Consider the following 288,358-nt stretch of genomic DNA (forward strand, 5'->3'; position numbering starts at 1 on the left):
TGTAGGCACTGGTTTTACCGGTTCATATTCCTTGTGGCTCCACAGAGGAGGGGACCAGTAGCACAGGCTCTCCGGGCAGCTCTGCAAACACCTATTTAAAAGCAGTCCCTGCCCTGGGGAGCTCACAGCCCAAAGCCGGGGCAGAGATGCTACGGGCCACGAGCCCGGTGCGGGCTGTGACTCCATGTCCTGTGGCAGCATTTTACATCTGCTGGTTTGCGGTGCCCCGAGGTGCGTGTGTAGCCAGCCCGGGCGAGGAGCAGCAGAGCTGCACGAGGCGGCAGGGGCTTTGCCCCAGCCACACACATGGCGAGCAGCAGAGACGGAGCCAGCCCCGGCCCTTGCCAGCATGTGCCACTGTTCTTACCAAAACGTGCTTTTAAGTAGACGTGATTTTTTACTTCTTTTGTTTTCCTAGGTGCTGTTAAGGAGCGGGATGAGCCCTCCTGTGCTGCTGCATAAACCAGCATCTGTACCTCAGTTTTCCCCGCTGGGGACTCACAGCATTCATACTACAAATATTTTGAGAGGCTAATACCACGTTCAGTCAGGCTCACTGCTGTTACTGAAGTTCCTAATTTAAATCGCTGGCTGTTTGCTAGCAAAAACATTTCCTTTCCTCTCCCTCATTCCTTTGGTATTGATCAGCCTGTTCTGTTCTGGCTTCTCACAGGGAGGTTTCCTCCCGGGATGTCTGCAGCCCTGGTTGGCAGAGGCTGGAAGCACACAGCTCTCACGGAGGCCCCTCCTGGGGACTCTCAAAACCATGCCAGCAGCGTATGTGACATGGCACACGAGATCTGTGAGGTGCTGTACAGGGACAGAGGGCCCAACAGGTTGCCGGTTAGCAAAAGGGAGATGCTCTGGGTTTGTGCAGGAGCAAGTCCATTAGGTGTATGATTACAGCTGTGCAAGAAATAAGGTAGCTGTCGGCAGTAAGAAGGAGAGGGACACCGATGTAGCTGCTGCCCTACATCTGAGAAGAATCATCCTATCTGCAGCTTGACACAGCTCATGCCGCATGCACACAGTTCAGATCATTTTCTCTTTCTTCTGTGTTTCTTGTAATGCCAAAGGCAGCCGTGCGTGTCGAGCTCTCACTTTTAAAAGCAGATCTTCACTACATATTTTGATCACGTCTGAGTAGCAGCCAAAAAAAAAAAAAAAGCCCAACGGATGTTGATGGGATAAAGGGACTTACTTCCCAGACAGGAGAGCAGTCAGTCAGTGCACCAAGATCCCTGTCAATCATAAGTCACAACCGCGCAGGTCCCTTACCCCTGTGCTCAGGGACGGCAGAGCTGAGCAGGTTCCCTGCTGAGGCCTCGGTGTCTTGCAGGTATTTGCATTTACCATCACTGCCTCTTTTTTCTCACCACGGCTTCATAAAAAAAGGTAAAATGAAATCCCATGCAGAGCAGCTCAGTCACTCTGCCCCTGCTTGCACTTTCCTTTCTGAAGAGCTCCTGGAGGCTCACTTCAGAGGTGGTGAGCTCCTGCTTGCTCTGGTGGAGGATGAAAGCACATGGTGCCTCTCTGCTTTAACCCTTTAAAGGGTGACATTTGCAGTGCTTGCTCTCATTTTGAAGCTTGCTTTCTTCCGATTGTCATGACTGTTTACATCCAGGGTTGGTGAGTTATGCCCTGAACTCTGGATTTCCACACGCCAGCGGCAGACCGATGATTTAGGTGGGACCTTGCCCTGCATGCTTCACAGATCTCACACATTTTGTCTTTGACTTCCTCCTGTGGTTTGCTGAAGTAGGTCCCCGACAGCTAACGGGGTAGGGCTTGGGGTGCCAGGCGCTAGAGTGCTGCAGGGACAGGGACACCTCCTGCTCTGACCGCGGGCTCTCACCTCAGGAGCACTTGTGCCCGATGGCCGGCCCCAGACAGGGACTGAGCTGCCACCAGGAGCAAACAGCAACTGCTTTGTAGTGTTGCAGCACTGCTCTTTGGGCTAAATGGTGATGAAACATGATAAAAAAGTCTTCCTTATCATTAGAATAATAGAATCATAGAATGGTTTGGGTTGGAAGGGACCTTAAGGATCACCTTGTTCCAACCCCCCTGCCATGGGCAGGGACAACTCCCACTAGACCAGGCAGCTCAAAGCCTCATCCAACTTGGCCTTGAACACCTCCAGGGATAGAGGCACACTTGCCTTTTAGTTCACCCTTAAGAGCCCCATTTGCGATGGGGCCCAGCAGTGCTGCATCCTTCTTCACCTCTGCCCTGGGCCAGGGTGATCTCCAGCCTGGGGCAAAAGCTCCCTGGCAGACATGTGGGAAGGGACACTGAGGGACAGGACCGCTTGTGCTGTGCCAGCACCCTGTGCCACAACAGCATCTTCACTGACATGGCATTCACCTGCGCACCCCAGCTTGGGCGGGACGCTGCTCCCAAATGATTTCTTTTCTATCCTCAGAGACAGGACTCAGATGCTGTGGAGACTGGAGATGAAGATGATATTGCATGTGCCGTTAAGCAAAAATAAGGCTACACGGAACTGTCTTTATCCTGTGCTTACAGGGAATATGGAATTTCTACTGACGGCATTCAGTGGCCCAGCTGTAAACTCAGTGAAGAGGAACGGCTGCAGAGATAACATTTTTCTTAAGGTGATGTTGAGAAGCCATGTGCAGTGGTGTTTCATGACGAACATGCTTACAATGCAAGGGACTTGCCTCCAGGAAGAGGGCACGCCGAGCTGTGGTTGCTTTATTGCTGAATGAAAGCATCTGCGTGGGAAATACCTAACACTCCCTGGGTCATGTGCGTTGGCTTCACGCCTTGGGTTGAATCAGTCTCCAGGCACGGTCCAAGTCATGGGCAAAATGTCTGGCAGAAGGACACTGGTTGGTGTCAGGATCAGCATCAGTTCACCTGGCAGAAGCTGTATGCTTGCCACGCATTGATTTGCAGGCCCAAAACTTTCAGCACAAGAGTGCCCTCAGGATCATTTTTGGAAACATCACCTCCCATGAGCTGAGTTTTCTTCTCCGTCTATTTAAAGCAGCCAAAGATGGAGTCAATGGGTAGAGGGAAGAGGATGTACGCGTGCGGAGGGCGGTGGATGCTGTGACGGTGAAGAGGCAGCCAAGCAGACCTGATGGAAGGCTGCTAGCTGTAAGGCTAACTGAAGGCTTGCCCCTGTGCAAGCCCGAGGAGTTTAATAGCTATTATATAGATGGCAGTTGGATGCAAATTTGGGGGTTGGCTTTTCAGAGGCGACATGGTAAGCCCCAGGTCGGAGGTATGCCCAGCTCACATGACTCAGGAGAAGAACAGGGGAGGAAATTCTGTTATGTTGCAACTGCAAAAGCTTAGGAGAAAAAAAATTTCAGGTGAGTGAGAAAACAAACACATGAAGTTTCCAATGAGTAAGAAAAAGTGAAATAAATTCTTGTTTTCTGAGTCTACAGAAGTAATCTGTTTCAGTTGGGAAGTTCTGAGATGCTTGTAATCATGTGATTTTTTTAAACAATACAGTGTTTCTAACTGAAACAAAGCAGAGCAAAACATTTCCTTTGCAAAATGGAAAAAATTGGCTGTTTTGAATTATTCCACTTGTTCTTAAATTTGAAGCAGAAAATTTGGAGATATTGGCACTCATTGGCTCATGCTTTCTGCACACACAAGCCTTTGTGAGAAATCTCTGTGGTTCTACTTGTGGCATGGAGCTGCTGTGTGCCCTACTGAGATGCTCTTCTCTAATTTTGTGCTGTGCACGGATGCACTTCTCATCTTCTGCCCCTCAGCACAGCTGTTTTTGGGAAGAGGCTTCCCAGAGCACCATGCCTAGGGAGGCTTGGCCTTGACACCGTGTACCTGGAACTGCTCATGGAAGGAAGCCAACTGCCGAGCAACCTACGTGGTTTCCCTTTCATGCTCTGCCCGGACTTCTCTCAAAAAAGGAAATAAAGAGTTATCAGTTCCTTACTCCACAAGTCCCTCAGATAAAGGAGTGGCTCGCAGACGGAAGCGGGTGATCGGAGCACCTTGGGAATCAGCTGTGGGAAGAAGGGAAACTGGCTTTGCGTGCCATCTCCCGGAAGGTGAAGGCAGAAGGCAATCCTGGCCAAAAGTCCCAGCCTTTCCTGGACCTGCTCACCTCCCTTCCCCTGGGACAGAGCCAGAGGGGAGGATGCCATGGGGAAAGCTTAAGCATTTCTGTGTGAAAAGTGCTACTGCTGGGCTGCGAAGGGGATGAGACGACCTCAACAGTGGACCTGGTGAACCTGCTGGACCCGTGTTTGCTGACGGTGCTGTCTCACCTAGCTTTAGCACCCTCGTGGCACCACTGCCATTTTCCCCTCGGCCTTCTTGCCATTTCACAGTTGTTGAACATGCCCTCATGCTGTTTGATTGCTGTTTGCCACAGTGGGGTAGTCCAGCAGCTCGGCACCACGCGTTCCAGCCTCCTGCTGCTGGGATCAGGGCTGCACGGGTGGGAGCACGGAGAGGTCTGGAGCAGATGGACAGACCGACGATGTTGGTTGTTTTACTACAGCTCGGGAAATTTCATAGGCTGTTCGAGAGGAAGGGGAGGTCAAGTGTGCTTGGGGGTGAGTGGGTGGTGTGAATCCCCCTCCTCAGGAGGGTTTTCCCCAAGCCACGCTCGGCAAACCCTGGGGTCAGGAGCCTCCATGCAACTTGGGGGAGGGCAGGTTTGTTTGTTTGCTGGGGCGAAACGTCTCAGAGAAGCTGCTGCCACAAGTCAGATCTCAGTTTTTGGATGAAATCCAGAAACATCAGCCTTGACGCACGCTGGAATGGAAACCCATCCGCTTAGAAAAAAACTGAAAGAAGAGGGTGGTTTTGTTCTGCGTGCTGCACAGGCCGGGCGGCCATCCTCGACGACTCTCCGTCCCTCTCAGCTCAGCGTGGCACGCCGAGCTCAGACGTGCTGCGTCCTTTTCCCACGCAGAGAGGAAAGGCACCATGTGGGTCCTCCCACGCGGCATGAGCGAACGCCACGGGATGGCCTTGGGCACACATCAGTGCTCCTCACACCCACCAGGGCTCCTCGGGGCGGGGGGGGGGTGTAAATCTGCATCTCCCTCGACCCCCCGGGGTGATCCCCACTGCAAACAAGGAGCGCTGCCGAAGCGGAGCAGCAGCCCTCGCACAGATCTTCTGCAGGGCCTTGGGAAACTCCCTCCTCCAAGCTACTGAAATCCAGGGGTAATAATTAACCGAGCTAAGTGTTGCGCTGTAATTGCGGCCCCGTGCCCTTCACTGGGTGCATGTGTGTTAAAAAATATTTGTGTTTTTAAGGCTCTTTCTTGCAGCACTTTGCACACCTTTGCTCATATTTTGCTTTCAGCTGGAGGGGTGTGAGGGATCCTACACTTCCCTTGTAGGATGTGCAGGAAAATGAATCCGAATGCACTGAAACTGAGAATGAGAAAAGGATTTAAATGACAGGGGTGGAGGCGTGTTCCTCCGGAGCAGGGAAGCCCCTGGGGCTGGCGGTGGGCAGGCAAGAGGCCGCACTCCAGCTGCTGGAGAGGCAATGGAGCCCGGTGCTGCCGCTTGTGGCTCCTGTAAAGGGGTAAAACTGCAGAAAGGAGTGAGCGGGGAAAACCCCACCTCTCTTCTGGCAGGGACTGGAAAGTCTTGTTTGGAAAATTGGACAAGGAGACGTTCCTGGGAAAATCTGAGTGCTGGAGCACGGGGAGGGAGGGAGGGCAGTCAAACCTCCAGGGTGTTGGGGGATTTTCTGTTTCAACCCCTCTGGACTTCTTACATTGCGGCATGATAAATGTGTCGGTGTTTAAAGGCAGCCTTTTGGCCCTCATGTTAATGCTTCAGAGCGCTGTCTGAAGGGACGGGGAGGCGAGAGCTGCCAGAGCTGTGACAGGCGCTTGCTGGAGACAAGCTGTGCAGTGGCCGTCCTAGTGGTGCGTGCCGTCTCAGCTGACGGGAGGGGACAGGACTTCCCAGCTCCCTCGCCCCACAGGATCCCGGCAGGGGACAGGACTTCCCAGCTCCCTCACCCCACGGGATCCCGGCAGGGCACAGGACTTCCCAGCTCCCTCGCCCCACAGGATCCCACGCCAGTGCTGGGAGCAGAGCAACACTGGAAAAGCCCTTCCTCCACCCCCCTGAAGTGAGGGCAGGCTTTCGCCCAGGGAGAGGGTCCTCCCTACCATCCCTGCACTCCCTTGTGCAGTTCTTTCTTCTAGGAACAACCAGATGCTTAATTATTTCCACAGCTCAGCTTCTGCAGAAGAATGATCTGTGCTGGAACCCTGCCTGGCCCTCAGTCCACCATCATTGAAGAATTTCTATTAAAATAAGTCACAAATGATACTTTTCCTCCTCCTCGGAGATCACTGTGTCTTTCCTCAGGTTTGATTGATGGTTCCACCTTTTCCTCTCCTCACTCAACCGTTTTGCTCATCCAAATCTGAATTAAAGCTGTGGGGCAAAGCCAGTAGCAGTAGGGCTGCCACTTCGGGGCATAGATTAAGGGTCCTGGTGGCCTCACTGCCTTGTGGTGCATTGAGTCCTGCTGGGACAGGCAGGTTGATGTGTCCACCAGCTGGGTGTGGGGTGCATGGTTGGTAAACACTGTCCATTGGCTCCGTAGTTATAGTGTGTAAAACGCCAAGTAGTCAACAGGGACCCCCTTCCTAATGTCAAAGGGCTGAAGGAGGAGGGGGAGGAGAGCAAGAGTTAAGGCCCCCAGGTTAGGACTGTGGCCCCTCGTGGTGTCCAAGTCCACCGGCAGGCAGCTCCTGGAGCTGCCCATCCCACCTCCTGCCACTGAGGGGGCTGAGACACCCACACCTCTGTGTCAAACAGCCGGCACAGCCCAGACTGGGCGAGAGGAGCACGCTGCACCATACAAGAGCAGCAGAGCGAGCAGACCTGGGGAGGGCTTTGTCTCCGGACTGCAAAGGTCAGGCTGGCGCTGGAGTCAGTGGGAGATACGCAGCCTCTCTGCACGCATCCTGAGGTGCAAAGCTGCCTTTTGCCCTTGCTTTTACACTTTCCAAAGCTGCAGTGGATGCAGGAGAAGGATTCACAATTTACTGTGGGGCAACCAGGGCTTGGGGTCTGCTCTCCACCATTACCGTCCCATTGCATTTTGTCTGTCACCCCCATAAGGTTCTTGAGAAGTCCAGGGCCAATGCTGAGTGAGGTGAAAGGCAGGAGGGCAGGGACTGAAGGTCTCTAGGTTGTGTTCGGGCAAGGGAGGCGTGCAGGGAGCTGGAGTGCGAGGAGGAAGAGGAGGGTGTGGGAGGAAACGGGGAGGTCAGCTCTTTGTGCGCAATATAAGGAAGTATGGGAATATCCCTGCAGGATTATCAAAGAGATTTACAAGAATGGGGAGCGCGGAAAGGCTGGAAACAAAAATGCAGCCTCATGCTGTGCAATGTCATAAGGTGCGAGTGAGTTCATGGTGAGCTGGCATTGCAGGAGAAGAGGGAAGGGGACCTGCTGAAAGGTGGTCACCGTGGAAGGGACAAAAGAGCAGGCAGGGGTGGATATGGGTGCGAGGACAGCAATAGCAGAGGATGGGCATGGCAGGAGCTGGGGAAAGGAATGAGGCTAATGGAGAGAGGGTCAGAGTCAGGAAACTGGAACTTCACAGGACCTTGATCTGCAGCAGTAGGGCTACTCTTGAAGCTTGCTGAGCCACCTAGGGAAGGTGGCGAAGGTGCTGGGGGAGAATTTTGAACCCTGAGCCGGCACAGAGAAGCGTAGTCAGGAGCTGAGGCGAGGAGGAGGACGAGCAGGAGCAAGCTGGCATGCTCTGCTAATAGCAGCCGGGGCAGCTGAATAAGGAAAAAGTGACGCTGGCAGAATAAACGCGTGAGGAGCTCTTGCTCCGAGTCTTACAAATGGGACTGTGCAACACATCTGCCAGAGTGCCAAGAAGGTAGCATGAAGGCAGCTTATCACCAAAACCACTCTCAGAAGATCTTTCTAAAGGCATAAGTGTGGAAAATCCAGAGACAGGGTGGACGTGCAGCAGTTAAGGGCACATTTTGGAAACTGGAGGGGTGCAGGGGGTGACCTACAGCAGACAATCTTGTTATATCATCAAGCGAGCGGGCAAAGATCTGCACTGAATAGCCCCACATTCATGCATTAGCAATGCATGAATACACAACATGCCCCGACCTATTTTGCTAACAAACACAGATTCTCACATTAATCTCTGTCCTACTTGCTTTTCCTGCGGTTCCTCCACGTACGATACTTGGTTACTTTTGCATGACCGGGGGAGGCAAACAGTAGCGTAACCAGCATGCGGTACCTGGGCAATGATTTGTTTAGCTGCAAAACTTCCTTGTACATTAAAGCATTTGCTTAATTTATTAAGTCATTATAGAATTCTTGCAAGATTATAGCAGCAGCTTCCTAAGATACTGTTTGTCTAAATGTTGCAATGGGCGGGAGAGAATGTCCCGCTGCCTCCGAAACTACTCAGCCGACCTGGTACTACTGATAACTGCACTTTCCTTCCTCCCTCTGGCCTTCGAATAAAAAGTATTTGCATTCAGATGGTATCTATTTAAATATTTGCATACCAGGTCCAGCCGTGTACCCGAGCAGTTCCAGAACACTGATATCTATAGCTGGTGAATGCCTCTGCAGGGCCTTGACAGCATTTCCAGCTCCTGTTTTGAATGGCGGGGGGGGGAATGAAATGTAGCTAATGAGAGGAACGTTGGCTTTTCTATTTCTAACCGTGACAGCATCGTGTTTAGTCAAGAAAGGCTGAAAGTCACCTGGGGTTCTTTACTGGTGAAAAACCTGTAGCAGCAGGTGGATGAGCCCCCCGGTCCCCATCCCCAGCTCAGATTCAGCAGTCGTTTGGGGTGCAGGGTGAGGCCCGGAGAAGAAGGGTTTGGCAGATTCTCACCCAGCTCCACGCCTGGAAAACTTTGCAGGTCTGCCATGCTGGCATGGCCCTGTCTGACAGAAGGAAGTTTCAGCGCGTACACCTGGGCTGTGCTCATGCGATGAGAGTGGAAAGGAAATAAAAATGACTCAGGATGACAATTTTATATAATCCTTTCCACAGTGGCCTTTGGCTCCCATGCAAATGAGGAAGCACCCAGGCAGCCGTGCTGCTCTTCCTCATACCAGAGAGCCCTCCTTAGAGCAGGTGGTATGTCAGGAACCCCTGGGGAAGAGCAGGGCAGAAAATGGGAATGGGTGTCCCTGTGCAACCTGGAGCCATGGCCTTCTCCGGCGGCCCGAGCCGGGCTGGGTGCCAGCAGCACAGAAGTCGCCTGGCCAACGCTCTTGGCAGAGCTCGGTCCTGCGTCAGCAGCTCTGGTGCACCCCGTCCCCGTCCAGGGGGTTACGGCACAGAAGGAACGGGGCACGGTCACCCCTCACACAACCCATCCTTTGCGTGGTCACACAACGGGCTAAAATCCGGGGCTAAAATTAGTCCTGCGCTGCGAGACGCTGCCAACAGAAAATCCGGAGCGGGCGAGGATTTGAGCAAAGTGATTCCATCTGCCCGAACGCCGGAGAGAAGCACGCAGGAATAACTGGAGCGGGTTAAAACCACATCCTCCACCGCTGTGAAGGGAACAAGGAGAGCTGTGGCTCCCGCAGCGGGGAAGGCGGGGGGAGGCCCCACGCCTGTATTTCAGGGGTGGAAGGCAGCAGCACGTGTTCCCGGGCGTGCGCTCCCGCTTCCCGCGGAAATCCCCTTTGGAAAATCCAAAGGTGTCCGAGTTCAAACCGGAGCCGGAGCCGGGTGATACATGAGAGGGTGAGCGGGTGCGGGGCTGAGCGGCAAAACTCCAGCCTCCCCCGGCAAGTCCTGGCAAGAGCTGCCGAGTATCGGAGCTGGAAAAAAAAGGTGCCACGAGGGCGGGTGGGTGGGTGCTGCCACTGACGGCCTCAAAACCCCCTTCTCTAGTGCCGTGCTTGGGTGATGGAGGGGGAATCCCAGCCCCCCGACCCGCCAGCCACAACGGGCGCAGGAAACGACACCTACGTCTGCTTCCAAAATTAGCTGCAGCAGAAGGGCTGGGAGCTGCGAGCTGCTCCGATGTCTTACCACTGCTGAGGGGAACCACCAAAACCCCCTGAGCCCGTGACCCCATCGACCTACTAGGTGTTAAATGTTTCTTAAAAAGCAAACCAGGTGGATTCCCATGTCTCTCGGGACAATAAGGTGGGCCATGAACCACTTCACAGACCAGGTAGGGTAATCTGACTTTTTTTAATAAATACATATCTCACATGTACCAAAATAATTATAAACAAAAAATGTACAGTATTTACACAATATACAATTGCTAAAACGTGTAGCAATTATGACACACATGGTGTGAAACACACAGTTTCCAATGCCCACAGTTAACATTATTGCTACTTTCTCCTAACAGCCAGGAGGTGACCGGTCCCTTGGTTTGACGACTCCGCCGGAGACGCCCCATCGAGAGCAGCTGAGGTCGGTCAGTAAGGCCAGGGAGCGCCCAATGCAAATTCACACACAGCCTCCGAGACGATGGGGTCTTGGTAAGAGCCTGCCTTGCCACGAGAGGACACGCGCTCCTCCTGGGACTTAACGCCACGAGATAGCTCTCTGTAACTAGCAGGCTGGATACGTAGCCTGCTACCTTCGTAGGGTTGAGAAGATGGGCTACGTGGCTCTTTATCGGGTGGTGTGAATAATCACAGATCTCTATTGATGTTACACATCCCACTCCTGTACTTAAACACCTGGAACCATCCTGTTACAATTACATGCTCCTTGCTGGGCAGTGTAGTATTTCCCTCCTGGTTTTTCCCTCCGCATTGCGACTTTCTTTTTAATGAAGGAAGTCAGTCCTTTTTCTGTACATATATACACAGTCACTTCTTTTCACAGAAAGCTCTGCTTTAAAATGACAGCTGTCGTCCTCCAATAAGGCAGTCATCATATATAAGCTGGAAGAAAAAAACAAAAGGCTGTTAATGCAAAACTCTTACTGGGATTATTGTATCCACTCTGGGATAACTGCCAAATTCTGCATGCCCCGACTTCGGCAGCGTATAAAATTTCTACACTGAAATGGTTACGTTTGCCATTTCGCAGCACTGAGCATGTTACAAAAACAAATGCTGGGGAGGAGAAAACCACCCATTAACTTGAATTTTATCTCACGAGGTTCTGTAGGTGTCAGCAACAGAACTCGCGTTGCGTGAAGTTAACCTCCGCTCCCTTGTGCAATTTTTTTACATTTTATTCTTAAATGTAATCTATTTATATGCTTGCCCCAACTGCCATCTTGCTGATGGCTGGCAGCGTAACCTCGCTTTATGGGTTATTTATACCCATCTGTTATATAGGTAAGAGGCCACTGGAGCATGGCATCAGAGCGGTGCCAACCGAAAAAAACTACAAAGGGCAGGATTTTCCCTTTCTCTTGAAAAGGTGCAAATAGCTACTTACTTCATCCTCTGTGAATTCAGGCTCCGATTCGCTGCTCTCCTCGTCCTCACTTTCTGGCAACATCTGCAGGTCGGCTGTGGTCAGCTGCTTCAGCTGGTCCTGTATGCTGGAGTTGTCTCTTCCCCACGTGAGCTGGTAGGGGGAGTAGCCCTGGTAGGTCACTTTGTTCACGTCCGCCCCGTGTTTCACCAGAAGCGACACCAGGTCTGAATTCTGCAGGTCGACAGCCAAATGTAGTGCCGTTCTGCCATTGCACGGCTCCTGCGTGAAAATAAGACAAGGTTTGGCATGTTAGGAGAGCCAGAGACAGTGCCAGACCTGTTGATTCTTATGGCTACGCAGCCCTGCTCCGTTAAATTCACGGTATAGATTACATACCTGAGCATTTACGTCTGCTCCCAAGGACAGCAAGTACTCGACAATAGCCAGGTATCCTTGAATAGATGCCAAATGGAGACACGTATGTCCTGCAAAACACAAATGAAGGGAAAATCTGAGTAAGTCTAACCTACTATTCAGTTAAAGTCAAGATGACAGGACAGTCTGCAATTTATCCACGGCAAAAGGGTGTTTTCCAAAAAAGCTTTCCAGTAAGTATGAATAACAGGGTTGGATTTTGGAAAGACTTATTAGAGGCTTTATTCTGTTTGACTGCAACTTATTTTAACCCAAAAAAAAAAGGAGCACTGCAAAAGTGCACTAAAAATGCAAAATTCAAAGCCATGAGAGCCAGTCATCAACAGTAAGGAGTCCTACAAGACAGTGACACTTTAAAGAAGTCGGACACTGCTGTGTGCTTTGGACTCCTCAGCTCTCAAAGGGGCATAACGATCCTTCTCCACCTATCCAGAGATCTTTGAGCAATACGGGACAACAGCTCTACCCTTGGTACAGCACACCGACACGGATGTACAGCAGCGTGTCCGTACCATTGTAGTTGGTGGCCTGCAGGACAGCGAGGAGGTGGTGCGGCTGGCAGTGCTGCGTGAGGACGCTGACGCTCCTGAGGGAGCCCTGCTGGCAGGCAATGTGCAGGGGGGTGTTCCCTCGGAAGTCCCTGATTTCCAGGTCACATCCGGCCTTCAGAAGATGCTCGGCAATTTCAGGCTGATCAGTGATCACTGCCAGGTGAAGAGGAGTCTGCGGGCAGAAAAGAAAAGGCAAACCTGTGAGTTACAAACTTGGCAGCAATGTCTGGACAAACAGACCCCCTGACCGCTTGGTGATTTGTGCCCCCCAGTTAAAAACACCCCCCAGAAACTCAGTTCTTTACGCTTCCCGACATATTGCATTGTTGCCCTTTAGTCTGGAAGTGATGCACTCAGGGCTCTCCGGATACTGAACAGACAATCCATATGAAGGGTATCATTAGCATCCCAATAAAGAGGGATGCAACCCATTGCATCATATTTGAAAAATGCGGGCGTTAAATGGCACTCTCAGAGGAGAGGAAGCGTTGTACTAACGCTGGGGACTTCCCTGAATGTAGGCTTTGATTTACTATCCACCAATTAAAAGAAAATTTTAAAAGGACTTTTGGGGAGGGAATTTCCCAGAGGGCTTTTGTGGGGGTGGGGGGGTACAATCCGGATTTGGGTCTGTGGAGGTGAAAGTACCTGGCTGAGGTTGTTCTGGAAGTTCAGGAAAGCACGGTCCCCGGCCGTCTGCCGGATCACCTCCAGGCTCAGAGCTTTTTCCTCGTGAATAATCGCCAAGTGGAGAAAACTGCAGGGGAAAAAATAAAATGAAAATTAATTAAACGACCCACGCTAAAAGCCCCCTAAACGCCACGTTAAACACCCCCAGACCCCCGGGGGGGTCCGAGGGCAGGGTGATGGGCGGGTGTCGCAAGCCGGGGCTTTCGGCGTCCGGGGCTTTCCGCCGCCGCGGAGCCGCCCGGCCCTGGCGCCCCTCCAGGGACTTTCCGCCCTCCCCGCCCCGCCGCGGCCCAGCCCGGCGCCTCCCCGCCGGCAGCACATCCTGTCCCCGTCCTCACCCTGCCGCGTCCCCCCCGACCCGCGTCCCTATCCCAGTTCCCCCCCCTCCACCTCGATCCCCCCCCCCCGACTTACGTGTCTCCGTCCTCCGTCAGCTGCTGCGCCCAGGCGGGCGGTTCGCGGGGCTGCAGGCGTATGTCCTCCAGCTCCTTCACCAGCTGCCGGTACTCCTCTTCCTTCATGGAGTCCAAGCCGCTGTCGTGGCGGTCGTCGAGCGGGAACCCGCCCTGACGCTCTTTCTTCGCTTGCTCGTAGCCCTCCATCACCGGCGGCTCGACGGGGCGGCGGGCGCTGATCATGGCGGCGGGGCTCCGGCTTGGCGGCGAGTGAGCGGCGGCGGCGGCGGCGCTGGGCATATACACCCCGGCGAGGGGGATTTCTGCGGGGGAGGAGCCGCCGAGGACGGGAATTTCCAGCCACTCAAAGCCCGACCGACGGGTCTGGTCCTGCTCGGCGCCGCGGGCGATGGCAGGGAGGGCGGATCGCAGCGGGCCGGCCCCTTCCCTCCCCTCCGCCGCCCCGGGAGGGGAGGGAAGAGGTCGGCCCGGGAGGGGACTTGGCGTTTTTCCACGTCGAGGGGGAAGTACTCGCCTCCCCGGCGTCCCCGTCGGTACTTCCCTGCAGCGCCCCGGGCTGCTGCCCCTTGCCGGCTTTCCCGGGGGGCTTTCCCTGCCTTGTCCGGTCATGGGGCTCCCGGTGCCCCCTCCCCGGCAGGGCAGCGGGTGTGCGCACCGCTGCGGGGGTCCTTGCACACTGCAGGGTCCCCTTGCACACCACGGGGCTCTTTGCACCAGGGTCCCCTTGCACGCTGCAGGGGTCCTGGCGCGTTGGGGACCACCTGCACTGCTGGCCTTGATTGCACCCCACATCCCCTCCTGACTTTCCTGCCAGCTTGCTGTTCCGTACGAGGAGCTGTGGGATGTCTCAGGCCAGAAGGCCAGTCTGTAAGCATACAAAGTGGTGGTCATCACACTCGGAGGAGCCCCACCACCCATGAGGTGCAGCGTATCACCACAGCTCTCCTCCATCGCCCTCATCTGCAGCAGATCCCTGACCCTGTGAGGATCATTTCGAGGGCTGGTGAGAGGGACTCCCTTTTGGAGTCGTTAACCAGCGCTCGTTTGATAGCAGGGACAGAATTTGTAGCTAGTCCAGGGTACGAGGTCATGCTGAAAGTTCAGGGAACCAAACACCACCCGAGCGATGCTGAGGCTGCATCAGCATGCTGCATGTCTTCCCTGCTATTGCTTTGGCGGGAATTGCTATTATTTTGGCGGGGAAAATGGCTTTTTGGAGAGATTCAGGTTAGTATTGCACATGACTGGTGTTATGGTGTCACGACGCCTGCAGGTGTGCAGGTGCTGCCTCGGCGTTCAGAGGATTTCCCTTCTCTGCTGTGCATAAGTTTTCACTCTGTTTTCAGTGCAGTGGGACCAGGAATGAACAGGAGAATTCTACGCCACTCCTGTACACACAATTTCTGTTCCAGGACTAAACAGGCCTCTTTCAGAAAGTACATACAGGTAACAAACGTTTTTAAAGAAGAAATGACATTTTCTGCCTCTATTCTTACTTCCTCTGGCCATTCCTAATGATTCTTCTCTGCTCCTCTTTACTGCTGTCGTGGCATCCATGGGTAGTGACAACTGGATAAATGCAGGCTCCCACATGGATAAAAGGCATCGTCTGCTGACAGCACTGAATTTTTCCCTGGTGAATTTTTGCTTCTACTTCTCAGATGTGGGGGATTCCCATGAAGAATTTTTCTTCTCTTGCAACTATTGCCGGCCTCGCTGAGTAACAGTGTCTGCGCTTTTTTCCTTTTGTCATTTTCCCATTGGATGGCATCCCTTTGAACAAGAAAAATCCAAAGATGAAAGGGGGAGCCAGAGGAGAGGGCGAACGCCTGACTTTCCGTGAGCAGATGTTCCTGATTTTCAGCCCAGCTGGCCCATTCCTGGGCTTTTTTTCGTTATTCATCACTTGGCCTGGGACAACCCGCTGGTGCTTTTGGGCAGGTTTAGAAAAAAGCCATACAACTCTTTTCTTTTATAGGTTAAGGGTTATGAAAGTGTTGCGAGCTTCTTGAAACAGTTTCCCCTTTTTAATGTAAATCGCCAGGGGAAATTTAATTAACAAATGAATCTCCTCCTACCCGCTTCCCTGCAAAAAAGGGAGGCTGGGAGTTAGAAAGCAAGCTCCTGCTCTGACTGGCAGGGGAATCAAGCCCGGCCACGGCTGCCTCGGGTTGGGGTTTTGCTAGAACCACGCAGAAATTAAACTTTAAAACTCCCCGTCCCCACTGCGATGTCTGGAAACCAGATTCAGCAAAGTGAGTTCTTTGCCTCCTTCTATAAGCGACCTCCAGCTGCTCTCGCAGGCAAACGCGGGGCTATTTTTAGCAAGCATTTGCCAGCAGAAACCTCTTTTCGGAGGCATGCGAGGTGCTTTTATTTTGTGTGCTGCGTTTTAACCCGGCAGTACTGCAGCCAGTTAGTTGTAGGTGGCGGAAAGGAGATGGAAAATATTTTCTGGATGGAAAGTGGCGCCGAGGCCAACCCCAGCCCACTTCCTGCCCCAGGGAGATGCTGCCGCTCCGCAGCCCGGCCCGGGGTGTCGGCGGGCGGGGGGTGGCCCAGACATGGACCAGCACCCCTGGGTATTAGGCAGCCAAAAAGCACGGATAGAGAAGGGATTCTGCCCTAAACCCTGATGTACATGTGAAGTAGCAGGGGCGGGATGCAGTAAAGATGCAGGGGCAAGCGCAACCCTCGTTAAAATTAAAACAAATAAAGCTGCTGTCTTCTCTGTAACCCCTCACAGCTCATCGTACAATGTTTGCCTAGAGGGACGGCATATGGAAGATAGTATAAAGCAAAGGTTTTGAAGCAGGAGTGAAGGTCATTGGTGCTGCTTTTGTGCTACTGAGGTACTTTTTGTGCTACTGTCTTTGGCTTTTTGGTTTTTTTTTTTGAAAGTTAACACATTTTAGCAGTTCTTCTATACAATTTTCTACACGGTCCACAAGAGAAAAAAAAGTAGAAAGAAACAAACTCAGCTTTTGGATATGAGGTTTTTGGATATAGGGTGGAGCCTGTCACACCTCTGATTTCCTAGGTGGCCTCTCACCCAGGTGTTGCAGCTCTGGGAGGCTCAGACGTGACCCCCAGGGACGGAGAGCGGGGACAGGGGTTAGCCCTGCTGAAACAGGAGCAAAGCTTTATGAACGCTGCAGTCATTTGCGCCAAACTAAACCCTCTTTGTCCTCTTGTGCCTTCTGGTTTAATACCTCTGCTGTGTCTGTATTAATTTCACAGGAGCATGTTTTTTTGCTCATCGGCTTGAGAGGAGATTAAGGTTCTCTGCAGTTTGGCATTTGGGACTATGTTAGTAGCCTCCGTTGCCTGGTCCAGCGGGCACTGCAGGACCAAGGGACTGCCGAAAAGTCACTATAACAATGTAAAAGGCCACAAGAGGTGGTTTTGCACCTGATACCTAAGGGCTAGATTTTGCAAAAGCCTCCTCCGCTCTGGGTGCCCTGAGCACTCAGTCGGCGGGGCAGCGGGGCTGCGGGGACGAGATGTTTGTTTTTATTCTACCTTGCAGAAAGCAGCTGGCAGGGCGCGGAGAAGCAGCCTTGCGTGCCTGAATGCTGCAAAGGGGCAGTAGGGTTTTAATCAGTTTTTAAAGTACATGAAAGATTCTCGTGCTGCTTCCTCCAGCAAACACATTAAACTGTAATTTCCTGATTGCCACACTAATCATGAGAACCGTCTAGTGCTGTCGCTGTGGTGCTGTTGATTTACCAGAGTTGGTCCCTCAACTTCATCCTTTTGTGATTGCTGCTGGAGATACCTATTAACCGTTTCCTCCCATTTAATTTCCAGGGCTATGCACGGCTTGCAGTAAACGTACCGGGAAAGGTGGTTCACAACATCCAGCAGGATCTTGGCCCAGGCAGTTGAAACCAAAAGCAAAGCAAAGCAAATTGGTGCAGTAAAGCTGCTGTCTACATGTGTACGCACACGTGCAGACACTCCTTTGGAATAGGACTCCGGTTTATTGCTCCAAAAGTCTACGGACATTGAAAGTGCGATGGAAGCCAGGGAACACTTAACATTATCATTCTGATAACATTTTGCAATTAAAATCCACACATCTCAGGCTCCCACTTACAGCTGCTATAGAGATAAGAACCAGGCAGCTCCAAACAATTAGTCCAGTGGTAAACAAGGAAAACATATTTCCCTCCTGCTTTATAATAATAATATGACTATAATTTGAAAGCTTTAAAAAAAATGGCCAAATGAGAAGAAGGAAAGTTAAGCAAAGTCCATTTTTGTCAGCTGGGATGAGGGCTGATGGTGGTGATACACGTGCCACGTGGCCTGAATCCCTACCTCCTCAGACTTTTTCATCGGAGGCTATTATGGGACAGCCAGATGCTCCAAAAAGCAGTATGGTGGATGCAGTAGGAAGCATTTCTCCGCCTTATTTGAGCTGATACAATATCCAAGCAAACAGTGCGGGGAATAATTTTTGGCACATAAAGCCAAAGTCCAAATTAAGGCGTTTAAAATCCTACCCATGTCCCACAGATATAGAAATGGAGTTAACTAGGGTGTCCCGGCCGGAGTCTAATGGTCCCAGACTTCTGGCTGGCTACACTAGTCTCTGCTTTTATTTTTAGACTGCAGCTTATTTTTGGCATCTCTTAAAGTGATGTATTGCGTCCCTGGAAAGATCTGCATTTCTCTGTGTGAACTGTGGGCTGTTTATATATCAATTCATTGCATTTCTGGGGATCCTTAGGGATGAGATATACCGTATCCATTTAAACTGCTTTTATTGTTATGCCTTAAGGGTAAATACAGGGCAAGTCATTTGAAAGTGCCTACCACTTGGAAGACAAGTTTTCCCTGGTGTTATTCCCATTTCTCAGGTGGAAGTTTTGTTAAAGCGCGTTGCTTGCGAAGCTCGAAGCTGATGCTCGCTGCCTGATGCAGCAGAGCTTGCTGCCACATGTGTTTCATTTAGGAAAGAAGAGACTCGGGCTGGGGGAAGAGAAGAGCAGCAGAGCCAGGCTTCTTGAGCTTGCTGGACAACTTTCCCTTCAGCAATACGAGTAACGTTGCTCCCCACCGGTCCAGGCCCCTCTGTGGTTGCAGACAGAGTGGAAGCACCTGACAGGGAAAATATGAACCGGGAGCGCGCTAATGATTAAAAAGGGACTTTCCCCCTGCAAGCAACTGTGACATTTGGTAATGTTACCGTCTCTAGTTCTTCCCAGCAAGGAGGAGCCTTGCAAATGTGGAGAGAGCGGCATGGTGGGACCGTGCAGAAAACCGACCCGGTGAGAATTCGGGAGGGAGAGCTCTGCCTGGCAGAGGCCGAGCGTGGGCAGCCAGCGGGGCCGTGCCGAGGAGGGAGCTGCTTTCCTTTCTGTTCGCATTATGCATCCAGAAGCTCGAAGCTGGATCTGGACACAAATTTCCCAGTGGTACTGGGTGATATTTTGAGCAAACCAAAGACCTGAACTGAGTTAACGCTGGGTTGTCCGAGCGGGAGGCTGCGCAGGGGCAGTGAGAGCACACCGTTTGCTCTGAGCCTCCTCGCGCTCCTGTGCAACCCTTCTCCCTACAGCTGGTGGGTGCAAGTCATCGTGGACAGACACAAAAAGCCAGTACGCTGCTTCTCTGTGAGCAGTGGGAGCTCGCCGCAGCAGACAGACACACGGCGAGCCTTAATTAGAAGCTGAACTGCGTGGGGGCCCAGGGATTTCCCTGGGGACGGATGTGGCAAACGCAGGGGCTAATGCAGCGAGTGCTGTAGCTGTGTGTCTGAGCTAGCAGGGGAGCTGCCAGGGGAGGAAGCAGGAAATACTAGACAATACCAAGAGCATAACCCTGAGAGAAAAAAAAAAAAAGAAGAAAAAAAGCCAACGGAAGATGAACTTCTGGCTGGATGCTTCCTGAAAAAGCCCTGGGACTGCCAGGCGAGGGTCTGTCTGGAGGTCGGTTCCTCCTGTGCGCACCCTCTTTGGAGGAGGGCAGGCTCTCTGCTCCCTGCTCCTTCTCCCGGTCAAAGTCCTTTGGAGCCCCAAAGCCCAGCAGACCACACGGCTCTGGGAGGGGTAACCCCGATCGATCACCAACAAATTGCCTGTGGCTGACGATGGGTGTCAGCAGCAGCTGCTGCCGAGAAGGTGCTAAGGGGGGGCTCAGCTTTAAGTGCAGAACACTCCAGGGCTCTGCTCCCCAAGTTCCTAAGGCTTTAACCTCATTGTTTTCTGGAGTGGTTGAGGGCTGTGCTCGGAGCTGGAGCGTTGGCTGTGCCAGCAGGGAGCGCACGCAGCATTGCCAAGGACTGGATGTGCTTTTGGTGCCATGTCCTGGTCCAGCCCATCCATCCTCTACCCATACCGATGGCTGTTGACGAGAGCGGGGCTGCAGTGCCTGGGGTAGTGCAGTTGTTCTTTGGAGGAGAGCAAGCTGGGAGGAGAGCTCCAAGGGACAGCAAAGATTTAGGCTGCATTGACAGGACTGCTAGGTGAGCTCTGGTTTACAGGCTGAGAGAGGCTAAATGCAGGCTCAGGGGGGTTAAATGCAGATTCTTCCAAACTCCAAACACCCCGTGCTCTGCATGCTCCGGGTATTCCTGCACTGCCAGGATGCAGGCTCTCCAGACCGGGTTATAATAGAATCCTCATTTCCTCCCAGAGCTCTTGCTCTCTCATATTCCTGTTTATTTTTGTGCAGCCAACTGCTTACTCCGAGCACGACTGCTCCTGGGGCAGGTGATGGCTGGCAGCCAGTTTGGGGCCACCACCACTTACGGGCGCCAGGGGACAAGCAGTGCCGCCCTGTGGGGCTGCTTCACCTCTGCCGCCCGGGTTGGAGGGTCACTGATCCTGCCGGTCCTGTGGTACCTGAGCTGCACGTAGTAAAGGGGAACTGGAAGCAACAGCACGTCTTTCAGAGGATGCCGGGGCTGGTGATTCATTGCTGGAGCCGTGTTGGGGAGGAAGGGGGAGCAGATGGAGACGGACGCAGATCTTCCAGCCTGGGGAAGGTTTAAATTTATCACTCTCCAAGACTGTATCCATTCCTGGGATGATTTCCCATTTAGTGTATGCCTTTTAGGGCTCTGATTTCTTCAGATTTCGTGGGTGTTGTTTACTAACTCATGGCTGTGGTGTTTCCCAGACAGAAATACCTCTCCGGGATAAGCTCCTGCCTTTCTTGGACAGGCGGTTTGTGCACAGGCAGTAAATTCAGCTCTTTTGCGAACTCTCTGTCCTGTGCGTGAGCTGTGGTGACGTCTGTGGGCCTGCACACGGCATAGCCCCAAGGGCACACGGTGCCGGCCTTCCTTCGTTGTCCGGGAACACTGGACAAATGGGGAAAATGTAATCCTTGAGTTCTTCCCAGACCAGATTTCTGAGCAAGGAAAAATATAACTTGCTTGGGAAAACCCTGACCTCTGGCAACGCAGACTTAGGGCCATGGGTTTGGTTCTATGCTTGAGATAGGAAGATTCATGGAGGCTCTGAAACACGTTTGTGGGAAAGCCAACGAGGGAAGTGAGATGGGAGGGGGTGATTTTGCACAGAGCAATGCAGAGAAGCCATATCAGTCCCACTTTGAAACAAGTGTTTCACAGTCATACTACTTAATTCTTCTCCTGCCTGCATCCACAGACATGAGCCCTTTTCTTGGCTGCATCCCCTGCTTCCCAAAGCCCAGCATCCCACCGTGGCCATCACAGCTGCCTCCTGTATCCTCACCAGCTGGCACTTCTTTGCCCCTGTAGACCTGGGAGGCAGAAGACATGGTAGTCAAAGTATCTTCATCTCCCAGGAGCCTACAGGAACCCGACCCTTTGCAGGAGTCAGCTGGCTGTACCATTACCTTGCCTCTCACCCTCTACGTATATAAAGCAACACCCTGTCCCTCATGTTATATTCGTATTTTCCCTTTTAAGGAGAGTCCTCGCTCACCCACCTCTCTGCTGTTCCTGTCGTGGCGGTGTCCGTCTGTCCCACTGGCACGTTTGTGCTCTGAGCTCTGCCTGGGACAGGCTCCTGGCGCTGCTCGGCAAAGCCGTGCGCCTGTGCAGTCCCACAGTTCTGTAAGACATCTGGGATGTGTGCAGGCAACAAACAGCAAAAGGGCGTCTGTGGATTGTGGGCATGAGATGCCCTCTCCCACCCTTCCTAGTGAGCAGCGTCAGGTCCCTGTCACCTCAAGGTCCCCCAGGCTGCGTGACCATGGAGAAGGCTGAGCCCTCCCGTGTGGGGCTGAGCAACAGCTCCCCGCTGTCTGGGCTGGGGTTGCAGCCCCCCCTGCTCCCCTTTGGGTTGGGAACTGTCTGACGGTCTCCGTGACTCCTTCCATATGTTTGGCTCAGCTGATCTCGAATGACAACATATAGCAGAATTAAAACCAAGCCAGATCACCCAATTTCAGGCACAGCATGATGGTGAGACCTAGTCCCACTCCTGTATCCCTTGGTACCTTCCCTCAGCTGCCTCATCTAGAGGTCTCTGATGAACATTGCTTTGATGCTACTGATGCTGGGGAGCACGACGGTGGTCCTGGGAGACCTCGTACCTGGAGGAAGCTGCTGATGACAAGGAAGCAGGCATGAGTACACTCTTGCTGCTGGAGCAGCAATCTGCTCATTTGGGCTTTTCCAGGCAGCTCCAGGTGGGAAAACTTTTAACATGAGCTCTGAGCTCTCTACGTTGGCATGGTGCTGTGCAGGCAGAATCTTACCTGTGTCCCTCTCAATGTGGTGAGGGACACCTGTGGGGAGATGCCCAGAGGCCCTCTCCGGAGGGCAGCATTAGGGGGGGCTTTGCTCATGGGGGTGAGGGTGGGGTGTGCTTTAGAGGGTGGAGGAGAAAATATCTCAGCTTATGCGGGCTGTTGTGCTGCTGCCCTCACAGGTGGCACCCACTCAAGCGGAGTTTGGAAAAACCCCACTTCAGCTTAGTTTAGCTCAGGTTTTTTTAACCCTGTTGGGGTGAGCTGCTGTGAGAAATCGTCCCACATATGATCAAGCTTGCATTGGCGGAGGCAGGAATAGTTCCCAAATGGTTCCTTGCCTAAGGACCGTCTAGAGGGACCCGAATGTGCTGTCTTACGGGAAGGATGAAGCCTCTGGGAGGTGGTCTGGGCAGATACAAGCCTGTCCTCGGGAGCCCAGCTGCACACTAGTTTCAGCTGCATCATCAAAGTGAGTCATTCAATAAAAACAATTAGCTGAAGAAATATCACTAGACAGCAATAATTACCCAAACGTCCTACCATTGACCATTTAGATGACTAAATCCACACAATCAATTGTGTTAGTGAATGCTAATTCTAATCTAATAACCTTCTGATTTATTTGATTATATATAAAGAAATCACCTGCAGTGTTGTGACAGGATGGGGTTGCGGAGTAGCTGGGTGCTTGGGCACCTGCCTGCCCTGTGGCCTCTGTGCACGGGTTGTCCCCGGGTTGCCAACAGCACAGGCAGTGTCCACCCGTCAGGCTGGGGAGCAGAAGAGTGGTGAGATGATGCCTATGGGCCCTTCTACTGGGCAGGCGGCAACTTTCATGGGCTTCAGAGGGACTTGTGCCCACACAGAAATGTAGTATGGCCTCTTGGGAGAGGCTACATTCTCCTTTCTGCCTCCTTGCCTGAAGGGTCTCATGGGGGGTTGAATCTCCTAAACTGGACAACTGGGCAAAATCACACAAACACCAGAAATCCACATCATCTGCCTGAGAATAAAAGGGTATGGAGGGAACCCATGCTTAAAAATGACGATTACAGTTTCAGCCAACAACAAATCACACTCTGTAACTCATGTTGGAAATGGACCCTCTGGTGCAGGCTTTTACTCTCTCCTCGTGTCCTCATCACTGTGGTACCTAGGCTCTGGAGGCACACATGTCTTCTCTGAAGGGCTTCATGATCTGGATGGACTGTGATGCGTGGTCCATTTTATAATGTATGGATGTTGTTTTGTTGTGTCCGGACATTGGCATCATGCTTGCCACTGCAGTACCTGGATATCTAGAAATGGTGGACGTTATAGATGCAGTGGGGTTCGGCTTGGTGCTGGAATTGCCCTCACTCGTCCCACAAAGGTGCAGTGAGCTCCTCCATCTATCCACAGACCTGCTCTTCTTAGCTAATATCTGTGGGTGCTTGGTAGAGATGAATTCAGGAAATCCTGTTTTTATCAGTATTTCAATAAAGGAAACAGCAAAGGTACCAAGGAGGCAGCCTGCCCTGAAAACTGATGTCTGCCATGGTACTTTCACAGCTCTGTACAAATCGTTATGTGTAGCTCTCCTCGTGCTCTGCAGGAAGGAGCGAGCGCATCTGGCGTAGGGGCTGGTGACGCACTTTCGTAACACGGGGTGCCAGGGATGGCGAAAACCCGGCGCCTCTGCCGTAAGCGGCTGTCAGGCTGCGCTCATGCCACTTACGCCGATGCCCCATCCGTTGAACCACGTTGTTCCCCTGGGGTGAAAAACAGCAGAGGCATCAACAATATTTCTCCCGCTGCCCGCTCTCTGTTCTCGCTATGACGTTGCAGGGTTTTCTAAATGGGGCTAATACGCAGTGAATCACCCCGGCGTGCCGCAGCTGGACCGGCTCGGTCCCGCTTGCACTCGGCATCCGCAGCAGGAGCTGCCCCAGGGAGCTGGGAACGTTTGCCATCAGCTGAGGGAGCTGGCCGTGCTGTTGGTAGCACATGGGGGCAGCAGGAGCAGCCTTGTCCCACGAGGACAGGGCTTCTCTGCCTGTCTGCTAGTATTAACATTCATTTGCTCTCTGAGGCAGGCTGGGTTTATTTGTTATTTTTTTTAGGTCATTCTGTGTAACATAATCATATTGGAGTGGAATTCTTCTGCCTAATCAAATGAAACTTCATGCAGTTAGTTTGTCGTTAGCATTTACTAACGAATGTGATTGTGAGGATTTAGTTTCTCACATGGTTAATAGGATGGCATTTAGATAATTACAGCTGTCTAGCGTCTTTCCACTGCTAATTGCTTTTACTGCCTGGTTCATTTCCAGACCAGCAAGTGAAACTCTGGCACACAGTTGTGCAGGCAAACTGCAGTTGCGGGTTGCTGTATCCCTGATACGATGCTTTGTGGGTGTGAAGCCAGTTCCCAGCTCCAACCTAAGTTTCAGATGAACTCCAGAAAATCACAGCCTTGCTGTGACCCAGCTTTCCCACTTGGCTATGCCATGCCAAGTCACGTAGTCCAGCACTCTCGCTCTGACACTGGTCAACTGACGACACCTAAGGAAGAAAAAACATGTAATGGTCCTGCTCCTGGACTGCGCATCCAGCTTTCAGAGCTTTAGGAGCTTCCCATGCACCTGTGTTTAGCAGCTACTTGTGGACTCAGCTGCAGTGAATTTATCTAATCCCTTGGTGGGCGTCTCCACATCTTTGATCTCCACAATATCCTGTGACGATGACATTTAATTATACATGCGCTGGAAAGAAAACTTCACCAAAACTTCCTGCTGTTTGTTTTAAAACTACTAGGTGGTATTTTAATTGACCAAAGGGAATACTTCTGTTAAGTGAAACAGGGAATGAGGTTTGTTCTTCACCTTTCTAGGCCACCTGTGATGTGACTGAGCTGTCACCACCCTCTGCTGTCTCCTTTCCAAGCTTCAGCCAGTCCTGCTTCTAATCTGGTTAGGTTTTTTTCTCATATGGGAGCCTTTCCATACCTGGTCACTGTTTACAGAACCTATTTTTTTCTGGCTATCTCTATGATACAGGGTGCAAACCGTATTTAAGAAGCATTTATAGGAAGGCAAAATGATGTTTTCGGCTTTTTTTCTCTATATATTCCTATTAATTCTGATAATTCTTTCTGCTGTTTTGCCCACCATGGAGCCCTGATCTCAGGCTCTGAGATTCGTTTCCTAGTAAAAACAGTTCATTTGAAGCCTGTGACATTTATAAATAGATTTTTTTCCCCTGAGGCGCTGTGTAGTGCATTTGTTGAAGTGGAATTTAATGTAAAACTTGACTTCTTATTGCTCTGCTACATCACATTACGAAATATTTCTGCACTTCTTTTCAGCTGTAGTTTAATATTTTCTAAATAATTCTGCATCAGCTGCAGCCTTTGCTACTTTGCTCTTCGCTCCCTTTACCAGGTCATTTATGGATATGGTAAAAAACTGGGCATTATTTTCTTTAAAGACAAAATCTGAGGGAGGAAACGTCTATTATACAAGCCAAGTGTAGTATGTTACAATGATGATGATAATTCTCATAAACTTTTGCGTCATTGTCCTGTCCTTTGATAGCTATCTTGTTGGTAACAAACAATTCAGTAGCTGTTTGGAATAGTACTGTCTTTTTAGGAGCTAAATGGGTCAAGGGTTTCCCGCCAGCAGGGGAGATTCCTGTACTGCTAAGATGAAGAGGACCAGGAGGAAGCTGTTTCTGGCTAACAATTAAATTTAAATTAAGAACTGTGCCCAGTAGTCTGAGAGAGAGGAGCACCCGTGTACCCTCAGAAGCTTTAGCATCCCTCCTGGCAGTTGCTCCTCGGTAGTATTAGGACTTTATTTCATTTTAATTTTAATTTTAATTTTAATTTTAATTTTAATTTTAATTTTAATTTTAATTAAAAAGACGTCTTCTTTCTTCTTCTTCTTCTTCTTCTTATTATTATTATCATCATCGTCATTATTACTACTACTACTACTACATTTCATCATTATTTCCCCCTCGTCCTTTCCCCTTTGCTCCTATGGCAAGGTCGGTGCGGTCCCTCCCCTCCGTCCCTCTCCCACCGCAGTGCCGGTGCGGGAGGATGAGGAAGGGGACGGGGAAGGGGAAGGGACAGGGACAGGAAGGCTGCTCCGAGTCCCGCCACCGGCGGTGTTCCCGCGGCTGTCGGCCGTCCCCTCCCGGCGCCCCCGGGCCGCTGCCGAGGGTGGTGCTGTGTTTCCCTCTAGTGGTGCCTGAGCCCTGCAGGAAAACGAAGCGTCCCCACCAAGGGGACACATTCCCGCTGCTTTGCGGGAACGTATGGCTGGGTTTCCGAGCTCGCAAAACTCCTCTTTCCTTCGGTTGACCGATCCACGGAGATGGCAGCATGTCTCCGGGCCATAGCAAAAACGTAGCCATGTTGCCTTCATGAGGGTCCCAAGGTTTGCCTTTATGAAGTACAACTACCTGTAAGGAGGTTGTAGCGAGGTGGGGGTCAGTCTCTTCTCCCAAGTAACAAGCGACAGGGCAAGAGGGAACAGCCTCAAGCTGTGCCAGGGGAGGTTTAGACCGGATATTTGGAAAAAATTTTACAGTGAAAAGGTTATTAAGCATTGGAAGAGGCTGCCCAGGGAAGTGGTTGAGGCACCATCCCTGGAGGTATTTAAAAGACGGGTAGACGTAGTGCTTAGAGATATGGTTTAGTGACAGTTTTTGTCAAAAGTTATGTTGATGGTTGGACTAGATGATCTGAAAGGTCCCTTCCAACCTTGGCAATTCTATGATTCTATTATTCTATACACTTTGCTCTCCTTGTGCACCTGAAGTCATTATTTGTTGTTGCGTTCTGGTTCGATAACAGCACTGTTTGGTGCAGCCCAAGTCCACCAGCATCTGGCCCAGCATTCGTGGCACAGCTGAAAAGCCTGTTTCCAGGAATCCGCATTTGGATGAGTTGGGATGCTGAAGCATCATGGTTGTTCCCGGTCGCCTGTTACATCTCTGGGGAAGTCCACGTCAGGCTATGTGACTCTCGCTGATTTGCTGTTATCTAATACTACAAGCAACAGGCAGAAACTGAGGAGCTTTGGTAAAAATAAGCATACTTTAAATCTCCAGGGAACAAAGCATTAAACATAGTGGAACTGAGGTAAAATACGTTGTACGGACAAGAAACTCTGCACAAATAACAACCAAAGGTGTTCTCTAGCCACTCCATAAACCTTCCAGTGAGCTCCTGCTCCACAGCTAGTTGCAGGGCCTTCAAGCCTTCTAGAGATGCTTAAAGCAATTTTCACACCCTTTAAAAAAATATCCTACATCTCAAGGCAGTTGGAAGTGGACAGCTAAATCCTCTACCTCCTCTTAGATCTGATGTAAATGCCGTCAACGAGTGTATTGCAGAGATCCTTAATGGCTCGGTGCAGGACGGAGCATGATGGCTTGAGCCCAAAGGCGGGGGAGCCCCGCCTGCAGGGTGTCCTGCCCAAGGATGGGGAGCCAGATGTCCCACCTTCCTGAGCAATTTGGAGTCACTCTGGGCACGCATCATCACATGCCTGCTCCTCACGGCCTATTGACAGTGAATGCTAGAAGGCCTGATGCAAGTGTTTGTAACCTGGCCTGTGCACCATTAACCAAGTCAAAGACTTGGGAGGAGCAAGGTGCAGGACCTGCCGGCCCCAGCCTCTAGCTCTGCTTGCACCAAATCGTTGCCTCGTGCCATTGTGTTGCTGTGTTTCAGAGTAAACCTCTCTCCCCTTGCTCAGTGTCTTCTGACACAAGCAAGACTGTGGGCAGGGCAGAGGTTGAGGGAATTCCATCTGTTGCTGATCCACATTTGACCATCTTGGGACCCTCCTGCTGGCAATGTCACGTAGATTCTCCAGGACTGCCCTTGTCCTCGCTTCCTCTGTGTACTTTCCTGCTAACCTGCCATCTCCCTCTCTTGCGGTCCCTTCAGCAGCACTGAACAGACGCCGTTGATGGCCTGCACTCTTCTCGTCGGTGTCTTGGTGCAGCTCCAGCTCCCCAACCCACAAGCTGCTGACTTGCAGATCCTCTTTTTGATTTTTGTAAGTATGTGCCATCATGAAAATGGCGTTTTGCAAAAATTGTCAAAAGCTCTCCCTGGCAAAGCTCCCTAAGCATAGAGCATCCTTCTTCATATCTGGTTTTCCTCTTCCCCTTGAGAAAGACCTCAGACTTGGGGATGGTATGTGGCATACGTCATCGATTTGGGCAGATGAATATGTGAAAAGATTACGTGGGTCTCCTGATGAGAAAAGGAAACATTGTTTTGTTCCTCGACATCTGGTAGGGGAAGTAGGTGGTTTTTCTGATTATTGCTCTTAAAATTAAAAAGCTATTATGGGTACTTTAAAATGTTATTAGTGTGTTGAAGTAGTAATGTTAATAGTTAAAATAAATAATAATGGTTAATTCGTGTTCATTAATGTTATATCTTTTAAATATTATTGTTATTATATTAAGTCTTGTAGGAACAGCTTTAAATGTTCTTAATTAGCTTTTACTTAGGCAAAGCACCAGCACTGGGACGGGCAGAGCAATGACTGGCGGACGTGCAGCCAGCTCTCAGAGGGATGCAATCACGGGACTCGGGCACAACTTCGTTTCAAAGCTGTGACGATGACAACTGCCTCTCAGCGTCTCTCTGACCTCAGCCTGAGGTCTATGAATGCCACAACTCCATGTGGCAAAGGACTTGAGCTGCTGAGATGCTGATGCTTTAGCGTCCATACAGACCCAAGGTCCTCCGGGATCCTCAACCCCTTACCCTGCAGAGCCCTGCTGGAGTGGGGTTGGTACATGGGGGGCAGCTGGGGCTTTCTATGGAAACAGCCTCTGCTCTCTTTTTTCACCAGGTCAGTGGATAAGACACTGGTGACCTGGGCTGCATCCCTTCCTCCCGCTGTGTCTTGGGAGCGCCCAGGCCACTGGGTCTCCCATGCCTCATGTTTGGCACAGTGCTGCTTCGTGTAGACTCTTCAAAATTTCTTCTGTTGCGGAAAAAAGGAGCAGCTGGGAAAAACATGTACGCAGAAGAGGTGGTGTGAGTCCCTGCTCGTGGCTAGCCAGTGGCTATTTCATGGGAAAGGCAAGATCTTGCTGGAGCATAGCCCAAAGCCCTGGACACCCCTCTCCCCAGGTGAGCACTCCCTTTCCTCCACTGTTTGACAATCTCCTGAGGATGCTGAATGTTTACAAGAGGTCAAAAGTGAATGGATGGAAAAGTCAATCTATTAAATCTGTTAAACACAAAGACACTGCTCAGGAATTGCCTGAGCTGAAGACTGCTGGCTGTTAAGAGGATATTCAGAGGAAATATCACTTTATGCTCTCCTGTTCCTATATTTTTCCCCAAGCACCCGCTTTTGGCCACTGTAGGAGTCAAAATGCTAGGCTAGACAGGCTTTCAGCAAGCAAACAGAATATTTTTATAAAAATATATTTATAAAATATAAAATAAAATTAGAAAATATGAAGTAAATGCAAAACAAAATGATAAATGATAAAATATAAAATATATTTATACTTATAAAGCTACACGGGTGTTTGTAGCTACCTTCTTGGTAGCGTGTTGCAAAATCCCAAGATTTTTGTGAATGAGTCTTTGGCAGTGACTCTAGTTGTATCGGGAAGCAAAAACTAACCAGATAACAAAGTAATGAAAATGAGACTAACGGAGTTAAGGCTTCAAAGTTAAGGACTTAGAGGGAAGAAAATGTCAAAAGAAGGGGGCTTGTAATTTTAGGATTGTAACTTGTTGAAAATTCCCAATTGGATGCCCTCTTGCGTGTACTAGGAATTAGACTTTCTTTACACAGTGATACTCTGTTTTCAACAAAGGGTCCCTCCCTTGTTCTGATGACAGAGAGGAGGGTGCCTGGAGTCGAATGTGGAGCACAGGGTGGAGGAGAGGGTAGCCTGCAGAGTCCTACCTCCTCCTCCTCCCTGCAGGAGCTCATGGGCAGGGAGGGGAGCTGCTGGTGACCACCGAGGATGGCTGCCAAGTGCCAGAAGACCCTGTCCCTGAGAGCATGCCGGTGCGATGCTGGATATCTCGAGTGAAGCCGTATTTTTCAACAGAAGACATAGACAGCTCCCGTTTCTGGGTGCTAACTGAGGGCACCTGGTGCTTAGTTGTAGAAATGTTTGTCCCCACCACACCTCAGGTCAGCTAAAGATGTGTGTGGCTGTCAGCTCCACTGACGATCTAGCAAAATTTCTACTTCAGGGCCCGATTCTAAATAGTTTTTTCACAGGGAACAGGATCAACTCCCAGTACATGGGAGTGCATTCTTGAAGGATGTATCTTTGTTTATAGCAGTGTCCATGCAGTCATTTACAGTTAGGTGCTTTAATACATAACATGAGCAAGTGTTTTAATGGCAACAGTACTGATAGAATGTTATCTAAAGCTTTACGTGTAAGCACATGTAAAGGGCATTTTTGCAAAATTGGATGTTTTGATATAATCATTCTTCCGTTGTGATCAGATATATGCATACAGGTATCTTGTCATGTTGACAGCATGATAAATCTGAGCAGAGAGCAACTGCTCCAAAGACGGTGTGTCCTCTGACAGATGAGCACTATTTGAGGTGTCTAATGCTGCAAAGTTAAGCAGTGATGGGTAGCCCCTCTGCCCAGCACCTCCCCAGCCTGCCGGGCAGATGTCCTGGCAGCCTTTGGCACCTGGAAGTGGACTCTGCTCCCTTAACGCCCAGATTTTCATGAGCCAACAAAGGTTCTTTGGTCCTGTCATCTCTCATACTATTTTCAGTTCCTTGTTTGAGTCTGGTAACACGTCCACTTACCTTGATAGCTGCCTTCCTGCCTCAAATGTAACGTTTTGTTGTTATCTTTCAGGGTCACATTTCTCAGCCTTCCCCATCTCCCTCTCTTCTGCCTGGGGAGTCCTGCCTCAGTGGGTGGCACTGCTGGTCTTTGGGGTGACATTGGAGTTGAGGGGTGGGTTACAAATGAGAAATGTCACTCGTGCCTGTACAGGCTTCTTGGTCTGCAGTAAAACTAAGGGGAGTTTCCTTTGGGACACCCATGATGTGGAACAAAACATGGAGATTAAAGGTGGGTTCGTCATGCCTAGACTGAGTTGTCTGTGGTTCCAACTGGGCTGCAGATAGACTAAAAAGGCGGTCCAGAAGGTCTGGTTTAGGCTGTGGTGAGTTGCCCTGCAAGATGTCCGCCCGCCTCTCCACTGAGCGTGGAAGGCGTTTAACCAACTGATTTAGATTACACACCTATTTTTTAAGTGGCTAACATTTAGTGACACGAGGAGGAACATCTTGACCTTATGTTCCCAGAATTGGTTATTATCACATGAAAGGTGCTTTTTTATTAAAAAAAAAACCCAAACAACAAAACCCTAACCGTTTTCATAATCTGTTACAGGACGACCGAGCTAAGAAAAAGATCAAAGGAAAATAATGTATTTTTCTAATATGTTGCCGTAGTTGTCCCTTGCCAGAAAAAAGAAACAGTCACCATGAAAAAACACACCTGCAACTTGACCTGAAAATTGCCTCCCAACAGTTAATGAAGATACCGCTTCCCTCTGTGCTGAGGTTAAAATGTAATTAAGGTTATGTTGCTTTGGAAAAGTTCATTGATGATGTGGTGGGTAGAGGGAGGCAAGGCTGCGGAGATGAAACGTGCTGGAAATTAGCATGAGGTGTTAGGCACTCGCAGCAATCTTTTGCGTGTCCTGGCAGTTTGTCATGAGAGCGTCTACCAAAGGAGGTGATGCTTTGACTGTGATACACAGTGTGAAAACAGGCGATAAACAGGAAGGCTGGTGCAATGGGGAATTTTCTAGAGTACTGGGTCTAAACCCAATGTAAGCAGATTATTAGGAAGGGGTGAAGTATGTGTAAATAACTATTGGCATCGTTTGTCTATCTGCATGAGAAAACTTCCCCTAGGAGTGAAAAGAGAAATTTCTGAAATAAAAACTTATAAAAGATTATCTGCTCAGATTTTGTTCCTTCCCAACACGTCTGGAGGTTACAGCGGACACTGCACCAGAGAGAGTGAAGTTTTTTACCCTTCATTTTTATTGTCCGTTTTTATAATTAAAATAACTGGAAACTGTCATTTAGCAGCAATTTTAAAATAACAAGAACAAAACTTGCACAAAGTCCCCAAACAAAACAAAAAACCCTATAGGTGTTGACACATCCTATCATCAGGTTTAAAAGGTAAGTACAAGAAAAACGATTGTTATCAGGTGTGAATTAACATATAGTGAGTTTGCTCGCAACTGAAGAAGGTGACAGATATAACACATGCATTAATAAAACTCCAAATGAAAGGTATGGCCATCATTAGGGATGGTACTTGGAGAAATGCTATTGATTCCAGAAATTGAATTTAATTTGATGGCTTTTACTGTAATTAACGCAATGGTTTGTACCAGCATAGATCTCTTAACGTTATTATCTAAGGTGACAAATTATGAAATTAAATGTTCATTTAAGATGTAATTCAAATTTTATAAAGGTTTTCTTGAGTCAATGGGTCTCAGTTAATTTCCTTAATTCCCTGGGTTTTTTTTATCCTGCCAGTTTTCTGCCAATGAAAGTACTCCTGATTTACATCAATGCTGCAATGAAGGCAACATATACAAAGGAAACGTTCACGGGTTCTGATGAGTTCTTGACAACCCCTATTGCGTATACTTTGCAAGCTTGAAAGGTATTTTCTTTGTAGCGTTAGATTTTAATGGTACTGAGCGTAACGTGCACATATAATAACAATAATTCACTTTCCTTGTGTTTGCCCATTTACCTTGTCATGTATCTGTTAGAGGCAGGGTCTGGTTCTCTTCTCTTTTACACCTGTTTTACCCGAGGGCTGTTTATTTTGATGGAGTTACTCCTGATTTAGACCTGTGTGTATGAATCTGTTATCTGAGAGAGGTAAATTAATGCTTTTAATCAAGCCCACTCTTCTGCCTACCCATCAACATCAAAGCCGAGACATGCTATTAGTTATTGAGAAAGGAAGCACAGTGTGAGTAAGCAGCCCTCAGCTATCTCTGCCTCCCCATTACCAGAATTTTAGCACTATTACCTCAAAACCGTGAATACTTTTATCCTCACAGTCACTTGGAAAGGCTATATATCCTGATTTTACAGACCAAAGCCACGGAAGGATGCAGAATTTAGGCAGAAATTAGGTGCCTCTGAATCCAAATCTAATCCTCAAGACCACTTTGCGCAGCTGCTACCCAAAGTCTCCCTACTTTGAAGGTGCCTCTGTTGTGGACATTAAAGTCCCACACAGCTGAAGATTTCTTTCTGGCCAAACCTTGAAGGACCTCGGTCTTGTCAGGACATAGCAGCTGCCTGTCTAAGCTTTCCCCTATCAGAGCCTGTGGCCTCAGCAGGACTCTCCCCACCGGAGGGTGAATCTGCCACCACATACTTGGAGTACACTGAAATCCTCAAGCCAGATTTCACATTTAACTCCAGTGGAATCACTTTCCTTTTTTTTTTTTTTTCCTTTCCTTTTCCCAGATACAAAGAGCTCTGGCAGCCTTATCACTGGTCTTCTATCTGGTAGTTGAATGAACAGATCAGTCATGCAGGATGTAGGTGAGATCGCAGCAGGCTCTCCGTTTGGGAGGATTCAGATCTGTCTGTGCATGCTTCCAGTACTGCCCAAGCTAATGGCTAAAAAGTGGGATTTCCCAGTTTGCTGAGATCCACTAATCTCATTGAGGCCTGGTGAAGAAGCGCTGCACCATCTCTGTCTCTGCGTGCCCATGCCATCATCTCAGATGGAACCAGGCCATTGTGCCAAACTTTTTTCCTCAGAGGTGAGTAAGAAATACGGGATTTTGTGCTATATTCCTTGTGGTCTGGGAAAAATATTCCCGTAGACAGCCCTGGTATAAGGTACTGTATAGAACAACTGTTGTATGAAGAAGTATGAGCCATTCTTGGAGCAGGAACTGGAACAGATGTCTAGATTTTCCTCTGGTCATCTTAGCCACCAAGCAACAAAGTTGATGTCCCTCTTCCCCCCTTCTCCATGAGTATTTAAAAAATTCAAGAACAGTGACCTAATTTCTATAGAAAGAGTGGCGACAGCCCCAATACAGTTAACTCTGTCACCAGATGTTGAGGGAAACTCTTAGAAAGGGGAAGGGTGGACTCTCCTTGGACAGATGAAAGCACTGACTCTGATTTCCTACGTCTTCAGTGAATGTGCTGAACTGTTGCATGAGGGTGTAAAACATGGCATAATACATTACAGAAACACATAATCCCTTCTTCGGTTTTCCAAACATATAGAATGGTTTAGTTTGGAAGGGACTTTAAAGATCATCCAGTTCCAACCCCCTCTATCATGGGCAGGTACACTTTCCACTAGACCAGGTTGCTCAAAGCCCCATCCAGCCTGGTCTTCACACACGGAATCACAGAATCACAAAATGGTTCGCGTTGGAAGGGACCTTAAAGATCACCTTGTTCCAACCCCCCCTGCCATGGGCAGGGACACCTCCCACTAGACCAGGCTGCTCAAAGCCTCATCCAGCCTGGCCTTGAACGCTTCCAGGGATGGGGCATTTACAACTTCCCTGGGCAACCTGTTCCACTGCCTCACCACCCTCACAGTAAAGAATTTCTTCCTGATATCCAATCTAAATCTACCCTCTTCTAGTTCGAAGACATTACCCCTCGTCCTATTACTACATGCCCTTGTAAGAAGTCCCTCTCCAGCGTTCTTGCAGGCCCCCTTCAGATACTGGAAGGCCTCTATGATGTCTCCCTGGAGCCTTCTCTTCCACAGGCTGAACAACCCCAACTCTCTCAGCCTGTCTTCATAGGAGAGGTGCTCCAGCCCTCTGATCATCTTCATAGCTACCGTGCCTACCTTAAGAAGAAGGTGCAGGTCTCTGAATCCTGAGTGAGAGGAGGCACCAAGGTGCAATGCTGAGCCGGAGGTCCCACGTCCTCAAGAAAGTTGGAAATTGAGAGTTAGCGGCCTTACCATTGCCCGTTGCCTGCCTTCCCGTGTTCCCCTGCTGCTCTCTGTGATGGCAGCTGTGAGCCTGGCCGCCAAGCGTCCCGGCCTCCCCAGGAGATGCTGGGCGCCGGGGCGAGGGCTGTGCTCCCTGCCAGGGGAACGGGGCACCCGCGGGCGAGGGGACGTGGGCGCGGCCAGTGGGCGCGGCCAGTGGGCGTGGCGGCAGCCCGGGCCGCGCCCGGCGGAGCTGTCCCCGCCCCGCGGTGCTGAAACTCCGCGGTGGCATCTGATCGCGGCCCGGCCCCTGCCCTCGTCACTGCCGCTCCCCAGCGGAGAGCAGTAAGTACTCGGGAGGTGGAGAGCAAGGGCCGATTAATTTATATTTTTTTTTTAAATACAGGGTCCCACGTGTAGGCTGCAGTCCCTCTTTATTTGCCGGCTGTAATTTGTAATTGCTTTGCTATTTATCCACAGAGCATCTTCCTCCATATTGAGGGTAACGGCATGAGGAGGCCTCGTGAAGAATACTAATTACTTAAACCCAGAACTTTAAATTTCAGGTCTTAAAGGCAAACGGAGGAATTAATTAAAAAAGGAGATTCGAGCCAGGGTAGGTGGTTAAATGCACTGAGACAATATACATGCTAGGCTGCTGCCCTGAACAATATTCCTTGCCAATGGCAACGGCAGAAAAGAAAACGGGGGAATAAGTTGATAAGCAGTTCAGCCGTAGAATAATTTTAAGGAGGCAGTTAGAAAAGTGCAAGCTTATCAAAATAAACATCATACTCCAAAACTGTTGTAATGTCAATTGATGAAAAATTAATAATAGTTATTCCCATAAAAAAAACCAATTCTTTAAGCTTAAAACCAAAAGGTTTTACTTCTGCACATGTAATTTGTCAGAGGAGAGAAGTAATGAGTAAAATTAAAAATAATAAAGATAATAACAAGTTAATATTAAAGCCTTTAAATACATCTTCGTTAATCTCATAATGACTAACATAAACATTCAGAAAGTAGTTAAGAGAGATTTTTTTAAAAACAAAGGGCTAAGAAATACAATCCTACTGTACCTCAGTAATTGTTAAAGGAAGGACCCATTATCTTAATTATGTTTCTGGAGCAAACGTTATTTCAATGTGATAAAAGATGACATGACACTAAAGGTAAAGCTACAGCAGATGTTACATGAGTAACAAGCCAATATGCCTACATTCTGGTAATTTCTCCCCCCCTAGACATGTTCTCATTAATCTGTGATTAATAGGATTTGAGTATAGTAAATGATGTTGATCTATTGTCTGTCTTTGTCCCACACCATAGAGAGAGCAATTTGTCAGCTCAGCTTTTGTGTGACTATTTAATAGCAAAGAGGGGGAGAGAAAAGACGCTAATCTTCTAATTGGCATCCATAGAGAAAGGTCTAAGAACACTGCCTGCCTCAGAATAGCTTGTGTGCAATTCCTATGGCTGCGAGGCTGGGGCAGACGGACAGTTGTACAGCCCCAGGTGCCCATGGAAAAGGAACTGTATGTATCTGTCACACAATCACCCGCCATCCAAAGGGAGACCGGAGAGCAAGGCATGCCGCAGAACAAGGTGCAATTGCTAACTCTTACAAGTCTGTTATGTTTCAGCCTGTTACATGTCAAGGGAGTACTTCTTGACTGGTGTGACTTTTATAAAGACAGAAAGCTTCTTCCTTCCCAGAGCAGAAAGAAGAACGAGGCCGGGGAAGAAAGGGGGACAGTGGTGGGGACCAGAACAGTCCTCTCACTGGGAAAATCAGAATCAATGGAGGGAACATGAAGTGCCCGAACGCATTTCCAGAGATGTCAGGTGAACAATGGCTTCGTGCTAAGATGGTGCCACTTATAATTTAACAGTCTTCCTTAGGTGCTAAGGTTACCTAATAAAATGATTGTGTCTTCCGTAGGACAAAATACAAATAATTTCACAATTAAGTCACTAGTCCCAATTCAGCAAAGCATGCGAGCTGCTGCTTAAAACTAGGCATGAGGACAAGTGCTTTGCCTTTCCCCCATCCCTGGGTGTCTATTGTGGTGTCCTCCAAAAGGTCAGAATCAAGATTTCTTTTTTGGGTGCAGATGAGGAACGGACCACTCTGGTACACCTACATCTCAGCAAAATGCAGGTTTGTTTCATGTGATGATTTCTTGAGTGGGGAACATGGCTGAAGAGTTCTTCATTCAGTTTAACCGCCTGAGCCATTCTGACAATAAAACTATTAAAGTCAATGCAGTAACTTCATAAAAGTATTATTTTTTTGAGGGCCTATGCGAGTTTTTTACTGTTCCAATTTAGGGCACATTTCTCTAAGTAGTTTTATCAATCCAACAGGTGGAACCAGTAAATTGCATCAAAGAAGGGTGGGACTATCTTAAACCAGCTTTGTCACTTGGAAATTGTGCTGTGGACCTGACCATGTTGTTTCTACCTATGTAAGTCTTCAGTGGAAAATCTTTACTGCCTCTGGTTTAATGCATGTGAGCAGGATTTAACGGAAACTGATGAAGGATAAAGACTGGATAGAGAGATGTTTCCCTGCTGCTTGGTGATGTTACTTGTGGGAACGCTTATCACCAAGCACAGAGCGTAGCCCTTTTTCTGCCTTTGGGGGTGAGCATTGGCATTTGTCCCCATTTCAGGCGTGGTGGAGAGAATGCATCCAAACTATCCCCATGGAAACACCCAGAACTTTCCCAGTGGAAGGAGCTCCCTAAGTAGAGTTGCTGAAGCTGTCCTGGATCTATTAATTCCACACTGGGAAGTGCAGTGAAAAAAAAACCCTGCCTGAGCTGGGGCTACACGAATGAGCTGTACTAGTACATCCATGTTGGCATGTCTCTGTGCTCTAGCTTGTACGTCTTTCAGAGAGAGGAAAATGTCCATCTTGCTTCTGAACATGAGCTTGTGCAGTACAATGCCAGGCTGTCACGCAATGTAGATTTGTGGGCTGAAGTTTGGGGCTCTTTTGCCTTGTTTGCCTGGTCTGATGAACTCTAACGGGACACTTGCTCTTCTGGACTGCTTGTGATCAAGCAAGGGAGGATTTCATCATCCAAAACTGGAAGGTCTTGGAGCATGCCCAGGACCAGGGTACAGCAGCCTTGGAAAATTGCAGGGTATCTTGGACTATCTCCTCAATTCCCTTTGTAGGGGAGAGAGGGGTCCTGCAGCCTGGATGGACTGTACTTAACCAGCCTTTTTACAGAGAAGTTTTCATGGATTTCCCTGCAGTGGTCACTGGCAGAAGAAGGGCAGAACATACACCCCTTAACTCCTGCCTTCTGCCATCATTTCAAGGTTTTTTTGGTGTCGGGGCGTAGTGCCACAGAGACTTCCAAGACTGCACACACCTGTCTGCATGCAGGCATTGTGTGAGGGCAGGGGAACCACAGGTAGCCAAAACACTAACCAATGGCCGTACATTCCTTTTTAAAGGTTAGTCTGCTTTATCCTGTCCAAGATACAGTGAAAAATGTTCCAGCTCACAGGGAGTTTCAGTCTAAATGCATACACTTAGGGTAAGTGCAAATCTTACATAGTACTTTTGCACAAATGCACATTGTGGCCAGGTTCAAATACCAGAAGTTCTAGTTCTTTCTAAACTATGAGGTTAGGTTTTATTTTTAAAACGCTCAGAGCTGTGAGAATGGGAAGGTTTGTTAATCCTGTAAGCAAGTAAGTAAGCAAAATGCCCCCGAATGCAGAGCAGGAGGTGCTGGGAGGCTGCGGGTGGCTGTCTGTGATCTGGACTTCATCTGACAAAGTCCTCTGCATCAGGACGTGAATTTATTGCATCTGTCCATCAACACAGCTCATTACATGGAACTTGAACTTAAGCTGTCACATATTTTCCGATAGATTAATCTCTATCTAGCATGTGAAGTTGTTGCGAGCGCTATTTGTTATGTGATATTTCATGCTCTCAGCCTGTTCAAAAAGCTGCTGAGTTAAGGAAGATCAAAATGCAGAGTGACATTTCTCTCTAAAAAGCCATTATTACAGAAAGACTCTGGGACTGTTGAAATGTGAGAATACAGTGATAGTAGCGAGTGCTATAAAACTGTTATTTTAAAACACGACCCGCTTTCTGCTTGCCCCTTAATATCCCTGTGCTTCGAGAGGGAAGGAGGCTGTGTTTGAAGCAGTTATCTCCTAGGCAGGCAATAGCATCTGGTGATATTAAAATGTCATCAGATGAAAATATATGCAACAGCGTCAACCTCATTTGAATATGAAATGCAAAGACAATCCAAGGCAGACAACTGCTTGTTTAGAGTGATATCTGAATCCAAAGGCTGGATCATCAATAATAGATTAAGGTTTTTTTGCTTGTTGTAAATTAGAGGTTGGATGGGTATTGTCGTTTTGGTTTTTAATTATTTATTGCAGTAGCAAGGCTGGCTGTTATAAAACACCAGGCAGAGTAAAAATGTAAAATACGAAGTGGGAAGAATTAATTTTAAAACCTGACACTAGAATAAAGCTTCAAAACCCGGTATCAGCTACACTGAAAATTAGATAGTAGCATTCTGGTAGTTCTGTCAAAGTCAAATACAGAAGCAATTGCTAAGTGTTGATAGGCAGTGGACAGAAGGTGTAATCCACTGGGAAGGTTTTGATCCAAAATGAAACAGTTTTCTACCCCTGCTAGTCAGGCAGAAATCTAATTACTCTCTTTTGATCTCTATGGAGAGGTAAACCAAAGAGTTATAGGTTATGGACAGTTTTATTGATTTTTATCTCAGAAATCAACAAGTGCAGGCTTTACACTTTACACATACTTGCTTAGCTGGTGTTAGGATCAAATATTTCAAACTGGCTTTCCCTGCTACCAAGTCAATAAGCATTTTAGTTGTTTTGTTTGAGTTGTACTGTTGATGTTAATATTACAGAACTTTTTTGCACTCAGAAGCTTTGGCGGAAAAGTCAACAAGGTTTATATCTGGACGTTTTGAAGCAAAAGTCTAAACAGTTGTTTTTCCATCCACTTGTTTTTCTCTTGCAAGACTGCATTGATATATTATGGCTATTATTGGACAAGCATATGTATTTTCAGCTCTGCGTGTGAGAAAAGCATCTTCATTGTAAAGGCTGCAGAACCAGAGTCAGATGAGGACAGGTCTGCCAGTTTTTAGGGTTTAGCGTCCTTTCCATTGACAAGGTAGAGAAGGATAACTGCGATGCAGCTGGTAGCAACACCTAAAAACATTTCTGGAGTGCTCCCAAGACATTTCTAAGGTAGTCCTGAGGCGCAAGGGAGGAGAAAGCTTTCTGTTCCTAGAGTTTGCAGTGCACCTTTGAGACGAACCAGCCGCAAATTTAATTTCTTGTATTTTAGCATTGAAACATACTTTGGTCCTTTGTCCTGGTTCTGCGGGTGCAGACATTTCTGTGAATACCCACTCTCATCAACTGCAGCTTACAGAAATATTTAATCTTAAAAAAAAAACCAAAACAACTCTTCTTCTCCAAGCTACTTACCATAAATCCTATGTTATTTTGTAGGATGAGTTCCGACATGGGCTGAAATTATCAATGGAGAGGGAAGTCCTTGTTTTTCATGCAGACCCTCTATAGGCATTTTTGACTAAGTATTTGACCATTTTAATACATGGGAAAGATTTCACTGCTAGTCTTAGCTAAAATCTTGGAACACAATGATGTCCCCAATTCAGCAAAAGGAGTTGTGCTGTCAAGCTAAAAGATGTCAAGATTTCATGCCAGAGGCATAATTATTTGGGGTCTATTGCTGTTAATTGCACATTTTCATGCAATCTAATCGGTCTTCAGAATGTGCGTAAAGTCAGGGTCTGCTTGTTCACACACACAAAAAAAAGCCAGTCATTCGTATTTAACTCCGCTGCCAGCGCCACAGGCACAGGCACGGGGGCTGCGATGAGCGTAGCTTCAAGATTATTTTGATAGCTTCTCTTCTTCGTGTCCTGGGAGATAAGGCCGTTTCTCCCACAGCTGCATTTTTCCTGAATGACTGACAACCCCTTTAGAGGAGATCAACCCCTTTTTGTGCCCTTTCACTCACTCGGAGGTTATCAGCTAAAACTGCACTCAGCATTCAATCACATCTTTCCCCTGTGGCCGTAACTCCTGTTAACACAATTAACCTTCTGATGGGAACATAAAATGAATCTAGGGAGGGAAAAAGAGCAGAAATACATTCCCATGTTAAGGATTAAATGGCCATAGTGCTTATAGTGGTGTTTTTTCACCTCTTTGTCTTCCACAACATTGTCCATAAGGGGCTATTAGCAGGAAGTCACCTGTCACAAAATTCTTCCTAGCAATCCCAGCAGCTCTTATTTTATCAGCAATTTTTGGACTTTAAGGTTGATGGAAAATATTATGGGACATAAAACTGGACATAAAACCCAAATTTAAATTTGTATTTGTTTGTGTTTTTGTTTGCTGCCCTCCCCCCCCCCCCAAAAAAAAAAACAAACTAAAGATACAGGTTGGTAGACAACATTTCCCGTTTTGGGGAGGGGGAGAGGAATGATGAAGACAAATAACATCTGTCTTCTTTTGGGTTTCTTTTTCTATGATGGTATTTTGAAAAAATAAATGGATCCATTGCGTATTCATCTTTGTTTTCATTTACTGGCTGTGTTTCTGTCCTGAGCTCTGTATATCTCTGTATGTGTCCCCTGGCTGTGCCCTAGCACGTGTCTACTCTAAGCGTGTTTTAGCCACAGCATTTTTGAGAGGTCTGAGTACACCCTGGACCTTCCTGAAGCTGAGACACAAATATTCATTCAATTCTCCCCTTTTTACCTCTCTCTCTGCTCCATGGGTGGCTCGTTGTCCTGACGAGCCAGCGGGGCTGGGGTGGTGGCCAGCAATGCCCCCTCGGCACCGTGCACAGGCTGCAGCCCATGACCCCCAGGCTGCTGGGCAGGTCTGGTGCTTAATGAACCTCTGGTCTGGCCCTGGCTCTCACTCTGATTATCTTGAGCAAGCTAATGCTCTGCCCCATTTTCTTCTACAAAAATATCCACGGAAGATTGTCCCTCAACATTAAGAACACCAAAGCCCTTGAGCGAAGAACTAGACGTGTATTTGAGCTGCTGAGGTAAAGCACTTGGAGGACACTTTGCTGGTTGAACTGGTTTTGTGCAATGCCTCTGGTGACAGATTTAGGGACCTCTGATGATTGTAGCATCAGGTATTGAGCATGCAAATGCCGAATTTGTATTTTCAGCATCCTTCACGGAAGTAGAGCTAATTGCTTAAACAGTAACTGAAGCAGGCAGAGAAAGAGAACAAGCCACGTTTTAATTTCTGTAATTCTTATAGGTTTTTGTACACCGTGATGTAAGGAATAGGATCATAATGTGCATTGTAGAAAGAAATGGTAAAGGCAAAATGATTATATTTTTAGGACAGACTTTAGTATAATGTCCAGTCTGATTTGTATGTTGTTACAGTTCCAAGTTTCTTCCTCACTTTGTTGTTACAGCCCTATTCTCCCAAGTGGGGGGCTAGGGGATGATCTGCGTGTGTGTGTGTGTGTGTGTGTGTGTGTGCGTGCATGTACTTTCCAGTGTTGCTGCTGTAGCTTTGGAAATGTCTTGAAAGGTTAAAACTTCTCTTGCAAACCCTGCAGCCAATAATGCTGGAATGTGTCCCTGGCAAAATAAAAGAAGGCCTTTGCAGCTAGAGACAAGTGCCGTGTGCTGCTGAAGAAGAGCCAAGGGAACTCTGCGAGTCTGCCAGTTTGCAGGTGGAGCAGCTACCTGGGCATAGAAGAGAAGAATGAGGAAACACGGTTGATGGGAAAAGGAAGATGCAGCGATATCAACTGACAACGAAAGGTTGGGCTGATTTTCGTCTTAGTTTTTTTTTTCTCTATACATATCTTTTATCTCTTCTCTTTTCAGTTCAGATGTGTTAGTTGTTCGCCTGTCTTTGTCCTGAGAATTGATTGTTGCATCCATGGGAGATTGCTGGCACGAAGAAAACACTTACAGTAATTAAAGTGAGGAAAGCTGATGTCAGGCTTGCTTCTCCCTTTCAAAGGAACTAAGATCTTCACCAGAAAACAGTTTAGTTTCAAATCAAACTTCATTCCACTGGATGCAGTGTCCATACTGGCACAATTAAAATCTGGCTTATTGTAGTGCTGTAGCAATGGAGCACGACCATGGAGCTCTGCGGTGGAGATCACACTTAAGGTAAGGGTACAACAGAAGAATTGTACATAAAAAGGCCAATAAAGGACGAGGCAAGTTTAAATAGGATTGTGTCCCTGGCTCACACTGGTATCCCTTGGCTCACTTTTCACAAGAGACACCAGTTAGCCATTGCCCTTCGTCAGGCGACTGCCTCCAACTCAAGAATCCTCTTACACGTTCCCGCTGCGGTCTCCTTAGAGGAGACAAAATCCGCGTGCGTTTGGTGGGGTCACGGGGAGGTGGCCACGAGGAGATGTGGTGTGCGCCGGGGCAGCGGTTGCACCCGGGACACGGGGTGCAGGGGCGCTTTCTGCCCAGCTGAGCTGGCCATGACAATCACAACCTGCCGTGCCGGTGGGCTGAGGGCAACGTCGGTAACTCGGGTTTTCCCACTGGGCAGAGAGACATGGACATAAACAGAATGGCTGTAAAAATGTGAATTCAGGACATACTAAGCAGCTCTGATCCTCCTGAAAGACATGTGTGCGCTGGGGTGTTATGCAAATCCTGAAAGGATGCAGCTCCCAGCTCATCCCGTTGTTGAAAGGGATTAAGCCTCTGCGAGCGCTGGGCGCTCGGGGATTATGGCTCAGCATCCAGAGGGGGATGCACCCGGGGTGACTTATGGTATTTAAGGGCTTTTATGCCTTCACTCAAAACCTACAGCTGTTAGGATTTCTTCTACTTGGTTTCTAGAGGGGGCAGACTCTTAGTTTTGCCAAGTCCTGTTGACATGCAGAATATCATGGACTCTCTTCCTTTTCCTGGATCCATACAGAGATGTGCTACTGTGAAAAAAAAACAGTATTTGAGAGACGGCACCGTGCCTTTTCAGCTAAACCAAGTCACCTTTACACAGAGCAGCTACCACGTATGTTCTCCTTCACTGCCCGAGACCCACAGCCGTACCAGGTGTATCAGTCACCAGTCTTCTCCCAGAAGAGCCTTGCTATATTTTACAGTCCACGGCACCTCGGATTACTTCTTCATGTAAAAGTTCAGTGTTGTGGTCCAGCCCCTGGGAATCGCAGCGTCTGAACCGGCTCTGCAGCACCGGGGTGATGTGGTTATTAATCCTTCTGATAGGGCTGGAGCAGTCACTGTCTGGTGGAAGGGCTTGCGTGTTACTACACAATACATCAAACCTCCGGTGCGGCGGCTTCTTCTGAAGAGCAGATAAATTTTCCGCTGCCCTGTGTGCCTCTGCGCGGGGCTCTGCCGTCCCACGTGCCGGGGATCTGTGTAACCAGCAGCAGGGGTCGCAACCAAGAGAGGGGAAGCTTAGGTTTGATTATTCTGAAAAACGTGACCTGCTTAAGACGCCACTTAACGCAACCGTGGGTCTTTTGTAAAGGAGTCTTGTACAATTATTGGAGAAAAGTAAAAGGGGCTTAACTGGGAAATCAACTGAAAAAAAATCTGTAATATAAATTATTCACTCTTCCTCAGCTTTTTCTGGTGGAGGTGGTAGGGCAATCTCCTGCACCAGCAACAGTGGGAAAGCCATACCTTCACCCTGTCATTTTATTTTTTTTTTTTTCCCTTGAGATATACTCTTTCTGTTACAATTCCAGAGAATAAGTAAGGCTGTATGGGTCTCGGCTGCCCACTGCTGTTTTACACTCTGCAATATCTAGTTTTGCTTATCTGGAGCTGAAGCGCAGACAACAAAAAAGAAAACACGGGAAGATGCTGACGGAGTTGGGTCCGCTGTCTCAAAACACCTGCTATTCTCCATTTTTCGGGGCTCATGCTTCCTACCCCTTTCATTCCAGTAGGCACCTCCTGATGAAACGGAAGTAAAATCCATTGGTCTGCATTTCAGAAAGTAGTTTTTAAACTTCCAAACACAGTAGACATTTTCACCTGTGTTATTCACTAGGCGCAAAAACTGGATGTGGAACAATATCAGAGGAAAACTGGCGGTGTGTGCCTGGAGGTCTCTTTGAAAAAAGGGAGCCATTCACAACTGTATTTCACCCTCAGTCCTAAATAACTGATTTATGTTCCAGGTGAATTTCTACAGCAATTTACAGTTCTTCTCCTTTTTCAATTATCCATTTTTCCCCTATTGAGATCTTATTCATTTTCATTTACTTCTGCAAAATCTTTTTTCCCACTCACAGTACCATTATGCCTTCCCCGACTATTTCTTTGAAATTAAGTGCTTGGTTCTTTATCTTTTCATCATTAATTACCAATGTCTTTTTGACCTCTGCTTTGTAAGCTACCGTGCCATATTTCTATTTCCTATCTTTTAGACTCGGTTTAGATATATTTTTTTTTTCTTTAACAACTTGCTCTGAATAGCTTTGTTCTTGTTTTTCAGCCAGTTCCCAGAATGGCCACACAGCCGAACCTTTGCCCTCCTCTCTTGTTTTTCATCTTGTCTCTGTTATAGCAATGGCCTAGTTAAAAATGTATTTTACAGCTCCCTGAGGCCAAGCTGCTCTCCGTTTTTATAATTATGCCGATTATAACCTATATAGGTATCTCGACAACCTTTTGCTATGACTGCGGGCCAGTTTGCACCTCTCTTTTGAGGGCCGGAGGTAATTGGGTGCGAAGAGAAGTGGGTGCCACTGTAGGACTTGGGGTTTGGTTTAGGAGACGGGAATAACATGAGCAGAAGCCGCTCCATGAATGTTGGATTAGCGAAATGTTAGTTTAAAGGGCTGAGGATTTTTTCCTGTGGAAAAATTGTGACCTTTCAGTGAGATGGGGGACACTTCGGAAGTTCAGGAAGATTCAAACCTGTCCTTAGGCACCCAAATTATTTCTTCGGCTGGTTCCACATATATCATTTCACCATGCCTTACAGTGGCATCTTCATTTGCTTCTTTCTTCATAATCATTCCCAAAGTTTTTGATTTTGTAATTGAAAAAATCCAAGTAGTTCATAAATTATTTTCCTGTCTTTGCCAAACCTCCCATTAGCGTCAGTGGAGTCTCATTTAGCGAGCGAGGTTAGGCGCTGCCGTCGCCTCTAAGTATTCCTTTCTTGGGGAGCGATGGCTAGGAAGGAAGGCCTGCTGGTTTTTTCAAAACTGAGAGCGGCTGGGCCTTCTCGCTGAAATATATTTTATAGAAGTGTAAAGGGAGGCATGATAAATGCAGGCATTTGCTGTCATTTTGTTCTTTTAAATAAATAACTGAGCATAATGAGTCTCAGCCACAGAATGAACATAATGAACCTCCAAAAAAGATGTTGTCTGAGAGCAATATTTACCACTGAGGAAGGGATTGTTACAGAAACAAAAATTGTTTAGACGTTAGTGGGTGAGATAAGAATCTATTAAAGGAATTAAAAGCGAAGATGATTCATCACACATTTCTGCTTATTTGTAAGAGACACATGAAAGGCAGGGATTTCAAAACATTTGTATTAGAAAAACATCAATAACAAAGCCCCCTGATTTAATTTTTCAGTCTCTCGGGCTTCAAAAGAAGATGCGACTTGTCCACATTTGCCTTGAAAAACACACAGCACTGGAAACTGGCAAAGGCTGGGTTTGCTTTGCTGCATTTCAGGAGACCCGCGCAATGGGTTAGCGTAAAGATCCAGTATGACGGGGGCCATACTTCGATGAGGTTACGCGGGTACCGAAGCAAGGTCTCGCAGCACAACTGTGGTGGAAAATTTGTCTTAAAGTGTTTTTCATAGCGGAATACAGACAATATCGATAATACAATGTAAGATAATACAATTAGATAATATAATAATGCAGGATTTTTATGGGCACGTTTGCTATAGGGGGGTAATAGAGAACACAGCAACAAAAGCAAGAAATAGAGAAAGAAATGAAACCAAAAGAGAACGTGTAAATAAACAAGCAAGCAGTTAGCCAGCGTTCTGACTCTGTTGGAAGAAAACGGGAGTTACGGTTTAGCAAACCCCAATTCCTTTTGTTGTACAGCCCGGGTTTTGCCACACAATACTGTTTTAGATGTCTCCTGTAAGTCGAGCATCTATTAAACAGCTTTTGAAAATGAGCTGGCTTGTACCAGCTCCTGCTAATTTGGACGGGGAGTGGGGGGGGGGTCAGTGAAACCCCGACGGGGTGGAAAGCGGCAATAATTTCCCCCGCGTGGGAGCGGTACATCGAGGACCAAACACACATTTAAGGCTGAGCAGCAGCCAGGGAAAGGCCGAGCCGGGGAGGAGAGGGAAGAGCTGGATTTGGCTGTTCCCGGGGGAGCTGGAGCCGCCTGCCCGAGCATGGCCGGGAAGAGCTGGAACCGCTGCGTCTCCGCTCCCTTCCTCAGCCTCTGACTCAGCACAGCCCAGCGCCACAGACGTGGTGTCAGGTAGAGCCCACCAGCTCCGCGGATCTGAGGAGACGAGCAGCAGACGTTGAGGAAAACGGAGCTGTGCTGAGCCCGAGGCTGCAGGGTCAGCACCAGACCCCTGCCAGGCTTCTCCGGGCCGCCCCATGGGCTCGTTCCCCAAGGATAAGGAGGGTATTGGCAGGGGGCAGAGGGGACGAAAGGGGTAAGGAGGCCCTGAGGTCTCACTTGGCCCTTCGAAAGGAGCTCTCGGACCTAGGAAGGTCAGTGGAAAGTTAAGGGAGCTACATCTGCGTGTGGAGGCGGTCCTCCCCGTCCCCCAAAACACCACCATCCCCTGCATGGGCTGGGTACGGCAGGCACCAAAATCCAAACTGGCTTCTGGCCTTTGCTTTTTAGGGAGAAGTGATTCCTTTCTGAGTGCGACTTTATTTAAAAAAAAAAAAAAAAAAAAAAAAAAGAAAGAAAATCCCCATTTTGAGAATTAAGATAAACTTGCTTATTTTAATGACTTTTTTTTCTCTTTACCCCATATCATTGAGAAACACCAAACTGCATTTGTGCTCCCACTTAAAGGTGTGAGGAGCCTTGTAAACCTAAACCGGGCACAGCACATTTCAACCCGAGAGCTGACCCTTTTGCACATTCATGACTGTCTGAGGGAAAATGCCTCTATGCTAAGAAATACTTCTAGCCTCAAGAAACACTCCTAGCATAGAAATGCTAGGAGTTTGCTTGTTTGCTACAATGCCCAGTGCTTATTTTAAGTCCTAACTAACTCTGCTATTCTTTATTGCTATTTTCATCTCTGATACGGTTCTGCTTGTGTGTCTCCCAACTGAACATACTGTGCTTCTGTTTAACTGTCTATTTATAGTCATAAGAGAAATAAACATATAAAATAAATGCATCTTGATGCATAGCTGTGCAGGAGTACAGATGTTTTATTAATGAAAATGAATCCAGCTTTTTGTAAGTCATGGCAGCAATATAACATATCATTGTTTGCTCCTCTGCTAGACGGTCCCTGCTGTTTTTACATACAAATTCCTGTAATACTTAATGGACATCTGGAAGAATTCAGCCAATTAATCGAATTCACGCAGGAGCTAGGCTAATGGCTGTCTGAAAGGCAGATTACATTAAATCAAACTTGCAATATGAATGAAAGTACTTAATCATACATGCAACATTCATTAGACGCGGCACAGCAAGTGTTTTGATTACTTTAATGAAAGATCAGGTAAAGTGCATCAACTGAACAGATTGAAGAGACAGCATGCTTACAAATGTTTGATTATGTTGACTATCAACAGAAACAGTGCCAGTAATTTATAGCAAAACATATTTGGAGGAGGAGGAGGAGGATGGAGCCGGTGAACTTGGGAGGGGAAGTGAAATTTGGGCCTTTCCTCTGAGCACTTTAATTAATAGTGAAGATAACAAGACGTTAATCAAATGTCACGAAAGAAGCAAACCAGATGTATTTGAAGAATCCTGTACAGCAACTGCTAGGGATCACTTATGTTTGCAGTACTCGGAGCCCGATGCTGGCTGTGAGTCCCCTGTGTTTTGTCTGACTTCGGAGTAAACAGCGCTAATTCCTATCCAGAAAAAATATTTTCAAGAACAACGAAGTTCACGCGTGATTTTTTTGGTCTGCAAAAGGTAATGATTTTGGCTTGGTGCTGCTCTCACCCCTGGGCTCTGCTGGAGACACCCTCCAGCCACCCCTGCCCTGGCCCTCTGTGGCCAGCGGCGGCTCCTGGGGAGGAGAGCACAGCTGAAGAGGAGCTTTGGCTGTGAACCATCCTGAGGCATTGCCACATTTTCCCTTTTCCGACCTCGCCGGTGAGCAGAGCGTTTTGTCGTTGCCCCCTGGGGTTGTCCATGGGTGTTGACCCACCACAGAGGGGCAGAGCCTCCAGCCTGATGTGCCTAGGAGAGCCAGCGCTGCAGCCTGGCCCCCCCGAAGCGTTGTGCATGACGGGCCTTTGCCAGGTCTCACTTTGGAGGTGAGCAGGGTGACCGACCTCAGCAGCTGGAGACACGCTTTCTAAAAAGAGCAGCAGGTGTCTGGCTCAGCACTGCCTTTCCTTTGCCCTTCTTCTTCATATTCCCCGCACGGAGATGAAGCGCCATCTCCTTCTGGGAGCCGTCGCCCTCCTTGCTGCTTTATTCCTTGTAATGCAGTTTTCCTGCTTTTTTCTTTAGGGTGCTGCTCTGCCCAGCTTTCTGTGTTGGTTTGCTCCCCTCCTCCCATTCCCTGCCACTGTTTTTCCTTCTCACCACCTCCCGTGCTCCATCTGCCCCTTTGCAACTGGTGCTGGTGACAATGGCTGCTACACTGACACCTGCTTTGCAGCGGCCAGGATGTACCTGCACCTTGTTCCTCTGTTCCTGCTATTCTTTTGCATAGGTGAGCAAAGCTGCAATAACATCCTCCCAGCAGCAGCTACCTGCAGCGACAGGGAACCGGGAATTTGGTGGGACCTGAAGAAAATGAAGGGAGAAGTAGACTGGGTACCATGGAGTGGGGACGTGAGAAAGGTCTTGGGCAACAGCCCTGGGGAATTGCTTGTTGCCCCTCTGAGTCAGAGGAATTTCATGGAGGAAGCTGTCCTTGGCACAGGGGGTGTGAAAAATTCTTGGGGGAGGAAAAGAAGAAGAAGGTACTTATTTTCCTGAGGTCTTAGCTCCCTGCGCCGAGTCCCACAGGATCAGATGTGCTCCAGCGCCAGCACGACAGCAGGATGAAGTGTGGCCATAACAGAGTATTTGTGGCTGTGATTCACCTGGTCCTGCTCTCTGCTCTCCAAAAGCCTCCTGGATGGAGTCCTGCCTGGACTTTGCTTCCCAGCCCAGGACGCAGCATAGGCACGGCTCAGGAGCTTCCTTTCTCCCATCCTCCTGCTCTCTCGTCTTCCTGTCTCTTGGGTTGTTGCTCTCTCCGCATGCAGAACTGCCCCCCTATCTGCATGTCCATCTGCGCGCAGCGCAGCTGGGGCTCGGCCTTGCTGAAAGCCACTGTTGCTATTCATATAATTAATAACCATGACCTTTCTGTACAAGGAGTATCTTTTTCAGTGAATTACAACATATAATGATGTTTGTAGGAAACAGACTGCTGAGTATCTCATGCCGAAGGAAGCCAAAGCTTCCTATTTATGACATGGTGAGATCAATAAATAACTCCATTACAGGCAAATTTGTCATGGCAAATGGCTTCAGCCTGTGGGGTACGAGCTGAAATCCAGCTGAAATCTGTAATGAAATAACAAAAGTCATAACGGTGCCATCGAGGCTCTCGGGTGACTTGTACCAGTTTGGGAATGCTGGGCTGCTCCCTGGAGAGGACCTGGTGTCCTCACGACGGGCTAACGCGGATGGAGGTGGGGAAGAGCCAATGTGTGGGAGCGCTGATTTGTCCCTCACACTGCCGAGGTTCCTCCCCAGTCTGCTCCCTTACGGAGCAGGGACGGGAGCTGCGGCGTCACTGTCCTCCCAACATCAGCTTAGTGATGGCAGCGTGGCAACACTGACAGCATCACTTCATTTACAGAAAAGAGGAAGGCTGAATGTTTTCATAGTGTCTTAAAATCCCTTCAAATCCCTCCAGCCCGAGTACCTTCACGATGTTTCCTACCTTCTCTTATGGAAAGCTTCTTGTTAATATTTGAGCAATGAAGAAAACACAGCAGCTGTTAGCATGGTTTTCCCCTCGAGGCAGATGGTCCTCAGGTAAAACAAAACACAATTAAGATACTAGCAAGGTCAGTTATATTAGACAATCCATATCCTCATAATGCAGATATTTCCTTCAATGTCTGTCACCAGCGTCAAATCCCCAACTGCAGCAAGATAATTGGCAGCCTCCTTCTAGGGGGAAGATGAAATGGCTTGTGCTGCCACCAAAACCAGCCTGGATTTTGTTTGTGTAAGTGACGGAGCCTGGGGGTGGTATCGCTCATCTAGCTATATTGCTGGGGAGTCATGTATCAAGGACAGGCTTCTGAGGCGGCTTCTGTCTCCCTCCTATTTACTGCTCCTTTAATTACAAACCAGATGTTGGGGGAAGATTTAAAAGTCAACTTTATTTGAAATTCTGAAATATAAAAAACTCGACCACAACAATTTTTTTTGTGGTGGGGAGGGGAAACATGAAGGAGAGAAATGCTCTTTAATCCTTTGCTTATAGTTCTTTTCTATTTTATTTTTAACTCTTATTTTTTAAAGTTGTGGTTATTTTTTCTTTTATTAAGTGGCCAAAGGCATTTCTCTTTTTCTTTCTGCCCCCTCAGCCCCCAGAAGAGTTTTTAGGCTTTTCTCTGAGAACCAGACCTCACCCAAGACCTTCTCCCTCCCAGCCGGGATTGCTGTCATACATTCCTCTTGCTGTTTATGCCCCAAGATGTTCAGAAACAAAAAATGCAGCTGCCTGCTTGCTTAACGACGTTTTATTCGGGGACCATGTCACACCTTCTCTCCAGCATCCACACGGGATCCCAGGTGTCAGGCAAGGAGCCAGCGCTGGCCTCCAGGCTCTGCTGGAGATACGGCTGGGGCTGGGAGCAATGGGATTCCTACCTCGCAGACGGAAATCGGAGTCCCTGGCTGGCACGGGGACGCTGGGATGGAGGAGGACCTGGGTCAGGAGCTGCTGGTGCCGCACTCTGGAGCCTCCCAGGCAATCGGAAGGAACATCCCCCAGAAGGCACCAGGAGGTCTACGCTCCAACAAAGGAAAGTATCTACAGGAACCTGAAGCCTGTCCTCACTTTGGAAGGTCCTCAAGAGGTAGATCCAGCCACAGAATCATAGAATCATAGAATGGTTCGGGTTGGAAGGGACCTTAAAGATAATCTAGTTCCAACCCCCCTGCCATGGGCAGGGACACCTCCCACTAGACCAGGCTGCTCAAAGCCCCATCCAACCTGGTCTTGATGGGTCTTGACTGAGTCATCATTGAGTCTAATTGCTGAATCGTGGTAAGGCTTGAACAGGTCTCCCAGGCTTATTTTAGCAGCAGAGTTACGGAAAAGGGTAAAGTTCCCTTCCCAGGAAACGGGAAGTTTCTGCCAAAAGGGAGGCAGAGCAGTGCCATACTGCTCCCATTTCCATTCCCTAACATACCAGAAAAGAGGGAATGGTCTGAGGACATAAGAGGAGGAACTGTGTCCTCTTGTTGTCACCCCTACCTGTTCCCCAGGAGTGTCTGTGTCCTTTCTGCTCACCAGCTACTGCATTTTTCCACTAGAAGTTTGGTTTCCTATTTACCATGGGATTAACCCTTTGGTTAATCTAAGGATGACTCTCATACATAAGCAGACAATATGTTTGATCAAGTCTAACCTGATTTCATCAGACTGCAGGAACGCAGCATATGGTCAGGAGCAATGACATTGTTCAGTTCCTTGCTCAGGAAAGGCTCGACCCTGAATAAAGTTTCCGTGTTGTATGACGTTCAGGTGGGTTAAGTGCTGCACTCTCAGGTATGTGATGGGACTAATGGAATGTAATAAGTGAGAGGAAAAAAAATAATCCAGAAAATTTCCACAGGATTTCAGGCATGTGAGTGTGTTTGCATAAAATACATCCTTATACATAATCTGTGCATCCTTACATGTGATCTGAATTTTCTAATTATAAATTTTTTGGAAGGAGTAAAAGCTGCAGGCCAGAAGACAAACCCATGTGGCAGCTTGGAAAGCTCAGAAGGTGCGAGAGGCAGGTGTAACGCCAGTCACCGGGGTTCAACTCACTTGTGACTGTGGGGAGGGAAGGGAAATCATCTGTAATGACCCTGCAAGTGGGAGCCAGGGCACTGGGAGCCAGCACTGGGGCAGGGGCAGCCTGGAGAAAACAGTATAGTTACTGAGGCAAACGAAGCACAAGGTGGCTGCAAGAATTTCAATCCCAAGATAATTTTGCCAGTCTTTGTGTCAAAGATCCGCGGGCGCTGGCACGTGCTGCCCCAAGACCAATGATGGGACAATGGGTTCTGTGGTTTGGGGTCCCAGAACTGATAATAAACTGGAGGCAGAGGGAGAAGGCAACAAGAAGGCTGCGCTGTGAGCACGCTGTGGAGCGTGGTGGGGACACAAACGACCACCGAATCCCAGGGAAGAGCTGAGAAGTGCAGCAGAAGGAGCAGCGGGTGGGGAGGGGGAGCAGTGATTCTGCCTCTGCGACTTCGGGAGGGGAGACTCTAAGCTACCTCCCCGCAGTCCCTCTCACCGCTGGGCCATCCCAGACCCAGGACACTGGGGGCCTGAGGAAACTCCCTGATGCAACTACAGCCTACAGCTTTAACCAGAAAAATGTTTGGAGTCCCAGTAAATGCACTCAGTGCGCCTGCTTTCCAACTGGCACTTCACCTCCCGCTGCTCCCACCTAGGAAAAGGCATCATTGGGTTCCTTGCCCCTTAGGACAGAAGCTGAGCTGGACATTCCTACCACAGACTGCTTCTGTGACATAAGCGAATGAAACATTAATGGGAACATTGCTTACAAGGGGAAACTCAAGTAACTATTTACGTATCGCTTGGAGGAACAGTATAGAAGAGAGGATCTGTAACCAGAGATCCAGTTATTCAGTAAGAAATGTAGTTGGGAGGACCCAGTTACAAAGGCCAACCCAAATATTAGGCAAAAATCACGCAGGCAGTCAGTGGAGTGACCTGACTGCGCTGCAGCGTGGCTCATCGGTCCCAATTACAGCGGTTTGTACTAACAAAGGGTGATCTCTAGCCTGCAGAGTCCGTAATCTAATCCAAAATTCAGTGCGACCATGAAAATGGAGGAAAACGGGAGAGTAATGTAAAACACGATTAAGACTTTGCGAAGCAAATATAATCAGAGCACTTACACAGACAAGTGGCTGCGCGTTTGGAGCAGGTGGGGACAAGTTCTGTTGGTGCACGATGGCTTCCAGTCTCTCTTGCCACTTCTGGAAAGCCCCTCGATCTAGAGGTGCGGGTTCTCCCTTTCTCCCGGTACTCTCTAATTTCTCCTGCTTGGAGATGCTGCCAACACGGTGAGTCCGACCGCACCACCGTGTGCAAGGGATGCCTGTCCCTGGGCCAGGGATGGAGCGAGGCTTTAGCGCGTTCATCTTCAATGGCACGCCATCTTGTGTATACTGCGAGCAAGTGGGTCTCCGGGTGGGATCGGACCGTCCTGACTTCAAAACCGGGCTCGGATCAATGAGTGAGCAATTTAGGAGATGCTGGTAAACGCGCGGTGGGGACGGAGGGGCTGCTGGCAACCCCCTGCAAGCGCAGCCCCCTGCCCACCGAAACAGCAGCATTTCTAGAAAGGCGATGCCCGGTTCAGCAAACACAACCAGGGCCCCGCTTCGGGGACGCACAAGCTGCCACTCGGCGCAGGGCATCCACAAACGGGCCGGGAACTGCAGCTGGGGAGGATGGAGGGGGGCAGGATTTGGCTCCTTCGCAGTTTGTCGCACCACGACTCAGTCTCGCCTCCCCCGGGCTCACCCACGGGTGAAGCGGCCGGGGGACCGCAGTCACAGCCGTGACACCCATCCGAGACCGCGCATTCTGAGCGGCAGCGGCAATCCTGCTCTTGCCTTGGGACCGCACTTTAACACAAGCTCTTTCTGGCTGCTTATGGGAAAACTCTCCGGCTGCGGCGGTGCTGGAGGGCGGCGCAGGCTCCCAGCAATCGCTGCCTTCAGAGGAAAGAAGAGCGGCCCGGCCCGGCCCGGCGCGGGGGCGGATGGAGGCTCCCGGCACAAACACCCCCCAGCAGCAGCATCTCCTGCCGGGACCCTGCCCGGCGCCTCGGCCAAGCCCCGGCGCTGGGGAATCTCCCTCCCCACCGACCCACGCTCCCGCTTCCCGTCCCGCAGGGCGCCGCTCCCCCCGGCTGCGCTCCCGGGGACCCCCCGCCCGTCCCCGCATCCTCAGCGCGCCCGCCCCTGCAGCCGGGGAGCCCCGGCCCGGCCCGGCCCGGCCGCCACCGCCTCCCGCCGCCGCCGCCAGCGCCGGCCCCAACTCCTCATTGGCCGCCGCCGCCGCCGGGGGGAGGATGACGCCCGGGCGAGAGCGGGCGGCGGGGGTATAAAGGCCGGCGGGGCCGGTGTCGCCGCGCTCCCGCCGCCCCGCCCCGCCATGCCGCGCGGCTTCCTCGTCAAGCGCAGCCGGCGCCCCGGCGGCTCCTACCGGGCGCGCCCGCGGGAGCGGGACGCGGACCGGGACCCGCCGCCCGCCCCGCCGCCGCCGCCCCCGCCGCCCGCCGCCGGGGGCAGCCCCGCCGCCAGGCAGGGGGCGGAGGAGGAGGAGGAGGGCGAGGAGGAGGAGGGCGCCGCCGCCGCCTGCCCCGCGACGTGGCCCCCCGGCGGCGGCTGCGGCGGCCCCGGGCTCGCCCCGCCGGAGGGGCCGGCCGCCTGGGGGGCGGCGGGGCCCTGCAGCGCGGCGGGGCCGCGGGCGGCTCTTTTCGAGCGGTGCCTCAGCTCCCCCGCCTCCGCCGAGTCCTTCCCCCTGGCCGCCTCCTTCCCGCCCGCCGAGAAGCTGCTGCTGCAGCCCCGCACGCCGCTGCCCGCCCCGCCGCCACCGGTGCCCGCGCTGAAGCGGCCGTCGCGGGCCAAGGCGCCGGCCAAGAAGGCCAAGGCGACGCGGAAGCTGAGCTTCGCCGACGAGGTGACCACCTCGCCCGTGCTGGGGCTGCGCATCAAGGAGGAGGGGCCCGAGGGCCGGCCGGGGCCGGGGCCGCCGGCGGGGCGCACGCCGCTGGGCGAGTTCATCTGCCAGCTGTGCAAGGAGCAGTACGCGGACCCGCTGGCGCTGGCCCAGCACCGCTGCTCCCGCATCGTGCGCGTCGAGTACCGCTGCCCCGAGTGCCACAAGATCTTCAGCTGCCCCGCCAACCTGGCCTCCCACCGCCGCTGGCACAAGCCGCGGCCCGGCCCCAGCGCCGACGGCTCCGCCGCCGCCGCCCCGCCGGGCAAGGAGAACAGCCCCGAGCGGCGGCCCCGCGGCCCCGCCGCGCCGCCGCCGCCCCGTCAGCACCGCGGCGGCGCGGACAGCGCCGGCGGCGCCCCGGCCCCCCCCGGCCCCGGCCCCGCTGCCGGCCCCGCTGCCGCCGCCGGCCCCGGCGGGGAGGCGTTCGCCTGCCCCTGCTGCCAGAAGCGGTTCCGGCGGCAGGCCTACCTCCGCAAGCACCTGGGCACGCACGGGGCGGCGCGGCCCGCCGCCTACGGCCCGCCGGAGCGCGGGCAGCTCGCCTTCGCCTGCCACCTCTGCGGCGCCCGCTTCCCCTCGGCGGACATCAGGGACAAGCACCGGCTGTGGCACGCCGTGCGGGAGGAGCTGCTGCTGCCGCCGCCGCCGCCGCCGCCCGCCGGGCCCCCCGAGGGCGGCGCGGCGGGCGGCGAGCGGCAGGGCTTCCCCTGCAAGCACTGTCCCGCCACCTTCTTCAGCGCGCCCGGGCTGGCGCGACACGCCAGCAAGTGCCACCCGCCGGAGGGCAGGCAGGTCCTGCTGCTCCAGGTGCCCGTCCGGCCCGGCTGCTAGGCCCGCGGCACCCCACGATGGGATTGCTCCGGGAGCCCGGGCCAGCCGAGCCAGTCCTGTCCACGCTGTAATTCCTATGGAAAGTCGCGGTACTCACGGCTACGAAGGCGGAGGAGCCGCCCGCGGATTCCCCCCCCGCCTCTCCGGCCGGTGGGCAGCGAAACTGCTCTCCCGTACCCGCACGGCAGAAGGTTTAGCCGACGGGGCGGTACCGCCGCCTCCGCTGCTCCGGCCGGCGGCGTCGGTGCCGAGCCCCGCCGGGGAGGGAGGGAGCGGGGGAGGCACAGCGCGGCCCCTCGGCTGCCCGCCGGGGCGGCCGGAGGAGGGCTGGCGGGGGGCGCGGAACGGCCCCGTGGGGTGGGTACGGCCCTGGGCTGACGGGAGCAGGCGGGGAGCCGGGCCCTGCCAGCATCTGCCGGGATGCGGACAACGCCGGGGAGGCGGGCGTCGGGCCGCTGAGGGTACATCTTCCGTAGCCGCTCTCGGTCCCGGGGCAGAAGTACAGCTGTACATACGATATTTAAAGAGAGGAATTATTTTTCGTGAGAAAAGGAGCCTTGATCTAGTGACCTTGTTTTAATAGCCTTAGCCCCCGAGCTTCAACACTTAATTTATTGTGAGGTGTTTTGTTTGCTGTACTCTGTACTAAGATAGTCGAGAAGGTAAATGTTCATATTGAGTCAATGTCAAAGTCATATAATAGCTAGCAAAACGTATGGAAAATTAATCGTGCTGTCTGCTTAATTAAGATAACGAGGTGTTGGTCTTCGATAGCTAAGTACGCATCTCCCGCTTACTCGGTGTTTCTGTACTCTAGCGACCGTGTAGTAGGCAAAATGCACATCTCCGGCAGCTGCCCGGTCCAAACCCTGCGCTCTTCGTGGTTTGTTAGTGTGGCAGGACAACAGCAAGAAGCGCAGTTGGGCCTCTCTGGGCCACACAGCGTGTGGCCCTGCCAGCCCCGGTGCCGTGGGCAGGCAGAGGGTCCCTGTCCGGCCTCCGGCCCTTCTACCCCGTGAGCCGCGCTGTTGACATGAGCTCCTCCGAGTCTTGTGAGCAGTTGAAATTAGAACACGGAAGTCTTTCGGTATGTTGCTGAAGCGCAGATGACAGGCTACCTTCCTTCTCCCTAACCAGACCTACCTTAGGAAAGCAACCCACGGTGTGTATTCCCTGGCTTTTAATGGTGGTCTGGCCAAATGCTTTGAAATACTGTCGCATTTACCAGCTACTGACATTTCAGCCGGGATTTTTATTTATTTATTTATTTATTTATTTATTTCATTTTTTCCATGCACGAGTGCTCATTTCTAAATGTGATAGCAGATGAGGCCAAAAATAAGGAAAAGTTCAATAAAGGATTTAAAAACAAAGCTCACACCTTCCTCGAATTCAGCAGGGCAAAGTGGGTCAGCTGGTGATTGCTGAAGAACCGAACTGATTCCAGCCACAGTCTTTGTTCTAAGATTCTCTCTGAAATGAGCATGCAAAATACTTCAATCTTTTGATTAGCATCCTCTAAAGCAATTATTTCTGTAGTTTTATATTTTGTTAAAAGCAACAAAAGATTCACATGTATTATGCCCAAAGGCTGAATGCAAGCGCTAAGTGCTTTATTTTAAATGTGCTTCACGGACTTTCTCGTTTTAGTTCCAGGACCCGGGCTAATGAATTAATACAATATAACCTAAAGCAGCCAACATTTGCTGTCTGAGAAAGGAGGCTAAACTCGCAGCTTGCTCTTCTCATATGCCAGAAATAAAGCATGTAATTTTAAGTTGTGCATTTTTCCATCATTTGTTGGTAACTGACACTTCAATAAAAATGCCAGTTTATGCCATTAAATGAATTCTCTCCTGGAGAAGGTCGCTATGCTTTTTTAAATCATCGCTCTCCCTTCTCCACTTGTACAGTCAAAGATGGAGGGCTCCGGACCACAGAAACCTGATGATTATTAACTGCTCCTACAATTAGCACTCAAACAAGCAGCCCGCAGGAGGGAACGTCCCGTTCTTTGCGTTACCTGCAGAGCTACGCGTATTGTATTTATTAAATTTGGGGGAAATCTCTCAGTATGGCATTCTTGCAATGGGCTGGGAAAGAGCTCCTGAGAACTCATGTGTACTTGTTAATACAAATGGAAAACTAAGCTGTGTATCGCACTTCACTGCTCCATGCGTAATATGCTGTTCTTCCATAAATTGGCATTAAGAATCTAATCACTGAGGTGAATGACTAATATACAAAAGGTGGTAAGAATAATTTTATTGTATTATTAAATAGGATGTCTTCTCTTCAGCCATTACAAATTTGTAGATACTACATGAACGACAATACATAATTTATCTTTTTATTGTTGCCCATATGATATATTTACACATGCAGTTAGTACCGATGCCATGCTACATTTTGTTAACAGCATTTTGTTGTTTGCCAGACTCAAAATGTGAGCATTTCATCTTCTGTAGGAAAATATCTCTGGGTGGGTGGAACGCGTGTACTAATCTGCAGAAGGTTGGAATCGTCAGCGTTTCAGGCCGGGCTCCTCGAGCATGTTCCCTTTTCTTCCCTAGTACACATCATCAGAGCAATGAATTTCTATCAGGAAAGTGCTTTTTTTTTGTGTGGGTTTTTTTTTTTTTTAAATGTAAGAAACAAGAATATACATTTAGACCCAACAGCCCCGTGATAAAGGCTAAAACCCATGAAACTCGATGGCATTTACCATTGATACCACTTGGAAAAGAAAACATTATAAAAATATTTGGAAGCCAAGCATAAGTAGAATTTCAGCAGTGTTTGTTTGTTGTTGGTTTTTTTTTCCTGGCATCACTTGCACAGTTATGAAACGATATGTTGCTTTGTGAAGGAAGAGCTGGTGCTACGAGCAAGTTACTTCGTTTGGACTCTCTAATGCTTGAAAGGCCGTTGAACTATTTTATTCTTAACATAAATAATCTGTACACGTCCTGTGCATTAACATTGTGACATCGGACAAAGACTTTACAAATGCAACTTCAATTTAAAATTGTACATTCATTTTCAAGTTGTACATATTTCTTTCTTTGTTACAGAGAAAATTGCAATGGGGCAAAATAAATATAGTGTAACCAAACCGCAGTCTCCAATTCCGTATGACTCAAGATCAACCAGAGTTAAAAAATGACTACTGTTAAGATGTTGTAATCATCCAGGAAGGTAAAAGATGCAGAGGACAAACTGCACTGAAAAAAAAAAAAGAAAAAAGAAAAAAAAAAGGCAGCCCAGAGTTTGATAAAAAAACCAAAATCTAAAATATTAAAGTAAAATTCCAGTGTCACTGTTTAAAATAAACATACAGAACAGGGGTAGGCAGGGAAGGGGCACACACACATTAGAGACATTATCCTTTAATGGGAAGCGGTGAGTGGCTGCGGGAAGGGTGGCCGATCGCCGTTCACCAGAAAGCTGCGGGCGTCGCGCCACTTAGGACTTGTTGGCCGAGCCAGAGGAGCGGCGCAGCTTCATGGACATGCGGCTCTTGCTAGTCCGAGGAGACATTGGAGAGGCTAAGTCTGTTCCATCCACCTGTGCTGTTGCTGCTGCTGGAGTTTCTCCCGGCTGAGTCTCTGGGCAGAAGCCTGCAGAGGACAGCAAGAACCAGACGGGTCAGTGCCAGCCTCCCGCGATCGCAGCGAGGGAATCTATTGACAAGGGGCAGAGAGGAATTTCAGTGCTGCTCTCACTCCCACAGCATCTCCTAGCCCTTTACCAGCTGTGGGTGACGGTACTGCACGTGGAGCTAGCAGCTGCCACAAACCCACCTCTAGAGAAAAGATGATGCCAGAAACCACTGAGCTATGGGACTGCAGAACCCCCTTGGCCCTCGGCAACTGAGGCAGCACTGAAGTGGGCGACCTTCTCCCGCTAACCGGGAGAACAAGCAGCTCCACTTCCCTCACGGGGATGGGGAGTCGTTATTCAAACCACAACCCAGAAGAAACCGGTCTTTAATGAGAACATGAAGGTTAACAGCTCGTTGCGCATGAAGGGAGCTCTAGGAATGCAGCTGAAGAGGTGGAGTGAATCGGGGGCCAACAGGGAGAGTAAAAACATCTTCTCCCATCCCAACTTTAGTCGGTGCTTCAAAAGGCAAATTCCTACAGGGCCCGCAAGGCAGAAGCTTGAACAGATCATACTAACTGGATGCACCATACGTTAACGTTTCTTTGTAAAAGGAACAAGATGAATTTGAGATAGCGGTATGTAGTTCATTAGCCCAGTGCCCAGAGCGATGCCTCAGTGGGCCCCGAGTCCTCACCGCGAGAGGACAAGGCTCTCCCCTTACTAAGGGCCCGTCTCCAAATCTTCTTCCACAGAGATACAAAAGGAAAAGGAGAAAATATGAGATCAAAATTACGTTCTCCTTCCCATGTTACGGAAAATTAACACTATGAACTCCCAGCCACAGAACTAAACTGCATTTTAATTAGCCGTTTACAGAGCCTGACAGCCCGATTGAACTCAATTACCTCTGTCGCCACTGATCGCTTCTGACCCGTAGAAATTACGGACAGAAGCTTAGTCCTGCAGAAGCCAATGGGGAAACCCCTGCTGACTCCAGTAAGCCAGAATATCACTTGCTATTTCTTCCACATCATGCTATTACTGGCAATTCTTTAAGATAACGATGCAATAATCAGAACTGAAGATCTCTCTCCCTCAGTATACATTTTATATATAAGGGGTGCAAAGAACATTCCAAACTGATCATGATTTTGTTTTTTTTTTTTTTTTAAAGACTCCTCTAAAATAAAATGAGGTCATCAGGTAAGAACTCTACAAGTACATTTAAAACATATTGTCATAAACCTCAGCGATTTAGCGACCTGGCCGTCCTCCTCGCCTGGTCCATCACCTGCCTGCTCCAGAGAGACGGCACGGTGCTTTCTATCTTTTCCAAACTGACACGACCCATCAAAGTGACAGGGAGGAGAAAGGGCTGTTATTTGTTCCCCAGCTGGTGACAGTAATTCTGTTCATGAACCAGGTACTTCATTGCCAAACAATCTGGGAAAGCATGATAATGCCCGACTGACTGTGCCTTACAGAAAAAGGCAGGCAGGGAAACATGCACTCTCATTTTCTGAAATTCTATCTTGTTCTAATTTTACAAGGAATTAAAGCATTTCAAATGGTGGAAGTTAGAGAACAGAAAATAACCGTTGTTGTTTTGCACAGCATACCATTCACAGCTAGCGTGAAAGACCTTCCGTTTCAAGCCTTTGCCCTTTACCTTGATGTGGCCAATGCTTTCTAGTGGAGGTTTTGGAAGGAGAAGAAATATCACAGCATTTCTTTCTTTGTTGAGAATGAAGAAGTGATGAGGAAGGAGGAGTGGAAAGAAGTGAGGAAGGGGAGGGGGGAGGGAGGGGAAGAAAAGATAAAAGATAACAGGTGTGAGACATGAGACACGAACCGCAGAGATTGAAGGGTATTAACAGATGAGCACAGAAAACGGAATTTCGAATTTCATTATGCAATTGCTGCTCATGCTACAGGTTAAAGAGAGTGATGAGTTAGTTATGTGCAATGAAGCAACAGCTCTGAAATCCGGCGTCATACTTACCAACTAAGCATTACAAGAAAAAAAAAAGGAAGAGAGAGAGAAAGAAAAGAATTCTATAACATTATAGAGATCCAGCAACCTTATTCACAGCAACTGAGATACATCCTAAACATTGTCTGAAACGCTCGTTTAGAGTCTGTGAAAACAGTTCAATAGTCACACACATACACACAATCGAGAGGGAAAAACAAATGGCAACTTGATATATGGCTTCTGCTCCCCAGTTGTCTCACAGTATTAAGTATGCTAAAATTATAGCCAGTCGCAACATGAGACTCCTGAAATCACGTAAAGAAGAAAAAAAAAATGGAGTATTTAAGCTAGTCAGTCTGCATCGAAGTGTCAAACTCTAGTGTGAAATTTCGTCACAGGTTGGATAAAGAAAACATTCAAACACCCCGTTATTTCAATTAAGGTATTATTCTAGTCCTATCTTAAAATTTTGTCTCCAATTCCTGCAGACAAAAGCACAGATTCACGTGCAGTTCCTCCCCCCGCCCCCGGCTTTTTTTTTTTTTTTTTTTTTAGGAAACTGACTTACTGACTTAGAGCTATTGAAGAACAGAAGTCATGTAAAGTGATATTCACATCTGAACATATCACACCAGAAAAGTGAAGAATAATGGCACTTAAAATATATTTTAAAGTCTGACAGCAATCAACCGGCTGATTAGTAACTCAAATTCTTTGGATTTTAGATAAGGCTATATATCAATATATACATACATACGCACATACACACATGTGGATATTAAATGTGGTATATAGAAATTTTGCAGGTTTCGTTTCCCCTCCACAGTTTTAAAATCCTCAGTGTAAAATGTTATTATCTTTATCTCTCTACGCAATGAAATATTTAGTCATCCAAAATCTAAAAATAGGGTTAAATAAGAAGGTTTTATTAACAATTGACCTACAACCAGAAAGTTCCATAAAATCAATAAAACAGATGTGTTAGGGTTTTTAAGAGGTTGAAAAATGTCAGGAAGTGATCCATATTTTTCATCTCTTAGGCTTGACAAATGACAAATATCATAGCCTGATGAGCTATGATATTTTGGGGCCATAATGTAAAGCCGTTTCAATCGCTTCTGAACAAGGGGGTGGATCAACAAAGTTGAAATGCGACATTTTCACACTCCATTTGAAAATTTTATGATCTTCTGACAATAGTATGTTGGTTAGTCGACTCAGAAATTAACTATTTAGATGCAAAGAGGAATCCCAACTGCACACAGGCGGAGGTAGAAGTGAGGTGAGGTGGAGGGACCGTAACGCAGGCGCTGGCATGACTCATCTCGCTCGTCAGTTCTGACTTTCAAAGAGGTGAAAAATTCACCGAGCAGAAGCCTGACAGGGTGCTGACGTTTCAGACAGGGTGCCGCATGGTAAGACTACTCTCAGTATGTCTACCTTTATCACACCTTGCTGCCTGGATCAACGTTCTCCTGAGTGCCACCTCTGAGAAGGACCACAGAGGAAAATATCATTTGTGCACGTTGGTAAATTTTGACGGTCTTTTAAGGTACTTCACCTTCCCCGCCTGACCTCCAGGGAAGAGGGCAATCATTTTTGTACAGCTTGTGCCCTTTGCAACTCTTACAAATTCCATCCAAACCCAGCCAAGTTGTCCGTCATGCTCAGCAGAGCTTTGCTAGAGTCAAGGAATTAAGTCTCTTGCTAATTTTGGGAAATGAGGAAACGAAGTGAGAAGCGGATGCAGAGGGAAAGACTGCAAAAGCAGCTGCAAAGCAAGAGGAGAAGGTGAGGAAGAGACAGTGAGTGGCCTAAAGACCAATGAGACTGGAACTGGGTAGGGGAGAAAGAACCAAGAGACAGCCATGAGAAACAACACAGTTTATGTCAAAAGAGCAGCAGAGCCCACGTCCTGTGAAGAATGCTCTTCAGAACCTGGCTGGAAACGTATTGTTCCTCTCTGTCAACTAGTATCTGTGAAACCCACCGGCAAAATTCCCAGTCTTTCCACTAGTGGAGATTGAGACAAAGGCAGTTTTACCATTACTACCAATTATTGCCCTATCTCGGTCTGCAGGAGCTGGTGGTGCATCTAGAGGTTACAGTTTTGCTTATGAATCACGTGGCTGTCAATCGCTATTACAGAATCTTCCTCTTTTGCCCTATGCCTCAAAACAAAAATGGAAGGAATTACACAAGGAAAATGTTGTCACAAGAAAATAAAGTTGTGACGTCAAACATTCAAAAACTAGGCAATGTCAGGATTAAAATTTAATTTTGTCCCCTTGTGTGTACGCACAGGATGCTTTTTAATTGGACAATCATACTCTATTTCTGTCAGTGGGCCAATTTCATTTAATGTAGAAAATTGACCTGTTTGGGTCTCTAGCTGTCCACACAATTTACTGCCTCAAAGAGCTGAGGATCCCCAGCCTACCATCACCCAAGGGGTTAATTTGAGAACAAAAGTTTCAGCTTCAGTTGTTCCAATATGAAATTTTTGGAAAATTTCAGTTAAGTTTGGAGGTTTTGCTCTGATTTGGAGTGGAAAAAAAAAATAAATTCCTAAGTTTGGAGTGGAGTAGGCATAATGCGAAATTCTTGCGAGCCCTGCCGGACATACGGCCCTCGTTTCTGTATTTCAACCTCGCTTCCAATCACAAACTTGAACCACCATCATCAAGAAACTCTTCTACAGTGAGAAAAGCTCCATCGTTCTCCTGTGTGAAGGGGTAATACAGGGTCAAAAAAGATTCTCAGTTCGAAGTTACACGGCAAACAAGCAGCAGAAGAGATTAAGTTGCAGGCTGCTGAATTGGAGTTTCTCTTCTGCAAGGCTGGAGTATCGTTACCTCTACGTTCCCTGCTTCCCTGCCTGTCAGCTGGCATCCCCACTTCCTTTAGGAGCGAGGCAGCAGAATTATTCCGAACACAGGCTTGAAAATAGAAGGAATGATTGCTGGGATCAAAAAGCCTGATGATGCTTTTATTATAAGGAAAATACTACGACTACTGTAGAGAGGCCTCATCTTTATCAGGTTTACTATACCGAGGTACTATTTTTAGTAGGAAGAAAAAAAGAAGATGGAGAGAAACCAAACCCAAGACATCAGTACAATTTAAAGCTCAGAATCTTAGCATCATGGGGTCAATAAGCCCTTCAATATCATTGAGCTTAGCATTGACAGTTCCCTCAACCTGTTCTGGTGTCACAGAAATCTGGTTTACTCAATAGCTATATAGCAGGTGTCACTCTATTGAACAGAGTCGGCACAAAGCAAAAAATACAGAGGGAACTGAATTATATTCTGTGATTAAGCGCAGGTAAATCTCTTTTTTTTTTTTTAAAAGTACACATCCACTACACTAAATCAGGTTCTTAAACATGGGAACGTGAACTTGCCAGATATTTTGACAGGGCAAACTGAGTACCTAGATAAAACAGCAGCAGCCACAATCACACCACTCTAAGGAAGGAAACGGCTTTTGCTGAGGGCTGAGCCTTTGGTAAAATATGCCAATCTGAGGAAAGAGTGTTTGTTACCCAATGGCATCTTCTCTATTTGCTCTGATTAGCATAGCTCAAACAAAAAAAATGGCACGCTGAAACCAGCCAGCAGGATCTCAACAACAAAATTACACCACTTGGTGATGGGCTGTAGTAGCTCCACAGTTGCTATGTATCTTCCTTAGAACAAGAGACTGTATATAATATTTTATAAAAATTAAACATATTCAGCAATCGTAATCTTGGAGATCACAATCCAATTAAAGAATGAAGTCTATAATGTCTGACATGTGGAAAACTTCTAGTCTCTTCTGGTCAGTTATTTTTTGTTAAAAAGAACAGACATAAATGAAATATTTTGTATTTTAAAAGAAGAATTGTGATGTATTTTTAGAAGCTGGTCAGAAATTTTCAGATGACATGGAAACGTCTGGCAGGGAGCCTGCATGGTTTTGTCCTTGGGGGGTGATGAATGCGTGTGGATTCCCAGGCAGGACTCCAGTGCCACTCCGGTGTGCGATCCTGGCACAATTCAGAGCTCCTCACCTGTTTTTCAAAAAATATGCCTGTTGTAGGGACCCTGGAATCATAGGGGTATGTATTTTTTTTAATAGTCCATCGGGTGGCATCTTTCCTGGGATCATGGCCCATCGAAGCTCTGTTGCCACCTCGCTAACAGGTCTGCCTTTACTACGACCATAAACCAGAAGTTTCCAGGCTAACCCCAAGCCCTGGGGTAACTTTTTGGCAGATGAGTGCAGTGTTAATTTATACCTGCCTCAGGCTTTAGAATTTGTGCGCTCCAGAGTCAGCTTGGAGGCAGACGGTGTAGTGCTACCCCAGACACTCAGTCCTGCTGCCGAGTGTCAGAGCCCCTGGAGCCCCGGACGGAAGAGGGGTCAGCCCCCAGGCTGCAAGCAGGGCTGCCAGAGCATCCCCGGCGTCCCTGGGCTGAAATGAAAGCTGAGAGTCAGGCAGGTCTGGGGACAGGGTCGTTTGACTCTGCCGCTGGGTCACACTGTGCTGCATGTCCATCCTAGGAAGCCCCTGGCTGCTCCTGACGCTGATGTGTCGGTCAGTCGCAGTGCACAGCACGGGGTCCAGAAGAATGTGTCCCTCAGGACAGGACATCACGTTTGGTGGTACGCAAACACACATGGAGATGTGAAATACATCGCAAGCTCATATTAATGAGATCCCTGCAAAAAATTATTACACTTGATAGAAAGGTAAAGTCGAAAATCAAGTTTCTAAAAATTGTAATCTTTTTCCAGGTCATATTAGAGAACACGAAGTACGACTAGGACAATTTTTAAAGGAATACAGGAATTGCCACTGCAGAGCAGTGTCCTCCAACGCACCAAACTAGTATAGAAAAAGCAGCTTTGCTTCACCGCGAAAGAATGAACTAGACGAAGAGGGCAGGATGATTTAGCCTGGAATGAGATTTCCGAAAGTGAATAGGCAGAACTGATACACGTGCACTAGAACATGGAATATATACGTGTCGTATAAGTGTCTGGTGTTGAATACTTGCTGAGCGCATTAGGTAGGAAATGTGGCCAGAACTGGTACCCCTGGTTATTGCTTTTAATGTTTCTAGTTACGGATTTTCCCTATTCAAACGTTTTCATACATTAAATTCTGTTACTATTTTTTTTATACTGATTCAATGAATTTTAAATTACTTACTTTTAATTTAGTTTCCTTTTGGTCTTGACTATTTGCACTGGCGTAACTATACCACTTATTATACTTTGAAACTGCATCTCATTTCTACTCATGGTTTACACTTTCAAGTGAAGGAGTCTCAATGTTTTAACATCTCTAAGTCATTCTTTCCGTAGTCCTATCACAACTCTTCTATAATTTCAGAATTTATTTCCGCATACTTTTGCAATTGAGAAACAATTTTTGAGATAACCACTTGCCAAATGAATTTGCTCTTCCAAAATTCATTTTATTTAGATTTTCCACAGAAGCATTTTGATTTATTTGTCATTAAATAAAGGTTTCCGAACAAGGAATTTCAAGTGTTACACATTCTTCTTCTCCTTCTCTCCTATGTTATCACTGCAGAATGTCTTACAACATCAATGAAAGACAGTACAGGGTACAAAACACACCACTGCCATCCAGTACTACTTGTTCATGCTGAGAAACAAAGGTCAACACAATAAAGTGTTACTCATTCAACAACTGTCTCTACCATTAGTTACCTTAATCCCAGAACCAGTGTTAGTGCTTCATGCAGACCTGAGGTTAGTAAAAGACTAAAACTTTAAGAAGATGTAGTGGTCATTTCTCAATCAGTGTGAAATTCTTTTTAGTGTGAACAAGGGCAACAGGGAAAGTTTGCATACAATTTGGTTACAAGCTTAGTGCTCTAGTAAAAGTAAGAGGAACAAAGGGGTTTTTTGGACACTTTGTCTTACCTTCAGATAAACAGAACTGATATTTAATGATCTAAAAAGAGGGGAAATAAAATAATGAAATAATCATAAGGAGTTCAAGAAATTTCAGAACAGGAAGGCCTTGAGTTACTTATTTTCTTTTACCGATTTTCTCATTAGTAACTGAAAATGCAGTATCCTCTTATAAAACAGGTATTTTACTGGAAAACAAAAGTGACCTTAAAACCAGCTTTGCAGCTAATAACCTGGAAACAAAATTGATGACTGCAAGGCTCTCAGATTTGCAATTTAAAACTTTATGTTCTAAAAATGTAGCAAGCCTTGAAACTTTCTTATAGGGAAGGTGTACTTAGATTAAAGAACGGATCTACCTGAACCAGCCTGGAGGAAGGAGAACCAACGCTTCCACAGAGACTTTATACAGGGGAACACGGTAAAATTTACTGTAAAAATGCAGCGTCTGGTTGCTATATTAAAGCAGCTAGCCAAATCTTAACGCCAGGCACTGGCTCACGATGCCGGGCAACAGAATAAAGATTTAAAAGCAACTTTGCCTAGGTTCTCAAATACGTACATACAGTCTTTCAGAGTAATGGTACTTCTTAACGATGTGCCAAGGTCTGAACTTTTAGTCTTTATAAGTAAGGATACTGCATTTCAAATAAAATTGTACAAAAACAGTTCCTTTCCTGTAATTCTTACCTGTCTCTGAGGGCAAATGGTGGTAAGGTGCTGGACAGAAAACCTGAGCAGCAAAATCCTCGAAAGTTGTAGGCTCTAGATGATGTTGAACAATTGTTTGCAGGTATCGTGCTCTCTCTTCGTAACTGGTTTAGCCAAGAGTTAAGGAGCAATTTATATCATGTACTAGAGCTGCTAAATATCAGTGTAGTAATTAAAAAATATTGGTTTTGTTAAATACATATCACGTATTTCAGTGATTGTACAGACTTATTTTTAATTCTTTACATAACTATGATATCATCTGATGCACTGAAGTAACATTAACTGTAAGATAAACACGATTAATGTAAACTTTATGGTTCAACTATCTTTTTTTCACGTGTGATGCAAAACTTTGTGAATTTTTTTTTTTTTCAAACACCAGCAACTTAAATACTCTCCTTTAAGTAACTGATTTGGTTGTACTCTGGTCACAAATAAATATAAAAATGTTACCATTTTTGAGAGGTATAGCATGAAAAATAATGTTAGCATTAACAAACTAAGGGATTTTGCACTCTTCCATAACAAGCTGCTTCCATAATCCCTACATACACACAATCGCAGTTAAGATAAATACATAGCGAAATTTGAGTATTGGAAAAAACATCTCGTCAATTACGCCGTTAAAACAAGCAAGAATATTTGCAAAGAATCCGCAGGACCCTTAAATACTGGCTAACAGGGTGTCGGCAGGGCACTGACAGCAAAATACTGTACTTCTTCCTTTTCCCTGTGTTCTCCCTCTCTGATATTATTGACAAGAGCCCGGTATCTTGAAGTGTTGTTGCTTTTGAAGAACCCTCTCCAGGCTCCTTGTTCCAGCAGGCCTGATTGTGCTGTTAGCACAGAGAGAGCGAGAAAAAGAGAGAGTATTTCTGCTGTTCATGAAAGCAACTATGGAAATGGCTGTCAAAATGTAGAGCAGCAGGCAGCAACATACAATTATCAAGAAAAACTACCATGCTGACTTCATGCCGCATAGTTCCTGAACTGAGAAATCGGTTAACCTTTTCTCTCACAACTTCCAAACTCCTCCAGCTGCACTCAATACGTTGAATGAGGGGAGACCTTCTCCAGTTATCTTATAGAACCAGAGAGTGATCAGAAATTTTTCCTGGCATTTACACTTCTGCACACTTTTTTTTCCGTATTTTATTTGCAGATAGGGAGATAATTTTCTTCTTACATAGTTCTGTTTTCTTTTCCTAAAAAAAAAAACCCAAATAAGTCAGGATGCTGTGGAGGAATGTACTCAGGAACAGTTTCTTGAAGGTTCTCGGTTCTGATTTCAAGTCTGCTGCTCTTTTCGGGGAGGGCAGGGGCAGTGAGGAAATCACCTTTCTGACTTAATTTCACCATCTGTGAAAGGGGGATAATGCTATTCTTGCACACATTTTTAGCAATCTAAACATAAAAACTGCATTACAAGTGATAAGCATTTTTAATAACTTGTGCTAGCATAATAAATAAATAACAATGCTACTTTCAGTTATGACAAGCAATAAAATTCTCAGCCCCAAATTACAGCTGGAAACAACACCCTTCATCTTAGCTTTTAAAACTATACTTCAACAATTACAGAGCTTTTCCTATGAAACCTTTTTGCAGTTGCTTTCTGTACAATATTTACAGTAGATTTTGCATTATATCTAAATATGAAAAAAACATATAGTGATTATATTATCTGAAAACAACTTCTAGTGAATAAACTGATCTTCATTGTACTTCCTTAGACCACAACTTAGCTAGACAGCGAAACCGGGAAACAATTTTCCCTCCAAAATCCATGTTCCAAATTCTCAGCAGAACTCTCCAGACGGAAAAGCTATAATAGAAGCACAGGGACAAGAGAAAATATAAAAATCTCCCATTGTAATGGTTCTTAGGTTGGGGGATAAACACAGTATTGAGCCTTAACAGAGGAGAGTAATATAGCACAGTTTTTAAGAGGCTATGTATAAGTGGTAGAGGATGAAACTGATGGTTGAAGTCTAAATAATACTACATATCTCACAACTTGTTGAAAAGCACTTTTTTCATTGGGGGAGATTCACAGCTGCTGAATTTTCTGCAGTTAATAGAGTCCTTTGATTCACAGCAGTGCCCCTTGCACAAAAAATACTGGCCTTTGTGTATTACCAGAAACTAATTTTCTATTTGGCTGAAAAGGGAAAAATGGGGTTATTGCTTCTCCCTCCTACAGAGCTTTTCATTATGCCTGATGCACTCAACTTCTAAGCTCTTCTGAGAAAAAAAAATAACTGAAGAGGCAAGAGGTAGAAAAATGAGCTTGTTAGCACATTAGAAGTGAAGTATCTTGGTGGGCCCTAGAAATTCCCAGTGGTGTGTTAACTTATCACTCTATGCATGCTGGCACTGATAGTCTCCCAATTGATCACTCTCTTTTCGCACCAAAGGTGCTGCCAGGAAGCAAAGGCTGAAGGCCCACAGGAGAACAGGCTGCTATCAAAACAAGCTGTTTTTAAAAGTCTGCTTGAATGGGTAAAATGTTTCATGAAAAAGTAGGGTGGAGACACCTACCTGCTTTTAAAATGCTCTACTTTCAGAGGTCTCTAAATGAAACCTTTTAGTTTATCCTATTATATCCAAAGCTTATACAAGAATAAGACTAAAATGAAGGAAAGTTACTGTTTTGAACGTGACAAGGACATTCCCATTCTCCAATCTAGGTTCCTATCTCCTAACCAAATAAAGAAGTCTCGACACAGATGCTGACTGAGGAAGATAATGATGTTTTCATTACACAGCGGAGAGGACGTGCTTGTATCAGTTCTAGAAGTCTAATTCAAATGCACGCTTAGTACACCCAGAGAAAAATAATTCAGCTAGCCAGGTTGCCATTCGTCCTAACAATCCAAAAAACCATCTGCAGCTTGTTAAAAACAGAACCCCGCTTAAAAACAAAACAAAAATCTGATGCAAACACCAAGTCCAAAGCTTGGTGTATTCTGCACTAAGAAATGACACGCTCTCCTCAGAACCCCTCTTCTGTATTAGAGACTGAGCAGCTGAGCTTCTAATACTTTTATCTTCTATTCACCTATACTTCGAGAACATTCTAGTATTTTAAAACTCTGTATTTGTATGCTTTTGTGGCTGAGATAATCTAGTTCTATGCTGTGCTTGAATGAAACTATCTGCAAGTGACCATAAACCCACGGTAGTTAATTTCTACATTACTTCTAATAGGCTAGACATTTATTTCTTTAAAACACTGCTCTCTAGGGAAGAGTTATTAGCACCTACAAATTGAGTGGCACATACAAACTCAATGGCTAGTAATAATAGGGCAATGCAAGCTGTATTCTTACTGTGAGTGGATGTTGCCACTGGCATCAGCAATTAAGATGGAATGGGAAGGATGCACAGATAAACCAATGGAGAAAGACTCTGGCACAGAGAGTGACTAAACACTTAAACAACAGTGTTGTGAGCTTTCTGCTTCTGAAGAAGGTGCTAACTGGAACAAAAGAGAACAGATAAAAAGGTAACATACACATTAATTATACAGGCAGTCACCCAAATCTGTCAGCTAAAAACTTGAAGATATGTAATTCGCAAAAAGCATAATGAAAAACCTAATAACTTAATTATACTTTTTCAGAAGATATTTTTTCTGAAAAATACAATAAATACAAGAAAAAAAATCAAGTATTGTACCTTTACAGGTCACTCAGGTTGCAGTCATTGCAGCTAAAATTTCATTTGCATTACAATCCATTTTACTTATTCTCTTAATCTGCAATTATTCCTATTAATACTGAAAACATGCAATTTTTTTAGACCTCTTGATTTGCACTTGGGAACAAGCACTGAAATCCTGGCTGTCAGATCACCTACTTACGATTGATCTGTCTGAAAAACCACATCCCATGTCTTCACCTAACAGCTCTCCGTCACTGTTGACGGGATCACTTTCTTTTCTAACTCAAGCTCTGCTTAGGTTCCTATGGCCAAATACATCTACATCTTGCAGATGCTTTTTACATGATCTAACCTAAAACTTTTTTTAGCCATCTACACAAATAAATCATCCAGGCTCTTACTTCACACCTCAGTTACTGCCCTATCTTTTTCTCTGACCTCAGCAAATGAATTTTATTCCTCCTTATATCTACTCCAAGCATTGCAGAGCCCGCTTTCTGAACGTACTGGTAGGATGGGGCATTCTCTTCAGATACCACCATCAGTCTGCCGCTCCCTAGCACACAGGCAGGCTACTTTTTTTAACTTCATAGTCCATACCTATTTCATCAATTTTATCAAAACTACTCTCACCTCCAGTCAGTTCACACAGGCAGCCACACTCACGTTGACATTTTCAGACAGGTACTTTTGTACTTTCTTCCACATGGCTTCTTACGCCTAGCATCGGGTCTCCGTAAGGGTCCACAAAACAATTCCCCCTCAAACTCTCCCACACTTTGTTACAGTGCTTATCTAAAAAGAAACAAAGAAAATACCTTGGAAGATTTAAGTCCATTGCTGTGTAGGTCACACAACTATTCATACCATCTACTATTGTTATCTGCCTTCATTCATTGTCTTCAGTTTTATACTTGGCTTTTTTACTTCTGGGGGACAAACAACATCTGCCTTGTGCTGTACTCCACCTCAGGATAATGAGACTGGGGTCTATGGTAAAGATATGTGTGTGCCACAATAATACAAGCAAAACAGCTTTCCTCCTTGCATCTTCATCCACCATCATAATCTTTTTCCTTTATATCCAAAACAATTCCCTCATATTGCCTTTTTTTTTTTATCCGTGGCTTTGTCATCATTCAATTTGGTGAGGAAATCTCTTTGCTACGTTTCCCCACATCTCCAGTTGTTTAGTCTTTGTTTTTCCTTTCCTGTAATTTTAACCATGCAATCTCCACAAAATCCCATACTACCCACTGCTCAGCCTCTTCTACTGTCTCCATCTTTCAAGTCCTTCTGTTGAATTCACCTCCTCATAGTCATTCCCACAGATTTATTGCGTCATTCCAACTAAACTTTTTCTTTCCATTCTTCTTATTCCCACCTCTCTCAGACTTTAGAACAAAGTCTGCCTGTAGGTTTTAGAACTGAATAAAATGCATTACAACAAATCTACCTAGCATTTTGCAGTAAAAGAAGAGTGGATGTACCATTACTAAGTTACAATCATCCAGAGAATACCAATCCTAAAATGCCATTAACCTGAGGCTGAAAAAAATGAAGAAAGAGCAGTTTCAACATGGTGTAAAATTTCCAAGCCTTTAATTAAGAGTATGACACTTCACAATTCTGTGATCTAAGCATCTAAGTGCTAGACTCACAAAAGGGCTGGAGAAGAAATCCTAGTGCCTGCTCCAAAGACCATTTGATAACAACCGCTTCCTGAGCAGGGAGAGGAATCTGGAGTCTCCTCTCCCAGGAAAGTACCGTAACCATTAGGCTATACAGACGAGCATGTACTGTGATTCAGAGGAGATCATATTTTATGAAACGAAGAGCAATTTCAGCAGTGAACGGAGTGTGCCTGATTACAAAATGTCCTCAGTCTCAATGGTTCGAACAGTTCTGTAAGAGGCAGGAGATGTGGCCTCAAAATTGGAAACCGCTCTCTCATTTCCTGGCTGATTGATATAACTAGGGAGTTACCTCCTGTTGTGTTTGTGTGGGCTCTAATCCAGCGAGCGTTCCTTCAAAACTCTTAGCATTGCTGCCCTACGGGTCAGATGAGCAAAGAAATACCTACCCACTCAATGGACAGAGAGAGGCATGAACTGGGCGTTTGGCTGTTCAGGATACAGAGAGGACTCGGGCAGCTCCGGTGCATGCTAAAGTGGGCAGATCTCCAGGGAAGGGCGCAGCGAAAGCTTTAGATACCTGTGAACTTCAGAGGCATCCAAGACCAAGCATTTGCTGTGGGGAGATTCTCGCCACCTGTGTTTTAGGCTCAGGCACGTGTAAGGCTAGTCGGGAGAAACGTGGGTCAGACTGACAGAGTAGTTACATGCCTCACTGCTCTCGAGACTTTTGGAAAAATATACAGAAAACTTTTTATCACGACAGATTTTCCCAGCAGCTTCTGGAGTGAAGGATTATGTTGGGGAACCTACTCAATGGCACAACGTTAAAAAAAGGGCTGAAGAAACGCACAGTTCATTAATACACTAAAACAGTGATGGAAATATTTGTAATGTCCTCTTTAAATAACCACTATCTCATTCATTCAACAAAAGTTAAAAGGAATGCATTTGTAAAGTCACCAATGGCAGAAACCCCGTACTTTTCCAAAAGTCAAAAGAAAGTACTTTTAATTTCAGAAACCACAATAAAATGTTATGCCTCAACTTCCATTTTAGTAGATAACTTCAAGATGATTTTAAATGCAGCAAGGTCACCGCAGTTCAGGAAATACCCTAGAACTATGAAGTTGCAAGTTGTAAGTTCAACAATGCTGCAGGCATTTCTACATCCCTACTGATGGGCTGGTCAAGTCCAGGGACTGATAACACAATGTGTTTGGTTTTTTTCTTTTTAAGAAAATAAAAAAAGAAAGGTTTTGTGAAAGGGAATAAAGATGTGGGCTCTTCACTCAATTTTTTTTCATTACTGTGTCCCCCATGTCAGAAAAACTGAACAAAAATGTAAATGAGAAACTTCCATGAATGTTTTGTTCATAAATCTTCCCTCCTGTTGCTTATGTGTGCATCTGTATCTATATCTGTGCACCACTGTGTAGTATATCGCAATATAACTATATATTGGAATATGTGACCACAATACTGACAGAATCCAGTACCTGAGATTCTTTGATTCTGGTGCTAGAAAAAAAGGAGTTTTTGACGATCACCTAGAAATACCTCTTAGAAAAAAGCCAAAGACTGCATTTCTAAATAGCAAGATGGACTTTTTCAGGTTAAATTACAAACTGCTGTCAGAAATACATATACAGCTGCATCTCTAGCAGTTCTGACTGTTAGCAAAATCATCTAAGAAGTCAATATATATTGATATGATTGTGGAGAGTACGACTTTGTCAGCTAGGCATTTGGAAAATAATTTAGACAAGCAGAAACCAAAGCACTGCTCCATCCTTAACTGGAAAATGAAAATCCTCCACCCAGAGATACTCACTTGTAGGATCAATGGACATCTACAAGAGGTTTTCTAACTGCACGTATACACTATTTATACAAAAAGAGATTAACAATATTTTAAGAAAAGCTACATAAGCTGACACCCTCCTGTTTTCTACATTTGCCCCCTCAGAAAATTTAGAAGCACACCTTTTCTAGAAAAAACCCAGATCTGTGGCATTGTCAACATACAAAAATGCTCCCAGAATATTAAAGGCCAAAGGAAACAAAGAAACAGTGAGGCACAGTGAACGGCATATGCTGGTAGGAGATTTTAAGTTTCTTGCTCCTTGGCCTGAAAAGGTGTGCAAACCCCACAGAATTAATTGCTACAGTTTGAGGTACTTAAAATGATGAAGCCATCGGTTTTATTTGGCACATCTTTCCCAGCAAATTACAATTCCTGACGTCAAAATGTGAAAGGAGGACTGCCTCCAGCAAAAAGATAAGAAGTACAGGTTAGGACGAAGGCTATACAGAAGCTGAAAGGAAGAGTTAGCCATAGCAGAATTGGGGTTCTAAAGGCAGACAGGACAAAACCCACAGATCACAGAAATGGAAGTTTTTTTTCTGGGAAATCTCACTCTGAAAGAAGAGATTGTGCAGTGGTTGTCAAACCAGCTGAACTCATACTGAGTTGCAGCAATTTGTACTCTTTGTTGGCTCTTAGAATTAAGGATGTAAGTTGGGCTGCTATTGATCCAGTGTTGGAAGCCCTGCAACTAGCTGCGTTTTGTATGTAGGTGGGTGATAAGTATCAACTGGCCACACTGAGAGGAATAGTTAAAGTTCTCTCCTATTCTGAAAAGTGACTCTGTAGAAGTGGCATCATGGTGTTCCCTATTTATTGCATTTCAGCAATTTCCACATCTAGTTTGCACAGTATACAAATAAAAAGATATTTTTTTTTCCAGCTGCAACTTCTGTTTACTCAAGTCAACTTGAAATCTCAAAGTTAGCCTGGGTTCTTTTCAGTTTCTTAAATACTGCCAATATTGAAAACGGCATATAAATCACAGAATTGTATCATAGAATTGTCAGGGTTGGAAGGGACCTTAAAGATCGTCTAGTTCCAACCCCCCTGCCGTGGGCAGGGATATATTTTGCTCCATGCATCTGTTTACACAACTATGCTCTAAATGAAAGCAGCTTCTGCATATGCAATTGGAACTTAGCCACAACACTGATGATTCATAAAGCAGAATTCAATTCATGCCCATCATGTCTGATGCAAGTTATTTAGGTGAAAGGGAAGAAAAAAAATTACTATGCTTGACACTATTAAACAGGCAAAAGGAAGATTTTATAGTCTTTAAGGTGATTTTTTTCTCTACTGAAACCATATGCTCAATACTAGTGACAGCACTTTTGCAATAAAATGTAAGAATATATTTTCTTACTCATAAAAATGGAACATAAAACTCAGAGAAATCAAAGTTGTATTTTAAAAGTAAACTTCTAGAAACATTCTAGAACTGCAGAATGGACTCAGTGTTAATGATCCAAAAATCACTAATTTTAAGAAGTAATGTATATATGACAATCTACGAATTAATGTGGATCTCTCATTTAAAAAAAGAAAATAAATATGAAAAACAAGTAGCAGATTAAGACTGTAGGATTTAAGCAAACATCAAATATAATATCTAACACCTTTAATAAAAACCTTTTTCAACACAAGTTGTAACTGCAAAAGGGTTTTCTGAGGCCATTTCTGAGGTATATTTCTTCATGAAGAAAATAAGGGAATATATAATAGATAAATCCATACAAATTAATCTCATCACTCCAGATCTTGCAATTTGTTTCCAATGTATATAGTTGCATCATTCTTTAAATAAAGACAATGAAAATTAATTTTCATTTTTTACCCTACTAAAAAGTTCCACAAGTCTGTGATAAATTAAAAGTTATTGGGCAAATTATAACAACACATACTTTTGCGATTTAGAGGCTTTTATCTTTAAGGGTACTAATCTTACAGCTAAAGGAGATTACTTCCAGTATATCTATCCTATGGTTAAATGGTTAAAAGTCCTGCAAGGTAAGCATAGGTTAGATAAAGTTGCAGCCACTGAGTGCTTCCAACTCAATGCTATTACTTTCTGTCTAGTTTACTAACACATTATGTATTGAAAGGCCTTGACTTTATATGAATTTATATATAAAAAAAAAAAAATCTTGATTTTTGCAAGTGTGAGCACTTTCAAAATTGCTAAATTACTGCAAGAAATTGTAATTGATGCTTACATTTTCATTGGAACACCCAATACATTTAACATTCTGCAACACCATCCTTCTAGGAAAATCCTTGATATATTGTTTATTTTTGTGTTGTTCCACCAGATCTTACAGCTAACCAAATTCTTCAGTGGTTTATAACATCATCTAGGAAGAAAAAGCTGTGATTCATCAGTGCAGACAAAGCTGGGCTTTAATCCATTCCTATAACCATATTGCCAAGTCTATATTGTTTACATTGCGTCTCAATTAAGAGACAGGCAGGACACCTGGTACTTCTTTATCTAAGTCCCACGGGCTGCCAGATGACTCAAAATCCATAACAGGTGCTAAGGCAGTGTGAGTGTAGCACCATTAACACAAGCTGGAATTGGATAAAATTTGGACTGTGCTTAACCACTTAAAACACTCAATTATGAAATGAAAAATGTAACCACTCTGCACCAAGCTCCTTTACAAAAGGCCCTTATCGAGATACACAGAACTAGGGCGCAAGTGTAATGGACTTAACATAAATTTTCAATTTTAGTATAAACATTCTCCAGAATTAAATGATAAAAACCCCACCTGTATCAAAAAGTTATCTTCTTAAGATAACCATATAAAAATATTATGAGACTGTACTTACTGAATTGAATGAATTCTAATTCTAATCACCTGCTTAGACTGCAAAAAGGACAAAACTGATGCTCAGACTTCTAGCAATTTCAAAGTTAAGGGGAAAAAAATCTGAATTAACAATACTTACTGAATTTTTCAACTCTGTAGAACCCTGAAGTTATTTATTTTAAGGACTCGAGGAAATGAAAACATCTTACGGAAGGATTTGAAAACCAATGAGGTTTAAGTGAAAAACTATAGGATAAAAGATATTCCTTTGCAGTGAAAAATCCCAGTGTAGATCTCTCTTCAGCACTTTTTCCGCTAAGGTGACTGAACTAAGTATTAAGCTTAGACACTGACAGAACACACCTCATGAGAGAAAAAACGAGTATCAGAAATTTTACAGTGGACAATTACTTAAGAACTATCTGTATCTAAACATGCAGTAATCAAATTAAGTTTCTATTTAATATTGTAATTATCAAGAACACAATATAGTGATTTTATTACCAGAGTAAGCAGTAACAAAGTACAGTAAACTGTCATTTAAGACAGTGTCATAGTATCTACGATAAGCAGCATATTGGCTTAAACTAATGCACTATATGCCTCTAGGGAATGACAGGCTCAGAGACTGGATTTTAACATCAGAATCTATCCATTAATCTTGACTTAAATATAATCTACTCTGCAGTAAGAGGAAGAATGGGCATTCAATGAATTATCTGTTTGAAATATAGCAGAAGCATATTAACACAAACATATAGTAGAAAGTCTCAGCTTCAGTACCATTTATTGTGTATTGTTGGTTTTACAAACCCTGAACTGCATTTTAGCATGAAATTAGAAAGATAGTACGATCAAATGGCTAGCAGTATCGGAGGGACGAATACCTCAACACTGTAACAGATTACTCATTAAATTTACTGGCTGTGTGGTTAGAAGACTAATGACAGTATTTACAAATACCCCACTTGCCCATGTTTTAGTAACAGGCTATGGAGGTGAAAACAAACAGTGAAAGAAACATTGCTGAAGCCCTTACGCAGGCAGAATTCCTACTCCAACTTCCAGGGAGGACCAGTCTTACTAATGTACCCAGGATGAGAATCGATGAACCTAGAAGGTATGTCGTGCTAATTGTTTTGAAGCCCATTAGGGCTGCCACTGCTCCAGGCCCTCTTTGGAGGGATGCTCCTGCCGGCAGACAGAGCGGCTCGCAGGCAGCCGGGGGAGGCAGAGGGCCAGCGGGCCACGGGACTGAAGTTTATTAAGGATGTGGCACCAAATGTGCCAAGGAGAGACGTTAAGGGGCTGCGGTCCTCGCTTCATCCCACAGATCATGTGGAACAGTACAGGCCAGGGGGAACTGCAGCCCCACGTACCCACTCCTGATTTTGGGAGAGGGGTTTGTCCCCACTCTGACACGCAGCATTGCATCAGTTTTAACTCAGGTAATTAAGGGTGATGAGCGTAAAAATACAGAAGCAAAACTGGCTCTTCGTTCTCTGGTATTAGCATGAATGCTTGAGCCCACGGTTTTCATACATTCAAATATTTTAATTTCTACCTTAAATACTTTCTCTGCATATATAGACAGATTTACTGATGAGAGAAACAGTAAAGAAAATGCCTTTCATGAAGACACCACTACAAACTGTAAAATTATACAAATAAAACTTATATTAATATTAAATATTGTCCAGTGAAAAGACTGCACGTACAGATACGTATTAATTTGCAATTCCACACTACATAGTAAAAAAGAAAATGCCTCTCATGAGAAATTTTGCCACTAATTCCATTCTGTACTTCAATAAACTTTACAACTACCTTTCTTTTTCCCTTTTATAGTCAAAGAGAATGTTTTCTCTTTACCCTGGCTTGCCACAGTACCAGTACGAGATAATCTACTTATAAGTCTCTTCGGAGGGCAGTAAAGTCGATTTTAAAAACAATTTTTAAAACTCAAAGACAGGCTTCTTCTATTTAAATGAAGAAAACAAATATTAATTTTCGGTCACTTCTCTCTTTCTTTATTTTGAAGGGCAATTAGTAAAGCAGCCCCTTCGCCCTCCTCCCTAGTGCTGTCAAGCTGTTGAGAGCAGTTTGCGGCACTACAATGGTACTATTGTGAACGCAGCCTGGGCTTCCTTCCCACAGAGAGTTAAATGGGCAGTTCCTGCTGCCCATGATTGGTGTCCAGCGAAACAATACTTAAGAGCCAGGTTTTATCAGTTCCACGCCAAAGAAGTGAAGCCAGGGAACCCAAGCCTTCATATCATGCTGAACCATATGCCAACCCTGCTGGCCCCAAAGGTTTATCACTAAGAATCAGGATCCATCATGTCCCCTGTGAAATTTCACTTCACATACCTTCTGTGAAATGCATGGCTTTGCTGAAAACTGACCTTTTTCCACAATTGGCATGAACAGATGGATGGTAACTATGGTTTGGCAAGCAGAAATTAAAAGATTTTCTAATAGCCCGCATTCTTCTATGTTTGGGAGGAGAAGCATTCAGAAGGAGATAGATATATTTGTGACCCACAGATCTATTCAGGTGCAGTTAATCAGCAATTAAACTATTTTCTCAATGTCTAGAAAGTATACTGAGATTAATTTGATTGGCCAGGCTATGATTAGGACTCATGTCCTTCGCACTACCATATGGTAATTCCAATTAGTGTAATACTAACTTTTAATCCTTGCTTTATGTCAGTTTATTCTGTCTTTCTATTAAGTATGTGGCACATACAAAATAAACTATATACATACACTTTTTTTGTTATAATTTTGACCTACTTAATTAGCGAACATTGTTACATGAAGTATATTCCATCTCCAGCTAGATATTTCTATACACCAACAAGTATTATATAAAAGCCCTTTTTTCAGTAACTGAAATACAGACCTGTAGGAGAACAAAGACAACCAATGTGCTAGTTTCTATTAATCTCCTCTTTTTTTTTTTTTGGTACCTATCATCTTCTAATCCCCCTGTTGGCACTGGAAAACATGCCCCAACTGTCTTGATTACCAGATGTAGAACGACGCAGAAACAGTTTGCCAGTATCTTATTCAACTCACCCGAAAGCATCATTCTACTTCGAAGACATTACTGTTTGTCAGTTTTGCTTGTTACAAATTATCTCCCACATTTCCCACCAATTTAAATATCAGAATCAACCATACACAATATTATATACTTATTCTTTATATAGACACAGCTTTTGGTGTTTTAACATACAAATCTTTCAAGTTGTTTGCAAGTCACTTATCTGTTATCAGGGTTGAATTTATGACTAGAAAAGGATTAAATCAATAAACAATGCTGTCTTTTACAACATAAAAAATAGGTCTTAAATAGTTTAAAAACATTTCCTTCTTTAAATCTTAGAAACATCAGGAAAAATTGTTTAACCTTCCCTGCTTTTATTCACAGACTTCTGAGAGCTATCAAAGAAATCTGTATGAATTTTAACACCTTAAGGGGGCAAGAGTCTTAACATTTTAATAAAGGGCTTTTGTTATCCAAAATGTTTAATTAATTAATAAGGCTAAGTAGGTATTAACAAAAAACCTGTCACTTTGTGTTACACACAAAGCAATCAACTCTGCATAAGATTGAACTAGTTCATCTTTTTCATTCCAGTTTAAGGACTCCCAGCCTTCTCCCTGCAAATTTTTGTTTAAGAGGGATCTATATGCATTTAAAACACATTTTGTATCGAAACAGTGATTGCTCTACTAACTTCCAGCTTACAACATACAAAAATTTCCTACCTTAAAAAGATGCAGTGACAAAGAAGAACTTCCCTCCCGCAAGCGATCTGTACTGACAAATCCAAATTCAGAAGTTCTAGGAGGCTGATAAAGCCACTGCTTTTCAGGGTAGCCCACTGACATCCCTTTATTCTAAAACTGAATGCCGCTGGCACAAGCCTACCCATATTTTATACAGAAATCAGCAGAACCAATACTCCCCCCTCAGATGGGTAAACTAAGTTTATGAAAGAATGCAGAAGTAAAAGAACTTACAATATATTTTTCTTAACAGTACAAGAAGATTTGAGTCTCCCCCATAACTGTCTACAACATCAACAGAGCACTCAGCCCTTTATAAGTGCAATTATTAGTAGAAAATTGTATTACTAGAGTCAATCAATTTTGTCTCATGCGGTATTTTGCTTTTTACCACTTTCAAGAGACTCATGCATTTCATTATGGTAGAGTAACTAATAAATAAAGCTGTACTACTAATTAAAAAAAACAAGTTACAGATACCATGTCATGACAACGTGATAACATTATTAACCTTAAACTCATGTGCTTCCACTATACCTCTTGAACAGGTGCTCCCAGCGTCCTAGCTGCTATCTGCAGACAGCCCCTAAGAAGAGGCAGAGACAGAAGAGCTACCTGGGGTGGAGAAGGCAGGCTCTGTGGGATTAGAAGCAGGGCAATTACTGAAGAAAATGTGTTTACCTGAACATGTACAAATCCAGAACTGCTGCTAAGAAAGGGATGTATGCGTGTTTTGCAAAAAACCTCACAGGCTATGTACATGAACATATACTACGTTACAATATAGCTTTCAAGCCTCACACTTCAATTTATTCCTCGTATTAAAAATGCATGAAAACCAATTGAAATGATGTGTATGAAAATGCAGTAAAGCCAGCAGCTTGGTACACACATCTGCAAGTATTTCTCCAGCAGTTATTTGAAGTGTCTATATGACAAACACTAAGGCAAGAGTTTAAAAACCAATCACAAATGTTGGTTCAATCAGTTGTCTCTAGTGGCTAAAATCAAAGGCATTTAAAGTGATGCTTTGGAATTATTCATTGCAAAACAATCCTATTCTTTCAACAGGTAACTAATAAATGATGGCTGAGAACAGGCTTGCACTACCCCTGAGGTCCAATTGTTACCCAGAACACTGCCTACTTTTGCTCCCTGGTGTTGCATTTTAACTCTAATTGCATGATCAAGCCAATAAATTGGACTCAGGGGACAAAAAAACACTACAAAAGTACCTACTCTGACAAAACCAGAGGTTGCAAGAAAATGCACTTCAAACAGAAGTGAGGCAAGACGAGACAAGCGGAGGAGAGGTATCAAGGCTTGAAAGACAGTCATTAATACTGACAGATTACTGTAATTCTGGCTGTCAAGGTGATCGATTTGAGCAGCATATGCCAATCAATACTCTCCTCATTTACTGAGCAGCATTAGATATATAGTTGGGTAAGACGTCCCTAAGACAGGATTTCAAGCCATACTTAACGAACATAAATAGCACAATTTATGCTTTGGAATCTTAGCTGTTTTTTCATTTGGTTTTTTTTTAATTGGGCAAACTTCAGTGTGATGTTATCCACACAAAAGTTACTTTAGATTATGCTATTACACCACATTGCCATTATCCATACAATTACTTTATGTGAGATATTTCAAACTGTACTAATTTTCTGTATAACAGAACACTAATCTTGAATTATGAACATTCTTAAATGCAGCAGTTAAATATTAAGTATTGTACATTTTGCTTTTTTTGCATTAGCGGTTTGCCATTCTGAATACTTTAGCCATCCATGGTTTATAAGAAACCGAATCTTCCTGGTATTTCCTCTGGAATTTTCCTTACAGTAGTCTCATATTGTTCAAATATACTTGTGACATCAAAGGAAAACACATTAATTGGATGTATTAGTCCAGGGGAAAGATCTATAAAGATAATAAAAATAACTACTACTGTCATTGCACACCTACAAGTAAACACACGCATGACTCTATATAGAGATATAAAACCTTCCTCTTATATTTAGGTGTTCTTGTAATGCACAGAGAAACTGTTACGTAGGATTCCTGGAAACTGAAATACCTGAAGAGTCCCTTAAAACAATCAGTCCCTTAAAACAATAAATGCCTTGGAAATCTTCAGTTTTTCATATTTTACCATTGTACGCAGGCATTTAATTAATCACATTTTGAATTATTAAAAGATCAAGTGAGTTGTCAGCAGAACTAGGATTTGGGAGAACAGCAAAACTGAGCAAGTCAAAGTACAGCAAAGACTGAACACCATATTCTCTACCTTGTGATTCTTGCTTGAACTTGGAAAACAATTTCCGTTGCTAAACAGTAAAATAGATTTTAGAAATAACTCTATTTTCTTCTGGAAAAAAAACAGCGGGGGTCATATGATGAACTCATCCATGGCTCTTACTTGAACTCCTATCAGATAAGTCTACGATGGTATGATTCAGGGATGGGATAAATATTCACTGAAATCCTGAAATTTTCAATTATTTGCTGTGAAGTATATGGAGTAGTATCTAAAAATTGTATCACGCATTATTTTTAATGTTTGTTTCTTCTCACCTGTGACGACAGAAAAATCAGTAAAAGGTACGTTAAAACCTTATTAAATGTCCTGCATCAAAATTGCACTGCAAGAAATATAGCAAAGTTTGCTGAGAATCTTGGCATATGTCAGTTCAAAGAAATTCTAAACCAGAACATATTAGAAGAGTAATTATAATGGCATGCATTATTCCTCTCACTATACCAAAATTAACTTAGTGGCACTGTGAAAAATGAACTCATGATACATATTTAAGGACAGAGCGCACCCCTTATGCCTTTTCCATTTGATACAGAGTCATTGATGCAGTATTGCTGTATTCATTTTTTTTGTCTTGCAGATGCTCATGCATCTATAAGATAGAAAACTTAGAGGAAGGAAAAGTGGCATTGCCAAAAATCAGCGCTTTCCAGCTTTTAACTTCTAAATTTCTGTATTAGTGAGAAATCTCCAAAATCTTTACAAATTCCAGTTTGAGAATGTAAACCAAACAAATATTCTTAATTAATTGAGACAAATGTGGCTAGAGAATTTGAAGAACACTCTTTGCTCACTGTATGTCCTTAACAACAAAGACTTTCTTTTTAAAGATAAGCTTTCCAATGTCTGCAGCTCTATCTTGAGGCAGGTGATGGTCAAGCCGGCACAACAAACAGTGACACTACCGGTTCCAATAAAACCCTTTCTTGGGGCAGCTGAGTATCACATCAAGCAAGAAACCTTCTTCTGAGCTGCGAGGTTTTTAGTACAGAGGAAATTTCTAACAAACCACTCAAACACATTATTTTATTCATAAAGAAGTTACTGTCTTGTCAGATACCATATGGGGTTAATATCTTCCGTTTCTCTGGAACACAACTGTCTAAAAAGGTTAGCTACAATACATCAAGTACCAACTGTTTAGAAATACAATGTCAAAAAAGATAGGGGGATATAAATTTTCCAGTTTTGATAAAAAAAGATTAATTTACCAAATCATTTAGTTGATTTATTCTAAAATATTTTGTAGATGGAATAATTCACAGAATTATATTTTTGCTATTTAAGCTAATCTCTTTCATACATAAAAAAAAAAGAAATGTAATGGGCTGAAGGATTGCTGTCATTAGGTGACAATTTTATAGATTACAATAAAAAGGTGAAAATTATGCTATGATCATTACATATATAGAAAACTTATATTGCAGGTGTTCTAGAGTTTCTACAAATTTCAGATTTAAAAGACGCTAAATATGATTTCTTGCTGTGTGTCTAGCTATATATTAGGTAGCATCCTTTTGGAGGGGAATACCACATAAGAGAGAAAGCATTACAGTGTCTATTTGTGATATTTGCACTAACTGCACTGCACGGTAAGTGCAGATAGTTCAGAATAATTGTTAACATTCCAAAATTTGTGTACAACGTGCAAAAAGTAACACAAGTTGTTTCACATTTGGAATTCCACTCCCACAAGGTTTCCAGTTGTTTTGTTGTATGATGTAAATAATTTTAACAAGTTGGATCCCTGGGGGTGCTTACTATGCTCAGTAAAGAACATTATCTTGGTGTAGCTCTTGGCAACTGGCTGACATCTGTTGCTTATTCAGGAAGATCAAGTAAAATTTTATATGAAGCCACTCTTCCTATTGTTCAAAATATTTAGTATTGACCCATTTCCTACACATGGTAGATTCTGAATTCAGAACGTGACAAAGTGCTTGCCATGAGTAAAACTAGTCCTTATCAGGAATTTCAATGCAATTTAGTAAATAAAGAGTATTTAACAATCCCCTAAATACTGGCCGCCTTATTCTACATCACAGTGAAAGTGATTGTTCTCAACATTCAGTCCCGTTATTACACCTGCAGTTAATGAGTCTTAGAAGTTTGCCAAGCCTACGTGCAGTTGGAGCATATTCAGGAGATAAGCATGTACTTCTGACAACGACAAAAGCCATGAGAAGAAGAACCACATTAGCTATGAGACAGAGAAGGGGGCACTGCTGCTTCATCAGCAAGACAATACAAGTATCACCTGCTACTGTGTGCATGTTTGCCGCCTGTTGGTGAGGGGGTACTGCTACAAGAAAGCCAGGCCACCAAAAGATAGCGAGGGACTGCAAAATCCTCGAACCAAAGCAAAATCCACAAATCAATGCAGAAACTCCCCCCAAAATGGCAATATTCTCTTCAAGCAGCTGCAGCAACAAAAATGTCAAGCATCAAGTTAAAGGAGGATACATGCCTGACTGATGTTCGATGATGAATTCAGTAAATTTTTAATCTTAAAATACTACTACAGTACAGAAACATATCATTACAGAATTCTGTGAAAAGAATAAAAACACAGAGCAGATGAAACCTTTAAAAATCATTAAAAAAAAATCAAATCTTCAAAATGTTTTGCTATCTGAGTTTGCTATCAGAAGTATCAAAACAACACCAGAAAGAGAAAAGTGACTGACAGAATCGGTCAGTCTCAGAAAGCTACATCAGACCGTACAATACATGCTTAAAGTCAGGGCACACTATAAAAGGGAGATGAGCAGAATTTCCTGTATCCACGCAACCATTATTATACTATTCACACATACTGCCCATTGCCACATCGTGATTAACAGACTAGTGCGATAAGGAAAAAGTTGCAATCAGGTTACATGAAGAGGACTGAATATCCCTGCTGATTACAAATGACAGCCGATTTTTTCAGTCAGGTCTGCACTTAGAAAATGCGCTAACTCGGAAAACGGATAAGCCTTTCCTTGGAAATAGGAGGGCCAAACTCAGCGCCACTTTCTTCACATCCCATACGCGAGCAAATCAACAGAGTTCTACTTTAAGAGTTTACCATGATCCATCCTCACCACAAACATCTGCAATGTGACATTGGAAATATTTTTCTAATATAGATAAGCACAGACGTGCATATCATCATCAGCTCCACCAATTATTACACAGTACGGTGAAATGAACCACACACCTGCAGGCACAGAGACATGCGTATCCTAATGCTGGCTTTGAAATTAAGCGAGCTAATACTAAAGCGTAGGGCTTGAAACGTGTTCTCTTTGGCAGAAGTCTCAAGCATTGTTCCCTCAAGATCCACATTAAACTGAATTTCTACTAACCATCATCAAAGTTCCTAATAAGCTAACACTGCTCCAGTCTATTAGATACTCGTAAGTAAACAAAAATTAATTTTGAGCAGATCACTTCAGAATTCCCTTTCACCGACATTGTTATGGTCCTTGGCATGTGGGAAGCCTTGAATATCAGCTTCACTTTTCCAGTTGGGGGTCTCCTTTTGGTGTACCTTCTGAAAAATAGCTTTTCTGTACCTTTTTCCCCTCCCTCTTCGAACATACTGTTTTCACCACGCTAAGCCCCCTTTTTCTTTGCTCCAGCAACTCTCCAACACAAGGAACGACCACCTTGGTCAATGAGTCCTGTCTCCACATGAGACATTAAGTCTGGTGGTGTCTCCAGAAAAGCTACTTACCCAGACCATAAAATTCTCCTGTCCCCACACCCTTCAGTCCACAACAAACTTAAAAGCCAGGAATGAACTGCTACAGCCATAGCTAAAATATGCCAGAGGAAAAAAATGGGAGACAGTAAAGACAACCCTTGATGTCTTCAATACCCCACTATTGCAGGAACGTAATTAAATTCAATTTTCAAATATTCCTAGTTAACACACCATGTCCATGTTACAAGAAACATCCACCAGCCTTTGCCATTCTTGTATGAGGGAAATTCCTTCTTGACCTCAAATCTGGTCATGGGTTGAGAACCAAGAGCACGACCATGACATTTTTAATTAAGAGTCTTTTAAGCCACTGAGAGCTAGGCCAAACTTTGAAGTTTAACATTTTTTTTGCTGTTCTCCACTCACACAAGTGACTCCACCATAGCCTAATTCAAGCCATGGAAGTTTGTAGAGTTTTTTCTAATTTCAAGGCAAGCAAACAGCATTTAAAGAACTGCCCACATGTCCATTTTAATTTTTAAAGTATTATACAAAGCACTGAGTATAAAATACTTCAAGCCAGGTGGAAAAAGAATTCCATCAACTACTTAACAAAGCTGCCCTTTAACATCAGTGTCCAATCAACAGGTGCTTCATAAGCTTAGCAAGTGATGATACGAAACCCACCAACCAATACTACCTAATATTAAATATATGTAACGCTTTCTGGTTATCGTGCTCACCGTATTAGGAGACAAATATCAACATTTTAATTGAGGCCACATTATATCATAAATGACACGCAGTGCTTTCATGCCTATAAAAAGTACAATCTGAAGAACCGATTTAAAAATGAATGTGCAATATGCGGCTCTTTGGAATTGGCCAATTCCTAGAAATTGAGCTGGCGAGCTACGTCCAAGGAATTTATTACAACTTCCATATTCTGAAAAGAAGTTTAAACATACAAGTTTGTGGGGTTTTTTGGTACTGAAAGTTTGTTATTTCAAAGTAAATTGTTTTACAATTGCTCATCACTATACATCAATATAATGCTATAAGCCATCACTTTTCATGGTATAATGATGATAATACATTTTAAATTCTTTGATTAAGCCACTTGAGTAATGACAAAAAGATCGGACCTTTCCAAACATAAAAATACAATGAATCAACACCTGTCATCTACAGAAATGGCACAAACGTCATTTAATGTGATCACATCAAAGACCATCCATCATTCATCTGTAAATCCACTTCATCATATCTAATCCAAAACTCTGAATATTAACAGTCAGCCTTAGAAAAACCAGAGTACTTTAGCAACAATCTATCACATGACAGATATAAGTATCTACAGCTTGGGTGGAAATTAAGCACAGAATTTCTTTTGGATCAAAATTTAAGATTACCATTCAATTTATGAAATTAAAAAATAGTATGTTCCTGTTGATTTAACTAACAGGTACATAACAAAACTCAGTCTTCAGAAAGGGAGAGCTGTAAGTGGCTGACTTACCTTATGTTTTTTACTTTTTCGTTGGTAAATCTACTCCTCCAAGAGCAGCCCTTTCAAAAATCTGCAATTTCAGTTCCAACAAGAAAAAAATGAGATAACCTTTTCTGACATCTTTACAAAAATCACTAACATCATTTTGACAACTTTGTATTCTGAGCTGAGTAATAAAATGCGTATGACAAAAATGTAACAAATTTCTCATCTTGAAGGAAAACAGTATTCATATCCTTCTTGGAACTAGAAAACAAAACTAAGTTACATTAATACTGGATAAATACTAAATATCTTTAAGGAAAGAAGGATTATTAACACCACGACATTGTTATTTTAGCAAGTCTACTCACAAAATGGTCATAATTTTGTTTAACAAGTAGCGATAAATATATGTTACAAAATATTAGAAGCAGACGTTTTTTCAGCACTGAATCAATTCTTCACTTAATTAAAAAAAGCTGGTCTTTGTCCGAACTGTCTTCTATAGGTTTAAGTTTCTTAAAGGCGTTATCACCATAAAAAAGTGAAAATATTTTCCCTATGTTATTCTGACAAAGATATAAGATGACAGAAAACATGAGGATCACATCTGTAGAAATGCAAGGGAATGTATATGCCTTGGAAACCATTTGAGTGAAAGGATACAAGTTTTGGTATAATGGGATTAATGATTTCAACGCACGGCTTGCATTTATAGCTGTTGCACGAACCATAATAGGAAGAATTTTTCCATTCACAATAGCACCATCAAAGAGTGGACCAAAAAATGGAACCTGAATAAAAAATTAAGAAATTCAACATAAAGCAAGATCTTAGCTATAACAATTAGCAATCAACATTAACAATAGAGCACTCAAATATATCATTTTTTTCCTCCTCAACACTACATAATCAGACCAGTCATTGTGCTCCATGACAGACCTTTTCTCTTGTGGAAATATACAGCCATGTAACTGCTTGATATCCTTGGTAACAGATAACGCACCATTTGAAGAAAATTAAGCAACCATTTGAATACTGTGTCTCATCAAAGCTTAATTCCAACATTTGCTGCCAAAATCCTAGGGACAGTCATGCATGTGATGTTTACGAGGTTGAAAGGCTAGATGACAATACTGTAGGTGGTACTAAGCAAAAGGAATAATTACTCAAATTTTAAAATAATATTTATCATAGCTTTAGATATTACATGTCCATAAGGACCAACTCAATGTGCAACTGTCATGTAATTACTGGTGGACAGACCCTCACCTGACATTTTCTTTTCTTCTTCCTTTCTGTGGTATCTGTACAAATAGATTGTAAGCCCTCTACGGGAGAAATCTGTGGTGAAAGGTCGGCCTCTTTGGACCCTAAGTGCAAAGCCTTATTTATGACAGCCGTAGAAAACCTTGATGTTTAGTACAGGTAGCACCCAAAAGGTTTACAAAACAGATGGATCTTACGTTTTGGCATTACGTTTTTCTCTAATCAATCATCATTTTGCAATTAAAAAAAAAAAGAAATTAACTCTATTAAGTATCTTAATTTCCTGTATGTGTGAATAAAGTTCTGAAGCTGATAACATAAAGCATGTGAAGAAGAGCAAAGTTTGTGTATCAGGTCAGCAAAGGGAGCAGCGGAGTGCAGACTAAATATTCTTCCAGCTAAAATGAAACCAATGCTGCAAAAGAAATTTACATCCCTGTATTATTTTTGCCATCAGTCATTTAATGCAGTTTTGAGAATACTGAAATCTGATGGAAGGCACTTCTTTTCACACATAAAGGACCTCTTGTTGGAGTAACAAAAATCCCTGCTCTCAGCAGTTTTCTTTTTCCTTCTTAACCTGCGCACCACCAATAATGCAACTCTTTGTACTCAAAGTACAAAGTTAGAGAAAGAATGTATTTATTAATTAAAAACATAAGTTACCCAGAAATAAAAAGACTGGGTATCATTTCATGCTGATCATCAGATAGAGGTATTCGCCATATAGAGGGAATCCTATTTCTGTCATACGTCATTTATTAATATTAGTGCTTCTAGAAAGAATTTTAATAAAGCATAGAAATTCATGGCAATTGACATCACACACAGAAATCATGCAGTACAAACACTCATGACGACTTCTATTCAGTCAGTGTTCACTACCCTAAACCACTGTTTTAAGAACAGGGCCAGCACAGACATTTGAGGCATTAGAATGAGTGTGTGTTCACATGCCTAAGAGTTGAACAGTCTTGCTTTGCTGAATTAATCTCCAAATTCTTGTGGGGAGTCAAGGAGGAAGTGCATACTAGCTTTGAGAAGAAGAAAGGGGAATATGACATGGATGGAGAAAGCTGGAGCATATTATTCAACTCCCACAGTCACGTATCAAATTTGATAAAGAAGTTTGCCAAGTTTATCTTAATATTTAAATGATTACGCAGAATATTCTAGCTTTGTTTCCAGTTTATGATGTTAGCAGGTATGCTTGACAGGATCAGGCCTTTGCAATTTCAAGTTACTGATTTTACTATGCATTGTATTCACTGAGTTCTTCCTCTTCCTCCTACCACCACTGCAAACCTCAATGTTTAAGACACATCACCTTGGATCAGTCTATTGGATCTGTTCGATCAATCTGTTACACCAAAACCTCAGATTCAAAACACAACTCAGTTCATATCAAACACACGAAAGAAACACAAAAGAAAAAAAAAACCCTTACCTCAGGCTTTTTCATGATCTGGATACTGAACATATGGTTTTTCATGGGATAGATAACTATAAGAACATCACCAAATTCTGTTGGAATTATTCCTCTTCTATAATCTCGGGTATGCTCTGACCAGACAATGTGTACTTCATCATTTCCTAAATGTCTTAGCTGGAAAAGCAGGGATAAAACCCCATCAGTTTAAATATATTCTGCAACCATACAGCTATACTAAGTGCTCATATTTCAAAAGAACAAACCCACTAAAAAGAAATAATAATAAAAAAGAATAAAATAACCAAATTACACTATAGTTCTCTTACAATTTCAATGACACTATTGGTTCCTGCTATACATTTTTACACATTGGTGCCAATGTCTATTTAAATTAACAGATATGTCAGTATTTATTTTCTACGGAAAGCTAAAATTTTGTTTATATTATCTCAAGAATGCAGAGTGACTCAATCTGATTTATTAAAATGCTTTCAAGATTGCCATCATTGACAGGCAGTGAATTGCTAAATTCTATAAGAATTCTTAAAGGACGTGAACGAACATCCGTTTAAAAGCTACATATCTGAGCAATCTTTATCCTCATAATTCTAGCCAAATTCCATACTGGCTATTGCAAACAAAAAGTTTTAAAAGAAGAACTGCTACCGCATTTTCCACAGCCCCTAGATTAACTAAACTAAATGCTCATTTCCCGTGAAACCTGTATACCTTTGTAAAAGTAACTCACCCTGCCCTCCAAAAAACCCCAAATGGCTTTTGATTTGGCTCAGAATGGCCAAATGGGTTCCTCAAAATCCATGCTGTACTCTCAGTTGTAATCATATCTTGAACACTTCGGAATTATCTGCACTGAAGCTCCAAAATGCTCCTTCTGCTAAACATTACCATCTGATAATCAAATGCTAACATCACGGAGAGACGCTTTACATACACTGATCAAATACATTCAGATTATTAAGCATGAGCTTCTTTCCAGTAAGGGCTATTTCTGAAAATTCAAGCTGGAATCTCATTTTTTCCTCCTTGTGCATCAGCAATTACAGCTGACAACTGTCTTCACCCGCAGTTGTCAGTTTGTTTGCACAGATTTAGGCAGGCAGAATTTGTCAAACAACTGCCTTGATGTTATTCAAAGGACAGCACTGTGAACTGCTGTTGATAGGTAACATGCAGATACTAATCTGAGCACTTACAAGAAGTTATTGTATATAAAAAGGCAACAATTTTCTGTATTCATTTTCAGAACATAACTGCACTTTAAATAAAAGCAAAACATATACACAGTCAGAGAAATTTCATTGCAAGTATTCACTTGTTTATATTACAAAACCTCCTGGAATGCTACCTTCGTCTTATCTGAAAGCTTATACCGGTTGTCAGCAGCAGACTTTAAAAAAAAAAGAAAAAAAAAAAAAGGATAAAGGAAAAAAAGCAACCACCTCTGCTCTTCTCTCCTGGCTTTAAATTGTATCAGACTGAAAAACAGGGTTGTATTTCTACAAGAAAAGGATTTTCTTCCGTGTTGGACTGGGCAAAGGACAGATGGCATCAATACCCTACATCTTGCCTGATGCTCACCAAGTCATTTGTTTTGCCTGGACCGGATCATAGACACATCTAATCTCCAAGGACTGCAGTTTCTTTGAAGTGAGCCGCTCATCCCTCTTTTGTAGATGGCTGAATTATTTTGAACAACACTTAGTTAGGGATGCTCTTGTGCCAACAGCAAACCCAGCCCAACAAAAGAATTGGTTACAACAACATTCACCATGCTGAGTTTTATTTGACTAGATAAGAACAAAACCAGGCAGTAACCTGAATGACTGATGTGCAACACGCAAACACCAGCTGCAAGAACCTTGGATGACACTTGGCAGTGACAAAAATGTCACAAAAGAACTGTGGAATTGTTCTGAAGGCCTGAATCTCTCCTACCTTCCTAGGTGAAGTGACAGTCAAACTATGTGTTGAAATACGGCAACGGAAGGGCTTGAGGGACTGATGGGCCTGCGCTTAGAAGCAAGTGAAAGGCTCAGGAGGGATGAGGCTGCCTAACCAAGGAGAAAGCAAGAGGCAAATCAGTTTAGATATGAAATTTTGTGGAACATGAAAAAATTACATGATCCCAGATTGAGGGGTGGCCATCTGGTGCACCGACTGAACTGAACTCACTGAACTGACTGCCAAAAAGAAGAACTAGGACCAATACGCCCATCACTGCGCTGCACCATTCCTCATTCAGCAATAGTGAACTACTTTCTACGAGAATTAGCCCTCCTTTACTTACTATCTTTGGCCTCAAAGACAACAATCTCGTACACTGTTAGAAACAAGGGACGGTGACAGTGTACATGTCAAATAAAAGGCTTTAAAATCCAAAACAAAGAAAGTACAGCTTCGTGAGGGCATCACTGCCTCTGAATTTCATTTATCAAAGGTTGCCCCTGTGTACCTGTTACACAGGTTCTAGCACTTCTGTGAAAGCTACTCAGAGAGAGCATCGCTAGTGATGCATACTTTCACATCAGACTGACATAGACTTCGGTGTGATAAAAGTATATCGTGTGGTTATTTCAGAAGGAGGACTACTGACAAACGACACGTATTTTTGGACGCCAAGCATACTGAAGCTATTAGTGACTTTTCTCTCCACTTTCTAAGTTTGCTTTGTACCCGCACAGAGGTGTGAGGATACATTTCAGGCTAAAAGCACTAATTTTTTCAGAGGAAAAGCAAAATGAATCAGAATATTCCAATGAGTTCCAAGTCCTGTCAGGTGTGTTTCACCTCATTATTACTACCAAGAATGATTTAACAAAGATCCAGTTTGAGTAAAGTGTAGAATGGCACCTCTGACATATAATGGATTGAGAGTCAAAATCAGATGGTGCAAGTAGGTGAATGATGGTATAAACCATGAATGATGGTTTATAACAAGATGTAAAATACTCAAGATCAAAACTACGGCCAATGTCTTGTTTCCATTATAGGAGGTAGAAGACTGACAAAAATAATATACAAGTCATCAAGATTGAGTGTTGCTGATTTCATCTTTATGTTTGGAGAAGAATTAAATTCTAGATAAGTTATTCTGTTCCTTTTTCAAGAGTAGATCAGAAGAAGCTCCGACACTAACCTAGTGCTTCCTATTGCTTCTTTCAGATCTCCTCTGAAAGAAGGAGATCCTTGGTCAGCAAGCAAAGGTTATGAGAACGTTTGAATGGTGGTAATTTGACTCATCAATAACACTTGATTCCTGGAAGAGATCCAATATCCGAAATTGTCTTGAAAAGCTTTCCAAGGTCTGCTAGGTTTTGCATAAACTTTTTAGGAAGAAGAATTTCATTTTTTCTTCTTCATTTTTCAGTTCCCTATTAAAGGGCCTTGAAACTGAGCAGTGGTCCACAACAAAGCTCTCCTGCAAGCACAGCAAATGTTTGGAGAATCCATCATTCACTGTTATTGTTACACCACAGGAGAGTCAGCGCCTGCCCTCTTTCAACTTTAATCTGGATTCTTTATGACTTTGTATTGAATTGGAAGCATCCCAGAATTCAGCATCCTGGAACACAAGTGGTACAAAGATACTGAGCTACAACCACCTCTGCTCACTGAAACCTAAAGAACGGGCATCAACATGTGTTCCCAAGAAGAAGATGTGGTCCCAATGTTACCTAACAGAATCAGGTTGGTGTACACAGAATGTACAGGTACCAAGACTGAAATCTGTGTTAATGGTTAGTCAAAACTCAGAACCAGTTGTGTAAGTCAACTACATCTTCACACTCATTTCCTGACCTTGTCTTCCTAAATTTACAACTTTTTATGTGCATAAATCACAGTAAGCAAAACGAAGTGCAAATCCTTATTAGAGACGTAAGGCACAGCAATAATATAAGTAATAAAAATCTCTAAAATAATATTATACTTCAAGTAACTGTTAATACACTATAGCTGAAACACCTGTAACTATGGCTTACACACCAATATTCTAAAATGCTAAATACTGCATAAAGGCAGATCAAACTGCTCTAGAGTATTTATTATTTGAGCAAAAGGTGTTAAAGATTAGAAATATGTCTTTTATAGCAGCATTCTTCAAGAATGAAGGACAGAGACAGGAAGGTTTAGCAATAAAAACAACAGTTTAGGATACAGTGGATAAATTTTAACTGTGTGTATGGAAAAGCTATGTTGTAAGAAATGTTACGTGGAAAAAACAACAGAGTCTTAAGCACAGACCGAATGTAAGGATCCAGAAAGTGGACCAAATTAAAGATGATTTCAGGCTACGGGCACAAGTGACAGGCACAATGGCCATGTTATCCGTGGTGATCCAGAAAGGTGGCAATGAGAAAGAGATTAAGAGCTCTGTTTTAGCCATTTTGAACCTGAGCTGTCGGGAAGACAGCCCTGAGGAGATGTCAGAGACAAACAGATTTTTTTAGGCTTGCTTTGAAACTCTACTCCATTAAAACAAATATATAAAAATGACCTACTGCTAGGTTACCTGAAATTTCAAATTTAACTCAAAATACTTTAAAATATTCTTACTCTATAGCCATCATCATGTGTCAGCTCTCCTAATACATTTATGTTAACTGAATACAAAAGAAACGTGAAATAAATATAACCAGGAGGGATGATCAAATCTAATTTTGATACATTAGTGTCATATGCTGTACATGTTACAATAGCAGCCAGACTTAATACTAAGCTGCAGGCTATACTGAAATTTCCAAATGGCAGATTGTTCTAAGTGATACCAAGTATAATTGAAGTAATAAACGATAGTAAAAGCAAAGCACACTGTCAGGAAGAATTTAAGTATTTACTTTTTAAAATTAAATGAGTTAGGTTTGGAAAGGCAAGACAAGTGAAATAATGCAGGGCTCAATTTACAGAAAATTCCTTTTATTTATCTGTTGCATTAACCCTTGAACTCTTGCCAAAATTACTGTAATTTCTAATACCCACTTACCTAAAGGAGGGAGAAAAAAAGGCTATTATGTTTTCTTATGATACAACAGCTAGCCTCAACTTTTTTCTTCTTCAAAAAGGAAAATGTTTATTATAAAAAGAACAGAAGGAGCAGAAACATCTGAAACAACGGCTTACTGCATTACTTTTGCCCATTAAATGTGAGCAGCATTGCTGTCTACAGTGTATGTACCCTCTAGCTGAATTTTTCCCAAAACTTTGTTCCAACAACTATGCTGTGTTTGGTCGTGGTTTTTTTAAGCAACGTGTGTACTTAATTGTAACTCCCCCCCAAAATTCTATTAATAATTTACATCTATAAACCTTCAAGTTCCCAATACGTGCTAATACCACAATAAAAAAAAAACCAAACTAGCTATAAATCTTTAATGTGGTCAGGACGATGTCACACATATCCTAGAATATGTAATACACCCAAAGCCCACGGTGAATTAGTATCCCAATCATTAATAACATTACTACTTTTTATTTACATATCTAGTGTATAATATTCTCCCCTACTATGCCTTCACTCCTTTATCAGGCTAAGGAAGGAGGAGCTAGTCAGATGATAAGCTGTAGAGACACATATGCGAGCTTTCTCACTCTGTGGACTGAGAGTCTTCAGTTTCATTTAGTCATGATATTTTCTTTGCATATTTGTTCTTGTACAGGTACTGTAAATACTTTTTATTCAAACCTTTAATTCTAAGAAAAACAAAATGGACTGTATTATCAGCGTTAAATCTTTAATTTACTATTTGCAAATTAAATACCTATTTTATATGTGCATTTCAATGTTAAGTTCCTTTACACATTCAGAGGATTTCCATCTGTTCTCCCTAAATTCATGTCTTTTTTTGCTCTTTTTCATGTCTTCAGAAACAAATGCTTCAGAGGTATCTAAGTCACTTAAAAGTTTTATTTACTACTCTGTAACACTGATGGAAAGTAAGTTTAAAATTGGCTTAGCCTCTGAAACAGCAGAATCTTGATTTTGCAATGGTTGGACTGGCAGGAAGAAGTTTTGTTTTAATTTAATTTAATTTCCATTTATAAGATGAACCTATCATGCACCTCTAGGCACATTTACAATATAAAAAACAGCAGCAGTTCTAAGCCAACTACTGCAAGTTTGCTTGTTTTTCTCCCACTGAATGAAATAGACAAAGAAAGCACATGAAAGACCTGTACAGAAGCTCAAAACTCAAGTTTCTCTGGAGGTCATGAACAGTACACGCACTCATAGCAATGGCAATTGTTAGCACACACACAGCTTTCAAATGATTTTGAGGTTCCCCTATAATGTGTGTGAGCAGGACAGCATCTCATAAAACGCGTTCCTTCTGCTGATGTGTTCAGTCTAAGCAGCACAAGGAGTTGCAGAACTAGGAAAAGAATTCAGCCTGTTTTCCTACTCATGTCTCCTGATACCACTTGCTCATTTCTCCCAAGATGTAAACTTCAGTTGATGCTTTTCTCAAGTTTGGGACGACTTTCGTAGCATCTCTCTCTGCTGCTGGTTCCTTGATATCTAATGCTTCTTTCCATGCAGTCTTTACCTGCTGAGTAGGAGCACTAAGAGTCTCTCATGCTATCTCCTTTACTTAGCCTACCTTCATGAAACATACATGAAATTAACACCTTTGAAACATATCTCTAATAAATTTGATTGAAATGGGCCAAAAGTTGTTAGGGAAGGGAGAAGAGACATAAAGGCAGACTCACAAGCCTCCATTCATCAGAAAACTGGGCTTAAAAAGAAGAACAAAAACCACACACCAAGGAAGAACAGGAAAGAAAGCCACAGAGAAATAAAGCAGCTTGAATAAACAGCCTGTCAGTAGCTGAGCTGCAAATACAATACCAATCTTTTGATACACTCTACATATCCATACAGACCTCGAATATTCCAAACTACTAAAGAGTGAAATTTTGGGTAAAGGAGGAAAGAAATAGGCCTGGGGCAAGCTGGAGTTTTTAAAAAGTCCAGCTGACACTATTTTCACAAGCTAAAATCACAGGAGGATTGGACCAGCACTGAGCCTTGCCTGGCAGGAACAGCTATATGTAGTTTCAGGGTGCTCCTGAATCCTGTTCTGCTGAAGTCCACAGCATTTGCAAATCATTATTAATTAATTTTCACTGTGACCTATCTTCCCCCTTGTCAACACTTTTTAATGCTCTAACTCAGATTTTAAAGAAACACTGTAAGGATAATTACAAGCTGTGTTTTAGAAAACTAAGTTTCTGTTTAAAAAATACAGAAACCGGTCAACTTAGGAAAAAAATATACACACACTGTTCTATACTAGAACAATAGCAACAATCTTATTTTAAAATTAGTTATTTTGGCTATTAAACAACTTTTATAAATCATTTAACAACCTAAGTATTACCCTGTCTCTACTTCAGGAAATAAAGAACAGAAAGGACCCAGCACCATAGGCATACAAGAAATGTTTTTTTTTTAATTTAAAAACAAAAACCACCAAAGAAACCAACCTAAGATGTGACGGTGAGAAGTTAGAGCTCATAGTCAGTCTATAATAATAACAATAACATTTTTTTCTTCAAGTTGAACACAAAGAACAAAAAAGTCATTAATAATTGAAGCTTGCCAGAGGCATGGCTATTTCTCTCTTTACTAACTGTCTACTGTCTAATTTAATTACAAGTATTAAACTCCATGCTGAGGTCAACCAGCTTCAGTTCCTCCAATATTACACTTCAACCAGTGCTCATTAATGTGTCTGCTGAATGGATTAGCACATCTGAAGATGTATGTACGCAGGACAGGGGACAGTCTAATGATAGCCAATTGTTCATTCATAATAGGACACATGTTTGAGACTGTAACTTATTATCACTAACGTGAAATTTATTAAATTCTAAAGAAAAAAATACCAATACAGAAAAATATTTTTTTCTTAATGTGGCTATAAGAGATCATATCACTGTTGAGCATTTCTGCCTTCTCCAAGACAAAACACCTCATATACAATAAACATTGTTGAATTCTTAATATTTTTAACTTTTTTTGGGAAGGGACAATTATGTTAAGAGACAGCACATGACTCTTCAGCGAATAAAAACTCATCCTAGTAAGTACTCACCACATATTTATTAATAATGTCATTTTTTGACATTTTTTAATTGTCATTTAAAGTCTCAAAGTATTAAAACATCATTCAGATGTAATGCTTTTTCTACACAAAACATTACCTCCCTTCATTTTTCACCACTATACAGGTGATCTTGCCAACATTTGCAATGATGGCAAAAATCACCACTATGGCAAAATTAGAAATTGGTAGAGAATAATTTATATGGCTTAACGTATCTCAGTAAAATACCAACTATTAGCAGGTAAAGGTATTATGATATTTTTTTTTTGTTAGAAAAAGTTACCTGGTTTTCTTTTACTCTAATTTCTCTGGATTTATTACCGAAAGAAAATCTGTTATTCAGAAACACCTACCTTTTTTGTTAAAGAGTCATCTGAATCAGAAGGCATTCTTGTTGACACATGGAACATTACTTCTACTGTCGAGGTAGCAAAATACGGAGTGGTCAAACCAGTACTTTTGTTTTTTTGCAGTCCTCCCATAAAGCCACAATGGTTTGTGAGATTTACCTACAAGTAAAGCCCAGGAAGCATTAGGAGGAAAAAAAAAATTATCAGGTGATAAATACATTTTTTACATAGAATTTTTAAAAAATGTACTTTTGACTGAATTTTTAAAAGTGAAGGCTCTTCTCACAGCAGTACAGTTATACTTATCTAAAAGAGCTCAGATTTGCTGCCTAGACTGACAATAAGCAACTGCAGAGCAGTGGCACTCTGTACTCCAAGGTCACCACCAGGAAGACGAGGTCAGAGAAAGGGAGAGGTTGTGCAAATGAAAATTTAGTGCACTACTCCCTGATCAGTTGACTGGAGTAATTTCCTTGTGCTTTTTGAATTTTTTAAAATGCTGTGATCATCAGCCCTGACCTGAGCTCTGAAGAAACCCTGCATGGTAGCAAGACAGTTTTGTCTTGTTACCTTCCATATCTTTTCCTGATAAATTTTCATTCTGTGAATATGAAAAAAAAAAAATCACAGGAGACTAACTGATAATTCATAAATAAGTTTGTAAGTCTTAGTTCTACGGGAAATAGTTTGACACTGAAATAAATAAGGATGCTTAATGTGCTATTTCACTTTTTCAGCAGTACCTAAATAAAACTATATCTCAGGTGGGATATATTTGCTTTTATGTTAATAAAGGATCCAGAATTTAATGTTAAGAAGTTAAAATATTAGATGTCTCATCATGGAATATTAATGCAAATTAGCAATTCTTTAACCTAGCTAATAAAGGCTAAGAGAATTAACCCACTAAAGAAGGATATCTGAAGACACTAATGTGGTTTGGTTTGTTTTTTTTTTTCTCATGAAGAATCAGGAACATGGGAAATAAACATGCAGCCAGTCAGGAGCAGGAGTGATTCCTGTACTTCTGTGCAACAGTGCCAAGCTGAACTTCACAACGGAAGTTAATCCTGTGCAGCAGAAAGAAAGGATGCAAAAGAGGAAATCCTCATAACAGTATCTAACTAGTGACTAAAGAGTTGCAGGTCCATGTAGATGACAGGGTACATCACAGTATTTCTGACTGCTCAAAGAGACATGGAGTGGAGTGTGTCAACGGCTACATGCCTGCAGGGGAAGGTGGGAAGAAGGGAGGAAGAAAGAAGCTCACGTTCCTATTTTTTGGATTCCCAAATTTGAGCAAATCTCAAATTTCAATAGATTTAGCACTTTATAGGCCTACAGGCAAATCAAGATGCCTCCTAATCAGTCCATGAAAGCTGAGTACAGGACTGCACACTAAAGAATCATCTCTGACTGCGCAAACTTTCTTAAATTGAAAGAGCTTAAAATTAAATAGCTGGTATTGATAATGAAATTAAAACTAGAATTATTCTCTAAATCCTACTTGCAAAACAGTGTATTTCAGTACTTGTAAGTAATGCTAAAGAGACAAAGACTTAGAACATCTAAAGGGATCTGTAATTTTCTCTGTAAACAAACTTAGGATAAAAAAAAGTTTTAATAAATACCTCCCAGCCAAGACCGGCTACAAAATCCTCATAGGCTTGACTTCCTCCAGTATTAGTAAGAATGGAGTGTTTATCTTCCTGTCCCTCAGCAACATAAAACACTGCGATCTTGTGTGTCTCTCGGCTGTAAAACAGAGGGTGGTCACTGCATTGAAGTGCCTTTACTAATACAAAACCAAAATGTGCGAACAGTACACACAGAGCATGGTTTTTAAAACATCGAAAAAAGACAGTCGAAGTAATGTACAACTATATGGCTTCTTTTTGAAGACCTTCTATATTTCCACATTCCCATTCTCTCTTTTCTAGTCTGGTCTTCTGCAGAGCCTAAAGTTTTGCTGTATATGAACATCATTTACCGCTTTCATCACTTCTAAGATGTAGGATGGTGCTGTCAGTACCAATTGCTAATGGAATTAGCTGGGCTTCTGAAATGAGCAAAACTTGTAACACAGGCATTATCGACACTGCACAGTCCATTAACAACAGTGCCTTGTGAATGCTGTGGCAAGTACATTTTATACAGATGAATGATGAATCTTTAAGTACTATAGCAACACCTTCTGCTCATAGCTTGCTGTGAGACACTGGAGCAACTGAAGGAGGTTTCTCACACTCCTAAAACCTCCACTGGATTTTATTTCAACTTCTACAAAAACAATTCAAAGTTTTTAATTCTGTGCTACAGCTCCAACTACAATCCCATGTCTTCAAATACTAACAGCGTTGGAAAACAGCTAAACCATTAGCCGAAGCTTAAAATGTGGAGACTTTGATATATCAAAGTTTTAAAACTATTCCATGTTATGAATACAAATGTTCATAATTTTAAGTTATTTTGAAGGTTGTTCTATCTCATGATATTCTACTTGGAGAGTTTCACTCTACAAATAACAGCAATGTAACTTCAATATAACACCAATAACTACAATACGGTGCAAAGTACATGAATGATTTACAAAACTTTAAAAAATTAGTTCAACACTCACATCTACACAATTGGTGCCATTAAAGTACAAGCAAACTTAAAACAAATAAGCAGGCGGACATTAAAAGAATTTACCATTGTCTTGAGTCCAAGTTTCTGAGTTCTCGAAGTAATTTCTCATTTTTCTTCAGGAGATGAAAGCTCCTTCTAAACAGAGAAATTTGTAACTCTTATCACCTGTTCACTGATGGACACAGAACAGTACAAGAATGGTGCAAGAACATTTCCAGGTCCGTTCAAGAACAGTTAACAAATGCTTTTGCCTTTTCAATAGTCCTTTCTTATATAAAACATTAAGATATCTTTAAAAAATATACCAGCAATTTTTTTTACTCCAGGAAATCTATATCTGTTATAGCCCTGAGTACAACCTTTATTTCTTTCCACTTTCTTTCTGTCAAACTATTAGATCCAACTGCGATCAATCTCTTCTCTACAGAAGAACAGACAGAACTCCCTTTAACGCATATATAAGCTGCGCACTTTACTAGGCCATAATATATATGCTTAGTGACAAAAGACACTCCCATAATCTACTGTCCTAGGGAGTTAGTGCATTCAACACGGAGCTTGTGCTATTCTGAATTGCGGAAGGGAGCAGAACACAGCTCACTAGTCAACCACCCAGCTGTAACAATTTAAAGAAAAAGCAAAACAATATGTTAGAGCAAGAAAGGCACTTTTCATTTCTTTTAAACTGCGCTTAAGATGTTTCCCACAAAACACAGTGGAATGAGTTTAAGAGCAGTACTGTTCAAAACCAGACTGCCTTGAGGAATTAAAGACCTAAATAAGAAGGGTTATAACACCAAAATTTTGTCCAATTCCAGTAACACATATTATTTTTGTTTTACAGAATATCCATTTCCCTTCACAGTAAGAAAATATTTCAATGCCTCTAATACGGAATTTGACAGCTATGGCAAAAGCAGATTTCAGAAGGACCCTTAAATGTTAGGATGTTAATAGTTGTACATACCCACATGTATATGCAGACATACACCTAACTACATCTCCACAAAAATAATAATGTCAACACAGACATTACTTTGGTAACTGAATCTGGTTTGTTTCCTGTTATTCTAAACAATACCCAAACAATACCCAAACATTGCCAATGCTGAAATAAATAGTAGGGAACACATCTTTCTCATTAGCTAACACAGATGCAATGCTTTGAGGCTGCATGCAAGCATGCTCTTCGCAGGCAAAGCAGCCAGGACAGTGTCCAGCAACACAATAGCTGAGAATACAACACTTGCGGAGTCTCACTCCGGCACAGAAAGGTAATGATTTTTGCAGGAACATCCACAGGAAGCAAAGAAAGCAAAAAAAATAAAGATGCCTTCTTTACCCATGGTAGTACCCCGTAGTACAGTTGTTGAAAGGCTTATTAGAAAAGATATCACTCCTTCAATTCGCCTTCCAACACTGTTCTAAGGAAAAAATATAAATAGCAATAAAGGCAACCGGTTCCTCCTTTCTGTCTCTCTAAATGACAAGTTGAAACGCAAAAGAAAACTGCCATTTTCCCCTTAGTTGCACATCCCCTCTCCTCTTTTGTTGGCTGGCCTGGAGTATTTTTGGCTTAACCCACTCTATGATCAACTATTATTACATGGTAAGAATAGCACAATTCCTTAAAAGAAAGTTCATAAATTGTGAGTCTTTTCTTTTTACCTTTTATCCCAAGAATTCATTCCCAATATACTGAGAAGTAATCTGCAGTAGTAAAATGCTGACTGGGGCTTTTGTGAGGTTGGCTCATCCTGCTCCATAGCCCTCATATTTAAATCACTGAAATGCTTTTCAACAAACTCCTTCTCTTCTGTGTGCTGTTTCAGAATTGCATTGATGACATCGTTCTCCTGCTTCTCTGAGATGCAGACTGGTTGAGGAGCAGGAATGTTGAGTGAGACACCAGTTCTCTGTAAGCATTCAGGGCTTGTAACACCTAAATACTGCAGGAGCTCATCAAGGGCATCTTCTTCATCCCTAATGGTATCCCATGTTGGCACAGTGTCTCTAAATTTCCTTTTTACTTGGAGTGTAATTCCATCCCTTGCAGATACATCCTCCACGTGCTCAAAGGATGAAAAAGCATCTTCTGGTTTATCTTGCTGAGATAATGAAAGTGCAAAAGAAGTCTGTTGTGAAGATCCACACAAAGATGATGGGCCATACAAAATGGCCGAATCCCACGAGTATTTGCCAGACAGATCACGCACTATAATTCTAACATTTGAATTAGCAGACGCAAGTCCAGCAGACAGTCCTCCCCCAGGCATGTCGTCTTCTGCTTGGATTTGTATGCAAGACACCAGGGAAGTATTGTTTAACACAAAGAACTGAAGGTTTGGGTTCTCAAAAAGTTCAGGAGAAAGTTCAGGGCTTTCGCTGTATGGATTGTCATTGTTTTCACACACTTGACTGGTTAGCATAGCAGGACCTCCGCTCATAGGATAGTGGCCTAAGTGGTTGACTAGATGTGTTATCACAGTACGAGCAGCAACAGAAATTAATCCTTGCTGCATGTGAGTTTTCACTGCAAGAGAAAGAATACAAGTTTTAATAGAAGAGTTCAGAAAACAACAGATTTATGTATTTTTTTTGGTCTCCTCTTCTTCCTGAGTTTTAAATAGAGGATGAGCACTGCAAGGTTAGGATACAGCCAATCCAGTAATGGAAAATACGTATTTTGATGAATACTGGTCTCACATATAAATAGCATGAAAAATCATAAGATAGTTAAAGAAACATCTTCATTACTTTACAGTCTACTATACCTCCTTTACCATAGCTTTGTAATCAGCACGGTTCTTCTAAAATACACAATTTCTTAATCTAGTGAAAATAAATCTTAAATTGCTGATGAAGTAGAGATCATAATTGTCTTGTAAGAAGTTCATTTTCCAACTGCAGTGGATTTTTATATTTATACACATCATTACATTCTGAAAAACAAAGGAACATAGATGCACAAAACCTCTAATCCATCTTAATTTCCCCAGGGAGCATATAGCTGTAGAATAATACTGGGTGATTTTAAAGTACCAAATCAAAGACTGGGCTACCTACACAGAACACAATCTAACAGCAGCAAAATTTTCAAAAAGCAAGTCTCATGCCCCAACTGCATTTTAAGAAGTTTCAGGCTGGAAAAACTTGGAGGGAGAAAGAGAAGTTAATTGCGTCTATTGTATGTGAAATCCATCTTGTGAGATGCACTGGGATTTCAATGCCAGAGGTTTTGCCACCTCCTTCTTTGTCGCATACCTTCCACTTGCATGCAGTGTTATCTAAATTGACAAAAGGAATTCTTTAATGTTTATACCACACCCTGCTTTGTTGTTATTGTATTCTTCTATCAAATCCACTCTACGTTACCCATGAAGTACAGAGCTGGTCAAAGCGACTCTGTGAGGCAGACAACCCTTAACTGCTCAGAGTACCCACTGAAGAACCCACACATAAAAGCGTTACACTGGAGAAGATCGCAGGTAGAAGAGAAAACAGGATCAATATGGTAAAGCACAGATTTCTCTTTCTTCTCTCTTCTCTCACAGAAAGCAAGCCTCTTTCTTTCAACGGGACCTGGATGCCCCGAATTTGGGATTTACACAGGGAAGATAAAACAAGACTGTATTCCCCAGGATTACATCATATATTTTAAACTATAGTAAACGCTGAAATCTGCTGCAAACACTTCCCACCTTCTTTCTCACCAAAAATCGATCAAACTAGAATGTTCTGAACCATGTTATTTTTTCATTCAGTATTTACTGAGAAAATGTAACCTTTTGGATGTGTAAGTATGGTATAATGAACTCATCTCCCTTTATATTGTGTATTTATACACAATAAAAAGTAAGGTTTAACAAATAGATTTCTTTTTGCAGTTTAAGGCATCTTAATTGGTTTAACTGGAAAAATAAAGGCGAATTTATAATGCATACTGACTGTCATGACAAATCTTTTCGTTTCTGAAACACTGGATGCATTCTCCATCTGCATAAGTAAACAATTAATATTTATTTGCCTCTTTTTTTCCCCACAAGGTTTGGGTAAAGCATGTAAAAGATGTCTGGGATTCTGGCTCTTCTCTGCCTTTAGGGAGCACTAGATCTGAACTGCAAAAAGGGAAACATTTCATCCTGTTAATAGGTGGCAAAATCAACTTAATTTTTACACTATTCCAAAACTCAGATATTTTGATAAATTAAGGCCTTGAAAAGTAATATGAACAAATCAGATATTTTTTTTTTATTATCTCTAACATTCTTGAGGTTTAAAAATTTACAAACAAAAACATTCAGTGAAGCTGAATTAAATGTCCAGATATTGATAGCATACAAGGAAATTAAGTTATAGTGCCATCTGCTGAAATATAAGAAGGAACTGTAAGCAAGTTTATACAAGACAAAGAGAAAATAAGTTGGATGCTTGAAGAATAATTTATCGGTGCAGTACTAACCAGCACGTGGACAATGCAGAGCCTTTTGTCAGGACATTTATGTCAAGTGTTTAGCACTCGGTACTGCACAGATAAGTACGGTAATGCTCTTTTCAGGTTCCTACGAGCAAAGACACGTGAGCTTCCCAGCTACCTGAAGTCTCACACTGCGCAGGTTAAATGCCTTCAGTTAAGTTCTGCTGAAAAGCCTGAAGAAATGAGGGGAACCTGTTAGCATGTAAGTTATTACTACTACTGCTTTGGGGCAAACCCTAAAGATGCCAGACCTGACCATGGTTGTACTGTGCCTGTGCACATGAATTTTCTCCCTTAGGAGCCTAAGGAAAATATGGAAGATAAAGGTGATACAATGATACAAAGAGCAGGACACAGAGTTTAAATCTGGAAGGTCCATTCCCAGTCCCTTCTACAGCCTTTCTCTGAAAATTTTACTCTTGAATTAAGACAAAAAAATGAAAGAATTGGGGTATAAATTTGTCATCGCCTCTTTTATAAAATGACAGCAGTACTTCTCATTGAGTCTTCTCTCAGAACACTGAATTGTTGATCTTAAAATGACTTAAATCAGAAGTATTAAGAGAAGCATACTGAAAAGTAAACTGTAAGATGTAACTTGTTAGGTTAAAATAAAATAAAGCAGTCTCAAAACAGTTTTGCCACCCAGCAAATCAGATTTTGGTAATGGTTTCCCTTAGCAAAAAAAAAAAAAAAAACCAACACACCAACCCAACCAAGCCAAACCCGGTAATGCTTTTTGAAAATATGAGAATTTTAAATTAAACCCACAACTTAAAGGATACATATTAGTAATTTGTTCCTAGAAGCACATCTCCCCAATCAGGCACAACTGGACATTCAATATATTAGAATTCTTAAAATGAGTATCTAAACCACGCTCTTTGTTTCTGGAGGGCAGATGAAAACATGCAATAATGCAAGCCATCACAGCTTTACCATAAATTCTACAAACTAGTCATACCATTACACGTTAAAGCAGTCTAGCTGCCTGCTTTGCCGACCTGTCTTCCTGAGTGAACACATCTCTGCTCTCTCTACAATAGTACAGTCTTTTGCTTGGACATTGTAATTTGTATGTGTACACGATCACTCGGTAATTTGCTAGAAGCATGTTATATTGGCTGTTTTTCTCAGTCTCTGAAATTACCTCTTCTGTGGAAAGGCTGAAGGTCCATCACCACTATTTTGTATCAGTGATATGAATGGAGAATTCCTGAATTTCCTTAAGGTGTGTTGTTAACTCTAATTGAACTTTGGCTGAGCAGCTTTAAACAACTACAGTTACGTAGTAGAAGGAAAAAGTAATGACTGAGGGTGGAATTTAACTCTCCTCACCCTTTTAGCTATCTAAAGAATGATGCACCTGTATGGACTAATTCATCTCAGTTAGAAGCCCAAATTGGAGAAACGGGATGAATCACTCTTTGGAAACTCTTCTCCTTCTCCATTATGTTTAAAGGAAGCCTAAGAGAGTCCGGTTTAGCTTAGCTGTATTTTACATAGCTTAAGGAAGTCTCACCCCTTTCTAATTATAAGCTTCAGGCATAGAAGATGACGTTTTAGAGAACCCATCGCTACAATATCCCTCACAAAACACAAACTGTGCTAATTTGGATGCACCATGTTTTTTTAAAAGTGCACTTTTTGTCTCCTTTCAGTAAAAAGGCAAACAGCAAATATATTAGGAAAAATTGATCTATGCAAAAGAGTTTAAAATATGTTTGGAGAAATAATGACAAATGGGGAAAACTCCATGAAATCAGTAAATGATGGACCACTGTATCTATGCAATGCAACTACTACCTTCCAATCACAACTATCTCCAACAGATCTGAGATCTATGAAGAACAGGTTGCAAAATGGTTTTGCCTGTAATTGCAAAAAAATTCCCATAAAATATTATTTCCTTATGGCTAGACTCTGTTCAATAGTCTGATTTTGCTATTAACATTAAAAGTTCATAGAGTCATAGAACAGTTTGGGTTGGTAGGGACCCTTTAAAAGTCATCTAGTCCAACTCCCCGGCAATAAGCAGGGACAGATATGTAGCACTTTTTGTTTAATGCTACCTATTTTCACATAACCAATTTTCCCTGTCAATACAAGGGTCATAAAAACACAATGTTACTTTTTCCTAAATGTTTGCATCATTTAATATAAACAACGGAAAAGCTTTTAAGGAGAGGTTCCATTTTAATTCTCCCTCATAAATATTCATGGTCCTGTAATGACAGGTGAAAGATCAGAAGCAGGTAAGCAGATCACGGCACAATGCAGTCCAAGTTAGCTTTTGCACATCTAAACCGTACAGTGAATGGCTATAGTGCTGTACTATCCTACGAACGCATACCTCTGTCAGCATGACATTAGATCCAGGCTAGTTAGGTGTGGTTAATTAGCACAGGCAGCACCTATATGCCTGTAGTGTAGCTAGAGGAAGCTGTTGTCAATACTAGCTAGCGGATCAGTTTATCAACCTTCATGTAGACAAGCCCTATGCTTCCTTAGATATATGAAAGTACCACAGACTTGCTGTCTGCAACTTCTGACAATGCAAGAAAAGCTTCCTACTGGCGTCCTTATTGTCAGCTACTAAAAGCTCATTCTGGTTTAAATGTAACACTTTGATACACTTAACGCTTAATTTAAAAATTATTCTTTGTGTATCTTATACTGTAATCTACCACTTTACCTGAAACCTACAGAAAGATGGACAAAGACAATTTCACAGATAATCCCAGGTATAACAGATTCCTTGTGAGAGACAGCACTTGGAAAGTTACTAAAACGGAGAGGGGAACAGTCATCTTCTCTCCCCCCATTGCCTGTTTCCAGAGTATTTACCAAATCTTTGCCCTGATGTTTATTGCAGGGCTTGCTCCAACCTCTCAATAGGTCCTGTCCATAAAACTTGTGATGGATCTGACCTTGAACAATGGTAGGCATACAAGGGTATGTCAATCACATCTCTCGAACTGATGAAAAGCACCCTGTCTTAAAAATTCTGTCATTTCAGTACTTTTAACTTTGCTTGTGACCTAAGGAAAGAGTCTAGCAATCCCCACCCCGTCTTTGTAGAACTTCCTTGATTTCCGTACAACTGCCGTCCTGACCATTTCCATTCCTTCAAAAAAGGTATCATGATAGCACTTTTACTCAACTACAAAAAGAGGCTGACGCACTGGTGTACTGCTCTGCTGCTAGCTTGCACTAATTGACCCCCTGTCTTGGTTGAGTCCCAGACTGGTTGTTATCCACTAACTTTACTCCTCTCACTCCCCCAATGATGCCAGGGAGAACAGATGCTGTGCGATCAGTTAGGCACTGCCAATTTTATTCTCTGCCTGGCAATGCAGACTAGAAGTGCCAAGGTTGCAAGACCAGGGTTGCATTATAATGCTGTAGTTTGCCAATTAAATTTCACGATCTGACTTACAATTCCAGAGCCCCGAAACTTTAAAAAACATATGGGCCTTCCTTAATTTAGCTGGAGACATAAAAGGAACATCTGAAATTACTTTTATTTAGAAATTTAACAAGAAATCATAAAAGAACAGATTACATACAGAAATGCAAAATGAAGATATCAATGCTAAGGCTTTGTGCAACTACATTCATTTAAAGAGAAATCTATTCAGGGTTGTCTTTTCAGATTGTCAGATTAAACAAGCCACACAGCATTTGCTGCTAACCCATAATTACAGATTATTACCGAATACAAAAGATGCCAGGCATAAAAAGCTACTACAATTCACTACACTGTAATAGAACATGCAGTGGAAGTTAATTTTGGCAAATGCTTTAAATATTAGCTTTACATAATATGTATAGGTGAGACTGTAATTAGGACAGAATGAATCCTTCGAAGCCTCTTTCATTCTGACCCAGCAGATGATTACTTTTTACTAATAAGACCACAGCCATTTGACAAAAAGCCAACTATAGTACCTTGCTTCATTCTTCAGTAAATTTAATAATTACAGCTCCTCCTGCCAATAGTTCTCAAATCAGACTTGTTCAATCCAATACTGAGCTTATTAGGGGACAGCTCTATGTTTAGAATTCTTTGGCCAAAAAAGTACTTGAGGATGATGAAGCATGCCTTAGACAAGGGCACAATGATTAGCCATTTTCTCTACATAAAAAACAGCACGTAGTCACTACAGACCACAAAATCACCTGCTGTTAGCACACAGCTGCTACAAAGAGCTTCTGCATTTATCTGATTCTTAATACCTTTAAGGAAGCCTAAATGGAACAACTTAATATGGAGGGAGAATAGCACTACATAGAGTTTCTGGTATCAGTATTAATCTCATCTTTTTCAATTTTCTTCCCAATGTAGCCATTTGATATTTACTAGATACACTGCATAATATACACTACTCCTCTGTAGCTCAGTTTCTTGATTCTTCGTTTTTATTTTTGATTCCTGAAGAAAATGCTAATTCCCAGTTTCTTAAGGTTCTAAGCAGATGAGAGAAAATTTCTGTCTTTTTAGATAACTCTGCGGTTTTAAACAGCGTAAACAGATCAATGACAAATTATGATAGGCTGAAAAAATGCACACCAAGCTTTCAATATTGCACACTCAGATAGGAAAAAAATCATATATATTCTTAGAAAAAGAAGCAAAATTAAGAAAAAAATAAATTAATTTACTAAAAGTAAAATGAAAAGCAACATTTATCCATGTTGCAGTACTTAACACTTTTTGCTGATACACAGAGCACAGGAGATTCCATATCAAATCGATCTTCATGTTGTTCAGAAGATACTTATTTCAGTTAATCGAACAGTAATTGCTCAAAATTATGTTAGCTCATTCCGTACTAATGGTTCTTACCCAGTGTCTAGGTATAATTTAAAACTTATGCTTTAGACAAACACTTCAATACTGGAAACGAAGATAAAATCTTTTTGAAAGAAAACGTATTTAGGCAATTTGACAGACCTTCAGTGACTGGCTGAAGTTTAGAGGACCGCTCCGAGTCTGGAGAATGCAGTGGTTCTGGTTCCTTCAAGCTTTCTAAATGCATAAAAGGATCGTAATCCACACATGCCAAATCAGAAAGGCTTAGAGGAAAATATTTAGGGTTGCTAAAACACTGAGACCCATAGACACATCCGTGCAGAACCTAGAACAAAACCAGAATTTCATGATATTAATTACTGAAATTCTACTTGATAGTTTTATAAGAAATGAAGTTTATTTTTATTTCAATTTTTAATTGATTTGTTAGAATCAGGTAAGCAGGACAAAATGTTGGAAAATTTTAGATGCTTAATGGTTACAGAAATAAACCCTGGTCTGCCGAGAAAATTGTTAAAACAGTGTCTACACTGAAGTGGAATTTAACAATAAAGAAACAAGAAACAAAACTTACAACAAATCGCTAATCTACCTTTATTTTTAGATCTCCTATCTTCTTTAATTACATATGCTAGGTCTAAGCTGCTGGAGGTTTTAATCCCCTTCCCTTGCAAGAAAAAAAAATACCTGTCTTTGTTCCGTATCCCTACAGACGGCAATTATAACTTAGTGCTTTTTAACTTTGCTTATTGCTAAATAAAATTGCTTGGTATAAAAAAAGCTACTTCCTCATCTGTCTTAAATGTATAGCTGGTCTTTTACAACACAAGTGTCTGCTAGCGGTATGACATACGAGAAGTAACTTGGTTAAGCAGCACAAAATATAACACAAAATTAACAATTCCAGATATACCAATGGTCAAGCAGTTAAAGTAAAAACATACAAGAACTAAGACAGCACTCCACATTTCAGCAGTAGAACGGAGGTCAGCTTACAGAAAAGTTCTGTCTTCACGTCCATGCAAACTGACACTACCTCCATACACAGAAACTCACATTTAGCGAGTAAAGAAACATGTACCTTATATATACAATTAAGAACAGATCTTTCAGTCTTATCATTTTCTGCTCCTGTAGTGTGAAGAGGCTGCAGCAAGGTCTTTAATGGCAAGGCCATTATCCAATCCAATAAGCACAGAAGTAAAGAAACCACCAACTGGAAGAAACACTTTCAATTACAAATCAATTAAACCAGCACCCGCTACTTCACATTTATCACTGTATTTTACTTCTCTGTTTTACTTTCTTTTCTCAATTCAGTAGAGTCAACCTTCTGCAGTAACGGCAGGTCACACTTGTTTAAAAGCCACTGTATCTTCAAATCCTACTGCATCAGTAAAAAATTTGGCTACTGAGATATTTATCAAAGACCATCCACACAAGAGTTTCTCATCATGGTAAGTCTGTGAGCAGATACTCTGCTTAAGAGGATACACATAATTTTTCAAAATTCATTCGTAGGGTGCTGTTTTTAAAATGACAGATTACACAGGTACAAATTAAGGCTGATGCACATTCTGCCCATAAACCTCACTGTAAAGTGAATCAAGGATTACACAAAACTGAACTGCTTCAGCTGCATTTAGTGCTTTATAAATAACACAGAATTTCCTTCACAAAATGTCAATAATGCCACACAGCATCAGGTACCAGCTGAACGAAATCCAACTGCTTTCTGTATTGCAGGCTACTCAATCAGCAAAAGAACCAACTCCCTCTAGGGGATGTTTTTAAAGACTGTAGAACAGAATTAGATTAAGACACATACACACCGAACTATTAATAACTTACTGGCTTCAAATAATTATTTTTAATTTTTAAAACTTATCTGTGGAAGAGGACACAATTCAGATAAATAGCTGCAAGATTCTCTAAAATATTTTCCAAGTTAAATAAAAGTCTTTCAAAGAAAATCCACTTAACTAATTTCCTAATAAATGACATATAAACATCATACTCATTTCACATAACACATTACAAGTTTGTCTCTCAGAGGCACCATATAACAAACCTAATGATGAAGGGCTCTGAGTATTTTTATATTAAACCAGTTTTTAAGAAACCCATTAGGACTGAGTTTGTCAGACCAGGTAAGCCAATTTCCTGTATGATATTTGATGTACAATAATCAGCATTAGTTCATGGGGAAACTTTTTCAGTTATGGGAAGCGTCCTCAAGTGGAAAGGTGGCTGGCTTGGCGTACCACTGTAGTCTACAACAGCCCCTGACTTCTCACAAGCAGAGAGGAGAGGCGAAACGGAGCTCTGGAGGCCAAAACGAGCAGGAGCTGAATGCCACCTCCTGTGGGAACGGGTGGCCCGGAACGACAGAGCTGCCAGCGACAAACCGCACTGAAGTGCTTGAGTTTAAATGACCACTGTGTCCCACAGTTCAAGAGCAAAGCCAAATAATTTAGAAGAGATATAATTTTCAGGAGGCACAAAGTACTACTGTGAGCATTAGTTGAAGGTAGAGCCTGTCTTAGCTGAGGGACTGAGGCCCACTGGAAATACAAAAAGAGAGCGATTGTTTTGAGGGATGACAAAATCAAATTCATCTGAAGATTACAGGCTATCTTGCTGAAGAATGCACTTACAATAGAAAGTCCAAAAAATCATGACCTTATAAATATTTTGAAAGGTATTTTCTACAAATTGAGAATATATTTTCACTGTGAGACAAGTTTGAAAAGTCTACATTACTTTCTTTGCTTGTAAGTTCACCAAGGATAAGGAAAAAGACAACTTTCTAATAACTGAAAACAATCAATCTCAATTAATATTTTCCTACAAAAACTTCAGAAGTTCACTTGCATAAGAAATATTGCTGGAATTCTGAGAAGACTACATGGTATTATACTTAAAGAGCTGAATCCCTACTTTAAGGCATGGCTTAAATGTTTCAACAACGCTATGTCACACACCTTTGCAATTAATTTGACACATTAAAAAAGAAATGAGAAGTATTTACCCTCTTGTCCTGTTCATAAGAGGAAGCTTCTGTACTGGGTAGCAGATGGGTAATAGTTGCTATCAAAATCTGAGGAAAATATAGTATAGTTTCTTTAAAAATAAAATTTAAATAGTTAAGTTTAAAATAAATTTTTAAGCAAGTATTGCGCAATACTAGATTCATGGTTAAATTCTATTAAAGTTGAGACAAATTACAGTATTCTTTGCCACTCTCTGTTTAAAAAAAAACAAAAAACTTTTAATTGAATTTTGCAGGAGACATTGAAAGAATACGTTCCGCTTGACTGACATAGGTGCGTTAGGGACAATGAAATTACACAGCCACTCCAACTATGCAGGCAGGAAGAGAATTTGATTCAACAGACTTGTAGGGTGCAGAAAGGAACCCGATGTGGGTTTGTGTATGGTGCTACTTGAGCTCTGTTATTTCTTACAACTGCTAGAATTTGTGAACACCCTGCCTCTACTTAATCAACAATATGACTGCCGAGGAGCAGAGAAATGCCTGTCACAGCTCTTAAGAAGCTTCCACACAATTCTCTTCCCGGTTACCTGGGAGACCTCTCTCTTTTCTCTGTGGTTCAGAGTCACAGAGCCCATAGTCTACTTCCTTGTCATTCAATAAGTGTACTCAAAATAATTATTTTTGCTTTATACTGAAATACATTAATGCAAAGTCTTTTGCATACAGATTTACAAAATACAGTTGCAGATCCGTATTTAAGTAACCACTTTCTCACTAAATTTAAATAAACGTATTTGAAAATATTTAATATTTAAAAAAATCTGGACTTTACTGGCAACATTCTCATGTAAATAGTGACATAGTTGTATCTGAGAAAAAATAAGCATGATATAGCCATTTTACATGTTAATACTGGAGTCAGCAAGTAAATGTGATGTGAACCCCTACTGTTAATGTTCAAGTAAGATTATGCTTATACTAATTCAACATTCTGTGAAACATACTTGTCAATATTCTGGTATTTTAAATTTCAGGGAAATACATTTTACTGTTGCATTTAAAAGAATTAAAAATTTTAATTTTTTTAAAATTACTTACTTGAATAATTCTTAAAGGTGAATCGGCTTGATACACTTGAAGTCTATGTACATAATGTATCAGCATGTTCAGCATACTGCAGGCAACTTGGGCTACTGTTTTATTTGGAAACTAGAAAAGAGAAGAGAGCACAGTAACGATGACTACATGATTTCACATAAGAGTACATTAGGTGGTAAGGTGGTCAGGAATTTCAGTGACGGTTTTATACACGTAGTTCCTCATGTAACTAAATTTTACAAAAGGAATTATTTCATAGTCATAACCAAATGTTAGCAACTAACATCAAAGGTTTGTGACAGACAATCAGGGAGCTGCATGCAATGATGGAAAGGGGAAAAGAGTCTCCTAACTAACTTCAGACTGGTTAGTACAGTACCAGAAAGCCAGGAAGAACAAATTTATTTCTTGTTACCTTAATGATTATTGTTAACGCATCACTACAAGAAACCAAGGATCCGATTCTGAAATCGGAGTTGTTTGTTGAGATCCAAGGCAGGTGAACAGCAGCATACCCAAAATGCAAGACATAGTGAGAGTAATGGTTCTGTTTTTTAGTGACTGCTGTGTACAGCACTTGTCTGAATGGAAATGAATGCACCTCGGGTTCTGTGCTTAATTCCTCTTTTCTCTGTTATCTTTTAAAGGCAGGAGAATGTTGCTGCACTGGAGCCTGCCCTCAACAGTTACCAAAATGCTTAAGTTACTGCCGTTGGTCAAGGCAAAAGTGAATGCATTTGTACAATATGTCCCCAGCCTTGGGAGAGGATGCACACGCTGCCCTGCACTCCAAAGGGGGAAAACAAAGAAAAGAAGAGACAGGGATGTTTCCCTAAATTGTGAATGCACAGGATGTGTAATTGAGGCTTCTTCCTTCACTGCGCTTGCCTTAAAACACTAAGCTGGGCACCAAACAACAAGCACAAAGTAAATCTCACAACTGAATTTTATTCACCTAGGACATGAAAATTCTACAAATCTGAGCAAAATGGTTATTAGCGCAGAACTACAGACTTCAGAAGACAGCACAAACTGCACAGAAGAAAAAATTACATGCACCAGCCCCAAGGGAAGGATTTCAGATACACTTATTCAAGCGAATACTCTATCGTTACCAAACCCAAATATTCCAAACTATATAATGATGAACCTCAAATCACTCAGAAAACAATTAGGCAATTCACGCTTCAATTATGAAAATCTCCAATGAAGATGAGTCACATCAGAATTCCTGCATTATTAAAACAAAAAAGTAGTTTACATGTTTTAATCCCACTTTACTTATCAGTGAAGCTGTCACAGGTGTGTGCTGCAAGGTGGCTAAGTGTCTACCTCTGAGCTCAGAAAAGGACAATTATGTTGCAAAATACTCAGATTTTATTTCTTGGCTTATTAGACTCTTTTCTTTATCAGTCCAGTTCTATTAACCTTTCAGGGAAGGGTATATCTCACAAGCCCTTAAAAAAACCCCAACAACCAACAACAAACCATGTAAGAAAGCTGAAACTCCCAGGCAATGAAGTGTGAGCAGAAAATTAAAGACTTCAGAATAAAATTTTTGAATGGCAAAAATGGAAAGGTGGAAAACATACTGGAAGAAAACTCTGTCCTGAGCCAGCTTCTTATCAAAGCCGAGGTATCATTTTTTACATTTACGGTCTTGAAAAGGTACAGGCACAGGCAGAAGTATGGAGTACAAAGCTTTAATTAACTTTTTTTTTTTTACTTGTGGTATCGATGTAAGCATAAAGAAAGACTATGAATAGCTCTTGTAAGTCTTCTGTCAGAGATGGAAACCAGAGTACACAGAATAGTTAATTCTTGTTCTGACTTTCCCTGCTTCTTAGTTTTGCGTTATTGTCGCCTTTTAACTAAAACATGGCAGACATCTTACACCTGCAAGTATTCCCAGAGGTTATGACAAGAACATCATTGTTTTTTATCCCTCATGAGACAGCCTCTCTCCATGCTGTGAGAGCACACTGTAAGAGCACAGTAAGCAGGGCACAGGTTCTAATGTTCAAGCTCAAGTGACAACCAAAAAAAATTAAATAAAACTGAAAGCATCACAATTTGATTACAGAACTTGAGATCAAATCCAGATTGCTGGAAACATCCTTACAAGCTTGCAGGAAAACCCCAAAGTCACTGGAGAGGACAAAAGTGGTTGACAAACCAGAGTAGCTTAATAAGGAGTATCCAGATCACTGAATTTGAGAAAAAATCACCTGAGAGAAAGGTGTGGAGACTTTTCAGAGTCTTTGAATAATCAGCCATTGACTACATAAAAACAGAGAGCATTTTCTTCTTTTTATTTTTTAATTTTTTTATAAAAAGAGGATCATCAGGGTCTAAAATGAAGATAAGTGAATGATTTCTAGTGCTGGCTTATGCAAATTAGTTAACCTCTTTCTGTTTCCTGGTTGAAGAGAATTTTTAAATTTTTGTTTTTAATTTAAGAAAGGGAACAAAAGTCAACATTAACATAAATTCCACAGAAAGGCCGAAGGGTGTAAAGTAACGAATATGAATAAAATCCAAATCTTGTGCATTCACATTTTCTTATTCATGGGAAGAGCACCAGGTAGGAAGTTTTGATCAAGAATACGGGATTGGCCCAAACAGATCAAACACTTCATCTGCTTCAGAAATCTATCCCAGCATGGCCAATGTATCACATTTCAAAAGAATGCACAGACACTTTAGAAGAGACACTTATAGAGCTGTGCGCCCTGGAAGGGCATTTTCCTGAACTCAAGCAGCAACACTGAGTTTACGCTGGATAGCAAAACAATTCACCCCTTTCAAGTCCACTGCTTTGTTCTGACTTCTTTTCCAATAGCCTTTGGATGTGGCACGGAGGCAGCTGTGCAATGCTACAAACATTTCACCCGCCATTCTCTATCTCTGAAAAATGCTGTATGTTATAAAGCGTAAGAATTCACTACTTTGGTATTTTATATTTAATAGTGTAACCGGGGACGTAGTTTTTTAAAAGTTACTTGATGAAAAAAAAAAAAACAAAAAAACTTTCAACGAACTGGCACTCTGCGTGGTACCTAACTGTCAGGGTTTTTCCTCGGAAGAACAGTCTTACCATACTTTTCATCTTCGCATGGGTCCACTGCTTTCTGGATGTTACATAGGTAGTTTAACCTTGTCCATACTTGAAAATAACCTATGGTTAGGAGTCATTCAACTAAGCCTGCACAAGACAATTCCGTGATGTGTCTGCAGCATTTCTGAGAGAAGCATAATATAATCATGAGATGCAGAGGTCTGGATGGCTGGTTAGGAACCTCTGGGCTCAGACTTCGGCAGAAGTTAACACAGATACAGCAGCGTCGACACACTGCTGGGAGACGTGCTGGCTGTATTCCGAGTGAGCTGCTGGACTGCGGTTCTGAATACGGTTCTGTATTTCAGAAATAGCCATATAATTGTTGCTAACATTTCTATTCAACGTTACTCGGGCAATTGTACTTATCAGTAAGTTGGACTAGGACTATAGCTCCCTATCCATTCATTTCTCATGAAAATAAGAAAATAATCCATTCCGCGAGTTCAAATCTCTGACTGCTTGGAAGCCAGGAGATTGCTTAGGTAACAAATTAGAGCTAATTTGTTTCTCGCATGATCTATTTAGGAACTTTTAATTCCATGATTAAACTCTATTGTGAATGCATACCACTGCTCAGAACAGGAGAAAATCCAACATGCTCTGGATGCTTTTGCCAACACAAAGCAAAGCAGGGAGAAATACAAAGATCTTCGCCTTCTCATTCAGGGAGTAATTTATGTGTAATATAAATGAGATACAAATAACTGGTTTAATAAATACGTCAAAGAAAAATAAGAGAAATCACAGTGAATGTCAGGATTAAAAATAGTTCAAACTTTGATAAATTGCAGAAGATAAAACCAGCATCATTTGCCTAATACCAAACTCGCACAGGAACTTGATAAAGTGCACTAGTTAAGGGATATTAAAAAGCAAGGGGAAAACCCTGGAAGAGAGTATTAGCAAAGCTGCAAAGGATGAATGTGATTTTGCAAAACAGGAAATTGCAATTTAGAGTCTAATACTAAAAGCCCTGCAGCTACCCATTTTAGACGTAGTCTCAAATCCTGCTTCACAGGATGTGAACAGCTGATTTGCTAAGATACTTTTCAGATTCCCATTGCTGAAAAGAATAGCCCCCAACATCTGACCCAAGCCACGTATAACAGGGGTACGCCCCAATTTTTATCAATGTGTATATACAGAAAGACTAGAATATTCAGAGTTTTGATGTAAAGAAAAAGCATGTAGGAAGGTTCTGTAAATAAATTGGGAAATATTTAAAAAGTTGAAGATATTGTTCACAAATATACAATTTTTCAAAATGTCAGACAATAAAATGTTTTTAATAGTATTCTAATTATTCCATAAAATATGAACAAATATAAAAAAGATTTACAAAGGGTAGGAAAACAAAAACACCCATCAAGGAAAAAAAAAAAGCCAAAAAAGTGCAGCTTTTTTAACAGAGATGATGAAAGAAATATACTGTTGATGTACTACCACCAATACAAAAATCTCATGACCAGAACTGAAATCCAGTGAGACTAGTTTCAGAGAAGTGACAACTGTCAAAAGGAAAGGCAGACAAATGTCAGAAAATCTCTTCTAGTCAGAAGCACTTTATAGGCGCTGCACCACAATGAACTAGCTGTTTCTGAGCAAGCTGCATTTCCAGGTGAGAATCCCTAGCATACCAGCTATGTTTGACAGATACAATCAAAACAGATCAACGATAGCCATAAAAACAGGTGCTCTTTACTTTTCACCAAAATTAGAGTTCTCATTATTCCCTTTCAATGGGTAGTTTATTCACATAAACTTTGATGACAACTCTTGACCCGTCTTTGGATTCAGTTATTGTTCTAACAGGTACCGGCCTGAATGACATGTCCTGGAATGAGCATAGAAAAGCACTTTGCCACAGGAAATCAAACATCCTCCAGTGCTTCCATGAATTGCAGCATAAGTTCTCTATACCCCTCTTTAAACATCTGAGAAGCGACACCACATAATGCATGGCTCTTAAGGTAGTGAGGATACAGGGATAATCGGATTTGGTTGGTGGGGGTAAGAAGAGGGCAAGTGAGCAAGAAGCACGAGAAGCTTTAAGAAACTTCTGATTGGCCTGTGCATTTGTCACCTTCCTGCTTTCTTCCCTCTCCCCCTCTTACACTGGATGCTCTGCTCAGTCTGGCAGCCAAAGAGTACAAGGCAGCAACTTGGCTTGGGACACATTTTTGCATGTGATGGCAGATGGCTCACAAAACCGGGATCCCTTCCAGTTTCCTCTCTACCCTGGCCTTTCCCTTTTGCAATGTGTCAGAAGAATGTACCATGGATGCTTTATGAGCACTATTAATCAGAGTTGGGGAACCTCGGATGCCAATTAGTGGGGAAAGTGACTTCCCTCAGCACCCATGGCTAGCCTAGACAGGAGACACAAGTGCTGGAGAAGGAAAGACGCCGACACGTCTGTACTCCAGAGTCTTTGTATGGATCCCTACTAGGTGTACACAGCAAGGTTTTGGTAATGGAGAGGCTACGGGGGGGTCTCTGTGAGAAGAGGCTAGGGGCTGCCCCATGCCAGACACAGCAGGTTCCAGCCAGCTCTGCAACAGACCCACCAAAGGACGCAGCTGAGCCCATCCACCAAGTGTGCAACGCCTTTGTGAAAACATATTTAAGGAAGGGCAAGCACACCACACAGGTAGAGCAGAGAACAAAACAAAACAAAAAAAAGAACAAGAAACAGCAGGCAAACATGAAGGTCAGAGAAGGAAGTGGGAGAGGAGGTGCTCCAGGTGCTGAGGCATAGGTGCCCTGCAGCCTATGGAAAAGGCCATACCAGAGGAGATATCCACAGTGCAGCCGTGGAGTACCCCACACTGCAGTACTGGATATTTCCTGGGGGAACTGCAGTCCACAGACAGCTCACATTGGAACAGAGAGGAAGGAGCAGAAGAGAGGAACCATTATGGACTGACTGTAAATACCCATTCCCCATCCCCTCTGCACTACTTGGGAGTGGGCAGGAGGAGGCAGAGGAGTTGGGAACAAAGGATTGAAATTTGAGCCTGGGAAAGCGGGAGGGCGGGGAAAGGTGGCGTTTTAAATTTTGTCTTTGTTTCTCACTGACCAAATGATTTTAACTGGCAATAAATTAAATTAATTTCCCCAAGTCAAATCTGTTTTGCCCATGATGGCAGCTGGTAAGCAATCTCCCCTGTCTTCGTCTTGACCCACAAGATTTTTCATCCTGTTTTCTCCCCCTGTCCTGTTGTGAAGGGGGAGCGAGTGAGCGGCTGGGTAGGATTTTGTCCCTTACCCAAGGTCAATCCACACAGGCTCCTAAATCTACTTACAAACAGATACAGAAAACCTTGTTGGAAGCATGGGTCCAGGATGTGGGAAGGGGTATAGCTGAGCAAAGTCAGACAAAGCCAGCAGTGGTTTTGCTGAAACCTGAACTGCACGGATTATTCATGAAAGCTGGGATGATGGATAAACTGCTATGCTCCGAAGGGTGGAGGTTAGAGTAAAGTGGCTAATGATATATATTAAGATAGCAATCCACTATCTTATTTCCCAGCACACCACTTCCTCCAAATTTAAATAAGGGTAAAGATCTCTTTTTGACAGAGTTCAGAGATTCATGAGTTAAACTGAATTCAGTCTTTTGTAAGGATTGAAAATGAAACTGTGAGGTAAGGATGCTAAAATGTGATCATGACTTTGAAAACACGAAGTATCTTTACATGTAAAGGCAATATATGTTGTAAAAGTGTTAGTTTCTCACCTTTAGGGAAACACAAATCACATTCAATGCTTCCTTGATCTGAGGATGATGTGATTCATGAACCAGCTCCTCACAGATCCAGATACCAAGACTGCAAAGAGCAACACATCTGCAAAACAATGTTGGAGAGCAAGTTGTTGAGAATGTGCTACAAGAACGTGCAATTTTTATGATTCATGATATGTCTTGCTAAAATCTAATAAATGTTTTTAATATTTCGAGAAGAACTACACAAAACCCTCTATAATGCTGTAACTTATTTAAAAATGAGAAAAAAATCCCAAAGACCCTGGTGAATGCACAAAAAGGACAGAGGAAACACCCTTCTGAGAAACTGAAAAATCCAAAAGACATCAACACCACCTGCAGTTTTATATGCTTTCTGGATTAAAAACACTACCCGAAATCAATGTATGAGAATTTAATACATAATTTCTTAAGACAAAGTAAAAATTGTGGTGGGAGGTTCCTCCTCCCCAACAGGAGAGCTTGCTCATATTTGTTTAGAGCTTCTGGGACACAGAGACAAGAGAGGGGAATGTTATTCATTCATTCATAGATATTTACATTTTTTTAGATTGACAATAAACAAAGATGAACAGAAGAGAGGTAAATGGAAGCAAGAGACAGTACACATATTGTGATTAAACACTTCGACTTTTGTTGTTGTTTCTTAATCCAAAATCAGGAAATGGAAAAGAAGTGTAAAAGGTAAAGAGTATTTAGATAGATGTGTTCAAATCAACAGAGATGGATGAAATTTGTTCAGAAACGTTAAGGAGCTAGCTTAAGTAATCTCTGAATCATTAGCAATTATCTTCAAGAACACAGGCTGGAAATATTTTGGAAACAACTTCAGAATTCGAAATCCTCTGGATAAAACTGGAGAGCAGTCCAAAAATCAACAAGATGAAAATTGGTCACGGGAACTACAAACTACATCTGGGAAGGAAAATCATATGCTGGAATAGAAACAGAAACAGAAGTGGCTATGAAGCCTGTGCTGTAGAAAAAGGATTTTTAAGGCTACGCAGAATCATGAAACTGCTAACAGGTAGCAAAAATACAGCTTGGAATTAATTCTACATGATGGAGTAAATAAGATGTCAAACCACCCTGTTTAGTACACTGTCACTGAAATCTCTATTGCAAGATTGCCTCCATTACATTTTGATTAACACAATTTAAGAATAAAGACAAGCTTGAGGGAGTCTAAGGAAAAAGTAACAAAAATAATAAACTTTGGGGAATATTACATATGGAGGAAAAGTTGAAGAGTCCAAATCACAATTAAGGAAGGAAATTATAAGAAATCTTCTGATGTGCAGTTAAGTCACTAAAGAGTTTAATTTCCAGTACAAAAGATTTCTTCTATATACTGGCCATTAAAACAACCTGACTGTAAAAATTAGATAAATATTGTAACAGTCTAAGATTTTCGTAACTGTCTTTGAGAAAATTTTCAGAACCAATTAGGCAAGCTATTGCCAGGAACGTTTTAAACACACTCCAGCCTCGGCAGAGGGAGAGCTTACAGAAGCACTCTTGGTTCCTTCCTGATCTACACTTCTGCTGTTTCCACAGTTTATATTTCAATCCTTTTTGAACAAAAGAAAACAAGAACATAGAATAGATTTAACAATAAGTGTAGACAGTTTGTGTAAGCCAACTCAGAAAATAAACCTTTAGTAGATAGAATGGAATACAGCTCTAAGTCCGCTTTACTATTTAAGGTTTCCTTCACACTACTGAGGCCCATTCCACATCTGATGACATACTGATGTGCAAAATATCCAGGAGTCTGTCAGGTTTCTACCGAGAGCACCACTTTCGCTGTCACTACTCAGAGTGGTCTCTGAAAAACTGTGTAGTTATGTGGCTACAACGTTGTTATTAAAGAATCACAGCCTTAACAGCACAAGGAGGAGAAGAGATGAACACCGTGTTCATCAACCTATCACTTCTTTTTTGGACCATCAGTAGCAGAAGAGGAATTTGATTAATACAGTTATTAATCTTTACAGATGGAGATCTGAGAGTAGAACATATTTCAGATAACTGACTTCCCTGAAGCTCTGTTGGGTCAAGCTTGTAATGAAACGCAAAACATCGACCCTCTGTGGAAGAGATAAGGAACAGAGATTTATAGCCTGGGTAACAATAACAGCACTCAGACTTGCTGGAGATATACAATGCTATGTACCTACGTTCCAAGAAATTTAAGTTCTTTCCTAGGAAACTGCAAAGACAATTAAGCCTCTACCAGTGGCCAAGCTGACATGGCAAAATCATAATGCAGATTTGCAAATATGACCTCTGATAGTAACCCAGGTGAATTCTTTACTGCTGTGAAGCAGATGGCATCAGAGAGGTTATTCCCAAAAGAGACACTGGATAAACTGCCACTGAGGAATGTGGCAATCAAGCTTCAGGAGCTGCGGGAACATCATTATCCCCACAATGAAGACAGACCCACCGCTGTCCCAGGAGGAGGAGAGGGGCACAGGCAATCCAATTTATTCCTTTTTAATCTTCATTTAATGTTATTTCACACAGTGGTCCAACTTTGCATTTTGGGGATAGCATAACTCAACTCTGAAAGGCTGGGCATGCACACGTGCCTCTGCTCCTACACACACCCTCGCAGCCAGACGGGATATGGGGACATGCAGGATGTTCCCTTCCTCTTCCCAGCCACGCTGCCAGAACTGAAGACATTAATGCTGTGTGCTTCAGTGCCACAGGATCAGTAATAATGGTCTGAACCAAATGGATTTAAATCACTTTTTTCAAAAGCAAAGTGGAGACTGTTATGCTTTTTAGAACTCAGTTTTGCAAAAGAACATGAAAATTGAAATGAAAATTATCTCAGGACATTCCTTCCTTCCCCTGTACTGAGAGAGATGGCCAGCTTAAGAGAAGAGCAGGTAAGCGGGCTGATGAAAACCGCTCTTTGTTTTCCAGCAAAACATTTTAAGGTTCAATGAACTGACATTTTTCAGGCATTTCGTTCTAGTATCTTGCATTTGTTAAAGTAACAATTTATTAGTTGAGCATATATAGACACTCCACCCAAAGAGACAGGGCACACAAGCATGCTCTTCCTTGGTAGGCGTTACAAGGAACCCTTTCCAATCCCATACACAGGACTCTATAACTGAAAGCTCACGTGGATGGGTAAGGAGCAACAAAATCCTAAGCAAATTAAGAAACAGAAAAGAAAACTGGTAACTATCTTCTTTGAAGATCTCTGTTTGATGAAGATGCTTAGGTTTAAGCAGCAGAGCAGTCATTCCCAGTTAAATGTTTAGCTCAATATCTTCTGCTTCTTTTGCATACCATAAAGGAAGGCTCATGTACCTTGAATTATTTCTATTTTTCAAATTAAATCATATAGTCTAATAAAAAATAACCATACGTCCCTCATAAGTTACCTTGTCCTTAATCAACCTCAAAAATGCCTCTCTAGTACAGAAAATCCCCGAGTTGAACACCAGGTTAGGCTGGGAGACCATAGAGCTTATTTTTACCCATATTAACACACATTTCTATCAGCCACTATCAGAGAAAGGATACTGGGCTAGACCGGCATTTGGTCCAATAAGAACGTCTGTTCTGTTATTACCTCTGTTTATAATCAATTTCACATTCACATGGTACACCACAGTTCTAATAGTGGTAAAGAAAACCATGAACAAAATACATACAAACATTTACTTTAAGCTCTTCAATATATCCAACTAAAAACAGTATAATAAAGAAAAGAATCTGTTCATTCCGAAGCTCTTTTTGTTTGACCTACCGTGCAGGTCCAGATGGCTCCTCTCTTGCTGAACTTAACACAGTTTTAATTATGAGTTCCTAAAACAAAGAGGAAAATATTCACTGATTTAACAATAACTCCATGATACGAAGCGTCAGAAAATTAGAAATTTACTATAGCACACAGAGGCACGTTGCTTAGCTGAGTCTCTAGGTTTGTAGTCAGATTGTTTCCTTACCACTACTCCAAGCTTCTAGTCTGCCCCAGATGCTCATTATTGTGCTACCCCAAGAATATCCCACAGGTTACTGTCCTCATTTCTGCCGATTAACTGCTTATCCAATTCTTGACAATACATTTCCATAAAATATCAGAGGTTAAAAAAAGCCTCCCTAAAGCTAGCTTCTGTGAATAGCCCTGAAGGGTATTATAGAAAATAACTATTACTTTGAGGTTTAGACAAAATTATATTAATTTTAAAAGTGTTTGGAGGTAGTTGCAGAACAAGTGACTACAGTGCCTTAAAAATGATGTCAAGAATTTTGACTCAACTGCAGTGAAATGTCTGTAAAGCTGTAAGTTGCTCTAAACAAAGCTCAAGTAAATAACCATTACGCAAGAAAAATGAGAAAGATGGAATTGAAAATCAGTCCCCCAAAGGGAGCAAGGTATAAAGCAGCTTCCAAAACATCATCTCGCTCTAAACTGAAAGAGTTTGGAAACTTATTGGGAGCCTTTTTTAGACATAGTAATCATACCTGACACACATACAAGAACCAAAACACATGAACTGAGCTCTGCCTGGTTTCAGTATAATGGCACGCTACCCAACTCCGTGTTATGATAGAGAGGGTAAGGTCTCCATTAATCTTTGCTTTTTGTCTAAAAGAACACACTGATGTACAGAGGTTTTCTAAAGCTCCCAGGAACATGGGTAGATCTCACCAGTTGTGAATTCTAAATAAATTACATAATGTACCTTGAACCTCTCTACCTTCTCCTTCTCAGCTGATTAAGTCTGTGAGACTGCAAGTAGCCATAATGAGAGTAGGCTTAAAAAGGTGAGATAACACATCATTTTCTTTTATAAACATACAAAACCACTTTATTATTAAGTTAACAGCAATTATAAAGTATGCTTAGCATTATAAAGTTTGACAAGATTTTATGGGATCTTGAGCCTTATAATCTATTTGAAATGAATTCTGAAAAATTTTAGACTCTTAAAATTTTAGTTAGTATTTCCTGGAACAATATCATATTAAACGTATAGTTGGTAGCTGAATACCATCCAAATATTCTTAAAATTCCCACCTTAACATCCGTAAACTGAGACACAGCAATGTCAGGAATGTTTGGGTGAAGAGCTGGTAGTTCATGATACAAATTGGGAAAACAGACTAGTGATCCTAAAAGAACTTGTGCTTCAACTCTTGGCGCCTAAAAGGAAAAAAAAAAAAAAAAAAGAAAAAAAAAGGTGGGGAGAAATATATACTCTCACTGCAATCAGGAGGCTGACATTTCTAGTGGCCTTAAAAGAGAACAATGGCTGAAAATCTACACAGCTATTTCCTTTCTCCTTCTGCAAACTCTGCACAGACCTGAGCAAACCAAGACCGCAGCCCCATGGATGGCTATTCATGCACACCCCATGTTCCCATTTTCCAAGATGGTCAAAAGGAAGCAGAGGAATTGTTAGGACTACAGACAAATGACTTTGCTGCTAATTAGGCTCGGGTCTCAGGTTCACCTAATTGAACAGGATGTGGAAAACTACTGGACATGATGTGAGGCATCGCTGGACATGACAGGTAAGAGCGTTAGGAGCTGACAGAAGTTTCAGATTTCACAGTTGGTTAAAGGGGGAATGATGTGAGAAACAGTCAAAACTCACAGACAATTGGAGGGGAGTAGTGAGGAGCTTTGAGAAAGTACAGCAATGCAAGGCCAACAGCACATAGGTATTGTGTCAGTATTACTATATAAGGCTGAAGTTGCCTGGATAACAACGCCAGGAATACATCCGAATAGAGCAAACACTAACAGATTTGAATTCTCAAACCTGACCAGAGTCATGGCACAGCAGAGATAGGGAGGAATAAATATACTTTTAACATGAAGGTACAGTCAGAATGGACATTTATTTTAAAACATTTTAAAGCGCAGATAAATGGCAGTTATAATTCCAAGAACTCCAAAGTAAAAGAAAACGCTGCTTCAACAGTAATTTTTTCATTCTTCACACAAGGCCAGGCTTGATGAGGCTCTAAGCAACCTGATCTAACTGAAGATGTCCCTGCTCATTGCAGGGGGGTTTGGACTAGATGACCTTTAAAGGTCCCTTCCAACCCAACAGATTCTATGATGTCTTTTGGAGAGGACTTGCATGTGTGGTGTTCTAGAATAAACCACTGACATTATCTGTATTTGCTAACCATTACATTGACTTCTGGGGACAAGTTAACACCCTAGTCAAGGAAAAACACTGCTCAGTTTTCTCTCAAACCCTTTCCACTCACACATGAATGAGAACGAACTGATGAATACTTACATTGAGGAATGAAGAAGCGGCCACCCTTCCTGCTGCTACAATGAAATCCATAATAAGCATGGTGGCACCAGGCAAACCAAGCGAAAAGAACTGAGGAGAGCAGTGCTTGATGATTGTATTGACAATATCCTTGCAGGAGGAAAAGGGAGAAAGGGAAAAGAGTAGCAACACAATGAACAATGAATGAAAAAAAAAAGGCAGGTATTTACCAAAGGTAGACAGTAAAAGAGTGAGAAAGTAAATTAATTGTGGCAATTAAGACACTCATTACTGAGCGAAGAGTAGCATAAAAAGATAAATTCCTTAAGTATACCCATATTAATATAAGTAAACTGTGGCATACTTTATAGATCAATCTAACCTTGGACACTGTTGTATGAGGTTGGTAGCAGGTCACATCTTGTAGTCATTTACATTTAGCTTTTAAGAGTTCTATAAATGATTATCCATTCATTTAAATATGTACAGAAGAGATATAGTGAGATAATCAGCTATTATACCTTCTTAACAACATGCTTAAATCGTCTCCAACAAGTATCACCTGACTACAGCTTTAAAAAAGGTATTAGCCTCTTACATATATCCATATGGAACCAAAAGATAAACAAAGAACTAAAAGAAAATGTTTTATAACATTTCTGGTACACAGTTATTCAACACAGCATATGAAGTTCTTGTAGACTTAGTGAGACAGTTCTTAAAATAAATGTACATGATGCAATTTCTTCAAAAGTATTGGAAAAAGTATAAAATATTTTAATTATTGAAAAACATCCCAAGTTCACAGAAAGGCAAAGAAATAACACTTCTCCTCCTTTGAATAATTCTCCAATAGTAGTGATATCCAACTAAATGTTATAGGAGGATTTGAAATCCAGCAAGAAAAGCAGTGTAAACTGGTTGTTAGAGGACAGAAACTGGAGATCTGTCCTATCCGTAGCCAACTGTGGAATAATTTTGGACTAGTTCTATTTTGCCCAGTTAGCAAAAACAGGGTTGTTTGAACTTTTGATCTCCTTATGCCTCTAATTGCTCCTTTAAAAAAGTTCACAAAACCAACTTTTTCACACTTCTGATGCAAGCTTTTTAAAAGCCATAGTATCTTTTCATTCTTCAGATAACCTCAACAGGTTATCTGTTAAAATACCAAGATTTCAGTCTGAAAATATTCTATGAAAAAGATCTACTCCCACTGATTACATATACACAGTATGTCTCTGTTTGCCGATTCCTGTACTTGCTGTAGAAAAGAACTACTCCGATGTAGTGAGCACAATTTACTTTCCCACTAGCTAAACTGTTGCACCAGGGAGCGAGTAAGAACAGCAGACCTTAGAGAGATCTGCTTCCTTCTGTTTCTTGCATGCTTCAATCTGTAACATACAATCAGTAAAAAAATACCTTTTCTGCCCTCGTATTTGCTTGAAATGGACTACAAAAAAAAAAAAGCATTTTTGATTACAAACAAGAGCACAAGGGCCATTTATGAAATTTTAGAAAAAGTATCAGTCACGTAACCATATTCAAAGACAAAGTTAAATTACTCGGCTGAAAATCCATTCAGTATTTTTTATAAAACAATTTTTATTTTTAGTTATTAACCTGAATTTCATAATTAAACTTACTTGATCAACATGAAGAAGTCCACAGTGCATTATGTTGTAGAAATGTGTTAAAAAATCCCTGTTTGGAGAAACATCTTGTCTTCGCTTCATTGTCTTACAAATGAGTTTATAAGCATGTAGCTTTCCTTGTTTGTATTTATCAGTCAACATTGTTGCCTACAGTTTTAGAACAACACTTATTATTAACAAATCAAAAAATTACATTAAAGACTCTTCTACAACTAGATAAACTTTTATTTCTGTTTCACTGCTTTACCTTGAACAGCCATGGTGTTAAAATTCTCAGTGGTGGAATTAAAACTGGTGGAGATGGTGAAGTTAGGTTATCTGTTGAAATACCAAGATTGTCTCTTATCTGCAATTATTAAAAACAAAACAAAAGGACAAACATTTAAGGGAAATATATAAAGTGGCTGGGTTTTTTCTTCTGAAAATCCTGCCTTACCAGGTCAGGCTGGAGAAAAGGTTCAGTTCTTTTACCTTGGCCAGATTCTGCCACAATTCACAGAGGTAATCAAAAACCTGGGCGTGAATCTCTGGATCCATGATGCTGTTAACATCTCCCAAAATTCCGAGCATTCGCCTCCACATCACAGTAGCAACATCTGCATGCCATCCTGTAAGCGTTCCCCCAGCCATCACGCTGCAACATTCTGAGGGGAATTCACTGGTTTCTGTAATGGAAGAAAGAAGTACAGTGAGACCTACCTCTCCAGAAAAAGAAAAGTTCTGGTATAACTATTATATACATAGTTTTCTTAAAACCAAAAGGAAAGGAAAAAGAAAAAAGAAAAAAAAAAACAAAAACATTAGGCTTTCAGAGTAAGATATTTCTTACCCATTCAGCCATCTCAACACTGGAAATATTTAACCACGTCTACTTTCAAACGTGATAGAGGAAGAATTTCCTGTTTCTTATATTCTTTCCATAAGTAACATTTAAGGTCACTTCTGGAGCCTTAACACTGGTCTGACGGACCTAGTCAGGCCACTCCTTTTGTAAGTGCTGTCTTACATTCTTTGGAGTCAACAAATCTCCAGAACTCCACTTGTCTACTTCCAAGTAAAATTACATTTCAACTTTACATTTTTCCTAATAAAACAGAAAGCCGATTCTCCTTAGAATCTACTAAGAATGTATTTTATTGCAAATTGAAGAGGAAGGTGAGACTAAACTTGTCGCTGGCTACCATTCTTTAAGCTGTAAATTTGTATGAGTGGAGAAGCAGCATTCAGTAACCTAGCACTACAGTCGAACTCGCACCTAGCTCTCTCTGCATATTAGCTTAATACAAATGAATGTTCTTTTTTAGGTGGAAGATGTTTGATCTAGTTTGTCCGTACAGAGAAAACTTCAATAGATTACAATGGCTTAAGTCTACTCAGATCACGGTCAACTAGCTAAACAGCCACATTAAACTAGCTAACAAGCCACAGTTTTAAAGCAGCAGGCATCCAGAATCTCCTTTCCGCCCCCTCAGACAGATTTTCAAAACACCTTAACACCAGAATTTGCTGAGATCTTCTGAAAAATCTCACAGCTCCTACAGGCATACAATATCAAAATGAAATCTGAATTCAGCCTAATTACATAGCCTCTTCTTTTGAAAAATCTGGACCACTGTGATAGAGACACTAATGGTTTCTAGCCTGTAGATTTCGAAGTAAAGCAAAATGATGTTACTTCTGTCCATCAGTGGGCTACTTAAAGGAAAAGGGTCCAAAATACACAACAGACACCCTTCTGTTTCCATGAGACCAAATATGGGAGAAATGGGAACTCTGTATTTATAAAGTGAATGTATCCTAGAATTCAATAGCTAAGATAGTGGAGGTAATTATAAATTTGTTCAAATATGAAAGGGAAAACATGCAATATTGCAAGAAGAAATTATAACATTACTTTAGAATCACATCTTATATCTTGTACATCAACGATAGAACAGTCTGTGGCAGGACCACATACCAGATTAAGCTGCCATGAATCTAAGCATCAAAAAGAACGATTATAAATGGGTGGACTATTAACCTGCTGCTAACCGTTCCAATGAAATGAGAGATAAAATGCAAAAGGTTTTTGGTTGCTTGTAAATCACCATAATTAAATATTTTCAAAAGTACAGACCAAATAGCCTTGTACAGGATTGTCTACAACTAATGTGATACTAGTTACTTCACTATATGGCATTGGAAAGAAAGAAAGAACAGCTTTATATTTTCTATTCCAGATATTGCCTAGGTCATCTGGCGTCTGTAAAACAGAGTGGTGGAGCTTCTCATCCAGCTGCAGATCCTTCTGCTCAATATGATCTGCATGAAGAGTGGCAGGAGAGGGTGTCTGTGATCGGGATCCAAGAGCAGATTGGATTGGAGAAGCACTTTCAGAGCCTGCAAATGCAATTTTTAACAGTTACCTTAAAAGCCTTTTCTATTTTCTTGAGCTACTGAAATGTTGTCTAAACATAGCATTAAAAGAAATCTCAACTCCCTTTATATAACAAATCTGGGCAAGAAAAGATATAAAACTGTAAGCAGATCTCCCTGTGAATGGTGCTCTGAAAGAAAATGAATTACATGCAGGAAAGCTGAGAGATGAACATCAAAGTCAGATAGGTAAATGGATTAACAGAGCTCTATATTAGGCCCAAATAATTTTAAATGTGGTTTGTTTTTTTTTCTGCAGCGCGTTCAGTGTTCTGAACCAGTCAAATTTCTCTCCATATTCACTCACATAAATTTCTCTCCAGCAAAGATTTAAGCAGAAGTTTTCCTGGAACAACTGCTTTTCCAGGTTTATGGATGCATGCAAGTTAACTTATAAATAAAAGCTCAAACCAGTAACTGACAATTTTTTATGTTTATCTGCCAATTGGACTGAGAAAATCCTTATGGAGGGACAGTTCTGTAAAGTTAGAGGAATGTTATTTCCTCTAAGACAGGAAAATACAAGTTTTTGAATGGCAGTGCTGCAAAGGCATTCTTCCATGACCACCACTGAGCAGCATCCACTCCAGGAAAATATTTGGTCTCCTCCACTGAGAGATCCATACAGAGGGAGCAGGAACTTGCACTTCTCTTCTGCACTACCTTAGTTTCATTTCCTGAATTTGCCAAAAGATTATTATAAAAAGCTGAGTTTTTTCAGAACAGCCAGACGGCAGAAAAAAAGAGAACAGATATTCACCACGTACTTCCCTACACATCAGCACATGTTATAATGGAAGAATTCAAACCTATTAATTTTATCTTTTAGATAAAAGTAACCTGGACCCAAAAATATTATAATGATATGTGAAGTTCGGTATTAGAGAAAAACTGAACTTTAGGGACAGCAATGAAAAAGTGAGTCTTTTAACACAGTAATTTGCCCAAATTATTGGCTGTGAAGTGTTCTTTCTTCTAAAGAGAACAAATTGTTTACAGAAGTTGAGAGAAAATGTCAGTGTTATCAGAACAGAAATTGCGGTAAACAAACTTAATTACATTGTTAAACTGCAAAGGTCTCTATCTGATTTAAATGGCAAAGGCAATGAAGCTTTTACCATCACTTTAAATCAACACCTCTATGCAGGACAGATGGACATTAGTGCTTCACACGCAGACTACACTTAAACGATGCTCAGAGAAATATTTTCCTACGTCTCTTCCATTCTGCTCACTAAGTGGGGATGGATCAAGAGCAAGAGCAAGAAAGAGTGATGGGGAAGAGAGAAAATGAGGGAGACTGGGATACAGAGGAAAAAAGAAGGAATGAGATGGAGAGAAAAAGCAGGCAGAGGAGGGAGGGAGGGAGGGAGGGAAAGAGACCTTCATATGATGGAAGAGAATGGACAAAAATTATTATTGAAAATTTGCTGGACTAGTAAACACCAATCAATAGTAAACTCAATCATTTGCTAAGAATATGAAATAATGCCTATACATCAAGAAGTTTTCCTTCCAAAAACCTTCAAAGCAGAACTACTTAGAAACAAGTTGTTTTCTGAGCAGCAAAACCACTGAAAACTCATTTTTATGACTGTGTTTTGAGGATGAGAATCATAGAATCATAGGGTTGGAAGGGACCTCTGGAGATCATCCAGTCCAACCCCCCTGCCACAGCAGGGTCACCTACAGCAGGTTGCACAGGAACGCATCCAGGCGGGTTTTGAATGTCTCCAGAGACGGAGACTCCACCACCTCTCTGGGCAGCCTGTGCCAGTGCTCTGCCACCCTCAAAGGAAAGAAGTTCCTCCTCATGTTTAGGTGGAACTTCCTATGCTCAAGTCTGTGCCCGTTACCTCTTGTCCTGTCACTGGGCACCACTGAAAAGAGCCTGGCCCCATCCTCCTGACACCCACCCTTTAAGTATTTATAAGTGTTGATAAGGTCCCCCCTCAGTCGTCTTTTTTCCAGACTGAAGAGACCCAAATCCCTCAGTCTGTCTTCATAAGAGAGGTGTTCCAGTCCCCTCATCATCTTGGTAGCTCTCTGCTGCACCCTCTCCAGCAGTTCCCTGTCCTCCTTGAACCGGGGAGCCCAGAACTGGACACAGCACTCCAGGTGCGGCCTCACCAAGGCAGAGTAGAGGGGGAGGATGACCTCCCTCGACCTGCTGGCCACACTCTTCTTGATGCAGCCCAGGATGCCATTGGCCTTTTTGGCTACAAGGGCACATTGCTGGCTCATGGTCATCCTGTTGTCCACTAGGACTCCCAGGTCTCTTTCAGCTGAGCTGCTCTCCAGCAGGTCAGCCCCCAGCCTGTAGTAGTGCATGGGGTTATTCCTCCCCAGGTGCAGCACCCTACACTTGCCCTTATTGAATGAGTATGGATTTGCTGGTATCCAATATAGTGAATTCACACTGCAGCCTCCCTGTCATGGCACTCTGCATACACGCAATTTTCACTAGATAGCTGCCTAGCTTTCATAAAATTTCGAAGAAAAGAATGTCTGTTTTCTCCTTATATGTCAATTTAACAGAAATTAGACAATGGGCTCCAACATTGCTGGGTGCGTGGAACAGTCGGACAGAGACAGACAGTTTAATTACACAAGTCTTGCTTCCTCGGGAAACCCAGCTAAAGTTAAACGGATGTGACACAGAAAAGCTGCCTCTCTAAAACAGTGGTCCAAACAACAAGAAGAGACAGCCACAGAACCTCTCAATGGACAACTCAGTCATTAATTGCCATCTTATCAATTCAATTACAGTGCAAACTTGGACAAAAATACTGAACAGTAACGAAATTATTAACATATAAAAACAAACAGACAGAAAAAGAACATATTTTCTGCTAGGACTTTCAGCAGGCAAAGAGAAAAACGAAGAGAACAAAAGTCAAGCTGAACATTGTTGAACAAGCCGAACAACAATGTCCAAGAAAGCTCATGCCATGCTTCTTTAACCAGAAAGGCAATTTTAGAAAGTGAAAATTGTGGCAGGGGAAGTAAAGATGTCTTTCAGTATCTCTGAAAATGCAGAATTTGATATCTCACAGAGAACAAGACACTGTATGTAGTCTATGTATTGCATAGATAAATAGGTACTTGTTCCCAGGGTTGTAACCGGAATGGTGGTGCGTAACAGCTATGGAACAAGGAGTATGAAAACGACTATGGACATCTTTACTTCTCATTTACAAAATCTGGCAAGAGAACATTCCTCCAAATACTCCTCAGAGAGGAAGATTCTCTCTTTCAGAAAGGAGACCATTCAGTTCGGGTTAACTGCATCACTCGGTGGTTGCTAACCTAACTGTTATTCTCTCCCTCTTTCTCAAGAAACAGCTGCAAAATAAACTGGTGGAGCCTCAAAGCTCATCAGCTGAGGCTGTGAAACGCTGCTTCCTAGCAGGCTTATTTTTTCATTAAAAAAACAGGGAGAAGTACTAAAAGAACAAGAATTCTTAAGTTACACAAATGGAAACTGATCTTACACGGCACAATAACTAACATTTTGCATATTAACAGCTCCCAGTTACACAACAGACAATACATAGAGAGGGTAAGATGGAGGTATATAAAAGAATCCCATGATCCTTCAGTGTGATACATGGGTTTGAAAGAACACTGTCAAAGCCTTCCAAGGAAAAAACTCTTCCTGAAAATTTTGACTACCAGTAATAGAAGGACACTTGTAAAAGATCTAGCATACATTATGTGCTAAGAGTTTTCTCCCTGGTAATTGTATAGATTTTCTCATGAAGGGTTTAAAATGCATTGAGCATCAAGCCAAGGATCTTATGGGTAACTAAGTCAGAAAGGTTTTCCACTTAAGTTATTTCACACATTACTTTTCAATAGCAATCAAAAAATAATTGAAATCCAAGAATCATCTAATATAGAATATAGATTCATTACAGAAACTGGAACTTGCATTCTTCAGGACGGGTGGAAAATTTCTGAAATAAGTGTGCTTTTTTTAGTTTTTTTTTCTTTTAACTACTTTACCAGTAATAGTTGCAGCTTCAGCAGACAATGGTTGCTGATTGAGACTACTTGTTTCCGAATCTATGTGGAGTGTAGTTAGACTGGCCACTTCTTGCTCCTCGGCACTCTGTTGCTGTCCTGAAATTGCATCAACGTCAGTGGAAGCTGGTGTCCCTGCCTCAGTGCCGAAGCTGAAATCTGTATGAGGAAAGCACTGTATTAACTTACAACCTAAAAATACCACTAATATTAAAAAAAAAAAAAAAAAAAAAAAAAGCCCAGGCCCTCCAAAATCCTCCATGGAAAACTTGTATGTACATCTCCTATGCTACCAACACACTGTTACACAATTTACATAAAATGTAACAGCACAAAGTAATTGATATTATGAACATTCTCATTTCTGTCACAAAACTGTGACTGTACTTCTGGAGAAGACATTCCTGTTGCATGTCCTGTTTTCTGCTTAGTTGCTGTAAGTGCACCTACATGAAAATAAAGTAAAAATAATGGAAACATACGTTAAGGAATTTATTTGCAAAATTTACAAGCTGGAAGAAATATCCAAGTTGGTCGTTAAAGCACTAACTTCAAACTAAAAATGTTACGGCAAATGATATTCTAACAAATGGCTTTTTCAACACTACAGACAAAATGTCATGCTGAAAATTAGGTTTAAATACCATCACTTAGTTGCTTAACATCTACGTATCTAAAAATTGTCATTTCTTCAATAAATTCCACCACATAAACATTATTTCTCTCTTACATAATACATGAAATCATAATTCCTAGCAACCATAACGACCCCTTCTGTTGAGCAAGAGTGGGAATGGATAAATTAAATGAATGAAAAGCATTATGTTATTACACAAAGCACACTAATTTTAACAAAGCATACTAATTTTACCATGATATTACACTTAGTATCTTGATGAATCGATAGCTACATGAAAACTGCTGTAAAAATATCAGAAGCCCTTTTTTAAGTTCTACCTAAATGTTTTCAAAAGAATTCAAATAACTTCCAAATTAGGCAACATTTCATTTTTATATTTTGTGCAAAAAAGACGGATATGCTCCTGGGAGAAGACGGTATTGCTTTCTAACTTCAGTTCACTGTTGTTCTGCTTTTTGCACAGTAGTATTCCAGTCCTGTTTTGTTTAGGATACTATAAACACAACAGCCTCTCTCAAAAACTCTGCTTGCTCCATTAACTTGCTAATGATTTCAATGGGAAATCAAAATAAGCTCTCTCTATAGAAAACTGCTGGCATACAACCTTACCAAAAAAAAACCAAAAAAGAAAAAAATGAGAAGGGAAATTTGCGAGCAATCAATCAAAAATGTCATTACTTTTGGAAAAAAATACTTGCTTTCAAATTTGCGGCCATCATACTGGAAGGCGCTGAAAGAGTCAGAGTGGCTATCTGAACTGATGAGGTCACTGCTGCCCGCGCTGGCAGGTGATGTCCATTCGGAAGGTACGCCCGGGTCGTCTATAGGACGCATTTGGTTCTGTTTGTTCAATATATCAGGAAGGTCTTTAGGAACTTCCAGGCTGCCGGGACTGCTTCCTCTTCTTGTCACATTCTAAACATTGAAGAGACAGAAATTATCTTACAATATCAGATGGCTTATTTACATAAAATGGAAAAAGTAATCCCACATTGCAAAGGTCAGAACATAACAAATAGTTCATAAGTACCTAAACCAGAAATTGTCGTCATACTACATATATAGCCAAGGCTTTCCAAAACCCCAGACAGGCAGGAGTAAGTGAAGAACCCATGTGGTCACAGAATTTCATAAATACAAATTTTATTGGCACAGTGAATTTTTGGGCACATATCTTAAAAGGCTAGGATTCAGACTAGCATGTGCCACACATGTATTAGGTAAGGCTTGAGAGAGGAAAAAACAGTAAAATAAGTATTTTAACTCCCGATTATGTCTCAATTACTTAAGAAAACTTGTTAACCTTGGTTCCAGACACGAGCAGAAAACAATGTCAAGGAATTTTGTGTTTTCTGGCCCATAGGCTGCCATGCTATAAGCAAAAATATAACGTACACCACAAGCAAATGAATTTACTAATTCATGCATTCATTTCCTTATGATTAAGCCAAAACCTTGGTATTGACCTGGACGCCAAAGACAGCACATAGTAGCAATAAGGCATATAGATTTGTTCATGTGAAAATAAGGTGGTGTTCTACTTGGAGTCTTGTTTAAGTCACTTTTTTCACAGATAGGACTGTTTACTTGAGAGGGAAGAGAGATAAAAGTAGAAGAGCCATTTTAGGAAACAGCTTGAAATCTTTATGCACTAAGAGACTGAAGGCGACTTCCTTTTACTAGGCCCAGTCACTTCTCTATTCTTTTACTACCTTAGTACTAATTAGAAATTTACTCAGATTGACAAGTTTTTCATGATACAAGGTTTTAGCATTCAAAAGGTGGAGCAACCTAAAACTAATCTTAATAAATTGGTACTCTGTTTCAAGACGACATATCTGGGTTTGTGTGCTAAATTACAAAATCAGTGGCAGATCCAAAATATTTTTTCAACCTTATCTTGGCTGGTTTTTTGCAACCTAAGAAAAGTAACAGTTCTTTTGTCTGAACTATTAATAATCAATCTTCTCACCCATCTATGTGAAAGCAAACAGCGTTCCCTCTCTTTCTCTCTTCCTTTGTGGCCAGCTGTGATTTCTGTTTTATGAATTTGCAGACAAAGTTAACATTTTTTCGTATAGAGTTCAACTTTGCATTTTTGTCTTGTAACTCAAGACTTACTAAAAAGAACACTTTGCCCCACGAATCAAGTTTCAAAAACATGATTTCAATACAAAAGAGAAAAAAGCGTACAATTGGACAAACTCTATAGGTTCTCTCTTGCCATTTATAAAAGATGAGGATAAATAAGCGAATTTTTCCAATAACTCCAAAGAATCTTCTTCTGCCCCTTATTAACGACAACCAAACTACTTGCTGACAACTTTCTACAGGAGCAAGTCTTAAAATGACCTTCTTGAAAAAAAAAAAAAATCTTAAAAAATTCTAAACAGAAAAAAAGAATGGAACAACTTTGAAATGCTACATTTCATTTGTTACCCATTCTGTCCTTCATTTGCAACTTTTTTAATATTTCCCCTTTCATAATAAAACACTTATCTCTTCAAATTAGTTGTCTTGTTCTGTAAGCATTCAACAGTAACCAGAAATTCTTGCTTAAAATTGATTGAAATTTCTCTTTATGAATGACATTCCAAAAACATGACACTTCAGGAAAAGTGCAGGAAGAAAGCATATGAAAAGTTGTTTCAAGTAGCAGAGAACTATTTACAAGAAATTATTCAACACTTGTAAGTGAAATTAAAAAATGAAGGAAAAACATATACTAGTGTAGTTTTGTTGTCTGTTGTACTGACTATACCTGTAGAGAATAGTACCATACTACAGTATGGTACCCAACTACATACCAAACTAAGGACCGCAAATTTACATATAAACTATTATTCTGAAAGTGTCTGTGTACAAAGATCTTTACAGGTGAAATTAAGGCTGTTTAATTTAATGAGACTGTTCATCTGACAGTAACTCCTGCATTGCTTCCACAATGAGGATTCAATAGCTATGAAAACACAAATGGCATAAAATGGCATGAATCTATGTCGAAGGCAAGGAATAATTAATTGATATTCTTAATTCTTTGTGATTCATAATATCCAGAGAAATATGTTTTAGTGAACTGATTTATAACATCATCTGTGAGTTCACGCATATATGCAAACTTACATATTGAAATGTAAGAAGTTTAAAGGCTTACCAGTGCACTACCACTGCGGAGCCTCTCAGCTATAAATTCATCCATGAGGTCAGGAACGTTTGTACTGCTACTGCCAATATCACTATCAATAGGGTGCAGCTTTTGACTCATGTCCTCTCTATTAGCTAAAAGCAAATGAACAATTGTATATAGTAAAGAACACGTCATAACATTTTCAAAACAAAAGATAAAAAAAAAATGAGAAAAACCCTGCTAATTAACAGAAATTTAAAAAAAAATAAAAATCAAAATTGCCAAACATGCATTTGAAGAATTCCCCTCTTTTAAAGCAGATTCTACTTTAAGAATTAGTATGGCTTCTTCTTCCCACTAAGCAGGGGTTAGTTGATTTCCAGTACCACCTTTAAGAGCAAGAAGCTTATAGGTAAGCACTACTCAAAGTTGTTAATGCTTGCTTTAAGGATACAGCGTATATTCTTCCTCCATATCACAAAAAATAAGTAATAAATCCTAAAAATTTTATATGATTCATACAGGCTCCTTTTTCATTGCAATCCTGATGAAGAGCAATGTAGTGGAAAAGGTAAGCTAGGTTTTAACATGTACTAATGACAAATGTCAACGTGGCACTGTATACAGTTAGTATAAATAGTGCAAAGAAATTCTTAGGTAATGAAATTACATGCTAGTACATGGAATGAAAATTCAAACTCTGGATGGTCAATGGTTATGAACAATTAATTAAGTCCACTCATTTATCAGGGTTATATTTTTGATATAACTATACTGCTCATATTTAACTGTGGCTGTTACACCTGACTTCATGATCTTCGTCTTTAAAGTCTTCCAGTTATTCCAGTTCATGTTTTCTCTATAAGAATTTTTCCCTCGATGTCATCTCTCATGAGACCACAGCGTAGTTTATTCTACTATTGAGGCTCTGTTAAATGTTACAGATTTCAAATAAAATTTACTTCTAAAATTAATGCTTCCTAGATCTCTCTTTTTCATAAGTCTAGATTCTGCAGAGAAGCAAATCGCTTTTTTGAGACCCACGACAGTCACGTTCTTGTGGTGCTATGCTTACAAAGGCTGCCCTCAGGTGGCATTAACATCTCGATGCAGGATGCATTACGGAATCCTCTGTTAATCATGCCAGCATGACAACGGAAAAAAGAAAACCTACATTACTGCTGAAAGTTAATTTATTGTTCATTTAAGATTATTTAAGATGGGAACTAAGAGAACGGATATTAGAGCGACAGCCTTCTTTTTCGATCAGTCCACAGAGGTCTCATAGTTAGCAGGAGAAGGACTATCATGAGACCTTCATGAACATCCACGATTCCAAGAAAAAAGAAAGCAACCAAAGATGTTGCCAAGATGTAACTGCATCCATTTTGATGAATGAACACAGGAAGGCCTACAGCATGTTTTGGTAAAGATTCAAACAAAACCTTATGATTAGACGCACAGAGAGCTGGCGTAATGAAATCATCTCAGTAACAGATGTCTGTTTAAGACTATTTTTTTTCAAAGTTATCTAAACTAACCTCCAAATGTAAATTTGAGGGGCATTTTTGTTTTGGAGGAGGAAAAGGAGGAAGAGGAGGAGGAGGAAGAAGAAAACACACTAAATGAGCCAGAAATACAATTAGTTCAACCCAGCTAGTCAAGAGCCAGGTCCTTCTGACAAACAAGCTACACTCAGAGTGGAATAGCACATTCTGATAAAATAGGCATATGCCAATCATTCAGTAGGCTGAATTTTAAGGCTCTGCATGGTAGATGAAAATTGAAAACTCTCAATCCTTTAGTAGGTCATTTACTGTCTCTTCCTCTTCCCTAACCTGATGGTCTTCAGCAGCAAAGAGGTTCAACCAAATATCTTGAAAAGGGAAATTAGTAATTTAAAGTATGTAAAAGTAACTTATGCTGGGAGAAAAATCAGCTGGCTGTAGGCGCATGCATAACCAAACAGGGAAAGCAGTGATCATCCCAAAGCCTTTTGATTGCTTATCAGAGCTTGCTTCAGTTGCATTAAGCCAAACTGGTGCTGCCTTTCTCCTTTTGCGCTCTGCACACTGTTAGTGCTCACCTGCAGCTTTCCTTCCAAAATAGCCCATTACATGACTGTACAGATCCCTCAGTGGAGCCTCTGCTGGCATTCTGTTCTGCCTCTGTGGGGAAACATTTGCCTTCGGCTTCGAAAGAGCATGTACAACAGTTTTATAAACACCACCCAGGGAGCCCTGCTGTTGCGCTGACTCCTGACCTGATGCCCTAAAGGCACTACGATTATGGAACTGATTAACCGCAATACCTTCTTTTTGCACCATGGCTGCTTGAGTTTCTGTAGGTTCCTTAATTTGCTTGCTTCCAACTGAAGCAGCACTGATTGCATCTAGAGGTCTATATATTCCAGGTCTAACCAGCTCTGTGACAGCTGATGAGCTGGTGCTTGCACTGGTACTGCTGCTACCACTACCGCTACTACTGAAGCCACTGAGTTTACGAAGTCTTGCTTTCCAAGCGGCCTCTTTGCTCTCAAGAGGATTGTAAAATTGAACAGATTCTGTAGATGGCCTAAAAGTAACATGAACGCTATTTCTTTTTTTTGTCGTTATTTTCATGATTTTGGCCCTATGAGTTACAGTTTCAGATATACTCCTTTTAGTTGGTGACAGTTTGCTTGTGCCTGTGATGTGAGGCATTTGAGGGTTAACTTGTGCTTTAGGAAGAATTTTCTTTGCATGCATAACACGTGAGTTGGTTACTTTTTCATTAAACTGGGCACTTTTATGCTTTTCAGCTACTGCTGCTTCCACAGCTAAATCTACATCAGCTTCAGTGGCAGCTTGCCTGTACAGGTATCTCTTCCCTTCTTTGCTGCTAGGACTACTTGACCCATGATCGAACATGCTTTCATGTTGTTTATTAATATTTAACTGTCTGGCTTTATCAAGCGCTTGATTTCTTGTAAAAAGGTCTACTTGAGTAGGTGCAATATTACTTATAAAGCCACTTTGGTTTTGTTCTGGGTGCAGCTCTGTGTTATCAGCTCTTTCGGTAACAGTGATGCTATTCGTGCATTGACCGGTCTGATCTCTATTTTCTAATCCATCCAGTGGTAATCTATCATTCCTATTTACTGATGTATCAACTTCGTGAGCAGAAGCCTCACATTTATCTATCTCAAAGTTACCGCAAAGTTCTTCTTTTTCTTTAAGATATTCTCTCAGAGAGGAAAGGAGATCATCTTCACCTTCAAGGTCAACATATTGGCTTTGTTCAAAGGCTGCGTTTGCAAATTCTACCGGCCCTATTAAATGACAAAGATGGTCATAAATACTATCCCCAACTTCCAAGGAGGACTCTCTGCTATTTGTATCAGTGATATGGCTTTCAGTGGATCTATGCATTGAAGAGGTCTCAGTGGAACTCTGTAAGCTTGGAGCATGATGGGATGAACTGTCAATGACAGGAACTGCACCTTTGGCTCGTTCAACTGCAAATGGTTCCAGGATGTCAGAGGTGCTGCTGCTTCGTGGCAGTGGCTGTTCCTCATTTAATGCACCAAAAACTTCACTTGGAGCATCCTCACTCTGTGAAAAATGTCTGACTCGAGGTGGGCGTGGAAGAATTTGAGCATCGTCAATGTCTGTAGGGAAAAAGTATATGTAACATGCACTAAAATTTACATACAGAGACAATATTTATTTACCACTACATCCTAATTACGTGACTTTAAAAGCTAGGAAAGTCCAGAGCCTTGTTTTCTTAAGTACAACAAAAATATTTTTCCAGTACTAGAGTGTTAAAAACACACGCACATAATATCCAGTACAGAATGTAATATAAATGAGTTAGACCATCAGAACACAGTTTTAAATGTTAACATGCATGAGAACAAACAGTGAGACCATGGAACGTTTGGAAATACAGTTAAAGCTAGGGCTGTGCCAATAAGTTCAATAATTCAACCAGTATTATTCCAGCTAACTTGTTCAGGAAATGGTTACCTGGAATGCAAATTAGCTTAACCGTAGTACCCTTCGTGAAATTTACATCTTCAGAAAAATGCACAACTCCAAACAGAACAATTAAGTTTTCTGGAAGGTTAGAACTGCCTATTGAAGTGGCAAACTATTACTTTTTTCATAACTTGCGTGAATATATATGTAAATTACTGAAACATCAGAAAGAATACTATCATATGACTCTATACAATTATTAATATTATGGTATATGTAATAGAGTGTATACCTGAAGACTAAAGCTTTAGATGACAGGGAAAATCTAGCCCTATACAGAAAAGATGGCTATACAAAACAGATAATTCAAAGATGTACCCCTTTTCCCTAGAAGGATGTTTTGTCTCTCATCTTCAAAATGCAAAACTAAATACTAAATGGAGGCTTACCTCCCCCTCCTTCTTCCAGTTTTACTCAAGCAAATATGACATTTATGAGAATTACCAAATTAAGGACTGCTACTGAAAAACACCCTGCAGCCTCACAACAGTTAACCACAGTTAACAGTTAACCAACAGTTAACCGTTAACGAGTAAAACCACTTTTGCTTATGTAAAGACCAGAGTATTTGTTATCATCATTTAAATTAGTGATTCCTTGTCTCCCTTGAGACTGATAATATGTTAGCATCACTACAAATCATAGTTAACTGTAATGAAAGCTGCAGTTCCACCATGGATCACCTAGGAATTGTACAGAAATATCTTCAACCCACCTCCCATCATCCACCAAAACCAAGAACCTTCACACTCCTCTTCAGATTTCCTCATATGTTATAGGAACACTACATGCTATCAAATTACCAGCGAAGGCAAGACTAAGTATCTCTTACAGACAATTCAACTATTTGCAAGAATTTGAGCTACCCCTTGCGTCTTTCTACAGGACAGGCACTTGAACAGTAAGGTAAAAACAGCTTTCTCAGTTTTCTGTTGTTTTCTTTTTGAAAGACTCCCTTATTCGCCAGATTTATTTTTTACTACCTATCACTTAAAAAGTTGTGGATATGCTTTTAAAGTCAGGAATAACAATAGAGCTTAAATGAACACTGACAGGAGTTCCTTGCCACAATAAACAGACTTACCTTGTTATTACATCTAGAGGGTTTATCTTCAGGACTGCAATAGTGGATTTACTTAAAATCAGCACAAAATTTAAGCCCCTTTCCCTCCCCTAAGCCTGATGTGTTACTGCCAAAATAAATATTTCCAATTATTACTTCATGGATCTCTATACCTATTTCGGTAATATTTAAATAACGATGATCTGAAGTCACCTTAAAAACCTGTTTTAAAGTGCTCACACTTCTCTGAGAATGTTAGAGCTGGAGCTGAATTTACTCATATTTTCCTTCTAAGCAAAGCGTATAAGCTGGAGGAATGAGATACTTCTGTACTTAACTAAAGGTATGTGTTGGAAGAAGATGAAAAATGGTATCTCCATGCTCAATTTTTCAGAGAAGTTAAAATTCAAAAATTAAATTTTGGCCTGATACAAAGTTTACTCAACCGTGAAGAAGCTATCAGACAGGAAATAGAGAGGTCTATATTGGAAAAAGAAAGCAGACATCCAAGCCAATTCAGAAAATAAACATGAACTGAAAATCCTTGTATATAGCACAATTTATTATCCCTTTCCTCTCTCTTCAGCTTTGATAAGCAACAAATTTCTCATCATTGTTCTTGTTCAACTTATTACTAACTATAGAAATTAACACCCTCTGAAATGAATGGCGTCTCTCTCTAGTTGGAACTTGTTATTTCAAACTCTCTATTGACTTGGGCAGAGATTAACACGGGTTATGCTTATATAGTCTCAAAGCCATTTTTTACAAAGAAAGGACCACAGGATTCAGTCAAAAATATGCAGGATAATGTTATATATGACATTAATATACGTAACTATGATACACTGATCTCATCTTGAGCCCTCAATATGCATCTTTGATACCTTTTATAAACTCAAGCTCATCTAAAGCAGCAGCCTGAGGATTGCACATTGTGCACGCATGCAGTGATTACAGTTTGCTAGGGTGTTAAAAATTACTGGATGGAGAACTCCAAATGCACGCCAAGCAGCTCCACACATTGAAATAAATTCAGCTCAATTTATTTCAATGTTGATCCAGTATTAATTTAAGGTGCTTACGTAGGCATGACTAGCACATACAAGTACATAAACATTTTTCAAACAAACACGTAGTGCTCGTGCCAATAGAGATTTCTTTTTTGTAGAACAGAGGAAGAAATTAAGGAAATGAAAAATATAGTGTTATTGCAGTATCAGCCCTGAAAAAAAACAGACAATGTTTAGAAACTCAAACGAACAGCTCCTTCAGAACCAGGGCTCACTCTTGCACACAGGTACACAGTCAAATTGGGACACCATCAATTCCTAAGGAGTTTTCACTAACTACGTTGCAATTGTGCATCAGAAGGCCATGCATCTGACACACTGCACGTACTCAGGAGAAATGCTGCCCTGTTCCTAACATGTTACAGTGAGGAAGAGATTGAAACTGGTAGTCCTAGCCAATCTCACACAATCACAACTTTCCTTAAATCAACCTTACCTCCCCTTTTTCTGCTAGAAAGCAGAAATAAAAGGTAGTTTTTCAGCAGCAAGTGCAAGATAGATATGCTAAAATACAAATTCATGGAGACACACATTCTGGCAAGACAGCATGAGTGCAAGTAGAATATTCCCATAAAATGTTGGGACAGGGTTATATTTCATCATGGAAAGCTAGTTCAGAAAGTGGAGAAAAAATACCATGTTTTGCTTCTTAGCATTCATTTTGATTCTTTTATAGGAACACACTCATTCTCTGAGCTTCTGGGATTAAAAAATAATTACAGCCATACTGACATTGCAATTATGATTTTTTTATATTTCATCTTAATGATTACTTACTGATTAGGGAGCAAAGTTGTAAAAGCACAAGGTACATCTCTCTTTCATGCTAATACTGCCTTTGATTCTTTTAGTCCCAGTGGATAAGAGAAAAATCTTCCACCTGCAATTTATTAGTCTGCCATTGTGGCCCATTGCTCCTAGGAATCTTGCCTACATCTCACCGACACTTTTTTTCACAAGCAGTCTTGTACCTGAAAGTCCTCAATAACAGCAGGAATGAATCATTATTTTGCTAGTTATCCTGTAAACGCATAAGACTGGATTTCCTATGATTCTAAACAGGTTAAAAGAAAAGTTCTTTTGAGAAATACTGCAGATTTGCAACAAGTGCACTACACCAAATCACTTTACTAACTAAACACCTTAAAGTGTAAATCTCCACTTCCACTTTCTGGATCCTATTTGAAAAGTTGCAAATATTCTGCACATGGAAATACAGCATAACTTAGAAACTACATGAAGGAATTACAATCTTCAGGAAAAGCATCCTCTGTGATGCTAGCTGACTGGATGTCAATACTGAGCTTTTGCAATAAATTTTGTTAGCCTACTGACTAATCTTCAAGAGAAACATTGTATCTCAATAAATAACAAATTACAGTTGGGTATTCTGCCTTCCTCTTGAAAATTAATATATTGTACTGCACATAAAGTAAAGGTTTTGGCCTAAATGCTTTCTTTTGGACTACCTGTCAAGATTCACCAGTGTTCAGTGAGTCAATCTTTCAATGAGGAGTTTCACAGCTAACAAGAAGCTGAATACTACTTCAGAAAACTAAAGATTAGGGCATCCTATTCTTTTGGAATAACTTGAAATATCCTCTCCTTTGAGTTGTGTTGGATCTAAAAGTCAAATTGGATACCATATTCATACACTCGTGAAATAAAAAGGGCTGTCACAGCTAGCTAAACATCATTCATTACCTAAAATGCACTTATGATAGAAAAAATTTGATTACTTCCCAAAACATATGCTGTACCCTCTGGACACAGGCGGCTTTCAGAAAAGAATATATTTACTGTAAGAAGAAAAGGCAAGGAAAAATTATAAAGGTCCATTTAAAAAAAAAAAAAAAAGAGGAAAGAGCAAGCGCGCACAATTAAAAATGCAGAAAATTAAAAGAGCAAAGTGCACTCTGATCCAGTGGGGATACTTTTTCCTTTACTCTGCTACTTCCCCCATCAACACACTAATAGCTTACTTTTCTTCACTAGAGCTTTTAAGTTTTCTGGCAATGTTAAAGATTCTTGGGCACATCATGAAGCCGTTTCAACAATCATCTGTCGTAAACACCAAAACCAGGAAGCGCCCCGGGCTTTTTCTATGTTAGAAGTACAAAGGTCTGCAAAATTATTTTACTTTTAAGAACTGCATTGGTCATGCAGTTTTCGTATCGGATGAGTATCAACAGAAGGATAATAGCAAGAGAGCCATCAGGTTTGGGACACATTAGAAGAAAGATGCAAGCTATGGATGATAAAATTGACTGCAAAAGCACTTTTGCCTTCTTTAAGACAGGATAATTAAGTACCAGTGATTATCTGACAGAGTTCACTGTGAAAGCTCATTCTCTTCTTCAGGTGCTCTTAAAATCTTCATTAAGAATTGACTATTTTCAACAAAGTTATGGCCAGGTAAGATCTATTTCGTAATAGGTTGTTCATGTATCATTCCTATAAAATCCCTATCTGCTAAGTTCTAATAATTTATATCTCAGAAAATATACCCATTGCATTCATATGTTTATTAATTTATTACATATAATTTGTATTTTACTATTCTTTGTTTTTGGTGTCAAGATTTGCATTCAAACGTTTTATAATTTTTCATTGTGAAAGTCTGGTATCTCTAGAGTGGGTTCCTTATACTTTCCTGATTCTCCATTTATGTTTTTGGATTGAATACTAAGGCACCAAGTTTCTGTTTCACAAGACGACCACCTAATTTTGGACACACATCAAAATACATTTATGAAAATACAGTTCTTGACACTTCTTGGGTAACAAAGGCAGGCAGGAGAGAGAGAAAAGAAAAAAAAAAGAACATATCTTCCATAAAATATTACTGCCGTTAAGTCCTTATATTTGTACACAGTTTTGACTATATATATATATATAGTCCTCCCGCTGTGCTTTAATTTTTTTTTTTCACTCATTGAGACAAAGGCATAATATGATTGTCAGCTTTCCATGCTACTAATTTACATCTATGTAATAGCTGGAGCACAGGAGAAAAAAAATATATATTATCTGTAAACTTTCATGCATGAATTTTTAAAATCTATAATTCTAATTGGTGAACCTACTTATTAAAAGCAAATTATCCAAAGAAAGCTACTGTCAAACTTCTAGCCAACCACCCTGCTGGACCAAACATAATATGGAGGAAAACTACAACTCTCTAAAAACATGGATCATTTGAAAAACAACAACAAAACACAGCACTTCAGAATTCCAAACTATAGATTTTTTTATGTTTTTATATATTAATGAAACCCAGGCATACTGTAAAGCATAGTATATGACACCATATACTTCAGACATTCTTTTTTCATGGGAGCTAAGTTATATCATTACCATGGTTGCCCACAACATCTATGATACTGAATTCAAAAATTTACTTAGAAAGATGTAAATGGCAAGTCAAAGTAAATGTCATTCTTCCTTTCCCTCCCTCACTGATCACAAATAAAACTTTAGGTGAGTTGTACTCTCTGGTAGACAGATGCTGTACTACTGCTTACCAATAAATTGAAAAAGCAAGAGATTTCTCTAATTTTCACTTTTAGGACAGTAAACATTGGCACAGCACTAACTTCCAACAGTTCCAGAATGAATTGCAAAATAGCATGGTATTTTACGTAACTCAAAATATTCATTCTCAATCTCTTCCCCTCTCCCCCCATCCCCCAAGTATTTTTACTTTGAAAAATTTAATGATTTAGCAGAATTTGAAAGCAAAAGGTTTAAAAAAGTGATAAAGGGGGTGCAGAAATTAGCAGAGGTGGCACTACCTGAAAGCTCATCAGAAAGGGGAGTGAGAACAATATCAGGCAAGAAGGGTTTGGAAGTATGGATCAGAACAGGAGCACTTTTAGCACTGCGTATATAGGCCGATGGCAGAGCACATTCACCAATGGATCGGCTTCTCATGGCTTTAAAAAGGAAAAGAAAGAAGTGGGGAAGGAAAAAAGAAGAGTGACTATAATGAAAGGCTTGTGTCACAGAAAAAGCAGCAACAGAGAAAACAAAGATAAAAAGGAAGAAAATTCAAAAATTAAAACATTTCAGCACGGCAGATATTGGCAGAGCTGTAAGAAAGAAAAAAAAAATCAGTGGACAGATAAGACATTTTGAGTTTTTAACTTTTATGTAAAGCAGCAACAATGCCTTTATTATGACGATTACAGAGATTTTGCATTCAAAATCAAGAAACTAATTAACACTTTTTATTCCCATTGCATCAGGGGTTGAAAAATCAAAAGTTAAAGTCACTCCAGAAGCACTCAGAACTTGAAATTTTTTATCAGAAAAAGCAACTTACACTACATTTGCATTTTTCTAGTTTCCTTTGGTTTACTCCTGAAAAAAGTATCTCTGAATTTTACACATACCCACACGCTTGAATTCAAGATTCTCTAAAAGAGATTCAAAAGCATAAGGAGAAAATGACCAATTCTGTGTGGAGAAATTTGCAATACAACTTGTTATAGTTCCACAGTAAACAAGAAGTGACTGAAGTGAAATGGTTTGACAACAAAAAGCATTAAATTATTTCTTATCCATGGGGTCTGGCTTTTAACTGATACTGGATAAATCTTGCTAAACTGATCCTAATTCACCTTCTCCTATTCTCATCTCCTGCCAACAGTCCTACAGAATGGAAAACTTACATTAAGAATTGTGGCATCAGGATCACGGTTATACCCGCAGCTTTTCCACTAGATTTAAAATAAATCTTTATGACATTTGTTTTCCTTTGTCAGAGTAAGGCATAGCAAGAACCGATACTGCATTCAATCTCAAAGTACACTTGAAGTTATTCAAAAAGCAATATTCATTGTTTCAAGCAGCTTCCTTTTCAAACTGTTGCAAATTTGATAACTTGTTTTAAAATAGTTGCTGATAAACTTATTTTAAGGAAACTTCAATGCATCTTACATAAATATTGTCAGTACAATATTTAATCTGTCTTTGTACTTTTCTATATATACTTTAGAAACAACATGGAATATAGACTTAGAATCTTAGTGCTCCTGATCTGTACGGGAATCAGAAGTACATCACTGGAGTGCAGCGAAAGTTGAGCACATCACACTTCTAAATCAGGTTAAAGAATTCTCCCTAACAGCAGCATGCAGATAGCTTGGGTAGGTCAATGTACATAGAGCAGAAAACACATTTGACAAACGCAGCACAACTTAAGTGGAGCCTTAACATCAGTTTGAAAAAACAATTCAGAAAGACAGACATTTTAAGACTGAAGCCATTCTCTATTAAATTTAGTTTATAAGATGGAAACCAATTTAAAAAAAAAAAAAAGGCAAGTATGTGTAAGGCTTTAACATCTCTGTTTGAGAGATACAATAATAAAATTCAGGATACAGTGATAGTTAGATGCATTACATTCATCATTGTGCATCTTAAAATCAATGTAGGCAAGAGAAAAAATAACAAGCTACATAGTAAATCTCAAGGGTCTTTTCCAACCTAAATGATTCTACAAATCTAAACAAATCAAGCTTTTGAGATTGGATACTGTGTTGATTACAAATTTTAACAGGAAGTGTCCCTGTAATTTGGTTGGATCTTTTCCACCGTATTACACTGATAGAAGCAAGTGGGGGGGCAGAACAACCCATTTACTATTTGGAAGGTGGAAATTTTACAGAAACTTTTCAAGGAAAAATTACAGTGTATTATTATTGAAAGCAAAATTAACTTTGAGATGCTGTAAGAGGAAAATATGATCTCAGTGAATTGTTATTTTAAAAAGATGTGTCACATTCAATTGAGCAGTTAAGTAGAGGCAGACTTCATACCAGAATGTGGACTAGATATTTGACAGTTTATAACCTTCCACTGTTGTCTATAGACAAAAGCAGAACAACAGATTTGTAAATTCTTTCTGATCTGTTATTTTTATAGGACTAGAATCTGATGCCTAAACCACAAATTTGGTATCTAGCCCTATAGACGATTTTTCAACCCATATGCATATCATGTTTAAAGGCCCTTTTCCAAAAATGACTTTACATAAGTTCAGGCTAAAAATGTACACACTGCGTATCAGAAAAGCTGTGATCTTTATTTGAGTAACACACACACATACACACAAATTTGGTGTGGCAATAAATGTGTGCTGGCATGAGGATGGCTCAAAAAATAGAGGTGCACAGACGTACACAAAATGTGTACAACACAAAGCAGATGAAAAAGAAACCCCAGCTTTTTCTTACCATAAAATATTCAACATGCACATCCTCCCTACTCAGATATAAAGAGTATATTACTCACAATCAAAGGCAATATACTACGTATCAGATATCATGCAACATATCTGAGGTCTGACTCAGTTCCAGACTTAGCTTATGGAGCTTACGTTAAACTGAAGGAAAAGATCTGACCAGCGAAATGTTCTATAGAAAATTTTACTTATTTTGACTATAAACCACTTTTTTTTATTATGTGACCCTGTGTTAATTGGCACAGATTAAGAAGCATCCGGTCAGCTCTCTTAGCAGACGTGAGAGATAATAACAAGCAACTGTTTGCAGACAGTTAATACATGCTTTTGTAACATATTCTTCATTAACATTGTAAAAAACTGAAGAGTTTGGGATTCTGCATCTGGCAACTCTCTTTGGGCTTTTCATCTTTTAAAATCATCCTACTAATGCAAGCATCACGCTTGTCCACGGATGGTATTCTATAATATGAAATTTTAGCTGGTTACAGTAATAGAAACTTGGCTTATTAATATCAAACATGTAAGATAATTGGAGGAAAGGAACAAAACCATGGAAGCTAAAGTACACTGAAACTAAAATCAGATTAGTTTGCTGCTAACCAGGTCAATATATAGCTTGATTAGGACAAATTTCAGTCATTTTAGGACTAACATCATATAAATAGCCATCTTTCAAATAGCAGCAAAACAAAACCATTAATAAATTGACCAAACAACATAACCTTCTGACAGAATATCTGAAATATTAACAATTTGGGAAGGAGAAATTTTAACATGAGCTTTACCTTGTTAAGACAATTAAGATTTAAAACAAAAACACCACAACAGTTAATCACAGACTATCTACAGAGAAGCAGAAATTACATTTAAAGTATCTGCGATCCATAAGGAAAACTTTAGTCAAACTAGGTACTGTCAGCGTGAGATACAGAAAAAGCTCTGTAGCACTTAAATGCATGAAAAAGACAGGATATTTTGCAGTAGTGACTTCAATTTCTCACGTGTCTATACTGCTTATAAACAATTAACTCTCCCACACCAATAAAAGCCTTACAAGAAAACAATGTTTTTAAATGGAGAATTTTGAAGAATATTCAAATAAAAACTTTGGCTAAATAACCTCTGAGACTTAAAAAAATAAATATTTGCAAATATTTTTAGAAAGAAAATGTAAATTTCTGAAAAGCTAACACAATTAATATTTTCAACTACCAATATGCATCCCCAGTTTCTAAAACTGTGTCAGAATGTATCTGCTTCCAAGAAGTATCAATGAAGCAACAACAAACAATGACTGCAGCCACTGCTACTACAGAGAGTAAAAAAGCAAGAGATACTCCTTAAAAAGTGGTTCTTTCAAATAAAAAAGTAAAATCAGCTTAATTTTCCTTCACATAGGAGATAGCACTGAGATCATCAAGATGAGACAACAGAGTAAAGAAATCTGTAGTCCAGTTCATGTCAAGATATTCTAAGCAAATCATATGAACATAAATGAATCTTCTTTTGAGCAATCCACCTAAAGCCCTGTTTAGCACCACTCATTTCTTACACAGGAAAGACTATCTGCAAGTAGTGAAGTTGAGAAATAGATGACTTCAGCAATGGAGAACTGCACACATATGTGCCAATCTTTCACTAATGCAAGATTCAGGGTACAGTAAAAGACACCACATTTTATAAACTATGCAGATATATACATATTTCTCACATTTTTCTTTGCACAGTTGGAAAATACTCAACCTATTTTGTGCACAGTTTATGAAAACACACACTTCAAAAGCCTTATATTACCCACCTATGCATGCCATTACTCAAACCACTCCAGATTTTTTCTTTTTCCTATACATAAAACAGTATTATTTTTCCAACCCTGCTTAAGCACGTGATCAAACTCATTAAGAATTAATACATCAACTGCATTACTTTTATTTGCAGTAACTGTAACTCTAGTAACCACAAGCTATTCAGCTACCCAAAAGCACATAAGGCTGCATAATTTACACATTTAACTAATTATTAAAGATAGTACACTTTTGTGGAAAGAAGTTATCCACGTCGCTACTGAAGTCAACTGTTAATTTCTTACCCTTTCTCAAATGTCACTTACATCAGCTTTTACAGATACATACCAACTGTTTTCTGCCGTACTATGCTTCTTGCCTTTTCTGTCCCTGGAGAGCCAGTGGTTGTAGCACTGCGTTGTCTCATTGGTGCTTGTCCAGGCTGATCACGGCTCCAGCCTCTAGAAAAGGACTTATCAACGGAAGATTTTGGGAATTCATGTCCAACTCCTGCAAAATAGAATTACAAATCTATTCGCTTCTATTCTGGTATCACCAGATAGAAACCCTCTCAGCCACCATTAACACTGAGGGATACTCAAACCTTTTCAGAAGTGTTGGTGCTATTAAACTATTGAGATTTTCTTTTCGGACCAATGAGTGCAAACCCACAAGAAAGCTGGGTTTACAAAGGTCGTAGCCTGATAAAAATGTGTAACTAGAGAAACTTCTCCTTTGCTGTTCCTATTAGACAAGACACACAAAATCGTACATTAAAAAACACTAATATTGTGGGGTTTTTTTTCCAAAAAATTTCATTACATTTGAGGAATATGAAATAAAGATGATAAAAACTTTAACACCAAATGCAAAAGTGAAAAAATGGGATGATGGGCTCAGAGAAGATGACTCTGGAAATTCGCAAAAAATACTATACTAAGATTAAGAAGAGGTGGAACCCAATTCAGATTTGACATTTATAATGAAGTAAATAAAGTTCATGAGGACCTATCAAAACAAGCGTACGTTAAAAAAAAAGATCTAAAGAATATTTGCAATGTATTTCCTTATCCACATTGAACTCATATAATCCAAAGTTACACTTGATAAATAATTACAATCCTAAAAGGGCATCTTCTTCGGAAGTGAGCCGTGGTATAACATGTTCATTATTATAATCTCTTTAAGAGAGGGAAATGATCATCCACATAGATTACGTCTTACTGACAAACCCTAGGATATTGTAGAAAGTACCTTTCCTCAGCTTTGACTGGAGAACCATATCAATCAGAAAACAGAGAGATTAAAAAGTAGACTAAAAATTACACTTTTTTCCCCATCTTTATTACATAATTAAATATAATCCTGTCTCTCACTATCAGATCTCAAAGCGCTTTTTAAAGGAGAATGGTTATCGTTGCCCACGTTTTGCAGAAGTGGAAACAAAGGCAGAAGTGATTGCTCATGGTCACACGCAAAGTCACTGATGTGGGAAAAGAATCCAGGTTTTGCAACTCTCAGTCCAGCACTCCATGCAGGAGAACAGACTTCCTGTCTCCCTTACCAATTCCAGAAGTGAACCTTTATAAGGAAGTGGCCACCTCCTTTCCCCATATTATGCCCTACAGAGTATTTCCTGCATTGTTTAGGAACCAGTTTTTAAATTGGTACCATTCATATCGATTATTAAAAATATCCTTTCTCTTAAATAGTCCAACAAGGTCTCTTCAACAAAACCTGTCTTCATCATGGCTTAGTGAGGAATTGGAACCCAAACAAAGCTATGTTCATCTTACATTTCATCTTTAAACAGCAGTCATTGGATTTCAGGGTCACTATTCCAATTGTGCTTCCAATAGCCACTTTGCTAACTAGCTGATTTTTACCAGATGTGTAATCTTTGTTATTTTCAAGAAGTTATGATTGGGACTCAGCTATTCAATTACTTTGATATAAGCAGAAAGGCATAACCTACTACAGTATAACATTTTAGGTTAAATTCAACACACTTAAGAACTACATTCCATAAGTGTGTCTTTGCAGGACTGAATCTTTATGGGGAGATTTTGTGGTGGCTCTAAAAAGCTGCCTCATCATAAAGAAAATGAGTTATTTCAGGTGATAGAGATGCTTAATTAAGTGTACTAAAAAGGCTAGACCAAAATTCTGCTGTGCCAAACATCTCATTACCCCAGCTCAAATTCAAATGATGTGGATACAGTGTTGTCTTACCTTTGCCTTTGTGTTTTTTCTGCTTCTGCTCACTTAATTTATCCAACGGCAGGTCACTGAGGTCCAGGCTATACAAGTTTCTAGCTAATACTTTAGTTAGTGTCTCCATTGTCAGTGACCACTCAGTGGCCAGCTCTTCCCAGTATGTCAGAGATGACATCACAGACAGCAGGTCATCCCAAAGTTCTCGAGAGATGTACACGTTTAGATTCGCTTTGATCCAAGCTACTATAAGAGTCTAAAAGAATAAAGTGAGAGAAGTTGGGTTCCGAACATAAGATGACAACATTCAAATGTTACCGCTTAAAAATAAGTTTCTAATTGCCACAGAAATTTCTGCGTAGTCTGGACATTCTTTTCCTCACCAGTACACACAGACTTTTCACCAATTATCAAGTGTTATGTTACCATGGGCTTCTGACATAGATACAGAAGCAACTGGTTTGACTCATGAAAGAGCTTTCGGTATCTTACAAGTTTTGCCAAAGCTTTTTGTAATACTGTTCTCAATGAATTCTCATCACATTAATATTTTGTGTATCGGGTTTTTTTTTTCCTACTCCAGAATCTATAGACTTTACAGATCCTCTTCACAGAGAGGCCACCACAACAGCTCTCTGCAACTATAAACCAAAACCCACTGTCACTGTGTCATTAAATACAAGACAGAAAAGTAAGAAATGCAGACAGTTCTTTAACCCACACCATTTACATTATACGGGCAACATAATCAATGATTTAAGATGACAAACCAGCCAACAGCAGTTGCTGCATCTAATCTCTTGGTCAAAATTAAGATGAATTAATTAAAGTGAATTTATGTTTAATTGCCTGGAAAAGAGGTCCTGCAAGTCTTCCGGCTAAAGTGGAGTTTTTTCTTCCTTGATACTGCAAGAAAGTTTGGGGTGGTATTTTCAGCACGGATTCAGTAACCCTGAGCAGCACGAGTAGCATCTGTTCCCTGCAAAACAATATTAAACTTGGAGTTACTGTTTTGTTATACTTCTGTATATACCAGGATACTTTTAAAGATAATAACTGAGCTTGACTTGCTCAAACACATTCCAAACAGGACGTAGTGATTACAAACAGCCTAACTTGGTTCTTGCATAAGAAATTAATCTAATCTTCTTTTCACACTTAAGAGTGAGGAACCCCTGTTGCCCTCCAACATCTTCTGCCAGGTTATGCAAGTACTATGACTTCCAATGGCCTGAAATCACAGGCAAAGTTTTAATCATTTATTTCCAAACTGAGCTTTTACTTTTTTTTTTGTTTTTGGTATCAATGACAGGTTTTGGCAATATTACATTATCATTAACGTATTCATCAATTATTTTGTGTGGCACAATCTTTGCCATCACTGTCTACAGTCACTAGTGAAACTGGGGAAGAAAATACTAATCTAGTGGAATCTGTTTTCAACTATTACTCTCAAATTTCCCAGTGGCTAGCCTGGAACTGACTTCTCATTTCCCCACAAGAGGAGACAAGCTTCACATGACATGTAATGCCAGCTCTACTTATGCAGAGTTCAGGAAATACTAGTGACAGATTGAATGCAAGTTAAAATGGAGTAAATCAGCCATTTGAAATCCCCTTGCTACTGCTTTCTTGCAATGGAGAACAGTGGCAAAATACTATTTCATTAGAGACAGGAAATAATAGAAAGTTAATTTGAAAGTGGGTCCCTTGTACCTGCTAGGCACCTTAAGCACTAGAAAGGAACAAACAGTTAAAACAGTACACGGACTCCTGTACAAAATTACAGATCAAAAGCAACCCACATCTGATTATAATAGTTATCCATGCTTATCCGAGGATTTTTTGGTTTTTTTTTTAAACAAGGCTGTGAAGCTTCATATATGTTTCCATATTTAGGACTTTGACACATGAGCAAAACACCCTTGATAAGTCAACAGTAGCTCATTAATAGTAGTCTGTGTACCCTAGCTTACGTCTTTTTTTCACTGAGGGCTAAGCTGCCCTATCTAGGTGCCTACTACTGGATTTAACAGAGCAGATAACTTACCACAGGGGAACACGTTGTCTGTGACATTGAAGTCCCTGTATTTACTGATTTAGAGAAACCGGTTCACATAGGCAATACCACTCTACTGTGTTTACTACCAAGTAAATTTTCACGTTTATCTTGTGAATAATCTAAGATAAAAGCATTAGCATTTTACCATGTCTTCTTGTCCATAGTCACTTGGACTACCATGTGACGGTAGATATTAAGAATGCGTTTACACATATCAGTGTGTTCGTCCAGCAAAGCTTTAATTTCATTTGCAGGCTCAAGAAAGAATATATTTGAAGAATTTATTATAAAAACCTGCAAGTAGAGAAGAGTGGATGTTATGAGCTTGAAGTACTTCGATGTTTTCAGCAATTCAGTTGGTAGCAACCAGGAAGAGAAAAACCTAAGATTAACAGAAGAGGCTGCATATGCACTCAGAAGTCTACATTTAAATACAAGTTAGCTTGATGTGATGATAAAGCAACAATAAGACTGATTTTCCCCCCATTTTTTTCTACAAAACGTATTTGTATATTTTTGCTCTCATAGACAGGTGGTACAACAAACTACTCAATACAATTATTTTAATACGACAGACAAAAATGTCTCAGTAAAGAATTCCACTGCACAGAAGTTCCACCTGTAAGCCCGCAGCTGACAAGTATAATATACGCTAAACTACTTGAAATAGGCCTCGTACACAGTGTGTGCTACAGCATGCCAAGGCCTGTATCATGTTCTGGAAGGAAACTAAAGCATGTAATCAGTAAATCTTACCAAAACTAGGAAACGGGATACCTTCTCCAAAGTGTCTGACTTTGGTGGACCGTGAATTAGGGTTTTCAGAAGGAAAATGATGAAAACAAAGTAGGCAAGGACACTGTAGGAGTTACAGGAGCTACTACTGAATTGTTGTTATATTTCTTTGGAAGTTTAGGAAGTATCTGAATCACAGTGAGCCCTAGATTTCCAATTCGTTTTTATTTGTCTTTCTTAATCCACATGTACAGGAAATCATTGGTTCTACAGTTGTGATTTCCCTCTACTGAGAGCTTTGGATTTTAATAATTAAAAACTATTAATATGCAGCTTTACATCCACTAGCCTCAACTAATGAACGTACCTTACTCTAAGTGCCTATAAATAAGTCTATAGAAGAATTAACTGGGAAGAAAACTCAAGACAGAAGTCTTGGGTTCTTGATTCACAGATAAAGTCAAATGCGGTTCCAGGTCAGGAAACCTCTCAAATTCAGACATGGTACTGGTTTAGAATGATGTCTTAACTCTGTTTTGGGCTAAAAAAACAATGTATTTGCTAGTCAAAGGAATCTTTGTCTAAAAAATTTCCACATGAAGAATCTCCTAAGCATTCTCAGATGCGTAAACCTTACTAACAGATTGCAAATAGATAAAGATACTTCACTGTTTCTTTTCTCAGAAACACTTCATAATTTAAATAGTCATTGTATGCAAAGATTACAAAGCTAAAATTATTGTAGCATACTTGAATTTGAAAGCAATTTCAGTTATTAAGTTTATTTCTATATATAACAGTGTACAGCACAACAGGAAACCATATTCAGGAAATCATTCATTCAAGCTACTGTAAAAATAATGAGTTCTAATTAGCATTGTCACCCATGGTAAAAGCGCACACAGTGGAGTGGCAAATGCACATGTCTGTTTACTTTGTTTAGAATCAATTCTCTTCTGAATAAAATAATATTACAAAGGCTACAGTCATACACACACCTATATGTATGCATGTGCATGCACATATCATACATAAAATGCACACATTTTACATGACTCTCAAATTATACACGCTTCATGTTCTATATCCTCAACTTCAGTAAAGCATTTTGCTGAACATTTGAAATTAAGACAACTTCTACCCTGCCGAATTTCCTGTAAGAAGTTAGAAAATTTCTGGTAGGGAACTTCTGCAACTCTCCCATTCCTTAACGATATCACTGAAGTAGAGAGTTGGGGTGTCTGATCGAATTTTTCAAACACTTATGTACTCATCCAATCTGTAATTCAGATAAAGATGAGAAAATATCACTGTACAATTTATTATTCAGATTAGGAAAACTGCAGGTTCACATGTTTTGTGTGTGGTGACTCATAACTTAAAAGAAAAAAGCTTCTAAGCATTCTTATTAAACACTTAATTAGAATAATTTGATGATGTGGCACTCAAATGAGAAATTTTTCAGTGATACAATGCAGAGCAGAATGCATGTCCTGATGCAAAATTAAAAGATTTTTTTTACTCTGTTATCCAACTCTTGTGTATTCATTTTCCTAGTAAAGGTCAATAAAGACATAGTGAACCACTGCCATTATTTTAACACCATTTATCATCACACTTTTTAAATCTAAAAAAAAATTTTGCAATACTTGCAGGAGTATTGCATCATATTCCGCTCTCTATGTACTGATAACATGAGCTTTATTATTAGGATGGAAATCAGATGTCAAGTCCATTTCATACCTGCAATACTGACTGCACTCCAGCTCGCACATTTTGCTCTTCAGTATCAATTTCAGACACTTTATGCAAAGTGTCTTCGTAACAGCCATTTCTTGCCCAGTTTGAATTTCGAACATGACTGGAGTTCATCCCTTTTTCCTGAAAAATATTTTTTTCTTAAAATTCTATAGATTTGCAGACAGGTATTTTGGTTTTATATTAAAGGAAAAAGGATACAATAGATATTAAATAATAAACGATAGTAAACAGATGCTTAAGATGCATCTTAAAGACACAAATATATTTTAAGAAGTAACAATTATTTTAAAGTATCTGGACGAAATAACTACTATTTTCCTCATCCTTTTATTTGTAAAAAGTTTTTACACAGCTGAAGATTGGCATACTCTATAATCCACATCTTGAGAACGGTTCATAAAACTACAAGAAATTTTACATTGAACTAACTACATTAAAAATCTACACATAATGGATCAAATTGTTAGCCCATTCATGCACTGTTTAATTACCCTTGATTCTCCCCAACAGATGCTCTGACATAAAATTAAACCACATGTAATCTGTCAAGGAGGCCACTTCTCTGCCTTCTAGCGTATCCAAACGATGCACAAATATTAAGCAACAATATCTTACCTCTTCTCTTTCTTTTGCTTTCTCTGATGAATTGTGGTCAACAACACTTTCATCACAATCTGCAGCTGTACACTGCATTACTTCTTCAGGTTCTTTCATAAATAAAGGCTTGTCTTCTTGCTGAATCCATTCTTGATACACTTTTACCACTTTTCTCATGGCAGCTGCTTCACATATTGGCAAGAGAAATGCCTGTGAGCAGAAAAAGAAACAAAAAAACAGTTACAATACTTGAAATCATGTTGGGCTCTCTAATGTACAGGTTCTAAGGGATAAGAGGGGAAAAAAAACCCCACACAGCCACACAGGATCTTAAATAAATTACTCCTGAATCTAAATGTTTGTTCACTTCTCTATCTGTAAACTAAAAACATGAAAAAAATGTTTTAACAAGGGAACTTGTCAAGAAAGCACTTAAAAAACTTCACTGACAAAGGGAGAGATATAAGAATCCACACAGACTTACCTACTCAACACCTAGCCTGCTGAAATTAAGACCCAAACACTCATCAAAAGTATGCAAAACGAATGAGCAGGAGTTTCTATTACAACATTTTCCATTCAGAGGACTTGGAAGAGCGGGGTTAAATCAGTTCTAAATGACGTAACAAAAACTGAAGTGACATACGTCACTGGCGGACATGCATCTTATTTTTAGCCAAATGAGATTTTACAAGAGAGTATCCTTAAAACAAATGGCTCCCTGAAAAGACTTCAGAATCATTGCTTTAAAAATTCATGCATTTGAGTCAGTGTAACGGCTTGTCACTGCCCTCTTCAGGAGGTTTTCTGTATCTGCTGTACTGGCAACAACTAGTCACAGTTCAGAAACTTTTAACGTTAGTCAGGTTTTAACTAACTATAAATACATTTACCACAGACCATGATGCCCTAATTGTATTTTAAAAAGAACAGATAAACTACACTAACACATAATTTTATGGAGTCCATGGTGCGAATGTTGAAAACTCATTGCCCATGACTTTAAGGAGCGCCTACTTGACAGAAGCGGTATGCTGTCTCTCTGTAAACGGACACACAGTTTTTGTACCCTGGAGTCTAAAATGCATACATTTTTTTTCTACAGACAATTTTCCCACCATTCAGTACAACCGAAACCTCCTCCTGACTGGAATAACTTAACCCTAATGTTTTAGAAAAATTACAAATATCTGGCATGTTAGAGATGAACTTACACTGAAAACTTCTGGCTAAACAATGACTTAAAGGAGATCTCATAACCAAACATGAAATCCAAATAACCTACATAACTCATGGACTACCTTGCAAAAAGAACAAGTAAAACTGCCTTTGCTGTCCCTTTCACTGGAGAGGGCAGTTTCTAAATAGACCATCAATAATTTAGACTCTGTGTTCAGTCTTTCAGACTCCATAAACCCTTGTGCAGCAGCTGAATTTGGGTAACTTATCTCCTTCAGTAATGCGTCCAAGCTCTTCAACACACTGGTTGTGGATAAGCTTCTGACATTTATTTGCCTCATTCGAAAATATCCTTTCGTCCAGATTGTAATGGAGTTTTTAAATGGTTTTCTGATGGTTAAAGCAATTAGTGTCATGCATTTCAATTGAAACAGTGTATTTTTCTTTATTATTATCCAGAACAATCTCTTTGTCTTTTAGATCTATAGCATGGGGCAAATCAGCATCTTGTTCCATTCTCTCACACTGAACTCAAAGTTAGGTATTTTCACATTATAAATAGAGACTTCATATTCTGGCATATGTTCTCAGTTTAAATTTGTTCTATAATAGTTTCCAGTTGAGAAACACTATTTTGAGTATGCTCAGCTAACATTTCTGGTTGCAGAAGCTGTTACCTTCTATGGCCATCTGTCCCACTCTTCTGATGAACACTATCAAGGTAAGGACATTCGATTGCTCCTAAAACAGCTTTTTAAAGGCTGCAGGCTCCCAAAGCAGGCTTATTTTACTATGCTTGGTTGTGAGCTCTAATAGCTACGGGGCTGATGTACAAAAAGATCAAACATTCCTCTCTATGGGGAACCGTAAAGTCCAAGTTAAATGTTGTCAAACTGGTTATTAAAGAAATAAAACTAGAAAAATCAGGAACCAGGGATATTCTGCACATAAAATATTACAGAGTTTTTAACTTTTTAATTCTTAAACCTTAAAGGAAAGATGACAGAAAAACCTGTACATTTATATAATGTTCTGCTTAGCAAATGCTCTTGAAATAAAGCCGTGATGTGGTGATCTTTTATAGTATAATAATCAAGATTCTTGCACTCTAAAGAGGGTTGTTTACCTGCCGAAAAATCTCAGTTAGAAAATTAACATTGCTTCTTTTAGAAGAAAAGACTTTCCGGACAATTTCAATATCAGTTAAATGCTCTTCATCAATACTGCAGAGACTGGAAGAACTCGGTTCTCTCTCTGTTAGAGTACTTGTATTGGAATGAGATTGTTCTGGCTCTGCATTTCTATCCTGCTTATCAGTGCTGTCATTTTTGCTGTCCTCCCTTGAAGCCATGCTAGCAGCTGCTCTCTGAAACAAAAATTAAAGAATACTTCACAGCTCATTTTTAATACAACAATTGAACAGTACAGTTTAAGTTATACAACAGTATAATTTCAAACAGTACAAATAATTCAGAAAAAAACCCAAAGATAGGATTCACTGCATTTCCAGGCTTCTTATGTCTACTCGATTAAAAACAAAATAGCAGAATTTGAAAAAAAAAAAAAGACAAAAAAAAACAGCATAGCAAGTCCTTCTAAAGCAAATTCATAAGCAGAAAATTTAGAAACTCCTTTTTTTAATTGTTCATTAGTTCTAATGTTTTAATTAGTTTCAATTCTTCATTAGTTGTAATTATTGGAGGAGGGCATGCTGCTGATGTAACAATTAAGACAAAAAAAATTAAAACAAACATTTTTTATATATTTGGTTTTACCTGAATATTCTTTGGCACATTTTCACCTTCCATCCCAGGAATATGAGGTCCTGTATGAGGTTTTGGCTCAAGCCAGAAAGACACCAACCATCGAATGACAATAACACGAGCCTTAATAAAAGGTTCCTTTGTGCAATATATTGCCTCATTGGTTTCAGCATCTTTCTTAACCATTACGTAGTGTGGCTTTGGTCTCATTTGCGGTATATCTGTAAGGAAACACACCATCTTAAAAACACATGCAGAGAGAAAGCTCTATATAAAGAACGAAATCCTAAAACCATAACCAATACATGTGAACTTTCAGAGGTGCTGTTCTTTCATATTCTCTGTTGCACAGCTCATCCCAAGATGTGCCAAAATGGACACAACACAGAAAATTTCAGGACTAGAGTACAAGATATCACAAGGCTGTCATTTTCTCCTAGAGGGAGACGATACCGTTGGTCCAACGGACAGCAACTTGTTTCTGCTATGCAAAACCTTTAATTTCTTACCTGAAACTGATTTTTAGAGCCTTACATCCTTGCTTGCATTTTTTTTTCTAAACGAGTAAACATGTTTATTTTCATTATTTTCAGCTTCTTTTTAAGCTACATACTATACTCAATATTTAAACTTTAGCAAACTCACTACTTCCCACTTCCATTGAAAACTACAAGGGGAGTTCCACGTACCAAAATAACTGTTAACTAGTCTAGAATATGGCCAATACAAGAAAACTGTCATAGAGAATTAAGATATTGTCAAATTTCTTAATTTTTAACAAGTGTTTATAGTTGTTTAAGTTACTAAGTAACAACTTATATATATCTCATACCATTTTAGAGCCTTTTAAAAGTCCTATATGCTATTTATCCCCTACTACCAAGCCTATTAGGAAAAGCAGATGCAGTTCAGATGCAAGGGATCGCCACATTTCCAAATGCATCCCTAGAAAGATCTCTATGCTGGCCTGCAGCAACCCACAATGAAGCAACATAATTAGCGATAAGGGTCATAGTTCTTTACCAATACAGATCCCAACATCTAATCACGGCTACAACAGCAGAGCTTTAGTTCCCAACTGTATTCCAACAGCAGCTGCAATAAACCTCTACTGGCCCTGCAACAGGTGAAAGATGAATAGAACAGAGAGAAACCCTGCTCCAAAGCCGCGCGAGTTTTGTGGCTACATCTAATGCCACATCTGCACTAGCTAATTTTGCTGGACTTTGCTGCCAGAGCAAAGGCACATGGATCTTCCTAGGACTGAGCTGAAAGATAAGCCTGTGGCAACAGCTTCTGTACTAGCTTGCAGGGGATGTAATGAATGATGCCCAGCAGCGTGCCAACTAGCAGGAACTGCGGTTAGTTGGGGTCTAAAACCTACAGTTCCATTCTCCAGCCCATGTTCTACATTATGGTTCAGAACTGTTTAGCTCTTCTGGTTCTCTACTGTGCTAGCGACAAAGATGCTGACAGTGTCATCAGTATTCCCAAACCTGCTTCAGAAAAATTGAGTCTTTAATAACTCGATCTGGATGGAATTGACATGTGTGGTGTAAACATAACAAAGACTGCAGGGTGGGGACACGCAGACAGTTTTTAAATTGTGCATAACGCACATTTCTGCAGGGACAGATATCAACAGCCCAGTTCAACTCCAGACAGGTATCAGCCAACTCAACACTGCAAATCTAATTTCTGGGTTTCACAACTCAAGACAGGGTGTAGAACAGTTCTGCAATACAAATCATCAACCTAAAGCAGATACAAAACTTGCAGGTGCAAATGACATTTCCCTGGGAGTGGTGTCAACTCTATTCCTACTTCTGGAAGGGCAAGTATGAGATCTGCTCTGATACAAAAAGCAGATGAAAATTTGTCTGAGGACTGATTATGACATGTGCTGTCAGAACATACCCTGCTGCTGGTGTTTCAGTATCACAATTTTCATCTGGTGACCGCACATGAAAACAAAACAACCAAAACCACCCAAAAATAAAATCAACAAAAAAGCCCAAACCAAACCAACCAAACAAAAAAAAAAAAAACAACACACCAAACAAAAAGGAGGCGTGGAAAATGATGGTCCTACCCACATATGGAGAGGGACAGATTGGAAAGACATGGTACTTCAGCATTTCCTCAACTCTTCTATAGCTTATGGTACATGAGTAAGAGATATGTTCCATGGTTTTACAAGCCAGAATGAAGTTCAAAGATACTAATGGTCGGAGTCAAAGAAGATGCAAAGTCATCATGCTGAAGAATATAAAGTTGTTCCCTGACTGTTTCTTCCCAATGGAAGGTCAAGAGTTATTTTAAGGGATCCAGCCTAACTTCTGCCAGGTTATAGTATCATAATCCAGCCAGAACAAAACTGGATAGCAGCAAAGAAATAATCAGCTACGATCTAGGCAATTAACATCTGACAGCCATATATACTTTTAGGCATTTGAAGTGAATACAGCCTACCCGTCAGACTGCTGTAAACGTTTCCTTGTTAATATTACAAATACACAACACAACACTCAGCATCAGCATTGAGGATATCCAAGCTGGTGTATCTCAGCGTCATTTCAACAGCCACGTACAAAAATAGTCATAAACTCATCATGATACTGCTAAACTCAGGAATGTTTCCAGAACAGATTTTAAAGTAACATCCACTATTTTTAATGGAAGCATTATTTTTAGAGGAATAAACAACATGACTCTTGCATATCATCCACCTATATATGTAACAAATGCACAGAATACTTTTTAAAAAGCTTACAAAGAGTTTATTTACTACAAATATAAAACAGTACATTGTTTTCATTCTATGCAAAGCAGCTGATTAGTAAGAAAATTAAAACTTAATACACCTTAAACAGAAGCATGTATAACAGCACAATCACTGAAAAAAAGAAAGCAAATGCCTGTTAGCGCAGTATTTAAAGATGCAAAAATCAGTTCTCTCTGGTATCTATTAGTATTCAGCAGGGTGTGAAGGCTGCAATACTGGCCATGCAGTAACAGCACTCGGACAGTATTTTCAAAGGGACAAGACATCCAGTAGACATGCAGTAAACATGTCTTTGCAGCACACTGCCTCCTTCTGTCGTTTCATGATATCCTCTCAGAACATCCTCTCTCTATATTCTCTCTCAATCATATTATGTGCTGCAGCTGCTTCTCAAATGTATCCTCCTTCAGTCATTCCTTGAATTTTCACATTTCTGTCCATCTTGGAAGTAGGTGTCAAGGCTCCAGATGAGGACACTGATGTAAAACCAAAGCAAAACAGAAGCTTATTAGAGTGACTCAAACAGTGCAGAAGGAAATATTCCCTTGCCCCAACTTTCCATTTTCCTTTGTTTTGTTTGGGCTTTCCCCACCCCCCACCCTTCCCTCTCTAGGAACTTGGTGTGAGCTGGTGCCAAAAAGGGCAGGAAAATAACTGTAGATGATAGAAGACGTACACTGGGTAGAAAATGAAAAGGCTAGCAGAAACACAGTGATAATGGTGGACGCTTGCAGTTTTGACCACGTTTACTTTTTACAGCAATAAAGGCTTCAGAAGGAATGAAGAGCTGCAGAGAGCTGTAGGACAGCCCACTTTATGGTTTCCCTGTAAATGAAGGGGCCAAATCTAAATGGTTTGGAAATTGCACAGAAAGGCAAGTTACTATGATGGAAGAAACAATACCCCTGCAATCTTACTGCCATATCTGTAGTTCTTACTAAAGAGTTTCCAAAGACTGTATTACAGAATCTAACCAGATATTAAAAGACATTCAAAACAAAACAAACAATCTCATGGGCTCTTCTAAGCCTGTAATACTCAAGCCAGAATTAGGAGGAGGCACAACTCTTGTAACTGGAATGCTCATTGCTCTTTACTGTAACCGATATATGACAATCTGCCTTAACAGAAAGAAAAAGAAAATAAATCTCAATCCAATATACTATCTCCAGTAAAGCCCTATATGAATGCTTGCTTACCAAAACTACTGTTTTGACCTGTACCTCATAACTTCTCCTAAATTAAAAATTATACCAGCAGCATAAGAACTTCTGTTTTTAGTGGCAGGCTCAGTGTCCAAGTTTGCCCTGTTTTCTGCCTAAACAACGTCAATTTTGTTCAGAACAGGCACACGACTGTCTTGAAATAGGATGGGGAGAGGCATGCCAGAGAAGAACTTCTTAGAGGAGAAAAGACTATTTTACTCACCAGTGCTGCTGTTGTTTTCATTACTATATTCTTCCCCAAATCCTTGTCATTGCTGCTGTCTTTGCACAGTTTAAGGCACTGACAGTAGTTTTGTGCCCATTTCTTCCTTTTCTTCCTCATTGTCCTCTTCTTTACTAATGCCTTGGAAGTTTCTCATTTATGGTTCACAGAAAGAGAGAGGACTACTGTAACACTTCTGTTTAAGACTCAGTCGAGATCTTCCTTGAACAAGAAATATGGAACCGATATTTTCTTGTTCTATGATGTCAAGCAGCAGTAGGTTTAGCTTTCTCAGCATTTCTTACCATGCCTCTTGTAGCTGTTTTATCACTGAACCTCTTCAGTATCTTCACACAACTCTCGTTCTACTGTTGCTTATGGCTCAATTTAGACTGTTTCTTCTCCCCTGGACGAGAAGTTCCAATGTTTGCCTTTCCCAGGAGAACACGGTTTTGAAACAACCATCTCTGAAGGAAGCCACAATCCAAATACATATACATGGACGGGCAGAAGCAGAAAGTAAGACCTTTTCAAGAGACTTCCCAACAGCTTGATTTTAGAATATGAAATTGTGGCTGAAGATCACAACTAATCCTTGGGAGATGTTGCATCAACAGGTAAGAGGAGCACTGAGATGTCCATATTATTCCAGTAACGAAATGGCAGCTTAAAGCCTATGTACGTGGTATTGCTTTGCAAACAAGTCTTGAACTCTGTTGGCTTACAACCAATACGTGCATGGGTGCATGCAAACCTGAGCTAGCAAAGTCAAGACATGCAAACAACGTTCTAGTTTATAATAGGCTAACAGCCTCTGAACAAAACTCTAGTTAGATTTGCTTAGCAAACACCTAAAATTGCACTCTCTCTATGGAAAGATATGTTCTAGCACCATCAGCTTTAAAGATTGTGTTAAACTAACTTCCTCTTCCTACTGCAAGCTGTTGAGAAAATACAGTTGACGCAAAAACATAACTAACTTTGCTCTGACTGAACCATGAGAGCAAGCACTGTATGATGCAAACACTATGATTCTGTACCAGATAAAGCGAACATCCCCCAAAGAACAGCACACTAACACCTTTTATACCAGCAACAGTAATTTCTCTTCAGAGCACTATTAAAATAATCAACAGACGTCACATTGAAGAACTGTTTTACGTGAACATTTAATTTACCTGAATGAAGTTAATAAAGCAAGATTGACTCTAATGAAGGGGTCAGGTGCCTCCATGAACAGAGAATTGAAAACCACGAACAGACACCATAACATGTCCAAATATTTTTTGAGACTGTTCTTTCTGGGAAAGATGACAAGCAAAAAACTGCTTTGCTATGCTCTCTATTAGAGAAAATTTAATGATGTCATCAGGTGAATTAACACTTACCAAGTATAGGGTTATACAAGCTGGTCTCCTTACAGATGTTTGGGAAAATAGAAGGTAAGTAGTATTTCTTAAAATTTGAGAATAAAAATGAAAATCCCTTTTCCTGGTTTTCCTTGTTCTTCCATTCTAAACTCTTAACCTTAAAAAAAGAAGTTGGATAAAGTAAACATCTAGAAGAGAAAGATGACTGATGAAACGGCTTCTTTTTAAGTTATTTATTGGGAACATAATCATATGCATTTTAATAAACTTTTAGAAGGATGGAACAGAAACTAACTAGGAAATGTGAATGAGTCAAAGATTGTTCTCTTCCAAAATGTTGCTTCAAAATTAACTTTAACACATCACATACTGAGACAAATCAAAATACATCTGCTTTTATGGTCATCTTGCCAAGTCAGGGAGTAAACCCAAATTGACTGTTTTTAATAAAACTGGGTTTTTATTTCAAAATATTTTATAAGAAAAGGACAATTATCCATGCTACTCTGAACATTTGTTTGACCATTTCTTTTGACACATTCTGACTCGCAAGTGTCCATATATTCATTATAATAAGTACTTAGATGCATTTATGTGGTTGGTAATATGAAACAAACAAATCTGTCAACAAGCAGCAGCAGAATATACAACTTTAAAGCTGAGTTACACAAGTCTACCCTCATGGATCATGAGTGCTGAGCCTCCCCCATTATAAAATGTTTTCCTACTGAAAAGCATGAAAGTTCTCCTTGATAATAAAACCAACACACAGTTTCGATCTTTGTCCTGAAGAATCCATCTGCCTGTAGAGTTGAGTAATCTGTCAAGTCTACCATAAATAACACAAAGGAAGTTTTCTGAAAAGTGCCTTTTTTTTTCCCCTCCCTCTTTTCCCCCTCCTCTATTCCTTATTGCAAGTCCACAGTTCTATTATGATCTATTTTCAGGGCAACAGGCCTTTAGAATGGAATATATACACATAAATATACTCCCCCCAATATAATTCAATGGAATGTGTGACTGATATGTAAAAGGACGCAAAGTCCTTTACCAGAGCTTAATATCAAAAAGTAACTATTCAGCTTGAAATTATCAGTGCCCCTAAAGAGACTTCAGCAAAAGACTTTAGTATTCACATAGCAAACAAGTTCTATGACACCTGCCTCAATGACTGATCTAAATTTAAATATAGTATTACCCATCTATTACAGAGAGAGCAGTTGTCTTCAAGAGTGAAAGGGATATTTTTATTCAAACTGAACAGTCATCATTAAGCTTAGCCTACAGATCTCAAGTATGACGACTTCTATTCAAACTGGGAGATGTTGGAAGCAACAAAATGAGGTTGCAAATTATTCCAGCGCTGCAGGTTCACAGAGTAAGACAGAAGCCATAAACTGTTTCAGTTGAACGTTGGCCATATTTGTGCCACTATCCATTGCCTCTAGCTCAGCCTGCAAAAGCATGAAGAAAAACTTATGTATCAAAACCCAACTGGGTTCTGCTGGACAAGTCTGACCCAGAAGGCAGTACCCTGGTACACTGACAGCACGTCATGCAGCCAAGCAGTTTGCTGGGAATACGACAGCAGAGCAGGCTTGGACGCAGCATGTGCCAACTGGCCAGCACATCGATTACATAAAATACAATAGCTAAGCCACAGCTTTTGACAGGAGCTCTTGCCATGCCCTGTCCTAGGCATCTGAAGTAGTGGCTGAGATCATGGAAGTGTCAGGGTACTAAGGGAAGGACATAGTGTGCACTACAGTTGCACACCATGTGCTAAATACTCATTCAAGTCTTCATTTTCCCTGCACAGTTTAGCTCCATCATCTGCCTTTTAGGTAGCGTGGGATATGCAAAATCTTACTACCCGGTGTTCACATAGCAATGCCACTAAGAGAGTGTAATCACAGCAGTGCAGCTATTTTCAAGCAGAACCTAAGTCATAAGCTTTGCCAGATCTGAAATATTACAAATACGTACTATTTCCCATTGCTTCTCTTTTGAAGAGGTTCCCATGCTCAGCTGTAGCTGTAATCACAAATTTTTCTCTGTGCAGTGTACTGTATTAGGCTTGAGCTTACAAGTGTCCTAAAACTAAAGTGCCGTAAAGTACAGTTGAGATACCAACAGGACTCATGGCACCATCCCTGCAAGATCTGGATAGAAATTATCCTGTTGATCAGAAAAAAAAAAAAGAGAAAAAATCCAAACAAACAAGAAAAAAAACCCAAACAAGAATACCCCATAAACTCTGGCTAGAAAGCCATAATCTCTGTAACGTACTCTAAACACAACCTGGAGCATTTCTATTAACCAGAGCTTTCCAGTAGCTCAGAGTGTTTCCCTTGAAGAACAGAGAGGCTGTACAGTGACGCTACAGCAACAGCAGAAATTCCAGAAAGACAGCTGGAGGAAAAAACGTGGCCCTAAGCCCAGACACTGGCAGTCAGACCATTGAGTCTGACTTCCTACTTCTATTTCGTTTTGCCAGCTAGCCTGAGCATAAACCTAAGAAAAATGCCAGCAAAAGTTTGCTCAGACTTGTTACAAGCCCATATCACAAAAAATTCAATGCTTTCAGTTAGAAGTTCCCCCTTAGTCTGAAAAGCAAAGTCCCTGACCACGAAGAAACACACATTGTAAGAAAGACCAGTTGATCCTTCCACTGGTTGAAGGCAACAGGATGGGGAGGGGGGAAGAGGAAATGGGAAGGGAGCTGGAATCAGCATTTCTGGAAGTTATTTTTTCTCCATGTTGCAAGCTGATGTGAGACCCTGTGCTAACAGACCTATGAATCTTTAAAAAGACAAGTGAAGATTTTCTAGGAGAATTTGCTTTTTGCAAAGGACACTGAGGGGGGGGCGGGGGGCCAAGGAGAAGGGATGATTAAAACATTTTCATATACATTTACAGTGCTACTAGTAAGTGTTGTCTTGTAATGGACAAACAGGTGTTAGGTGTTTCGTATTTCTTTGCTTGAAAACTATAGAACATACCTGAATTACTATGTATTTCAAAAGTGCTTCTAAGAAATAGCTTGTTAGATCTTCCTGTCCTTTATCTCCTGATTGTGGAGGAACAAGTGGAGTGATTTCCTCTATAGTCACTTGAGCTATTAAAAAGAAACACAAATAAAGAAGTACATTTAACATTAAGACCATTTCTTCACATGCATAAACATCAACCAAGTTATGAAAACAGAAAAAGCAGAAATGTACCAGGGTAAACAAAGACAGTTACAGGCAAAATAATCCACCCATAGATTAATGAAAATTAGGAAATTTTAGCTAATAAACCACCATAGAACTGATTTCTGACATGTGTAAAAACACAGCAGATAACTCATTACTCCCTACACACCGTGGGAATCTACCTGCCAACACACAATTTTTCCAAAAGGCATAGTTAATTACTTTTGGAATTTAGGCAAACAGTAGCGTAACATTTGTGTTTCACAAATGCCAAATCATTATTTGCATCTCTCACCATTTTCTTCATTTAGCACTTGATCAGTTAGATTTCTGTGAAGTTTTACTAACTCTATACTTCCTTTACCTCTACAGTGAAGCTAGTTCAGAGTTTATTTTTCTCTTGTTCCTGTAGTTAGATGTTCACATTTTACTTTCTGCACTCTACATTTCTATGCTGCCTACATCCCCTGAAACCTGTTGTTCCTTTCCTGCTGTAGAGATACAACACATAACTCCAGAACAAGGCAAACTTTTATCTGCAGAGCTGTCCTGCCACAAAATCCGCCTGCTAAATCAGCTTTGTTTCAGTAAATTTAATTACCAGCCAAGGAGACACTGCTTGCTTCTACAAGCAAAGCTTGTGTCAGCTTTAAAACACTGGGTGGAGGTAGAAAAGAAGAAAAAGGCAACAGTACTTCATGTTCAGAGGAAAAAAGCGGTCACCTTCTCATTCACATTTATGTGAATACACAGTTTGCGCTTATGACCCCATCAAATTGCAATTCATTAATAAATAAGCTTAAAACCCTACTAACAGGAATAAATTGAGGTAGCAGGCAAGATGCTTCCCAAAGCTACCAGTATCTGATATTTATTGACACAGTGAACAGTCAAAGGAAAATCTGTCATAAGAATTATCTTAAGAGAAAAGTCACTCTCGCTCTATTGATTGGAGTCAAGACAATGATCTTCACATTTAAAAACAAAACAAAAACCTAACAACCTAGAAAGTATAACAAGTTTATCTTGGAATACTTAAGCCTTGCCACTGATACAGAACTTTCTGACCTCAGATTTCGCAATTTACAAGCTCCGATTCTTTTGGAAGATTCCAAGCCACAAGAATACCACAGCTTTAATTACCTGGTCATCCACAGACACAGCAGGAAGATCAACCATTTGGCTTTATGCATTGCCCTAACAACCACTCATCCTCTTGAAGCCCATGCCAGAAACTGCTTTGCGTAGCTTGCTCCCTAGGGTATGGACAAAGCCAGTGCCAGTGTTCAACACAAGCAGAATCTACCTGTGCAAGTTTGCAGTAGATGCAGCATCTGCTTGTAATTCTTAAGAAGAATTACATGAAATTGGTCACTTTATTTTCACATGCTATGTGTTAAGCTACTATAGCCACACTTTTTGAAAATCAACAAACAAAAAACAACCCACCCCTGAAAAACAACAACAACAAAAAGACAAGTTACTATTGGAACAACACCTGATAAACTGCCAAAAAACTCCTTAACAGCTCCATAATCTCCCTAGATACATATGTATGCTAGTTCTTCGTTACCTCAACTTGCCTCCTCTGTGCTCAGAATTGAATTATGTAGATAATTGAGTAATATTACCAAATTACTTACTTTCTTGAACATTAAGTGGAGGGTTAATGAGATTATCTAGTGTTCGGGGGCCATATTCAGACTGTGGTGACGAAAATCCAGGAATCAAGCAAGAAAACATCCATAGCTGTTCTTTACTGCAGTTATTTTGAAGTGCTTGCAGCCACAAAAGAAAGAGACGCACGCCCTCTCGCCGTATCTTAAAGAAGAAAAAAAAACAGAACAAGTTAACTTGTCACAGAACACAAAAAGCATTTCTGTTTGTCCTGGATGGAGAGGGAGAACAGGAGTGGTAGAAAAGATGACAATATACAGACAGTCTGACCACCAGCAGTCAGCAGAGCTAAGCTAGCACATCTGCTGCTCCTGCTGAAATGCAAGGACAACCCTGGCACCTTCACTGCTGTTTGCCTCACAGAGTCTCTTTCAAAGGGCTTTCTCTGAAAGAAGAGGAAGAAAACTAACACGATTCTAGTCGCTTAACAACAGCAGTGCAAGACAACATATGAATTTTTCAGAAAATACAAAGATCATCATAAAACTTCTAAATATGTTCGTGAATTATGACACCAGAGTGAGCTCTCTGCAGCAGAAGGGCCCGTTCTACCCTCTTCCATTCATTCTTCAAGGAAGGTGATGGGAGTCCTAGAGCAGTCCCCTCCTGGCTCTCACACTGGAGAATTTCAGCAGCAGCCAAGCCTGCAGGTGGTTTACAGAGTGGCATGGCTGGTTGCTGCAGTACCAAAACTACATGTTCCACCTGGGTGGCTTTTGGCCCAGGGTCAACTGTTACCACGCTACCCACCAATAGGTCTCTTTGGCCTAGATAATCTTCCACTTCCAAGACAGCCTGAGCCCCAAAACCAGTTTCCTTGCTCCTAACGATGAATGGTTAAGGCTTACTTCTGCGTTAATGCAAATCCTTCAACTATTTGCACACATTTTTAACTTGCCTACTCTACATAAGCACATTACTACTGCGATTAGTTCTACTGAGGTAAAGCAGATGATGTGAAGTCATTTTTTCATGACACACAAGTAACGATCTGGTTCTCATTCCTGTGGTTTTACTGTAAAAATTCACCCTTATATTCTCATTTGTATCTTTAAGTTTTTTAGACAAAAGGAGTATGCAACTTTTTCTAATACCTTTAATGAGTTTCCAGTGTGAAGAAGCTTCTTTAAAATCAACCCTAAAAAGAAGGAAAAAAAAAAAAAAAAAAAGATCTTGTTTGTTTGTTTGTTCTTTCTTTATTAAGTAAGATGTCAGAGTTCTCGGTCAGACTTGATAGTAACTTTTAAACAAGTCCTTGGCAATCTCCAATTTAATCTTGGTGAACTTGATATCCTCAGGCAACTTTCTCAATGCCAGAAGGAAAAAAAAGATCACCTTTCATAGCTTCCTCATAACCCATAAAGTCTTTCCCCAAAGGCTTTCTGGAATGTCTACATTAAAAGTAAGTGATTTTCACGTCATTAATGTGCATAATACCAGCACTACCCATTTACAAATACAGACCTCACCCGAACTTTTAAATTTATTACTAAGAGAAAAAAAAAATAGGAAAAAATAATTACAAAGCAACTTTTCACCTTCCTTTGTTCTTTCTCAGCCACTGTTCTATTTCCAGATTCACGGATTTAATTCTGTCTAGAACAGCCTCTCATTACATTGGTGGGTTTTTTTGTTTGTTTTCTTTTTTTTCTTCCTCTAGCTTGGTTTCAAGACCATAATCCCTGTTATGCCACTTAAAGGTTAAGGAAATGAGTAGCACAAGCTACTAATAAAAATAAGATTTAAAAAAAAAAAAAAAAGAGAAAGAAAGAAAATCAGCTTACCAATACTATGAAATTGCCACCTCTGATGAATCCTTTCTGGGAGGAGCTGCAAAATTTTCTACAAAAAAACAGAACCCAAGGATCTGTGTTGCAGATATCGCACTCAGAAGACCAAAGTGCACTTGCACAAAGGCCACAGATCAGAAGGTGAAGGGTTAACTTAGGAAATTTCAACGGGTTGCATTAGTTGTGCCTATGGTGGAGCTGTAATTCCACCTTTATAGTGGCTTAAGCTAGGACGGTCAGCTGTGAACTTGCTTCTGTGGCACAGGCAAACATTTGCTTCAGCCTTCTCAATAGAGGGGTAATGAGCTACAGCAAAACAATGAAGAAGAGGGCCAGGGCAATAATGGTCTAACACCTCTCCAGCTAGATTAGAGGAAGATGATCTTCAGATGGTAAAAAACAGAGCACAGCCCAGAGTGGTGGTAGACACCCCATCCCTGGAAACATTCAAGGCTACGTTGGACAGGGCTCTGAGCAACCTGATCTAGTTGAAGATGTCCCTGCTCATTGCAGGGGGGGGTTAGACTAGAATGAAGTCCCTTCCAACCCAAACTATTCTATGATAACATCCAATCAAAAGGCCAAGAAGATCACAACTAATCAGAGATCGCATTATAAGAATCTCAAAGTGTACAATACATGGGGGGGTGGGAGGGGAGAGAGACCGCCACCTTAAAGAAATGAACTATCTGCAAACACAGAAAACATCTCTTTCCAGTTAAGACATCTTCCTGCAAAACTGCAAGTGAAATTTTTCCTCACACAAAGCACATATATACAACTCTAAGCAAAAGAAAAGGAATGCGGTTAAGCATAAAGTGTATTTCCAGGCAACTGCAGGATAGCTGTACTGTAATTATTCAACAGGACTTAATTCAAAGTAAAAAAAAACTCATAGAGGAATACTGAAGTTATCTTACCTCAAAAATAAAAAGAATAGAATCTAATTCTTCTCTCTGAGACTTGTGACCTAGATGCAATTAAAAATAAAATAGAAGATACACTTTCATTATCAAAAAAAAATTTAAAGAACACTAACAAAGATCCTTAGATGTGTAAAACAAAACCATGCATTTCTACAACCACAAGAATTATTTTGCATTCCTTCTGCAAATAAAAAAAAAGCACATTTTCTAGTTACGGTTTAGAATAGTTACTTTCCATTATTGCATCAACAGCTGGTAGAGATTAAGCTACACAATATCTTGTTAAACAAAACTTAGAATAATTCTGCAGAACACAAAAGTACAACAACCTAGGAATTGTTATTTTGCAAAAGGGCAAAAACAGCTATCAGAGAATAAACTCCTTGCTCACCTCCGTGGCATAAACATGGCATACATTGCTCTGCCTTTATTTGTAATGATAGTGCTTACATATATTTCTACGTAACTAATGTTGTCATTTGTGACCAAAGACACCATGCTTTATTTATAACACCCTGCTTTATTTTATAACAAGCACAGAGACAAAAACACTCTTCTACTTGAAACACTTACCTTTTTGTTTAAGACCTACTTCAATAGTCACAAAGTTTTCAAAGAACACATAATATATATGTGAGAAATGTAGGTCAAAAAACTGTTTGAGATCAATTGATTCTGCATTCTCTGAAAAAAAGAACAGAACATTGTTTTTATTTCTTTCAAATATTCAGAGTCAACCACCGCATACCATTATCCAACAGTAAGAACTGAAGATATTTAAAAGAAAAATTATTGTTGGTAAAGAAGTTCTTGAAGTTTTGATTCTTTCAAACTAAAGCTGAAGAAATTCAATATGGCACACCATAAGCACCTTGTGCTTTAAAATAGGAAGCAGCATCTTCTTGCATGACAGATATGCCTGCAAACCCCAGTGATGAACCAGAATTCCACGAGGACCAGCACTGTACAAATGAATGCTGTTTTAATTGTTACTATAATAGAAATAAAGCTAACAACCTGCCCAAACTCCACAACAGAAAGGCCATCACTGTCCCCAACTGTCTTAAGCTTAGTTGTTTCTAGTAGTTAAAGTGGGAGAAGGATGATAAGTGGGACCGCCTCTGCTCTGTAGAGAAACAGGTTGGGAGGAAGCAAACAGCAGTGCTGGATTCCCACTGCTGCCTCCTTGCTTCCTCCAAGCCCCAACATGCACTTTCCTTTCCGGTCTGGTCCAGTCTCCCATACTCCTTTGATTTCGTGGTCTCAGGAGACCAGAAACAGGTGGAAACATCATTGGGAGTGTAGACAGGATATGCTTTCTTGTGCATTCCACTAAGGTTTCCAGACTCTCTTCCCACAGCCCCCCTAGATGGTTTTGTGCAAATTCCCAGTTAAAGAAATACATGATGATTTATCTAGATTAGTGTGAAACTGACTGTTTAAAACAGTCAATTCTTTCAAGCCTTAGTACATACCAAACCAAAAGACGCTCCCTGTCCTGTTATTTAATTACATTGGACTAGAGAAACTAGGTGGACAGAACAATACTATGGAAGCACAGAAGAACAGGGAGACAGTATTTTATGGGGCAAAACTCTCCCCTTTCACAATACTGACATCAAACAAACAAACAAAAAAAACCAACCCCAAAACCATGAAGAGAGGCGAGGCAAACAAAGCCTTTATATTCTTCACCAGCTCTATACACTGAGGCATCATCTTTCACTGCAGATATAGCTTTAAGTCCCCTTCTAATTCTTTATTGGATCATAGTTTTAGAATGATGTCAATCTTTATCATCTCACATGACCGGATAAACAACTGGTAGAATATAACACACAGAAACAATCAGTTGAAAGGCTGATCAAAAGCATATTTTCAATTCTGTTTTATTATGTAGTTCTACAGGTCTGCCAATTCAATTTTATCACAAGTCTTGCTATAAAAGTTTCAAACACATGTTCAGTTTTTGCAGTATCACAGTATGCTGCCAAGATCTTGCATAATCAGTGCGGTGGAGCCAGAGTGCTCTTGGAGAAGCCAGTGCTATATTGACACCTACGATCAACTCTTAAAGCAAGGCAGCTTAGCGAGCAATAAACATAGTGGTGCGGAGTGGCAAACAGGTGCCTGACCATCTACAGGATTACCTAAGCTCCAGTTTTGCACAAACTGCTACACCACGTACAGATCAGCAGCTCAAGCTTGGAGTCTGAAATATTAAAGTAAGGACAAGAAAAAAAAAACAAAAACAATTCCACTTTAAACAAACTAGACTATGATTTTCAGGTGGTCAGAGCAAGTACACAGGAAACAGAGCTATGACTAGAGCATAGGCACCACCATTGTATCCGCTCCCACTCATGGGGCAGAACCCTAAAGCAAGTTCTAGACTATGGACAAGAAAATACAGCAAGAGGCAAATCGAAAGGCTTTAAGACAGGATTGAAGGGAAAAAGAAAGCAATGATTGAGACTTTCAGGAGAAAGGAGGGTGGCAGAAGATAATCTTTAAGCCTGTACATTTAACTGCTGTGCAGGAGCTACAGATAAAAAGCAGTGGAACGGTTCACTTGATGCAAAGGAACGGAAAACACTAGTTCCAATTACTAAAGAGATCGGAAGCAGTTAAACAGGGTCTCTGCCAGTCAACACACAGGAATGCTGCATTTTTGCAGGCACATTTAATGTTTCGTTTCCTGAAATAGGCCCTCATTCTTTCCCCAGACACGGGTCAACTCCGAAACAGACAAAAAAAAACAAGCCAAACTTATTCTTTAAAGAAGACTCACTCTTAACACAACAGTTCATAATTTTTCGACACACTATTCCTAGATTCTTCAGGAGCCAAGCTAAAGGCTTGCCCACATAACCAGGGGAATGGTGATTCTCATTTTACCACAGAATTACTGTGTGACACTTGCATACATACAACTGGCGCTGTGGTAAGGCATTCTGCCTTTCCAGAGTTCTGTTTGGGGGACAATTTCAGAGGATGATCTTTGTTTATTTATTTTGCATTCATTTATTTAAGAACAATGTGGTGCCAATCACCTCAGAAAAGACTCAGAGGAGCATTGGTAGACCTGTGTTATTATCATTAATGCCCAATTAACACTAAAAGCATACCTTCAGAATATAGCTATAGCTTGGAAGAGTAGGATGAAAGTACAAAATTCTTTGGGTTTGCAACTTTTCTAGCAAATCCATTTCACCCCAATTTCTTCCTAAGAACTTGGTAGTGTAAATAAACGCAAGTTTTTGGAATTCAAACGAACAGTTAACAAGTGAATTCTTGCTTTAAGTTCTATTGCTTCAGACAGAAGGAAAAAAAATGGGACATTTTATTTAAGAGGAAATAATATTTTAAAAATTGACTAACCAAAAGAAAACAAAACTCCCACCCCAAACTATTTCTGTTAATGTTGAAAACCAGCTTTCCTTCTAAGGGAGGGAAAACATACTTGTGCATCTGAAATGTTTGCCACCTAGAGTAAAAGACACCTTCTCCTCACATCAAGGATGCTTTTAGTGATTCAGTAAGCTGCTGGTCCAGACATTTGAAACCTCACATCGATCAAGGAACTCTGGAACTCATTATGCATACCCGGACCAAGAATCATGTCAAGAGAGTGGAGGGGGGGGAAAAAGCAGATCCAGTATGGAGTAACGTAGACCTTAGAAGAGTTTGATTTGGAAATCAGCTAGTCTGGCCGCCTGTGTACATCATTCCATTCCACAGCTACCTCTAAATTGAACACAGTCCATATGACTAATACATGGATGGAGAGACTATTGCTCTCCTTGATTACTTTACTATTAAAACGTATCACTTACCTATCAATTGATTCATCTTACTAACTTCCAGCTATATGCTTCTGTTAATGCCTTTTTCATTAATCACGAATCTGATTATTTTTTCCCCCTAACAAGAGTGTTTCTAAAACATTTAGTTCACCTTTATCCTTGTGATCAACTAAAGATACAGTTCTTAAATTCTCTCATCTTAAATCACTTTCTTCAACACTAGGTCATTGTCTCTTCTCTGTGCTCTCCCGAAGTATCACAAATGCTGCATAGAGAGGTAAAAATAATTTCCTCTACAAGGAGCATATGTGTGTCCTTTTCACACAACCTTGAACTGGGAATTTGCAGGAAGTTGCTTGTCTGCTTTGGCCACTTAATCTCCTCTACCTTTTTAGGAGGAGACACATAGCCTTGTTTTTACGTGAAGTGGGATTAGGCATAAACAGGCTTTCCTCCCTAATTTACAGTTCATTTATTTATTTATTTTTAAACAAAAGAACTTTGTATTCTCCTACCACAGATCCATGTAACTTATGCAAACTAATGTATTCCTTGGGTTCTTGGTACTTACGCCCAGATTGGGGGGTGAGGGGAAGGACTCAAAAATAGTTCTGGCACCATATAAAATAGTTAGAAAAGTTTCTCAGAACGGGAGAGGGGAAAATGGGACAATACATATAGATTACTGAATTCCAACAATGTAAAAACTAAAGCTTCTACTGTACAAAGCACAGTTCCAGTACACTAAAATCCAGACTTCCAGCATCATTTATGGAAGCTGTTTGTCAAGAAAATGCAGTTCTCTTCATGCTTCACAAGAGCAAGAAACACAGATTTTTGATTGCTGAGTTTTCCTTAATAATTTTCTGTAACTTAAAAACTGCTGCAAATCTGATCTCTGCATTAACTCTGTGTGTTCAGTGGTGCTTTTTATTTTTTGTGGTTTTTAAGAAGAAAGTTACATTTAAGCACAAAGAGATACCATACAGGGCACTTTGTCCTTTTCTTCCTCCCATAAAACTTTTCTAAAACTAGCTTTAGTTTTTTCCTAGGTTCAGCATTAAGAAGGTAAGCTACTTTTTTTGGTTTAAATTTTTGAAGTTGCACCCAGCTTACAGATTTCTGTTCTATTTTGATGCATGAAACAGAGAACCAAACTAAAAATGGAAGACTAGTTATCTAAGCGATTTGTATGACACTCATTACAAGAGCATTCAAGTACCCCGTTAACTGGAATTCATATTTCCATTAAACCCACTGAAACTTGGAAGTTCTAGTATTACCCCACCTTATAGACTGGAGCTGTAGCACCAAGAGTTAAAGGGAAAAAGAAAGTGGGAAAAAAAAAAAAAAAGAAAAACAGAAAAAAACCCCCCACAAAAACCCAAACACAACAAACAAAAAATCCCTCTACCTCTCCTACCAACTTCTATGCTTATGCGTGACTGTACTCTTAGGAACCTACTTTCATGTATTTTCAGAAGGCCAGCTCTTTTGAAGGTTAATCGTTCAAAACTTTCTGAAAGGTTATGCTCTTTTCAAGTATCTGAGTAGATATTCACAGTGACCTTTTTAGGCAGAGAGGATTCTAGGCCGAAGTCTTGTAAAAAATTTGTTCTGCCACTGAACTCCGCCTAAGACTAAACCCATTTACTGCATGCCTTTTATTATGGTTCAATTATCAGCACATCACTTTTTAACCAGGAATAATTTGAATCCACAAAAGTATTTCACTATTTTAATAAAAACACAACCCTTCAATAGTACACATTAGAAGAAGGGCACTATTTGAACAGCATATCATACTTAGAATTACAATGCAAAAGTACCACCTCAGTGAGCCTAAAAAAAATGACTTTGTCATATGTAAAACATGAACCAAAAGAAACAATACAGATTTTTACTGTGTATTTAAACTTGTAAGAGATCACCTGAGCAAGATTCTGCAAAGCTTACAAGTTTACACATACAACACCCCAGTCCTCTGTAGGAAGAGGATCTCAGTGGGCTTTAACTTATATTTCATACAATTCGCTTTCTCTGTTTATTTCGTTTTCTATATATTACCCTATAAATTATTATTATAAACTAATCTGTAAATCTGTGATGCCTGTTACATATTTATAAATTAGTTGAGATAGCAAATGAAATGCATCTATACTATTTAGATTATTGCCTACTGTATGAAATTAAAATATTATAAAGCAGGTAAACTGGTACTTTCTACACAGGACAGAACTTTACAAGGTGAACAATCAAAACACTGAGCTTAAAACTAAAACAACAACACCCCACCCCAGATCTTAGATATCTATTAACTTTTCTGATGAGTACATTAACATTCACCAGTTCACACACAGCATTGCAGTAATTTACCATAGCATTTAACAGAACAGTCTACACCATTACAGACCAAGTTGTGGTTAATTTTACCTTCGATTTTAAGTGTTTCAGGATTTAATAGTATGTTTATACATAAAGTTGTTACAGCACATAGCATAACGAAAACATTATCCTGTCTCATTCTGAGACTTACTGGCTTTTAAGTCACTTTCCCTCATCCTTACCCAAAAATAAAATACAAGTGACAACTGCGGCAAACAATGACCTGGAAGCCAGCCAGACTTCTAGTTCTATTTCTGTAAAGCGGAGGCCTGCTATAGACTGAAGTGTTCGGCATCAGTTCTCATAACAAACTGGTGCCATTAGAAAGCAAGAGGTTTCTAAGCACTCTCAATTTCAGTTAACGTACAAGCAAAATGGCCAACAGAACTTACTCGTTCTTAATACTCCAAGCTGGAAAATTTAACGGCTACTTTATAGCAAAACAGTACAGAGGTTCAGTTACATACGGACAGTCTCTTGAATAGAAAAGCATGTCATTTAGAAAGGTTAAGTGGAAAACCTCCGGAACTAACTGGTGGTTCTGGCATAGTTAACAGACTGTCAAAGCAAAAGAGACCTGATAACAAACCACAGCGTTTCAAATAGTGAGGTACAAATGCAAATCTATTAAACAAGGGCTTCACATTAGCCATTACTGTTTCAGATCACTAACAGCTATTTAACAAAAACAATTAAATTTTTTTTAAAAGATGATTTTGTCAAAGAAAATATTATTGAGGTTTTTGCTACTGAAAAAGGCACACACTTCAAGAAATCTTCTAATGGACTTCTGTTTAGCATCAGACAAGTCTGAACTTGCCTGATCACCACCATCTTTTAGATGCAAACATACAACAAAAAAAAAATCAGGAATGAATAAGCATGTTAACGAACATCATCGACATACAAACTGTTACAAATTTCAACACCAGCGCTCTACAGGAATGAGCAGAAGCAGCTGACAGCTCTCCAGACTCATTCTTTCAGGTTACTTGCAGACTCCAGAAGAGTTACACTTGTAAACTTTTAAAACAATGCTTCCATAACAACTCGTGCATGTTCCAGAACTTAAGCTTTTCCTTAAGCAACTTCAAACACTTCTGTAGTAATGTACTTGTTTTCATTTTGAACTGCCACAAGCTAAACCCACACAGACCTTTCCTTTGCATCCAAGCGGTCAGAGCTGGCCCTTTGTCCACCCTGTGGCTTTGATCTGACTCCAGCCCTCACCCTTGCGAGCCCGCAGCGCTGGCCACTGCCACTCTCTGCAAGCCCGGTGTAACATTAGCCAAAATCCTAAAGCAAAGCAGTTCTTCCCGCTTTTCCCCTGGCCAAAACAGAGCAGAATGGGTTCAGGGTTAAGTCAAGACTGACAGAACATCAAGTCTAATTTCTTAAACTGCGCTCAACCCACAGCCAAACCCATGAATTACAGCGGTGACATGTCCTCTGCAGTTAGAATTACCAGGAAAGAAAAAAAAATAATCTACAACTCTTGCCAAAAATAATACAGCTTTGCACATCCACAGAAACTTCTGGAACAGTAATCTCCAAAGAAAATTCCAGGCAGCTAGTTTTGCTGTAGCTTCTCACTCGCCTCTCACTTTAACAACCATAAAAAATTTTTCATTTATTATTGTATATAAGTAATATTATAATGAGTGATGTTGATGATGTGCAACACCAATGAATGGCATCCAGCTGAAGCATTAGGGCTGACTGCCAGTGAAACAGATTTCTTAAATTAAAATCCCTTTAGGCAAATGGAATCTCTCTTTAAGTATATTGTTTAATATTAAACAATATATCAGAACGGATGTCCAATGCAGCCTGTTCCATTCTGCCCAGTATCACTTGACTTTTCCCTTTCAGAGATTGCTTACATGATATGTCAAGCACTAACCAACTAACTAACCAACAATAACAAAACAAAATAATAAAAAATACACTCCGTGCTGCAAATACTCTGGTCTCTTAGCATTGCATTTTACAAGCCTTGTCTCCATGGTTCCAGAGATACAAGCAGTGGTTTTTTAAGATAGCAGATGCAAATAAAATAATTTATGAGAAACAATATATTCCTTTTTCCTTTACTCTGGAGTAACAAATTACAGGCCTGTAACTCCTACTCTACAAAATCTGAAGAAGGAAAGAAAAAAAAAAAGAAAAAAATTATCGTAAGAGTTCAGCCCTAAAAGTAAAACTTAAACCAAGTACATTCATTTGACTTGTTTGCACACAGTAAAATTATACAGAAATCATTAAATATTTAGAGGTTTTATTTTAAAAAAAAAAAAACAACACAAAAACATATTAACATATTTACAAATTCTGACTGAAACTACATATTCAACAGGTAGCAGCAACATATTTGCTATCAAAACTAGAATAAAACAAGAAGTCAATATTGTTAACGTACGACATTCTGAAAGGGTCATGTATCTAGCTGCCTTAATTATTTACAGAGTTCTCAAAGCATGGTTTTAACAAAAGGATAAATCAAGCACGATTTGATGCTTGAAGAATTATTAGAACAAACTTTTATGAACTACCATTTTAAAACCACAGAATTTTAGTTTGATGATGAAGTGTTATTAAACAGTGTAACACTGATTATAAGAACAATGCAATATTATTTCCATGTTATTTTCTCTTAATGATCCTAAAAACTGCAATTAGCTGCTAACTCACTGGGGACTGCTAAATTTTTATTTTTTTTTTTCTGGAAAAAATCACAGGCTTTGTTCTGCAGGCAATACCTAACTCCGCAAGGTACACTACGTGCCTCCATTTCCATCTGATCACACTTGCACTACCTGGGGCTGGCAGCCTTCCTTACAGCAGGGCCTGGCTGAGCCACTGACGTACGGACTGCACGGGAATCCCATTAGACATTCCTGCTCATGGTTGATATGCCTAAACCACCGCAGTAGCTCAGAGTAAACAAAACTGTTACAGCCTTTCCAGCATATAGAAACAAGACCCAAGAATAGTTTGATAAAAAGATCACACACTGATCAAGATGGCATTTGGGAACTGTGTCAGACTTAAAGGTACTTCCCAGAACTAAGGAGGAGAGGGAAAGAAAAAAGGGTGTGTGCGGAATGAACACTTCCCTACAGGAAGAAATTAATACACCTCAAAAGAATCAAATCTCCTAAAGCAGATAGTTCCAGCTGTTTCAAGAAAAATACCCCAGCAGGAAAACAGTGGAAAGCAGATTACCTCCACTCACGGACTGGTATGTCCCATGATATGAGACTTCAATCTCTTTCCAATTTTTCTTAGCATTTCTTAGCTATAAAAATATTTATTACTACTTGGAAGTCTCCTAAAGGCTTTAACCTCTATTAAAAAAAACTTATGCCTGTGACATGCATAAATTGGTCACGTATTATATTTACTTTAACAAATAATTTAATCAATTCTGAATTAGCCACCTGAATTTCACTGAATTTTCCTTGGTTCCTCAATTACAAAAAAGGCTGAATAGAGCCATACTGAAGCAGAGCAGAGGACCAACCAGAGACAGGACACTGGAGTGAAGTGGCAAAGAGCAGTCATCTACAAAAGTTTCAGAAAAACAAACAAACATACAAATGCATCTTCCCCAGTATGCCTAAAATTGATAGTTAGTCTAGCACTCAGGAGCTTCCCAAGCCAGAAATCTTTTACTGTAACTTCAAATTTGGTAGGCCTTAACAGACTTCCTGTAAACATATATGAAAAAGACTAGAAAATATTTTTCAGTATCTGCCCCTACAGAAATGGATTCCAAAGCCTTCAATGTCTTGTCACATTAAAGTTTTACTTTCATCCGAATCATTCCCATCTCTAAATCTTCTATACACTGACTATAGCAATAAGAGTACTAAAGCTGCAATGATAGTTGATGTAATGGTACACAGCTGTTTTACAAAAACACAAAATTTTCTATATTCTTTATGCAGTCAGAATGATTTGCATTTTTCACTAAATTTAAACTGAGCTGTCACCAATGACAAGATACTTTTTCCTGAAACGATACAACTATGTTATCTTGTAAAAGGCACTTAAATAATTCCATCTAATGTACACTACTTTTAATTTGTTACAAATAAATGTCACTTGCCTTTGTGCTATCCATTCCCTCAGGTTCATATTAGGTTCTCTGAAACTGTCCGGTCTCTGCTGGTCTTTACTAACAACCACATTATACTATCTTAAATATTTTTTTATGATGCCCAACTTGCACCATTGCCTTGCAGGATCCAACTGTCAATGTTTCACCAAACAAAATTTTTTAGATTTCTCCTCTTTGGCTAATAGACAACCAGCAGTGTGTAATTCACAAGCACTCCGCCTCTTTCCATGACTATTTCATTAATTTAGCTTACTGAAGAACTGCTGTTTTGGATGCCTTGATAAAATAGAGGGAAATCAAACTGGTACTCCCTTTCCTCCCCTCAAGGCTTAACCGTGAATCCAAGGCCACACTTCAGTGTACCACTGCTGAACTAAAGACTAAAAAGTACAGCAAAATGAAATTAACACTGGTCCAATACACGTTGCAGGCCTACTGAAAGGATTTTAAGTTTAAAAACAAGAGAAAATTCTCTCCTTCTCCTGGATGCCGAACAGCAGAGAATTCTCTTCTGGATAGTCTTTTAGTCTCCAATATGCAGGGGCTAAGAGCAATAAACAAGACAAATAATTTTTCATTCATAAAGATGCTGAACAGAGCTGAACTGAGATTTCCTCCCTTTTCCCCTTGGATAGTGCGTTGGCAATAGCTAGCTTGGATCCCCTGAGCACATGGACACGTGCCAATTGTTATGCTGGGGGAGTTGTCACTGAAGCAAAAAGATAAACAGGAAAATGCAGCACTACGCTGCTCCAGCTGCAGGATGGTGCTCCATGCAAAGCCACCTCAGGTAGCAGTCTATCTTATGTGGTTACATTTTTTTTTTTTCACCTGGTCCTGCAGACAAGTCAAAGCAGCAATTGGAGAAGAAAGGGCATACAGCTTATGCTTTGAAAGGCAGTTTAGGGAGCAGAGAAATTTAAGGAATAAGGCAAGGAGGTGATCACAGCAAAAGACAGACTTCAAATAGTCTGCTATATACTTCTCTTGCACTACAGCAGGAACACGCAGAGAAACATCCTACTTCCCCTGCCCCCAAAAAAGACCTTATTTTGTACCTCGTGCATCTAAGAGTATCTGCATAATGACAATATCTTCTAGATGCATCCAAGACAGACAAGTTGAAGAGTACTGTTACACCTTTCCCAACTTACAGAGTCAAACACTGTACTCTCCCAAACTTAGAGAAAGGATTTGTGAGCTGTGCTTCAGTGGCTGAGACATACACATGTGCTGGGGGAAGAAGGGGAATGGCCACCACATGAAAACATGCCTCAGCAGATTTAGTCTGTCCCACAGCCAGTAAGCAGAAACCTTAGATTAGATAAGAACGTCTGCTTGACACAGAGCTCATGCCTTGCATCTTACAGAATGCACCCAAGTATTAACAAAGCTGAAGGAAAATCTTATAAATAAAAGACAAGCAACAGAAATACCAAATCTAGAGCAGATCTCGTGAAAATCACGCAGATTGTTTTGCAGACTAAAGCAAAACTAGAAATAACCAACATACTTTAGCCAGGAAACCTAAATTCAGAGAGGTACTTGGTTTCTTTACAATGCTCTTTCCTCTTAAGTTTCAACTGATGAAGTAGCTAAAAATAAATACAAAACATAAAGCAAGCCACAACTGGCTCAGTACAGCTAGTTAAGAAGAGCGGTAACATTCTGAGTGACGCAAGAGGATAAATCTGACTACTGAAGTGTTTTGAACAGCTAGCTACCCAACTATTCTCCATTTCAAAAGTCTAAATAATTATTACGTTGCAGAAAATAAGTCATGCAGCAGCAGATGCCGCCATACGGGAACACCTGTTCCTTCAACGACCAATACAAAAGAAAATGGGAGCATTAACCGTTTTCCCTTGAAAGGGAAGAATCCAGCTTTGGATGCCAAGGATAGGTACTTAAATACCCCCAAACTGTGGGCAGAACCCAAAATAATCCATTCAGTACTCTGTGCTAAATACAGAATGCAGTTGTCCTTGACCCAGCGCTGTTCACATGTCGATAAACTGTCAGAAGTAACACATGCATTTACTGAACTGAGGGGCCCAAAAGACACTCTGGAGCAAAATTCTTTTTTCAAGGACAGCTTGACGACAATGACTTAGATTTTTACAAACATGCAACTAACAGATATTTTGGAATGGTTAACTCTGGGTGTCTTTTTTCCCCCACTGTTTTTTCATTAGAAATTGTGATTATGTGCAATAATTGCCTAATTCACTGGTCAGGTTAAACAGCTGCTCACATGGAGCTGCGGCAGTACTTAAGTGCTTATTTTCCCTCCTTGACCAACCGGCAAACCAAAAGTGCTTTCAGACGAGCTGTATGAATGCTCATCTACATCTACTCCAGTGCGTACTTACTGTTGTAGCTCTTACCTTGAGCACATACACGAACATAAGTTGTTACTGTGAGCATTTAGGGGAAACAGATTAGAGCCACAGGCACCATTAGGACTCACCAGCCCCTTCTATTCAAGCCTACCGAGTTAGCAGCATCGATGCAGCTCTAGAGAATAATCCACGGGCGAAGCACACCAGCTTTTCGCCTCCACCCGCGGTTGCCAAATGAAAGCCACCTTCTTTCAAAGGCGGTGGAAACGGACGTGCCTCAGTACAACAGCGGGGAGCGAAGCCGCCCCCGCCGGGACCAGCGGCCCCCGGCACGCAGCCGGAGCCCCGCCAAGCGGGGGCCCTCCCTCCGGCCGCGCTGCCCTGCCGTGCCGTGCCATGCAGGGGGGAGGCTGGGCTGACTGGGGTCTCTCGCCGGAGCAGAGCCCCGAGCCCGCCTCCCGCTGGTCCCTCGAATCTCCCGGTCCTTCCTACTCCGGGACTCGGGGCCAGCAGCCAGACGGACTCCCGAGCCGTGGCCCCTCGCTCCCTCCCTCCCTCCCTGCCGGCCGCCTCACCGATGAGGACGCGCAGGTGCTTGAGGCGGGTGAGCGGGTCCTTGCGGGTGTCCAGCACCTTCTGCGTGGATTTCCGCACGTCCCCGTGCGGCTTCTTGGAGAACATCCCGCCGGGCCCGGCCCGGTCCGGCCCGGTCCCGGCGCCGCGCTCCAGAGGCGGAGAGCGGCCTCCGGATCCGCCCGCACCGGGGCCCCTACATAGCCAGCGGCGGCAGCGCCGCCTCCTCCTGGCTCCGGCTCCGATGCGGCGAGGGTGGAGGGGCGCGGCGCGGAGCCAACTCCCCGCGGGCCCGGAGGGGGGCCGGGCCGGGCCGGGCCTAGACTCCCCCTTCCTCCTTCTCCTCCCGCTGCTTCACGACAGCCGTCAGGTGCGACCCCAGGCGTCCCTATGGCAACCGCGCCGTGACGTCACGGCCGGCGCTCCCCAGCGCACCTCCGAGGCGCGGCGGCGGGCGGACGGACGGGGCTCCTCCCTTCCTCCAGCACGGGAGGGGCAGCTGCCTCTGCCCGGGGCTGTCACGGGCCTCCCGGCCAGAGGATGGAGAGCCGGCACCGGAGCAGCAGAGCCGCGTGCTCGCTTCGGGAGCGGGCAGCAGCGAGTGGTGCGGGAAGCTGTACTTCAGCTATTTGTACGTAAAATACAAAGTTATCCCATTGCAGCGCTACTTCTGGCTATACAGAAGCGTAGTGAGGTATAGGGGGGAATCCCGTGGGGAATAAGGAGATAAAATCCAGGCGGTGACTCCAAGCCTTTACTCACGACGCCTCGGTTGGGCAGCCGCAGCGCTGTGCCTCGCCATTCCTCATCCCACACCGCTCCTCCAAGTGCGGCAGCTCCTCACCCCTGGCTCCTGCCCATAGTCCCTTCCCGCTTTCCCTGCCTGCGGCATGGAGACCTGACCATCACGGATGGCTGGGTCCAGCCCCACGCTCTGGGGCAGCCTCGTTTCGTCTGCGTAGGACGGCCATGGCCACGCTGCTCCTACAGCAAAGCCAGAAGCAGGCTCAAGGGACAGCATCTGTCCCCGTCCCGTGCATCACCTCGCCAGCCAGGCCTGCCACAACCGACGGGATATGTACGAGATGCCACATAAACTCTACCACTGAGGGCTCAGTTCGTAATATTGAAAAAGCCCAACGTTTCTCCAAAAAGCCTGACTTTAGTTTACAACCGTGAAATTTATGAAATAGAGAATTCTTGGACTTTCCAATAGACATGTGCTGTTGTGTCATTTAAGATTCATGATTTCCAGCATCACTTTGCTTGGACGTTTTTAAGTAGTCCCTAGTGCTCACTTTTGCATTGAGGATATCCAGTTCCCCCAGCTAAACGCCTGATTACAACAGCTGGAGTTTTTAATATTGGCAATATTTAACTATTTGAGACTTGTTATAAATTGTAAGAGTTGTCAACATTTACGTACCTCTTAGATAAATAACACAACCCGAGTATTTAAATGCATGACCAGTAACAGCTAATATTACAAGCATAAGGGCAGCGGGATTTAGTCAGCAGGGCATCAGTGATGGAGTCAGTGTCATCTCCCACCAATGTGGTCTGCCCCAAAGCATCTCAGATTCTACCATCTCTGTAAATGAGATCTGAAGATTAGCAATGTTAGGTAATAGCTAGTATTACAATAATTTATTTTACCATAAGGCAGTACATTTTAGCTTTCTAAGATCTGATAACAATACATTGATTTATGTGCTTTGCTTCCTAAATTTCGTGAATTATAAGGACATTTTTGTATTTTGTCAATCTTTAAAAGATATCTTTTCTTTGGAGAATTTGCTTGCTTTTCTGATAATTTTTTGGTCTTTAACTCAAGACAGAGCTTAAAAGTAATAGATAAAGACCTCACCAAAATATTAAATAAGAGGAGGGAGTGGTGTTAACTGAGATAATAATGGCTTCTCCAGAGAACCTCCTTGTGCAGGGCACACCAGACAGGAAGGGCATGTTCTATGCACAGCGAAAGCCGTGATTTTGCAAAGGCTTGACTTTCAAGCATGTGACTTCAACGCTTTGATTATGCATGGAGGACAAGGTTAGAAAATAGCAGGATTAGTTAGGGAGGGGTTAGGTTCTGCTGCATTCCAGGCGGCTATTACTGTACCCAATTCTTTGCTTTTGCACCTTGAAAAAAGAACTTTTCAAACATTTTTGTTCAGCTGTAAGGACACCCCCCATAAGTAAGTTTAACTAAACTTTTAAAGGAGTAGGGTAGACAACTAAGTGCTGCAGAACTTTTTTCTCCTTCTTTTAACCCTCTCTACAGGGCCCCATAGGGCACTCATAGTGGGGGCAACTGGGTCACACTCGTACCATCAATTAACTTCTCACAATTCATCTAGGATTTATGATTTCCAAAGAATTCAGCTGTTGCCAAGTACTACAACTATGGGGGTTGTCTTGGTTTTGAGAAAGGTGCCTCTCTAAATTGCACCCTGGGCATTAGGATGGTGTGTTGCAATCCTCTGGGTATGTGGCTTTGCCTGTGCTACAGTATTCCTGTTTGGGAACCATCCTGAGTAACACATTTTTAGTTAACTTAACTGGCAACTATTTACTTTGAGAAAAAGACCACCAAACCTAGATATTTAAGGTTTGAATAGTCAAAAACAGGGTTCTGTACTGTTTGGTACTCTAGTGTAACATATTGATACTGGAGATGTTGGACACTTTGACCAAAGCAGTCAAATATCAGGATCCTGTAAGATGTTTCTAATATTAGAAGAATGGAACAGCTAGCTGTTCCTTCAACAAAACCCTGTTCCTCTGCAAAAAAGCACAAATTCCCATTTCATTTACACAACCCCATAGCTCACAGATGAAATGTGTAATCTATATGCTTCTGTAATTAAGGGAAAGAGCTCTTCATGAGCTAATACTCGCCTGTGCAACCAATTCTTGCTTTATTGCTTTTTTTTGTTAAGCAGTGCATCAGCATTAATACCTTTGTGTGAGCATCTGGTACAAAGTCAGAACACTGCAGTCTTTCCAACCACCAAAGATCCCAAGCTTGAATAAATTTTTCCATGAGCTACAGAATTAATGAAGCCAGATGAGTCATGAGTCACCTCCTTTCACAACCAGAAACCTTCCTCTGCTTAGTCCTCCCCTACTTATTTGAGATGGGCAAGAGGCCTGACTGCCATTAAGTCCTGACTACGTGTATACAGGTTGGTGAGCTGACTGCTGTCTCTTGGATGGGTAAAAACTAAGTTATGTGTTTCCCTCTGTGGGCCATTAATAGGGGTTCTTTGTTCCAGATACTGTTTCACAAAACACACAGAAACTTGGTATCTTTAACACTTGTGCTCTTATGTAAAATTAGATCTCAATTAGGCAATGGCTTCAAAAGTAGCAGGGAGAGCGCAAGTGAAGAGAAACCCAAACCAAAACCCAACGCAACAATCATTACCTAAGCTTTATTTTCTTAACTAGGACGGTGTCAGCCATGCTTAAAGCACAGAAGGTAGATATGGCCTATTGTGATGAGAAACTTTTGTACCTGTGAAAGTTATTTTCAACTGGTGTAACGATTACTAATTCCTGGCCAGCGGTGTCAGAGAATTTAGACTTTTGCTGTGCAAAGTCACCTCCAACTCACCATGTTTGTGTTCTAATGTAAGCACTAGCACCCTTATCTGATATGAAAGAGGTTTTGAAATGTGAATACACTAACACAGTGGCAGTTACAGCAACTTCTTTTTTTAACTGAAAGTGCTCAAACACTCTCTCTCAACCACGGAGATGTTTTCTTTTTCTTCCCCAACTTATGAAATAATTTTGCAATATTGACAAACCCACAAAAGAACTTCCAGAAGAGAAAAGCCCTGCAGAAACTCTGCACGTCTGCCAGCTTCTAGGGGAGAGCCAGTTTTGCAGAGATTATTTCTGTTTTATCAAAGGAAATATATTGCCCCCAATCTCTCCCCTTATCTCACCTGCAGGAGTAAGCACGGTCTTTTAGAAATAAGTCATATCATTTTGAGTTTATTTAGATTAGTAGTTTTGAGCTTACTTTACACCATTTGCAGCATATGCCAGAATATCTTGCGTAGATAATATATGAGCTGAGGGAGGAACATGATCCAATAGCCTTCAAACATAGATAGCAGCTTGCACACCGTGACCACTCCTTTAACTTGGTGCTGACCTTGTCCTGCAGGAAAAATAGTCTTTTCAGTGTTCTTGTGACCCAACTCCTAAGTATTGCACTTTGAAATTGGGAGTGAAGAATGAGATTTAATTTTATAGATCATCCAGTGTATCATTTCTTTGTGATACCAGAAAAAAACTATTTCAAGTGACATAATTTGGTTTGCCAGAGTTCACAAACACCCCAGTGCTACCACTTCTTTCTTAACCCATACTACAGGTGAGGCCCAAGAACTGCCTGAAACCTCACACGTATCTTCCAGATAAATTTATCTCATGATTCTTCTTTCATCGTTAATAACACATACTGATAGACCTGGCGAATATGTTGATGTCCTGTCCCCTTTGGAGGACCTCACCCCCCACAATCAAACTTGTGATGACCAGTCCAAGGCAAACTGCATCTTTGATCTGGGAGAAACTCCTAGTGAGAAGATAGTTCAAACTCATTAAGATGTAGTGCACTATATTGGATCAAACACAGTAAATGCTCTTTTGTCCTTGCTTCTCCTTGAAGGTTTCATCTTACGAAGGTTTTCATCACACCTGTGTCATACTGACTCACATTATGTATCTTTGGCTTCTCTCTTTACAACCCTCCCCTTGTTAGAAATACTCAGTTACTACGCAGTTACTCACTACAACAAAAGCTGCCAATCAGGTTGATAATCAGAAAGCTAGTAACTGCTTTTCAGATTCTAGAGTGATACATGTTTCTACACACTGTCTCCATTCAACAAATTAGTTGTAAAATTACAGCTCTGCTTCCTAGCTTTTTCTGAAGATGTCTGGTCTAATAGCCACCATGCTTGTGCCAGGTTCCACTTTTCTCTGTGTTTCACAGCTGTAATTCAATAGCCAGATTCAGATTATTGGTTTATGTGCCCAGATTAAGTCCTAGGAAGCTGATGCCTGCATTTCCAAGCTTTTCCTCTTCATATGTGTGAGTTCCCATCTTCAATCATCTCTCTCTCTCCCAAACTGGGAAAGGGGATTTCACCATCTGTCAAGGTCTGTGCTGGCCAGCATTTTATTTATGATTGTTATCATGTCCAAATTTTTCTCAATACCAGCTTTCAACAGAATTGCTAGTTTTGAATTTTACATTGTTGCCAACTGTCCCTGTTAATGGACTGTGTCTCTTTCTAATTGTTCAAAAATAGCACATACCAGCTGTTAATCCCCACTTCCCCATTAAATGCAGAGCCAGGCTGATGAGGATGATCACAATCACCTCCTTCTTAATGACTCTTTCACTCTGATGAAGGGTATAAGTCATGATCCAGAAAAAAACATAGCTTTGTGGGCATCTCATGCTTCTTTTCACGTACCTTGATAAAATGGTCAATCCGGTCCTCTGGTAGCTGACTGGATTCCTAGCTGGTATGTATACACAGTAAGACACAAATCTTTGCAAGTCCTCTAGCAAGCCAGACAGAATTTTTTCTTTCCCCCCTCCTTCTAGCACGCATCTGGCCCTAGACAGCCAATTAAGATAGGTGTTCCCACTTTATATGTTAAGGGTTTATAGATTATCTGATTAACCATATTTCTGGGAACAAATTATAAAACGTCGCTAGCACTGTGCCACCATATGTAGCTCCGGGCAATACCCTTTTCTCTTAGCTTTTCTAACACTCCATTTGGACAGTCAGATTAACTTCAACCAGTAACTATTTTTTTCTCCTCAAGACACTAGATGTTTGTATTGCTTTAGGTGGGTATTTCCCCCCTCTCCTGGCTACAAACAGAATAGAAGCAGCATGTAAAATCATGTATTTCTAAAAAAAAAATAATTCTGGCTCAATTCCCCATCCTGGTTGCTGATTTCCATCGTGGCATGGGAACTTTGATTTCCTTCTGGGGCTTATTTTTAGCTCCTTTAGACCTCGTTCCAACTGTTTGGAAAGGAAATTACAATCAGTCCAAAGGTTTCCTGATTTCCTGACATTCCTTTCCCTGCAACTGTTTCCAGTATTTTTTTCTAGCCCAGAGCATTTGATTTCTAGTCTTTTTATCTTGCTAGTCCAAAGGGCAACACTTGAATTTGGGATTATTAGACATTTTTTACTTATGGTTCCTTTTTGTCAAATCCCCATGGATTCTCTGAAGAGAAATTTCAGATCCAGTTTGTGAAATTCACTGTTTTCCTTTGGGGACGTCTCCAGCTCCTGTTTCAGGCCTCCTCCTAACTCCTTTCGGCCATCTGAATATCAGGCACCCCTACTAACACTTTTTCCACGTTAGCTGGAAGGAATACCTGCTTACAACACAATTTCTTGGTGACGGTCTCTGGAAATTTTCCAAAAACTCTAAGAACCGGTGCTCAGCCACATGTTGGGGTCCCGCAAAGCGGTTCCTAGAGAGGGAAAACCCGAGGGCGAGGTCAGTCGCTGTTGCTCTATTCAATAACCAGAGCCATTATAATCACCCCAGCCCCTGTTCCCTCCGTTCTCCCACCTTCCCCGGGGCTGGGGGCAACCCGGGAACCCCCCCCGGCCCGCCGGCGCAGAGCATGCGCCGGGCGCGGAGCATGCGTGGCCGCCCCCTTCCCCCGGCAGCGCCGTGCCTTTCGGCAGGCTGCAGTCCTCTCAGAAATCGTAGGGGGTGTTTCCTGCCCTGTGCTTAAAATGATAAAAATTGCCATGGGTGCGGGGGAGGCAGTGCCAGGTTCGGCTGGGTCCCCAGGCAGCCACAAAGCCAGAGACAGCAGAACCAGAAGAGATGGAGCTTGCACAGTGAGGGGCGGGGAGGTGGTTAATTTTGTCTAATATTTCTCTCTCTGTGAAGAGGTGGCACACCTACACGCGCTCCTCTTGGTGGAGATACAGGGAAATGAGTTGCTTTGGGTATTACAGAGATGTGGGAGAAAAGAAGTGACTAACGTACAGTGCTGGTTGTTGTGGGCGAGGTGGGCAGCTATTGCCATGGAGGTAGAAGTCCATGGGGAAGCTCAGAATCTATGAGCTGCCTTACAACATAACAGGCACAACATCCTTCTGGACTGTGGGGGGTGACTAAGCCTGGATCTCTCAACATGAAGAAGTGCCACTGCTGGGTAAATACAACCTTAACGTCACTACAGCAGCGCATCATGTCACTGGGACATGCTCTAGGGGACCTTCACCTGGCCCAGATGTCAGAAGCAAGCCCGTGCTGCACAAGCAAGCTTGCCTTTGCCCCAAAGATACTGCCCGTGCTTACCTGCAGGCCAGAGGTGACTGTGTTTCATGGCTTTTGGGGATCCCTGCCAGACTTTCCTCTGCATGCATACGTCCTGAGGTGAAGCTAACCTCATGGCAAGGGGACAGCTGAGACAGCTTGCCCCAGTAAGCACCATTCACCTTCGGTACATCTTACACAGCACAATTAATGGCAGTAGGTGAATGAACGGTAAAGTACTGCCACTCAAAGTCAGAAAACCTACCCCAACCCCACACAAATTACAGCGTATCCGCTTAGTCCCTTCTCAGGCCTGCTCTCACAGGTTGCTGTCATCTTTAGGGGACCGACTTAAGCCTGATTTAATTTAAAGCGTATTACAGAATGTGAAACTGGGGTAGATGCAGGTTCTGGTGGGGAGGTCGCTGTTGACAGGGACCTCTGTCCCCTGGAGCCCAAGGGGGAGGCGAGGGGCAGGCAGCGGGGCCGCAGGGGATGCCTTGCCAGGACGCCAAGCTGCCGGGCAGCAGCCGGGGTGGGGGGGTTGCCAGGCGGGCGGCGCGGCCAGAGGTGAGGTCCCCGCGTCCTCCCTCCGCTGCTCCGGCAGGGAACGGCAACGGTCGAACCCCCGGCCCCGCAGGCCCAGCTCCCCCGCCCAGGCAACCTGCGGGGAGACGCGGGCAGGTGCGACGCGCCCCTAACTCTGCCTGACCGCGACAGAGCACCTCAAGTGACGAGCGGTCCCGTGAATGCCCGCGGACGGGGGCGCGGGAAGCTCTCGCTCCCCGCCGGCCCCTCACGGTCCCCCCGCAGAGCGGCACCGCCCTCTTCTCCCGCCCCGCCCCTCCCCTCTCGTCTCCGCTCCCGGCGGACGACAATTCCCAGAATGCCCCGCGCGAGGGAGCCACGCAAGCGTGCTGGCGGGGCTCGGCCAATGGGAGGGCGCGGTGGGCGCCGGGCGGGGTAGGTTGCGCAGGCGGGGAGGGGCGGGGCGGGGCTGAGGGGCCGGTGGCGGCAGCGGCAGCGGCAGCGGCAGCGGCGGGAAGGGCTGTCCCGGGGCTTGGCGGTGGGGTGGACGATGCCGGTCCATTCTCGGGAGAAGAAGGAGAACAACCACGATGAGATGGAGGTGGACTACGGGGAGAACGAGGGCAGCAGCTCGGAGGAAGAGGAGACCGAGAGCTCGTCCGTGTCCGAGGAGGGGGACAGCTCAGGTACCGGCGGCCGCCCGTGGGGCAGCGTCCCTGAGGGGGGACCGCGGCCGTTCCCTCAGCGCCCAGCGCGCTGCCCCGGGGGAGAGACCGGTCCCGCCCGGGGACCGGTGCCCACCCCCACCGTGACCCCGCCCCCCCGGCCCGGCCCGGCCCTTGGCTCGGCCCCGCGGCTGCCCTTCAGGCCGCCGGCCGGGGGGGAGGAAGGCGGTGGGCCGCATGGGGATTGCAGCGCCGACTTACCCTGAGCCGCCGGCTCCGGAGCCGCCTGGCACCCGGGCTTGGCGGACCGGGCCGCTCCGCTCCGTGTAGGTGCTGTGGGTTGTGCCCTGCTGGGCTTGAGTGCATGGCCCGCAGCGGGGTGCTCGCTAGGGTCTGCACTTAAAGACTGGCATACATACATACATACGTGTGCATGCATGCACATGTGTGTGCTCACATATACATATGTATTTCCTTGTATGCAAAATCGCGAATTTCAGGTAGATGTTTTGAGGCCTGCCTTTGAGGGGGCATTGGCAGCCCTGTTGGTGCCATTGGCTTTTTTGCAAGGCATTTCAACCTCTACTCTGCTCTACTCCTTTTTTCATAGCTTCCTCTGGACTGCAGGTTTTGAATGATATTAGTAGGTGAAAACAAACTTTAAAAGGATTACTTTTTCTGTGCTCAGTTTCCACTGTGTTAAAGAAGGTTATTATCTGTTCAAACTGCCCTTGTAACTACAACGGGTAAGTTACAAAATGGTCACTTACTGGGAAGCGTACTGGTCATCAGATGCATAACACTGCTGCTTTGAAATCACCGGGGCTCCATAAGTAAGCAAGCTCCATAAGCAGGATCTGTGTTACTAGAAGGGCTAGCTGAAAAACAGTATCTGTGTTCAGTGCTAGCTATGGTCCTAACTTGTGTTTCTGTCAGTTTAAGTGATTTAGAGTGGTCTGCTGGGATCTTGTCCCATGGCTGTACTAGCACATTGACTTATGGCACAAGTGCCGGGCTTGGCACAGTGGAAGGAGTGGGCTGCCATGAGCTAGACAAATTACGCAGCTGTGAAACTATATTTTACATATGTTGGCTTGTGATTGATTTATCCGTGTGCGTTAATGTCCTTAATGTACAATTGATTCTTCATTTTTGTTTTTAAAAGATCTGGGAGATCTTGAATGTTAAGTCCTGTGGCTTTTATATTTGCACTGACTGATGGAGTTCAGGGAAAGCCCTGCTATGGTGGTTCCATATGGACTTGTGGAGCTTGCCCTTGTCTGGGCTAGCAAGGTACTGGAGCCCCACAGGTATGGCACAGAGACAGCCAAGCTGGCTCTGCAGAAGTAGAGTGAAGAGTTTACTAGTGCTCGGAAAGTGTGGCTGCCACACTGGGAGAGAGTATATCGCTCTCTTAGACCTTGATCTGAGTTAATACTCACTCTGTACCAGAGCTGATCCCCCAGTAGAGGCCTTGATTAATCCACAAATCCAGGTAATCTGACCATGGTTTATACAGACCTTCCTGTGTTTTGGTTGGGTTTTTTCCCCCCCCCTTTTTCCCCTTCTTCTCTCCCATCCCCCCATGCCTTTGAACTGGCAAGTATTGCTGATTGAACCCCTTTTTAAAAGTTAGGCTGCTGGTCCATGGCTGTCCACCTGGATTGAATTGCTGGCTGCCACTGTTCTGCCTCTCGTCCTTACCCACCCTTCCTGGTATGCTGTGTCTTCCTGTCCCCTTTCTTGCACTGTCTTCAATGCTTGTTGGGCCTTTGTATGCTAAGGTGTCAGAAAAATAACCCATTAAAAAGGTAGCTAGTGAAAATGTCTCAGTGAAGAGTCTGATATGTAAATGGAAGGTGCTGAGGACTATGTACAGCAGTGGTTAGATAGACCGCAGCTCAATAGTAGCAGAAGTCATAAATTGCAATTTTGTGAGAATATGTAAACACCTCCAACTTAAATCAGTTAACTGGGCACCTACACGTTTTTGTGTATTTGGGACTAATGATTTGCACAAGAGGTCTCCTGGCGCAGGGAGTTCTTTAGTTCTGGGCTGTTCTGTCATCTTGCCTAATGCAATACTATACAGGAGATCTCTTCAATCAGTGAGCTATGGACCACATCCAGGGGCTTGAAAAAGTCATCAAAGTTATTATAAACATAGTGATTTTATTTGTGTCTGGATTAGCAACTGATTTGGCAAAATAAGAATAGCGAAGAAATAGTTCTGAGTAGATAGTGCTGAGGCCCCTGCACCTCCAAAGTAGTTAGGATTTATTTCCAATTATGTAGCCTTTGTTTGGAAGCTGCCTGGAGGACGAGTCATTGTTTCAAATCTTTGTGTTCTCCGTAGGTGTTGGAACGCATTTGATGAGTACCTGGAATGAAGCTTTGGGTTTACCTTGGTAGGAAAAGAACTCGGTTTGTGTTCACCAAAACTGCTGCAAACTGACCCAGTGCCTGATAAGCTGGACCAGTCATGGGACTGGCTTCAAAGCTGTACTGTACTGAAACTTGAATGTGTGCACAGCTTTTATAAACAGTTGGTCTGTTGTTGGTGGAGGGTTTATGGATACAATTACAGATCTGCTACCGAGGAAGGCTGATCAGTCCTTCCTTACGCCTGTTCTCTCATAGTGATTCTGTTGGAAAACAAGGCCAGAAAAACGTGCTTAAACTGCCTGGTTGTTCTGATGAAACCTAAACTAGGCAGCATCTCTGTCTGCTGGTGGTTATGCTGGAAAAAAGGTGAACTTGAGCGAGGGTACCAGGGCAAGCAGCTGGAGGTAATCATATTTTTAAGTTGGAAAAGCATATCTGATTACGTCCTTGTTTGCACAGCAACCTTCTCTGTTCCTTTCAGATGTGACTATTGAAAGCATGCTTCAGTTCTTTTATTATCAGAATTGTACATGGACGAAAAAGGGAACACTGTATTTTGGATGATAAATTAACGGAGATGGCTTTTGAAGAAGTTCTGATATATGAAGTTTGTTACATCTTTGAGGGGAAAACAGAGAGAGTGTAAAGGAGGAATATACAGGCTCGTTGGGCAGTAGGTGGGTGAGACACAGGGCCGTGAAGGACTCCTTGATGAGGTCCAAGAGCAGCACTGCAACTATAGCCGGTACTTATTTAGTCCATCTTAGCCTACCAGTTTGTCTTGTAGATAGATGCTGTCTGAGAATGCCCTTTCTTCATCTCTTACTCTAGCTAATCTGTATGTCTAAAAAAGTGACACTTTCTGTGTGAGAAAGGGAGGTTGGTATAACAGGTGTAGATTTAACTCTTTCTCTCCTCCAGCTCACTGGCTGTGGTGTAGTGAGAATTGTCTCTGTTAGTTCCAGCTTTGAAGTTTGCTCTCTTTCAAAGCTTGCCTTTGCTCCGGTTTGTAGTTGTGCTAATTGGTATTTTTAAAGAAAACTTTGAAGTTTACATGTCCTCAGAGACACTTTGGTTGATCTTTATTCAAGGCAGATAATTCCATGGTTTCACCCTTGTCTTGGTTTCTTCTGAGATTAGGGAGGAGGAAAGAGGAATTGTGTTTTAAGTGAACGTAGTCTGTGAGTGTTTCTTTAAAACAATACAAGAAGCTCTCCAGATAATTTCTGTTGCATTCCACAGAGAAATGCTTTTAAGGGAGCACTTAAAAAGTGATGATTAAAGGAAATTATATGCTTGTCTCAGTGTCTTGACAAATATGAATGTACTCCATGGAGGCGTATTGTTCCTACAGACATAAGATGATTAGCACCTCAAGAAATAAGTCTTAATTAAAATTAGTAATAATAAGAAAAAAGATTTTGAGGGAAAGGTGGTTTTTTGGTTAAATTTGTCATTTGCTTTACTCGCATTCAGCCTTCTTTTTTTTTTTTTTCCCCCAGTAAATGCTTGAGAATACAGAAAGTGCAGTTAGAAGAAGCATAACTTGCCCTTGAGAGCTATCATTGTTTCTGTCCTGTTCCTTTTGATGCTAGTGTTTAGTGGAGAGTTTTTTTATTGACCAGGATATAGAATAGCGTATTAGGGATGAATAAAAAAGCCACAAGTTATGCTTACTATCCCAGATGAAAATTTGGCCATTTTTAGAGCCCTTAATATAGGCCACAGCTTATTAAAAAAAGCTATTTTAGGTGCTGTTATTTTTAAGTACTATGGGGGTTTTTGTCTTTCAACCAGGCTGCCCTAGTTACTGATTTGAACTGCTTGAATAAAGTAGGAAAAGAATGACTATGATTTTGGAAGTGTTTAAAAGCACCCTAAATACTTTGTGCAGTATGAAACTTCACAGGAAATCTGAAGTATTGAGAAAGGATAGGCCTATTAGCAAGCGTTTTAATATGAAATGAGGAATCTTTTGTCTCCAGTGATGTAAATTTTCAACTGGAAAGCCATGAGATTTGATCTTAAAACCTCTTACTCTTTCAGTACTGCATATTCCCCAATCTGTATGTTGTTTAAGGTCATGGGGAAGTATTTCCATAACTGCGGAACTGAAGGTATTTCAGGACTCTGGAAAACTTCATAATTTTATGAATCTTACTGGAGGTAAGAGTGAAGGTGAAACAACTGAAGAGCGACTTAGCATGTGAATTGCCATTCAGTATGAATGATAGGTAAATTGTAGACTTCTAGCCAGAAAGTCAAAGACTTGAGCATATATGTAGCTGAGGGGAGACTGGAGAGAGCTATGTGGTATTTCAGTATCTGCAAGATAGTGCCCTCAGATACCAATGCATTATATTTTCTTTGCAACGCAAGTTTAAAATGTAAGATGCAGTCACTTTCCCCTCCAAGAGTGGGTCTTGCGCTGATCCTCAGCCAGGGTTACAGTTCTAATCTGTTTTCTTTGATATGTAGTCCCTAAACATAAACAATAAAATCCATGTTAATTTAAGGAAAGACTTCCAAGTGATTTCCATACTAAAACAGAACCAAAAGCATAGCTGAACACATCTGAAACACATATTTGAGTTTGAGAATAAAGTGGGAGAACTATCTGTATCCCAGTGCGTGTCCCTAGCTGGCTTCATGGGGAAATGCTTTCAAATTTTAAAGAAGCTTTACTTTTATAGCACATAAATGCTTTAGACAACTCTTTGAGTAATATGACTGCCACATTCCTTAAATTTGGCCAAGTTGAAAGTTGCCTAATCAATTTTGGCTTGAGTATTGCATTGGACAGCCAAGTAAAACTGTGCTCTTTAACCTGATTTTCAGCCTTATTCTGGGATTCAGGATCTGCCTTACTTTCGAGAACAATATTTTAAAATAAAATAGTATGTCTTAACAGCCTGATACTTTCTTCCCTCACCCTCCCCAGCATGCTAAGCATTCAGTGTATTTTTTTTTGAAGTTTTGTTTTTAAATTTTCTTGCTCTGTTTTCAAATACTTCAGGTTATGTCATGTTTCAAAACTTGGTGCGTGCTGTCTTTTTTGCTTGTACTAACTGTAATGTGACAAACTGTAGTAGGTCTTTAGTTTGGACTCGTGGGTACCATTGTAAATACAGATTAGTAACTGCTCCACTGCCTGCTAATTTTCATGTCCAGGCAGAGAGGGCTAGTGTAGTTTTTAGTCTTAAAAGCTTGTGACGATTTCAGGAAAAAGCTATGTGCAGAAAACTTCATACGCTGAGAGGTCAGAGCAGAAGATCTGAGTTACTCAGATCCTCCGAAGTAGCTATGCTGGCCCTGAAGCTACTCCGTTTACCTCGTCACCTTTGCAAATTGCCGTACTCTTTTGCAAAACAATAAGGATGAAGACTTGCATGCTGCTTTCTGTAGTTCGTGTAGGAGACAGCATAGAGCACTTAAATGTGTCTGTTGGAAAATGTGAGTGAGGAAGAAGCAAAAGGCTCAAGAGTTGTTTGTGGTCTAGAAGAGCGAGTCCAGGCTGTCTCTGCTTGGTTCAGGATCCTATTTTGCCTTTCTGCCAGGAGATGGGATTTTTCTTGACAGAGTAACTGCTGAGATGGATATGGCCTCCTTAGGACAGCCCCTTCTCACCAACGCCTGGCCTCTTTGCACCAGTTCAGCCTCAGTTCCTGACTGCTTGGCCATCCTTTCTTCTGCATGTCTTCTCCTACTGCTTGATAATTGGTCTGTTGTACCACAACTGTAGAGAGCTAATTACTGGAGATACTGCTGCTATAAAGCACTTTCAGGACATCTCTAACTTCTGAATACGGCCTAACAAAGCCTTTTTTTTTTTTTTTTTTCTTCGGGGAAGGATGAGAAAGGGTCAAGAAGTTTGTAGCTTAGCTTTTCTGTTTTCTAGTCTAAGGAAAGGCAGTGGAGGTAACAACTGATTTTTAGTAACATCAAGTGGCAAAATTTTTGGCCAAAAAGTGAGTATTTATTATACTTCACAGTTATGTTCACTAGGTAAATTAAGAAAAAAATCGTGAATATAAATGAAAACAAAAACTCTGCAGAGTTTCATGTTAATTACTCTTGCTGCATAGAAGTGTACAAAAACAAGTTACTGCAAAATTCTAGACTTTGCCGATTAAGAAGTGTTTCATTAGAAATCCAGTCATTTAAAATGGTCATTAAACTACAGATATTTCCACATTAATATTTCAGCTTCAAAGAACTCTCCCAGTTGAACAGGATGAAACCTGTTCTCAAAACCAAGTGTTACTTTTTTAAATTAATAGTTATTAATAAAACAAGACCTTGAATTTTATATGACAAATGTAACATTGAACTGTGCTTTCTTTCCAGGGATTTCTTTTGCTCATAGTAACTCAAGATACACTTGAATTTTCAATGGTGGCTAATAAGTCTTCATGTTTAATGGTGCCTTTCATCTGGTGTGGTATACAATGTTTAGTTTTTCTGTTTCATGTGTTCTTAGATAAACTTTGTATTATCAGTCATGAAATGTAACCTCTTGAAGTCTTACAGAGATGTTTCCTGTTTTGAGGAAGAGAAATTGCTGTTAATGGGATTTCTTGTAGAAGTAGATCGAAGTTTCTTACTTTGTAGTTTATATGTCAAGTGATTCCTTATATTCTGCTGTAAAATGGTAATAATATAATGGATAATCTATTCATGCCTAAAATTCAGGCTTGCTTCAGATTGACTGGAAACAAAATATCCAGTTTATTTTGTTATACATTACACTGTTCAAAATAAATTACCTTTTTTTTTTTTATTCATAGAAATGGATGATGAGGACTGTGAAAGAAGAAGAATGGAGTGTTTAGATGAAATGTCCAATCTTGAAAAGCAATTTACAGACCTTAAAGATCAGTAAGTATTTTAATGTTTTAAGTGCCTCATTTGAGGATCCATTCCATGAGAATATTGTGTGCAGTTGGTGTTTTTTCTCTTTCATATGTATGGATGCTACTTTTGGAGAAGAATAAGGATAGGGAGTTCTGAAATTATTTGCAGGCAGTTGCTTCAGAATACTTTTTATGTATTTATTTATTTTCTGATTTGCTGTAAGAATGACTTTGAAGTGTAGTTGCTGTGAAGGGCTGGTGTGGGTCTATTGCATCAAAATCCTTAGCAGAACCAAGGAATTGCAATTTTAGGGAAATTTGTGATTCTGTTTATTTATTCACTCAAGGTCTTTCTCATCTGTTTATATATATGGGACAGAACCAAGCACTGTCTTTGCTAAGTAAGATATTAGGGTTTTTTTTGCAGGGTATCACAGCAGTTTTTAGAGTTGGTACCAATTAAAGTTTCTTGTCATTACTGCAAACCAGATACCAATACTAAAAAAAAAATGAAAATGCTCTTAGGTCTGTCTATAGTTTGCCATAATAGCTACATCAGTAGTAAAGACCTAATAAGTAGAAGAGACCAAATTAATAGCCACAGTTACTCAAAAGTGAATTTCATTTGTATTAGAGCCAGGCTTTTGTAGGTATTTTAAGCTGGCTTTTTTTCACACGTGTCCAGACAAGGTAGATGCATCTGTTCCAATTTAAATTGGTGGTAATTTGGCAACTAACTTAATTAGGTACCTATTAAATGAAGCTTTGAGGAGACCTTGTCTATTCTTAGGTGTATATTTTCATATACTGCAGAACTGAGACATAGAACTTGCTTTGCCTAACAGGACACTGTGAGGCCTGTCTAATAGGGTCTGTAAAGAATTGCTCAACAAGCAATTTCTTGCTGCAGTGTCTAGAGAAGACTGTTTGTCCTGCTGCTCTTCTTTGGGCTGAGCATGGAGTGACCTGGGAAGTGGATCCAACTGATGAGTATTGGAGCCAGTTGGTACTGACTGGTTTGGCATTTAGAAAACTGCCAGCTTTTGAGTTCAGTCCTACTCTTTCATCTGTTGGACAGCTTGGATGACTGAAAACAGTTTGTGGAAACAAACCTTTAAGGAGTGAATATGGAGAGTGGTCTTGGGAGGAACGAAACAAGGTATTTAGGGATTGTGAATGGTGTTTGGGAGGTGGTAGGGCTGTGATATATGAGGAGGAAGGCATTGTGTAGACACTGGTTAGTTGAGAGATTGGGGTGTTCGTAGGGACTGGAAGAACTGTGATGGTGGGAATACTGGGAAATAAGCATTAGAATGACGGAAGAAGGATTGCAGGGAAGAGCAGCCATGAGTAGGGAGGTGATAAAGCTAGGAAAGAAGAAAAAGATGCATAAACAATAGGATGTTTAGTCACAACCAATAGCAGAGATGAAGAAGTGTTTTCTGCCTCCTCTTTCTTTTCAGGGAAACTGAATTTGGATGCTGTAAGTAGGATTTACAACGGTTGATAGCAGTTATCCATTTGAGGCAAAACACTGTTTGAAAATACTGGATAAACAGTTTTAGTCCATCAACTGCTGCATGGTACCAGATGCTTGCAGCACCCAGTCCATAACTGTTTGCTCTGATGTAGCTGGAACTTGGTGCTGTGTAACCAAATGTTAGTGAGCCACCCAACCATGTGTGCTGTGCACCCGTGCTATATTCTAGTGAAATAATTCTGCTGGAGGTCCATGTTAACCATTGTGTGCATAGCATGCTTATCAAGGATTGATCCCAGCAGATTGAGCTTTGATCAGCTGCAGGCTATGTCAGTTGACTGCAGGACAGATTGCGGGTATCATACTCCTAACAGTTTGCAGGTAAGAAGGAGGGGAGTGATCACTGACCATTGCTAGGTTAGGTACACATGTTTGAACTATGGACTTGTCATCAAAGTAAAATGATGAGCAGGCGGGTGGCAGATGAACAGGAAGTATTTCTTAAGAAGATTTTGATGTATCAGCGTACATGAACTTTCTCCTGTCTAATTCATTATTTAACCTACGCATTTCAAACAAATAAAAAAGTAGTGTCCCTCTCCCAAAGACATCGGTTACATCTGTGTAAACAGATATAACAAAGATATGTTTATCTGTGTAAACAGATAACATCTGATGTGTTCTTAACACGTAAAACAGAGTTTGTATGTTTGCTTTAATTCTATAGCTTTTGATTGTGAGGTGCAAGGTAAAAAATGAGAACAGGAAACACTGGTTATATTGATGATTCATAAAGTTAGAAGGGACCTTAAAGATTAGAAGGTTAGAGTTGTGAGGGACCTTAAAGATCATCTAGTTCCAACCTCCCTGCCATAGGCACCTAGACCAGGCTGCTCAAAGCCCCATCCAACCTGGCCTTGAATGCTTCCAGGGATGGGGCATCCCTAACTTCTCTGGGCAGCCCCTTCCAGTGCATCACCACCCTCACAGTAAAAAATTTCTTCCTAATACCTAATCTAAATCTACCCTCTTCCAGTTTAAAACCATTACCCCTCGTCCTATCGCTACACTCCCTCATAAAGAGTCCCTCTCTGCCTTTCCTGTAGGCCCCTTTTAGGTACTGGAAGGCTGCTGTAAGGTCTCTCCGAAGCCTTCTCTTCTCCAGGCTGAACAGCACCAACTCTCTCAGCCTGTCCTCATAGGAGAGGTGCTCCAGCCCTCTGATCATCTTCATGGCCCTCCTCTGGACCCGTTCCAACAGGTCCATGTCCTTCTTATGTTGGGAGCAATGGTTCTACCATTGAACACTATATTTAAGGTATCAGTCACAGAGAGTAGAGCATTACTGTGGTTGAAATACTTGTAATTGATATTACATTAAATCCTTCAAAATGCAAGCAGATCTCTTCGTTGTCTGCCAGTAAATGTCAGCCTTTATAGAAGGAATGAATTTTAGATAAAATAAAAATATTTTAAATACTTTTTTTGCAGAAATGGAGGATGTCAGTTACAAATTATCCTGTGATATTTGTGATAGTATGCAATATGTAGATTTTCACAGGAGATGAAATGAGGGTTGCTTAATAAGAGCCTGCCTCTCTTTCTCCTTGGTTGATGGTGGGGTGGGAGCAAATATGTGAACATGAAAGCGAATAGGTGTTTCTATCCACAAAATGTCTATCTTTCTCTTCCATGATGTAAGCCATATTATTCTTATGTATATGCATCCTTTCCTGCCCTCTTCCATGTTGATTCACCTCCTACTCCATCTTAATCCTATTAACAGCCATGTGATTTTTTTTTTTTCTTCTTCCTTAGAGATGGAGATACATTTAATTTAATCTTTACTTTCTACATTTGTTATTGTCTGCATGTGTTTTCCAAACCAGGTTTAATAGACATGATGAATACTGTTCAAAAAGAAAATATGTATTGGAAAATTCAAATGGTAACAAATCTTAACTTTGCTTCAGTGGGTGTTCCATACATTAACAAAGAGATGCAGAATAGTTCTTTTAAAAGTATTTCTTCTAACTTGTGTTTGATTTTAAATAAAATGCCTATTTTTTTTATTTCTATTATTTTAAGACTTTACAAAGAAAGATTAAGCCAAGTGGATGCAAAACTACAAGAGGTCATAGCTGGAAAAGCACCTGAATATTTAGAACCATTGGCAGCTTTACAAGAAAATATGCAAATCCGAACCAAGGTGGCAGGTAGGCATGTAAAACGGGTATTGCTGTTTCAACAGTATAAAATTGTCATACATTTTAAGGTCAATCTTCTTTTTTCTTTAGAATTGTTAAAGAAGTGTGTTTTAAAGTTGGAAATACTGTGGCATAGTTTTAAATGTAAAATATTTTTTCAAGTCGAAATGCATAGGTTACTTACCTCTTTGCGCAAGTTGCCTGATAGCATCATACTAAAAACATGGCTTTTTTTAATGTTTCATTCAATGTCTGTCTGTGTGCAGTAAGCACAAAACTACTGAATTAAAAACAGTAATAATTTTTATTAGTCAGAAAATTTGGGATCAAGCCTGCGCACTGGTCACTGTTGAAATGAGGAGATATGTAGGTGCTATCTCATGATGAACTGCTTCCCAGATCATCCTAGATTATCATGTTTTTCCTGCTTTTCAAGTCTGCATCTCTTCTACTCCTCTGCTCCCATCCTCCTGTTCCATCTGGGGAAGGAGGAAAACTCTTGTCCTTAGCAGCTTTTATCTATGCTGCATTTTAATTATTAAAACTAATGTTTAAATAGGCTTTTATACTCATAGAAGAAGCAGGCAAGAACTTTTATCTTCTTCTGGGATACAACCATATAGTCATATGGAATTGTGGTATTATAGGAGGACAAAGTTCTGTACTTCCCTATTGTGAATTATAAATTCTTTTCATGTTACAGCTCGACTCCTTTAGGGAGTAATTGAGCTGTCTAAGGGTTACCTAACACAGGCTGTCAGAGAGCCAAAAGGCAGATAGTCGTGATCTCTCTAGCCAGAGATGCTATGCATGTCTTTTCTAAGAAATTCAGCAGAAGCACGGTGCAGGCAAACTGGAAAATGGAAAGCCTGCTTACACTTTCATAATACTAGTGCTACTTCAGTTCTACTCAGTATGTCTTCATTGGTACTTTTGTCGTCAGGCTATGAGGAGAATTTGAAATCTTTTGGTCTATTGCATTTCGTTCCCTTCTGGTCCATAATGCTTTTTATCAGCTGGTGATCCAGAATTTGTGTGTTCTAATATCGTAACCCAAATTTACTTGTCTAGTCCTTAGTAGCCCACTTGGGCTTTGCAGAAGGCTCATAAGTGAACTTGCAGAAGGCTTGATGTAAAAGCAACCTTAACCCAGACTTTTGATTTTCATTTTTAAATGTGGCTGTCTGTCGGTGCTCTCACATAGGTGCGTATGGATAGGCAGAATATTAGAGATTCTCCTGATTTGTCTTCAGCAGCATTGAAAAGCCATGTTCCAATGTAAAAAGAGCCTGGGGTAAAAACTACAAAGTTTCCTTGAAGCTGAGACTAGAAATCAGGATTGGTTTTGTTTTTCCTTTTGTCCTCAACTGAATGAAATAAGTAAAATTATTTTAGAGAAAGTAAGAAACTGCGGAACAAGCTTATTTTCTCTTACTGTTTGAGAGCCCTGACAGAAGTGGGTAGTAGCAGGACTTGAGCCCCAGCAGGTAACCGCTGAGACATACCTCTATGTGAGAGAGGACAGGAAGGGGTAAATAAAACCAAACTAAACTATGTTTAGCTAAACAGTAGTAGAAAAGAAGTAGTAGAGCAGTAGTAGAAAAGTAGTAGAAAAGTAATCGCTGTTCCTCTGCTCTCTAAGGCACTGACCACTATTCACACGAAATGTGGATCAGCAAGTCGGGAATAAAACTGTTTCTTTTAGAAGTATTCATATCTACACTGCTCGATTTCAGGCAAGTGAGCAGTGATTGTAAATTGGTAGACCTAGATATACCAGTCAGCCATAAATATTTAAAAAAAAAAAAAAAAAGCCAACATGACATACTGATGTAAGAAAAGAACATTTTGAATTCTAGTTCAAAAGTGACTTCGCATCAGAAAGATGATTGACATAATACTTGCAGTTTGTTTTTCAGAGGAATTGCCGGTAATGGTATTGTTCCTCTTGCGCTGTGTTCGTTTATTTATAGTCTACTGCATTCTAAGGAAAGTTGTTTTGGGTATTTCTTCAGTTGCTAGACAGCACCGGCGTGTGTGCAATCTTAACTCCTCAAGGTGGTAATCTGGAACAATTTAAATATTTTGCGTTGAATGCATTGAATATATTAAATCCAGTTCTATCTATACCTGCCAGATATTACATTTCAGATACTTTTCAGATTTTTTCAGCTGTCTGTTTAGTAGACATGTTTTCAGAAATGTATAAGAAATGCTTCTAATACTCCGAAGCAATATCCTTTGTATCACGAGGTGGCTATTTCTAAGAATGGAGCAGAGTCTTGCTAATTGGTGTGATTTATTGAGGTCATGCATTATAAAGTAAGCCTTATTCTAAATATTGATTTGTAAAAGCTTGCTCATTCATTCAGTTTTCTAGCCGTCTAAAAACCCCAAAACATTATTTAAAACTCTAATTAGAAAATAAAAGAGGCCATTTAGTACTTCATGGACTTGAAAACTGAGGATAGGCAGGATAATTTGATCAGAAATATGAAATAGACCTATCTTGTAAAGTTAGCATGACCACTGGTGTAATTTGTTGACAGATAGGGAAAAAAGTTATTAAAATAGCATTTATTTTTCCTCTGATCTTCAGAATTAGGGATTACTTGTTCTTATTTTTACTCTGTAAAGCAACCAGCCACTGTAAGTGCCTAATATAATACATCTGTATCTTCCACTATGTACGTGTATTGGGACTTGTGGACAGTCTTAAAAGAGAATTCTGAAGTCAGGTATTAGCTAAAGAAAGTAATATTGCTGTAATTTGTCTGATTACAGGTATCTATAGAGAGCTTTGTCTGGAATCTGTGAAGAACAAGTACGAATGTGAAATTCAAGCCTCTCGACAGCATTGTGAGGTTGTGCCTGCTATTTTCATCAATAGCTAACCTAGTCTAACTTTACTGTGTGTCATGCTTTCCAAGTTCAGTGCACGTTTTTATTGTTGTTGTTATTTGCTATTTGAATGTAGTTGCCTTGTGATATTTAAGCCCACTTAAGAGGTTATTCAAAGCATATAAAACAATTTAGCTGTTTTTTGTTTGGCTTTCCATATAAGTATAGCTAAAGTTTCTTATTTTTCATTAACACGTTCTTACTAATAGGTTCGCACATGATTTTTTTTAACCTTTATTACAAAAAGATTACCAAGAACAATACAAATACTCCAGTACATGTATGTCCAATGCTGTAACATAACTGCTTAGATCCTGAGGTTTGCATCATAGTACTCCTCAACCATCCATTACTTAAAGATGTTTTCTTCCGAGTGGTTCACCATATTCCTGAAGTCTGTGGCTCCTACTATACCAATAAAGCAAGAATGTGCATGCGTACTTTTAAAAAAAAATTCCATTTTCTTGATACCTTGGGAAAGAGCAAGGTATAATGAAGGGACTACTCATTACTGACTGTCGTCTTTCCTGTGAATACTCCTGAGCCTGGACAGAATCCTGTAAGATTTGCAGGGTTTCTCATCCATGATTGAATGATTTGCTTTGGCTATATATCATTCCTCTTTACAGTGGTCCTTGTCCCTTCTTTAGCTATTGTGTTTCTACTGTGAAACCTTCAAAATTCAAATAGTCACCATCCCATAAGGCTCTCTTGGGGGAAAAGCTCTTTAAAGTCAGCAGTGCTGCTTGTAGAGTCACTATTTCACTGGAAAATAACCATTCAGCAAGAATGCTTCTGATGCCTTTAACAGCTTTTCACACCTTATTTGTCACCAAGTGCTTGAAGCAAAACAGATGTCTAAACACCAACACTATTTAATTTTAAAATGGAATTTTAAAATGGTCTCAGAACAGACAACAGTCATTTAGCATTTCAGATACATGTAGGAGGCTTCCACCTTTTCAGTCCCACTGGGAATTTTTTTTTATAATGAGGGATTGAAAAGCTATATGAAAGGAGGTCTTTGGAATTTAAATACGTTGTAACTTGAAGGGAATGGTAAACATGACAGTCATTTAAGTAAATCAGGGTTCTTTGTTTTCATATATTCCTGAACTGTTTTGCTTCCCCCCAGCATAGGAGGGAACACTGGTAAAGGTGAGTTTCTGTTAATATGCTGTGCTATGGGCAGGAGCAGTTGAGGGACAGACATCTGCTGACTTGGCTCTTGGGACTGCAGCTTCTGGCAGAGACATGGTAGCAAATAGTTAGACACAGTGACTTATGGCTGCTTAAGCTGTCTTTTCAGTAAGTCCAAGCTGTCTGATTTCCAGAGTTGTTAAAGATGTTGCTCAGTGAAAAAGAATTTTAAAATGTAACAGTCAGCCCTACTCCATGTTTTAGGAAATGTGCAAGCTTATGAAAGAACAGTAAATTTATTTCCTTGAGGCTTGGAACTCAGCTTAATTCCAAGTTACTGGTTTAGAGAGTTTAGTGTTTTTCAATGCTGCCTTTAAAAGGGTAACTGATCTATATAGATACTGTGTAATTTCAGTATCAGTCCTATGTGGTGGACTATAATTGAGAGCAGCTTACTACAAAGTTGATGTTCTGAAACGCTGAGAGATGGAAGAGAGTGCAGACTGCACAAAACGCTGCAGAAAGTTCACGTCACAGTGGTTTTGTTTGCCTTTGTATATAAAAAGTGCTAATGATATACCTAACATTGAAGTCATTAAGTAAATCTATTTGAATCAGAAATTGCCTTTTAAAAGGACAAGCTAACTAACTTTTCTAAAGTAGTGCTTTTAAAGTGTTTCTCACAGCTTTAAGGTAGACAATTATGCTTTCACAACTATCTAGATCATTTTACGTGCTCAATAAATTCTTACTTTTGTGGGAAGGCTTTTTTTCAGATCTATGAAAACAGACAATTATAAATATTGTGGTAATAGATAATAATTCTCTATAAATGACTGCAGGTTTATTAATATTGGAAGCAGCTTAATAAAAAGCTTTCCATGAAAACATTATATTTTCTGATCTGTTATTCATTGTGAATAAATCTTTGCTATCCAAAAGGAAAATACTGTATTTGTGTAAAAATACAAATAGTTATTAGGGAGATCTAGCTGCATGATTTTGTATACTTAGTTATTCTTGGTACTGATATTTGATAACTTTATTTACACTTATGCCAAGTGAGTGTGCTGTCTTTAAGGAGCTAGGATATTGTGCTAAAAAAGTGGATAGAGGTCATATGCTTTATGGCTTTTGAAGAATTTTCACCTAAAGCTACTCTTACCTTCCTTCTGCTGAGGCTTTAAATTGTTATCGCATATATTTAGAGGATAGAACTTAGAAATCACACATTTTTACATTACTTGCTTTTTTAGAGTGAAAAGCTTCTGTTGTATGATACTGTACAAAGTGAACTAGAAGAGAAGATTAGAAGACTTGAAGAGGACAGGCATAGCATTGACATTACCTCAGGTGGATGGAAATTCAAAGCTGTTTTTTTTTTTTTTGTTGGGGTTTTTTTGGTGTTTTTGGGGGGGGGTTTATGTTTGTGGTTGTTTTTGTTTTTCCTTTCATGTTCTGGTAGCTACTGATTAGTTGACTGTACACATAGTATGTCTGGTGAGTTTCAGGTTATCCAGTAGAATGCTATTCAGCTGTAGACTTTGGGGAGGGGGTTGAATTTTAGCTTAAACCAAACTTTGTTCTTGTAATTGTCAGCATCCTTTATATGTTTTGAGGGTATTAATCTGTGACTATATTATCATGTAAAGCCTTCTTTCTGTTCAGAAACAGCATCTCACCAAAAAATGTGGGTTTTTGTCCAAGAATGGAAATGGTTTCTGCTGTAAAAAGAGATAGGCATGTAAAGGTTTCTAATTCATAGCATGTTCTTACTATGTCTTTTCAGAATTATGGAATGATGAGTTACAGTCCAGGAAGAAAAGGAAGGATCCGTTTAGTCCAGATAAGAAGAAACCTGTTGTTGTATCAGATATCCTTTTACTGAAATCACTGTACTTTCTAGTCGTGTTCACTGGTTTATAGCTAGTCTTATTACATATGTCATTACTAACAAATTGGATGCATTCTCAAAATTGATTTTTGCATGGCAGATGTTATTCTAATTCAGATTAGAGAAACCATGTTGACACATCCCACTATGAAAATTGAAATTAAGATTCTTTTAGCTAACTACTAGTTTCGTATAGAGAATATTTCTAAAAACTGATTTTTCTAACTCTTCAAAAAACCAGAGCCACGGGCAAAAGCAGAAAAAAAGTTAGGCGTTATGTTTGCAAAGTATAACTTGACTTGTGTAACTTCTCCTGTATAACTTTGCTTCTCAGACTGGGACATCTTTACCTCACTTTATTGCTTTTTAACAATTCCATAGACTTTAGAACCCTCTTTGATTAAAAGTTTATAATTCCAAGAATTGAGATGGTTTGGGATGCGTTTGTGGGTTTGGGGTTCCTGTAGAGTGAGTCTAGTATTTAAGAATTTTTCACTGATGACTTCTTCCTAGCTGTTGATAAGCGTGTAGTGCAGTTGAAACTTCTTAAGGTACAACACCTAAGAAGCAGTATCATCTTTCTCCAGAGAAGGGAGATGCCTTTGCAAACTGAGTGTTCTCTCTACCCCTACCCCCAGCCTAACATTTTTATAGGATAGACATGTGATGGCTTAGAAGTTGCCAGAATCATGGAGACTACCTAAAAGAGACCGCTTTCTAAGTATTGACATTATATGGTATAAAGGCCATTTTTTATTGCTAAGCTGCTGCAAAAAAAACATTGCTATCTTCGCAAGGTTTTGTAATGTGAAGAGAAGGTGGGAAGGAAGAAGTTATTGAAAAAACTGTCATCATTGGGACACCCTCCTTCAGGGTGGTTGATTTATTGGAACACATCACAGATGCATGATTTGTCCTAATAATGACTGTTCTTTCATTAGGATGTGTCATAAATTCAGTTTAGTAGAGATGGTTTTTAACTATTGCTTAAAAGCCAAGTGGTATTAATCAATGCAGGTACAAGTGGCTTCATTAGTTTCTTAACTCGTTTTAGAAATTTCAGTGCCAGGTTGTGTGAAAGTGTATTTTCTTTAGCTATTAGTTGTCCGTGTCTTCAGGATGTCCATATAAATAGCATCAGATTCTGTGAATTATAAGCTACCTTGCCATTTTAGAATGTGTTCCAAATGGAAGATATTAACATAGTATTAGGTCTAAAACCCCAGCAATTTCAGGAAATTCATAAGGCTGAAAATCCTTTCAGTTCTGAAGTAAATTAATTTGCTCTTTTTGCTTATGATTTTATAATACTTGTGAACTTGTCAGTTTGTACAGATCTGTGTAAAGCGAATACGTAGAAATTTTACATGGCTTTTGATTTGTAATTGTTTGCTATTTAGAGGAAAACAAATTTGAAAATGGCTAATGATTCTTAAAATTTCAAATGGAATGCAAGTTAAAGCTCTCAATGCCATTTTAGGAGATTGTGGTTTTAAACATTCATAGCACCTTTTTCTAAACTTGTTTCTCCCCATTTCATCTATGAAAAACAAAGTAAAAACTGAAGGCTGCTATAATGGAATGGCTATGCTATATGGAGTTTTGTTTTGAATTTCACGTATTGTTCTAATACACAATTTTTACTTTACATTTGATAGTTCAAGGAATGGTCTTTGCCCTTCTGCCTCCTGTTTTGGGATATTTGATATTCAGAGATGTGGTGCTGTTTCCATTTTTCTGTCAAAGACGTATGATGCAGAATACTGAAAAAAATAATGATTTTATTAAAGCTGATAGTAGTATAGATGCTGATTTGCAGCGTTATATTGAAATTACAGTGAATTTTAATTGAATTTTAATTTAATTTAATTAATTTGTAAACTTAATTGTAGTATTGCAAATAGAATGATTTTTGGAACTGTTAGGGATAGAATGGTTGTATCACAATTGTTTATCTTATTGTCATGTTGAACTCCAGTAGCCTGAATATCTACATGCTATTACTTATCTCTTTTATAATTTTTAAAATGTACTTCTAGGTTGCATAATTCAAAGATGCATTTATTTTTGCTGAGCTTTCACTTTGTGTAGGTATTCTTTGTGTGAAAGATTGGCAGAACAGAGCTATTTATGTCTTTCTACAAACAGTAGAGTATTTTTATTATTGCTGTTTAAGAGTTTTCCCTAACTTTTCCACGCCCCTATATAGTTTATATGTTACAAGACCTTGATATACTTGAAGACTGGACAACAATAAGGAAGGTAAGATGAAAGGATGGATGTCAGTGGCTGTGGGTTTTGTTTGGGTTCTTGTCTAGTCCTTTTCCCTCTTAAAAATATTTAAATGTATTTCTTATGTGATCAAAACTCTAAATAGATTTTTATTTCTTCAGTAGTCAGCTAATCATTCCAGTTCAAGCAATGTTATTGCTGCTTTTTCTGACTTTACCGGAATTATGCAAGGGAATCCAATAAAGTGGCAGAAGAGGTTATCTCTAAAATGGGTAGTCCGTAACTTTCCATGATAAAGGGAGCCTAAAGCCTGCGTCAAGAGGATCTGCTTTCTTTTAGTCTAGCATAATTGGGTAGAAACTATGCTAGGATAGTTTGATAGGATTTTGTTTTAAATTAAGTTTTTTTTTTAAAAAAATATATATATCATATGGTATGTTTTCACATAGTAAATAGTTTATTTTATGAAGATGTCTATGCTTCTACCTTTTCTTTTTTTTTGGTGTAAAGTGAAACGCTGTGTTTTTCCCAGATTATGTGAGAATCGGGGTTTGCAGGAAGAGAAATTTGTTTGACCAATTGCTGTATTTGAAAAAATAAATCCAGCTTTTAAGTGCAGAATGCCTTTTTCAGATCTTTGTCATATTGTTAAAGCAACTTGCTGGAATGAATCTCTATCCTTGCCTTGTAGCTGCAGTCAGAAAATTTCTCCTAGTACTTCCCAGTTTATGGAATAGCAAATTACTTATGCGAATTCAAAAACTTGGCGGGAAATGGCTTTGAGTCAGTTTCTATCCTGCTTTATACTTGCACGTATTTCCTAAACAAGGAGTAAAATGTGATGCCTGTGTGAAAACTTGTCTGACTTTTCCTAACACATCAGAGGAACAGCACAAATTAATTTTCCCTCAGTTTCTTTCCTGTAGTGTAACATGATTTTAAATAATAGCAACAAACCCAGAATCTACTGTGTATTTTGTCTTTTCTGGAAATAATTTTAAAAACCCAAAAGCAAACAAACAACCCCCAAAAATACTTAAGAGGTTTTTTTTTTAAACCTACTTAATACGACACGTTCACACGAGAGAAAATTTGTATGCTTATGAGTGTAATGTATAAATCAAAAGAGTTAGGTTGTTCATATAGCATTTTGTTTTTCAGAATGAGTTGATGTCATTTTGTATTTTCTCGACAGAATTACAAAACAGCAATTTTAATTAGAAAACCTCCCGAGTTATTTGAAATCAAAACTTTCTAAAGAAGGTGATTTTTTTCACCCTCAAAATGCTGTTTTATGTAGTTACCGAGTTACTGTTGAACACATTTTTATTTTAGGCTTGTTCTGATTGTGGTTTTTGCATGTAAAAGCAAGTATCCTGAGCTACGCTGCACAATTACAGCTGGCAGTTTAGAAAAAAAGACTACGCTTGCTGACTAACTTCATTTTCTTTTGTGTTTCAAGGCAATGGCTACGCTGGGGCCACACAGAGTAAAGCCAGAACGTAAGTAAACATTGTCTGGTTTCACAAGACAGAACTTGCTGTGTGCAGCGATGCAAACTCCATCTAGGCAGATCGTATTTATTTTAGCCCTGGTACGCTGATGGAGGATGGGGTGAGGTAGCTGGAAGATGTGGCTTTTGTCTTTCCCCTCTCTCAAGTGCTGATACTCGTAGCTCGATTGCTGATGATTGTGTTGAGACCTGAATTCTAGAAAATTATCAAAAATAACGTAGGCTTCTAAAAGCGGGTTACACCAATTAGTATGAGCAAGCTATGCCAGTGTTTACACAAGACGAGGCAGGAAACTAAGAGCGTCCGGACCTTAAGGGTGCATTCTAAAGGATCCTCACGTTCACTGCAAGCTACAGCCCTGAAAAAGTAGAGCTATGGGAAAGGAGTGTTAACTGATATTTGGCACTGAGGTGAGAAGCACATTAATGCTAGGCAAAATCAAATACTTGGAGATAGCGAGTAAGGAGGAAAAGGGAGAGGAGGCAAGCAGGTAGTGTATTTCTTTAGTGATGTATTACTACTTGCATGTTGTGATAATGTGCTGATGAAGAGGTTTCAGGTTCTGCCATTTGAAGTCTTCTCTATATTGCATTGCTCCATTTGTGAAAAATTCATATCGCAGATACGAAGGTTGTGGGGAAGAGAACTTCTATCTAAAAATTGAAATATAACTTTTAATTTATCTGACTGGAAATAAGACGGTATCTTGCCTTCAGTTTTCTCGGGTTCCTGCAATTATTAAGACAGAGACTACTTCTGATAATGGAAAAAATGTGTTTTCTATGTAAATAACATCTAACTGACTTCTGCCGAGTCAATATTAAGTGACTTTTATTGATCATTTTAGCACCTGTCAAATTAGAAAAGCATCTACATAGCGCTAGATCTGAAGAAGGAAGACTCTATTATGATGGAGAGTGGTATGGACGTGGTCAGACGATATGCATTGATAAGAAAGATGAATGTCCTACAAGGTAAAGATTACTCAGTTTATGCAGCTATGTACATTCATGTTAAGCAATAGATAGGATGATGGCATTGAAGAATAGGCTTGTTTGGAAATACTGCCACCTCGGTATCATACATCAATTCACCTTGGAAGACAGGCATTATCAAAGAAGGTTGAGCGCTGGACTTCTGAGAGAGGCTGGTAAAGGTTGGACTTCACCAAAGGTAATGACATGTTTGTCAAGCTAGGATCTGACTAACAATTTAAGCTCTTACTATTTTCTGAATAGCCTTTGAGTAAGTTTTGTTTAGTATCTTGGGAGTTCGTTGCTTTGAGAATTTGGTCTGTTGGCCCACCCAAAAAAAATTACGAAAAACCACTTTATACTATTAAAGATAAGCTTTGTTTTCAGTTCAGTAATACTCTGAAAGAAGAGAGTTGGAACTTTTTTTTATGGCTTTTCCTTCTCTTAACAAAGTTTCTACCTGGAAACGGTCTAAATATTACAGTGCAAATTTGGTTGAATATTTAAGATATATAAATTTATTTTCTATGGCTAATTATGGATAATAATTGTCAATTTTAAAAGATGAGTATATTTAAAACAACAGTTAAAATTAAATGTATATCATACCTTTTACTGAATGGGGCAAATCAATATAAGAGCAGTGTTTATTAAATATGCACAGCTACCCATGAAAATTAACTTTAACTCCATATAGCAGTAGTTTACTGTAAAACTGGCTGTTTCTTTCCTTCCCTGTGTATGAAGGGGAACAGATTTTAGTGATTTTGATGTTTGTTCAGGGCTGAAACAGGAAGGTATTTTAGTAAACTATATATTCTTTCTGAAATGTAAAAAATTCTGAATTAGTTTTGCAGAACGGAGCAGTTGTACTGGGCCAAAAAAAGATCTTACTGTCCAGTGTCTGACGACAGCCAAAAGCTGATGTTTAACAGGGCGAGCATACAGTGGAACTTTCCCAGCCTTTCAAGATTTCAGCAACTTGCAAGGCTGAAGAGTTTCCTGGAGGGAGTTTTGTCACACTCAGTATGTGATAGATCTTTCTTCCATTAACTGTTTTAATCTCTGGTTTTGAGCCTTTTTCTGTCATCAGTTCTACTTGATTTTTTTATTTTTTTTTTTTTTTTTTTCCCTAGGGGCATGAGGGGGGAGTTGTGCTCAGTGTTTGTATTGAGGTTTACCACAGGGAGCATAAAAACATCATTCATATAAGAATGGTTCAGTAAATCAGGCTTTGACTTTATTTCTTATGGTCTTGGTATGGTGACTAGCAGTTGAATACTTCTTTTGCTGTAAATTTTGGGCTTCAATCTGAATACAAAATATTTGGAAAAAAGTTAAACAAAGTAATTTCTGGGTATGTTTTCCAACAGATCTTTTTTTTTTTTCCATAGGTAGTCTATTGTGTTTTCTGTGGGTGACTTTTCTATGGTGTTCTTCTAAACAATTAAAGTATTTGTACATGTTGAGGGTTTTCTCATAGGAGAAGAAAATAGATAGATGGCTGAAAAAATAAATACCTTCACTACAGACACATGCAGTTACCAAAGAATTCTGTTAAAACCATCCTTACAACGGAGCCAGTATCTTTTGGGCCTAGCACTTACAACTAATGCATATTTTCATTTACTGTATGGAAATACTGCTGCAGTTTTGAGGTTATTTATTAGCTTATAAGGTTTCTAAATTCTTCTTGTTTTTCTTCCCCTGACCCTTCTTCCCTCATTTTCTGTAGTGCCATAATTACAACAATTAACCACGATGAAGTTTGGTTTAAAAGACCGGATGGAAGCAAGTCCAAGCTGTATATTTCTCAGCTACAGAAAGGAAAATATTCAATAAAGCATAATCACAACTGACCGTTGCTAACGAGATATGAAACAAGTGGTATTGCCATGCTTGATGTGCCATGGGGTGAAAGATGTATTTAATAGTGTTTTGTATTCCTTATAAATTTACAGCAGTATCTGATGTGTATTTGTAGTGCTATATGTGAACTTCATATGGATGGCCTTCAGAAATCTGAGGATGTTAAATCCTGTTGACAGACATTTTACCTCCAAATTGGGTCCAGTGCCTAAGATAGGAAGTACGCTCATCAAGTATAATGGCTCAGAACTTCTCATATTCGTAAAATGAAAAAGAAAAAAAAAAGTTGTTGGTTTTTTTTTTTTCCCATTGGTGACCAGTTGGTGTGATAAAAATGATAACCATAATTACCAGCAATTCACTTCATTTTCGGTGAACATGTCATGCTTCTCTTGTGGATGTAAATTTAGCCTGTTCAGCTGTTGCTTTTGAATAGATTGTAACATGCATAAGCATTCTTTTAAATGAAGTGGACTGATTTATTAAAATTATTGCCCTCAAAAGCTCTGCTAGTACTGACTGTGTTATATTTTGTAAGGTTTACTATATTGCTTGTAATGAGACAAAGCTACGTTTTTTGAGGAGCACTTTTCAAGTTTAGGACCCTATTCTATAGCAAACAAAATTATTGGTGATTTTTTTTTTCTTCTTCCCCAGATTGCCAGCAAAATTTATGCATAAAGTAGACAGTGTCGCTCCAACCTGTGTTCTATGTAGTCCACAAAGAAAAACTGCGGGGGTGGTTATGTAAATACTGTTGCATGCTCTGCTTGTTTGGTCCACAGTTGTATGAAATACTACGAATCTTTTTTTCAAAAGGAAAGTATTTCCCCAGAAATCACGTGTCTGGGAAAATTTACACTGACTTTTTCACCAAACACTATTTTCCAAATTTTTGTACCCTACTTCATCTTACTGTACACCAGAATTATTTCCTGCAGCTTAGAAAGCTGAATTTCTCTTAACCCTTACTGTTTAAGCCACGGAGAAAAGTCCTAAATCGTTGATGTTACTGTGATGTGCTTGGAACATCTAGAATGATAGATGGGATTGCTGAAGAATTATTAACGCGTTGGTTATGTGCACTTTAATCTCCATTTATGATGGTTCTTCTTGGAGAAAGAAAGCATCCATTTGCTTTAAATAATCACAGCAAATAAGTATTTTTATTGTAACATATAAATGTTTTATTCCTATATTGATTGTCTCTTCTAGTGCAGGGTGGTAGTTACTTTCCAAATGCCAAATCAGTTTCTGCCGAGTGTTGCTTTTCTACAATTGTATGACATTATTAAGCAAATGTACATAAAGTAACAATTGACATGTTGGCTTTTAACAATATGAACTGTATGTATACAGTTGTTTGATAAACATTTTGTAATAAAATATTCGTATTTTTTAACTTAGTATATAAATAAATGATCTGTGGTAGTGGACATCTATGTTGTTTTGCTCTTTGGTTTTCTAGTCTTGTTGGAATTGATGATGTACCAAATGCTAAAGGGAAATCTATTTCAGTTTTCAGAAGGCCTAAATCTTTTTAAAGACCTTTGACTTGCACTTTTTTGTTTTGAGAGTTTATATATATATAGATTTTGTTTCTTTGTTTTTACTATTTTTTTTCTTTAATATTTTGTGGAAGTACTATTCCGCGCTGTTTATAAATCAAATGTGAACACTGTTAAGAACCTCTTAGCTATTGATGTGCTTGAAATCATTTGTATTTAGGGCCTTCTGGGCACCCGAAACAGTTTCTGTGGTACACCCCTTTTCTCCTTCCTCTCCTATATTCTGCACCTTTGTAGCTGCAATTATTTCTAAAGCTGTTTCTAATGCTATCTCCTTGGTTGCAGAGCTTTGCTTTGGACAGCTCTGCAATTTGGACTGACACTTGGTGAGTGTGGCTTCTTTACTCAGAACAAACATCATTCATGTCAACATGACAGGTGCTAAGCATAGCAGTATAGGTTAGTGATCAACCATCTAGGATCTACCTGTTCCATTACTAGAATTCCAAGAAACTGAGCTATGGCTTTCCTTTTTACATGTAATCACTTCGGTGTATGCAATCGGAAAGGTATGAGGTTGGTTTCTTTTTATAATTGGTTAATTGTTTCATGCCTAGACAAATCATATTTGGTACATGCTATATATCTTTTTAATATTTGAACAGTTAATGGTTTGCTCGCTCCATCATAGAATGTAAGAGGTCAGATTTTAGTCCTTTGAAGTACAGAGGGTTTTAGCCTGTTGTCCACGTGTTTTAGCTTTTACACTGCCACAGTAAAGCTTTTCAAGCCTTGGTAGCATTATTTTAACCTAAATATAGGATTAAGATCTGTAAAGTGATGAAAGGAAAAAGAAGTTGGGCATAGCATTTATTCCATGAGATACAATATGCGAAGAGGGAAGTAAATGAAGAGTAAGAGGCGTTGAGTGACAAATTGCTTTCTGTACATGTATAGAAAAGGCTTCTATATCAATAGTTATGTTTCAGAGGAGATACAATTTGTTTTTTGCCAATCACACAGAGCAAGCTGATCTGTTCATTATTCCCATAATAAAGTAAATGGTATATTTAGTTGAAATGCAATTGATTTAACTTGACAACACTTAATGCATAAGTATCACGTGGAATTTAGCTTAGGTATCTTGTAACAAGCAGCTCTTAAAATTTCCAAATGCAGTTGGATTTTGGTACTTCGTTGCACTGTTTGTTTTAAAACTATAAAAACTGGCTATTTATAATCCATGGAACATGTTGTTTTGTATTTGTAAGCCAAGGCCTGCGTAACTAGCTCACCACCCCCATCAAGTGGCAAAAGATGATTAAGTACTAAAATTTTCACTCGTTTTGAAAACCTATGCTGTCTTCCACCATCGGGTTCAGTTTGTTTGGGGTGAGGTTTCTTATTTGTTTTTGGGGTTTTTTTTGATTTTTGTTTTTTGTTTTTTTTTTCCTTTGGAGTGGAAAGAAAAAAATAAGTTTTGGCTTTTACTAAAAGGGAGAAGTACTAATACTGCTCACGGTCTCCTGGAGAAATTCTTCAATTAGTACTGTGGGAAGAGCTGCTTCTTTTGCCTTTTTTTGAGGACAAGGGGAAGAGGTAGGGAGAAATGCAGTAAATGCTGCAGTAAATCAGCAAGGGATTTGCAGTCTCCGATTTAATCAAAAGCACAGCATGTATTCAGTAAGCCTGATATTTCCTGGAAATGCCAGCCTGACTGTACTTGCATGGCATTGTGTACGCTTTTATTTCTCTGTGTGGAAAACCTGGTCTTGATGGAAGAGAGAAGACTTCCGACATTTAAGACTCATTTCTGTTTTTTCTGGAACTGCCAGTCTGGAAAGCTGAAAAGTGATGTGCTGAGCTGACTCCTGTTTCCGCATGCTGGCTCCTGTAGATCTCGTTTCTAGAAATCTAACTTTCCCAGATGTTGTATAAAGAGTTTGGATGCTGAAGTGGAGCTGAGAGATCAGCTAGCGGGCAGAGGACGCAAAGTTAGGTGTGATGCTGAATGCAATGTTGAAGAAATTCCAGCTCCAGAATAAAGATTGGAGAGGTGAATGGAATAAATGAGCTGATGACGTATATGTCAAATGCCAGCATTTAAAAAAAAATGGCAAGATGAGTAACAGCGCTAGTTACCCTGGGCATCGACAGAGGCAACTTCTGATAGGGAAAAATACTGTATGATTTTGTAAGTAAGGATTGTTTCACGTGGCAAGGGGTTAAAAAAAAAGGCTTTGTAGGCAAACTTTTGCCATTTCCAAGCTTTAAGAGTGTCAATATTACTCTTACAGTATGGTTTGTGTGCATGAAAGAGTATAAATGTATAGGACTTGGGTCATTTAGTAAGGCAGTAATCTCCAAATTCTCCTAAACCAATGTTTTCAGATGTTTTAACTACAGACACAACTTATTGTAAGACCTGACTTGCTAGATCTTTTTAAAGATCTGTGTTATGTTTTTGAAGATAGTAATTTCTTTGAACAATAGGAAAGTACAGAAAGCTCCCATTGTTTAAGAGGTGGTTAGCAGCAGTGGAACATGTATTTTTTATTTTTTATTTTTATTTTGTTTTTTTAGCATATCGGTTCGGTAGGAAAATCTTCCGACCTCACCACTGTCTCTGTGAACAAGCTGGAATAGGGCAACGCAAATTAAAATAAGCTGCGTTATTTCTTTGAACAGGGCAACATTAGCGGATCCTCCTTTTCCTATAAGCAAAATAAATCTGAATCAGTTGGCACAAGTAGGAATATTACAATCTGCTTTTCCTCCCTGCGCATGGGGGGTGTGGTGGGGGTACCCTTGCTCCTGTGCTCTGGAGACCCGTGTTGCTGAAAGCCTGCAGGTGGCAGTAAATTTATGCTGAAGTTACTTAACAGTAGTTAGAGAATTTTCCATTTAGATCCTGTTAGGTGGTTTGTTTTTTGGTTTTTTTTGTTTGGTGTTTTTTTTTTTTTTTTACACTGTTTCTTTTAGTTGTGGCAGTACTACAACTGGCTTTAATCCTAATGCATACTAATTAAGGGATATTTGGAAAGAACAGATAGTACCCAGAGGTCTAAAGAAGGATTATCTTTTGCTACTGTATCGTGAAAGAAAATTGCTATGTAAAGGCTTAGGGAGGAACAGAAATGGATTAGATGCTTTCTAGTTGCTATAGAAACAAAATATGTAATTAAACAAAATGAAATGTATTACAACTCTTGCACTGATGAAAGTACTTAGGAAAGGTTGGACAATGGATGAGTGTTTTATATTGCAACACCAAACCGAGAAATAAACGGAGGGTTTGGGTTTATTTTTGTAATGTAATTTTCACCTACTGCACTTTTTGTGCTCGGTTAACTGAAACCAAAAATGTTTTGTTTCCTAAGGTGAATCTATAAAAAGGGATGTCAATAATAAACAATAAGTAATGCAGGGGGGATCTGCATCAATACTATCACAAATTAATAATATTATTATTAATGTGATACTAATGATACTAGGAAATGAATGCAAGTCTTAAGCACGTGCTTTTTCGGGGAAAAAACCCAAACATTCTTTTATGAGTATTAACTGTTTAATTACACTTGGTTTAAAATAACTTTTACCATGTCACTTCAATGTTTCTTGTTCTATAAAAGTATATTAACAGTTTCATACCCTTGCTCTATAGCTAATGAAGACAATTTCATAACAAAAACATGCGTGTCCAAAGAACTTTAATTGGAGGGTAAGTGCTGCGGGTTTAGGTTGCGTTTCAAATGAGGTAGCAGCGAGTGCCAGCTGCCAGAAGAGGGCACTTTGAGGTTTATCATCAAATGCTATTTACTCTTAAAGTTTCACTCGAGTTCTCAGAATTCTCCTTTTGTTTCTTGTATCATAAAATTTCACTATTTCAAGTTCAGAAATGGAGCAGTGGTTGTTACTTTGTTAGCTTAACTCTGACGGTGATCGTGTCTGCTGTTTGTGAATTGAGGAGGCACGTTTCCATGGAAGAATCTCTTACTTAGCACGTGTCTCAACATGTGGCCAGGGGAAGCGGATGGAAATTGGTTGGCTTTGTATTTTACACCACCACCACTCCAGGCCAAAAAAAAGAGTATACGTATAGCAAGAATGATGGTATATGATCCTTGTCTTTATTGGTCAGAGTAAAGGAAAGGAAGGAAGGTGAAAAGAAATCCCACATCCACTTCAATGTGTGATTTCAAGTTCAGGTCATTATTATAAAACATGTCTAAAATATAAGAATCTACCCTATGCAGACACTGTTTACCTTGGAAGTACTTTACGTGGTACGCCTGCACCTGCTTGCCAGGCTTCTATGTGGAATGGATCTGGTTTATCCCTTCTTCAATCCTGAAGAGCTCATTATCTGCCTTGATTTAGCACGCCTGTTCCCAGGGCTCTGCAGCTCCGGGTGGAAACAAACAGTAGGGAACGTGGAAAGCGGACGCAAAGAGCCAGATCTGTTGCAGAGGCAACGTGTGTCCGGTCCCTACCTGCTCACTCAAGACCAAAAGGGACACAGAGAGGGGGGAAAAAAGGAGGGAGAAAAATCTGGGTTAGGAATTCATTTTGGATCTGCCTGTCTTGTATTCCTCCAGCAACCAGTTGCTTCACCCTCAGGTGTGTGCGTCCTGTTGTGCTTGACTATAGTGATTTCTGAAGCAGCTTAAGCATTAGTCCAGGCAACCAATGCTATCAAAGTGTCTTTGAACAAACAAACAAATGTATTGATTTTTCCCTTTGCTTTGCTTTTTTGGGACAGGAGGTGGGGGTGTTCAAACCCATTTAAGTCCTCAGTATTTCAGGATACCTGCCACTACTAAGATTTCTGAAGGCAAATTTTTCCTTTTTTTCACCAGGCAAAGTTGCTCGGAGTTTTTGATAGCTACAGACTAAGCCTGCTGTAACTGCTAAACTGATTTTTGTTTGGTTTTGTTTGTTTGGCTTTTTTTAAAATGTTTTCAGAATTTTTTAGACAATAATGAATACATTAAATAAATATCCATTTTACAGTCAAGACCCCAAATTTCACTTAGCTGGGAAAATCAATAATATAACTGTAACCTAAAATGTAACAAAACCCATGAATTTTGCAAATATTTTTAAAAGTGGGGGGATACACCCCCAAAAATGGGGTGGACATGACTCATAAAATCACTTGGACAGGTAAACTTTACATGTAGTTTTAGTAAAAACTTTGATTAATTACTAAGAAAAAAGTTTCCGTTTTGCAATGTTATGGAAGCTTCTTTATAGGCCTTTGAAGACTCTGAAGTGAAAACGTACGTTTCACTAATATTGTCTATAAAATTTACCTCCATGTCTAATAAAATGTTTTGAACGTTTTTTGTTTGGTTTTTTGTTTGGTTTTTTTTTTTTCTGAACCTAAATGGGATTTTCCACTCCCCTCTCTTTTTGTGCTCTCTTGTATGGAAGATGGTGACATTTTGACGTTTTCCCGAGAAACGACACCTGCCAAACAAACAAACAAAAAAACCCTAAAATGAGGCCGTCACTAAGGTGCCATGAAATCCTTGCATAGATTATGGACCTGAGAGGGTTGTGTCCTCAATGATGCAGGAGACCCCTGTCATCCGCCAAGAGAGCTGACTGGGAATACACTCCAGCTAAAGATGTAGGTCCAGTGAGAACAGAGAAGCAAGACAACCGGAGTTATAAAACTCACTAAAACACCCAGGAAGAAGAAAAATCTGAATCCTCTGGTCTGCTGTGGACTCTCCAGTAACAGGTTGCTCGTCCTGCCCCCCAGCTTGGCTGCTTTGGCATACTTGCCTTAACGCTTCGTAAGACATTCCTGCAAATCTTTTGCTTCTTGCTCTCAGAATCCCACCTCCTCCATCTGAGTTACTTCAAATGCCTACAATGAATCATCTGGTGGCCACTGCTTTCTCTCTTGCTGTAAGGCCGCAGCACCCTGGATTAATGCAACACCCTGCTCACAGGTAAGGAGAAATACCTCACCACAAGCAATGTATTTAAGTGTTATCACTTGTTATTTTTTATTGTCTCACAATAATGCAAAATCGTCACAATTTACCTCTCCTCTGAAATTATTAAAAACATGCTTCTGTGCTATGCTCCAACGGTGTGTGTTCACAATCTGTAAAATACGAAATTCTTAAATTTCTATGGCTAGCACTACGCTGTTGTTCTCATACTTACTAACATTATTACAAATTACTTGACCCTTAAACCATCTGCAACTTCCTAAAGGCTGCGACAATTCATGTTCTCTTGATCCCTGACTTCCTTTTAACCAACCAAACCATTTCCAACCGTTCTTATCTTGGTAAAATGCTTGTAAATATCATTCTCCTTTAGTTTGCAACTCAGCTCTTGATTGTTCTGGTACGAGGTCACAGCTAAAGTATTGCAGTCAGGGTATTTATTTGTTGGCCAATGCGTCACTCCAGAGCAGCTGGGGTAGCTCCTATGACAGGCACAGAACTGTGTGATGACCAGTAGAGCTGTGCCATGGTGGCTGAGAGGGGATAAAACTTCAGAAAGGCAGTGAGGTGTAGCTCTGTTGGTTGAGGAGCCAGCTATGTTCTCCGCTTCGTCTGTCCTGAGCAACAGTACTGCTGGGCAGCTGCTGTGGAAGGTCTTCTCCACCGTCTGGTCTCGGTTGTGTGCGTCTTGGAGATGAGGGTGATATGCCAGAGGTAGAAGAAAGCTGGGCTTGGAGGGTTCCATGTCAACTGAGGTAGCTGCCTTGGGCGTGACATAATTAGCAAGTAAATTAAGGTAATCTTCAGTGCTGTCTCCAAAATAACTGAACCTCAGTTGCCACTGGTAAAATACAGATGTGCTTGTACCTCCTATAAGAGAGATGTCTACAGAATCAGTCCTCTTCTGTCAGGTTCTTGACCGCAACAAGTAAGGTTACAATAAACTATTTGTGCTTTATTGTTTGAACCTACCTTTCTGTGAGGTGAAAGCATGGAGGGTAGACGTAACTGATTTGTGTTTCTTTTTTCCCAAGCTTCATTCGAGTAAATATTGAGATAATGTTTCTACATGCCTTTATTTTTAGTCTTAGTGAGCCTCAAGACAAGATCAAATGGCTGTTGGATGTGTTAATTCTACATGCTCAGTATACAACCTCCAAATAAATTCAAAGGAGGAAAATCTTGTCATAACCACCATTTGGAGAAAGAAATAAAGGATGGTCTTCAAGAAGAGAGGGGGCTGGAAAGGTGTATGTTTTCAAATTTCATCGAAAGAGCAAAAGATGTGGCAAAGAATATAAAAGTTTAGTACTCTTTATACGTATTCTTAGATATCAAGAAAGACTATAGGATATTATAGCACATCCCATTTTTTTAACCGAAATAAACTGGAATGCTCACACTGACTCCATGATGAGGCAAGGAGGGATTTGTACCAGGAAATACAGTGCTAAGTATTAATTGAGGGGAGATTGTGGCTAGATGTGAGAGAGACCAAAGCGCCTGAGACACGTCCAAAACCTCAGGGCACCAGAGTCGAAGGTCTTGTGCTGTCCCCGGTTATTTTGAGCCTCTCATGGCCAGGACCCAGAGCAGCAGTTACACAGCTGAATCTGTCCTCAGACTAATTACAGCACAGCAGCTGCCTTGCTGAGTTGCCTGAATCACAGAATGATAGGGGAGGGACCTCTTGAGATCATCTAGTCCAACCCCCCTGCCACAGCAGGGTCACCCAGAGCAGGTTGCACAGGAACGCGTCCAGGCGGGTTTTAAATGACTCCAGAGACAGAGACTCCACCACCTCTCTGGGCAGCCTGTGCCAGTGCTCTGCCACCCTCAAAGTAAAGAAGTTCCTCCTCATGTTGAGATGGAACTTCCTATGCTCAAGTTTGTGCCCATTACCTCTTGTCCTGTCACTGGGCACCACTGAAAAGAGCCTGGCCCCATCCTTCTGACAACCCACCCTTTAAGTATTTGTAAGCGTTGATAAGATTCCCCCCTCAGTCGTCTTTTTTCCAGACTAAAGAGACCCAGGTCCCTCAGTCTGTCTTCATAAGAGAGATGTTCTAGTCCCCTCATCATCTTGGTAGCCCTTTGCTGTACCCTTTCCAGCAGTTCCCTGTCCTTCCTGGGCCGGGAAGCCCAGAACTGGACACAGTACTCCAGATGCGTCCTCACCAAGGCAGAGTAGAGGGGGAGGATGACCTCCCCCGACCTGCTGGCCACACTCTTCTTGTTTCTTACCTCTGTTGCCAGCCTTTCTGCCAGTCGGAGGCAGCCTGCAGAAGCATCGGGTGTCGTCTAGTGGCAAAAGCGTTGTTCGGTGTGCAAAAGGCCTCCACGGTAGTGGTCAACTACATACTAGAGTGTGTCCATTAAGCATTAATGATAACAATTTTTTCTTTTTATTATGCAATGACTCCAACAAGCCAAGAAAGTTCCAGGCCCTTGGTACTGAGGACACTGCCCGCAGGTGCGGGAGACGCGGCTTCACCTCTGCAGGATCTCTCTGGACATGGATGTGTAGTTGAATCAGGGCTGTTGTAGCCGCCTGCAGATGCCTACTCCGTCTACCTGCTTGCTCTCACCTCAAAACCCTGCAAGGCTTTGCTGCTCAGTTCCTAAATCCCACTGGGAGTTTGGCTTTTCATCTCGGCACGTGTCTGACCCCACTTCCTCAGTGGGAAGTCGGGAAGTTCAATGCGTCAGATACGGGTTTGCTTAGATGATCTGTTGGTGAGAACCCTGGAACTACCGAAAATAGCCAGTTATATTATACAGAATGCATTTTGAGCCCAGCACAATAAACATTTCTTTTTTTTTTTTTGCATTAAAGACTATGAATCGGACCCAGTTTTTAATCACACAAGCAGCATTTTGTTGAAATGGTTATTGGATTGCAGTACACAAGTAGCTTGAGCGAGATGAAGTCTGTGCAAGGTACGTAACCGATAGCTGACCATTTTAATTTTTTTCACCATTTTAACAGCAGGAATCAAATCACTAATGCATTTTGTGAGTGTATCATTTCTGTTTCAAGAACTCACTTGTGCTGAACAGCTTAAAACTCAGCACCTGTGGAAAAAGCTGGGAGATACTGTGATAAAATATACTATTAATTGCAAATCGTTTTTAAATTCTCGTATTTGTCCAGCTTCTCTCATTCTCCTGTTGTGTGGTCTTGCTACTTGTATGACTGCAGTATTCATTAAGTCGCTAAATAGAAAGCAAAGGAAAGCTTTTCGGGTTGAAATGCATTTTTTTTTTTTTTTTTAATTCTTTCTTCCAACGTTTCCCTTTTAAATAGTTTGAGATGCATATAAATATTGCTAATGATTAGGCAGTAGTCAGCCAATTCCAACTTGCCTACAAATGAACCATTTTTAATCAGGCTTCATCTGAATTGGGCTCTATCATAAAAATTTCAGGCGCAACTTGGAGAAAGCTGTTTCTCATTTTAAGTAATGCTCTTTCTTTGTGGGTTTTTGTTTGCTTGGGGTTTTTTTGTTGTTGTCGGTTTTTGGTTTTTTCCCTTCCTGGGGTATAAATAACCCAGTATTGTTTGGAATAATATAGAATAAAAATGTTTTCCTGGCCATGTAGGATTCAGGATGTGGGTTGTTTTATTATTGTACTTTATAATGCAAGAAAGATTCTTACTATGGATACTATAGTATCAGGCTAATCTTATTGTCTCTGATTTCATCTCTGGAAACATACCTAACCAGACTGTTATTAGCAATCACGTTTGGTGATAATAATTTGGAAAAATTTTCAACATCACCAGCTTTTGGGAATTGGTGTCCCTCACTTGGAAGGCGCGATCCAGCATGGGTGGGCAGCCGCTTTACTGGCTGTGAGGTTACAGCCCCCCAGCCGGGACTGGGCGGCAGAAGCACCCCTGAAGCTTTAAAGACAAGAGGTGAAAGATGTTGTAGCTGGTGGAAGAGGAGCAAGAGTGACCTTAACCCTCAGCCTTCAGGTCTTCTCTGCCTCCCTCCATAGGGAACAGCAATATGTAAGCCATCCTCTCCCACCCACAAGTTCTCGCACTGGCTGTAGCAAAATGCTTTCTCTGAAACCTCTCGCTGCCTTATCAGATGCAATTAAAGCTCATGAAGTTCAGGTTGTTAGAGTGAAGGGACTGACGGACAAACAGGTGGTGGTGGTGGTGGTGGTAGAGTTGAGTAGGACTCTTTTCCTTAGAAAACTAAGCTAGGTACTTGTATTTAATATAAAAAAAAAATAGTGAGTGAGCAAACTAAAGCCAGGGACAGGGTTTTGTTTCTTTGGCATCTTTGTTCATAACTTTTCTAATCCTTTATGCGTTAATTGCAAATTTAATCCTGAATACCCATACTGCTGCCTGCTGTCCATATTTATTTTCTTAGTACCCTGTGGCCTGAAAGTTAGCACAGAATATGCCATTTCTTTTCTAAACTGCTAGGAATTAATCTAATACAATCAGATAAAGGGTATTATGGATATATTTTAAAGTTTTCTATGCGTGTCAGCATGTTTAGGAACTCGATTTTTATGGTTGGTGCAACAAGTTTAAATATGTGTAATAGATACTCATTTTCTTTGGGAGGTTTTTCTTTTTTTTTTCAGTGTCATGAGGAATTCTTCAGAAAAGCAGAAAAATAAACAGGGTTTAGGGATTTGCAGCTTGGCCAAGTGACGGGGGATTGCTGGGTGCCTCTGGGATGCCAGCAGGCGTGCTCCGTGGCTCTGGTGATCCAGGTGCCTCCGGGATGCCAGCAGGCGTGCTCCGTGGCTCTGGTGATCCCCGCCAGGAGACAGCTGTGCACCGGGGAGCTGGCGAGCCCTATCACAGCGAACCCGAGAAGCCGCAGGCCTGCGCTGCACTTACTTAGCAGCTTATATATTGCATTTATAGGTTTGCTTTCAGGCCTGTGCTGAGCTGCAGGTACGCCTTGGCCACAGGATAAACATCGACAGTGAACTGTGATGATGGAAGCTGCAGGCAGGTCCCGTTCGGTACCAGGGGTTACACCACCCATGCGTCCTTGTCTTTATCTGAAAATGTGGCAACAAGTTCTCCTGTGAGCATCCTTTTTTTTTTTGTTTGACAGTGGAAATGAATAGCATTCTTTTAAGAAAATCCCATAAAATCTTAAAAGCCCCAAATGGGGTAGGGATCCAGCAGCGTACTGTGCGCTGATTGGAGACCCATCTGATGCCTTGTAGCTTGGGATTCCCAGCAGCTGAAGAGATGTAAAATCATCTGTACTATCCTCTGCTCTTTTGTAGTATCAGCTCCACTAAAAGACATTTTAAGTGATCCTTCAGAGAGCCTGAGTGCCTTTCTTGTTGGAATCGTAACAAACCAGGACCTCTTAGTGGAGAGCAATGGCACGCTGATTTTGAGGGAGAAATGTAAAACCAAATGATACCAGTCTGTGTTGCTGGTACGGCTTGAAGAGAGGGAATGTACGGAGAAAAGAAAAGTACTATTCTGTCTGCTCTGGATGTCTGTTATTAAATTCCAGACTTTAGATTTTATTTTATATGTTGTAGATAAGTCTATTGATGTTGTTTTAGCTGCGTACATGCTAGATAGTCTCCAAACAGGAGGTCTGGTTCTGCACCTGAGAAACTTGTGGATGAACTTTTGCATTCCTGGAAGGTCTTATGGACATTGCATAGTACTGCAGAGGTATAAAATCTGCTTGTGTGGGTGCGCAAGTGCTGGAGGATCAGGCTTTTGGTGTTTAGAGATGAGGGAGAATTACCTGCCATCTGTCAGATCTTACATTTAAAACTTCTGTACTGCTGTAGCGCTCAAGCTGCTCTGACTCTGTTTGTGCCATGGACGGTATTCCCTCCACACTGGTAGCTACAGGTGTGAGCTATAGCATCAGTTGAAATTTCTGTTGACTTCGCGTAATATACAACTTTTGCTTTTAATGTTTTGCATAAGATTAGTCTAGGAAAGCTATAGGTGTTTTTTTTTTCCTTTGTGGTCTATGATTTAAAACAAAAATATTTGCCAGTTTTACACATGCAGATAGAAAATGGGGAGCGATGTGACTAGCTGTAAAGTGTGCGCAAGGTTAGCTTTTCTGTGAATTCAGGGTTGGGTATCAGCACCTAGAGGAATGCAGAGTCCTCTGGTGGCCCAGTGGCTGAAGGATCGTGTTTGCTTCCCTGATTTTATTACTCACTTAAATGAAATCCTCTTTGCGTTTTTGCCACTGGGTCTTGTGAATGCTGGGGTGGGTACGGTGAGAGAAATGGGAAGTGAACTCTTCAGTGCCTACTGCCTGCTTAAATGTGCCTCAGAGGACAGCCTGGGGCATGTGAGCTTTGCGGTCCTGGGGTCGTTGGCTAAGGATTTTGGAGGAAGCCGTGCGCACACGCTTTTAAGTGCTGTGTAGTAAGCCGAGTTGAATCCCTCTGTGAGGTTCTTGATTTCATGGAATGTTGAAAGTTTCACAGCAGCTGCTCTTGAATAAACAAGATTATTAAATTAAAAGTGAAAATATGAATGCAATTGGTACACTAGCATTTGTGTATTTTCCTTTTAAAATGGTTTATTTTTCAATCTTAATTTGTGTGCAGTGAATATTCACTTTTAGCAGCTTTTATCTGCCATTAATTTGTTAACATTCATGCCCTGTAATCCAGAAATACAAATTTTGTGATTTTTTTTTTTTTTAATAAATGTGTGTGTTTGCGCTTCTAGTATTTTAAGCGTAAACGAATACTTGGTTATTTGGTTAGTATAAGAAAATCTGATACTCTTATTGTGCAATTTCCTTGCAGCTGCAGATGATACAAAAAAATACTTGACCAGTGAAAGTGTCTTTACTGTGCTGTTGCTATACATAAGTGATAAATGTTTACTAGCACTTGTTAGTAAATCCTCAGATGCTCAGCGTAGTGTAACAGCCTTGTTCTAAAGGCAGCTTCAAGTGTAGTGCCCTGTGAATGGGAGAGAATACTAATAACGATGTCGGTGTGTAAGATTCACACCACTACAGTGTAATCAGGTTTTCCTGGATTTTTATAAAGAGCAACTGTGAATTAATCCTCTGTATTTTTGTCTCAAGCATTAAAAAGTACATTATATTTCCAGAACCAAAGCTGAAAAAAAAACCCCACCAAAGGGAAGTTACCCTTGGGCTTTGGTAAAAGTTCAAGAGGTGGCTTCTGACATGTAATGATTCTTGTCTATGCAAGTTGTTTTATGGTATAGCAGGCTTTTCTTTTTCCTAACAAATGGCAGAGAAATACACTTGCTATTCTCAACAAATGTTTTTGAATACTAATTTTTTTTTTTTAAAAAAACACCTTTTTGGAATAGTATTCTAGCATTCAAGCTGCTTCATCTTTCGGTCTTGGCTCTCTGCAGTTGCCAGTTGCCAATTGCCAATTTCAGCCTGGCTACTTGGGATCTGATACCCAGTGTGACTGTAGGTGTCACCTCAAGTACACTTAAAGAACGTGTGCACCAATGCAGTGCATGGAGGTAAAGCAGAGAAATGAGTACAAACCAACGTTCTTTGATGTATATCTCCATTTCCATCTGCTGCTCCTCTTCCTTGAATGATGTATGTCCTAATACGAGACGTTGATGTTGCCAGTTAAAGCCGGTTTAAGTGGCGCTTTCCAACCTCTCCACATCGGTGTGTTTTTGTTTGTTACTTTGTTTTGTTTTGGTTGGTTGGGGTTTTTTTCCCCACTTGGGTTCTCATTGCTTGAGACCCTGGCACCTTGCTTTAGCTGAAATTTCAATAAGTAGGTTTTTCTTAAGATTTAGCCCTATGTGCCTTAGGTTTGGAAAAATGAGTTCTAGGCACTGAGGTATTATTGAAAATCTTCTGCCCTGAAATCACTGGATATTTATGAGAACCATTAAAGAACGAAAAGACGTCTGTAGCTACATGCCAGTTTGCATTCTGCTATTGTTGATCTCTCCTTTATTTTTCTCTTGGTCAGTTGGTTCAGATATTTTTCCAATTATCAATAAAAAGTACATAATGATGAAAAAAGGTTATTCACAGGTAGCTTGGTAATAATCAACTTTAAAAGTAATGGTTTAAAATTCTAAAAATTAAATACTAATATCAAGAAAGCACAGATGCTCATGCACATGTGCACACACAAAGGTGTTATTGCCTTTTCAGTTATGCTTCTGCTGTTCCAGAAAACCAAACATTATGTTATATCTGGAGAGACAATTGTTCACAGTCCTTGTGCCCCGGAGTAGCTGTAGATAATACTAGAAACGGCAACTACTTATCTCATCCGAAAATATGTTCCAACTCTTTTGAACTCAAACTGCAGTCCAGTTGAAACTATCTCAATCAGTGATTTTTTAATTTATTTCTGCCTTTAATAGTCATGCAATGGCCTTGCGATATCAACTAAAATGCTTCTCAAAACCAAGTCTTCAGAAGGTAAAGACATAGTATTACATGCTGTGTTCATCTTTATGATATTTCCCGAAAGACCTAAAATTTCACCCTACAGCAGTTTCTCCTTCCCTTTCTGTCTGTCTCTTCTGAGAACGGAACAAGGTGTCTCGCTAGAGCGCGGGTTTTGTTTGGTTTGTTGATTGGTTTTTAAGTCTTTGATATGCTGGAATTAACAGTAAAGCTGCTAAAAGGCAAAATAAAATGAAAAAATCTTTTCTTGCTTACGTCCCTTTGTAAGACATTCTTACCAAATATATTTCTGTGTTTTCAGGGTCATGTTGGCCTCTAGTTTTCTCATACAATTTGCACAGAAAATGAATATATGCTAACTATATAAATTAACTATTAAATCCAAGGATTTTTATTATTCTGAGAAGAAAGGGCTGCAGAAGCCTTATAGGAAAAAAAAGGTGTGCGAATATCGAACATTCTTATTAAACCGTTCTGATTTACGTCCTGCACTGTTATTTATGAATGGCTTCCCTCTGATTAGATTTGAAATGTAAAACAAGTCTCACTGATATAATAAAGATTAAAAAGTACGAGTGCAAGTATTAACCACTTAAACTGTGCCAAAATCTTCTAGTCTGTGTAACTGATTGTATAACACAGAAAAGTATTCTAAAACGTTCTATATGGTCATTAAGATAATTTTATGGGAAACAGGTTCAATCAATAAGTGAAAATCTCGTTTCTGTTTCAAAGATTAATTTTTTTCTTTTTTCTTTTTTTTTTTTTTTCCAGACTGCAGTGTGGAAAACTTGAGTTTTGTTCCATGCTGACAAAAATAAAAAACCTTTTAGTAACATTCTTTGCACCACAGAGGGAACACTTTGTATTTGTTAGGAAAACTGTGGGACTAATGTAGAAGGTGTATAATCTGCTATATCTAACCGCTGCAAAAATAAAAGCCTCAAGCATTGTTGGCCGTGTAGACATTTTCTGCTTCAAAATACTTTATAAAATCAGGTTCACATCTTGCGAGAGGCCAAAAATAGTATTATGGCAAAACTATATTAGGGAAGCATAAGTCTAACATTCCAGCATAATTTACACTAGGATTACAGCACACCTAGACATATGTGTATTTATACACATGTGTAAACATACAAATATATACAAATATACCTCAGTCTCTCCAAAGGAAGACTGCAAACCTGTGGCTCTATGTCCAATGCACGTAACTCACCCCTTAAACTGCTTATCTGCTCAGATTTATCACAACCCAGAAACAGTCTTATTTCAAGAAATGAAGTATTCTGTCAGGGATTGCAGGACAGTTTCATATATTACTTTTAAACCTATACTATAAGCAGAGTTACTTGGCGCAGGATGTGTTCACCTATAGGAACACAAGGTTCTTTGATGTATATCTCCATTTCTGTCTGCTACTCTTCCTTGAATTATTTCGGTCCTAACACGAGATGTTGATGTTGCCAGCTAAAGACCGTTTACGTGGCACTTTCCAAACTCTCCATGTGTGTGTGGTTTCGTTTGTTGGTTTTTGTTTGTCGTTTTTGTTTTTCCACTTGGGTTCTTGTTGCTTGAGACCCTGGCACCTTGCTTTAGCTGAAATTTCCGTAAGTTTTTTGTAAGATTTAACCCTAAGTGCCTTAGGTTTTGGATACTTCTTGGTGACCCCATAGCAAAAGCTGAGATGTCTTCCCATGGGTACCACCTGCTGCTTTGCTGGCTGCATGGTGCCATGGGCGTGCGTCGTGTCATCCTGTGGTCGGGTATTTCTGTTCCCCTCCGCAGCCCTGTCTCATGTGTGTCTTAGTCTCCCGGTGGATCAGACAGCCCTTTCTCTGAGACGTGACTCGGCCTTGATGTACAGACTGTGGGAACGGTGAGTTTTACGCTGCCATCTGAATTTGGCACAGATGTGCTAGGGGATGCCCTGAGAGGTGTGGGGCAGGATGGTGCCCAGATCCAACACGGCAGCAGAGCTCTGCCTTGGCTAATGCCCATGGCAGGAGTTCAGGAGCCTGCTGGTGGCACGCTGCTCTCAGCTGAATCCCAGCTTAATGTACCAGGCTACTTGTGACACAGTAAACGTACTGCTCGTCAGTGACAGAGCTGGGTGAAGAAGCCCTGAGCCAGACACAGTGGTAGCAATCCTTTCCTGGCTCTAGACTGGCAGGCAAAGGCTCAGGCTACGAGAGGGGCTGTTTGCAACACGTCCTAAATGATACATTGCAATACAATGTGGTGAGGAATATTTTGGTATGTTGTGGTGATGTCACTTTTTGTCACTTTTTCTTACCTTAAAGCAGTTTTAACGTAGCTCGTACTCCCTGCAGGCTCAATACATAGCCCACGTATAGCCATGTCCGAAATGGGTTCATCATCTGTTTGCAGCAAAGGCCATGCCTTCTGTGAACTGTCTGTCCCACACCCGGGTGCAGCAGAGCAACGTGTCCTAGAACAAATCCACATATGTAACATTTACATTGGTAATTCATAGCTTGGGACAGCAGTCTGTGGCAATTCCATGTATTCACAGGAAAAGTAAGTATCACATCATCCTTCTGTTATACTAGATGCAATGCATATTTAAAAAAAAACACAGTTACTTTTTTAAACACTGAGATAATATTAACAGATGCTTTTTTTAGAATATTAACAGACATATTTTTAGAAAAAGAGCATTCTTTCCCCAAATAAGATCTATAAACAGATGGAATGATGACAAATTTAATGAGATACTGAATAGCCGCAGTGTTTCCTTTTTGTTCGATAAGAGTTTTTGTTTTAAAAAAATTGTGAACTTGGGCTGTTAGACGGAGCAGCAAAATGTCATGTCTGCCCGATCCTCCTTTTTAACATCAGATTTTGAAGACTTCCATTGTATTTGCAGGAGGATGGATTTTGCCGCTGCCCGGGGACCGAGAGCTGAGGAGCAGGATGGAGGTGGAGCCCAAATGCCCAATGGCCTCTTGAAGGCAACATGGGAAGCGACAGAAGCTGACAGAGCTGGAAATGAGACTTCTTCGTGAAGGAATGTTTTCTTCGGCTGCTTGTGTCATGGGAAAGTTTTCTGTTTGCTTTCTCTTTACAAAGAAAAGGTACTTCATTTGTCTCATTTTAGCTGTATGTTCTAAAGCTTTGAGCAGAACTATTTACTTACAGAAAAATCATCTTTGTTATGTGAGCTGATGCACTTGTTCACAGTTAACGCGTCTCTCATCTTAAACTGCTATGAGCTTATGAAATTAAAACTAGTACCATTCTTATATAATACACCTCTTGTGCTGTACTGCGCTTACTAAAATATGATAAGATTTAGGAAATATTTGAATCAACTAATCCTAGAACTTTGGTAATATTTCCAAGAAACACGTGCATCACAAAGTTCTGTATCATCCGTTGATCTCTCTTACTCTTAGACACAAGGCTTTTCCCTTTTATACCTGTTTCATTTTAACAGCCAGTGCGTGTGCTGTTGCTCAGCTACAAAACACTTGAAAAAGTTGTGGGATGCAGGTATTCTGCCGGATTACTTTTGCCATGTTTTGTTTATCGGAAGCTGTATTTTCATTTAAATTTTCATTACAGATTTGTATTACAGTAGTTGCGTTTTTCTGTGAAGGGCAGCTAAGGTACTGAACAGACAAACCCAGAGCAGTAATTAGTCTGGGAGAGATCAAAGGGTGCTCTTCTAAAGCCCGACAATTTGATGGGGGCGAGTAAAACCAATAGTCCATCTTTTGCCTTCATCTCCCATTAATTTTCGCTCTCAGTTGCCGCCGAGCAGCTGCTTCCCTGTCAGTCCAGGGCCCTGCTTGAAAAACAAATCCATTTGGATGTCAGAAATGCCATTTCAATGGGCTTAGCAGGAACAACTACTCTTTAACCTAACCCTTCTCTTCTGTGAGGGACTCATGGGAAGAAGAAAATCCTTGAGCAACTGTGTCTCCAAAACCCATCAGAACACGTCACAAGGCGGGAAGTGGTGTCTGAAGCCAGTGCCACGTCCCGAGATGTGAGTTGGTCTGATTCTTTGCTGAGTGACAGACACAAACCATGTGGGATTTGAAAAAAAAAGGAGAGAGAAAAGATTGAATGACAGCCAAATACTCTGATGAGAAGAAGCTGCAGAGCTGGAATGGTAGTATTAACAGCCCACCATTAGTCTTGTCGGCAGAGAGATTTCTTCCTTAATGCACCGTGCTGAGGTAGATGATCTCTTGAAATCTCTTTCAGCCCAGCATTTTTATGATTTCATGGCAATATCTCAGTGTTTTTGCTAGTACTCAAAGTCCTGTTCTCTCTTCTTTCTCTGCCCTATATTGTCAAGTAGCTAGGGCAAAAAAAAGAGAGGTTTGATTAAAGTTCCTACCCCTTAAAAGCAGAGGCTACTGCTGGGCTCTGTAAGAAGAGAGAAGGTGGGAGCGTGTCTGTGTTCCCGTTCGGGGTGGGTGGAGTGCGAGGTGGCAGAAAAGGAGATCCTCACCCGGCAAGGGGAAAAAGGAAACACCACCCCCACCACCAGCCCCCGAGAACTACAGGAGGAAATGATGGAGGAAATTTTACACGCGGGAGGGGAAGATAGCATAAAAGTTGCAGAATGCCTTGGGATGAAGGAGAATAAGAGAAGAGAGCATCACGCTGCAAAAAGCATGCCATGAGCGGAGCGTTCCCTTCCCTTTACTGGTGTTTTCTCTGCCCTCTTGGTGAAGGACAATTTTATGGTCCCTTGCATGGGATTGGGGATGGAGGTGGCGAGGCTTCTCTACTACTCAACTACAGGTTTAGTCAAGGACCTCTGCTACGAGATTCTGGTCTGAATTTTGATCTCTGTGGGGTTCTCCCTTTTCTCTGGTTTTAGGTGAACACTTGGTAGACTATAGCAGCAGTGAAAGGCTCTCTCCTCGCCTGGCTGGGAACCGGACTGGTAGTTTATCAAACTAAGGCAAACTGGTGGTGCTTGCTTTCTTCTAGCACTGGTGGAAGAACTAATATTCACTCCTGGTTTTAACGTTTGCAGGACAGAGTAGCTGGAGTCAAATACTTCTGTCTGTAATGGTTCGCACTGGTACTATATCCTAAAAATCCTAACAGTTCTCAGTTACCTAAATATGCGGAAAACGCCTCTGCTCATCACATCTTTCCCACAGAGATCTGTGATCATTTAAAAATGTGCTCATTTTCTTAAGTATTTTTTGCGAACGATATAAATCCAGGTACATTTTTTCCTACAAGTTACCTGTAGGCACTCTTTTGCAACATCTCCCACCCCCCGCCACGTTCATGTCTTTGCATTACAGAATGGTCAAGAATGTGCTCAGCCGTGGTTTGACTGGAAAGCTGCCCTGGTCTGTGCCGATGGGAGACCTGCACCTCCCTCCCAGCCTGCAGCGCGCCCGTATCCTGCAGCGCCAAAAACTTCCGTGCTCCAGAGACTGCAAAGTGGGAGCAAGGTTTGGACAATTGTTTTACAGTTGTATTTTATTTCTTTTCGGCGTCAAACACAAACATTGTCGTAAAACCAGCTTATTGCGTTGTCAAATGGCTGGGACAGGGGTCATTCTCTCACTCAGCATCCGTAACGGGTGGGCTAATTGTGAATCCTTGCGGCATGCCGACTGCCTGCACACACAGCCAAATGGAAATGATCTCTGTCGCCACAAATGTTCTAACGTAGGTTGCTTTAAAGGGGGATAGTAGTTGTCATTTGCAACACAGGAGCAACCTCTTCGAGTTTAATTTTTAAATTATCAGACAATCGTAAAGACGTTTAACTCAGGTAGCCATAATGCTACTTTCTTAATGTGATATGAAGCCTTTTAAAAACATGTCTTTAAAAAGAAGCCCACTTGCATTAAAGAGAGAGAACCTTTTCTCTTACTGCTTTTGTTCTGATCTCCTTTGAAGTGACAATATCTGAGATCTATGTAAAACTCAAGTGCTGTGTATGATTATAGGAATGACATGATATTAAGTGGTTGACCTGCCTATTATAGAATTTGTGAGGCACAGAACTTTTTATCACACAGTGATAAATATCACACTATGAAGAACTGAAGCTGCTACTTCCCATTTGAAATGGATCCAGTTTTAAGCCAGCTGTACTACTTCAGACACAGGTATTCTTTGCTTTTTTTTTAGAGTAGAGAGAAATAAATCTTGATCTTTTTTCCCACCTCTTTATGGTACCAACTGGTATTTCAGAAAACGATCCTGTTCTATATTTGTATATATTGAAAGTATATTAAGAAGTGTAAGAAAAAAATTGTTTTAGCCAAAGACTGCTTTAGTTAAATGAATTATTCCTCTGAGTGTAAACAGGCAGCTATGTTAAGCACATCTGTAGGATTGAGGCCTTAAATGTATGACCTTCCACTACTCGCTTTATGTTCTGTGGCCAGACAACCTAGTGAGAACCCCTGGATGAAAGAGAAGCAATCAGTATTGTAAATCCTAACATTTTGAAAGCGAGTAAAAGCTATTAGTTGCGATTTTTTTAGGAAGATTAAAAAAAATAAAATTTAAAATCTGAATATAAATGTGATCCTATAAAACAGTCCGGTGTGTCCTTTAAGACCAAGAGTTGTGTAAGAAGAGCCGTTGTGCCAGCTGGGTGCAGAAGCCTACTGCGCATCCCTCTGGGAGAGGCAGCAGGTCCCTCGGTGTGCCCCGGCTGTGCGCGGCAGCAACGCCAAGGAGTGACTTCTGGAAGAGGAGAATTGGAGATGTGGAAGGAGGGGGCCAGCTGTGAAATTACTGCAGTTTATGTTTTTGTGCACATTTATAAAGGCATCGAAGACTAAGCTGTACAAAGCAGCAGGAGTTTCTTTCCCGCTTCCCAATTTAAAGTTCCACAGGGATCTGCGGAGCCTTTACAGTCATTGGCATACAGAGTAAGAGAAGGAGGAAAAAATGAAAAGCAGGTGATTCTGTGCTAAGTACAAGCAATTTCCCTTGGGGCAAATTAGTTTGAAAAAGTTTCACCTGGTGTTATTCTGGTAGAATCTCTCTTAGGATATCTTTTTGAAATTGTATAGCAACATTTAAGGTCAAAACATGAAAAAAAACCATTGTTGTTCCTGAACAACAAATCCAAAGTCCAACTGTAATCAAAATTATTATAAAATGTGTAATGAAGATGAACACGGCTAAAGGGTTCCTGAAGTCTGCAGGTTAGACCTCTTAGACAAAATTTCTGCTGAATTTTCTGGAGCTTTTGTGTGCTGGACGTGAAGCGGAAAACAAGTAGTAACAATTAGTAAACAGTTAGGTACGAGGGAAAACATTTATTTTATTAGGATATCCTTTGCATTTTCTTCCATCTTTCAAAAGCTCCAAGAAAGAAAACATGCAGAAAGTTTCATGGAAAGGGTCATGGAAAACCTGATGCAAATGGATAGATGTCAATAAAGGGTTCATTTATGTCTTATGGTAATTTCTCTATGTTTTTATAGAATTAAATGCAAAACCTCTTTTTTCAGTGGAGCTGTTGTATTGCTTTTAACAAGTAATCATATATCCCAGAGCCAGGTTGATTTAATGGTTATTTGAAAATGTTATCATTCTATATCACTTTTTTTTATGTTATCAACCTGAATTTGGAATTAGGTTAATTATGTATGAGTGAAGAACCTATTGATAAATAATGCAAATCACATCCAGACCATTAAACAAACAAGTAAACTAAAATCTTAGTTCGGTGTTTGTACTGACGCCATTAATTCTGTATTCGCAGTAATAGATTTCTTTAAAAGTTGGAAAAAACACCCACCATTTACCAGTCTGCATGATGCCATTGGGTGAAAAATACCTGCATCTCATTAATCGTAGCTCTCTTTATTAATTCTGTCATTATAGTGGATTTTCTTTGCATTAAGGTGGAGGAAATGTTGAATCTGTTCCTTGTGCAGGACTGACTATTGCTTAGTTCATGTTTATGGCTCAAAATTTCTCTCCTTTCTATATAAAGTGGAAGGTGTACCCTGCTAGTAAGCAGGGGATCCAAACAAGAGCCGAAGTCCAAATAAGAGGGTGTTTTTCCCCCAGGTTTGACTGCTAGGGAATTTTTCCTCTTGCCTTTGTAGTGCGGTGCTTAATTATCTTCCCAAAATCATCTGGGAATTGTATTTAACCAATTCCCTGTAGCACAAAGGCCTAGAACATTGGTGTGGTTTCTTCTGTTTCTTTGTGTGACTTGGCAGTCGTGGCTTTTGGTTTCAGATTAGTTATAGAGCTAGGGAAAGCTTTCTGGTGAGTGGTCTGCGTCCATGACCTGTCATTGCTTGTAATTGGGAATCACTTTTGGAAGGAGTCCAAAGTTTTTGGAAGGAGTCCAAAGTTTGGGTTGGAAGGGACCTTAAAGATCGTCTAGTTCCAACCCCCCTGCCATGGGCAGGGACACCTCCCACTAGACCAGGCTGCTCAAAGCCCCATGCAGCCTGGCCCTGAACACTTCCAGGGAAGGGGCATCCCCAGCTTCTCTGGGCAACCTGTTCCAGTGCCTCACCACCCTCACAGTAAAGAATTTCTTCCCGATATCTAATGTAAATCTCCCCTTTTTCAGTTTAAAACTGTTACCCCTCATCCTATTGCTACACTCCCTCAAAAAGAGTCCCTACACATCCTTCCTGTAGGCCCCCTTCAGGTTCTGGACGGCCATTATAAGGTCTCTCTGGAGCCTTCTCTTCTCCAGGCTGAATAACCCCAACTCTCTTAGCCTGACCTCATAGGAAAGATGCTCCAGCCCTCTGATCATCTTTGTGGCCCTCTTCTGGACCTACTCCAACAGGTCCATGTCCTTCCTATGCTGAAGGTTCCAGAGCTAGACACAGTACTCCAGGTGAGGAGTCTCACCAGTGCAGAGTAGAGGGGAAGAATCACCTTTCTCAACCTGCTGGCCACGCTTCTTTTGATGCAGTGAGCTTCTCGTCTACCAACACCCCCAAGTCCTTCTCCTCAGGGCTGTTTTCAAGCCATTCTCCCACCCAGCCTGTATTTGTGCTTGGGATTGCCCCAACCCACATGGAGGACCCTGCACTTGGCATTGATTCATTCATAAGAGGGCCCACCTCTCAAGCCTGTCTAGGTCCGTCTGGATGGCATCCCTTCCCCCCAGCATGTTGACTGCACTATACAGCTTGCTGTCATCAGCAAACTTCCGGAGGGTGCACTCAATCCCACTGTCCATGTTGCCAACAAAGATGTTAAACAGTACCAGTCCCAGTACCGACTAATGAGGAATGCCACTTGTTACTGGTTTCCATTTGGACATTGAGCTGTTGACTGCAACACTTTGAGTGCGGCCATCCAGCCAATTCCTTATTCACTGAGTGGTCCATCCATCAAATCCATATCTTTCCGATTTAGAGACCAGGAAGTCACATGGAACAGTGTCAAATGCTTTGCACAAGTCCAGGTAGATGACATCTGTTGCTCTCCCCCATATCCACCAACAATATAACCCCATTGTAGAAGGCCGCCAAATTTGTCAGGCATGACTTGCCCTTGGTGAAGCCATGTTGGCTGTCACCACTCGCCTCCTTATTTTCAATGTGCCTTAGCACAGTTTCTAGGAGGATCTGCTCCATGATCTTGCTGGGCACAGTGGTCAGACTGACTGGCCTGTAGTTCCCTGGGTCTACCTTTTTACCCTTTTTGAAAATGGGGGTTATGTTTCCCCTTTTCCAGTCAGTGGGAACTTCACCAGATTGCCATGACTTTTCAAATATAATGGAAAGTGGCTTAGCAACATCATCCACCAGTTCCCTCAGGACCCGCGGATGGATTTCATCAGGTCCCACGGACTTGTGCACCTTCAGGTTCCTTAGATGGTCTCGAACCTGATCTTCTCCTGTGGTGGGCGGTTATTCATTGTCATAGCCCCTGTTTTTGCCTTTTGTGACTTGGGTGGTGTGGCTAGAGCCCTTGCCAGTGAAGACCAAGGTGAAAAAGTCATTCAGTACCTCAGCTTTCTCCATATCCTGGGTGACCAGGTCTCCTGTTTCCTTCTGGAGAGGGCCCATGTCTTCCCTAGTCTTCCCTTTATCTCTGACGTACTTGTAGAAGTTTTTCATGTTGTCCTTGATGTCCCTGGCCAGATTTAATTCTATCTGGGCTTTAGCTTGCCTAATCTGTTTCCTGGCTGCTCAGACAGTTTCTCTGTGTTCCTCCCAGTCGGCCTGTCCTTGCTTCCACCTTCTGTAGGCCTCCTTTTTGCTTTTGAGCTTGTCCAGGAGGTCCTAGTTCATCCATGCAGGCCTCCTGGCTTTTTTGCCTGACTTCTTTCTTGGGATACACTGCTCCTGAACTTGGAGGAGGTGATCCTTGAATACTAACCAGCTTCTTTGGGCCCTTCTACCCTCCAGTGCTTTATCCCATGTTACCGTGCCAAGCAGATCCTTCAAGAGGCCCAAGTCTGTTGTCCTGAAGTCCAGAGTAGTGAGTTTGCTGCGCACCTCCCTCGGTGCCCTGAGGATCTTGAATTCTACCATTTCATGATCACTGCAGCCAAGGATACCCTTGAGCCTGCCATTCCCCACTAGCTCCTCCTTGTTGGTAAGGACAAGGTCCAGCATGGCTCCTCTCCTCATTGGCTCCTCAACCATTTGGAGAAGAAAGTTGTCATCGACACACTCCAAGAGCTTCATGGATTTCTTGTGCCCCGCTGTGTTGTCCCTCCAACAGATATTGGAGTGGTTGAAGTCCCCCATGAGAACCAGGGTCTGTGAACACGATGCCACTCCTATCTCAGCCTCCTGAAGTGCTGGAATTTCCCCCGGCAGGGGAATTTTCTTTAGAGGTTTTTGTTTTCTCCCTTTTCATCTCATATGAACAATTTGAATATGAATGCAAGTCTTCAGACCTAACAGAGGAAGGTGTCTGTCTTGTTCAGAAATTATATGTTTTGTGGAGATGGTTACTTCCCTTCTGCCGCACATTTACCACCTGCTATGACCACAGCACAGTGGAAATCCACTGCCAAAGTTATGAGTTGTTAATTAGAGCAGAAACTGTGGCAGTTCTTTGCTTGGGATGTGCTTTGCAAATTCACTTTGTATAGATGTTGCATTCAGAATTGTTAGAAGCCCTGTTTTTGTTGTGCCCTATTTTTTGTTCAAAACATTAGAGGTGAGCACTGGGCTCAAGTGAGAAGACAAGACGTTCATGTTCATAGTGAGTTCAACCATATTTTGATTTAATTTCGTTTTTCAAAATAAGTGGAAATAACTTAATATGTCCCCTAAGAATTAATGAAATGGTGTAATAATGTGTCTCGTACTGTTGTGAATACCAAAAGAGTTTCCTTTCTTGCTTGCAAGGTCCATTCATGCAGCTCAGAAAAAGTAAAGGGAATTATTTACATGTACCTTAAAAAGTAAGTTTTGTGCTTCGTGCAAAATGAGACTTTAACGTTGCCTACAGTTGGTGTGAATAGTAAAAGAAAGAGGAAACAAAAAAGTCCTTTGGAGTTCGGTTCAAGGGGGTCTGACACACTACAAGAGAGCCACATGACATCTGCACATTTTTCTCTACCTTAGCGCTGGAAAGAGGTTAGAATTACCAGGAAATGTTGCCCTGTGATTTCTGTATTGAAGTGGCTGCATCTGTGCCACCTGTTGATGACATGATTGGAGCATTAGTTCTTGCTCTGCCTTAGCACTATTGATAAGTCTGCTTAACATCGCCACAGGGGAGGCTTTGTTGGAGGCTGCAGTCACTTCGCCTGAGCAATGGTGTACATTGGCTCCTCCATTCAACTCTTTTTTCTGACATTAGCGCATTTGAATGGGCCACCAGTGAAGCCATTCAGTGAGAACATGCAGCGGGGCTCCTGGGTGGCCCGGGGCCGGGCTGAGAACCCCCGTTAATGGACTGCCAGCCGCGGCCCATTGAGCTCCATGAACTCGGTGACCAAAGAAAAGTGAGACAAAGATGTCCCTCAGCGCAACGTGTAGGTCAGCGCCGGACAAAGGCAGACAGTGACCAATCGAACCTATTTGATTACTCCGCTGAAAAGGGGACGCCGGCCACAACGGGAGCGCTGCTCCCGCCGGGGCTGCGCCGCTCCTGCGCTGCGCTCCGCTCCGCCCCGCGCTCCCGTCTGCGCCGTTCCTGCGCTCCTCTCCGCCCCGCGCTCCCGTCTGCGCCGCCCCTCCGCGCCGCTCCGCACCGCGCCCATCACCCGGGCGTCGGGAGCGCGCCGGCTGAGGATTGAGCTGAGCTCTTGTGCTACTCACGGCGGGAGTCGCGTTCCCTTTATGCTTGCAGCCGGTACAATAATCGCGTACAAAAATGCTGCTCGTAAACACGCATATAACCCTCTTGTGCATTGTTCACCTATGTAGCGCGTACGCATCTGTATGTAGACGAGATGTCAGCGGCAGCTAAGTGAATCAAGTGCAGAATTAAACTTCTCATCTGACTATTTGTGCCTATTATCTTGATAAAGCTAACAATCTCTTTCAAACATTGACCAAAGGTTGGTGAATTCAAGACGGAAAGTAGCAGATACTGTGTTGCGTCAGCTCTCCTAAATAACAAATACGTTCAATATTAAAATCACCTTCTATTGAAAGAGGATTTTCATAGCATTTTGCCAGTGATTACAAAATATTTGTTGGTTGGGTTTGAGGTTTTTTTGTGGGGGTTTTTTTGTGGGGTTTTTTTTTGCCTTTTTTTTTTTTTTTTTGCATCTCACTTACACCTGCTGGAACTAACAGCTCCTGTTCACAGTCATCAAAGGTACTCTGCTAAGTCAGTCAGACAGCAGGTAGTGAGGGCTTTTCTTCTCACAGTTACAGAAAAAAGGCCAGGGGAGCAGTCAGCCCTGAGCTCTTTACAGCTCTGCAGCTAAGACCCTCTGATTTGGATCAGTGGCTTCAAAGCCATTGGTTGGCTTGTGCAAGACTACTCCTGTCCTTGAGTCTTTTTATGGTCTCTCTGAAGTCCTTTGGCCAAGAGTTTTCCATGAAGATTAAGAGAAGAGCTGTGAGAAACACCCTGAACCCCAGGCAGATGCTGTGTGCTCAGTTGTCAAAGTTGTTGATTTGACAAACTGATGGGGATATGCCTCTACTATTTATCTGTGTGGACCTTTGTTTGTTTTTGGCCTTGTGAAAATATCCCTCAAAAATTTGTATGGGTGCTAAATGTCCTTGCAGCTAGGGGGAAACCATGTACGTGCGACTTTATGTTGTATTTCCCGCACCTCATTCCCCGCTTGCTTCAGGAAAAACCCTTTGGACTGAGCTATCTGGTACCCAGAAAGTGTATACTTGTTTTGTAATCAATCTATCTCCCACAGATCTAACCCTGCCTTTTCTAGATCACTTCTCCCGTTTTAAAAGTGTATGTGAGTCTTCTATAGCAGAAGACAATACGACAAGCTCTCAGCTTCTTGTAAACAACAAATTTCCATTTTGATTGACAATGAAGGACAGAAGAGAAAGGAGTAATTTCCGTTTCTTGACACTGTAATACCTTACAGCAAATATTCTCTACCAAGGTTTTTGTTTAGTTTTGTGTTTTTGTCAAAATTAAGACAAAGTGGACCTAGCCTCAGAGACCTCAGAGAGAAAAAAGGAGGTATGTGGATGTAGAGGTGGGGGGAGGATGCTAAAGCAGTAAGAATTAGTTCGAAAAATACTGTGGGCATCTCAACTCCACACTTTATTAAATTTAAGTATAGACTGTGGTTTCAGGATTGTAAAACATAACGGTTGAAAGCGACAATACGAGAAGAGAATTTTACAAAGAAAAGAAAGAAGTCCTTTTGGAATGCTCAGGTTGGTTAAAGAGGGGGGAAAAGGGGACCAAAATAAAGAAAGAGAGGGGGCCAGGAGAGATAGAGGACCAGAAAGGAAGAGATACCTGAGCCTCATTTACTCAGATAAGATGAGAGAGGTCTAGTGAAAGAACAAACATCTGCAGAGTGCTGGGCACAACAGAGCCAGCGAGTGAGCTGTGAGTGTTTGAGCCCAGAGTTCTTACCTCCTAGGTCTGTTTTTTGTTAATGATAAAACTATTTCCTACATTACACAATTGTCCATGACTTTGTATACCTTTTGATTCCATTGCAGTTGTGACATTTTACTGCTTTTCCAAAACCAAAGAAGAACTCAGGCAGCTCAAGAGGCTTTGGAAGAATGGGTGGGAAGCCCCTTCCTCACCGTGGTATGTTTTTGATAGTCACTAAGCAGGTAAGACAAGATGCAGTCACATCTCTCATGTTATTCTTAAATGGAAGCACAAAGAAGCAGTATGTGGGGATATGTGATTCTGTGTGAGCAAACAGTAAATATCCAAACTTATTTTTACGACTGCAGGTATATTGGAAACTTCAGCTACACAATAACAAAAATCATAAAGCCTCTGCACCTACCTGTTGCCTTTAGAATTAGGTTTCTGCCGTAGCAGTAAATAAAATGGTTAGTTTCCCTAACGTGGCTACCAACGCCTATAACAGCTCAGAACTAACTAGATCGGAGTTGTTTGGGCCTAGGGCAAAGCAAGAATGTAAGATTTTTGCTGCTAATATATAAAAAGAGAACGTGTTGAGAGAAGCAATCAATGCGGTCTCTGGGGGGCAGCACGCTACCACCTCCTGTGCCGGGATGTAGCAGCCGCTTCGACTTCACACATCACCTCAGAAGAATAATTGCTGCTATCGCTAGAAACCTCAGACGACTTGGGTTTGATTTCACCAGGTTTCCTACAGTAAGTATTTTATACACTGATTATAGGACTATGTTACTTAAAAATCTCGGGACGTTGCAAACATCACTAGTTTTATGCATGTTCTGCAATATCAGTTTAATTCTTGTGTTAGGCTCTTGTCTCCTGTGGTTACCCTTTGGTATAAAACTTGATAAAATTACCGTGATCAGAAACGGTTCTGGTCATTTTTCCCTTGCTTTCTGCCAGATTGTTTCCGTCACTGTAAAGGGTCCTGCCGTGTGGAGAAGCAGTCCTTTTGAAAGGATGTGCTTTTTTTGCTTCTTGCCAAGAGGTTTCTGTATTGGGTGTTATGGGATCTCTTGTGCAATCTAGAACTGTGCAATGAATAAGGAAGAATCCAGGGGCCAATTTAAGTCAGAATTATTTTATTTTTTTCATTATTAACTGTCTTCAAACATATGTGCTATAACAGAAAATGGCAGGAGAGTAAAGAAGATAATTTCCCTTCATCCTTCAATAGGTTCTACAGTAAAACATCCTGCTATAGAGTAGCAAACCGCACTCTCTTTGTAGCTAGCAGATGTTTCTTCAGTTATTAATTGTGGTTCTCAAAGCTGAAAATGAAGAAATGCGAGTGCCCTTTTTAATTCGATTGATAATTCGTATGCCCAATAGGACATTTGTTTCAGGACCAAGTTTCAAGAGAAAGGAAATACTTTGCAAGTTACAGTGAAATTTGATGAATTGGTCTTGGTTGAATACAAATTTTAAGGTGGTAGGGAGCATTCACAGAAACAGGAAGGAGAAAACTCCTGAATCTATTTGTAATCAGTAACCAAGACTCCCACCAAGTGTCCCACCATTCAGTTCAACTCATGTCTCCTACATCCTCATAGAATACTTTAACAAGCAAGCCAAAAATGTGTGGTTTAGAGTAGAAATCTGTGTCCTGCTTAATCTTGATTTTTTTGTATGTTACAAAGTATTTTAACTACCTATTGGGCATAGAAGAGAGAAATTAGCAGTTCAATCACAGTTCTGGGAGACCTGTATTTCAGTCCCTGTTCTTGAATATTGGATTTTTCATTTTTTAATATGAAGCAAGGTGGCTCCAGCTGGAGCGAGTGGAGCATCTGATGGGCTCTTTGGGGACTTCTGTAAGTGACTGCTTTTGTGAAACAGGTAAATCTTAGTTATAGAATCATAGAATGGTTAGAATTGTAAGGGACCTTAAAGACCTTTTTCCAACTCCCTTTCCATGGGCAGGGACACGTTCTACTAGACCAGGTTGCTCAAAGCCCCATCCAGCCCGGTCTTGAACACTTCCAGGGATGGGGCATCCACAGCTTCCCTGAGCAACCTGTTCCAGTGTCTCACCACCCTCACAGTAAAGAATTTCTTCCGCATTATTAACACATTCCATTAATACCACATGTCTCAGGAGCGCCCAAATCCCCATACTTATTCTTCAAATCTGTTATTTTCAATAGAGAAATATTTCTCATTAAGCATCTGCAACATCCTCCTTCCTGGCTTCCTGGACACATCGTTGTGTCCCTCTAGTCCGTAATAAGTTCTTCTAAGTTATCCTTCACATCAATTGTAAAATTCTTTCAAGGTTTATCACTTGGATGCTGGAAATTGCCCAATACCAATGTATTAAAGCATATGCACATACAGCTCAGCTGTTGAATATTGTTGCTTAGGATTCTGCCTATCCTACCACTGTTGTGTGAAAGACATTGTCTAGAATACATGTCTTCAGCATAACCATTTAATATGCTGTACTACACTGAACATGGAGCTCTGTTTTGTGCCTTTAGTATACCAAAGCTACAGAGATTTTCTTCAGAAAATGTTATTCTTTTCTTAAAAAAACATTCATCTCAATATGAAAATGCATTTGAAAACAATTAAAAATTCAGTCATGTAAGAAGTTTTTGCATCATTTCTTTTGCTGTGAATGACTGTCAGAATATCCCTTCCATTGTGAGGGCAAGAAAACATAAAAAGTGACGTGTGCTTTTAAAAGTGGATTTATCTGGGAGGTCAAATGCTAAAATGCCCCATCTAAGAGCCCTTTTTCAGTTGTGGAAATTTTCAGCTTCTCATGGTCTGCTATAGCATCTATTATTATACTTTTAAGAACAAATTCTTTAAAGGTTATGCTAAAACTATAAGCTTCAATATCGCTCCGTGGAACGGCTGCAGGTCTCTTACCTTGGCCCCAACAACATAATTTGCCTAATGAGAATCTCATGATTATTAGCTCATTTTATTCCAGGCCAGTAAGTAAAGCCTTTGAATATGAAAAAAATAAAGCATATAACGATACCCTATATATCTTCATATATTTGGATTTATTTCAAGTGTGACTTAGCCTGATTTTCCAAGGGCTTATAAAGCCTGATTTTTCAGAATGGTTACAATTCAGCTCTCTAATGGTTTTACCCCAAGTCATCGCTGCATGCTTCTTAACTTCAGCTCCATCTTCCTGTAGTTTTTGCCTGACAATAAGCACTGATCTGTGTTTCAGAGGGAGGTCCAATGCATGTAGGCTTACTTAGAATTTGCAACATGAAATCTTATGTTTAAACATAACAATGAAGTGGGGACAAACACGATAGAAATAAGGCTTTTATAAATCTAGGCCATGACATCTCTTTGTTGCTCAGAACCAATCTTGAGTATAGAACTGCTTTTATCCAGGAGTAGTTTTATACATATGATCTATGGCTATAAACCAAGGCTTCACCTTCAAGAGCATGTTGAGAGGGGACTTAACATTGCAAGAGCAGACGTAGGGTAAAGAAGAGATTTGTAGAACATGTCAGAGAAGAAGGATGTATAAGGGGTCAAAAGCTAGACCAGCAGTGTGAGGGAAGCATGAAAATAGGGATAGAGAGGGTTTAGGACGAGGGACAGGCAGCTGAGAACCTGGGATCAGCAGGCGGCACCCAGCATTGCTGGGAATTCGCAGGGGTTGGTAGGTGTCTCTCCTGGGAAAGAGGTTGTGACGCCAGGTTCAGTCACAGTGGAAATCAGAGCAAGCAGGGTAAACCAAAAGTAGTAATCTTTTCAAGTTAAAGTAGGATGGCAACAAATAAATTTGTTTCTGAATTAGCAGCTTTTCAAACACCAAATGCCACTATACGTGAAACAAAAATCCTTCTGAATGCTAAACAGCAGTTAAAGGCAATTATTTTTGCAAGCAAACCCACAAATGAAAATTTCCTGATCACCTCAAACTGCTGTTTTGTGTAACCCACAAATGCTAGTTTTAATAAGCAGCGTACCAGTAGGGAGAGCCCCAGAAAATGAGCATACAAGATGCAGACATGTAAGTGTGATAGTTGCAAGGCTTTTCCGACCTGAGACTTTGCTAACCTGGCTAGTTTAGGTTCCAGCTTGGCTCTGGCTCATGGTCACAACTTGGCCCAGGTTTGGGAGGTGCATTAAAAGCTGCCTAGGATAGTTTGGGAGAGCTGCCTACGTAGAGTCCATTAGTTGTATTTAGTATTGCACACTGTGCTGACATGTCTCCTGCTGTGAAGCCAAAGCAATGGATCCTGCTGGAAGCCCCAGTACCTGACAGGACACTTGCGAGGGGCATCTGATAGAGGAAACCAAAACGTAAGCCCAGGGTGCCCACAGTTTTGAGCTCAGGGAAAGGAATGAGTAACGATTTAGGGGGGTCTAGAAGGAACTGGTGCTTCACATTTCATCAGAGGGATAAGAGTGTCTTTGCATCATGCCTGAATTCAAAAATTACCAGTCAGTCACAACAAACATACAGGCAAAAAATCTGGGCTCCACCATGGATTTGAGGTGAACTCCCAAGAAAAGGCATAAGGAGAATTTTGCTTCAGGTGTCCTGGGTCCTAACTCAACAGCACACTATGTGCAGCGGGGCTGAGTACATCACTCCTGGCCCAGCAGTATCGCACATGTCATTTCCCCTTGCGGCAAGACAAAAATCCTTCAGAAAAAGGCTGTGACATAAAATACCATAAAGGCAAACAGAATTTACAGGCAGCTTGGATTCTGCCTTCTGCCTTCCCCGTACTGGCAGTCCCTGCCACACTCCCTGGGTGTGAGGGCAGTAGCATGGAGCTGGTTGAACGAGAGCAACAGGGTTTGCCCTCCTGTCTCCCCTGGTTTCCTATAGGCAATGAAGTCATAGCCTAAAGGCACTTTCTATGGACCTTTTTTGGTGGTGGTGGGGGACAGGCTCAAACACAGCAGCCCTGTAGGTGTCCAGCAAGGAACTTCTAGCAAGCTTTGTGGCGCTGTCATCACACAAGAAAAGAAAGTTAATGTATTTTTTTCACAAAATGTTCTGTGGTAGTTGAGAGAACTCTAGTTCTAGAGGGAGACACCATAATCAAATTCTGTGGTTCAAGGTTTGGGGAGAAAAGAAAAAAAGTGAGGTGCCAAATCTACAAGGAGCCAAGAGTTGACTGGTGAAGCCTTCCTTTGGGACAAGGACCCTGGGTGGATTTGGCATGTCACTGCCTCCCTGCACTGTGCAGGACTGCCGTGGAAGGTGTGGTGGCAGAGCAGCACCAGCAGACCAGGTCCTCTGTGGTCTTCTGTGCAGCAGACCAGGTACTGTGTCCAGTTCTGGAGCCCTCAGCACAAGAAGGACATGGACCTGTTGGAGTGGGTCCAGAGGAGGGCCATGAAGATGATCTGAGGGCTGGAGGACCTCTCCTATGAAGACAGGCTGTTGGGGTTGTTCAGCCTAGAGAAGAGAAGGCTCCGGGGAGACCTTATAGTGGCCTTCCAGCACCTGAAGGGGGCCTGTAAGAAAGCTGGGGAGGGGCTGTTTGCAAGGGGATGTAGCGATAGGATGAGGGGCAATGGTTTTAAACTAGAGCAGGGTAGGTTTAGATCAGACATTAGGAAGAAGTTCTTTACAATGAGGGTGGTGAGACACTGGAACATGTTGCCCAGAGAGGTGGTGGAGGCCCCATCCCTGGAGACATTCAAGGCCAGGCTTGATGAGGCTCTGAGCAACCTGATCTAGTTGAAGATGTCCCTGCTTACTGCAGGGGGGGTGGACTAGATGATCTTTAAAGGTCCCTTCCAACCCAACACATTCTATGATTTTCTGTGATTTTTCCTCAGGAGGAGCACCGAGTCAGGAGCACCTGGAGGAAGACAGGGTCAGGAGAATTGCTAGGTACTCTGCTGGGGCGGTGGTGTTGCCTGTGTGAATTGTTGGTATATATGTTTTCTTTTCCTTCTTTTCCAGTTAAATAAAGTCTGTTTAAACCCACACGTCCCACTCTTTACTCGGTAGCGGAGACGGATTGTCCAGAACCCAAATGGTCCACGTCAGGATGATATTTGATGACTATTCCCTCGTTTCCTCAGTTGCACTCTGCCCCTGCAGCAATGTTAGCAACTGTTTGTGGGTTTTGTAAATCTAGCGAGATTTGGAAACTAAAGAAGAGTTTTTGAGTGGAAGGACAGCTATTTTCTTGAGCCCACATCCTGCCGGGCCCCATCAGACTGCTGCATCTGTGCGGCCGTGAGGGAGGAGTGGGCTGGCACGAGCTGCCAGGCGCTGGAGGGGCTCCATGTGTCACCGCTGCCGTCTGTCGAGCAGTGGCCTCGGCGTGCCAGGTTTCTGCGGGAAGGCGAGCGAGGCGGGCTCATTTTAAGTGTTTTAGTGATTTAGGGGTTGAACCTGGCCCTTGTGGCTGCCAGGCAGCGGTGCCAGAAGGATTACACTGGAAACTGAATCACTCCATTGAAACACCTTCGGAAATTGCTTCGCTCCTCCTGCGAGCACAGCAGGAGCGAGGCAGTGAATATCTGCCGTAAACCCAGCACGGGAGGTATTTGTTCCACCTGCGTTTCACTTTGAGGGTGGAAAAGTCTGGATTTCCTCTCTGATTTACTGCTCTGTAGTAGTGACGGGAGATGTTTTGTCCATGTTACCCTCTTTGATCTCTTCTGAGTCATTTGGTGCTGCCTGCTGAATCACCAGTATAAATTTCTTTTTTATGACTGTAACCCTAAATTTTCCCATCTAACTCTTTATTTGATTTAACTTGTTGAACCGTTATTGAATTTGTACTATGTAAACATCTATCTGTGGGACTCAAATCTGACGGAAGAGAAATCAATTAGGGTAGGAACAAAACCCATACTTGAGAAGTCTTGAAGGACACTCGACTATATTTAATATCCATTGTGGGCAGGGAAGCTTCTATAAGGTGACTGTTCCCTGACATTGGGAGTGTATTTACCATTAAATCATAATTGGAATACGAGATTGCATTTTATTATCCAGAACTGCTAAAATGTAGGAAGGTTTTATTTCTACTACAGGTCAGAAATGTGTAAGAGTAGGTTGTACATATTTGAGCATGTATATCTTGAAAAAAGTAGATAACGAGTATATTTTAAATACTTTTCTTCTGAATAATATATTGAAGGCAAACTGTATTCTACTAGGTTCATCCGTATTCACAAAAGGGCTGTATTTTTACTTGAAGCTTTGAATTTGCATGACATATATCCTATGCAGTCTTACAGAAGAAATATTTCCATTTTAGAATTCAACTTTTGTAACCTTTGGCAACATGTAGTATCAATGGCTCTTTGTTGTTTAAAAAAAGTGAAACTGTAAGCTATCCACAAGGATATGCAGGGCATTGCTATAGCAACACAGCCTCCCTTCCAGCACCAAGAGAGAAGTCATGAATAAAAGATGGGGTTCTAAAGACAACAAAATAGAAAAGGTTGTTTCAACCCCTCTAATACCTGACATTTGCAGTTATTTTGTTAAATGCAAACCAAAAAAAAAAAAAAATGTTGGGAAAGGGCATGCCTTTGCTGAAAGTATGCATTTATGTATTGGGAATGTTACCAAGCAGATATACACTTTTTGCATTTATCAGCTTAGAAAAGGGGAATAGAAATCAATAGCAGAAGCCAACAGCATGCAATTTCTTAAAATGTGTATGTATACATAAAAGAAATAATCATCTTAAATACCTATCTGATCTGGAAAAACAGTGGATGCTTGCTATCTGAATTAACATCATGAAAATATAATGTTGGAAAAATACCACCCATTTTCTGGTCTGTACTTGAATTTTTAAAAAATTGAGATGGAAATTGTCCTTCAGAAAAGGAAAGATTCTCAGCCTCAACAAACCCATCTCTTCCTTTAGCTATATAGAGGTTATAAAGAAAGTAAAGCTCCATCTCATTTTCCTCTGTGCCCTACTCCACTTTCTGGCCCTTATTATTTTTCGTGGAAATGTCTTAATTAATGAATTAACTGTGAGGCATAAGAACAGCAGTATGGTTTGAAAGCTCCTTTTTAAAAATGCGTGTTATTTGTTACTGCATTTGAATTCAGATTAAATCCAGGGCGGACTAGAACACCATTTCCTGGCTACAGTCTTGTTTATTAAAAGATTGTTTAAAAAGTACTGTTGCTTTGGAAAAAAACGTATCACTCATAAATCACTGTATTTGAAAAGCAGAGAGACATGTATCGATGATAATCTTATTTCATTTACTCTGGAATAATTTGCTGCATTATCTGCACTTGGATTTATTCTGTTTGAAAGGATGACATCGTGATAGATGACTGTCCGTTATGCTGGCACGTTTGCACTGAGGAGCCGCAGGTGTGATGTAGGAAGCAATGTGAATCAGTAGTGGTGTTAAAAAACCCTCGCCTATCGGTCCTGTGGCTTGACTTCAAAACTGGGAAACCCACTTCCTTCAGATCATAAATTTTGTTTGCTTTGGGGATACACTTTGCTTGTAATTACATCGTTGTCTCCACTGAGCTGTACAAGTATGAAGAAAGTTTGTAGAACAACGTTGCTCCTCACCATTAGAAAACCCAATTAACTGTTATTCTCTCTTTTTCTTTTCTTTTTTTTTTCCCCCTCATTCCCATACAGCCACTTTCCTGCACTGTGTGGTACAGCAAGCAGATGAGATCTCATCCTAGAGAATCCTGAGAAACTCTGTGATCAGTTTTATAGCCTTTAAATGTGGTGTGAATTGTCCTTGGGCTTGACAAAAAAAATAATGTTTTTTGGGGGGGAACTTGTTACTTTGGCACTTTTGCATCTGTGCTGCTGCGGAGCTGCTGGACATTGTCATTGCTCAAAATCCTCTTTATTCGGCCTGATAATTTTGCAGCGTGTCACACACGTTGGCACTGAAAGCCTTGCCCTTGGGAAGACCCGTGGCTCTTTTACAGCCCTGAACCCAGGAGCACTGAAGTTATTCTTGAAGACTTGTAGCTTAGTGGGGCTGAGCAATGGTGTTAAGCTTTTCAGGTGAGGTTTTGAGAAGCAGGGTTCTCCTTATGGCCTTCAGTTGTTAAATTAGCAATGTAGTCATCAGAGCAATGAGCGGTGCTGCTGAGATCATGCGTTAGTCAAACAGCCCTCGTCTCTAGAACAGGCGCCCTGCCTGATGTCTCGTTGACATTGACTGTTTCCCACACGGACTGACTACATAGAAACATTCACTGTTTCCTGCAGTTTTGGCATTTGTTGACACTGGTCACTGACTGGGTTTTTGGTTCATTTATCAGTGTCTGCAGGAAACAGATAACATGAGCAAAACCCATTTCTCCGCCTGCCTGCAGAATTCTGGTTTGGTGCGAGAGACCTGCTGTAAGGCAAACTGGAATGGAAAAGGAGGTATCTGTATTTAATTGTTTTGGAAATATTCAGCCAATACATTTGTTCCAGTTTGGACATCTCCTATTTTCATAAAACTTCTGAAAGATGTGTTTTCCCAAACACTATCTCACCATCTTCTATCACAGATGGCCTTCACCGACACTATGGAAGTTTTTCTATATAAAGAGAGGTCCCTTCCACCCAGCATTGTTCAGCAATACTGTTTTCTGACAGTATTACCCTGCAAGACGAGGGAAACGGGAAAGGCAAAATATCACTTACAGGGTGTGGGGGGGACGAAATTAAAATCTACAGTTGTTAGCATAATATTATTCTGACCAAAAAAGTTGTACAGTACTGTTGCTACGAATAGTTAGCAACACGATCCCATGCCAGTTGTTAAGGGTGTTTTAATACCCTTTCTAATGCAGTTTCATAATGATTCCTTTTTCCACCCCAGTTCAGTTTCCACCCCAGTCCAGGTGACGGGTTTGCTCAGACAAAGGGCAACCATTTCACGTTCTCTTTGCCCGTTTGAGCAAACGTGTATTTATTTAATCCCACTGTGCCATGTTAGAGCTCTTTGGACAGCAACTTTAAATTCCCCTTAAGAATATTTCCTTGCTGTCACTGTCAAAATTATCCCATTTTGACTATGCTGTCAAGATTTAATTTTGTTTCGGGCAGATGTCTGTCTGATACGCATTAAAAAAGATCTGTTAGTTTGTTTTTATTTCAGGGATAATGAGAACGCTTTTGTGTCGGTCTTCTATTGTTCCATTATAACTGCAATTAAAGTTGCTTGTGCTTTTTTTTGTGAGTTGTTACAGAGAAGATATATCTCCTTTTTCACTTGCTGTGTGCTTTTTTCTCTTTGGCAAGGGCTTGCAAGGTCTTACAAGGTCTCTTTAGCACTGAGAATGGTCACAGCTCCAGCCCTGCTCTCTGTGTACCCGAACACCAGGAAAAGATGACACAAACTACCTGTAAGCACTGAGGTGGCCTGACTGATCCTCTCTTGTATGAGCAATTGCTGCACAAATTGCTTTTGCCACTCTCTTTGTGGGAGAAACGGTTAACGCTTGTCAAACGGTTCCTCGCTGCTACTGAGTGAGCCAGCTTTGTATGTCCCGACAGTGCCGCTTAGCCCGTGGATCGCTCTCCTGTTTCTTAGTAGCTTGCTGTTGAAGGCCCTTATAGGATGCTATATGGTTTTCCTTTGTCTTATTCCTCGTGCTCACTCATTTAATACTGAGTGTCCTCTTCAGGTGGTGTGAGGAGCAGCTGCCTCCTCCCCGGGGCAGCAGGGCTGTGTGCGCCATGGCACTCACGACCAGGGCGGCTTTCCTCCTGTCTCCAGCTGGACTTAGATGTACACCATTGCTGTCTTGTCTGGTTGGATACAATAAGCGCATAGCCATCTAAATCTGCTTGCGTACAGGTAATAATGCTCTAAAGAAATTAAAGATTTTTTTCATAAACATTTTATTTGTGTAATGGAAAATACGTTGCCGTGTTCATTGGGTAGCTTCTGCTTTCAAGGCCTAATAATTTTCATTTTAAACATGAAACACAAAATAAATCCAGAGTTAAAGTCTTTGTAGGAAGCATGAGTTGCTTATCTTTATCTTTTTTTTTTTTTTTTTTTTTTTTTTTGTGCCAGTCTGCATCTGAACAGAGGATGGTTACTGCTTCTTTGTCAAGGCACACGGCTCCACTTGAAGAGTCCCTACACGGAAAACATGCCATAGCAAGTAGCAGAGGAGCCAAAAATACTGCAACTCAAATTTGCAAATAGACCACATTTGACATTAAGGTTGGTAGAACAATGAGCCATAAATGAAATGTGGCAAATATGTATGGATGTGCATTGCAAAGGTAAATGTGATGGGGTTGTTTTCTGCTGTGTCAGGAGAGGACAGTTCTTTACCAAAAGCATTCCAAAATAACTGCAAAAAAGCATTACATCAACATACAGAAAAATTAAACTATTCCAACAACATAACAAGAGCTCTAAAAAGAAACTTACTGTGATTATTTAACCAATTAGTGCTTAGCATTGCCCTGACTCCTAATCACAGAATCACAGAACGGTAGGGGTTGGAAGGGACCTCTTGAGATCATCTAGTCCAACCCCTCTGCCAGAGCAGGGTCACCCAGAGCAGGTTGCACAAGAACGCATCCAGGCGGGTTTGGAATGTCTCCAGAGACGGAGACTCCACCACCTCTCTGGGCAGCCTGTGCCAGTGCTCTGCCACCCTCAGGGTAAAGAAGTTTTTCCTCATGGTGGGATGGAATTTCCTGTGTACAGTCTAAACAGACTGGATAAATGTGCAGAGAAGAATGAAGAGAGAACCTGCCTGGCCACAAAAACCTAACACTTTAACCAGGAAATAGGCGTAAAAAAGGAAGAAATCTGTTCAAGGAGGGTATCCCACTTATCCCACAAGTGTCTAACAACCACTCTTGTTATGACGTTTGCTGTTTAGGATTCAGTTATGACTTTGATGTTTATGAAGGTTACAATCCTATTAACAAATAAATGGGCCGATTATTGTATTTTTATGGATGCATTGGATGGCTCGATTTAACAGTACATGACAACAATGAAGTGATTCCCAGCAGAATTCATTGCTATTTTTGTTATTCAGTAAAACATTTCTTAAGAAGAAATCTCTTGCTTACAGGAATTTCATTAATTCTTTTAAAAAAAATATTAAAAATTATATAAACCAACCACTCTACTATTCTATTAATTTCAGCCTCCAGAAAAGGTACATTTTAATGTGTTTCTTGATTCAGGGATTTTTTTCTCCTTTTTGGCCAAGAGAAACATTTTTGCCTAAATGTAGGCAAATCCAGACTTTCTCAAGCTCGTGTACTTCTGGGATACAGGATTTGTCACAAGCTAAGGCAGAATTTTTTTGCGAGAACCTCTTGGTGAAAGAATTGGCAGATTATGATTGAGAAGGCTTCACGAATGTCTGGCTAGTGCTCTGTTAAAAGAACCTCCTCTCCTCATCAATAGATTTTAATATAATTGAAGATTAAACCTATTTAAATTGCAGACAATGCAGCAAATAGCTGTTAGCTTCTGTGAATAGATGTATACTCAGCAATAAAAACTTTCATTTTAATGTTTTCTAGCCAGACAAAATCTCTTCAGAGCTCCTCAGCTACACATCCTGTTGATTACACTGTGAGTTAATTACATGCAAGAGTACTGGGGCAGAACGTTGTCCTTGAAAACCTCAAGATGTTGTCAAGAAAAGACATGCAAGCAATTGTCTGATACCTGGAGAACTTAACTGGCTTCTGTCTCATCTTGAACCTGGGTCTGTGTTTGTGCCAAGTACTCTGAGGATTGTGTTTTTAAGCATTTCATTGATGTTAACGTGGCTTAATATTCATCAGAGGACCTCTTTTTAAAAGTCTCACCATGAATTCCACGAAACCACAAACGAAGTTCTGTGGTAAAATTGTAAAAGAGGGTTGGCAAGACAAACAGGGTTACCACTTTTTCTTCATGGCCCCACGTTTTCCTGGTTGCTGTGTGTGACAAGCACCTTTGTTACGGATGAGTGGTCCTGCATGGCAGTGATGGGAGGAGGAGATAAGAAGCATGGCTTAGAGAAAAAAGACACCCATTTTTATTTTATTTTTTAACAACATGCTATTGAAGGAAACAAATGCAAAAGCAGAGAAGAAAAAAGCTAGCGCAGTAAGATATCTGCTATTTTCTCTGAACTGCAAACAGGCATAAAGACCCCTAAGCCAGTAAGTTTTCTATTCTTATTATTTTTAGACCATGCCATGACGCCGTGACAAGACTGTGCTTGGATATAATGGACACTGAGGTATCAGGGAAAAAGGCATTTGTGCCCTGAGTACCGTCTTATGAAAGCAACGGGTGTAAACTAGCTGAGGTTGATTTAGATAGAGAGTATGTCCCAGGCAGCACCGCTATTTGAATGCAAAGAAATAGATCAGGAGGGGAGAGAAAGAGGAGGGAAGTCAGGTAGGTGAATAAAGAATACACATGGAAATGGAGGAAAAGGGATGAGAATCTAAAAATGGCAGGAAAATATCAACAAGGCAAGGAGTAGAAGGAAGGAGAAAAAAAAAGTATTAATTTTGAAAAGGGCGGAGGAAAAAAGAGAAAATATTTTTGTTTTCTTTTATTAAAAGTTTGTTGTGAAAGATATATTTACATGTAGTTGAAATTATTTTCAGTGTTGTGTGTGCATAGATTTGTGGATGCTTGCTTATACCTTAGATTGCCTAAATTTGATTTCTCTAGAGTTCTTGCATGAGGTGGTTGTGTGCAATATTTTATTATATTTTAAGTGTATTTGAAAGAAAAATATTGCTTTTCCAGCGTGAAGTGCATAGAAGGGGGCTTTGGTTGCAATCCATGTAATTACAGGATGGAAAATTCCTCTTGGCGGTGGTGCTGCCATTCTTCGGTTCCTATCATTTACATTTCAGGCGGTCCTGGAAATTGTTGCTAGTTTCATACTCATTTAAGAAAGTAAGAGCCCCAAACATAGTCTTTAGTCACCTTTATTCATCCTTGAATTCTGTTCAAAATTTGCTTCATGGCATCACTCAATACACATTTACTTATATGAACCTCTTTTCCCTCTTTTTCCCACCTTATATGAACCTGTTTTCCCACTGACTATTTTTTAGTGTCCTGGGGTGGCCTTTGTGAATTTATCTCGGGGTAAAATGGACAAGGCTTTTCTTCATTCTGTTCTTATTTCGGAGAGATCACTGATCTGGGGCAAAAAAGGTTGTGGATGACAAAAGAGATAGAGAAAAAATGATGAAGACCTATCCGTATCGCTGAACCAATTTAATTGTGATCTCGGTGATCTGAAGACTCTGTTTGTGCTGAGCTGAGTCATTTGCTGACATTGACTCTTGTTGCAGCAACTCTAAGTAATTTAAAATGTCAAAAAATGCAAGTCAATATATAGATAAAATTGAGATTTTTAAACTTTTGACCCCGTTCACTTTTTTTTTTAAAAAAAAACAAACCAGAATTAAAACACATCTTGTTAAAACATTGATTTTTGAATTGGTTTTCATTTGTAGCCTTTGTTTTACTCCAAATCTACCAAAAGTGACTTTTGTTGTGCTTATGTATTGGACTCTGCTTTCAAATAACTTGGGGTCTGACACAGTCGCCGGTAAAACAGACAGAGAATATTGATATTGTTTAGCACTTCATATAAATATAAAATTGGTATGATCAACCAAAAATAAACTTCTATTGAATACCATTATGGCCAGTACAATGTGGCAATTACTGTCACACAGAGGAAACATTAGTTCAGTAACTCATTTTGGGTTATTTCTCCTTTTGATATGCTTAAAAATGAAAATGCAAGGGTATTTCTGACAAAAAAGTACCGAATTTTTCACACTATGTCCAAAGAATGAGAACAAATTGCTGACAGATTGAAGTAATTTCTGTGAGGTCACTCACATGGTGAGCAACATGCAGAAATTTTTCTTGTTTTAGTTAGAATGTCTATTAAGCTCTTGACTTAACTAGAAAACTGCAATTATCCTTTTTTGCCTTTTTCCTCTTTGGTGGTGCAAATAAAAATGAACTCTTTGCTCTTTGTTTCATTTCAATAATCTGGAAAAGAGAGATTGCTGCAATGATAACAAGGATCTCTTTTCCTTGCAAGATTTTGTGTATTCGTGTTGAATGATAAAATGCAATGTCTAATCTTTAGCTCAAGTGAAAGGTTCTGCAATTTCATGAAAAAGGCAGGCTTAGTCATATATACAAACTAAATACTTTTTTAAAACAACAGCAACAAAAAGCCTGGCATAATAGATTTAGACGATCATAATACAGTATTTCACAAATAATCCAAGACCATGTAGGTTTTATTCCACTTTCTTTCTTATTTAATGGCAGGGATTTAAAGTAGATTTTGAGGTTAACTATGTGCCATACAGTGCACATATCCAGCAGTGGTTACAATTGTTAAGGCTGTTATTTCAATCCAGCAACAGATTATTAGACACTTACAATGAAAATAAATCTCATTTTATCCTTGCAATTCTTTGCTAAAATCATAACGATGATCTGCCCTGCAATACTGGTCACAGCCTTCTCAAATTCAATACCGCTGAAGGCGGAAAACCCACAACTTCTTGCCCATCTCACCACCATAACAGAATTTACAACAAGAAAGTACGTACAAAGGATGAACCTTTCTCAAAAGAAATTAAGAAAAGCAGCCCAAAGGTTAAAATCCTTACATGAGACTGTTTAAAGCTACCAGAGACCTCTTCCATTGTGGGACTTCTGTCCAAATGAGAAAATAGAAAACCCTGGCAAGATAATGTAAAACAGTCACAAAACAGGCCAAAAACGTTAAGCCTTGACTTGCTAAAAGCATTAGCACAACTAATAATAGCATTTAAAATGCAAAAGTAGAAAGCCTGACACTGTACTTCTGACAAAGTGCAAAAGAAATATTCAAGAAAGATAAGCTTTTAGCAAAAACCCCAACAAACCCTAAATGAGTTCTTTCTATTGTTGTTTAGTAAGAAAGAGTAAATAGGTTTTTTTTTTCATACTGGAGCTGTTCTGTGTGGAGAACAAACTAAGGACCTCTGACTTAGCTGTCATGAAAAAGGTTTAGAACAAATTGATCTATGTATAATAACAAACCAACAGAAAGAAATTGTGTTCATCTAAGAACTCTAGCAGAAATCAGAATTAAAGTGCTGAACTACTCCCTGTGATGGGTAACTATGACTTACATCAGCCCTCATACCTGAGGAACGGAAAGTGAGAGTCATGAAGCCAAGTTTTTTAAAGAACCAGTAGGGCATGAGACTGAAGTTCACTAGGGTGTCTGGACTCTATAGCAAGCAGGTCGGCTGAAATCGTAATAAAGACCAGAATTAGTATGCCACAGCTTTTTAATGTGTTGTGATGGAGAAGAATCGTCACAACTTGAATATTTAATAGGCGTCTCACCAAAGGCTAACAAAAGTTAAGTGATATGGGGTATGGAATAAGTTTCTTCCCGAATTAGCAATGGGTTAAAGAAAAGGAAAAAAAAAAAAAAAAAGAATAGGATAGATAATCTTTTTCAAAATTATGTAGTAGGGGAATGAATGGAGCTGCCTGCTATTCAACATGTTTTAACTGATCTAGAAAAGGGAGTGAAGACAGAAACAATTCTTGGCTGATGTGAAATTACTCAAGATAGCCAAAGCTGACTGTAAAGCATTGTAGAAGGATTTTACTGTGTTGAGTGATTGGCTGAGAAAAGACTGCAAGCTTTTAATGAGGAAAAAACAGTTTTAATGATGGAGCTCACAGTGGTGGACTCTAAATTAGCAAAGAAGATCTTGAAGCTGTTCTGATTAATTCCTTAAAGACAGCAGCCCAATTCTCTGCTGCCATCAAAAGACAAACAGAATATTAGTAAGTATTGGGAAAAGGGAAAAAAAAAAAAGAAACAGAGAGATTGATTATGCATATGTTGACGAGATGGGCACATAGTGAATGGTTTGTGGTGGTGTGGAAGGATATAGGCCTTAGAAAGGAGAAGAGCAAAGGGGAAGGTTAGAGGTGTGGGACAGCTTCTGTGTGAGACATATAACTGTACCAGTACTCTTCAGCTTGGCAAAGAGGCAACAAAAGGCGGGTGTGATAGAGGAATATAAAATTATGAATGACATGAACAAACTGAATAGGGAGTGATTACTCACTGCAGGGTACCCAAGGAAACTATTAGGCAGCAGGTTTAAAACAAACAAAAGAAAGCCCTTTCCTGCATAACAATATTACATTTTAAGATCCATTTTCATGGGATGCCAAAATTATAAAAAAATTCAAAAAGTGATTAAACGGTTTTATAAAGGAAAAACCATGAAGAGCTATTAAACATGAGGTGGATGATTTTAAACAGGAGTAGCTGGCAACTACCACTCTACTTTCCCTTTTTCATATGTTCTTTTTTCTAAACATCATCTGCTGGCCACTGGCTGAGAAAAATCTTTCAGTTTGATCTAGCATGTCTGTTTTTATGGAAAACAGCATAGAAAATATGGTTTATTCAATACCAAATATGTAAGCTCTGATTCTGCTATCCTTTCTCCTGGCCTGGTCTCGGTATAAAAGCTAACCAGGTTTCACTGGGGTTGCATGATTAAATGTCATGTAACGGAGCAATTCAGAAACACTAATCTTTCAATAATAATCCAATCAAAATCTTCCATCAAATGATTCTTTTTAGACATTTATCACGTATCTAGTAGTATACAAATATTTTCAGTGTTGCTAAGAATAAGTAGTAAAATGGAATACACAGCTCGAAACTTAAAACGATAGGTATAGAGTGAGTTTAGGACAAATGGGAGAGCTATATCTCCACAGTCTAGTATGATATGTTAGTTCAGTTTCTCTACAGTCTCCTTTAGTGAAGCAAAAATAGGGAAGGAAGGAACGGTTCAGCATTTTCAATATCTTTGTGTTTATAAAATAGTACCAGAAGAACAGTAATCCAGGTGGTTGTTGTCCTTTATTACTGTGTGAATGCGGAGACTGCCATTCATTTCAAGGGCTGCCGCCACTAAATATGTGGTTTCTGTGGGAACAGAAAACAGCCCTGTCGAAGAACACGAGTGTCTTCACGGGTCTGCAAAGCCCATGTGACAATGATCCTTTCTCTGTCAAGGCCCAACGCGAACAAAACCGCAGCTCTGGGATCGGCACGTGGAAGGTCTGCAAAATCTTAGCGGGGGTTTTCCTCCCCCCTTCCTGACTGCAAAGCTGAGCAAGTTATGGTTTAAATTTGCTCTGCTAGTTGAGAGCATTGTGCAAAAATAGCCCTAAATATTTGAGGCAGAATCAAACCCTTAGAGCTCGTGAGATGGGAGTAACGACAGAAAATGAAAAGGCTGGCAGTTAATGTTGCCATCAGCAACTGAGATGTTGAGATGAACTGTCAAGAATCAAGTGTTCTCCTATTTATTTAAAATTTACAGACAGCTACTATTGTATTACCTGGAATATTCACTTCTGAAAGCTGAAGGATGAAAGAGCCTGTTTGAACGGGCGCCCCGCTACTCAGGTGTCTTCCTAATGGAGCTGGGACTCGTGCTGCTGTTGTTTCCAGCACAAGAGGTCTGACGACGTTAAACTCGGCACCGGCTCCCTGTGACAATGCCGGTGCCGCGCTCGGCCCTGAGAGGCGGCTGGGAGGGCTCCAGCTCTATGAGTAGCGCATCTGCTGTGTCACATCGGGCTGCCTGGAAATGCCAAGTGGAGGTGGATATATGCGGCGTTGGATGTCTTGCACAACGGCAATGGGCTGAACGGTCCTGTCGGGTTGTAAGCCTGCGGTGTAAAGAGAAGCACTGTCTTGAGCACCGTATCAACATCCTGACCTTTGGGACCTGGACAGACTCTAAGGACCCGTTTGCTTCGTGCCTGAGCGTGGCTCAGGTGCTGTTGCATGTGCTTGAGAGTCCACGTTTAGGTGCTTTGAGGAATTTGTGTCAAAAATTGAGATGCAAATTGAATGCAGGTATCAGTGAGGATTAGATTTCCAAATCACTCTCTTGAACTTTCGCGTTTAAGTTCTCATCCGCTCTGGCATGCTTGATGCGTCGTGGTCACTGCCAATTGCTTTCTGATTACATTTGATGTATGTTTGCAGCTGTCGGAACCAAGTAGTTATTTGCAGAAATATTCTGAACTCACTTCTTGAACTCCTGGAATGACAGTTCAATGAAACCAGAGTAGAAATGGGGTCTGCGTTTATGCCGAAGTAGGAATACTCAAAATGGAAAATTCCTAGCGTGTGGTCTGGATGACCCAATATCAGTATGGGTTTGATTTCCGTGGGCTAGTGGAGAAAAGTGCTGGGTGTGAAAAGAGTAGGATTCAGTTTCTGCTGTGATTCTGCAATTTTGAATAAAACATCCAAGACCCAGAGGCTTTGTTTCTTCACGCTGCTAAAACACAGGTAGTAAAGCTTGGCCATATTTGTAAATGATTTTGTTCTTAAGGTTGATAATACAATTTGTAAATTATTTTAACAAAGAAAATGAATATGAATATGACATTGCAGAGAAAAAGTTGCCTCAAAAAATTTGGGAATAGTGTAAAAGAAACCTATCTTTTTGGTGACTGTTGCCTCTGTGAGTTTGCTTTGGACTCCAGAAATGAAGCTGGTTTTTGGGTTGTACACAGTTACACAAATGTTGGCCTACTGAGATGAATTTGATTTAAGTAAGGTATGAATGATTGTTCCTCTCCTCCTGAGATATATAATACTGCTAAAATTGTTGTCAGTTCTTTTAAGAGTATGCGGATTATAGTCTCTGAAAATATTTGTTCACTTTCTGTTAGCAATACAGTTTCTGCTGTCAGAATTAAGATTGTCAAATAAGCAGAATTGATAGACTTTTCTTTGAAAGTATCCATCCAAAACTAATGCTTTAAACAACACATTTGTTCCTTATGTTTAGTTGTAAAACTTAGTTCAGCAACTCAGTAGAAATAAAGGATCTAGTGCTGTTGTACTGCTTGCATGCGGTTATACCGTTGATAACTAACACCTGGAGGGAGGATGGGGAGAGCAGGCATATTTCCTTTCATTTGGTAGAATAAAAATGATGGAGATAAGGTGCAAAATATTCTTCGTGTTAATACTAATTATGTTTTCCCGAACTTTTTCATGTATGGACCACATTTTAACATGCATTATCCTCTATTAATTACATGACATTTCTACGGGGAGGTAGAGCAATAAGGGTGTTGGAGAATGTAACAAGGAATGGTGTTGTTTTTTTTTTTATCCCCCGGTACTCACTGGCAAGGTCACTTTCTGAATGGATTGTCTGCTTATAACCTTTTGTGTTATACAAATAAGAGGTTTTCTGATGCAGTTCTCAGAAATTATGAAAAAGTTCGGTTAAATATTCTAAACACACAGGTCTTGTGGCTTTCCTTCTGCGTTAGCACTTTTGATAGTCTTCAGATTTATTTCTTGATTTGAAAACGTGCTTTCTGATATATCATCTGTCTGGTCGCATGTGGTAGTGTTATGTTTTCCTGAAGCTGTTGTTGTTTGTGATGAATAGAAACTATTAGAATAATCTGTAGCGATGCTAATTCACATTCACTTGTAGTGCTGCTGCCTAGATACACAGTAATTGTTCCAGGAGCCTCCATTCTGATAAGGACAAATATTCATGATGAAGACATCACTGATTTTTAACTCGTTTGTTCTTTAAGCTCAGAGTAACACTGGTTTGTTCCTAATGAAGAGAAGCGAACAGATAGGTATATGGATAGAGGTTTTGAGGATGCCTCTCTATGACTTTAGTACTCCTAAGGTACTGCGACACATCAGTTGAACACATATGATGTATATTGCTCATAAATGGAATCTTGTGTGTTGTGATATATTTAAAGCATTAATGTGTTGGATACCGCAATGCCAACATATCTCCTGGATTTTGCAACCCTCTCTGTCCGTCCCCTGTATTAAGGCACTGTTGTGTAAGAAGGAGGAATTTGCCCTGAAGAGAAAGTCAGGAGTGCTCCTCAGTCAACTGTTGATTTCGTGTGGTAGTGCACCATGTTAGGATGCACAAAACTGCACCAAACTGGACACCTGGAGACAGTCATTAAATTTAAAATGACTTAGTTGCAATCCACCGTGTTGTGTTTTTAGCCTTTAAAAACCCGCAGATAACATATTTATTCCAGAGTGGTTTAGTGTATGGCATTATTAAAATAGTTTTCATTTAAAAAGTATTTAGAATAAACTCTAATCATTTAGGGTTTTTTTGCTTGCTTGCATGTATGGGCACACATAACTATGCAGTTGTCAATTGCAAATGCAGTTTGCCAAGTGTTTTTGCAATACTTTTTGAGATCAGATTAAGAAACTTTGCTCTAGAGTGTTCACTTGGAGTTGGGATATGTGTTAGGAGAGCATGTTAGAAAGAGACATTAGGTAGAAGAGAGATTGTAAAAAAAGCCATTGAATCAGTACCAGCAACTTTGAAGTCGAAGGTTAGGTGGTGGAATCTATATCGCCTGGCATTTTAAAACCAAAATAGGTTATCTTTCTAAAAGTCTTTGAATGTATGAAATAATTGACCCTGACCCTATTTGTGTCATATGTTCAGTTGGGCTCCGAGTTAATACAGAGTTTTCTTCATCTGTGGAGCAACGGGCTTTGCCTTCAGGGCACTCAGCTCTGAGTTTTATGTCCAGGGCTGCTGCCAAGCCCTGAGTGGCCATGGTGTTCATGAGACTGACAACCAGCAAGTCTTAGAAAGTGAGAGGACTGTTTAGGTGTATTAATCATAGAATCATAGAATGTGTTGGGTTGGAAGGGACCTTTAATGATCATCTAGTCCACCCCCCCTGCAGTAAGCAGGGACATCTGCAACTAGATCAGGTGGCTCAGAGCCTCATCAAGCCTGGCCTTGAATGTCTCCAGGGATGGGGCCTCCACCACCTCTCTGCGCAACCTGTTCCAGTGTCTCACCACCCTCACTGTAAAGAACTTCTTCTTAATGTCCAATCTAAACCTACCCTGCTCTAGTTTAAAACCATTGCCCCTCATCCTATCGCTACATCTCCTTGCAAACACTCCCTCCCCAGATAACAAATAATAACACCATACTTTGCTTATTTAACTGTATCGGTATTTAATAAGATGGTTATTTGTTTGGCTGTTGCTTTTCATGAGCAGTTGGACATGTGTTTTATCTCATCTAAATTCTCAGCTTCAATCTTCTTGTTTTAGTTGGCACCTATTATTTTGAACCAAACTGAGAAATCATTTGAAAATGCTGGAGAGCTTCTTTTGTAACGGCAGTTTGCTAATCTGACTTCTTTGTCCACAGAGAAGTCAGGGAACTGGCTCTCAGAATAGCTTCTCTTTGTTCTATCTATAGAACCCTTAAAGGCCTTTTAAAAATGGAGATTGTGAGCTACCATCTATCAAGTACAGAGAATCTATATGGAAGAAAGGGATGTAAGAGAAAATAAAATTGCATTCCAGAAAAATTGCACTATAGAACAGAACTATACCTTTTCATCTTTTAAGGCAGAATTTTATAATCGTCTATATGGTTTTGCTCCTAGTTGTTATCCAGGGAATGAATATTTAAAGTTTGGATAAAGATTAATCAAATTCAAACTAATGAATTTGTTCAGGCCCCACACCTGAGGGACAGGATGCCATCCAGAGGGACCTGGACAAGCTCAAGAAGTGGGCCTGTATGAACCTCTCATTGAATCTCATGATTCAACAAGGCCAAGTGCAGGGTCCTGCACCTGGATCAGGGCAACTCCTGGTATCAATACAGGCTGGGGGATGAAGGGATTGAGAGCAGCCCTGCTGAGAAGAACTTGGGTGTACCGGTGGATGAAAAGATGGACATGAGCCAACAAGGCACACTCACAGCCCAGAAGGCCAACTGTATCTTGGGCTGCACCAAAAGAAGCATGGCTAGCTGGTCAAGGGAGGTGATTCTGCTCCACTCTCATGAGACCCCTCACCTGGAGTACTGTGTCCAGCTCTGGAGCCCTCAGCACAGGAAAGACATGGACCTGTTGGAGGTCCTCCAGAGGAGGGCCACAAAAATGGTCAGAGGAATGGAGCACCTCTCCTATGAAGACAGGCTGAGAGAGTTGGGGTTGTTCAGCCTGGAGAAGAGAAGGCTCCGGGGAGACCTTGTTGCAGCCTTTCAGCACTTAAAGGGGGCTTATAAGAAAGATGGGGACAAACTTTTTAGCAGGGCCTGTTGCAGTAGGACAAAAGGTAATGGCTTTAAACTAAAAGAGGGAAGATTTTTACTAGATATTAGGAAGAAATTTTTTACAATTAGGCTGGTGAAACTCTGCAACAGGTTGCCCAGAGAGGTGGTAGATGCCCCATCCCTGGAAACATTTAAGGTCAGGTTGGATGGGGCTCTGAGCAACCTGATCTAGTCAAAGACGTCCCTGCTTATTGCAGGGGAGGTTGGACTAGATGAACTTTAAAGGTCCCTTCCAACCCAAATTATTCTATGATTCTAAATTCATTTTATAAAATATACTTCTCTGCAGCTTAGGACTTATCAGTGGTATCTCTTGGCAAAGAAAACTTCTATGAGTTGTATATCGAAAAAAATCAAACACACTTTTTTCAATTTAAAAACTAGCCATTTATTTTCAGTCTACCCGTATCAACTCCATTGCCCTCAGTAACTAGCATTGATAAGTTATGCCTTTTAAAGTACTGATGCTTCATTGCAATATCCTTTATTAGAGCATATTAACAAAATGCTGAGAAGTGATTGCTTTTGGATTTCCCAAAAGCTCCAGAAACAGTGACGTAGACTGGTCTGCCCATCTTGGGGGAATAGTTGATGGAGGAATTGACTTGCACAAAGATTGTAGGTGGAGTAAGCACAGAATCTTTCCAAATGGATACCTTGTGCTTTCCCAACTTATTCTCAGATTTGAATTGATTCTGGGCTGACTTTACTCAGCCTGTTATGGAGACTGGTATTAATAAGACTGAACAAATTTCAAAGCATCTCTATGAAATCAGGGTTTTCAGGTAAGCATCTTAGGGCCTCTAACCTTTCCCCCTTTCAAAAGTGGCTCTGAAAAATCCACACTATGCATGAGGGCTAAGAAGCAACCCACTTCAAGGGGTCTCTAAAATGCAGGCAATATTCCCTGCAAGATAATTATCAGATGGTATTGTACTAAAAGTTCAAGCATAGAGAATATAAAAATAGAAGAACATGGGAGAAGAACATCAAGGGAAAACAAGTACGCAAGACAACAGCAAGTCCCTGATGTATGCCAGCAGGAGCTGAGGACGTATACCGCCTCAGCACTGCATGCAGCTGTGGCCATGCAGTTCTGCAGTCACCACCCTGACTGCTGCCTGAATCTCACACTGACAGCTCCAGCTATTTCAGTACGGTGGACTCACCCCCAGTTCTTTCCACATTTGGCTTCCACACCCATTTCCCACAGGACTTCACCTATTCTTTGCTGCACAAAGCTGACAAAATGTGACGTGACTTTTTCTTCCTCCTCCTCTCTGCCTTTCCCCCTGTTCTCCTGGGCTAGCGAGCCTTCCATCCTACTCCTGGTCATGCCTTACCTGGTTACTACATTTGTACTCTCCCTCAGTATTGTCCATAACTTCACACTCTTTCCTCGCAATAAAAGCATGGTTTAGATTCCTGTTCTAAAATGATAAGACCTTTCTTCACACCTACTTCTCCCCTCCTTTGCATGTCTTATAGGTGCTCTGTTACCAAACTCTACTTACATTTCTGTCTTCCAGTTCTACCCTTGATCCCCTTCCTCTGGTTTTAGGATCTACGTTTCACTGACATTTCTTTCTTTCACTACAGCTTCTTACAACCCTTCACGAACCTGTCTCTCTACTCCAATTTTTTGTCCAATTTAAAATCTGAGACCAACTGACTTGTACGTCCTTAGAGAGGCCTGTGAGCTCAAGTTCAGTTCAGAGACAGCTGCTAACCTTTGGCTCTAATTCCAGCCTACAGTTTCATCTTTTTGAGCATGAACACTGATAGGCTTGTCAGTGAGGGTTTGCTCTGTAGGTTATTTCTCCCATTCAGGCTGTCTTGTTGATTCTCACTGCAATATTTCAAATCTTTCCTGTCTTTCTTTTCATGTGGCAGAAGTTGGCATGATCTTGTGCCTGAGTTACTATAACATACTTTTTGTCCTTTGTTGTAATTTTGTTCCTCTGACAATTCTTCATATGGCTGCAAAGATCTTCGTTCCTATGTTTCTCTTACAGTTAATTCCCTTGCTTTGCAAAATCCACTCCCCTTCGCTTGCCTCACTAAACCTAAGCTATTGATTCATTCTCGAGGCCTTTCCCGACCTCTTGCACCATACTTACCACCTTACCTTCAAGACTGAGGGTGAACACCAACCTCCAGTTAGCCCACAAGCCCAGCCTTCTCCATCTACTTGTTGAAGTTCCAGGCAGACACTTGTTTTTTTCTCCATAGTATTCCCACCCCTCCCCTAAACTGCAGAAGGAGAATGTCCATATAGGCAGTCCCAAACTATTTCTTTATCCTCCAAATGTCTGCTTAATATTCTTCTTAAGTATGACTAATATGGGAGACAGCCTGAGCACAGTCTCCTGAGATCAAGCTGAGTAACGCTGTTTGTTTTATTTCCCCCATTGATCTGTCTGCATTAATTGCCTCTGTACTCACAACATAAGTCATCTGAGGCAGAGACAGTAGCATAAACAAATTACTACAGCAAAGCAGCTGGTAAATAATGATTTTGGAAGGCTGGCACCTTGAGGAGACTTTGAAGTGGTGGTCTAAGGAGTGTGAATGCTATAGAACCAGTGCTTCTGGTTGAAGAATGAGAAAGTGTTATGGGATTTACTTTCCATTTCCCTACCTCTGTGAAAGGTTTATTTTTATTTGTAGAAGCCTTTATTGTTTCTCAATTAAGTTATTTGTATATTAATGGTATCTACAGATAGCACAAGATGATAAATATTGAAATGGGATGTGGAAGTGATTCATATTTCATGAACCCTGGTCCTGACCTTCTTACAATTACCAGAACAAATTACATTAATTACACCAAATTGCATGACAGGTGGAGGAAGTTGTCATTAGTATCCATTACATACAGCAATACAGAAAGAAATTCCCTGGTTTTCTGTGGTAATTGACTGTAAACATGACCGGTCTTACATAACAGCAATGCACACTCAGGAGGTGATACCAGTTTTGTTTGTGCGGTTTTTGTGCGAAAAGAGCTTATTTATTTCAAAATAAAAAGGTTGTTCATGAGTGAGAAAACCAATGAAGCCTGGATTCCTATGGATTAGGGTCCCCTGTGCCCACTAGTGCAGCAATGCCCATTTCCACCTCCCTCCATGTCTTCTGCGGCATCTTTGACTGGTCAAAAGCAAGCCGTAACGTGGGTGCCTGGAGTGATGTACCCTGACCTCCTGCCAGTGCGTTTGTGCCAGATGTGTGGGCAGCTGCAGAGGCTGCCTGTCCTTCCCTGGGGCGGGCAGGAGTTCCTGTCTTTCCCTCTCTGTGTCTAACTGCTGGTCTTCAGGAAACCTGTAGGAGTGCAATCACCTGTAGGACTTGTAGCACCTTTCAAATTTGGGTTAATAGTGATTGTGTGTGTGTGTGAAATGGGATGAGAGATACTGTGATAACACAAACCTTGGTTCCCTTGGCAAAGAAATCGGCAAAAATATTTTGTATGAAGGTCAGCATCTGAAAATGTGGACCTGAGAGCCATCTAGCAGGTCAGACAGTATGACTTATGTGACAGGTTGCCGTGGCATCACAGTCCACTGGGACCCCCACCAGCCGCTACCACAGTGTAGACATCACACTAGCTTTTCCTTTTTAGTCACAGTGCAATGTTTCTGAGGTGAAAGACTGTGATGAGAAAGGACCATATTCTAATATGTACACATTTTCTTAACACATGCCATAGTTGAATTGTTTACTAAGCACATTGGAAATTCACATTTTACCAAAAATAATTTTTTATTCATTTTTTTTCGGTGGGAGAAAGAAGCTGAAAGGCACACATAAGTTCTTCTTTCTCCTTCAACCTGTTTGCTAAAGCCTTTCACACCGTTTTTCCCCGTAGAGCTTGTGGTGTGTGCTTTCCTTTTGCTCTTTTTCCTTGTTCTGTTATTCATCCTGAAACAAAGTTTTATCCCTGATAAACTTTGGTTTCTGTTAAGAAAACTATTTTTAATTTAAACATTTCAAGGATTTTTTTTACAAAAAAAAAAAGAAAAATTTATATGAAAAAGAATGGAACAACTCCCTTTTAATAAATTTTTAAAAAATCAAGGATCATGTGCAAAAATGGCATGTACAGGTATTTTCTTGCACATACATACTTTTTTTCATGCTGTAGGCACGGCAGGAAAAAATCAAACTGCTTCTGTAAACTCCAGTTTGTTTCCCAGGTAGGTGAATGTACAATTTGATACCTGTAAAAAAACCAGCCATTCAAACCAAATAGGTCTTATTTTAAAAAATGCAATTAATCCCCTATTTGAGTGATGAAGCAGTCATTATTTTCATATAAGCTCTGTAGTTTCAAAAAATGTAGTAAAACCTCGTAAGTTAAGAACATAATCAAGAAATTAGTATGTCCCAATCTTTGCAAAAAAGAAAACAGAATCTGTCATAGGAGACAGAGGAGAGGGAAAGGTACGAATGAAGGCTTGAAAAACAAAAAAAAAGAACAACTTATCCTTAAAGAAATGGATGAATGTGCTCGATGCACAGCGGTATCCAATGCAGCAGCATCGGAGGGAGCGATGTGGTAAGCACGCGTGTCTGTGACCTTCCAGCCCACCTGGGCCAGCTAGTGGTGGCCTTTGGCTTCAGCCCAGGACTCACCTCAAAGTGGGGATCCCTCAGAAGGGATGCTGTAACTCCTCTGTCATCTTTATCTAGAGAGCGTCTTTAAGCAATTCAAGGTTAGTGTGTGGTTGAAAAACCGTTCCTCTTGTTGTTCAATCAAATGCTTTAGAATGATGGCCCAGCACACTAATTTGTGGAATAAATAATGTATTTCTGCTATAGGTGGCACTTAGTCACCAAGATGAAGGATGCTAAGAGAGCCCTGAGGCTGGGGGCAGTTGTGTTGTCTATAACCAGATTTCCACAAGACCTAAATGTCGTAGAGATCACAGGGGTGGAAATCCTGGCGAAAGGCTTGTGCTTTGCCTTGCACAGATCGAAGCATGTATTTGCTGCATCTGTGTGGGGGAAGCTTTTCTTTTTGAGGCTGCCTGACACAATAGGAGAACTTGCCTTACACGTGGAATCAGAATTTAGAAAGGTTTTTGCATTATAACAAATACACAAACCTATTAAACTATAGCGTTGTAAATCCAGGCCTTCAGCAGCTTAGTCTGAAATGTCATCTGCACATGCCAGCCTAAGATGCACAAAGAGTCGAATATACGGTGCACAGGATTTAACCATTTCACAGCAAATTAAATAGGACTTCTGAAACCTTTTGAAACTGTATTTTTGAAATTTTGTGATTTTTAGCTTGCTTTATAAATGGTAAACCTTGCTGCCTTTTTCCTGGAAAACCACGACGCTAAAAGAAAATTTACTTGTTTGGTATGTTATTACAGTTTTTCTTCAAAACGGCGCTCAGCTTTAGTACTTAGTACCATTTAACGCTGTATAATCATTTAAATCCACTTTAATGACTTTTGTAATATAAATGTTTTAAGTGTAATGACAATTATTTTAACAAGTGTTTCCTGATTCCAGGCATGTGTAAAGAAGATGGGCTATGTAATATGTCTGACCAGATAACTGCTTTTACAAATTATATACATTCTTCTTTATTTAGCTGCAAAATGAAGAGAGTTCAGTGTAGTTCAAGGAAAGCATTGTGGTAAACAGACAGCTTAAATGTGAGCAGTGTAAAGAGCAGCAGCTTGCAGAAATATTGCTATAGATACTAAGACCGTATCCTGCCTCGCTACGGACCACACATAATTGAATCACGTTCAATAGAAGGCCATTACAAAACAGAGCTCATTTGCAATGCTAATGCGCTGAAGACAGCTGTCACTGGGAATTAAATATGATCATTCAAAGCCTGAATAAATGAGGTGCCCATTATCTTCTGGCTCTGCCGCAGCCTGCTTAAAGAACACAAATAAATGATACTGTCTCAATAACCAGCTCAGTTTTGTCTTCTAGCCATAGAAATATGAAGAAGACAGAGGGAAGAGGGAGGGCACACAACAACATCAACAACAAAAAGCAGAGTCAATTTACAAAGACACGCAGAGAACCAGTGCCCTCGGACTCCATTTTCAACAGAACGGTATTTGTGGAAAAACGGAGAAACAGCTCTTTAACCAAGATACCATGTTTTAGTGTACAGCGGGTGTACTTATTTACAAAGAAACAGTAAAAAAAAACCAGGTGTCTAAAAATTAGTTAGTGATTTTCCAAGAGAAATCAGTCAGAGAATCCAAAATGTCAGATGAACTGGCATAGAGTCTGCCAAGAGTGATAAAGGATGGGTTAAAGCAAATTTCTTCTCCTTTCGCCACCCAGCTCTTTGAATGCCCTAAGCTACTTTGATTCAATTTTGATGTGAACCGTAATCTATACGCAAGGAAAACATTGATCAAGGTGGAAGAAATTTGCATTTGTTTGAAGAAGAAATTTCTGGGAAGTTTGTGTCATTTCACAGACAGCATAAAAAAACAACTGTGGTAAGAAGAAGGAAAAAGAAAAGCTAATATAAAAATGAAGGGTATTTCTTCTTCAGGTTAAGACAGCCGACTTAACTAGTTCCTGATGTAGGTAGTTTGGTCCCAAGCGGAATCCGCCTGGTTTAAGCTGCAGCTGGGCAGTGCTGTGGAGCAGCCGAAGCCAAGCGAGAGCTGCACAGTGCCCGGGATCTGCATTCCAGAGGTGGGCATCCTCTGGCCGCCCTGCTCCATGTCCCGGCTGAGCAGCCACCTGGGCTGTGGCGCTGGGATGCTGTCAGAAGGGAGCACTGACAGCTGCGGTGACAAGCGTTTTCTCAGTTGGTATTTAATCACCAACTCATGCTTATAGAAAATGCTGGGTAAAATTTGCACTTTAAAGGAGAAAGGAGGAAAACGGAGAAGTAACTTGCAGAAATCATATTGATAGCATGTATGTATGCGTGCAAGTGCTGCTTTAGACCTGTGATACCCATGATGGATAACCATATAGGAAGGACTATAGAGCTGTTTCTCTTCCATCAAAGTATTTACCCACCCACTGCCTCTTCACAGTGTTTTACATTTTCCAATAGGGAAATCAGCTGGCAGAGCCTGGAAATGGTCGAAATAGGCTGGGCAAAGTGGGAGGAAAGGAGCTGAGGGTAGCTATGCCCCGGGGCCCCTATCCCTTGTAATGCCAGGTCCCGGGGCAAGTGACCGGTCTGAGACCTTTGGCAGCCCTATGTGGGTATGCCACAGGCAACAGATTTCACAGTGGAGCCGGCTGCACGCATGAGAAAATATGCTAGTCTAGAACAGTGAACTAACTGCAAAGAAAATAGAGGTATGAGCAAGAGATTAACACATTCACTGTACAAAACCAGCAAAAAAATGAAGGCTTAGAAGGTATATGACTGTGAAAAATTGCGCCTGACATAATATTAAATACCAGCAAGTGTGAGGTCGTATGTATGGCACAGGAAAGCAAATCAATAGGATGGATACAGATTAGGGATTAGCTCTTTAGAAGTCAGCAGGTTTAGGAATAGGTGGAGTTTTAATGATAACAAAAATAAATGTGAAGTTGCAGATGGAGGCACGGGCTGGTTTTGGTGGAATGTATTGTCCACAAACAAAAAGCCGCGGTGTTTGCAAGACAAACGACGTTAATGCATCTGCACTTGAAATGCCGTGTTTACTTATGTCCTCACATCTACTGAAATCCTTATGAAGACAAAAAGAAGGACACTTAATATTGGGGAAGAACATAATACAGAGTACGTGTGGAATGACCAACAGCACCACATCTCGCTCCTTTAGAAATCAGAGGATTTGGGGACACAGATAAATCAATCTATACCTGAAGAACTGGAATTATTTATATTTCAAAAGAAATCACAGATGTAAGAGGCACCAGTGTAAAGCAGGTGTGAGAGGAGTTTCAAGGCCAGAATCCTTTCATATCTAAACATTTTACAGTTAATTTTTTCTTGCGAAATAAAATAGAGCAAGGCCAAAGAAATACAGATTTGAAATTACTATTTTAAGTTCCTTCGCCTGTCATTTACTTGATAACTATACAGTTTGCAAATCCCTTAGCTGTGAGCCACTAAATAGAAGGCCTATTGTGCCCTACTGTGAGAATATCTTTAATGGATTCTCTATTTTCACAGTTTCACTTGGAGTTTAGTATTTTTCCTGTTTTAAAACCCAGGGAGGGAAAACCTGGTTTTCGCTGTTTTGAAACTCCTTGGGTGCAATATAGTACCTGCACATTTAATATCAAAGCCTTTGATTATGTTTAGCTGAGGGAGGTTCATCTTCCCTGCCCTATTCCTTCCAGTGACTCCTGCATTCCCTGTAGATTTATGCATTTTACCGCTTCAAGAGTTTCAAAATACATTTTAATTGCGAGGTAACTTTGTAAGACTCCGGTTGATGCAGGTTTGGTGTGTTGTTTTGTGTTTTTAATGTGACCGGCAACGCCACAGGTGATATGCAGCCGTAGAGTGAACCAGGGCATGGGCAAATCGTCACGTACTGCGAGATGCCGCAGGGTTGAGCCTGTGGGTATGACACCTCCCACAGATAACCGGAACATCCACGGCAAGGCCTTTCAAACACTCCCCTCTGACTCTGGCCCTTTCTTGGTGGGTGGTGCAGGATTCCTCTTGGATCCCTTCATTCCTCCCACCTCACAGCCCTCACGACCACAGCATTACCTTTTCCTTCTTCTCCTTTTTATTAGGTGCTTTTACTGCAAGACAGATGATTATGTCCATGTGATCAGCTGTATTTCTGCCAATATTATTGCATTTTTTATGCAGGGGCTACTGTGTTTACTTCACAGCAGGAACCACAAGTCTCATTTGACAGCTTTCTCCTCAGGAAAGCCCTTCATGATGAATGAACAATCCTGCTGTTTACAAAGGAAAGCTAGGATAATTCAACATTTCTCCACCTTTAGTAAAGCACTCGATGTTTTCATGTGTTGTAATTGTAGCATTTAAAATTGTAGACATGGCAAATTGTGAACAAGTCATATATTTACCAAATGGAAGTATAGTTCATCCACAAGGTATCCTGCTAGCAGTGTGAAAGCAAACTTTATTGTTGTTTAATAAATTACTCTTCTGTTAATAAATGGATGTTCTATGACAAGGTGACCCGCTTAGTGGATGAGGGAAAGGCTGTGCATGTTGTTTACTTGGACTTTAGTAAAGCCTTTGACACCATTTCCCACCGCATTCTCCCAGAGAAACTGGCTGCTCACGGCTTGGATGGGCGTACGCTTTGCTGGATAAAAAAACTGGCTGGATGGCCGGGCCCAAAGAGTGGTGGTGAATGGGGTTACATCCAGTTGGTGGCCGGTCACAAGTGGTGCTCCCCAGGGCTCTGTATTGGGGCCAGTTCTCTTTAATATCTTTACCAATGATCTGGACAAGGGGATCAAGTGCACC

The 288,358-nt window shown here is 41.2% G+C and overlaps 4 protein-coding genes across 19 annotated transcripts; 2 read left to right on the forward strand and 2 right to left on the reverse strand.

Moving 5' to 3' along the window:
- Positions 1 to 10,188: 10,188 nt before the first annotated feature.
- On the reverse strand, positions 10,189 to 14,519 carry NFKBIA (NFKB inhibitor alpha). The gene is made up of 6 exons (XM_074585163.1): positions 13,495 to 14,519; positions 13,039 to 13,147; positions 12,352 to 12,562; positions 11,801 to 11,889; positions 11,423 to 11,683; positions 10,189 to 10,917 (listed from the first exon to the last, which is right to left on the reverse strand). Exons 1-6 carry the CDS (start codon positions 14,454 to 14,456, stop codon positions 10,870 to 10,872), a joined length of 1,680 nt encoding a protein of 559 aa, XP_074441264.1. The 5' UTR covers positions 14,457 to 14,519; the 3' UTR covers positions 10,189 to 10,869.
- A 41,316-nt stretch (positions 14,520 to 55,835) lies between these two features.
- INSM2 (INSM transcriptional repressor 2) lies at positions 55,836 to 57,236 on the forward strand. Its single transcript, XM_074582437.1, has one exon. It carries the CDS (start codon positions 55,836 to 55,838, stop codon positions 57,234 to 57,236), a length of 1,401 nt encoding a protein of 466 aa, XP_074438538.1.
- A 2,250-nt stretch (positions 57,237 to 59,486) lies between these two features.
- On the reverse strand, positions 59,487 to 194,275 carry RALGAPA1 (Ral GTPase activating protein catalytic subunit alpha 1). 15 transcript variants are annotated; one of them, XR_012586749.1, is made up of 43 exons: positions 193,888 to 194,275; positions 181,230 to 181,340; positions 180,651 to 180,700; positions 179,725 to 179,782; positions 179,035 to 179,078; positions 177,907 to 178,084; positions 176,069 to 176,184; positions 173,085 to 173,223; positions 167,496 to 167,704; positions 166,847 to 167,086; positions 164,560 to 164,751; positions 163,927 to 164,064; positions 161,594 to 161,742; positions 160,236 to 160,365; positions 159,405 to 159,642; positions 157,521 to 157,682; positions 152,933 to 153,073; positions 145,067 to 146,629; positions 143,008 to 143,132; positions 140,552 to 140,768; positions 139,196 to 139,372; positions 134,999 to 135,151; positions 133,244 to 133,437; positions 133,020 to 133,118; positions 132,764 to 132,919; positions 131,139 to 131,267; positions 129,902 to 130,027; positions 128,627 to 128,685; positions 124,825 to 124,933; positions 117,965 to 118,075; positions 116,900 to 116,968; positions 114,950 to 115,084; positions 114,010 to 114,193; positions 106,244 to 107,108; positions 104,639 to 104,710; positions 103,576 to 103,699; positions 101,948 to 102,103; positions 93,481 to 93,639; positions 91,431 to 91,558; positions 69,445 to 69,569; positions 68,764 to 68,794; positions 62,512 to 62,576; positions 59,487 to 60,856 (listed from the first exon to the last, which is right to left on the reverse strand). XR_012586749.1 is itself a non-coding variant. In XM_074585174.1 (42 exons), exons 1-42 carry the CDS (start codon positions 193,991 to 193,993, stop codon positions 60,760 to 60,762), a joined length of 6,453 nt encoding a protein of 2,150 aa, XP_074441275.1. In that variant the 5' UTR covers positions 193,994 to 194,275; the 3' UTR covers positions 59,487 to 60,759. The 15 variants fall into 15 exon arrangements, 14 of the variants coding, with proteins under 14 accessions (XP_074441275.1, XP_074441267.1, XP_074441265.1 ...); XM_074585174.1 differs by lacking the exon at positions 68,764 to 68,794 and having other exon boundaries at positions 62,462 to 62,576; positions 146,462 to 146,629; XM_074585166.1 differs by lacking the exon at positions 68,764 to 68,794.
- Positions 194,276 to 202,204: 7,929 nt separating this feature from the next.
- BRMS1L (BRMS1 like transcriptional repressor) lies at positions 202,205 to 227,295 on the forward strand. 2 transcript variants are annotated; one of them, XR_012586750.1, is made up of 11 exons: positions 202,207 to 202,431; positions 209,583 to 209,673; positions 213,217 to 213,344; positions 216,120 to 216,199; positions 218,633 to 218,729; positions 219,166 to 219,249; positions 221,468 to 221,532; positions 222,965 to 223,004; positions 223,864 to 223,990; positions 224,840 to 225,016; positions 225,726 to 227,295. XR_012586750.1 is itself a non-coding variant. In XM_074585180.1 (10 exons), exons 1-10 carry the CDS (start codon positions 202,296 to 202,298, stop codon positions 225,847 to 225,849), a joined length of 972 nt encoding a protein of 323 aa, XP_074441281.1. In that variant the 5' UTR covers positions 202,205 to 202,295; the 3' UTR covers positions 225,850 to 227,295. The 2 variants fall into 2 exon arrangements, 1 of the variants encoding a protein (XP_074441281.1); XM_074585180.1 differs by lacking the exon at positions 224,840 to 225,016 and having other exon boundaries at positions 202,205 to 202,431.
- Positions 227,296 to 288,358: the final 61,063 nt, after the last annotated feature.

The sequence above is a fragment of the Larus michahellis genome, chromosome 4, assembly GCF_964199755.1.
Source record: "Larus michahellis chromosome 4, bLarMic1.1, whole genome shotgun sequence".
In the NCBI taxonomy this organism is placed as follows: domain Eukaryota; kingdom Metazoa; phylum Chordata; class Aves; order Charadriiformes; family Laridae; genus Larus; species Larus michahellis.

Bases quoted from the DNA above. Each gene is read 5' to 3' on its own strand.
- NFKBIA (XM_074585163.1), bottom strand. From the start codon at position 14,456: ATGAGGGCGATGGAGGAGAGCTGTGGTGATACGCTGCACCTCATGGGT. The intron at 13,148-13,494 runs GTAAGTCGGGGG...TTTCCCCTGCAG, and splicing joins CTGACGGAGGACGGAGACAC to TTTTCTCCACTTGGCGATTA. The intron at 10,918-11,422 runs GTAAGTAGCTAT...TTTTTCTTCCAG, and splicing joins CTGAATTCACAGAGGATGAA to CTTATATATGATGACTGCCT.
- INSM2 (XM_074582437.1), top strand. From the start codon at position 55,836: ATGCCGCGCGGCTTCCTCGTCAAGCGCAGCCGGCGCCCCGGCGGCTCC.
- RALGAPA1 (XM_074585164.1), bottom strand. From the start codon at position 193,993: ATGTTCTCCAAGAAGCCGCACGGGGACGTGCGGAAATCCACGCAGAAG. The intron at 133,119-133,243 runs GTAAAAGAACTG...TAATAATTGCAG, and splicing joins TGTGGCAGAATCTGGCCAAG to ATAAGAGACAATCTTGGTAT. The intron at 130,028-131,138 runs GTAAGTATTCAT...TTTTCCTTTTAG, and splicing joins CCGCTTCTTCATTCCTCAAT to GCGCCAAGAGTTGAAGCACA.
- BRMS1L (XM_074585180.1), top strand. From the start codon at position 202,296: ATGCCGGTCCATTCTCGGGAGAAGAAGGAGAACAACCACGATGAGATG. The intron at 209,674-213,216 runs GTAAGTATTTTA...TATTATTTTAAG, and splicing joins TTTACAGACCTTAAAGATCA to ACTTTACAAAGAAAGATTAA. The intron at 223,005-223,863 runs GTAAGTAAACAT...TGATCATTTTAG, and splicing joins ACACAGAGTAAAGCCAGAAC to CACCTGTCAAATTAGAAAAG.